The sequence below is a fragment of the Pieris brassicae genome, chromosome 1, assembly GCF_905147105.1.
Source record: "Pieris brassicae chromosome 1, ilPieBrab1.1, whole genome shotgun sequence".
Taxonomy (NCBI): Eukaryota; Metazoa; Arthropoda; class Insecta; order Lepidoptera; family Pieridae; genus Pieris; species Pieris brassicae.
The window spans coordinates 20,421,669-20,710,026 of NC_059665.1; the positions used below are offsets into that span (position 1 = coordinate 20,421,669).

The 288,358-nt window shown below is 33.4% G+C and overlaps 17 protein-coding genes, 1 long non-coding RNA gene and 2 other non-coding genes across 37 annotated transcripts; 9 read left to right on the forward strand and 11 right to left on the reverse strand.

The window, feature by feature from the left end:
* Positions 1-1,183: 1,183 nt before the first annotated feature.
* On the reverse strand, positions 1,184-8,119 carry LOC123715272. Of its 2 annotated transcripts, XR_006754413.1 has the most exons (6): positions 7,922-8,119; positions 7,372-7,549; positions 6,751-6,895; positions 5,856-5,967; positions 5,069-5,300; positions 1,184-1,265 (listed from the first exon to the last, which is right to left on the reverse strand). XR_006754413.1 is itself a non-coding variant. In XM_045670230.1 (5 exons), the coding sequence occupies exons 1-5, from the start codon at positions 8,028-8,030 to the stop codon at positions 5,122-5,124; spliced, it is 723 nt and encodes a 240-aa protein (XP_045526186.1). In that variant the 5' UTR covers positions 8,031-8,119; the 3' UTR covers positions 5,066-5,121. The 2 variants fall into 2 exon arrangements, 1 of the variants encoding a protein (XP_045526186.1); XM_045670230.1 differs by lacking the exon at positions 1,184-1,265 and having other exon boundaries at positions 5,066-5,300.
* A 233-nt stretch (positions 8,120-8,352) lies between these two features.
* On the reverse strand, positions 8,353-11,249 carry LOC123714749 (mitochondrial ribonuclease P catalytic subunit). 4 transcript variants are annotated; one of them, XM_045669242.1, is made up of 5 exons: positions 11,221-11,249; positions 9,978-10,749; positions 9,397-9,780; positions 8,710-8,899; positions 8,353-8,522 (listed from the first exon to the last, which is right to left on the reverse strand). In XM_045669242.1, the coding sequence occupies exons 2-5, from the start codon at positions 10,601-10,603 to the stop codon at positions 8,367-8,369; spliced, it is 1,356 nt and encodes a 451-aa protein (XP_045525198.1). In that variant the 5' UTR covers positions 10,604-10,749; positions 11,221-11,249; the 3' UTR covers positions 8,353-8,366. The 4 variants fall into 4 exon arrangements, with proteins under 4 accessions (XP_045525198.1, XP_045525209.1, XP_045525188.1 ...); XM_045669253.1 differs by lacking the exon at positions 11,221-11,249 and adding an exon at positions 11,146-11,164; XM_045669232.1 differs by lacking the exon at positions 11,221-11,249 and adding an exon at positions 10,943-11,134.
* Positions 11,250-11,348: 99 nt separating this feature from the next.
* Positions 11,349-12,674, forward strand: LOC123709769 (N-alpha-acetyltransferase 20). Its single transcript, XM_045661312.1, has 5 exons — positions 11,349-11,521; positions 11,593-11,708; positions 11,799-11,928; positions 12,229-12,365; positions 12,573-12,674. The coding sequence occupies exons 1-5, from the start codon at positions 11,469-11,471 to the stop codon at positions 12,656-12,658; spliced, it is 522 nt and encodes a 173-aa protein (XP_045517268.1). The 5' UTR covers positions 11,349-11,468; the 3' UTR covers positions 12,659-12,674.
* Positions 12,675-12,897: 223 nt separating this feature from the next.
* On the reverse strand, positions 12,898-15,511 carry LOC123713259 (protein crooked neck). Its single transcript, XM_045666851.1, has 5 exons — positions 15,334-15,511; positions 15,081-15,266; positions 14,901-15,016; positions 14,640-14,796; positions 12,898-14,549 (listed from the first exon to the last, which is right to left on the reverse strand). Exons 1-5 carry the CDS (start codon positions 15,370-15,372, stop codon positions 12,927-12,929), a joined length of 2,121 nt encoding a protein of 706 aa, XP_045522807.1. The 5' UTR covers positions 15,373-15,511; the 3' UTR covers positions 12,898-12,926.
* A 1,010-nt stretch (positions 15,512-16,521) lies between these two features.
* On the forward strand, positions 16,522-35,501 carry LOC123713338. Of its 5 annotated transcripts, none has more exons than XM_045666948.1 (14): positions 16,522-22,600; positions 22,822-23,293; positions 23,939-24,042; positions 24,329-24,430; positions 24,801-24,879; positions 25,059-25,209; positions 25,511-25,719; positions 26,046-26,275; positions 27,560-27,692; positions 27,887-28,052; positions 29,475-29,660; positions 30,371-30,575; positions 33,012-33,121; positions 33,863-35,501. In XM_045666948.1, exons 1-14 carry the CDS (start codon positions 16,908-16,910, stop codon positions 34,132-34,134), a joined length of 8,112 nt encoding a protein of 2,703 aa, XP_045522904.1. In that variant the 5' UTR covers positions 16,522-16,907; the 3' UTR covers positions 34,135-35,501. The 5 variants fall into 5 exon arrangements, with proteins under 5 accessions (XP_045522904.1, XP_045522911.1, XP_045522924.1 ...); XM_045666955.1 differs by lacking the exon at positions 33,012-33,121 and adding an exon at positions 31,472-31,534 and having other exon boundaries at positions 33,863-33,974; XM_045666968.1 differs by lacking the exon at positions 33,012-33,121 and adding an exon at positions 31,472-31,527 and having other exon boundaries at positions 33,863-33,919.
* A 45-nt stretch (positions 35,502-35,546) lies between these two features.
* LOC123712856 (diphthine--ammonia ligase) lies at positions 35,547-45,513 on the reverse strand. Of its 2 annotated transcripts, XM_045666185.1 has the most exons (15): positions 45,343-45,513; positions 45,145-45,261; positions 44,821-45,005; positions 44,538-44,611; positions 44,148-44,253; positions 43,899-44,068; positions 43,332-43,825; positions 42,437-42,621; positions 41,979-42,110; positions 41,621-41,782; positions 40,650-40,824; positions 39,698-39,799; positions 37,857-38,044; positions 35,862-36,021; positions 35,547-35,688 (listed from the first exon to the last, which is right to left on the reverse strand). In XM_045666185.1, the coding sequence occupies exons 2-14, from the start codon at positions 45,257-45,259 to the stop codon at positions 35,866-35,868; spliced, it is 2,244 nt and encodes a 747-aa protein (XP_045522141.1). In that variant the 5' UTR covers positions 45,260-45,261; positions 45,343-45,513; the 3' UTR covers positions 35,547-35,688; positions 35,862-35,865. The 2 variants fall into 2 exon arrangements, with proteins under 2 accessions (XP_045522141.1, XP_045522150.1); XM_045666194.1 differs by lacking the exons at positions 44,821-45,005; positions 45,145-45,261; positions 45,343-45,513 and having other exon boundaries at positions 44,540-44,611.
* Positions 45,514-46,339: 826 nt separating this feature from the next.
* Positions 46,340-55,635, forward strand: LOC123713963 (REST corepressor 1-like). 2 transcript variants are annotated; one of them, XM_045667886.1, is made up of 12 exons: positions 46,340-46,617; positions 46,869-47,006; positions 47,282-47,496; positions 47,791-47,979; positions 48,225-48,308; positions 49,064-49,173; positions 49,766-49,997; positions 50,465-50,618; positions 51,741-51,893; positions 52,774-52,868; positions 53,157-53,250; positions 54,064-55,635. In XM_045667886.1, the coding sequence occupies exons 1-11, from the start codon at positions 46,512-46,514 to the stop codon at positions 53,247-53,249; spliced, it is 1,569 nt and encodes a 522-aa protein (XP_045523842.1). In that variant the 5' UTR covers positions 46,340-46,511; the 3' UTR covers position 53,250; positions 54,064-55,635. The 2 variants fall into 2 exon arrangements, with proteins under 2 accessions (XP_045523842.1, XP_045523845.1); XM_045667889.1 differs by lacking the exon at positions 48,225-48,308 and having other exon boundaries at positions 46,854-47,006.
* A 3,094-nt stretch (positions 55,636-58,729) lies between these two features.
* On the forward strand, positions 58,730-77,657 carry LOC123709372 (cilia- and flagella-associated protein 61-like). Of its 3 annotated transcripts, XM_045660655.1 has the most exons (30): positions 58,730-58,911; positions 59,117-59,251; positions 59,390-59,550; positions 59,850-59,994; positions 60,365-60,500; positions 60,728-60,882; positions 61,545-61,620; positions 61,866-62,074; positions 62,372-62,454; positions 62,984-63,095; positions 63,337-63,448; positions 63,656-63,732; positions 63,817-63,993; positions 64,649-64,727; positions 65,490-65,615; positions 65,969-66,081; positions 66,538-66,669; positions 67,140-67,334; positions 68,699-68,833; positions 69,289-69,449; positions 69,964-70,148; positions 71,267-71,462; positions 71,685-71,854; positions 73,185-73,291; positions 74,029-74,091; positions 74,957-75,092; positions 75,271-75,444; positions 76,360-76,473; positions 76,836-76,931; positions 77,479-77,657. In XM_045660655.1, exons 1-30 carry the CDS (start codon positions 58,766-58,768, stop codon positions 77,632-77,634), a joined length of 4,062 nt encoding a protein of 1,353 aa, XP_045516611.1. In that variant the 5' UTR covers positions 58,730-58,765; the 3' UTR covers positions 77,635-77,657. The 3 variants fall into 3 exon arrangements, with proteins under 3 accessions (XP_045516611.1, XP_045516622.1, XP_045516631.1); XM_045660666.1 differs by lacking the exons at positions 76,836-76,931; positions 77,479-77,657 and adding an exon at positions 76,688-76,723; XM_045660675.1 differs by lacking the exons at positions 74,957-75,092; positions 76,360-76,473; positions 76,836-76,931; positions 77,479-77,657 and having other exon boundaries at positions 75,271-75,406.
* On the reverse strand, positions 72,062-72,134 carry Trnar-acg. The gene has a single exon. It is a non-coding gene; the product is annotated as a tRNA-Arg (tRNA).
* A 1,560-nt stretch (positions 77,658-79,217) lies between the features above and the next one.
* On the reverse strand, positions 79,218-102,386 carry LOC123712898 (homeobox protein unc-42-like). Its single transcript, XM_045666262.1, has 6 exons — positions 101,885-102,386; positions 88,932-89,098; positions 88,574-88,681; positions 85,106-85,273; positions 82,220-82,361; positions 79,218-79,386 (listed from the first exon to the last, which is right to left on the reverse strand). The coding sequence occupies exons 1-6, from the start codon at positions 102,384-102,386 to the stop codon at positions 79,277-79,279; spliced, it is 1,197 nt and encodes a 398-aa protein (XP_045522218.1). The 3' UTR covers positions 79,218-79,276.
* Trnar-acg lies at positions 100,712-100,784 on the reverse strand. The gene has a single exon. It is a non-coding gene; the product is annotated as a tRNA-Arg (tRNA).
* A 10,068-nt stretch (positions 102,387-112,454) lies between the features above and the next one.
* On the forward strand, positions 112,455-119,950 carry LOC123710380 (multiple coagulation factor deficiency protein 2 homolog). Its single transcript, XM_045662232.1, has 6 exons — positions 112,455-112,560; positions 115,106-115,259; positions 115,696-115,831; positions 117,706-117,790; positions 118,335-118,473; positions 119,745-119,950. The coding sequence occupies exons 1-5, from the start codon at positions 112,548-112,550 to the stop codon at positions 118,466-118,468; spliced, it is 522 nt and encodes a 173-aa protein (XP_045518188.1). The 5' UTR covers positions 112,455-112,547; the 3' UTR covers positions 118,469-118,473; positions 119,745-119,950.
* LOC123706711 lies at positions 119,766-124,107 on the reverse strand. The gene is made up of 4 exons (XM_045656078.1): positions 123,811-124,107; positions 123,317-123,437; positions 121,724-121,904; positions 119,766-119,871 (listed from the first exon to the last, which is right to left on the reverse strand). Exons 1-4 carry the CDS (start codon positions 124,105-124,107, stop codon positions 119,766-119,768), a joined length of 705 nt encoding a protein of 234 aa, XP_045512034.1.
* A 9,734-nt stretch (positions 124,108-133,841) lies between these two features.
* LOC123711668 lies at positions 133,842-135,873 on the forward strand. Its single transcript, XM_045664353.1, has one exon. It carries the CDS (start codon positions 133,992-133,994, stop codon positions 135,756-135,758), a length of 1,767 nt encoding a protein of 588 aa, XP_045520309.1. The 5' UTR covers positions 133,842-133,991; the 3' UTR covers positions 135,759-135,873.
* On the reverse strand, positions 135,873-149,946 carry LOC123711677. 3 transcript variants are annotated; one of them, XM_045664385.1, is made up of 6 exons: positions 149,770-149,946; positions 142,158-142,296; positions 140,490-140,576; positions 139,405-139,638; positions 137,361-137,490; positions 135,873-136,925 (listed from the first exon to the last, which is right to left on the reverse strand). In XM_045664385.1, exons 3-6 carry the CDS (start codon positions 140,556-140,558, stop codon positions 136,819-136,821), a joined length of 540 nt encoding a protein of 179 aa, XP_045520341.1. In that variant the 5' UTR covers positions 140,559-140,576; positions 142,158-142,296; positions 149,770-149,946; the 3' UTR covers positions 135,873-136,818. The 3 variants fall into 3 exon arrangements, with proteins under 3 accessions (XP_045520341.1, XP_045520323.1, XP_045520332.1); XM_045664367.1 differs by lacking the exon at positions 142,158-142,296; XM_045664376.1 differs by lacking the exons at positions 142,158-142,296; positions 149,770-149,946 and adding an exon at positions 140,997-141,071.
* Positions 149,947-158,561: 8,615 nt separating this feature from the next.
* LOC123711617 (transmembrane protein 151B-like) lies at positions 158,562-199,387 on the forward strand. The gene is made up of 8 exons (XM_045664244.1): positions 158,562-158,628; positions 183,132-183,280; positions 184,263-184,466; positions 192,026-192,110; positions 195,403-195,568; positions 197,276-197,399; positions 197,798-197,918; positions 198,340-199,387. The coding sequence occupies exons 1-8, from the start codon at positions 158,581-158,583 to the stop codon at positions 199,216-199,218; spliced, it is 1,776 nt and encodes a 591-aa protein (XP_045520200.1). The 5' UTR covers positions 158,562-158,580; the 3' UTR covers positions 199,219-199,387.
* Positions 171,624-175,342, reverse strand: LOC123711623. Of its 3 annotated transcripts, none has more exons than XR_006753992.1 (3): positions 175,290-175,342; positions 175,062-175,215; positions 171,624-171,755 (listed from the first exon to the last, which is right to left on the reverse strand). It is a non-coding gene; the product is annotated as an uncharacterized LOC123711623 (long non-coding RNA). The 3 variants fall into 3 exon arrangements; XR_006753991.1 differs by having other exon boundaries at positions 171,624-171,994; XR_006753994.1 differs by lacking the exon at positions 171,624-171,755 and adding an exon at positions 173,491-173,791.
* A 36,991-nt stretch (positions 199,388-236,378) lies between the features above and the next one.
* Positions 236,379-240,396, forward strand: LOC123713616 (upstream stimulatory factor 2). Of its 2 annotated transcripts, XM_045667372.1 has the most exons (7): positions 236,379-236,490; positions 236,663-236,706; positions 236,853-236,948; positions 237,064-237,144; positions 237,491-237,609; positions 238,275-238,459; positions 238,624-240,396. In XM_045667372.1, the coding sequence occupies exons 1-7, from the start codon at positions 236,438-236,440 to the stop codon at positions 238,784-238,786; spliced, it is 741 nt and encodes a 246-aa protein (XP_045523328.1). In that variant the 5' UTR covers positions 236,379-236,437; the 3' UTR covers positions 238,787-240,396. The 2 variants fall into 2 exon arrangements, with proteins under 2 accessions (XP_045523328.1, XP_045523336.1); XM_045667380.1 differs by lacking the exon at positions 236,663-236,706 and having other exon boundaries at positions 236,380-236,490.
* A 6,966-nt stretch (positions 240,397-247,362) lies between these two features.
* LOC123714503 (zinc finger protein 37-like) lies at positions 247,363-254,472 on the reverse strand. The gene is made up of 10 exons (XM_045668776.1): positions 254,066-254,472; positions 253,731-253,924; positions 253,414-253,475; positions 252,994-253,174; positions 251,004-251,254; positions 250,027-250,757; positions 248,778-248,897; positions 248,453-248,598; positions 247,775-247,869; positions 247,363-247,537 (listed from the first exon to the last, which is right to left on the reverse strand). Exons 1-10 carry the CDS (start codon positions 254,171-254,173, stop codon positions 247,395-247,397), a joined length of 2,031 nt encoding a protein of 676 aa, XP_045524732.1. The 5' UTR covers positions 254,174-254,472; the 3' UTR covers positions 247,363-247,394.
* Positions 254,473-254,700: 228 nt separating this feature from the next.
* Positions 254,701-256,753, forward strand: LOC123715083 (protein FAM177A1-like). The gene is made up of 2 exons (XM_045669905.1): positions 254,701-255,050; positions 255,555-256,753. Exons 1-2 carry the CDS (start codon positions 254,886-254,888, stop codon positions 255,822-255,824), a joined length of 435 nt encoding a protein of 144 aa, XP_045525861.1. The 5' UTR covers positions 254,701-254,885; the 3' UTR covers positions 255,825-256,753.
* Positions 256,754-288,358: the final 31,605 nt, after the last annotated feature.

Sequence of the window (288,358 nt, forward strand, 5' to 3'; positions counted from 1 at the left end):
CTTAGTGTCTGCCTTGTGTTTAAAGCACTTATCAGCAAGAATTTAAGGTTTAGTTTAAATAGTAGACGGAAAAACGTTTCATGTTCTAATTTCCCTTAGATAATAAGTCATTACTATTAAGTCACTACCGCTCTGACTTATCTAACCTAGTGCAATCTTGATATACATTTTGTTCGCTTTGCGTCGAACACTTTTACTCTCGATTGCTAACTGTCGAGCACGTGAGTTTATTTCTAGATGTTGTAACGAACTTTCAATTTAGATGATTGCAATAAGAATTATATATAAGTTAATAATTGCTTAATTATTTTAGTATTCTATTTATTGATTTACACTCCACTTGTTTGTATAGGCTTTATCTATCGTTAAGTTATTCTAGGCATTCCGCGCTAACTGCTAGAAGCGCAAAAATAATAAACAAGAGGTAAACGTAATAATGTTACAAATAAAATATAACGTTTTGTAAGCTAGAAAATATCATCGTTTTGTCAGTATTTTTCGTCGGTAATCGAACTTTCTAGGAATCCAACTTAAACTCATTAACAAAAACTTAACAGTCACAAATTGAGACATTCAGGCAGTACTCTCAGTCCATATGTTGTACTGTTCATGATTTATTTATGTAAATTATCTTCTCATTATAAATCATTTACGTATAAAGTTCTAATGTCGTTGATATACATTTCAGCGTAAATGAAGTGAAAAATAAAAATTAGATTGAGCACTTTATTCGAATAAAGGTTGAGAAAAATAGGGGTGGATTAGGGGCCAAGCCAAGGGTACTTCGTTATCGGAGCTCGGCGTTTACCAGTAAGGTCCAACGTAGCCAGGGGTGATCAGGCGTCCGCCAATAGCATCGTTGATAACGGTAGGACCGGCAACTAAAGTCTAGATAACAGTTGACTGATTACAAATCTATATACCTATATAAAATTATGATTAAAAGTATTTTTCCATTCTTACGATTAAAAATAATAATTCATTGATGGATTCTGGTGCATTCAAATATGTATAATATAAACTAAACAACTTATGTTCCTATTCAAACCCATAACTAAACAATAAACAGGTTGGAAAGTACGAAAAATCACTTTAAATAAGTAGTTTAAATTTTCAGATTTTTGGCCTTCAATGTTAAATGTTATGTTCTTCTAAATAACCTGTATATATATTGTTATATTTACCCTAGGTACAGTGTTAAAGCCGGGCCAGATGAACTGAGGAGCAGCTGTGGCAAGAGCCAGGCAGCACAGAGCGAAGATAACCTGTAAAATTAAACGGATAAAGATACATTTGATTAAATAAAAAGTGTAATTAAAAGTATCCAAGTATCATTTTGATGTTTACAGACAAGATATGTATCCTGCCCTCAAACTAATTATTACATATAGAAAAATTTACTTGAATTATTTATAAGAGACGACTAATGTGGTCATGAAAAAGAATTTCCAAAATATGATTTTCAATGAAAACATTTTTGAAAAAGATTAATTAAACACAGCAAAATATAACGGACAAAATCGATTAGAACTGAATAAATTAATACAATTAAAAACTTGTCCATATTATATACCTGTAAATGGATGTGGTCAAGTTAAAATAAAATAAATAATGCATAGCAACTGGTTAACAGATAATTGTATCATTCATACAATGTAACTAGGTGTTGCTTTAGAAATAATATTTCTTAATTCATTAACAGCCAATAATATTTTATAATGTAAAAAAAACAAACAATGCGTCGCAACTCTTATAATATTGAAAAATTAAAGGCATTGCATTGGCATTATAATATGAAAACATAATTGTTTTTTAATCAATAACAAGTTACATCAATAAATATTAAATGATTGAATTTACCAGTAATACTGAATTTAAAATCAATTTTAAGTGAAATTGCTTTACTCTTAAAAATATACGTACGAGGAATTTCATCATTTTGCTGGTTAGGGTTTCTCACTAGAACTGCTTGTATGCCTTCTGAGTGCAAACTATACTAATCTTAGAAGACAGACGCATTATATACCGCCCTAGAAGGTCATCTAGATCCCTAGCACCTCCTAGGCCTTATCTGAATGTCTAATAACTTGTCTTTGAAAAAACAGATTACATATATGGTATAATATTTATTACATCATAAAACAGCTGTGAAACGTATATGTAGTCTAATTATTAACGACATAAATAAATGTCATATTTTTATTCACTCTGGTAAATCGTATGAATTACACATTTTTTGAAAATATTCCTGCTATATCGTGACGTGATACACGCATTTGGCCGACGCCAAAATTAAGTAGAAATACATCCCGTTGAAAACAAGGGCGACTTCAAAAGGTGTATCCTGTTCCTGTCCCGTTTTTTTATTGTGAAAGAGACTCTAATCTCAATGGTATGTGGAACTAACTCAATTCCAGGCAGGTTGGTTCGTACTACGCACCACCACGCATTGCCTCCTCGAATAAAGATAGGTATGGTATCTTGGGCGGTAACTCGGCCTTTGATAAATTGCCGTTTTAATATATTTTAAAATCTCATCTAAGCTAATAATATCTGTATAATATACAAAATATAAATAATATACAAAATATAACTATGTAATTATTTTTATTCTTCAAAAAGTACTACATAGGAACTATGTTTCTATAATCCGTTTGACAGTCGAGACGCCCGAAAAATTTGTTTTCGAGCTATTTTTATAGAACGGGCAGGAGGCTCGCCTGATGTTTAGTGATATCGCCGCCCATGGACACTCTTTATGCCAGAGGGCTCACTAGTGCATTGCCGGCCTTTTAATAATTGGTACGCTATTTTCTTGAAGGACCCTACATCGCAGTGGTTCGGAAATACTTCGGTGGGCAGCTGGTTTCGCAGAGGTGGTGCACGGCAATAACTACCTTAAAAAACCTGATGTGGAACGACGGACGTCGAGGTGATATGGGTGGAATTTCGTATTCTGCCTTGACGTCCGATGATGAAACTCAGCTGCATCCATCCAAACAAATCCTCTGAACACTCTCCACGTTAAATGCGGTGGAAGATGCAGAGTGACCCCACATCTCTACGCAACGCCTAAGGATCAAACCACTCGGAGAGAGATAGGGCGTCAACGATTTGAACCGCTCTTCGTTGAATACGGTCCAGTGGAAAGGCCAGAGGGGAGCAGTACTCCATGTGGGGCCGAATTGCGCTTTATACAGGTGCAAGCGGTGCCCCGGAGTGAAGTACCGTCTTGCCTTGCTGAGCACACCAAGCTTTTTGGAGCCTAATTTTGACTTTCCCTCCAAATGACCGCGAAACTGATCGACCGTCGTTCGATATGTCAACGCCAAGTATTCCGATACTGGATGTGGCTTTAAGAAGAGTGTCTTAGAAAAGAGGTGTAAATTCAATCGGTGTTTTTCGTCAAGCTCATCGCATAAACGTGCCATTCTCATAAACATGCAATCATATTTTTTCCTAAATTATTATGGTATATTAATTGTAGAAGAAAATCGTTTGCTAATTATTTAATTAATACAAATGCTTTAAATTGATAATTACATCCTAACAAACAGTCACTGTTTACAGTATATTTTATTCTTTATTATATGGTATGTATAAAATAGTTGGACTTAAGTATCAATGCAGTATAACCCTCTGCGTGAATGATAATGACAAATTAATTTGTAGAAGATTAATAAAAAAAAATGTTATGGATTTTGTTATTAGAAAATATTAATATAAAGTGTAAGAAATTATTGTGTTGCAATTAAAGCATATTCGAGAGACGAGGACAAAGTTATGTATATTATTATTAATAAATGCAAAGTAAAAGCCGCTAATTAAACCAACGTTTGCATTGACATTATCTTTGTTTACTGTGTGATATTGAATTTTTATTTATAACTAGGGCTGTCACATATATTCAATTTTATGTAAAAATAAAATAATCCACTTATTAAAATACAAGATATTATTTTTTCATTTTCTCTGTGCAGTTTCCCTCCGATTTGCGAAACCATAATTATTCCGGGTTAGTCCGCACAGTGATTACTAATTACATGCGTTACAACAATATAAAACAAATGTTTAATATCAAAAAGTTATTTATAGTTAATTTTTTTTTAAATCTGTAATCTTTACTTGTTTTCTCAATAATCGTACTCCTGATGCTGCAATCTTGGGATCGCGCGGTACGAACACATTATTGAAGACGGGTCGCAATTGATATAAGAAATTACAGAGCACCGGCGGTTAGAAATTCTATATTACATTGATATGAATAAATAATAAAATATAGAATAACGCGTATAACTACAGCCCTAATTAATCCATTTAAACTGGATCGAAATGTTCGTTCCTCAATACTAATCAACATAGCTGTCCTGTCATTGCTGACGGTACTATACATAATTCTTATAGTCTATTTCCTTATTTTAATTGTCTCGAGTTCGATCTCGCGTTTAACTCCTTCATATGATAAATTCTTCAAATATGGAGAAATTCTTATGAGTGTAATAATATTAATTAAAATATAACATACAAAATACATAACGATATGATTAATGAATGATACCCTAGCTGAAATATCATAAACTAGCAATTAGTTAATGTAAAAACTTGACTACAAAACCAACACAGGGCTGGTGCTTCAAACATTAGACTTATACGAGATAAGTCAAATAAGATGGCGAGTTACTTTGAATAAATTTCTAACCGCCGCCCTGTCCATGTCCTGTAACGTCTCAGGGTTGCTTTTCTTTACCTAAGTAAAATTGGTCCGTAAATATCTAATGGTAGCTGATTTCACAAAAGATGGTTCACAGCAGAAACTGCCCCAAAAAGCGCTGCAATGTTCAACGCGAGCCGAGCTTATTTATTAATTCGGTTTATCAGTCTATATATAAATCCATCTAAAATTTGTCATTTTTAAGCTTGTGTTCGTTGTGGTTGTGCCACCCAGTTCTTTTATATATTTTTCGTAAAGTTCTTACTCTTTTTAGGGGTATGAGACAGACCCTTTTTGGTTGCACTAATTCTAGTTAATAAGAAATAAATATTGGAATTAAAACAGTTTTTCAAGTACCTGATAAATATTGATTTTATGGATATAGTGAAAGATGTCATGGTTCATATGCTTTAACAGATGAGAGGTTTTTCCGTGTCCAGGCGCATATGCTCGTCAATACTGGACTCTTTGGGCTCGATGGCATCAGCTCGGTACACGGCATTTTCAATCCATACAGCTATGCGATCTGATATAGCTACCATAAAACGGGCGAGACGACCAGGGTCCGTGCGAGCTGGCTTCGGTTCACCTGCGTGAATTATACCGATATTTATCTTATTAATTATTATTATATATAATAGTAAATAAATGCATAGTAAAGAATAACATTTGTCTTGCATTTCATACTTCATGTCATGCCAACACAACAATATGCTTAGGTTTATATACTAAACACACTCATTAAAATTTTAAGAGGTTTTATGAATGAGCATCGTCTAGATTTTAATATCTATCGGGGCCATGTTACCCTAGTAACCGGGCCCACGACGTAAGGGTTATGCATGCCCATACGTGATAAAACCAGCATGGAAGACCCAAAAATCACCAACTTATCACTTTGCTTTGTGGACACAAAACAAAGATCGCTCTCCTCTTTATACAGAAATCTATATTGCTTTTCTTTTTGACTGCTATTTCTATTTGTATTATTATTTCATTTGTGTGCACAGACTATAAGGACGGCTTATTTTAGTATTTGTCTATTCGTGTTAATTTTGTGGTCCAAATAAAACCATCATTTTCTAGGCATGGTCATCAAATGACACCGCTCCATATTCATTCTTAAAAAAACATATATAATAACCTAAAATTTCAGCCACACGTTCCAATACAACATCAGCAATGCTTCTCAGCCTGTTTGACACCAATATTTCCTTCTGCCCCTTCGCAATATAATCGCATAGACGGTAGGCCACCTGATTTACATAAGAATGTATATGTAAGCAAATAATGTTATGTATGCAGAATAAATAAATGACCAGTTATGATTGTGCTATAATTTTCATATCTCTAAGGTCTACTACACTTGTAAATAATTGCTATTATTTCATAAGACTGTATCAATTAGTTAGAACAAAGCAAATTTATACTTTATGTATTTAATAATTACCTAAAAACTGACAGTTTAAATCCTTATTTTTGTCTGATCACGTGAATTATTCTTCCAAACCAATGCTAAAAAGACGATCTTAGGAAAAGATTACGTTACATTAATACATTCTGTATTGTAAGTGAAATACCCAAGAAAATTAATAAAAAAAAAACATTTTTTGTTTGTACTTTGTTATTCGGACCAATTGCGCCATCTTTTGATGTCAATTGTCAAACATGGCATAGTACATTTTTTTTCAACACGCTTGGGTGTAATTATAGAATCAACATCACAGGAAGCATAACATTTATTTACAATTATCTTGAACGGAAATAATTTAAAAATTGTGCAGAATTTTCTTGAGTTAACCACTACACCTTACTTCCATAAGTTTATATCACCCAATTTCGGCTTGATATTAACTAATGGAACACCTGTAGGTATATACTTTTGGTTAATTTGTTTTCGAATCCCGTTTCGAGTTCCGTAGAGATGAGGGCATAATCGAAAATGAAACTATATTTTTTCAAAGACCTTCTTCCCGAGTAGATCGGTAAAGGCGAGTCTATAATTAAATAGTAAAAGTAATATTTAATTAGCAGCAAACCTGTGCACTGAAATTAATAAGCCACTTCTGTCGTTGTCTTAATTCACGTACTTTATCAGCTTGATCCTTTCGACTCACCATACCACCAGGACCCGACCAGTGTTTAGACGAGCCACTTATTGCTTGGAAATATTGCTCAGTTTGTCTAATTAAAACAAATGGGTAATCATTGTGAACAAATTTTCTATCGAATAAAACGATATTTTGAATGAAATTTAAATAAAAACCTACCATTGCAAAATACCCATTAAACAGATACTAAGATCAACAACATATATATATTATAATTATATAACAATAACAAAGGTGAATATTACCGGGACAGGATCAATTTTTAATTCTAAGCATAGTTGCTTTTTTTAGGTCAATTTAATATTGCATTGAAACAAAATAAAATGAAGTCACTTTCTTTTACTTTTTGGATATGAAATCATTTAACGCATATTTCCTAGGTATCTAAACTAAGCAGACTATAACTAATTGGATTCGCAACTGTCGCTGGACCAAAACAAATTCGATATTTGCAATAAACCGCAAATTCAGCATTTTTTATTTTAAACGTTTTACGCGGAACTATATAGTAGTTACTCTACACCTAATGAATAACCCAGTTTCCCTTACTCTGGACTAAGGAAGTAATCTTCTTCCAAAGCACTTTTGATCTTGTTCCTCCTTTCAGGTGGAAGAACATCACACTTTTCATCCCACAAGCAACGTAAACGCCTGGCGGTTGGACGGGCTAACATTTCTACACGCTCCATTAAACGACGATTCCGTGGATTTTTTTTGACTTCATCGCCTAATTACGATGCGAAAAATTTGATTTATAATAATTAAATGTAATACAACTAGACACATCAAAACAAGTTTAACTGGCAAATTCATAATCATTGTATAATTTATAGCCGCGTAAAGGCAATATTAAAACTTGTTACTTGCCAGATATATGCTTTTATGATTACCATTTTAACACACAAAAGGAGGACCCGATATAACTCATAGGATTGTTATTTGATGACTTCAAAATGACTGCAGTTCTCCGACATCCATTCAGATAAAAGAAAATTGTTAAAAGTAATCAGTCGACGCCGATATCGATACGCCAGCACGTTGTAAGGAAGGCGACACAACGTTAGAATTATTAGTTCATATTATTTACAAAACAACTTACCTGATTCAACATTTTTCATTATTTTGACATTTTGATCGGAAGACCCCGATAAATCAGATTTAGAGGCATTTTTGGATCCTGAATCAAGAGATTTTCTGCCTTTCGGCATATTGATAAAAATAGGGGCCAATTAAAAAATAACCTAACTTACACTATTAATTTCTATAGATATACCGAAGCCATTTTAAATATGAATTTGACAGGAATGTGACAATTAAAAAAAAAAATAGTTAAAATAGGTCTTATATTTAGCGTTAGAGGCTTTCTTTTTAAAGGTTTTTCACTTACATTAATCGTGAATAATGAAATATCAAATTAATCATATTTCTCTGATATTTAAGTTGATTGAAGTTTGTTGTATAATTCGTAAAATTGCTTGCAAAATATTTTTAAATTACCACGACAAAACCGCAGCATAAAAACACCATATATACATTCAACATCTTTATTTTTTAACAGAATTTGGTTTCATACACAACCACGTCGAGCAGTCAGGGACTCCATCATTAACTTTTCCTTCGGTTGAGGCGTATTCAGCATCGTATGGGATGTGCCAAATGTCAGAGTTCTTTTGGGCACACGGTGTGAACAGTAATGGGGACTGAAATTATATCCTCCATTAATTAACCAGTAACGAAGTATTAAACTAGGGCACACTATACTCTATACAGCGGTGAACGAGACTCCTTACCTATTTTCTTGTGTTATAGTTTCGTTATATGGAAAAATAGGAAAAGTAACCAAAATCGAGTAATTTACAGTATACGTAAATTGCCGGTAAGATTTACCTGAATAAACGGGCCTCGCTTGTTGCCAAAGACCTTCCACTGATGTTCCCATTGCCACCGTTGGAAGATCATTCTAAGATCATCTTGTTTCAATACAAAACGGTGTCCTCGTAGCAAATCACGAGATACAATATCCGTATGAGTTCCGCTCATTATCGCTGCGGTTATGAAATATGGATCGTCTTGTGATCTAAAATATGAATAATTTAAGTCATTAACAATCAAGCATTAATACAATAATATCATTTATTTTTAATAATAATAAGTAACAATCACTTATGTAAACTGGTCAGCAGTTGTGAACCAGAAATTGTCTTGTGTATTCATAACAAGACTACACGACGACAACGTAAAATATTGGCTGCAGTTAACATGCCTAACAAAGTCGAATGTATATATACAAAAGTGAACACCAAAAGTATAAAATGTCAATAAAATTTAAAAGGTTCAAAGAAATGCGCCAAAATAATTTGATGGACATACCAATAGTCATTGGAAAACATTGGATAGTTATCTATCTAATATATATATATATATAATAATATCTAATATCTAATGCATTAGTTACTTAGTACTTAATTAAATTTCACTATTAATATTTCTCAAGACCACCTGATATTCTCTTAATGCTTATGACAGTACAGGTAATCACTTATTTTTCTCAATAACTTAAATATGAATACTTACAAATCATCCGTGAAAAAAGTTAAGCATCTTTTCATGAGATATTCCAACCCCCCTCTATTCCACTTCATCATGTGTTTCCTACCCAACAGTAAAATTTTCATATTTTCATTAGAAAAATGATTTACTACATACTTTAAAACTTGCAGACGATCCTTAATATTTTGGTTTGCTATATAGCATATATTTAAAGCATCTATAACAATGTCATATGGTGCTGTTTGGTTTAAAAAGTTTTGAAACCGTTCTAGTTCTTGAGGTGAGGATTTTAAAAATAAATCAGAGCCTACTATAAGTTTTTCCCTTACATTGTTTTGTAGTAATGTAAACTCATCTGGTGTTAATTTCATACATTCCAGTCTTTCACGACATGTAGTACATTCACCACTGCAATAGAATATTAATGATATTAGAAATGTATGTAATTTATGTTTGTCTGTCTACATTTAGATTTTAACTATACTGCATTTTATTGATGCTAAATAAAGTAATACTATATTTACAATTTGATGCACCTGTACTAACGTACAGGTGTTAATACAGTTTATGAAATTTTAATATGATTTGGACAAATATAAACTTACTTTTTTCTTAATATTGTAGTATACTTAGCATCCCACTTCAATTCTGAATAAGCATCTTTTATTTTATCAGCTGTATACTTGGTGATTGGAATACCACTGTGTTTAATATGTGCACAAATTTCATCCAAATATTTTACAATAGTTTTTGTATCTTTATATTTCCTAAAAATATATTTAATCCATTCCTCATAAGGATAATCTTGAAGGGGACGTCTATCAATGACACTCATATTAATTATTTTAAGAGCTTCAATTTTTTTATTTATTTTGAACAGTGTACCAATTAATGTGCTGTATGCAGAATGGGTGGGTTTACCACTTTCTTTTATATCACCTAAAACTCTCAGACATTTCTTCCACTCACATATAGAACATAATGCATGTAATAAGTTCTCTGCAGTAGAAGAATCTAGTATTCTATATTTATCATATAATCGTTTATATGAATCTAATATAAATCCTGTTTCTTTATTAGAAAGACTGTTTTCTTTAGCATAGTTATGGTACAGTATCAGAAGGCCATTTGTGGCACCTAAAGATAGTTCAGTATTATTTGCTTTTAAATAGTCTGCAAATTTGAAGGCAGCATCAAATTTACTACTCCTAACCATTACCTTCAACATCATGGCATCTATATTTTTTCCATTGTAATTTCCACGCTTTTTAAGAAGGTTTTCTTTAATAATAGTCCAATCTTTTTCACCATTATTCAAAACAGATCTTAGGTATTCAATTTGTTCTGTGGAATTCAGTCGTACAAATGCAGCATAATCTGCCAATGATAAATAATGTGTAAATATAATGTAAATTAATGGTATTAATTAGGCTCTGGAGGTATAAACGATTTTACGTAACACACTAAGTAAGATCAGGTCTAGATAATGCAAAATTTTAATCCTTTGCGCCCTGAAGTATATTTTTGACTTGAGTAGCATTTTATATAAATTGTTAAAAAGTTAACTTACGTCTTAGACCCATATAATGTCTATTAAAAATCATATTCAAAAATTAGTTTAGCATCAATTTCCAATTTATACGAAAAGTCGTAGTTGTTTATAAATTGAGTATAACCTAAAAGATTACCAGCAAAACATTTAAAATTGAGGAATGGTACTTAATTAAGTATTTTCGAACAAAATGTTTAGTGCTTATTAATCATAATATTTACAATTAATTGTTATATATTATTTTAATTTACAATTAATACTATCTATGAGTTTCGAATTTGAAATATGTTGCAGACCTCACAGATTCAAACTTTACCACCTTTTCGATTTGACCACAGATTATGATGTTGAGACGCGGTCTTACTTCTTACGTTAAACTTGAACAGTCAGATGACTTAAGGCCATCACAGATTACATACTCATGTATTAGTATACTTCACAAATGCTGAATGCTCATCTTCATCCTACAAGTACATACTATTTAGTGTTTTTTTTACATAGTTTTACACTCTTTTTTAGTTCATATTATTATTAATAACTTACCATGACTACTATCAGACCGTTTACTTGCGAAGATATGCTTAAATTTAATAACGTGTAAGTTTCACTATTTGTTAGAATTTATCCTTTACAGCCATGCTTGATATTATTATTAAAATAAATTTCAGTAACTTAGACCCGCTGACTGAAACTTATGGCTTGTCCTTTTACACTCAGTATTTGGCTCATTGGCCTGAATTTTTTCAAGTAGCAGAGTCGCCCAGTGGAGAGATAATGGGATACAGTAAGACATGGATTTTATATTTATATAAAGTTTTTCTACTATAAAAATACGTATTATGTTTCGTTAATGCTAATTGAATTTTAATTCCAGTAATGGGAAAAGCTGAAGGGCTTGGTGATAATTGGCATGGTCATGTAACCGCATTAACTGTAAGCCCTGATTATAGAAGATTAGGTATTGCAGCTACATTAATGAACATTCTCGAAGATGTTTCAGAAAAGTGAGTTTTGAAATATTATGTATTATCCCAGAAATATATTTATTCATATACCTACATTCAAACTATATGATAGAAGTTGAATATCATAGACTATTTTCTTTTTTTCATTTAAAAAAAATTTTGTAGGATTCTTAATGAATTTAACAGTAGCAGTTTGGTGACAAAAAGCTATTCAAATCATTGTGGAATCATAACATCATGATGGGGCAGGTGTACTTAGTAAATACACTGTAAATATGATGAACTCGTAAAATGTATTTTATTATAATGTACAGTTTCTAAAGAATTTGTTATTTTCAGAAAAAAAGCATACTTTGTGGATCTGTTTGTCAGAGTTAGTAACAAAGTAGCTATAAATATGTATAAAAATTTGGGGTATATTGTGTATCGAACAGTGTTAGAATACTATTCTGGTGACCCTGACGAAGATGCCTATGGTAATCATTAATACATTATTAGTTATTGCATTGTAAACAATTAATTTCAGGCTATAAAGCTAATCTCACTATGTTGCACTTGCTCAGCACAGGGCCAATTCACTGCATAACTAAAAGGATAATGACTAATTTACCTTTAATTAATTCTCAGTCATGTTTTTATGAAAAAGTAAACTAGTTAAGCATACTAATGTCATATTATTACAGATATGAGGAAAGCATGTTCTAGAGATGTGCATAAAAAGTCAGTTATACCTTTATCACATCCTGTCAGACCAGAAGAAGTGGATTAAACTAAATTTGGGACTACTTTTGTGTTTCCTTACAAAATACAATTACTTTATTATTATTATATAAGGAATGAAATGGAATTACTAATACAATAAAATATGTAACATTATTTACCTAACAAGATATCTATTGATAACAAAAAAAATACTTTTTTGCAAATGTTCAGATTCTTATTAAATTTTGTTTATGAATGAAATGAAAGTATACATGTTAATAGTTGACCAGTAATTAAACACAAGCATAAACTAAAATTATAATTAACTTGAATTCTTATTCAGAAACATCATTATTCTTGGAGCTGTCATCTTTAGATGTTTGCGGATCACACTCTTCAGTTGAACTATGAGAATCTTCATCTAGATTTGTTTCTGTATTAATAGGTTCTGTGATTTCTTGTTGTTTACGCCACATTTTAGCAGCAGCAAGCAATTTGAGATTAGGTCTAACCATCTCATCCTCTGGGAAAATATAATCAAACACTTCCTCCCACCCCTCTTCAACACCACTTTCACTAACAATTTTTTGCCTCTTCTTAACCCTTCTAGGCATTTTCGCCATAACTTTTTCAAGTTTAACATCATCGCCAATTTCTATTTCAAAGTCTTTCCAAGCTTCTAATAAGAGTACTCTCGCTTCTTTTTCGCCTGCACTCCTTAGACTATCATTGGCGCGTTCATAAACACGTCTCGCTAATTCTACATTTATGTTGTCAGGATTTTCAGCATGAAGTTCAAATTTTGCATAGGATAACCAAACCTTGACATGTACCGTTCTTTCTAAAAGTCTTTCATAAAGTTGTCTAGCCCTCTCTGTTTCACCTTGAGATACTTCAAAGTCTATGTAACTTTTCCATAATAATTCAGGCATATCTAGTCGCGGTTGACCAACAGCTATTTCATAAATAGCTCTTGCTCTGTCACTATCACCCAATAATGTTTCAAGTTCTGCAAACTTAATCCAAGTTATGCAATTTTCAGGTCCATACTCTAAAAACTTTTGGTAGAGAATTCTACATCTGTCAAATTCCCTAAGCTGGATCTCTAAATCAATGTAACCTCTGTAGAGTTTGTCTCTAGGACATATACCTAATGCCATGCCCAAAGCTTTTCTTGCTTGTTTTAAATCCTTGCATCTGACTTCCAATTGTGCATACATAAGCCAAATTTTTGAGAATGTAAATATTTTATGGGGAATTAATTCAAGACAAGTTTTATACACTTGCCTTGCTCTGTCAACATCTTCAGCTTCTAACTCTTCATATAAGGCATAATTAATCCATAAGTAAATATAGCGCCTCCAAAATTGTTTGTCTTTAGTTGGTGGTACATTTGCAATAGCTCGTTCATATGTATCTCTAATGACATCTACGTTACCCTCATTTTCTACAAGTCTAATATAATCAAACCATGCATCATAATTAGTGGGATTCTCAATGACTTCTTGTTCATACATATATTTTCTTTTATTAACTATAACATCTTCAATTCCAGATCTGTCACCATATTTCTTTTCATGTATAGTATAAGCTTTATACAGTTCTTTATTTCTATCTTTAGGAATGTGGTCCAAAGCATATTTGTATATAACTCTAGCTCTGTCATGTTCTTTTTGATTCTCTTCAAACTTTGCAAATGCAATAAACAACCTTTCATCTAACTCTTCATCTCCAAAAAATTCTACAGCTCTTTCAAAGACTTTTCTGGCACTATTAATAAAACCATGATTTTCTTCAAATCTTGCATACTTAATCCAATTCTTAACATCTGGGTGAACCATAACAAATCTTTCATAGATTTGTCTAGCTCTATCTAGTTCTTTGTACCTTAATTCAAAATTTATGTAAGTTTGCCAAGCTTGTTCATCTGGTTGCCATTCAATCCATCGTTCAAAAACCTGAAAAAGTAAATCATTGATGTTAAAAAATATTTATATCACAAAAATGGTCAAAGTAAGTATTAACATTGGAAATGCTAAAATACTTACTTGTCTTGCACCAGCTACATTTTCAAGCATTTCTTCCATGTATGTGTACTTATACCAAAACTGTGACACTCTTGGTAGAATTGTCACTGCTCTATCCCATAAATTCCTGGCATGATTTACTTGCCGATTACGCATCTCCATTTCAGCATATTTCAACCTTAAAATTAATGTTAATCTTTCATTTTAAGCAGCTCCTGTTTTCAACAGTTTCAAGAAAACATTAAAGGAAAATCAAAGCTAACTTATTATGACATTTCTTACCACAAGGTAACATTTCTATGGTCCACATCCAAAGCTCTTTCATAAATTGACCGGGCTCTCTGAACTTGTTTCTGTGATTCTTCCCATTGTGCATATTTCAACCAATTGCCTATAACCTGTAAAATTAAAGTGATAAAGCACGGAAACCGTAACAAATAATATTCAAGTTAGATTTCTTACCAATCTGTTTTTTCTTATGTTATCTTCGAAAGCTTTTCGCTTTCGATGTTGATAGTCGCGAAGCTCTTCTGGATCCGATATTTTTTGTTTTGGTGGTGGTGGTAATATCTCTAAATCTCTTTCTTTAGCCTCACGTAGTAATTGCTCAGCAGTGATTTGAATTTCTGCTGGTGCTTTGTTTTTAACCTATAAAAAGGAACACTGTAAGAATGCACTGTGCAAAAAAATATGAACTAGTATTTGCAGAACCTACCTTTGCCACTTTAGGCATTTTTGCAGGCTTTCCTTCCATTTTCAAATAAAAAGTAAGACAAATATAGTTCGGTAGATGTTTACAAAATATTTATTATTATGGTTCAGAACAAAAATCAACAAAATTAACGATACAGTTAACGCTTTTATCCTCCAACCTAAGCTAAAAAAGCTACACTTCAACTGTGGTTATTGAAACGTCAATAGTCAATACTACAGATTAAGTCAGGCAAGGGGTAGAGCGGCAATCAACAACCATAACTACACTCTACATATCGCCCCAGTACAAATAAGAACTAAAGCATAGGAACCGTGTAAAAACAAAAGTGAGCAACTATTTGGCTCTAAATATTACATAACTAATTTGTTTAGGTGAATAAGTCATCTAATTTATACTCAAACTATTTGCTTAGTTGTCGTAAACTGATTTATCAAATTCGGATGCTTTGAACCTTTTAAATACCATCAATTCAAGTGTCAGTTACAACGTTATTCGGTAACAATATAATATTACACATTACAATGACAAAATCTTATTCACAAAACTTTGTTATTTTTTGAAAAAATATATGTATTTAATCTCTTGTATTTGGATAGTGAAAATCTTATACAGATCGAATAAAAAAATTACGGGGCAATAATTTACATTTTTTGTAACATATCATATTTAATGATTGAAATCAGTTTTGGTCAAATAATTGCTATATATATAAATATATATAGCATCAATAAAATAAAGTTTTTAGAGGCTTTGGTAAAAATAAAAAATAAAAAATAAAAAATAAGATACTTTTAAAAGAATAACAAGTATATATTCAGTTTACTTTAGTAAAGTAATACAAAATAAATTATTCGTAAAAAAAATAGAAATTACCATTCGATAATTTGTTTTCCTTGTTAAAAAGTCGTTAACTGACAATTTTAACCCGCACCAAAACAACTGTCCTAGGTAAATTTAGATACGATATATATAGTTGTATCTCCTTCTTATGCATTACAGTGTTGTTCGAAAATAAAGGATCAACACATACCTTCGATTGCGATTTTAGACTATTTTCTATAATTGAGTTCTTACACTAAGTCTTATAATTGCTTCTCTTTCTGTCTTATGCAGGTTTCTAATATTGTATATAATACTCTTGCTAGAGCTCAAATTTTATGTAATCTATGGGCATCCATCATGCAGTTTACCAACACGAGTCACGACAATGGCCGAATTGTCCGAATAAGATATTTTTTATTGGCTCATAGCTCAAACCTGCCATGTCTTTGGTTTTAAAAATGGCGTATACAAGCTTTTTGTTTGCCGGTTTACACTGTTGAATGAATAGTTTTCAAGATTCTGTGCGTGCTCGAACGACACTTTAACATCGTAATATGAAAAAACAGTACATGTGTAGATACAATATTCTGCACCATGGATTCGTGGACATATTTTCGTAGCGTTATGGTGAATTAGAATGGTGCCTGTGGTTTGTCAAGCTCTCACGTCGTCAGGTTACCCGTATGTAACGTAAATATCATTCTACGGGAGTTTAATATTTCGAATATGTTAGCATCGACAAATACTAGATAATGGAGAGTTCTGAAGACGATGCGGGCACCGCAACAATCGCTTCCCGCCGCGAATCGGCGCGGGAAAAGGATCTCGGACGCCTCGAAGACGTCGATGCAACTAGTAGTATTCAACAAGATACATCTGAACTCAGAACATCGTGTCAAACCCCCGCTATGTCTGAGGATAATTTCGATGGGGACAGCGTTCCTTCGCCATCGACACACGATGTCAACACTAGCACTGAGGCGATATTGGATATGATAGATGAGATCGTTGATGGGCCTGGTGCTCCGAAACGCTTACCTTTATTATTAGATACGGATGCTGAGTGTTCTACCACCAGTTGTGAACAACAGAATCAGCAAGCTTTGGAATCCGCCTCTCCTGAATTAGGTTTTAGCACCAGTTCTATTAGAAGAAATCATAATTCAGACGTTGAAAATGTAGAAAGTGATACAAAGTGTACATCAAAAACGCAAAATGAAGACATTTCCATGCAATCTAATGCCTGTGATAGTGTTAAAAATTCCCACACTGACGATGTAAACATTAACATTAAACATCATAATCCAGAGATCAGTGCAAATTCTAAACATGAGTTAAGTGATAATTCTGAGAGTTTTGCCAGTGATAAATCTTGTTTTAGTGAAGTTTCTGAAACTGATGCAAGAGTAAAATCAAATACTGAATCCGTAGCCTGTGTGTCAACAGAGGTTGGTCATAGTTCATGTACAGAGACGGTAACCGTGTGTACCACTGCTACTGTAACGTCTGTTGCCCCTTTATGTAGTCAAAATATTAGAAGCTCAAATATTAGGAGTATAGAAAGAAATATTGAGTCCCCTAAAAACATAGAGAATCATGTTAACATTTCAGAACTTCAACCGGAGTCTATTACACAAGCTTCAACTAATGTTGAAAGTAGTAATGGTGAACTTGTAGAAAGTGCAAGACACTGTTTACAAAAGGAAGTTGAAAGAACAGAAATTCTGCCTAATTCATGTAGTATATCTGGTGATGATAGACAAAGCTCTCAAATTGAAAGTGAAGGTAATTTAAAGTGTATAAACACAGTTACAAGCCCAAATATAGTATTGGAAGCAAGTATTTGTGAATTAAGTGATAAGGTAGAGAGTTCATCTAATCTTGAAATATTAAGTACTGATCATTCATTGACTGTCCCATTATCACAATCTGTGGATTGTGGAACAAATGATAATCCAATAAAACATGATATTGAAAGAAGTAGTTTAACTGTTAAAAATGCTCCAGTGCTGGAACAAAGTAAAAGATCAGAAACAGAGTCCGCCTCTGCTTCAAATCTAGCTTCTAAAACATCATGTGACAACAATTCTAATAAAGAGTGTGTGCCTGGATCAGGTACTAGAAATACTCAAGTTATAGATAATTTAAAAACCTCACTGAATATTGAAAATATTTCAAAGAATACTTCAAACTCAGAAGGTTATACAAATACTATGGATCCTACAATATCAAAAGCTGGTATCTCACTTGAAAATGTGGAAGATACTATAAAAACTGTAGTAAGCAGTATCCAGCAAGCCACCAGCTCAAAAAGCTTGTCTAGCGCCTTGCCAAGTATTCCCTCAAGCAGTACTAAGACTGAAGGAAGCATGTCAATGGACACAATGGATGATAGACTCAAGTGTGTAACAAGTGAAAAAAGGGACAAAGTTGTTGTTGAAAGTGCCGAGTCCACATCTAGTGACTGTAGTGCAAGTGAAGTGAAATCTTATAGTGCAGAATCAATAACAAGAATCCCATTAAGAAGAAGGTTAGTGCGACCTGCTCTTACACGGCCCGACTCAACGGTGTCCTCCACTGTTGATTCAAGTGTTACTCCTCATACATCTGAACATTCAAGTGAGTGTATTAAGGATGTATCTAGTTCTTCAGATGCTGTAACTACTGTACAGGATAGTGATAATACAGAAGAAATTAGAAGTGTCAGTGAAGTAAGTATTTGCAAAGCAGAAACTTCTACAAGTCCCCAAAAGAAAATTAGACTTATTAGAAGGAAGAATGATCCACAGTTAAATAGTACCCCACTTGAGAGTTCAATGAGAGAAAGAGAAGAATGTGAATCCACATCATCATGCGAAGAGAAATTAGCTGTAACAAGTGAACAAGTACCTTCTGTAAGTGTTTCATCACACATGAAAGAGAATTTAGACTATAAATCTTCTCCAGATATCATTGATAATAGTCATATAGAGAATTCTAATGATAATCCAACCCCTTCGAGTTCTTTAAAGAACCCTGAAGTAAGTAGAGATCCAGATAATAATGAACATGAAAGAGTACCTCCTTTAAAACTACATATACCCAATGAAAATAAATTGATGGAGAATTTGCAATCTCATGAACACTCCAAAGGTGAAAGATCTAGTTATAATATTGAGCAAAAAGAAGAAAGACTTGATGAATCAGAAAGAACTGTACCCAAGTTAACAATCAAAGTTAATAATACTCCATGTGACAAACCAGATTTAAAATCTCCAATACCTAAACTGACCATAAAGCCTCTCAAAGTACCCATTTCAGAAGAAAGTGAAAGAAAATCTGAGGAAAAAGTATTTAAAGCTAATATTACAAAATTAAATATAAAACCCATACTTAAGCCACCTGAAAAAATAAATGAAATTCATAGAAAATCTAGTAGTAGTGAAATATCAGAGTCTGAATACTCAGAAAATGATGACAGTACTAGCACGTCAGACCCACCATCAGCCTCTGAACAAGGGCCATTAGATGTTGTTCCAAAAGTCACTATAAAATTAGGTAAGCCAGGTACCGATTCTGAAGGTAAATTTTACACAGAGTCTAACATTCCAAAACTAACTATAAAAGGTATTCAAAATAGTAATGAAGAAGGTAGAGAATCACCATCAAAATTAAAACTTGTTGTTTGTCAATCTGAAGAAAAACAGATGGAAAAAGTACCAAAATTCACAATTAAATCAGTAAATATATCTGAAAGTCAACCCTTAAGTCCAAAATTAACAATTAAACCATTAAAACCACCTGATGGTCTAAATAGAGATACTACATCCGAAGATAATCCTCCTATCCCCAAACTTATTATTTCAACTGATTCATCTAATTCTGATCAGAGAGATCAAAGCCATGTGCATAAAGTCACTATAAAACCTGTTACTAAGCCTGATCCTGAAGCTTTTAGCAAAACACCAAAAAAAGCAATACTGGAAAATTTTGATAACATACCTGTAATAACAAAATTAAATATTAAACCTGTTATAAAGCCAGATAATAATTTAGAAGTATGTAATAACATAGACGAAAAAGTTCCTATAGTCTCAAAAATAAATATTAAACCTATAATAAAACCAATTGAGGTTGATTTTTCTAAAGAAGATAATATTCCTAAAATAACTAAATTAAACATTAAACCTATTAAAAGTCCTGATGGCAACTCATCTAAAGACACTGATTGTCAAGAAGTTACCGTAGAGGAGACTAAACCTATAATTACAAAGTTAAATATCAAACCAATATTAAAACCCGAAGATGACATTTCTAAGGAATCTGAGAATCATTCATCTGAAAACTCTAGTGATGACAATAATGATAATATTCCTATTGTTACAAAAATTAATATTAAACCCATATGTAGACCAAGTGAATTAGAAGAAACCGAACTATGTAACGCATCAAAAGATGAAAATATCCCAATTGTTCCCAAACTGATTATTAAAGCTCTAGTGAAGCCGGATCAGCCAGGACCTCAATCACCAAAAAAAGAGCGTACTAGTAGTCCAGATTTGCGAAACCAGAATATTCCAGTCGTTACTAAATTGAATATAAAACCTATAGTAAAACCAGATGAAAACCAACTGAAGCTTGAAGATTGTGAAGATGTTAAAAACCCTCCCCTGTTGATGAAAATCAATCGAAAAACTAGGTCGGATTCTGGGAGTGATACACAGTACCATATTGATAAAGGTATGGATCAGTATAATAATATTCATCATAATATACCAATTATATCTAAAATAAATGTTAAACCTAATTTTATAGAGACAAAATCTGTTGGTAAATCATATGAATCTCTAGAGCAAAGTAACTATGCTCAAAATGAAAACCAGCATGATAAGCAAGACTTGGTATTAATAAGCACTCTAGGTCAAGTAAAACCTGCTCCTGTTAGACAAGCAAACCAGCAAGATTTGAAATTAAATCATAAAGGTGACATAGAAAATAATTTTGAAGAAACTGCAAAAAGAGTACCATCAACACTTCTAACTAAGGAACTAAGTGAAGGTAGCATGGATAGTAAAGGTTTCTCAGATAAAAATGATGTTATATTTAATTATCAAATTAGTAACATTCAAAAACCTGTGCAAAAAGAAGAAGAAAAACAATTGAGTCAAAGGCAAAAAACGCAACCTAGCAACACAAACTGTACCCTCCTTAAGAAATTGTTAGAAAATCGCAAATATGACAATAGTAGCTTGAATAGTGACAGTAGCCCTAATACATCAAACTCTATATTGCCTATTCAAACAGGGCATGCCCCATCCAACGACTGTACCAAACATGAAATTATTGATTTATGCAATACAAATGATGATAAAAGAGAGTCTTCACCTGCTCAATTAAAGATCCGATCAATGCAAGATTTGTGTAATGAAGTAAGTGAAAGTGTTACAAAACCTTTAGAAATTAGTATATCTGATAAAATAAACCAATGCTCTGACCAAGATTCACCGAGAATAATATTAAAGATTAATAAGACTGATCACGGTGCTTCTGCTAAAATTATTACTGATGAAATTATTAATAAAAACGAAACTAAAGGTGTTAGTACAACTGAGACTATGATGATGAACAGAAGAAGACCTATTTTACTTGGTAGAAAAAAACAAGAATCAGAATCTGCTAACGTCGCTGAAGGCAAAAAATTGAGAAGCTCTAGAATTGTACAGAGTCCAGAAAAGTCTCCCTTTCCTAAAAAGAACACTGGAAAAAGACCTTCAAACTTGGATTCTTCGACTGGTCCACCATCACCTAAAGAAGCTGAACTTTCAGTTCTTGATTCAAAAAGACTGAAATTAGGACAACTTTTGTCCAGTAAAACATTGACAATCACTCCTGTCGTAGTATCTAAAACAGGTCCGATTACTCCAACAGATTCGTTAGAAATTAGACAAGCGAAAATAAATCATTCCTTATTAAATAACGAAAATTGTTCTAAAAATGGTAGTTCAAAATTACACAATATTCTATCAAACCTACAAGCAAAACAACAGGTTAAAGTCATGCCGTTAAATGATGTTCATTCGGAAAGAAAGCACAGTGAGAGTCCTGAATTCAAATCGAGTGGGACTTCTCTAGATAGTAACCCTAATATTCGGGTGGAAAGTGAACCTGTGAATCAGAACTGTGATGAGATCAGAGACACTTTATTTCAAGAAAGCGCTGAATTGCGAGATTATAACATAACACCTGATCCATTATCTCAGGATCCACTTGAAGTCGGTACTTTGAAAGGCTCTCCAGAGATTACTGCTGAGGATGCTCAAAAGATCCCATCAATCGTAGAAATGACACCTCAACCTAAGAAACGTGGCCGTCCAAGAAAATTGCCTGTCTCAGAAGGAGCGAAACCTTTAGTTCTACCAACGCCAGCACTCGAGGAGAGGCCCCAGCGATCATTACGCCTATCAAGGTACTTAATGGTTTATAACATTATTACCCTCTTATTCGTAAATATAACTACAGGCCTTAAATAACTGCTTTGGTTCTTATCACTGTCGTGTTATTCGGGCTTCTATTGATTTTAAATATGATATGATATTCTTAAACTTTATCAAGTAACAGTTTCCAACCAAGATTTTATGCATTCTAACTAACATTAACACACCTAATAATGAGAAACTGTGATTTCAGAGATCGACCAGTGCTCATCGTGAAACCGAGAGGCAGAGGCCGCGGGCGGGGTCGTCGGATGGATCCCGAGCAGACACCGTCGCAAGAAGTTGGTGCAGTGGATGCCGCTAATAAATTCTTTGATGAAAAAACAGAGGAGATCGATCCGACCAGTTCTCGGATAAAGCTCCCACGGATGACGGAAGCGTTGGACAAAATGCCTTCCACGTGTGCCACCCCGCTGACGAGCAGACGAAGAACTTCATCGTCGTCCACGAGCGATATGCCCTTCTACAACACGGACACTCCAGAGTTCAAGATGGTGGACACGTCTCTGCTGCGGATGGAGGATCCCTTCGCGAAGTCCCCGGAGATGTTGGGACGAGGAGGACGCGGCGGGCGTGGCAGCCGAGGGCGGGGAAGGGCCTCTCCTAGGACTCCCCGGGGTAGGGGCAGGGGCCGGGGAGGCGGAAGAGGCGCCATGTATATGAAGGTATGGATATTTATAAACTATCAGGTTTTCTCTTATACATAATTTAAAATTCTTAAAACCACAGTATAATGAATATAATATACTACCGGCATCGCGTTTTCTATCAAGGTATCTGTAAATTATAAATAACATAAAATGTATGAAAATAAATTGCTATTATAAAGATAATTAGCACATGGCTTCAAATTAACGTTTATACGCTAGGGTTGGTATAGTTATCTATATCAACGCTAATATATAATATAAAAGCATTCTTCCTTGTAAAAAAAATATTTCGGTTAGGCGCTGAAGTCTGTGATGGACGCCCAATCGCTATTACGATCCTGACTTCAATATTTTAGAACCCAAGCTCAACTAATCGAAAATGCATGCATTCGCTATAGAAAGTTACCGAGTGATCTACGCTGATCACAATCATATTATTTAATTTATACTTTAATAATTTAAAGATTCCCAATCCCATTTATCTGAACATCGTAATTAGTTTATAACTTACTATAATATTTTATCTATTTAACGAATACCCTTAAACATATGCTTCCTGTAAGAAAATCTTTTAAACTATCATATGACTTCGCATATATTCTGTATTTTTTACAACAACAGCAAGGAATATAATTTGGTGTATTTTATTATATTTTTAAGGAAACTATGGGTATATATGGACGAGTCTGTGGTCCGGCTACAACCACTGTGCAACTCTTTGAGGAGGAAACTTGCATGATGGATGACAATGCCACCCCTGCTAAGTGAGTAAATATAAAATAATGATTATGAATAGTTTAGCTAAGATTGAACGGATTTTAATCGCTTTAATCTTAAATATTTGTATGAAAAAAAAACCCCTCAGTTACACGCAATATTAAGCTTTCATAAAATTAACTTTCAGTCTTGGTACTGTGTCTCTTTTCACCAAAGCTAAACAACAGTTCGATAGTCACAGATACCAACACCAGCACTCGAGAAGAGGCCCCATTTCGATAGATAGATGTTGTTGTTAAAGTTGCATTTAAATTTAATATCTTTTCGTTTCAGGCCCTCACATTTACTCGACGAAGACTCTCAGAGCTCAGTGAAGAGCTCAACAAACGAAAGCAGCAAAGCAAAGAAGTCCAAGTTTGCTGATCTTTTTGACAGGTATGTATTTTTGAGTCTTGTATCGTGATGTATGTAGTGTAGACCATATTTGAGTATTCGTGAATAAATTGTTGAGGAGTAATGCTTTTAGCAACAATGACTAAAATTTAATAGTAACGATCGATTTTCGTAAGAGCTTAAAGCTTAGATTATTATTTTTATTAGATATTATTAAGAAAAACACTTTGCGTGGTCACGGTGACCTCGCACGCTGAAAATCACGCAATCATTAATAATAATACATAGCTTCAATCCGTTCAAAAAGTGTTTTTCTTAATGTGTAAAAGCTATGTTAACAAAAGACAATACTATTAGATATTATTATTAGATTTTTCTAAATTATTTAAATAATGTATGATTTTCTTTTCAGCAATAAAGTTTGGTCGGCGTCAGATGTCAAAGAGTACACCTGGCCGCCACCTGAAAACAGAGATGCGTCAGAGCACCAGGTAAGCTTCGATTTTTTTTAGTAATATTAATGTAATATGATTTGAATAAAAATTTGATTCTATAATAGTTTACTTTTTCTGTTTGGTAGCTTAAAGAACTGTTTTCATATTGACAATTTTTGACAAACATATATTTAGATTCAAACAGCTTGTTGTAATATAATATTAAATGTTTACAGGTAATGATGATTCAAGAGCAAGTAGCCATGTTCCTTGGAGTGAAGAGTTTCAAGCGACGTTATCCGGAGTTGAAACGACGCGCCATTTCCGCTGCAGAAAGGGATTATGTGCTCAGCAAAGGGATTGTTACTGAGGCCCTCTGCGACTTAGGTAAGTCAGGTCACCCTCTCATGGGCCGTGCCTTCTAAAAAAATGTTGTCTTGCCGGTAATCGAAGTCCTAGACCTACATAGTCCCTGAGGAATAAGTTCAAAACTTTTGAGACGCTCCTGCTATTTAATCTAAGTAACATTATATAATATATGATATGTGTCTTTTTCGTTTCGTTTAATGAAGGAAACACTGTTGTTTATAAATAATTGATATATACAGGAACATTCTTGAATCATATTGCTTAAAATCATTTCATATTAGAATATAATTATATATAAATAATAATAAATTTCCTTTAGGAATAACGGCGGTAGATGCAAGCGAAGTGCTCGACATAATGCTGTCGGACTACCCTCACAAATACGAAGAATACAGATCATATCAGCGAGAGAAGCAGCTGTCCGATCCTACTCCGGAGCCAGTGGCCAAAGAATCTAGAGAGATCAGGATGGACAGGGCCAGTGATAAACCGGAACCACCAAAAGTCGACCCGGAGAAAACTAGACTGGTATGTGAAACAATAAGTATTTAAAAATTTTATTTGCTGATAATAATTCTATAATTTATGCAATAAGTCAGATAAGTTCTTGTGATGCAAATCTCATTAAAATAAGTCCAATGTATTCGTATTGTTATATATAAGAGTATTTTTTTTTATAAAAGTTCAGCTATAGGGATTTAAAAATAAGATACTGTACTGTGATACTGGCTGAATGCTCGACGCATATGACACGCTAAAATCACCAATTAAATTAATTCACCAATAAAACAATTATTATATTCAACAATAATATTAACATTATTCTATTAAATACTAAAATTAATGTTTTATAGATTATGGCCGCAGCCGCTATCGCATCAGCGAGTGAATGGAACAGTCGTATGAACGCGTTGAGGCGACCGGCCTGCGTGGACCTTCAGAGTCTCACCATACAACGGCGAAGGGCACCAACGCCCTCCAATCCCCAAATAAGGGTTACGCCGCCTCATGGTTTTTACCCCCACGCGTTGTTGCCCGGACAGTATCAACATACCTACAGGGCCTATACGTCGGAGCAACTGCGGTAAGACTTTTTTTATTATACGAGTTAATATCTTAACTAGTAAAAATATTTTCTTTAATATAATATTATTTTGTGCATGTGTGGATGCACACATTGATAGCCGTGTTACAGATGTCGTTAAGTGCAGATTACTACAAAAATAGAGATAAAAAATCAATGTCTCTTCCTTTTTAGGTTAGGCCTCTGTATATGTTTCATGATTGTCAATCGAATATATAAGTAGATGAGGCCTTCTGTGCCTGACAAGCGCCTTCGACTTTTTGGATCTAAGGCAAGCCGGTTTCCTCACGATGTTTTCCTTCACCGTTCGAGCGAATGTTATATGCGCACATAGAGAGTACATTGGTGCACAGCCCGGGATCGAACCTATGAGAGTGGCACGTTGGATCCACTAGGCCAAAACTGTTGCAAAAGACATTTTTTTTACTCAATAGGGCAATGATATTTAGAAAGAAAACTTGGACAGTCAAGTTGAAAATTATATGTGAGAGAGATTGACTTGAAATTATTTTAGTTTTTTTTTTTAATTTTCTATTCACTAAGACATCAATTTAGCCTTAACTACGGCAATAAGTAGTTTAAATTTGACCCAATTTACTAATAAATGTTTCGCATATGGACGTGTCCAATAAAACTACTGACCGTCAAGGGGAAGACACACTGTTCATAAGCTCTGAACACTTACCACTGTTTAACAGTAACATGCACTAACACTTATTCAAAGGTTTTTTTACTTTTGTTTATTTTCACAAGGGATTCACAAACATATTGTCAAGAAGTTGAAAAGCCTTGACATTTATCTCTAAAACAAAAATAATAGGGGGATGTCTTTAGCAGTAGTTCGGAAAAGTTTTAACTAAAGCATACATGTCTCTTTTCATCACAACGAAAACACATTTTGATAGAGAGAGACGTACGAGTGTACTTTAGTTAAAAGAGTGTAATTAGGTCGTCTTTAATGTCGCTCTTATAACACAGTAGAACCCTATCAGTTGAGGAGCAATGAGTTTCAGAAGAATATATTATATACGTGAATGGTATTTGACCATTATTTTAATGGCTACTCACTAAGATAATTATTTTTAATGTAAATACTCATAAATATCATATGACATGTATATAAATGTAAACAAAAATAGGTTTTAGTCATATGGTCTTTTTTTTTAAATTTGAAGATTATAAATTTCGCCATACATAAAAAGGCTGACCCTCGTAATGGTTTACTGATGTTTTAATGATTATCAGGAATAATATTTAACATATATGGTTACGATCGGTTTCCAGCTATTTCCCGCTGAACACAGTGGTGGCGGCCGCTCCCGCGCCTCCTTCACCCCAGGTGTCCAGCTCTGAGTCGGAGCCGGACTGGTCCCATGCCTCTTCTTCCGACAGCGAAGACACGCATAGGATGCATAAGGTACGTATGATAAAACTGAAGCTATATCATGTTAAATATAGCTTTGTATTTTTTATTGTTTAGATAACATTCAAATCAGTATATAATTATGTTTGCTTGTATATAAAAGCCATTTTTCTAACACACATTGAGAGTAGAACATGTTTTTAATCAAGTAAATATACTTGTAATAATCATAAAATATATAATTACAGCGTAAAAAACTAACAAAGGTGAAGCGCAGCAGCGAAACAGAAGTGAATCCTCCCCGAGTGGAGGAACCGGAAGTGGACACATGTCGCACGTGCAAGCTGCGACTGGAAGCCAATAGGAAGACCACACATGAGCGTTTCCTTGTATGCGCCACTTGCAATGCTAAACGTGAGTTTAGGTTCATTATTACATACATTTTTTTAAGTTTTTATTACTGTATACACCAAATTGCTACTCTAGTAGTATTGTCTTTTGTTCAAATAGCTTTTACACATTAAGAAAAACACTTTTTGGTCTGAGTCTCTGGTTTTTGTATCTGTTTCGTGATCATTTCTTAAAGGCCCACCTCGGGAACCTTTTGTGACACACGCCTTCGACTCTTTGTGTCTAGGGCATGCCGGTTTTTGCACGATATTTTCCTACACCGCACATAGATAGTCCATTTCACAGCAGGTAATCGAGCGTACGACCCCAGAGATGCATTCGCGTTAAAACAAACTAGCCCTACACTGCTACTGTATATTTATGTATATTAGCTTCTTTATAATAATAATCTTTATTAGAACCAATCAGTTTTACATCGAACCCAAGCTCCATCCATATTGAGTACTGCTTATAAATAATACATAAAGTAGTAGGCGTACAAAAAACATACAGGTTCACTTATTAGTAACCTAATTTGTTAAGAGACATTTAAAAAAGAACTAGGAATGTACAAAATTTACTTTAAATGAAACGAGTTATTATTCGTGTCTATTTTATTGGAATTTTCTAACATTGAAAGAAAATAATTTTTTAAACCGAGTTACAGCTATTTTTATTATTATAAACTTATAATTAGTATTGTCTTTTGTTAACATAGTTTTTACACATTGAGAAAACACTTTTTAACGGATTGAAGCTATGTATTATTATTATAAACTTATAATTATTTACACAAAAAAAATTGTGTGTGTGTGGTCGCGGTCACTATTGTAACATTTGTCTGATACTGGACCGTGTCACGTGGTAATAAAAACACTTTTTAACGGATTGAAGCTATGTATTATTATTATAAACTTATAATTATTTACACAAAAAAATTGTGTGTGTGTGGTCGCGGTCACTATTCTAACATTTGTCTGATACTGGACCGTGTCACGTGGTAATAAAAACACTTTTTAACGGATTGAAGCTATGTATTATTATTATAAACTTATAATTATTTACACAAAAAAAATTGTGTGTGTGTGGTCGCGGTCACTATTGTAACATTTGTCTGATACTGGACCGTGTCACGTGGTAATAAAAACACTTTTTAACGGATTGAAGCTATGTATTATTATTATAAACTTATAATTATTTACACAAAAAAATTGTGTGTGTGTGGTCGCGGTCACTATTCTAACATTTGTCTGATACTGGACCGTGTCACGTGGTAATAAAAACACTTTTTAACGGATTGAAGCTATGTATTATTATTATAAACTTATAATTATTTACACAAAAAAATTGTGTGTGTGTGGTCACGGTCACTATTCTAACATTTGTCTGATACTGGACCGTGTCACGTGATAATAAATAAAAAACAAAAGCAAACAATATCTCCAGTACACCCGGGCTGCGTGGACCTCCCCCCGGACACGATCCGCAAATGCCGCGAGTACGCGTGGCAGTGCGCCGAGTGCAAGACATGCTGCTCGTGCTCCAGACCCGCAGACGCCAAGATGATGTTCTGCGACCTCTGCGACAGAGGGCACCACCTCTACTGCTTGGGACTGCAGCGGGTGCCTGATGGTAAGGAACATTGGTTTTTTGTTCATCTCTTAGACTCTCGAAATCTAAAGATATTAAACTGATTTTAAAAATGATTTTGTCTATATAAAGCTCTAAGTGTCGTAAATCAAATAATCTATATTTCAATAAAATTAAAGATTGCTGTTAGAAATATGTTTTTGGTTTTGATTTGTAATTTATTGTTTGCGTTAACATAGCTTTCCTAAAGTATTACGTAATCACTATAATTTATAAGTCTTTAATTTTCTTTTGTTTTACACATATTACCCACACATTGTCTATGCTTGAACACGAAATGCATTTTCGAGGATTCCTACAAAAAATTAAGACGTTTATATACTATTATTTTTGAGAGCTTTGCTTGCTTTTGCTGACAAGAGAAGGGGGGGGGGGGTGATATATTGCAGTAAATCTGCTTACATTATACTTGAACGGCCCCTTATACTCAAGTGAAGTGGATATGTAGAAAATTTACTAAGTAAAATGCGCTTAGATTTTAGATTATATGCATAATTATTCTTGTATAACCCGCAAGTCTTATATTTCGACCATGTCTTTTAATACTGAAGATATTATAAGACGGATCTATTTATAACATTCCTATTTGACTTAGTTAAAAAATATAGTTATTTTATATGAAACAAATACTATTTAAACTATATTATTTCTACTTTTCATACATACCTATTTATTTATATCATGATTTGTAGGTCGATGGCACTGCGCAGAATGCGCAATTTGTAAATCCTGCGGCGGGCGTTCTCCCAGCGGGCCTTCGGCGCCAGGGTCAGACCCCGCCTCCGGGCCCCAGGGCTCATTGACAGAGCCGGGAGGGCCCCACTGGCACCACCAGACACGGCGGGGCCCTGGTGGACATAAGGTCTACTCGCATTCGCTCTGCACTCCCTGTGCCAGGTCAGTATCTCCATGATTCACTTAATTAATCTGTGGATATTGTTTCGTAAAACAAAACAGTTAAAACGGGATCCTAATACGTTGGTTTAAATTAATAAGGTTAGGAGAATTTCTACGTTTAGCTTTAGAATTTAAAGATTTTAATTCCTGATAGTTATTCTATTTGACGTGATAAATTCTGCGGTTAACTTAAAGAGGATTTTTTACTTATACATGGATTGAGAAATATGTTTCATTGTATTTACATAACAAAAATAATTTCAAATAAAGTTTTGAATACAGATTTTTAGGAAAGGATTTTTTTAGTTTTTTTCTTGTAATGTGAAAGCGATTTTATATTTTAAAATATATTTGTAGAATAATACGTTTAACGATTTCAATTATTAAAAAAAAATTACAAAAAAAAAACAATTATTACAACATATGCTAATTTTGTTGCATTATTCAAATTTTAATAATATTTATATTAGAAGTTAATTTATTTTATATTTACGGAATTTAACCTTAATTGAGTTTTAAAAATTTAAATATTTACAAAATCAAGGAAAAAGATTTTATCATGTAGTTTACCTTATTCCTTAGTAAATCCTTGTATAGATATCTAAATGAAAGTCAACTTTTACCGGATTAAAATACGTTTATTTGTGTATTAAACTGTCCCAAAGCAGCATTGAGTCCAAACAATTGTAAGACGATAAATAAACGCAATTTATTCCGGTATCCGATTATTCTCGCGAAATTAATTATATCTTTGACCACTTGAAATGAGCACAATTCTAAAAGACCTATACGACTTTAACAAAAATTTTACATATTTAATAAAAATTTCATAGAATTTCGCTGAATTTAAGTTTTAAATGGCGTATATTAAATGATTATTTAAAATTGTTTTCAAGTAAAACCAAGAGGGGAAAAGCCAACCCATAGTGTTACCGAAGTTACGAGGAACGATGTAAAAAGTATATAATTTTGTTTAAATCGAAATGATTTATGTGTTAACTGGTCTGGTAGTCATTGTGTCATCTCATTGTTTGGTGTCGACTAACACGAGGGCCTAGTGTGAGTTGACGTTTCACGTTTGTTAATAACTTATGTTAATAGGGTCAAAACAAATAGACAAAACTATTTTCATACAAACGCGATACTTTTGTTTAGTCTCCAATAACTGTAAAGTATCCGATTTCACGTATACGCACAGATAAGCATAATTACTAATATACTTAAAATTGAAAAAATATTCAATTTAATCAGTAGTAGTGTATAAAAACAACGGCTTTGCTATGGAACGACAAAAATTGTACAAACAAGACATGAAATCGGATATATTGGCTGGCTCATTACTCGTCGACTCGCACTAGATATATTTTTTCACTTTCGACATTCGCTTTACTTTCGTAGCATTGACCCCGCATTTTCGGAAACGTTTGAGCACAGTCCTACGCCGTTCTGATTCTACTAAATAATGCCTTTACCACCGTCTATATTTTTCTCTAACGAAAGGTTATAAAAATTATTTGCAACAAAATACATATTTGACATGTTCGAGTAGTATCTGCACTTGATACCTTTCGTTAAAGATAAATCAGTTATTTGTTTTTAGTAGTAATTATTTGGTAGAATAAGACTTGACCATAAGTTTGCATGTTACTCATCTGGAATTTGTCTCATATTTTCGTTATTGATTTATTCGATAAGACTTGGCTGGCTATTTGAGTAATTAACTGTGATACAATTTAGAATCTTTAACAGCCTTAAACTTATGCGGTACTGGTTCATTGAAGATTCTTTGAAGAAATTATAAACGAAAGTTTTATTTATTATAATTAGTTTTTTTTATGTAATGGAAATAATTATTATACATATGTTTAGATATCACAATGTCGATTAGACAAATTCGGGTATAAGTTAAATATTTACTCTTTTCTAGTTTTTTTTTTTACATTTATTACTTATCCTTAGGGAAAACTCAAAATTTTAGGTTTCGTACATCAATTGGCCCCGATTCGACAACTAGGATCATCTTCAGTGTTCACTAACACGGGCGTTCATCATATCCATAATGCTAACTAACATCACTTTGTTACTTTCCTATCCACTCCTGATTAATTAAGTTATCTTTTTATTTCCCATATAAACTGCACCATGCAACCGGAGTGACCGCATAATTTAAAAAAAACATATTCCTTTCTTATCTATATTTATTTTAAAGGTGTTTCTGGTTTCTGAATTTTATTTGCAAAAATTTGAGATGGTTTTACCTAGCACCTCTAACTTCAATTCATAAGCACGACATTCTTCGCTATCACCTAACGCTTCGTCAAATTACAACAAACGAAGGAAAGTAACAAAGTGTGTGCGCGCGTATACTAATGGCGTGTTTTTGTTCCGGTGTTGCGTGCGTGTGGTCCGTATTGTGCGTGCACGTATACGTTATAGAGCGTACCGCATTGGGCGCTACTGCCCGCTCTGTGAGCGCTCCTTCATCGGGCCCAAGGGGACCATGCAGCTCGTCATTTGTAAGCTCTGCGATAGGCAACTGCATCAAGGTACGACACCGAAACTAGACCGCATACGCTTTATACCACCTCACCTCGCTGTAACCATTGCTTGAACGACAAAGGCTCGTCCAAACTGAGAGTTTGATTTCGATAGCTCTCACTTTTGATGGCGATTTCCCTAACTTGTGCTCGATCTGGTGACTGTTTGTCCAGTACCCCCCTTAATACTAACGGTTGTCGCACGTTACATGAATAATAATCCCAATAAAGAGACTGAATGCAATCAAGATGCCTGAAACTAACAAAAGAACGACGGATTCAATTTATATTTTAAAAAAAAATTGTATTCGTCCGTTTGATGCCTTGTGCATGTGCAAGTTGATACGAGCTTGTTAACCAATATTCGCTTTTTATGTATCGCTCTCATAATTTCCATTAACATTTCACTCGAGCGTAAAAGAGCATTGAAAGAATTGTGAAAATCCTGATAAATAGGAGCTTCAACGTTAATGTTAGTTGTGTTTAGACAAGTGTCAGTTAAAGCATGATTACTATAAAAGTCTGCCTCGTGCATAGGCGAAGCTAAAAACTGAAAGCGATTTAATCAAATAGATAGCGGTTTGTGTGTGTTTTGCGTGTGTTTATTGGCAGTGTATTCGTTCACTTTACCTTGCAGATATCAGGCTTTATGACGGTAAGACCGAATTAATTATAAATGAAAATATCTGCAAGGTACCCGTGAATATTGCACTGCCATAGCTAGATATAAATGTTGTGCGTTGGTCGTAGATTGCGTTAAGCAAACGGTGTCGAGCCTAAACGTGTTGGACTACACGTGCGGCGATTGTCGTCGCGGTGGAATCACTTCACGCGCCGCCGCCGTGCGCCTCGCGCCGCGCACCATCGCCACTCTCTTCATGGCCAAGCGCCGCTTCAACAAGTACGCCCATCGGCAGTACATGGAGAAGTGCAAAGGCCAGAGCAAGGACGCCTGCCCCGACAGGAACGAGGACGACTCCGACAACGATTTAGGCGATACCCTCCCCGACGACGGCGACTGAACGGACGCTAAGTGACTTCAGTGCGCCGGTGTATAGACAGTGTATTATAGTGACGTAGTATCTTATTCGCTTCGGTAATACGGTTGTAAGTTGCATAAATCTGATTATACTTTTATTAATAGCGCCGTAGGGCGAGTAATCGTAACGTTAGCGGTAGTGAAAGGTCACTAACATATATGTACAGTAATTTAATACTAACTTCACTATGGGTAGCTGGGCAATCATACTATTTTTAATATTAATAGTTTTCTAATGTTCGCTGCAAGTGTATCTCTTAGCGGATGAGATTGTGTGCCGTTATTTTGTTATGAACCGAATAAGTGTAACCTTTCCGCGAACGCGTCTGTAAAAATCTGCCTTTACGCATTTGTTGTCGAATCGAAATACAAAATGGTGGACGAGACAGTGCGCAGTGAGTATTTTTTCAACGTTTCTTTTCATCATTAAGGTATTTATTTTAGTTATACATTGTGGATACATCTGTATACAATCATTTAGCCGAGAAAATAATTATAAGTTGGCCGCTATTATTAGTTACTGTGATTTACGGAATTTATTATTTTTTAATTGATTTTGAAATTGATCCCACTCATTACTCAGTTAAGTTTTATAAAAGAACAGAACGCTGTTATGAAAGTATATAGACTTTAACGTAGTTTCTTTGTTTAGATTAATAGGGGTGAGTAATTATAGTTTTTTCGTACAGTGTCGATTTTTATTTTAAGCTTAGCGTATCGTTCCAATGTAAAGCACTCTCAGAGACAAATATTAGCATAAGATAAAGTGCTGACGGTCGAAATATATTATTTGTTAGATTTTGTGTTTGTTTAGTACGAACACGGTGAATTTCGAGATCTGTTTAACTTTTTGGTTTAGTGAGCACTTTGTCTCGCTTACAAGTACAAAACATAGGCTTACTTTCCGAGCCCTGTATCAGACACATCAGATTTTATTTATCGCGTTCAGGGCGCGGCTTCAACGCACTGATCGAAATATACGTAAGGTCATTCTCCTGTACTTATGTCCCTTAGCTGTCGCTGAATCTGCTGCGTGAAATCCTCCCAATGTATTATACTTTGTATTAGATTCATAGATCAGATAACTAATACAGATAAGCGTAATTGTATAATGTTTAGTTATAGTTGCTTTCGTTATTAATCAATATTTTAGTATCAAAAATCAGAATCATGTAATTTTTATACGACATGAATCGTCCGGCGAATGCCGTTTGTATTTGCTTTGAACAGAATTAAGACTTACTTGTAAGAGAAATAATTAAAGTTTATGTCTACTTAATGCAAGTGTAAACGTTCTAGAAATCTCGCACTGTTCGGTCAATTTTGTAAAAAAATAAAGTAAATTTTAATTTGAAATTTGTTTTATTTGGGGCTCCTGGGCAATGAAACGAAATGTGCAATAAAAATAATTTATATATTTTGACTTAAATACAGTAAACTCGTTAGCATAATTAACAAAATTTTATAAACACTGAAAATATTCAGCAAATATATTAAAACGGCGATAAAGCATCTGCATTCAAATTCTCATTGTTCTCTGAAATCAAATGTAAGATAAATTCTTTAATAAACTGTCTTTTTTAATAAAATAAAATAATGTAACAAATTATACACAATGTCTACGATTTTATGTGTGAAGCATTAAAATGTATTTAGTACAAATTAGTTCATAAATCTAAATAAATAATTTATTGAAGTAAGTAAGTATACCGATTCACTCGTCAAAGCGTAGTCCGCTGATAGACAAAAAGGAGAAAGCGTTATGCAGTGCGAGTACGGGCACGCACGTGACCGCTACGCGCGCACCCATCGCTTTGCCCGCAGCGTACGTCGCCGAGACCATGACGCTTGGCGGCGGAGCGCTCCACACCTGATAATTATCATTTAAGAAAATGTCTTAGAAAAATACATTACCACAAATTTCATCAATTTTAAGCTTAATGCTCTCACAATAAGTGTCTTAAACCCAAACATCTACGACAAGTCAAAGCAATAGATGCAAGGTGAGGCCAAGAGCCATGTAACGTCACAGTTTTACAGTGCTTTGCATTGTATCGTCACTAGTTAAATGTAATTGGGCATTTATTTTTTAAACTTATTCTGTATTATATGCTATAATTAATATTTTTTGAATATAGGAGCTAGGGCTCATAGAAGCGTAAAAAAGAAACTATACATATGATTACAATATGACCCAGTGATCTTCCTATCACGTACATATATTTGTGCCAAAACTTAATAAAAAAAATTTAAAACACTAATTTACCTCATACTATGAAATAGCCATAGCCATTTCTGCAGGCATCTATAAATATATGACATCCAAGTGTAATTTTTTTATTTCTATAAAGATATCAAATATTTCCCAACTCGGAACAGTTTATTTGAAAATTCAATTGTCGTTTTAGTATTTTTATTTATGTTTAGAATCGTTTAAACTTTCCCTGAACATCCACAAAGATCAAGATCTTAGTTAAGACGAGTTTTAGCAAGAAAAACAAACAGCAATTAATTTATATATAATAATATTATAAAGAGGAAACTTGTGTTTTTGTATGTATATTTCTAATGTTTCCACACAAAAACTACTGGACCTATTTTAAAAATTCTTCCATCCTCATAATGCTGCACTAACTGACATGGGTACATAAATAGGGATCCATAAAAAATCGGTCATCTTGTGCGCTGTGGAAACTATTGATGATAGAACAAAAGAATGATATATGTTTAAACAGTATTATAGAACGTATCAATATCTATAAAAAGAATGTTTTAACAATGGGCAATTGCATGTTGGCATAGCCCGACTCGGAACTGCAAAACATGAAATTATTTTGCTGCCAGAAAACAAAACAACGACAAATGTTGTATACAGAGAAGTTCTACAAATAAATCTCTTCGCTAATATTATAGAAGAAATTTTGTATTTTTGACTGATTAAAAATATTATTTCATTACCTACATGAAATCAAAAATATTTTAATACCTGTAAAGTATTTTTAAATTTACTAATGTCGGACATTCTACGTAAATGATGTTACGAATTTAAAAATGTATTAGATATATATTCGTTGTAAAGTAAAATCTGTATATTGATTAAATTATGAATGTAAGTGTATCAATTCTCGGAAAGGATGTAAAAAAAATCGAAAAAAAAAAACAGAAACAGACTTTCCACTACCAGAAACCGCGGGGCCATTGCTAGAATATATATATGTCGCAGATTCAACGCGATTAATAATTGCAAAATTGGTGTTACTACCGTCGTCCGACATTATAACACAGTCAGTGCGCACGTCCTGCGCAGGCGACGTTCGAAACTCAAGTGACTAAAGAATTCACTTACTGCCACGAAACAGTCGCGCCACTGACATTTGGTAGATTACACAGACTAGGCATTGTCAATTGTCAACGTTGACAGTCCACCTTACCATACCACACCGCATTCTACGACTAACTTCAGTGGCGGGAATTTTAAAATATTTAATTATTTATTATTATTTATATTAAATATTTATTATTTATACGACCGCTCTCAAAGTACACAATTTACCCCAAGGTTGGAAAATTGACCTGCCATTGCAACATTTTCTATTAAAATAACAACTTCAATAGTGTCCCTACATAAAGAAGAAAATGTTAATTGTAAGCTACGAGAAATTTATTTCACATAACTTGAAAAGAATAATGAAACGAAAGAAATACCTGATAAAATATCCTGACACTAAGCGCTGGGTCTGATTCCCTCTGTTGACACTCATTGAGCAGCTTCTTAAGCGCGTACTCGAGTACGGCTTCAAGATCCTCTCTGGACATGGATGCTGCCAGTTCGCGATGAGAACGACACGTCGCTTCATCCGGGAACCACAGTTGACAGGTAGAGGGTGATGAACCTACAAAAATATCAATTATGACTTATATGATGTAGGTTTAATATTGGACATGTTAGTGCGTCAAGTATTTTTATACAACGTAATAAACGCCATTTTGTGACGCCATAGTTAAATAATTTTTTTTTTAATTTCAAACTCAGTTTTAACTGTGACATAAAATGTGACATTAGACAAAAAACTGCCTTTGATGTTGATATTTTTTTATGGGAGAGAAGATATGATATGGATAAATGGGCAGGCTTACTGCCACTCGTGGAAACTGTAGTATTGCGGCTACAGTCTACGCATTATGAACTGAGGCTGCATGCAGGTCATAAATCATATTTATCTGTCTATCTCGCTCACACCTACAGGTCTTACGGAGAGGTGTAGTGATGTGCGTACGAATTGTAGAGGTGAATATCGATAACGGGATAGGTACGATCGATATCCTATTTATATATGTTAAGTATTCATAGGAATAATTTTTCGCTATCCGAAAATAAAAGTTTTTAGTAAATAAAAATGTTAGACAGATTCAAGGGGGCATTAAAAATGCATGTCAAAGCGAATGTAGTGTACTAAAATTGGGACGTGTATCTTGCTCGTATATACATAATATTAAGTTTCTCGTGTAAATAAAATATACTTTTGTAATGAGACATAAAGTTCTTTAAACATTTTGTTAATCATCGATAAACTGTATAGATCGTAATGTGGCAAGAACATTAAATAAATCCGAAAACCATATCACCATACATTTCAGTGTTCTCGTCAGCGTCCTTAGAGTTAACAGCTTTGAACATAAATTATATTCTAAACAAGGTTAGAAAATAAATACTCAATTGTACGTATTAGTGTAAGCAATATTATGAGTGTCATAAGAAAAAATCGTATATTTATAGAAAACAACTCGTAACGACCAATCAAGAGTCAAAGTGCTAATGAATGTCACGATGACGCAAAGACCATGCGTGCGCAGGTAGTTAAGTATCGATAACGGTTGCATTGCGTGCACATTCCTAGTGTCAGTGACTTTTATTGCCCCACGACTCAGTTTAAAGTGCTTCGACTGTAGTATGTTTGTAAGTGCGTTGCCGACCATTCAGGTAGTGGTCCGATAATTAAATATTAAAAACATTACATTTTAATCCTATATTCTTTGCCTATCCCCAACATGACCGTTCCGCTTTTATTTCCTCGCTTTTGTCCATTAAAATTCATTTTCATTGATTGATTCACATGATATTGCGTTATAAGTGTTATAACACATTAATCCCCTATACAACGCGGTATTTCCCCTCTACAACGCGAAGATATCTCAAGTTATATTTCTGTAGTGTAAAACTTATAATGATTTGTCAAGTCCATAATTAGTTTTACGTACCTTTACACCTGATTCAAGGTTATAGTGGGATTTACTGTACTAACCACCAGCCCACTAAAGTATTTCCGAACCAATACCTTCAAGAAAAGAGCGTACCAATTCGTAAAAGGCCGGTTACGCACTTCTGGCGTTGTTAGTCCATGGGCAACGGCATAACTTAACATCAGATGAGCCCGTTTGCCTTCTATTTGATTTAAAAACAAAGCGTTTCCATTTAAATTAAAATTCCTGGCTACTAAAGATATTTTATATACTACATTAAATTATGTTTTTAGTATATAACTTACCTGTTGCGACATAACAGACGATAGCTGCGACTGTATTTTCGTAGTTCCAACGACGAGTTATCGCAACCTTGTATTCACCCACATTACAACCGGTTTCCTCATCTAAAAACAAAAAAGGACATAATTTTGTTATTTTTATGATTCACATTATAACAAAATATTTTCTATGATCTGTCCATACGTTTGCAAATAATACACAATGCTTTTGTTATAAAACAAATGTCGCAATCATGCTTGTTTCACAACAGTTTATACTATTTTCGTTTATTACATTTACATACGGGTACCGTCATACTATACGTCATACAAATTCAAATATAACTTTAAAAAGATTCACTATTTCGTGTATTATAGAATATTATTAGATTTAATGTCTATGTATAAGAGGCAGGACACGGTAACAACGTAGCCTTGTCCACGTCCCGCGACGCGATCAGGCAGTTCTTTAGAGTATGGAGCCGTCATCGACAACGTAGGCGTCACAATGGTGGCAGGTTGGTGCCTCCTCAAGCTCTACCGCGTGTAAATAAATATCTGCTGAATCAGACGTGTCTGGACATTATATGTATGTACGAGTCGGTAGCTAAGGCGTCCCCACCACCTCATAATAAATAGCAAATCATAAATCGCAGACATAAACCATATTCTTCATATATATCATCAAATGTAAAATCTAAATGTTCCTTTATATAAACCAGTATTGGCATGTAAAGGTATGCCCGCCCAAAACATAAGCGTTATAGTGTATTATATAAATACGTTAAAGATATCGAGGGAATTTAAAAAAAACAAATGGAACATGTGAAATTACATTCAAATAGCGCGAATGTTTGTTAGAAAAGTAAACTAGAGATTTGCCTGAAAAGAGAACGTGGTTTAAAGGATCTAAGAGGAAAAATGGAGGTAACTCCACACCGAGTAGCATTATTAACGTACATCCAAGGCAACTTACAATCGAATCTGTTATTATCGGTATGCGCCCACGCATGCCACTCTAGCATGGCGTTGCGCGGTAGAGCCCCCACCACGGCGCACTGAACCATGGCCCCGGCCGTTCTCCGCTCCAACTGCCTTCGGGCTTCGCGGGCTCCGCCTCTACCTCCGCCAGACACCACGTAGCACACGCTCTGGGTTTATAAAAGTGAGATAAACACAGCTTAGGAATGACTAGAGTAGCACAGTTTTTTTTTAATATTCCTCAACACTGAAATGTTCCATAATGTTATTTTAGATAACAAACAGTTATCTACCTATATACATTTTAAATTATATATCAATTGGATTTATTAAGCCTCTATTCCAGAGCAGTATTGGCCTACTGGTTCAAGCGTGCGACCTACATCCCTGCTGTCGTGCGTTCGAATCACGGCTGTGCGTGCACAAATGATCACAACAACAACAATCTTGAGGAAACCGGCATGACTGAAACTCTAGAATTTATGCCATGTATCAGACAGAAGGCTGACATCAATCTGTGGCCAAAACCCTTGTAGGATAAGGATGGTAGTTGCATTGGGTTTTATTAATGAATTCAATGCTATTTACAAAATAACTTTTACACAATAAGATACTGTAAAAATGCCAATTGTTTTTACTGATACCTTTTATGCAACTTCACTTAACCCTGGGGGTACGCGTACCACTACTTGGGAAATACAAATGAATAATGAATATAATTATTTAATATATATATATAATAAGGGTTTAAGGGAGCGTTCAAGTATTACGTAACGCATTTTGGGGGGGGGGTGTCCTTTTATGAAACGTTACGATGCGGGGTGGGGATCGGGGATAAATAATAACGTAATAAACTATCCAAATAATTATCCTAAACATATACAGTATAAAGTATAACTTGCATAAATACCCCTAATCAATTATTTTTAAAAGAATTACGTAACATTGGATTTTATTTATATGTACCTGTACGACACTTCGTATATGCGCCCTAGGATGTGCTGCTCTGATGACCCGCGTGAGATGTCTCAAGGCTAGCGAACACTGCACACGCGCACTGCCCTCCACTAGTCGCATTGTGCCAGGAACTAGCGCTATTTGCCCACAAGTGCCTACTACCTCACCTATCTACATAAGGATAACAAAAACCTTTACTGGATAAACCTTTTATTAGAATCCATCTTGCTGTGAATACCTCTTTTAATAATTTTGTACAATTACGAAAAATATTATTAAAACTAAATTATAATTATCAATAAATAAATTTATTATTCCAATTTTCCTTGTATATTTTATTTTCTACCATCAATAAATAACACATTACCTTAACAGCTTGACTATAAGGTCCAATATTGGCGGGTGCCCAATGAGAAATGCCTTGAACATGCATAGTTACTCTCTCCTTTGAATTGTTACTGTCACCTTCCATACTACTCGGCAAACATTTGTGTGCGACCTAAAATATATATTGCAAATACTTTATACTACAGAATTATAATCCATAGCTCGATCAAATGATTCATGTCCTGTTACTTCAGTGAAAATATTTTATATAATATAATTCTGATATTATAATCAGTAAACAGATACAGTCTACCTCAGAGATGGGTAAATTTACTTTTAATATATAATAACTTTAATGAAAACTTTGCATCATGATTTTACAATATATTGGCTAATTCCCCAAAAAGCATAGAATTAAAATTATTCTTATTTCATTGAAAGCAATTAATTAGTGGGAGAAAACACATAAAGGCACATCAAATAATAATGGATTCTTACAGCATCAATAATGAGTCCGATTTCATTTGGTAAAGGGCACTGTACACAGACTCGTGTAGGTGGGTTTGCAAAGCTGAAAGCCTTAACATAGACAGCATTGAGGTCTGCATATTGCCCCATATCACGCATGTAGATGTTCACTGAACATACATCTTCCAGTTGTAACTCTTTGGACTGCAGCAAATCTGAAATAGCGACAATAGTTATCTGTGTGTTATCTCTCATCCATTTAATTTGGTTTAAATTAGGGTATAGGTAATAATAATAAACTTTAAGCTCAAGTTTAAAAAAAACAGTACACTCAGTAAAATTTATAAATAGTACATTCCAAAACAAACTTCCCAGATCACTGAACATAAATCAGTTACTCTATAATTTTATTATTTATACCATAATGTATATGTTGTGGCCCAAGTAAGCAAATTATTATTTCAAAAACGGATAAAAGATAAAAGTGAAGAATTGAATCATCAATTATTTTAATTGATTTTTGGCAATTCTTAATTTATATAGAATAAAGAATATGATAACATTCATGTATATTGTCATCATGAAATAACCTAGCATTTTTAATATTATATTGACTGTTTTGGTTTCTCATATATATAAAACAAATGAAACAATTTAATGCCTACTACGGAAGTCTGCTAACCAATCAGTACAAAATCTGTGCTACCAACATGTGTCAGCTAATCAAATATATGCCAGCACCAGTAACATTTAATAATGTAACTATTAAAACTGGCTGAAGCTAAATGTTTCCACTTTATGAAAGCCAACCATTAAAAGAAATGATCAATTCTACTAAGATACAACACATACAATGCAAAAAATATGAAATCATTGCAAACTGGCAAATAAAAAAAAGATAAAGCTCATGAACAAGTTTACCTACTAATTAATTTATTTATAGCATCTTCTGTCGCCTTTGCTGTGTCTGAAGCTTCTCCAACAATTCCCCCAATGTAAAACCATCCTTGTCCATTACCATAGATAGAACTATGATCAATTATTGGAAACCTATCATTTTCATTATGCCCTTCATCATAATAATAGCCATCCTCAGTTACATCTTCATTTGAATTGTCTACATCATCTGCTCTAATATTGACATTGCCTTCATAGCTTATTAGTGGATGCAACTCTTTCTGCTTCTTTTCTTCTTCAATTTTTAACTTTTCAATTGATTCTAACTCTGATTCTTCTATATCACTAATATCACTAAATACAGAATCACTCAAATCCTTAAAGTCAAAGGCATTTTTAACAGCAGGAGGTAGTATGATCTCACCATTGAAGTCAGCTTTTGGTTCAACATGCAGTTTTAAATTTAAATAGCCAACTGAAGCTACCGAGTCTTCTGAATGAATTATTAATTTTTTTTCATCTCTGTAAGTACACAAACATTTTTATACAATATAAACCATATCATAATAACAGGACAGTTGGGATTACTACTTACATTACCAATTGCTTTTTAAACAAAGGACAGTCCAATGTGAATGTTTCATACTCCCCACCCTCGCCGCAAACATTAAGCCCATACTTTTCTTGCATGACTAGAAGATGTGGTTGAATTTCTTTAAGTGTCATACCTAAATGAACTCTAGGATCTAAGCCAAGAGCTGCAACCTGAAATTAGAATATAAGTTGATTTGTAAGGTATTTGTAAAGCTTAAATTTTCTGAAGTATAATTTATGCAAAAATTACCTTAATAATGATAGCCTCAACACCACTAGATATCATCTCTTGCAAAAGTTCTTTTTGATTCCTTCTCCACAAGTAAGCAAGAGATACTAAACCAAGTCTTTGACATCTAAAAGTTTAAAAAAGTATTTTTCATATTTTTTTATCATTAAGGATGTTTAAAACATAGGAAAAACATTGTAATTATGTTTATTTTCCATGTATATTATTATAATTGGCTAAATGATAACAGAATAACAAAGCAGGTATGTTACAGATACCACATAATTTAAAATATGTATTTTTTTAAATATTAAATAGGGGGACAAACATGCAGGAAATTCTGATGCAAATCCTATCAAAATTATCTACAATAATTAAATCAGAGCTTTTAATGAACTTTATTCTACTCACACATTTTCAACCCTGACTCTTTGGTAATCAGAAAGTATAGCTCCACACGAGACAGCCTCCACATCCAAATCATTCTAAAAATACAACATTCTAAATATTTTACTTTGCTGGGAGAAAGGTTAGAAATAAGTAAACAACTTTATATAAATTACTATTATTATGTTCAATATTGTGATGAAGGAAATTATCATAAGTATATATCTGAATACTGTAATAACCTATTTACTATTACTTTTTGCTAAAAGAGCTTTTATAAACTACTATTACATTAAGCACCATTTACCTTTATCCTCAGTAGCAGTCTATAAAGATCTTCAACTTCATCATTTACAGTGGGCTTATAATTCCTGCCTTGGTCAACAGCAACACCAGAAATTGCTTCTCTATAAAGTGGCAGGCCCATTGCTTCGGCATAGAATTCAATGCCTTGGTGGCCCACAGTCTGGTACATGTAACTATCCAATTCATCTTAAATAGCATAAATAAACGTTAATGTGATTTATGTTATAATAATAAGTTCAGCTGATTTTATCTGTTAAATGTAATGTTTACATTATATGGAAGTATATATAGCATTATACTGAAGTAAAAAGATGACAGTAATAACCTTTGAGGACAGGTTGGAGGTTGGCCAGCGCGACGATAGAGTGGCCGGCACCAACGCATTGCATCATGTTATAGCAGCTGTCCTTGCCACCGCTGATTAAAGCCACCGTACGCATTTCTATGACTTAATTATTCTTAATAACAAAAATCAACACTAGTTATATAACATTATTGCTATTTTGTGCAAAACAATACAAACTGGCAATGCGGTTGTTTTCACGACAGCACCATTATTTCTTATTATAGTAATCAAAAAGTTTTCCTTTAATAACGATTTGGCTTTAAATACATGTATGTCAACGTTAAGTAAAATTTTCTTAGCATTTTCAAATTTTTATTTAATGAAAATAAATTCTTTGAATATTTTATTCACACGTTATTTTAGCAATGACAGAAATGTCAAAACTCGTATATATCACTAATCGTGTTATTGACGTATTACATTTTATATGAGGATTTTAGATAATTACAGATGCCTTTAGAACTCAATAATTAATTGATTGCTGTTTATTGGGTGATAGTTGATACAAGTTGATGTTTCATGTATACACTCATTCTGATTCCTTAACCTTTTTCTTAAGTGATGACGTATGGCTCTAATAACTCAGATAAATACCACTTATACAAATTAAAATCACCAAGAAGCGTCTTAGAATATTATAAGCTGCTATTGTGGTATTTAAAAATAGGGAAAAGTAATTTTTGTTTCGTCGTTTTCTATTCAGCATAACTCGGTCAGATACGCCATCTTGTAGAAAAAAACTAAAACTTTAAGTTGATAATTTTAATTTATTAATTATTATAAAATTGGAAAATTCATTGCTGCATTAATACTATATTTTGAATTAAATTTCATATAACATTTCTTAAAAAATATTTTGAATACAACGAAGTTAATTTGTTATGATACTAAGGGTACATTAAGTTAAGAGACTATGTATTGGAAATTTTATAACCGTCTGTATTTATAATGTTGCCGTTATAAAATTAATATTATTAATTGTTTCTTGGTAAATGGTACTTATATAGAAATAAATTATATTTCAGTAGTTTATTTTTATTATTTTACACTTAAAAAAAATTATAGATGGAATATAAATTAACATGAGAATTTCCTCAAAAGTGAATGCGCAATCTACAGACGCTGTTAAACGACCCATTACAGCCTCAAGCTGGTTTGTCAAAGTATTGATGCGGTGGTTTGAATCACGTTTGAATTGTAGAATTGAAGTGCGGAGCTTTTTTATTCTTAATTATTGGCCTTGTTTTATTTAAATTGATTGACGAGGGGAACGTTTGTTTATGTGTATAATTAATTTCTTAGTGAAGTGTAGAAGTGTGTGATAATAAGTATTGTACGTGACAATCATGGTGTTAGCTGAAAGAAGTAACGATGTTCGTAATGGGAAGCGTTCCAGAGGACCAAGCCCTAATGGGCATGGGAGCCCAGATTCAAGCTCAGAAGATGAAAATGGTAGGATATTTTTGGTATATACTCATAAAATAATGTAATTTTTATTACACTTATTTTCTTTGATGCATGACAAAAAGGGCGTAAGACGATGTACGTACTAACTTAAAATTGCAATCACCATTATCTAATAAATCGCTATATTACACCGATTTTACCCCCATGCTTTATTTTTATGCTTTCATCATTCATCATGCTGCGCTTCATCCCATCAAAACATCCTATACAAAACCAAGCAGTAGTGCCATTTGCAGCGGAGAAAATCAGAGTAGGCCGTGACTTCCAAGCTGTCTGCCCTGAGTTGGAGCCAGTTGAGCAAAGGAAACCAGACCAAATATCAGACCGGGCATTGCTTGTTTGGTCTCCAACAGCTGACATATCTGATGCTAAGTGTAAGTTACTCCAAGCAACGGACTTAAGTAAACAAAAAACTGTTAAAGTACAAATTTTATTTATATATAATTTTAAAATTACAATATTTTGTAGTAATCTTAACATAAATATGGAATAGATATTACATTAAAAGGCTAAATGGATATATTATGCAACATTATTGATTAGATATTTTATCAAAATAATAAACACATAGTCTTTAGACTAATGTTAATTAACTGAAACAATACATTTATAATTTGCCTTGACCTTTAATACCTCTACAATTTTTTAGTGGATGAGTATATAACAACAGCAAAGGAAAAATATGGATATAATGGTGAACAGGCCTTGGGTATGCTATTTTGGCATAAGCATGATCTCAGCAGGGCATCTCTGGACTTGGCTAACTTTACACCTTTTCCTGATGAATGGACTGTTGAAGATAAGGTGCTGTTTGAGCAAGCATTCCAGTTTCATGGAAAGAGTTTTCATCGGATACGGCAGATGGTATGTATAATGAAATGTTAGCTACCTTTAGAATTTTTTTAAGAGTATTACAATATTGTTTAAAATATTTTAACTGAATGTGAATATGCAATACAGTTAGGTTTGCATTTATATAACATTGACCGTAACAGTTAGACTCTCTACAATCCCTTGCTCTACAATTTTTATACATTGTGTTCTGTGTAGTTATATCCTAATTGTAATGTAATATCTTATATAATAAAATCTAATATTAATAATTATACCTACAGAGGCACCATTTTTATACACAAACTAAATAATTATATCTCTTAGCTGCCAGATAAGTCAATAGCATCACTGGTGAAATATTATTACTCATGGAAGAAGACGCGCGCTAGAACTTCATTAATGGATGTGGTTAGTGATGGCCGTAATGCTACAGCTTCTAGTACAGCTAAGAAGGATTCTCCAGCTGCCTCTGAACCAGGTGGTTCAGACAAGGATTCAGACAACGATGAAAAGGTATGTCTGCCATGCTTGCTTCCCCATTTTGTGTATCCATTTTTTGAAATGTGACCTGTGTATCTGGATTGTCCAATATTATTCCACTTTTATTAACTGAATAAAAATGCAGAGTAGTTTGGTTATAGTAGAATACAATGACATATGCTCATTAAAAATTGCTATCATTAACTGAACTCTGCCTAAATGACTTGTATTATACAATATTTCAAATGTTGATGGATACAATTTATTGGTAACAACAGAAGTGGACTTACCATCGTGGTATTGTCCGTGGAAGCAAGCCATCTACGGCCGGAGGGCCCTCACTTCGCGCCGGCCAAGCCGAGGTGGGCCCCTAAGTTCAATTGGATGTTTGTCTAATCACACTATATCTATTTATTGGTGTGTTATTTGATGTTTCCATGTTCAAATCCCCAATCCTTAATTGCAAGTAATTTTATTTCACGCAGTCCCATTTTTTCAGTTCATATGAGCCATTTTCTTGCACATTTGTGTATAAGATATTTGAACAAATTTATCACTAGTCAAACAAAGCACTGGTGTTAGGTATCAGGAAATGTACTAAGAAAAAGTAATGAACTTATTTTCAAGAAAAAACATTCTCCCATTTTTGTTTTCCTGATTTGCGGTATGACATGACGCTGCTCGGCTTAGAGTTTATAAAGCCATTTTTTATGGAAATCTACACCTGAATCCACATATGAAGAACATATCTAGAATTTCTTTCATTTTGTTCAAATACCTAAATTTATGTAAATATAACTTATTTATGTTGCTTAATTTTGCTTCATTAAGTTTCACTGCTCTGCATTTTTATCTACAAACTGTCTGTCATCCTTACCTTGATACATGTTTAACAAATCATTAAGATATGGGTTATCGTAATTCACGCGAAAGTGCTACATACTGTTGCATGTAACGTCCAGACGTCACACCTATCCATTATTTCCTATCACATCCCGCATGCTTCCTTTAACAGCCCCTTGGATTCTAAATGTGTGCAGAATATGTCATTCTAATGGGTTTTTAAATGAAGTATGTGAGGTCATAGTTGAGGTAGTAAAGTGTTATTGGGGTTTAGGGCGACGGCGGTGAGGCAGGCAAATGGTGCACAGTGTGCGGGATACTATGCACCCAGACAACGCAACACAACTCCCAGAAACTTTGCCAGGCATGCCTCGTGCACGCCAGGTCGGTAATAATTTTAAAAACAAGTTTTGCTCATATTTCGCCTCGCACCGGTATTTATAATTAGGACAAATTAATTAATTCACGTATCTCGATTATTGAAAAATTTGTAACCTTCAGTGTAATTGCGTTTTATCGAGGCGTTATGAGTTCCAATAACGTAAGGATTGCATGTCCCCTTGACTCCTCTTCACGTAGTCGTGCAATTGAAATTCCAACATAGCAAGGAACTTTGAAAAACTCGCTAAAAAACTTTTTCCTTTTAATTTTATGATTTGCTCGCGTCTTCATTGCATGTAGTTTAGGTTATAGACAGGTCAGTAATGGGGTTAAAAAGTATACTATGTTTTAAATTGTTTGTGTAATAAGCATTTATAGCAATTATACAGCTTTGGTTAAAACATCAACTTTGACATTTATATAACTCGTAGGTACCACGTAATTAGGTACAATAATAGGATATGTCAATGTTCAATTGCTTAATATTTCAAAGTTATTTAGCTTAGGAGTATTAGTAGTTTGGTAGTCGTGGTCTATGTTGGATCCCGTGAAGAGGAGACAGTAGACAGTTGTTTGAACGCTGATGATGTAACAGACGCACGGGCAGTATGCGACCGCTGTGTGGGCCGAGCGGGCGACGCGGGCCTGGCTTTAAACAGGTGCGGTACAAGCATCGCTTGCCTCGTGGTATTTACATCAACCACGATGATCTGGTTGCCATGGCGACCGGCCCTCAGCCCGGGGACGCCGCCCAACCGGGGCTCGTAAACCAGGGCGAGGCCATGCTCAAAGCGATGGATAGAGAAATAATATCCTTCAAACGACAAGTAAGACGCGATAGTTTTCATACGCTAACGCTCCATCTGTAAGGTGGCGGTTTGCCCGTGTTAAATGCGCGGGTTGATCACATGGATATTTTATCCTAATAGTAAATACAATGGTTGTATATGAGTTTTTAATTGTTAAAAAATCGTTTTTTTATGAACAAATTGTTCATGTTACGGAGACGTCGGCTTCCGAGAGAAAAGCTTTAAGGCTACATCGTCTTTAAGAAAATATCTCGTTATACCGTCCGCCGTTGAAATTTTCACAAGACTTCGTACCCAATCCATAAACAATACATAACGAAATCGGTCTTTTTCGTTCTCGTTCGGCGAACCGCCACCTTAAACCATAGGTTTCGACATTCTGCACACATTATAACCAGCTTTGCTATCCCAACGTTCTTTGGATAATCCAGATATGCACAAATGCTTTTTTTCCTTTTTTATGATGTTGTTATTTTGTATTTTAGGTACAGCAAAATAAACAACAGTTAAGCGCGATAAAACGTAAAGTTGGCGATTTGGGAGTGGAGGAGTACAGGCCAGGTGAACCTCCCGCTAAGATTAACTCACGCTGGACCAATGAGGAGTTGCTAATGGCTGTAACAGCTGTGCGGAAATATGGTATGCTCACTTATTTAATATTTTTTCCTCTATTTGAACAAGAATGTATATGATTTTATGTATATATAAAAGTAGTGTATAACTGTGTCATTAATATAAAAAAAAAATGCCGCTATATATATGTTAAATGGTTTCTATTTGTATTGGATAAATATTACATTTCTTTCGATAATATTCGCAATAAAATATGTATTATCAGTGATATAAAATAAAAGTTAAAAAATCTAAGCAATTTTTCCATATTATTACAGCTACACATCACTCATTATAAAAGTATACTGTATGTACATTCTAACCTGGAGTAAAATTTTATTTTGCACCAAATTTGACATTAAAGATTGAGTCGTGGCGTGGGAGTGCTTGACTCACTCCGCTATGTAATATGTAATACGCCAATTTCAGTATTTTGAGTTTTCGTACCGCGTTTAAAGTTTACTAACTATCTACGAATTTGACCGATTTGGAATGTGTACTTTATTGTAACGTACAATAGATAATTTTGCTTTCTATCAGCATCTAATAAAAATCCAACGAAAATGTATATATTTTTATTCCTTGCATTATTAATTACAATGGCAATGTTTTAATGTGTATCTTAAAGATATTATATTAATAGTATAGGTAACAAAAGCTATCATATCAGTACTTCCTGAGTTTGTGTCATTTATTTAGGCCTAGAAATGTATTTTCTAGATACTAGTATACATAGTTTTATTAAGACATTTCAATAAATTATTAAGTTAGCCTGCATGATTTCAAATTATTCACCTTATAATGGTTAATTTTTATTTACTGGCAATACTAATATCCGTGACTTACCGGCCAAGAAAATTTGGCACTATCGCTGCTGACTTAACTGTCAATGTTATGGAGTTGTTGTTCGGTAATTCTGAGGTCGTTCATTCGACGCTCCTGCGCGGAAGTTAAAAATACCTTGAAAAAAAAAAACCCAATATTGTTTATACCCAAAAGCGTTTGTCACTGAAGCATCATCACCATACTTGCCTGTTAAGAAAAATAAATGATCATGAAATAGAAAGAGAAATCTGAACTAAAACATTGCAGCGCCACTGGTATTTTATTTGAATTATTATTATAATTTTAATGTTGAAATATTAACAGGTAAAGACTTCCAAGCCATTGCTGAAACGCTAGGAACAAAAACAGAGGCCCATGTGCGCACATTCTTCGTTTCATATAGACGTCGTTACAATCTGGATGCTGTACTGCGGGAACACGAAGCTGACCGCGGAAATGCTAATCATATACAGCCAGGTGAGTAATTTTCTTTTCTTTACAGAAGATAGTGCAACATGTATTTGTTGAAATTAAAAAAAAATCTATATATATATAAAATTCTCGTATCACAATGTTCGTTCCCATACTACTCCGAAACGGCTCGACCAATGCTTATGAATTTTTTTATGCATATTCAGTAGGTCTGAGAATCGGCTATCGGATATAGATAATATTTCGAACCCCTAAGTGATAAGGGGTGTCAACCCCAAACAATTTTTTTATTTATTTTTTAGACAATTTTTTTATGTTTTTTTTTATGATACAGGAAACAAAAATGCATACAACCCTTAGTTGTCACCCCTCTACGATCAACCCCTATTTTTATTGAACTAAAAAATGTTTTCTGGAAATAATATACCTGGCAAAACGACGTTTGCCGGGTCAGCTAGTACTATATATGAAACTTTGTTAATTGTTGGGTCACTTTAAAATGAGTAATCGTATCTTGAGACACGAATTGGAATATGGTCCACTTGGTTGTGACTGTGATGTCTAAATTTAGGACTTTAAAAATTATTATTCTTTCCTATTGCATCGTAATTCATGAATCCGTGAGATTAGCTGTTTAGTTTTAGTATTATTTGGTAGTTATTATATAAAAAATTGTATTATTTTAGATTAAGGTTGGTTATTCTATAACTTTTTTATAAGATTTGGTACTTCTTGCGCTTTACCCATCATTTTTTTTTTGTTTTTTCCCTTACCAGGTTTGCCTGGAAAAGATCGCTTGTTAGCGATAAGTCCGCCCGTTGCATCCCTTATGGTTTTTAGTGTAAATAAAAATAATAATAATAACAGTTCTAAAATTGAATTATTCAGTTGATAGGTTTTTGATAAAAATCGCTATCAATTCTAGGTACAACAAGCACAGAGGCAGCTGAGAATAATGACGATAGCAACGCTAACGGTAGCAGCAGTTCGCCCAAGAGCACTGCTAGCAAAGATGAAAAAGTAAGTATTAAACATTTAAAAAGACACTATTGTTTGTGGGGTACAAAATTAACTTTAAAATTAACAAGAACTATTACTTGATAGAAAAAATAATACGTGAGATATGGCTGTAAGATTCCTGGCAACAAATTATAATATGCTGGTTTTAATCTAATATGATAATAAATGGATTTACCGATAAATCTAAAGAGAAAGTTTGCGACTAGAACAAAAAAAACTCGAACATTACGAGCTGTCAACACCAAACCGGTGCGAAGGAAGGACTTAATTAAATGATATTTTTTCCAGACGGAAGTGGACAGCGAGGGTGTCTCCATCGGCGCATCCGCAGAGCAGGGCGGAGCGCCCACCACGCCCCCCAAACAGAAAACTGCCAAGTGATGTGAGTGGTATATTGTTTTTGACTCCAATTTTAATGAAGCTTTGAATATGAAGTACGCGTAATCCAAATTCATCAAAAATCTATTTTTTAAGCCAAGCAACTATAACTATACTCAGATTTTTAATAACGTAGAATTCTGACAGCTGTCATTTTTTCACATGTCAGAGATTGCAAACCTTTTTGGCACATTTTTCAATTATAATACAAGTGAACTTCTTAGTCTATGCATACATTTTATTTTCTATGAATGTATTAAGTGCGGTCCTCCACGTTAAAGGTGGGTTTACGGCCAGTGATAGTTACGTCCTTTTTCATCAGAAACAGTAAATAACGCACAAGTAAAGATAATATTTTATTGGAATTAATAGGCAGTGATGCCAGCAAATAATAAAATAAAGTAAGTAAACTTAATTCGATATATTGTTCGTGATATTGAAATATTTGTTATTTTTGTATTAGGTCACTTGAGTAAGTAAATATATTCGTTATTGTGGGTAAACATAAAAAAATACGTAGCATTTTTATTCTATTGCCAAAAATTTGGTCAAATTTGTCCTCTTTTCAGTGGAGAACTTTTTTACTAGCAACATTTATGAAATGTCAGAATTCTACGGAATGATAAATCAGAGTATAATTGTAATTTTGTTTCCTGTCTTCATGCAGGAGTGTATTTTTGTATTATTGCAACTTAAATATAGTCCTATGTGGATATTAAACATGATTTTCCATAAATTTATGTATAGGTTTCCAATTGTTTTTTTATATGGGAAACAAAGTTAATTTCTAGTATTATAGCAAAACTTTCTCTTTTAGGAGCTGAATTAATCAAGAGTGGTGAACCGCACTACAGTAAATTTATCACAATCGCAAATTATTAAATCTATTATTAATTTCATCTCATATCTCGAAATATTTTAAGCAAATAACCTTAGTTTAAATTAGTTGTAATATATTAAAACCGTATTCCAAAATGTGATTAGTGCAACATTCAATCCATTTTGTCTATGAACTTTGACATTGACAGTTATGTCTTGAGATATTGAAGTGTCTGTGGACAGTAATCAAAGTAATGGATTATTTAAAATGTAATTATATTCTAAATAAGGAAACATTATTTTATGGAGGTCAAGATTATTTGAATTTAATTATATATTGAGTGTTGTTTTTACGGAAATATTGAGGCTTCGTATATTATAAGATCCCATACGAAATTGTCCTAGAACATTGAAATTTTTCCAATTGGATTGATATGTATAAACATTCTAACAAACGACTTTCCCTTTCGTCTTTTTCTATCGATTTAATTGATTTAGAACCACGCCCCGTTCAAATTTGTTATTGGCAAAATGTACCCACACATTTTGCCACAGCTATTGTATTGGAAAAAACAATCCAACGGAACAAAATTGTGTATTTTATAGAATAATGTTAAAATTTACATGATTTAGTTTTGATCGGTATATCGTTCTAAATATCACATTTGGATAGAAATTACCGTAACATAATAAAATATTCTATACAAATTAATTAGCTACGTTTATAATATTTGGTTTGATACGTGAGCTGTTAGTGCATAGCAGGAATAACGAATAACGACGAACCAATCTTGATCATTTTAAACTGAAAAGAGTTTTATATTCAATAGGAATAATTGACTCTTTCGTGTCTGTTCTTAAATTATTGTAGACTGGTTTATTGAGGTTCCATACGGAAAAATTTCAAACTGTTTAACATTACGTCACGGTATACGGTATAGAAATATGTAAATAATAAAATTAATAAATTACTTTTAAGTATAACTTGATTATATCCATTTAATTACGGGCCGATTTTACATGGGTTAAATTGACTGTAAAAATATTGTTTTATTTTGGTTGGCCAAAGCATTTTTAAATATCACTTATTGAAATAAAACAAGTTTACTTAGATATTACAATTATTAAAATTATATATTTGACTAGCGAATACATTTTTTTTTTCAATTGTAATCAATAAGCTGGTTTTAATTCGATAGTGTTTAGTAATTTTGTTACAATAACATATTGTAAATATAACTTGCCATAATGTTTTTATAAATAATTAGATTTTAGTTAATACGAGAAAAAATATTTTTTGTTTACTATGGTAACATTTGTATCAATATTTAAATTCAGTAAAATAGTGTATAACTTCGAATTAAGGTGCATTTTATAATATTCAGTCTTTGTAGAAAGCTTGAGTCCAATAATTTGGCCTAGTATAAGTATGCCGACGCGGTAAGAACCATTGTGGCTACCAACCATAGCAATGAAGGCTTTTGTTGTTGTGTCCACACGTAAAGCTACAGAAATGGAAAAAGGATTTTTCATTATAGAACCAAAAACATATATATATATATATATATATATATATATACACATATGCATGGAATGTTGTCCATGAAAGTGAAACGTAACGAATCATGTTGCATGTCTTACTTAGGGAGCGTTCAAGTATTACGTAACGAACTTTGGGGGGGGGGGGGTTGGGTCCTTGTAAAACGTTACGATGCGGGCCGGGGATGGAATTACGCTTTATTGTTAATATTATTTTCGACTCTCCAGTACTTTAAACCACATAATGGTAAGTTTTAAGTATAAAGATTCTGGGGGGTGGTCACGAAACGTTTTACCAGTTTTACCGTTTCATTAGGGGGGGGGGGGGATAATACTTGAACGCTCCCTTATACGTGATACCGCAATGGTCTTATACCGTATATTTTATAAGTAAGCTTTATTACTAATTAAAATGGTAATGGCCTACTTATGCTAGAACAATCAAAAGTCGATTTAAAAGCTACTTAAAAATGTAAATACTACATTTTTAACTTGCTGTTAAATGGCATGTACGTGTATATGGTAAAATAGCAATAACGCTACCGCCCGTTCTACTATAGTACAATATTGTCAAGTTTCAGTTATAATGACATTGTAATAAAACATTTATGTAGTTTGACATTCACAATGAGATTAAATTTGTCACATATTTTTAATAGGACATATTTTTCAAATGGCGAATTCTGATGTATTAATGTTCTAAGTTTTGTTTGAAGATATCTAACAGTTAATAGGGGTAAAGTCAAATCAAGTGAACACTGTATTAATAAGTGTAAGTGTTTTGTTATACATTAAATGAAAGATTCCTTTTTAATATATCTCTCGCAGGAAAGTAGTTAAATCGGAGAGTTAATTGAATCTCTAGACAGTTAATTAAAAATCGTTATTCAATCAAGTCGCTAAAGTTCCGTCAGATAAGTGAGTGAAGAAAACGTTTAACGAGTTTCCTAAACCTTTTACAATAAAACCTAACCTAACCATTTCCAATAAAGCAAAACACGGAATTTCCAAGCTCTCAGTTCTTCACGATCACACTGAAATAACAAATGAAATAATCATGGCGGAGTCTTGTTTTACATTGTTAATCAACACGCTGGCTTTGGGTCAGACATATAGTTAAACGTTTTCGGCGCTGCTTTATTTAAATCAAAATGCTAGCGACTTGATTGAATATCGACATTTAATTAACTGTCGAGAGATTCAATTCAACTCTCTGATTTAACTACTTTCCTGAAATGTTTCGTCAAGATTTTATGTCTGAAAGACCTAGTGTCTTACTCGTAACTCTATTGTATGAATAAATTGTTGATATTTGATAATCAGGCATTAGACATTGGTTATCTGAGTTTGTCTTTAATATATAATAACTAGTACTCGCTAACTCGTGTGCATTAATTATATAAGATAAGCAATGTAACCCTTAAATTGTAAATATTTTAAAAGTAGTCTTACATATTATATACTAACTTATGTTTAAAAGTTCCATAGATTAGTTTCCTATACAATCCCACAGATAACAGAGCGTTCGTATAGCGTTTACAAAAAGTTTGTCTAAGATAAAACTAAGTATGTCCAATGCTTCTAGGGTAAGTATTCAAATGGTTTTATCAGTACTCGTATAATGAAATAAATAATTACACTAATGTAGGGAAATAGATTACTACGTACGATATTTTTTTACACGTAAAAGACATCTCACTATAGAGGATTTAGAATCGTGTTAAATATTTAAGAATTACGCTTAGGAGTAAAATTATTTGATAGATTTTACGAGAACATTCACAGAGCCGAAGATGTGTTACCGAATGCTTTGTATATACATTTAGATTAATTGAAATGAAATTAAAGTGCCACAAAATTCAGATTCTGCGCATCTTCTTAATACGGTCATTGTGACTGAAAGGATTTCGTCTGTTTTGTTTTTAGGTTATGATTTAGTCTAAATATTATAATAGTTCAAAATTCTACAGGTCTTTCGTATGGTAAGCAAACGCTGATTGGTCGATCTTGTTCAAAAGGTAAATTGTGTAAACAAGATTTAATCATGAATCTTAACAGTGGGCAAATTTGTTGTGTAGACTTAAATTAAAATGATTGAAATACTCTATGATGTGAAATGTATGATAGCCTTTTATGAAGCAAGTTATCAAATAAGAATCATTTCAAAAAAATATTACTTTTATATGCCAAAAGATTTATTTGAATTTTGTGTATGCAATAAATTAAAAATGATATAAATAAGGCGATCACCCAATCAGCTCTCGTGAAGCGTGTCGCAAATTTTATTACGGTTATGTCCGCCTACCGCTAAATTAGCAATAGATAGCGTACCCAACTTTATATCCAATTATTTTAAGTTTAATCAAATATTCAAACTATTTTGTTTAATGTGGGTCATAGGTTTACTTTATTTGTAAATATTTCCAATTTTTTACCTTTTCCTAGTTAATTCGACTTTCATTTAGCGTTCGCCCATAGAGATCCACTATGAAGTCATTTATTTTTAAGGATTAGTTCAAAATTTAAATTATTTTATTTAGACGATAGCAATCGATTAGTTGTCATTTGCTTTTTACTAATTTCATGTATCTAAATTCAGCAAGTATGAATTTCAGGATAAATAAACTATTCGATAATTATTTGTGTTTATTTCGTAATAAGACCTATCTTATGTAATCTTAGACATTCACTTTATAATCTTTGAAACCATGGGACATGTATAATGGGGGACAAAATTATGGAGAATTTCGTTGTTTGTCAACTAGTTCACGGTCACGCGAAACCTCGTGGATGGGCCACGTAGGAAATATTCATACTGTAATGGTTTAGTAATATAATTATGTGCATAAATATGTGCGTTATTAGATATTTGAAGTGAAAGTGACGAGAAATTGTTCTAATACAATATATGACATAAGGACCAGACAGTGTCTATGAAAACACTGACTTTCCACAGATTGTCTATAGTGGAATATTTTATATTCGAATATGGTGTTTAATAGTAATGTAGAGGGGATGAAACGAATTCCAACATTTTCAAAATTTTCTCACAGATTATCTACTTGTTTCTATTTATTAGAAGAATAACATTGTCAAAAAGTATGTTCCTGTCAGAATAACAAGATTCTTCTACAAATTGGATAGGGTCAAATATTAAGGAAATGGTATCTCGAATATTTCGGGCATTGCCTTTAGGAAGTGTGCGTTTAGCAGGACCTGATGATGTTCCTGCTATTATGACTTTGGTCAATGAGTCGATGTCTTTGAATTTTCGTATAACTGGTCCTGCGGATTTAAAATATCTACTGTAAGTATATATACTAGACAAAATTTAGTTTGATTACATGAAGTAAAGAGAAGCTTTAATAACTGGTATCATATTTCATAATAAAGTAGGTAATTTTATCGGCACATGACAATGGCATAATTGTCTTGATAATTGTTTGAAGTGCCGTAACTTAATAGAAAATAAAAGCAGACGTTATTATTCCGTATATATTTAATTATTTCAGGAAAAATTGTGTTTTAACTATATGCCAGTTAGATATAAACGGGACAATAGTAGGTGCACTAGCCCTAAAGGATCACCCTCTTGTGCCTGCTGTCAATCCTGCCGCGTGGGAAGATTTTGTATGGAGTAAATATAAGTATGATATTTGTATCTAAAGATAACTTTCACGCAAGTTTGAAATCTTTAGAAAGCTAAATCCTTAATAAAGACGCTAAAATGTATTTTTAACTACACTTATTTGTTTCTTTATACGGGTTTTCATAACGTATTTCAGGTATGTAGAACTTAATTCACGGAATACAATATTCCTACACCTGCTGTGTTGGAATCCAATTTATGCGCGAGAACTTGTCGATAATTTGCTAAACTCTGTATTTATGCATGACCCTTACCTACAGTACATTGCCATGATGAGAACCATTATTGAACATCCACGTAAGTCTTCTATTTCAATAGATTAGAAATGCATGCGGTCTAGGTTTTTTTGGCGTCCTTTTTCTAAATGTGTGAGTATTTTGATGTTATTTATTATTAACCAACATTCAGTTGATTGTATAACTTCCATACTTACGTTACATAATATTTTTGACGCTTGCAGCCAATATTAATTGCAACAATACATAAAAGTAAAATACGTGTAAAAATCAGCGTATGAAAAGACAATCATCGTTATTGTTCTCTAAATCTCTATAAACATAGATGTAATTTGAAAAAATGTTAAAAATACATTTCAGTGTTAGTACCAGGACAGTCGCGTTCTGAGGCGTCATTCCGACGGGTTCAAGCGTTGGAACGAGGTGTTCCTGGAGACCAGCTCCCGACGCTGTTAGTTGCTGAGAGGGGGGACGTCAGTCCTAGACTTAAGATTCGACGAGCAGTGTTAGTATTTTTTAATTTGAAGGCTTAAAATTAGCACCCTTAAATAATTTTTTTTAAATTTAGTTAAAATGCAATAAACACTAGTTTAAATATCAATATTTAAACTAGTGTTGTCACTAGCGACACCTGTCAAATATTATGGTTGGGCAATCTTTGTTGCTTGTAGAAAGCATCTTAAGTAAGAGAGAAATTTTTAATCTATGGAAGCGCCCGCCTCACATCATGTCAACAATATAATTTTTTGTGAAGTTTATATTTCGAATTTTACTTTACGAGAATAAATAGATTACTATAATTTAGACTCTTAAATTACAATTATTTATCTAGTTAAAGACGGTATACTTTCTATTTGCGGAATTGGATATTTCAGTGAAGCGGATAATGATGATATAGTACCTATCATAGAACAACATTCCATTCGTCTTCGTCAGATGTACGGAGACTTTTACGTAAGCGAGCTTATATCGAGACACCCAGAATCAGAAAGGGCCTTGCTTGTTTGTGAGGTAAATAGAGTAGTCTTATATTTTGAACCACTTATTAATAAAATCTTGATCGTGATATAAAATATAACAAATAATAATAATACGATAGAAAATATTTAAATATAATAAGTTATGTTTAATTATTACATAAACTAAATCAATCTAATTATAACGTTTAGTACTTTAGTTCAAATACAAATAGGATTGACACATTTCTTGAATGAACAAGTTAGTGTCTTATTTTATAGCATAAAGAAGTAGCGGTTGGTGTTATGTGTCTCAACACAGAAATAAATTTTGAGGAGCTGGAAGAGAGTTTTGATCTATCACCATTCGCTGGTCTGCGGCGTTTAGAACACATTATTAAGCCTAGTGATAAAGCCGAAGAGGGATCAACTGTCAGGTCTGTCAAAATTACGCTTTTGACATACGGAAGTCATAGTTGGATAAGTCTTGACTCAGAATGAGATGTGGGGTCACTCTGCATCTTTTACCGCATTTACCTTGGAGAGTGTTTAGAAGAGATGTTTGGATTAATACCTGCAGCTGAGTTTCATCATCGAACGTCGAGGCAGAATACGAAATTCCACCCGTGTCACCTCGATGTTCGCTGTTCCACGATTGAGCGTTTTTCAAGGCAATTTTTGCCGCACACCACCGCTATGTGCAACTAGGTGCCCGCTGAAGTATTTCCAAACCACTGCGACTTAGGGTCCTTCAAGAAAAGAGCGTACCAATTCTTAAAATGCCGGCAGCGTACTCGCGAGCCCTTCGGCAAGAAGATGTGTCCATGGGCGACAGTATTACTTAATATCAGGTGAGCCCCCTGACCGTTTGCCCATTGTTCTATAAAAAAAAGTATGTTGGTAGTTGTTATTGTAGTAATGATAAGTGGATGTAGTCCAACATTGTATTCCGTTTTATTCATAATCCGAGAATAGTTTTATTGTGTACTCAGTATCTATATACTACTAATAAGTTACGACAATTATTCTTTAAATGCATTACTTTTTTTACACTAGTTAAATGCAACTTTTCAAATTAGTATAAGATTACATATTACAGCCTCTTAGAATCAAAAGATGATCTCAAAAAGGAATCGTCGTTTACAAGCGCGATGGCTAGAGAAACTAAATCCAGGGTATGTTACAACTATACGTATAGGTACTTTTGATACATATTACGCTTAATATTTACTAATATTATAAAACACTGAAAAAAATATTTTAATAGCTCACTTTAATCTAATAAAGGATTATGGAACATAAGTGATCCACTAAAAACTTATTCATTATTTATAAATAGATTTGGGTATAGTTCAAATTAACTTTGTATACTTAATCTTGTGGTTGGAAGTTTTTTAATTATATTGCTTTTCATACAAAGGTGACTTGGGTGTATGGCGATGACGAATTCTCAAAGTTTAAAGAACAAGAAGTTAGGGCACCACGCCCATCACAACCCGGTGTGTTTAGCCAACTCGACATATTGAATTTCTTTCTCGAAGAGCCAGAGGAGATGGAATATGATATCGTCAATATAGACCCAGAGTTAATGAAAGTACCTAAGTACTTCTATGAGAAATTTGGTGAAAGGTAGATATGTTTGGTATGCATTGACCAGGGTTTAATCGACTTTATGGATTTAAGTAGTATTATCATGGCTCGTGCCATGACCTGGCAGCGGTGGTATGACAAAAATATTTGGAGGAGAGATTCAAAGGCTTCTTAACACTACATTTTTTTGTACTGCGATATGAGGGATCCCTTTTACATTTAAAATTGAAACTCATTCTTCTTTTTCTCTGACTCTTGAAGAGGCAGTTGTGATGCGCTTTACGCCGTGAAACTCATACTCGTACAAAAGCACTATTGTATTAATTATTTTCTCAGCCAAGATGAAAAATCAAAAGTTCGTCGCAGAGAATCCTTCTATGACAATAAATATCTTGATAAGGACGTTGGGAAAAGGACATGTAAGTGTATATACTTATTTGTAAGTACCTAGACTTACAGCTACATATTATAAAAAGTAAAAAACTTGGACGATATACAAAGCCAAAACAGCTTACATTGATAAACAAAATATACGAAACAGAAAACATTCTGTAGATAAAACCGAAACTAAACATTGCACAAACTACAACTTAATATTTTAAATAAAAAAGAAAATGTTACTATTGCTAAATAAAGTCTTTGGTAAGGTGGAATATGTCAACTGTAATGTGTGTTTTAGTTAACTAAAACCCGATACATTGGCGAATTACGCAAATAATTCATGTTTGTATGAGGCACGAGCAAATATTGTAAATATCTTGTCGCATATTCAATCTAAAAAACTTAACTTCATTAAACATAATCACTAATTTCTACAATTGAGACGTATTAATGATTTGGAAGTCTCAGTGCCTATTAGGTTTTCTTGTTAATGATATTATCGAGTCTATGATATTTTTTCTTTTTGGTCTTAGCATCCATTAGCTTATAAAATTATTAATCTTACAGCCGAGTTCCCTATGATATCACCAGCAAAGCCTCCAGAGCCAACACGCTTCGTAGGGCCACCTAATGCCTTTTTATTGGAGTTGTTTGCTATGCGCCAGGATTATGATGAACGGTAAAATTGTTACCAAACCCAAAGTTAAAGTGTTTTCTAGTATAGTCGGAGAAATAATAGCTTAGATTATATATCCAAAACACATGATAATATTTGTAATAAAATACTGTCAAATACATTTTCTAGGTTTTGGATCTATATCCAATCCATCCGGACGTAATAATAATAATAATGTAATATTAATTTAAGGGATTTATTTCTCACCGGCTTTTGAAAATCCTCTTAAAATCATTTATTTCAGATATGGTTTTGATATGTTAGAAGTGGCGTTTGAGCTATTTCCAGATAGAGATTATTGCATCGTCTGTTTGCCGACTAACCATACATGCTTCCCGCTTCTGGAACATTTTACTGTGAGTTTCTTGTTTTACTTATAATGTTGTGTCCCATCTGTTGTAAGAGAAACAAAATGTTGTCTACCCTCAATTTTCATTACCCAACTACCTTAGCTACTACTAGCTGAGTTTGCAGTGGAATTACTCATAATATTCAATAAATTTACACGGTAAAAAAAAATATTTTTTTATAACTTGCGAAACACAGAACGGATTTTTTTACAGCTAGTAACACCGTTCAATTATCGGATGAGGTTTATCAATGAGACACTGTACGTGGTTCACATAAATTCTGTTAGAGGGTAAGTCTGCTTTTATTTTCAATGAAATTGTTACGTATTACTGAGAAGGTCCACCGTAAAAAAAACAATATTTTTCATTTCTAGGGATGTGAGGGTACGTCCAGCAGAACTATACGATGCTATTAGTATGAAAGACATTCTGGAAAATTCGCCAAGAAAGAAGGAAATTTTGGATTTGTTTCACGATAGCTTTGATATTCCCTCGTTGTCATCTTTTTCTCTTCTCAGTCAGAATCAACCGATTGGCTTGGTCATACTGGGGTAAGAAATAACTTGAACTGATTACATTGCCAAATATATTTACCGTTTAATTTTGGTTTGAAACTGATCGTCGCTGGGTCAAGGTGTATGATTAATAGAGCTTAGTGTAAAGAAGTCTAAGCGCTGATTGAGGGTTTTCTTTCATAAGTAATTTAAAGTATTCTTTGTAAGTCTTCGATACACAATACTTTCTTCACTCTATGTGTTCCTCGGTGATCGGTAGGATAATAAGAATCCGATTAAAATTAGCGACTCACATCACTCTTGAGTGCTGTCAATGGCGATACAACCTTTTTGGTCTGGTCTTCAGATTTCTTTATCAGTTCCGAGATCATTTTTAATAGACGAGTAGGTAATGAACCTTCTGTGCCTGACACACAATAGGCATACCTGTTTCCTCACGATATTTATGCCTACATAGTCAGAAAGCCCATTCGTGGCCAGCCCAGGGATAAGAATCGCACGCTGAAGCCTAGGCCTTCATTGCTCGTTGAGATTGCACACTGTCACAATATGATACAGAAAGTTTTGTTTCAAGTATTATTTTTCGGGACTTCGCGCTAAAATTCGCCATTGATAGTTCATCGCTTTCTCTTCTCTTCAGACAACTTTTTATACACGAAAATATGTTAAACTGCATCCAATTTTGTTTTAGACCTCTAGAAGATACAACAATAATAAGAGCACAATATAATTTGGACCCTGAACCTTTTAAGTATGGTACTGATGCTGCGGTATGTAATTATTACAGATTTCATTTTAAACAAAACTTTCCGTTTGTCAAACGGGAATAATGCTTAACGCTAAAGATTCTACGAGTGTGCTGAAATGTGAGGCACAGCGTTGCACAGTGCACAGCGTACGGCACTAATGTCTGTTTTGGTCGCTTCGCTCACGCGAAGAGTAAAAAATATTTGCGCAAAGTACAAGCAGTGGACTCGTGTCGACGCGCACATACTCGTTCCTTTCGGATTTTTTTCTTGATTAGCAATCGAACACATTTAATTGTGCGCGCACTATGCCAAGTAATTTTTTGATGATCACAAATACATTGCAAAGCACAACGTTTTCCTGCCCGTCCATATTAGCAACTGTCGGCAGAAAATCTTTTCACTGAACAAGTGTGCAACAGTGTACATGCACAAAAGTTACACACAGCATTTCCAGTTGAGACTGCAGCCAAACGCGATACGCGCTTAGTACGTGTTCTGCTATTGATTTGTACAAAATGTTTGCAAACAAATGTGCTGCACGCTATTTTGGTGGATTCGTACCTTTAGTCTCAATTATGAATTATTATTGTATGGCGCAATGCACTTACAGGAGGTCTATTACGAAAAAGTACTATACAAAGTTCGTCTTTCTTTTGTTTCGGTCCGGCCGTAACGTCGGCCTTCGATTTTCGTAATAGACCTTCAGGATGTGGAAATACTTATAGTCTATGAGTATATTTTACATGAATAAAATCTACCAGGAGTAGAATTGTAAATTTTTAGGTTTTGGCGGGTATAATGACTCCAATAATGGAGCCACACGGCCGATGGTATTTACGTGACTTAATCAGATATACAAAATATACGACTCTGTTTTACGCTTGTCGTCTTTTTGCTAGAGGAGAAGCGGTTAGTAAATTTATATGTAGCCTTTTGTTCATATTAGTATTGACTTATACGCCTCTCAACCGTTAGGACGAATCACAGCTATAAATCGGTATATATATCACAAAGATACATCAATGTAAGGCCTAGACCTAGAGGTTGTAGCGCCACTCTTTTTATTTTGGTTCATATATGAAACATTCGTTTTAGTTAGTCAGACATAGCTGATAAGAAAACATTTTTAAATAAAGAAGACTGCGATAATTTTCATTTAGCTGTACTGTAATATTATCTGTGCAAATGTCACTGTCAAAGATTACTTTATGTAAAATGTACAATTTAATTTATCATTAATAATTTTTTTTTATTAAATTCAGAGTCCTAACAGACATTTAATGTCTCTATCGAGTCATATGAAACCAATATTACCTCGGCAATTCTTCCCCAATATTAGAGGAAATAAAGATCTTGAAGTGATCTTTAAACCCATGTAAGATTTTAGTGTTTTATATATGGTTCAAATAGAAAGGTTTTTGCGTATATTACATTCATACGTTTTAGTAGGTAATTTCTGTCATACTTGAAATACCGTCTTAAGTCAAACTCAGAACTTCCGGTCCTATGAGCCATGTAACTCTTAACCAGAGAGACGACACGATGATTGATATCAGAATGAATGATGATTAATTATGGGATGTACCAGAATAGAAAATCTACTTCATAGATTCCACCAGAAGCTTCAAAGAAATCTACGTTTTCTAGAATAGATTTAAATTGTTTTATTACGCGTAAACGCGTCATTAAAAGAGCACAATAACACTGATTAATATTTATTAATAACAATAATGTATTAATATTGTATTAATCGGATGTAATATTATTGAGTTTATAAGCTTATAATTATTTTTGGGCATATGTGGTCAACTATGTAGTTCTTCGATTTCAGGGCCACACCATTTGCCTTGTGGACATTAGAACGCCCGCTGACAAGTATGCCCAAAGTGTACGTTAACAATAGTATAGTGGTTGTGGGCGCCAGTCGTACGGGATTGTCATTTATCGAAGCTCTGGTTATGGGGTAAGTCATAATCGATGAAGTTGTAAGACGTTGACGAAGGTGCTATGCTAGACCGTCTTTAGAACGTCAAACTAAATCTACTCGTCAAACGGTTTTTTCTTTATGAAGTTTGACAGCTGTCAAGACGAGATTGTAATTTGAGATACGAATTAGAATAAACATAAGAAAAGGTTGTAAAGACGCTTGCAAGCATGTGTTGCACATGGCCATGGGCAGCGTTAAGATCTTAACTCTTGAGTGATCCTGCTCGTTTGCCTTTTGACAAAAAAAAACACAGATCTTGTATGAATGAGTGTTAAAGCGCCGAAGAACCGACCAAAACCTCTATCTACTCAAATATAAAAAGTGCAAAAAAGTTTTTCAGTGACATTCCTCAGTTTAATTATTTGCCTCATATTATTATTTTTCTCTTTTTCCCCTCTTTGTCTTAAATGTTATACAGCAATAATGATTAAATTGTTTTATTTCAGTACCAGTGCCCAGTACCTAACATTCACCAACATAACCCTGGTCTCCGAGCATGGTCTGCCAACAGTACCAGACTGTCTGAAAGCAGCCGAAATATGCGTACCGCGTGACGGTAGATACACAGACAGATATATAAAAAGCATGCCTTTTTACTATTATGTTGATGTTCTATCCGGACTTATGGTTAAAATTGACAGGTGAGATTAACGTAACATTGTTACGACAACTAGGCAAAACAAGTTAAGGCGTGTTTTTCCAATTTAAAAGGCCGGCAACGCACTCGCGAGCCCTCTGGCATGGAGAGTGTCCATGGGCGGCGGAAGCACTTACATCAGGTGAGCCTCCTGCCCCTCTTCTTTTACTTAGGTAACACTGAAAATGTTTAGAAAATGAGAAACGGCTTAATGTAGAAAGTTGCCAATACTTTTATTGTTCTTCGAAGTAATCTCTGTTCTTCTCTACACATCGTCGCATTCGATGGATCCACTGAGAAAAGCAGTGGGCCTATGCTTCCTTAGGGGTCTCTTCTAAGGTATTTTCGTACGCTTTCATCACATCTTTAGGGCTCGTAAAGCGAATACCTCGAAATTTATCTTTAGTTCTTGGGTATAAATGAAAGTCACAGAGCGCCTGGTCACGACTGTATAGCGGATGACTCATTATCTCGACACCTGCCATAGTTTCACCAGTCCATGCGAAGGTGTTTCTGGTCGTCGGTAAAGTATGGGGAATCCATCTGGTATAAAGCTTCCTGACGCTTAAATGTTTGTGTAATATTTTTTGAACTTGACTCTACCAAGGCCTAGGCTTGCCCGTATCTGCTGATAGGTCTCTTTCTTATCTTCCTCTATCATGCGACGCACAGCACTGATGTGATCTTCAGTAGTCGCTGTATACTTCCCTCACGCGTATCATTATTGAGATTGCTACGTTCACGATTTTAAACTCTTTAAACCAATTACAAATAGTGGCACGAGATGGGGCTTTATTAAGAAATGCTAATCGCAGCCTATTATAGCTTTGTTGTTGAGTAAGCCCACAACGAAAGTCATAATAAATCATTCCCGAAAATTTTGACGCGTTAGATTCATTTTCACGTGTAACAAGAGTTTTAGATTTGCCGCCAATTCACAAAAACAAATGACAAATGTTTGCAATATACTACATTAGGTAACCAAAGATTTCTAAAATTTAAATAAAAAAAAAGTTTTAATTAGAAATGTGTCTAACTGGCCCGTTCTAAACATTTTCAATGTTACCCACGTATATTATGAATAATACAGTTTTTTCTGTTTTTATTCAACGGTTATTCTATAAACCTGTGAGACCATACATATTAAACCAAAGTCTTATGCCTTTTCATCGATACGGTTTTATTTGTATAGTGTATCTACATCTATCTATCTCTGTTTAGTTCCGCTTGGAAAGCAATCCGGGGGGCGAGATTGCTTTCCAAGCAAGTTTTCCATATAAAAATCTATCTATATCATTCTATTATTCCATTTTAAAAATTGTTACAAGGAAAAACAAAACAAAATCTCACTCATATTAACTTTGGCAGGAAAAAGAAGTGCATTCATTTGAAGGACGGTGGTATGAAGTTCTATGATGAGCTGGTGCTGGTTTGCGGGCAGCAGTTCCAGCATCCTGATTACTTGAAGGAGTCTTCAGACAAAGACACAGCCAAAGAAACTGGGTAAAATGGTCTTGTACATAAACGAATTATGGGCCTCGATTAGCTCAAGAAAAGAGCGTACCAACTTTCAAAAGACCGGCAACGCACTTGCGAGCCCTCTGGCATTGTGTCCATAGGCGGTATCACTTAACATCAGATGAGCCTCTTGTCCGCTGTTATATTTAATAAAAAGGGCTAAATATTATTTGTTTTGAGTAGTTGCAAAGTGTGATAAGGACAAAACATTACTCTTATAACGTAGTAAACCTAGAAAACACTTTTTTGCCGGTTTGTTCAATTTATATATTATAATAATACATAGCTTCAATTCGGTAAAAAGTGTTTTCTTTAAATGTGTAAAATTTATGTTAATAAAAGACAATACTATCAAAATGGTTTCGACCAATTACATCCAACGAAAAGTTGTGTCTATATATTGTACGCTAATGAACTAAAGTAAAAAAATCTTCATTAAGGCCAGTGAAGTTCTGCGATCGTCTTCTAATGGATGACGTGAAATACCAACCTGACAGGGTTCCACCACCACCAGAATTGCCAGAAAATGTGATGCTTATCAATTCCCTGGACCAAGCGAATTGCTGCCTTAAAAAACTGTTGAAACTTATAAAGGAAACTAGTTAGTTAATTATTTTTGTTTAATTATGAAAAAGAAAAAATCGTTACCATTCTTTTCTCATAATATTATGATATTCGATTGACATTTTAGTATAATTTACCTTAAACTAAAAATAATTCAATAATTTTCTATTCCTTATTCATAAAAGTACTGAAAAAACCCACATTATTTAATCAATATATCAGTGGCACTACGTTTTTAGGTGTGGGCCTCAGATTTTTTCATCTTTCATGATCATTAGTTAATAATAGGCAAATAGGTGAAGATTCCTGTGCATGCCACATGCCGTCGACTTTAGTTCTAAGGCAAGCCGGTTTCCCCACGATGTTTATAGACAGTAAGTCCATTGGTCCACAGCCGAGAATCATACCTACGGCAACCAGCTCTATTTGTATGGGGAACGTATTTTTTTCTATTTATTAAACGCACTTAATTTAAAATCTGTATTAGTTATGATCTGGCTGTGACGTACGAAATTCGCTTTTTACATAAGTAAATAATCATTATGTTTTAGAACATCAAGATAATGGTTTGAGCGAAGATAACAAAATTATCGTATACGGAGACTGCGTAGAATCATATACATGTATCGCGGCATTGTTAGAATTGGGTATAAGTGCTAAAACAATTGCATTTGTGGAGCCATTTCCTCCTGATGACAGTAGGAAACTGAGGGTTAATTGTTTTAATAATGAAACGGTATGTTTTGTTATAAAGAATACATAGTTCATAGACTATAATTTCATTTACAAGACCCCTGTGTTGTTAAGTTGATTAAATTGTTTTTATTAGTATTTTGTGACAAGCTGTTGACTTCTTTCATATATTTACTATAAAGAAAGGATATATACCTTAGATTAGCTGTACTATATACGTAAAGAAATAATTATATTTATTAGATTAGATTCTTTAGATCATTAATTATCTATTATGTCTTAAGTGATGTTTCATATAATTTGTTTTGTTAGTCTGTGGAAAAGACGAGTTTTGCCCTGTCATTTAATTTTATTTAAAGAACGTTTTTCGATTATAAAAGAAAGAGGTTGTTGTTTCTTAAAATACATATTATAGCAACATATTTGAGTTTCATTCATTATAAAACAACATATATAGCTCCAATGACGCTTACCCGCGATCTATATTGAGTTTCAGATTAACGGTATACTGGTTTATGTGGACTGTCTTCGTAGGTTACATTTATTATAAGAACTAATAACATCCCTATCTCAAAATCCTATGTTAGTAAGTATTCGTTGAAAAGGCAAAACAGGATTATTTCTACAATAACTATACGATAGTTCGATCCACAACTGAGAGTTTTTATGGCAGTTTTTGCCGCGCAAGACCATTATGTGCAACCAGCGGCCCACTGAAGTATTTCCGAACTAATTCGACTTAGGGTCCTTCTAAAAAAGAGTGTGCCCTCTGGCATTGAGAGTGTCAATGGGCGGCTGTATCACTTCACCTTAGATGAGCTTCCTGCCCTTTTGCCCTGATCTATAAACGCGTCTTTCTAGTAAGGAAATTATCACATAAATATTTGCTTTGTAAGAGATACTTATTTATTTATTTATTACCACTTCGTGGCATTACTATACTGGCACTACCTGAAAGGAGGGCAACTGGCGGCCTTATCGCTTTCGAGCGATCTCTTCCAGGCAACCACTGTGAGATTTTTTTTTATTAAATAAGATAAGGTAGGCAAGAAGTGCAAAGCGAGACATTTTTACCGTTGCTGAAATAAACTAGAAACGCGGAGTTGTCTTTAACAATATAGGAAAATACACCGAGTTTTCCATCGGCCTTTATCATTTAAGATCGATGGTCGAGTACAATTATCTTTGAAAAAGTTGAACATCCAAGTGTATAGAAAAACTTATTTGTATGGATGGATGCAAAAAGGAGAAAGGGTGGAAACAATACGACTTATATCACCTCTAACGGCATTACATGTACCTTGCTTTGCCTTGTTTTATTATGGGATTAAAGCTATTGATGTTTATGCGTTTAAAGGTATTTAAATCTTGTATTATTTGTTTCGTAATTCATAAAAAGTCAATTACTTTGGCACTATTTTAAATAATGTTTTGTGGCTTTCCGTCAAATTGTACATACTCTATGGTTGTATGAGATAACACATCTAAAGTAAGATTCGTATTCTGTTAATACCTGTGGTAAGGTTTTTGCCGATGAAAGCTACTATATATATACTCTATGGGACATTTTTATTGACAGCAATAAATGAATGCGGGCTAGTATACGATGGAGGTTTAGTAGTAGGACCCAATTTCGATACAAATGATCCTCACGTGTTTGCTGCTGGACCTTGTGTGCGGTATTCAAGGAAACTGTACGCAAACAACAGACTGCATAAATATTATACTTCAGAAGATGTCGGAGAAGCAGTATGTATTTTAATAATTTAATCTATTTAATTGATTATGCGTTTTTAGTATAAACTATTTTTTGCACACAGACTATTCATTATTTATATTAGATTTAAAACTTAACTTTTAAAATATGTTGTGGTGAGTTCGATATATCTCATATTTAAAAACAAAATAAAATAATATATGTTCAAATATATGGTAGAATTTGTAAAAAAAATTGCTCGACCCTGCCAGGATTCGAACCTGGAATCTTCTGATCCGTAGTCAGACGCGTTATCCGTTGCGCCACAGGGCCTATATTGAAAAGTTTTAATTATACCATCCAATTATATGGTAGCTTTTCTGTTAAAATCTAGTTCCAGTTTTCGTATCCTACACGTTAAAACTTACATCTGCTACAATTCCTGCGGATATATAAACTAAATAGTATCTTGATTATCGCATTATTTGTATAAATTAATTATAACCCGGTGTTTGTGATTTTTAATTGTTTGAAGAATGATCCTCATTACAAAAAAATGTATTTTTTAACTTGAGAAACTTAATATGTATACGAACGAGAAACACGTTGCCGTCAGCCATCCTAATTTTAAGCTACTAGACTCATTCTGATATGTAAACGCGCTAATCTTACAAATACATATTAAGAATTACTTTTTTCCCTCTTTTGGAAAGTCTTTTGTTGGTAGGTGTATAATTAATATCACATTTGTTTTGAATAAAAAAATTCCCATTCTTGCACAAATCTTTAATATTTTTTTAAAGTATATAGATCGACCGATTTTATCGGCTAATACCGATAAAATCGCTCGTTGCGACGAATTAATGTTTTAATGTTTATTTTAATTTATTATGTAAATCAAGTGGATGTAGTATGAAAATCGATAAATTTTGTGTAAAAAAAAAAATTACGCACGAAGTTTTCTAAAGATCTAAAGATTGTTATTAATTGTATGGTCCTGTTAACGCATGCACGTTTAAATACAACTATAACTACATTTGTAAGTACTTTATATGCTTCCTATAGTTGTGAGGTATTGTGTTGAAATATGCCTTTCAATCTAAAAAAACTAAAAATAATTAATCTCTTGATATTTTTCATGGTATTGTAAAAAAAACTCAATGTACGACATAAGGGTGCGACTTATCTCTTAAGGATTTACTTAAGAATGGAAATAGATGGCATTGCGAGAAATAGTTTTTTCAAAATTTATAGAGTGGGTACTTTTGCAGAAGGCCTGTAATGATTTTGATGGCGGATTTCGGGGCATGTCGTCATATTGATTCTAGCCGCAGATTGTAGATGCCGCTACATAGAGGTGGATTATAGTTTTTTTTATTATAGATGGCTCGTTTATTTCTCCGCAAACTGGACCCATTCATGACAGGTGTTCACGAAGTGGAGTCCCCCACCTCTGAAACTGTGTCGCGCTTTAGCTCCAATCTTCTGCCGTAAGTCTTGCTTTTTTATTTTTCCTTTGTCTTTAAAATATATTTAATTAATGCGTGAGGTTGGAGATTTGGCTGATCTTTCTGTTAAGAATGGTCGAATTTTCTCTAGATTTGAAACTCAAATCTCACCTCCCCAATGACGTATAGCCTGAAGATATATATATTAAGAATTACTTAATTAAGTTAGAAATACATATTAACTTCACAATCAAGCCAGCCTTCTAGTACTGCATTTAATTACACAAATATTACGCATCCTCCATTGGCCGCATCTTACTTTGCATAATTTGGGAATTCGGATTACGGCCAAATATTTTGTCTAGTTCTGTATAAAAAAAGCATATATTCGCCATACGGAAAATTGGTTCTGGTTAATGTTAGTTTTACTTCGTAAAAATAATTATACGTATAGTATACGTAAACGCGACGTGTGTAAAGCGTTGTTCCTTTATAAAACTCCAATGGCTTTCATATTCTTTTAGGTTTCTGTATCTATTACGATCACGATCAGCCTCCTGTGTCTGACATATGCCCTCGACTTCTTGGGTCTAACGCTTGGCGGTTCCCTCGCGAGATTTCTTTTAAAATATATCAATTATATATTCGACTTTGAAATTAGTTAAAATATTTAGATATGAATAATTATTAGGTCTTAGAATTTTTTTTAAGAGTTCTTAGAAATAACCTAGATCTAATTAAATGTATTAATATAATTCGTTAATAGTATTGTTTTTCAGGTGTAAAGACTCTCACGCTAGTGTCGCAAGTGCTTTACGACTTTCAATGAGTGCTATCAGAGGGTATGTGTAAAGAAAATTATCTAGAGAATCTAATTTCAAGTCTAAATTAATTTAATTTTTAAAGGAGAAAATTTTTAAATTGAATAAGACGGCGTTGACGGTACCTCTTTTTATAAAATGCAACCAGTGGTCTACTTGTCTTATACGATCAAAAACTCAAAGCAATTATTAAATGAACTACTGAATTACATAATGTTAAGTTTATTTAAAATAATATTAGAAGCTGATCACGTTTAGTTACTACTTGGTATATTATATTGTGTAATTTTATGTCTGTTATTTTTAATTATCTACAAATGTATTCAAGTGCTACAGAGCGAAACCGTAAGAAGCAAAATTTTTGGAACACGTAGAATATAGCTTACTTGTTAGTTAGTATTGATGCAACATAGATGGCGCTATTAGCAATATGATGTAATTTTAAGTAAAAACGAAACTTCACTATTCAGATAGTTTTTTTTTTATTGAGGTGAAACTTCTTTATCGACGTTGGAAAAAAAATTCCGTTACATTTTTCGGTTGCGCGCCATCTTTTTGTTGCCCACGGTTGATTCGAAGCCATTAATAACAAAAATATATATTAACAATAACAATGATAGTAATAATTCTATTACAATTAATGAAATTCTGTAATAATCTTAGTAGTAATAAGGTAAAATGAAATAATTGTATTCATGTCTAAGGTAATACAAGCCTTTTGTCAAACTTTGACTTGATTTAACCAATGTCTGTAAAGTTGCATATATTAGATCATTTTTCGAAAAATAAGGTCATAAAGAAGTTTCACTTCTTACGTGTGTACACAAGTACTCACACACGTTTTTTTTATTTACGTTAATTTAATATTGTTACAATTTTGTGTTAGTCGTTGGCAGCCCGTACCTAAATTCGATTCCCCGCTAACACAAACAGCTACTCTACCCGGACCGTTGTATTACCTAATACTAAGAAAACCCGGCCCTGAAGTGCCTATGGCTGTGCAGATAACATTACCTCATCAAGTAAATAGCTTAATTTTTCGAACCATTTTGTGGCTTAATATTGTATATATAAAGTACTTAAACGTCAATTACTTTTGTCTGGTTTACTTATTTTATTTCAAAATGAAACATGTCTATTACATATGAATTACAAAATTCTAGTGAACGTTTACGAATAAAAATATAAGAATATTTACAGGGTCACACATTGATAACGGATAAAAATGAGAATTATTTTCGCCTTCAAATAAACGCATTGCATACAATTGAATCGATCACCTGTTTATCAAAGAAACGATTTGCTTCAGAAAACTTTATTATGTTATATGGAAGACATGAGTCGTATTTCAACAATTTGCTCGCTAGATTCGAGGTTTGTTTTTTTTTTAAATAAATAACTTTTCGTTTTGTCCTAATTTTATTACTAAGAGGAAATTTGTATGTTTGTTATGAATAATTTATACATTACAGAATCGAATTCAATTATTTTTTCAATAAATATTATTATTTTTATATGGCAGTCTGTAAAAGGGTAGGACTCTCACCTGATGTTATATGATACCGCCCATGGGCACTCATTGCCAAACTGCTCGCAGGTCCGGCATCTGTGTAACCTCTATTGTATACTGTACATGTAATTTGGTTTATGGATAGTGTTATCTATTTATATTTAAATGAAAACACAAATTTCTGTCTGGAACAGACTGCTTAGTAGCGATAATATGTATAATGAATACTATACCAACTGAAGATCTTGAGAAATAGATTACATATATACTTACATAATATTGTAAAATATATGTCTAAATGTGTGAAGTCGGAAAATTCCATTAATAAATAATCATATTCATCAATTTAAAAAGAGATATAACGACTCTATAGTTATAGTATGATACATTCGTTTAGGATATAATTATGCCCTGATGTTACGAGGGTTATTAGTTGCTATTAATTGAACACATGACATTATTATTACCTGTAATTGGTGGAAAAATATATTTAATTCCGCTAGGTACGTTATTAGGTACAATCATTTAGGTCGCCTTCGTGGTCTACTAATGAAAATTGACGAAATGGCATTATATTGTTTATTAATGATAGCAGATTAGGAAAATAATACAACAAAAAACATCTTCGTTAAATGAAGGAAGTGCTTTCGTTTATTATTTTAAACAATTAATATTTTTCTATATAACAAGTAACTCTTTGGTTCACCTCTGTTAGACTTGTTTGGCTACTATTTAAGTTATTTTAAGGCCGGTTTTTTATCAAACAATCATTTATTTAGTTGAACCTGATTGAAGACTTCTACGACTTCTTTACGAAGCCGTGGATGTCGGCTTTGTATCAAGAATCATTCCAAGGTCTGATGATGGATATCGAAGACCATGGAATCAGAACGGTAAGACGTTGTGACAACGTAAAAAGAGAGGCGATTTGAAACCAAATTTAGACTACGTTAGAACGTAGTGGCTAGAGCCATTGAGATTCCAAACGAAAAACATTTTTGTTATATTATGTATTTGTGTTACGCAATTTATGTTTCAAACCACTATCAACAGTAATGGACGATTTATTTATTTAAATTCCTTGATTTTTGTATGCCATTGTTTCAGTAATTATTATTTTACGTCTTACGTTCTTAAAATCTATCTATCGACAAGTAGTCCTTGATACTTTAAAGTCGTAAACATTTAAATTGAATTAGTGATACTGAGTGTCGATAGCCAAAGAGGTTTTTTTTTAAAAGGAACACATTATCAGGTACACGATGTGCTGAAGACGAAATATAACGAGTATCTTGAAGCCAACATTGACTTGTCAATGTGTACTGCTTCTTGCACTGGGGGTATGCTAAAGGTAAAATATATGTTGTACATATTGTCTGGTATAAATAAAAATAAAAAATAAACAGATACTTTGTCAATTTGAGGTAATAAAACAGTAACAAATAATAAACTGTACGATGTACTACGAGAATAATCATTCTAGACCTATATAAGTTATTAACTACCTACGTTATAATATCATTCATTTCTTAGTTAAACGTGAAATATAGTCCATATGAAGAATGCATATTAGTAAGTTACGAGTTTGAATAAAGCAGCATTTCCTTTAACATTGATTTTGTTCTAATACTAATGGTAATTAAAGCTTTCAGTTGGCGCTTGGTAGATAGTACCAGTGACATCAGAGCTGGTGAATTCCTTGTTCAATAAGTATACAGCAACGTAATGCTACTAGCATTCATAGGGATCAAACTGTTTAAATTTATTTTCGTTTCAAAGCAGTTTAGCAAAGAGAAATAGAGAGCTCTTTCGTTTGTTACTTTAATTGTCTTTGGTGATTGAATGATGGGATTTATCGAATTATCAGTTGAATATTATTTAGTAAAATCATTCCCTAGGAGTGCGGTCAGAACGCTTGGTTACGTCACGAGGCCGACGTGTTCTGGCGATCGATAGACGGCGAACACATTGTCGGCTCGCATCTCGCGGCATATTTGCGACGGCACAGTGTCACAAACCCACAATACGCGATGCCCAAAGCTGAATTTATTTGAATATAATAAATGTTTAAATTGTGTATCCTATGTTTTATTTGCGCATTTTGTATAGTTATGCTTTAATTGTATTAAATCAGCGGCGATTTGATACGAAATTAAGGCTACGTTCTCGCCATTGCGATTCCAAACGGAAAACATTTTTGTTATTATATTATGTAGTTGTGTTGTTACGCATTTTATGTTTCCAAACCACTATCAACAGTAATGGACAACTTATCATCTTAACATCCTTTGAAGATGATCTTCATTACTATTACTTTTTTGATATATATATATATATTGATTACCGAGGTTTTTGAAGTCTTTATACAATTACTAAGGTAAATATACAAATGAAAAAACCAACACGTTTTAGACAATTTATTTAATTACACATGTTATTATAACCCGCTTACAATAATATTTACAGATTTACCCAAATAATAACAAAATATTTAAAATAACTAATGAGATCTTAATACACGCAAGGAATGATGACTAGCATTTAAACAGTTGCTCATTTTTAAGAAAACCATTGTTTTGAGCGAAATTGAGACTATTAAAAAAGATTTCAATAAAATTTTCGACAAATTTAACGCCTAGGGGGTTCAGTGTTAAATTTTGTACGTTGTAGTTTGAGCATAATATGAGATTCGGACAAATGCAAACTTACATTTAACTACAATATAACTTCCTAGAGAGGAGCTGTACATTAATACTACTTAGAATACAATGAGTATCGAAGATCTTAAAATTCTATAATTTACTTATGCTAATTTGGCTCTTGTGCTGTACATTTAGGAGTTATTTTTCTCTAAAGAAAATTTTAAATGTAAGATTTGAACCAACAAATACTTATTATAAAGTTTTACATTTAGGTTTGAGATATCTTCATATGATTTACCCATATAAAACAATCTAAGTAATTTTTCCACAGGCAAAACCTCTAACAAAACATTTATACTGGAAATTATTTTTAAATATCAGACTAAACATGAATATTTTGCGTTTTGATTGAAACGATCAATAAATATAATTCCTTAATTTATTTACATTACTGAATCGCATTTTATCGGTAAAATTATTCGTTGATGTTTTAGATTCGATTGAGTATCATAAATATGCGAATTTATTACGAAGTTTTATTTCGAAATTGGACTATTCATAAAGAAAACGTTTAGTTTAAATCTATGAGGTTTAAACTAGAAATGATTTTGTCTATACTAGTTGTAAAGATTTAAAAAATAGCGACTAGAATGAAGCCGCAATTATGACAGCGTCGTATAAAAACGGATTCATCTATTTTAAGGTTCTAACTTGCATTTTGCAACATAATAAGCTATCTTTCAAAGATTAAAAAAAAATTAAACCTGATAATACTGAACGAGTAAATTTTTATATGTTCGTTTCATTTAAAAAATTACTCGTTTTATATATATATATATATATATAATACGATTTTATCTCGAAGCAAATCACCAAATTACTTTACCTAAAAATACACTAGACAGAGCTTATTAGAATTAAAAAAAATCTATTTGAGAATGAACGTTAGTTGTAGGCCCTCTACGACAAGTATAGACAAGGAATTGACTGAAAAATTCAGTTATGGCGCGTAATCGTGCGCCGGCGCCGAGTAATCAGCGCCGTGGAGCAGCGATTAGGTCTGGTACTGGAGCATCGGCGCTGCGGCCAGGTTTGCATGGTGCCCTGTGTTCATACGTAATGCTGATAGTGACTTGTTGTACCATTCGTCCTCCGCGGTCATACCTGGAAAACACATATAAACTGTAGCTATGGAAATAGGATATTAATTACCAAAATATTAATTGCCTTTAGCAATCCTGCAATCCTTTTACCATTGCAAAAGACATCGAACATATTTAATTTTCTAAAGGCACATCGTATTGATTTCTGAACGATGATACCTTGACGTAGTCCTTATTTGAATCTTAATACGACATGTAAGGATTGTCAGACTCACGATTTGAGTACAGCCAATAGAAAAACTTGTAAATAGTAATTAAGTACCTTACGACACCAACTTTGAGGAGGTTGATGCCAAATTATTGATTTATTGAATGAGGTGAGCTAAGGAAATCAAAATAGACACAGACACAAAATATTCCCTGGAATGTTAGTTCACTGTTACTTTTTTCTATGGTTTAAACGTGTTAGTGGAACGAGCTCAATGGAAGTGAAATAGCATTTGGAATAGATTTTTTTAAATCCCGTTAATATATTTTTCTTTATAAGGCTTTTATAAGTAACAGTTTATAAATAAAACAAAATGTATAAGTATGGTACTAACAATGCATTGTGCGCAGAATAGGTAGGATTTTATTAAATCATTGCGATTTTAGAATTAAATCTCGGGACTTGTCACAACGAATTAACTATTATGTTTATTGTAAATTGAATACATTCCTTAAAATTCAATATATTTTAAAAGCACTTCAAGGACATCGTTACTTGATGAAAATCGTCTCGGGCGGTAGGTATAACGAGATGCTCTTAGGTGGGGAGCGAATAGTAACCCTCGCGTTTTCTCAAGATGCAATCTCGCCGTAGGAAATAAGATATTTGCGAAGACGCCGCGAGGACGCCCGCCAAAGTAAATGTAGTGGAAATTTTCTTATTAGAATATCTACGGTACGATGCCTCGCTTCTATTAGGGGTTTTTTCTACGCAGGAATTTTCCACGACGTCACACGCTTTGGCGCGCTTTAAGATAACGTTTTGATCTGGAGTTCGCCTTAAGCCATTTTTATGTACTTGATTGCATATATTAACAATATATCTTTATTAATAAAAGCAATATAGTTTTTGGGATATTTTGAAATGGGAAACAGAACAAACATTGTATAAAATTATTTATCAATCCAGTGATGTATTCGTATCATAAAAACAGTTTCTATTATAATTTATTATATATGGCAGTTTCATATTTTACTATGCCGTAAATATTAATCATATAAGCAAAGATAGGGACATCTTGACTTGAGGGTACAAATTTATAATCTCCGGCCGCAAACTCAGGGATTATTAAATTAGTGAAACGTTGCTCCTCCGTCTTTACGTCATTTTACTTCTACATAATATATCGTACAACATCCCAATATAATTTACGGGGCAGCTCTGGTAATATTTTACATAACCTCGTGTGTTAACACACACAGGAACATAGTACTAAAAAGCGATCACTTAGAAGAAAAGAAAAGTGGTTAAAGAAACTTGCAATCTAATGCCAAGTTCCGAGAAATGTCATGTCACAGGAAGCCGTATTAAAGCTGCAATTTCTTAATGGAGAATTTTTTTATATCTAAAATAGACGTGACCTCAAGAAATCGCTTAAATAGGATATTAGATGATGCAATATTATGAATAACGTGACATTGAGAGTAATTATTATAAAACATGGCTTTAAGAAGCGAGTATGTAAAAAATGTATAAACAAATACAATTATATATTGATTATTAGTCGTCAGTCTGTAAATATTTATGTAATTTCAGAATGATAATTAACACGTTAAAAACTTGACGTTTGTTTACAAGGATGGTAACGCAATGGGGACTGGTGCGACGCCATCTTGCCTAGAGAAGCGTTTTGGCGGGTTTTATAAATTTTAAAGCCAATCCTTGATAGAATTAGAAATATTGATTTGTATACGTACCAAAATCACTAATAAATTGAAATGGTTTTTAAAATCTTGTCGACAAGATCTTTATCCTCCTATTTCTATCATTTACCGGCATATTTAATTATTAATGAAACATTGACATTAAAACTAAAATATAGTGATTTGATAATACAATTTGTTACTTAACACATCGTCAGTTCTCTAAAAGCTCATGAGATTTCTTTAAATTGTATTTTGACAGGGTGAAATTAAAACCTTGACAACAAGAGACAAAAACTCAATAAAAGTTTCGCGATCATCTGGCTAAAGTTAGACAACAAAGAGCAAGTTTCCTCATTATTATAAAAGATATTTGTATAAAAACGCGGCTTGATCCACCGCTCCACAACTTTATAATTGGCTTGACGTAGATAATGTAAAGTTGATGGAAGCTACCGCGTCTTGTTTTACACTTCAAACTAAAATACAAGTTTCTGTAGAACGAGTAATTTCATACAGCTCTATCTACTTACTTGCTGGTAATTTAATTGGGACGTGCTTAGGGCATTTGTTATAGTTTTCGCCTTCAAAATTCGTAGAAATTTATATTTTAGTAATTGTAAAACTTCTGTTTATAATAAGAAATTAATTGTTTGCTTAAATGATAGAATATTATGTAAAAATGCAGGCATAATAATGTATAAATACTCATTCTTTATACACAACGACGGAAGAAACTTGGAAAACATGTCATGACAACAGTGGACATTAACATTACAAATACAAAGAGTACAAAGCCTAATTATGACAGATAGGTTCATAAACTGTAAGTAGGTTGTCAAAGGTTCACACAAGTTGAAAATCATTGTGTAAGAGGGATGTAACAATCATAAATAGTTTTTTTGATAATTGAAGAAATATAGGCAACATTTTGTATGTTCATTTCATTCATTTATCTTATATAGATATTTAAAAATTCTTACCCATAGTATCTTGTCGCATGCCAACCGCACTCATATTCGCACTGTGACCCATTGAGAAACCTTGAGGCATGGGGTATGATCCTCCACCCATCTGAGATAAAGAGAAGATGTCCTTCTGCAACTCTTCATAACTTCCATGATGCTGTCAACAATACAGAGTATTATAATATTTGAATGAGAACATTTTAAAGATACATATAATATAATGCGAAGAGGCGATGAGAATTTGGAGAAACTTATCGTGGTTGGTAACAGAGAAGGCAAAAGATCATGTGGCCGTTCACCAACCAGATAGACAGATCAAGTGAAAGACTCATTATACTCAAAACTGTACACAAGAGTGTGTGTGTAAGAGAGGCGCTGGTCAGAAACCGATAGTCCGCTCCGATACGATAAGTATAGGAAATATTTTGTTTCAATTAATTGTTAAATTAATAACTTATACACTCGTATGTTCTCAATTTCAGTTTAATTTAAATAGAGTCGACATTACACTAATTACAAATTTAAAACCGACTGAAACACCGAAAACGCGTATTAACGAAGTTTGGTCAACTTAATAGTTTTTCACACGTTTGCTTTATTTGGTAATTATCGGCCGGATATCCGTTAGTTAAATTATCACTTTCGATAATTAATGTTAAAAGTAAACTCATCTTAATAGTTGCTTTTAAACGATAAGTGTTCGATATTAAGTATTGTGTACGATGACATTATTGTATGTATAATATAGTAAACCTACATATAGATTCAAAGTAGATACTAACGGGTCTCTCAGTCTGCACTGATTCCATATGGTTCTGTCGAAATTTGAAATTCGTCTTCCTGGTCCAATAAAAGGAGTCAACACAACGGCATAATATTATAGAAATGAGCTCCTATCTTTTCAACTCATTCTCTCACTCAACGCAGTCTGGTAACAGATTTTCTCTTTATTTTAAGTGATGATTTGATGACTATTATTATATTGAGTAAATGGCAAATTCATTTTTTTTATCAGGGCCTTAGATTTCTCTGTTTCATTTCTCAATCGAATAGGCTTGTAGGTGATCAGCCTCCTGACACACGCCGTCGACTTTTTGGGTCTACGACAAGCCGGTTTCCTCACGATATTTTCCTTTACGAGCGAATGTTAAATGCGCGCATAGAAAGATAGTCCATTGGTGCACAGCCGAGGATAGAACCTTTGACCTCAGCGATGAGAGTCGCAGACTGGAGCCACTAGACCAACATAGAATGAACTTCTTTTCTCATTGCAAAATAAAATATGATTAAGGACGTTCAACAAAAATCGGTTCCTCGAATTCTTACACCTGAAAATCTTGAAATGATCTAAGGGCGGACATTTGCGCTTATGTACACAGAATTCATGAAACAATTTTATTTTAGAGTAAATATAGCCTATGTTCGAGGACCACAAAAATAGGATTACATCAAGTTCATGTCACTTTGTTTAACATTACTACTCGACCTCCGACCGATGGAGGCACTCCCCAAATTCTTCCATTTGTCTCACATCCTCGCCACCATTTACCAATCCTTCCTCGCTATCCCTTGTTTTTCCTTCGTGGTTTCTGGTGGGCGACCTCTCTTTTTGTTCCCACTGGGTCATTCCAAGTAACCTTTTCTCCATCTGACATCACAAACGCGGCAATGTGATCCCATTTCCATAATACGCACGTGTTTTTTTATGTAATAGCAGGCAAACGGGCAAGAGGCTCACCCGATGTTAAGCGATTCCGCCGCCCATGGACACTCACATTGCCAGAAGGCGTTGCCGGCCTTTCAAGAATTGGTACGCTCTTTTCTTGAAGGACCCAAGTCGAATTGGTTCGGAAATACTTCAGTGGGCAGCTGGTTTCACATAGTGGTGGTGCGCGGCAAAAACTGCCTTAGCAAAAGCTCAGTTGAAAACGTGTATAATACATATATGCATTAATATATTGTGTTTTTTTATAAATAAATAAAATATTCTGATTTGGAATTGTTACTACTACGTACGTTAACTACAGGATATATTGAACAAACAAACAAGTTGATTTAAAGATAAATACGAAATGAATGTCATTGTCAGTTCGTGCTATTTGCATTATTTTCGGCGGTCGGTGGCCGATGCGCAATCTCATTAACGCGTAATCAGGGGTTCGATTAGCAACGCATTGTAATGAATTTCAGATCCGTTATGACATTTTAACTCTCAAAATGCCTATGAAATATTCAAGGGAATTTTAGTTTTTAAAGAACTTTACGGCGGCGCGTCCTACACTGTGTGTTGCAGTGTTTTTGCAAAACTTAAACGTAATACATGCGATTTTGTAATATTTTTAATGATGAACTCAACGATACATTAACAAGTATTGTTTTAATTGTTAGGAATTGCATTGAACACTTGATTTTTCACTTGCCTAGAATCACATTGAAAACATTGAATACAGTACAAACAAATTTGTGACGGGTAAACTATATGTGATAGTTGCGTGATTGATCTTCATAATTTGTACGTGGAAAGATTTTAAAGCGTATGTTTAATGATGAGAGAGATTTTTTTTGCGATGTGAACCGTGTTCGAAGAAGCAGGACAGGCTGTTTTAGTGATATTCCTCTGCTTCGAATGTTATGAAATAGTAAGCGCACTTTTGTCTTTGCGCATACACTTATGTAGTACAATATCTCGCTTGTAACATTATAGGTTATTGTTATTCCGTTAGCAAATAGTGAAGAACATTTTTATTAACAACCAATGTTAAACTATTTGATTTGTTTGACCTTTTAGTTAACAATTTAAAAGTAGTTTTTATTCATATATTCATATTGTTTGTATACGGATGTCTTCCTATATACAATGTGTCATTTATATATATGTATTAAATGGAAATTACACCTTACCTGTGGATACCTATTGATAGTATTTGGGTGCGGGTAGGGCTGGTAACCTCGGTATCCCTGGATGTTTCTCATCATACCATTGCAGCCTGGAAGCACCGCTGGAGCTAACGCTTTCTGCAACTGCTTCTCTTGTTTACGGTATTTTGCTCGGCGATTTTGAAACCAGACCTGTATGAAAAGATTTAATTAATTTGTTAAATTGTCACTAAAGGTTAACGAGCATAAGAAACCAAGTAATTCAGTTGGGTTAAATGTCCGGTTTTTTAGTTACTATGTTTTCTGTAAAATATTTCCATAGATCATTACAGTATTGATTAACAAGATTATAAGCCTTAGTAAGGGTAAATGTCTATAATTTTTTATTATTTAAAAATGAATTAGAATTAAATTTTGAAAATGAAACATTTTGATATAATGTATATGTATTTTTGATATAATGTGGATGCAAGGGGCAAAGACTTTATATGTCTAACATTGACTTTATGTATAAAGTATTTTGATATTAAATAATATAGCTATTTAGTATTTTTATTATCCTATGTATTTGTTTCTTTTATATATAAAACAGGTTCAGGTTCAGGAACAGGTTCTATAGAGCAGGAGGAAAACGGGCAGGAGGCTCACCTAATGTTAAGTCATACCGCCGGTCACAGACACTCTCTATGCCAGAGGGATCGCAAGTGTGTTGCCGGACTTTTAAGAATTAGGTACGCTGTTTTCTAAAAGGACCCTAAATGGCAGTGGTTCGGTTATACTTCAGAGGGCTGGTTTCACATAGAGGTGGTGCGCGGCAATAACTGCCTTAAAAAAACGCTAAGTTGTGGAAACACGGACGTCTAGGTGATACGGGTGGAATTTCGTATTCTGCCTCGACGTCCGATGATGAAACTCAGCTGCAGAAAACGAACGTATTCATAGTCGTTCTCGTTTTTCAGTAAGTACAATTTTATTCTCTTAAATTATGTGAACTAGTAAAAGAAAATAAATAAATCACAAGCCTACCAGGGAGTACTATTAGTAGTCTGTAATTTGAAGTTAGCGGATTGTTACTCGGGTGGTGAATTTTTTTTTACCATACCTTGTCGATTAGATTTAAAATCTATATAGAATGTAGATTATCGAATGTGCCATCAAAATACACAAAGCTTTAATCTGTTGTCGCGGGGAACGAGGCGTGCGTCGTTTGATATGGTGATTACAGCTGATTAGAGGGAGGGAGGAACGCCCTCCCAACTCCAAGCACACCCATATGCACTAACAGTCAACTATATGCTCTAAAACAGTATACAAAGAGGCGAAAATGCCAAGCTTATGTAAAAATAGGGTGAAGAAACATAAATGGGATATTAGTTTTTCGCAAAGCAATCCGACATCCGTCCCTGCCCGCGCGCGTTGTGATGAAAAACGAGGCAATTTCCCGCTTAAAGTATGTACAGTTTACTGCGATACCTACGCTAAAATGGCGTAATATATAATATAATCATTCTGTTTTTATATTAAAAAGATACATCTCTATAATCATAATAAATCATTTTTATATTTTCTCATTTAAATCGGAATATATATCTTCTTATTAACCTTATAATTAAAAATTAATGAAAGGAAAATTAAAATAAATTTAAAAACTTTGGTCCCTATGGCACCATGTGTACCTTCAACGCTGGCAGCATTTCTATTCGTTGAGCGAGGAAAGCACCAGCTCTGGGGACACCAGTACTACCTACGTTTCGTATTTAAGTCGCCAACTTAAATAATTTTAATTTGTTAATACTGTTTATTTGATTTTCCTATTTATCACATTTTTCGGCTGCCGTGAATTAAAAGAACTCGTAGTTATATATTTATCCTTTGGAAGTCAAATATAAACCATTTATCTTTCTAATCCTGTGTCTATTTTAAATCTTTGTCTATTATTATATTATATATATTAAACCTAGAACAATACACTCTTTATTTAAGTGCCATATACATTGTAAAACAGAACAATATAGAAAGAATATTAACAAAACACTAAGAATAATCAAGATCGTATTAAAATATCCTATCCTTAATAAAAACAAGAAAGTCAGTTTCACTTAGCTACAGTTTAAACGTCGATGAAATCTAATTTAGTGAAGATCTGAAACCTTCGAGCAAAAAAGCACATTTGCGGAGTGCCGTGTTGTCTGAAGAAAACGGTCGTCTTTACGCTGAAAAAGCAGAGAACAAAACATTTTCTTATTTCCAATTGTAGAATTCATTTGAGGGCAGAGACAATGTCGAGAGGCGCGCGGGGAGGATCAGCTAACTTCGTTACGGATCCATTTGATGGGATTGCAATGCCTCAGGGGCCTCCCTTCCCGTGCCACCCTCGCCCGCCCGCCGGCGTTGTATTTTTATATCGAAATTTCCTCTAGAAGGAGGGTCGTCGTCTTTAACGTTTACATTCTTATGTAGCGAAACGTTAATAGGGTATACATGTGTGCGTATTTCACAAGCTTTTAACGGTGAAATGTGAAAGAATTCCTTTTAATGATATTTACGCAGGCTCTTTAGTCTTTGCCAACACTTGTACGTAAATTTCCTTCGAAGACATATTTTGAAAGTGCCCTTAAGTTTTATATTTCCATAGCGAACATGTAAATAGTTATATCTTTTTAGAAAAACTAACGTCTCACAATTTCACTTGGAAGGTGAGTTTTGTATTCTGCGAATGTGAACTGGCAAATTAAGGTCGTTACTTCAAGAGAATGTTAAAAGTCGTGTTCTGAATAAAATATATATGCGACGAATTAGGTGCTCTTGGGACAAATCAATAGTGTCCCGAGGGATTGAGCAATTTTAAAACTGAGATAAGGATCGTAAGCATTTCGTATTCATACGGCCATGGAGGACAGATGGCACTTTAATTTGATCCAGCTCCGTCCTACGCAACAAATTATATTACCGGAATATTCGCGCATCATTGATATTTTCGACTTCACGTAAGAACAAGGCCGCTTGTTTGTCGGTTATTACGTTCCCTTCCTTTTACCAATTTCATTCAATCGGTGGAAATACAATTAGTTATATCGCTTCGTTCACTATGGATGTGAAATTGAGCATTATGTATGTTAGTAATAAGCCAAGGCGTCTAGCGTAAAATTTTGTATGCTATTTTAACCACATCTATAATTATAAATTATTTTACAGTCGTTATTTGATTTAAATAAAAAATGTAGACAAGCGTACAGACTAAAGTGCTACGTAGTATAAGCGCTACGCAGTACCAATACTGCTACGCCATCGCGTAACGCTTCCGTTGAATGAATAATAAATTCAGTTCTAATAAGATATAATTACGTTTTTTGTTTGCAATTTATTGTACAAAAGTATGAATAGAACTGTCTAGTCATGGCTATTAAGCAAAGGATATTGATTTGTATTTTATACATACTTATACACACATACAACACATACTCTTTGCCATGTTATTTAGTTGGAACTAACCTGTATCCTCGCTTCGTTAAGCTTTGTCGTTCTCGCTAACTCCTCTCTGCAGTAAATATCGGGATAGTGTGACTTCGCAAATGCTGCTTCTAATTCTGCTAATTGTTCCTGTGGAAATAAATAAATATATGTAACTTTGATACACATTATAGATAATAAAACTACATACTTTTTTTGCTAGATTTTGTCATTAGTAGGCAATTTGTTCCGAAATACAAATACTTGGTTCTATTTGAATAAATAATGTATTAATTAACTTCAAATACAGTTCATTAAATAATAAAAAAATAAAGTTGTTTTATAAAAAAACATTTTCTTATACTTTCCTTCCTTTTATATACTAGAATAAAAAAAATACCTGTGTAAAAGTAGTCCTATGTCTTCGCCTTGCAGGTGTAGGACATGAGGCAGTTGTTGGAGTATGTCCCGCATGTTGAGGTCCCAGCGAAGGTGATAAGGCTGAGCTCCCAGAGCCAGTTCCATTCCCACCAGGCTCCGGCTTTAGTTTCTTGAATGCACCTTCCGCTGGATAAAAAGAGATTTTTGTTACTTTACTGGAAGTTAATAAAATTCTCTAAAATTGGCTGAAGTTAAGAAGTCAGGCCATAGGAAAAGAACGACCTTTATTGAATACCACTAAGGTAGCTAAACTTTTAGATACATTTTGTAGGTATTGAGTGGGTGTGTGATTTAAATTGAAGTCATTGTATATATATATTTGTTAAATAATAGATTGAAAAATACAATTGCCGAAAAAAAACATTCTTAATAAAAGTGTGAAAACAATCATACATTTTCATTTGCAGTTGGGGGCGTCCAATTCTTTTTCTTTTTTTTATAATACAAGAGATAAAAGAACGAACTCTCCTCTCTCCAAGAAACGTAAGTCGAATTGGTTCGAAAATACTTCAGTGGGCAGCTGGTTCCACATAGCGGTGGTGCGCGGCAAAAACTGCCCTAAAAACGCTAGTTGGAGAACGACGAACGTCCAGGACTTTCATATTCTACCTCGACGTGCGATACTGAAACTCAGCTGCAGGTGTTTAATGCAAACAACTCTTCTTAACACTCTCTGTTTAATTTTTTCGTTAACATTAACATTTTAATTATTTCGAACAGATAAAAACCAGTATACGTACTATGGTTAGTGTCTTAGTTAGTTAGTGTCTGTTCTGTTGCTTATCAAGCGACGCCTCTCAATTTTTAATGATATAACCCAATTCACTTTAAAATAAACCGTTACTAAATACGGTGACACTAACCGTAAAATAACGTAACATCAAGAAGCGTTTCTTATTTGCATAGTGGGTCGGATCGATCCTTACCGTAGGTCAAGTTCGCCGTAATTGTAATTATGTTCGTGTAACACTGTTACATTTAGTGATTCATCCGGTTTCAATGAACTTTGTTTTGTATGTCGAAAAATTTACGCTAAAATATAGTCTGTGTATGAAGTGTACAAATTAAGTTACATCAACACTGTAATTATTTGTCTGCATTTGCACATTCGTACTACGACGTTATAGTTGTATTGAGACAAACCGCAAGAAAACATTTACGTATATGTAAATATTATTCTAAGATTATTCGCGGTGAATACTTGCAACCTGGATAACTTCTATTTTTTGTCATTAAATTTATTACATGTATTTAATAATGTATAAAGTATTAATATTTAGAAAACCAGCACTTAGGATGCCACTAAAAGGCTGGTACTGTACTTGGACTTCAGGTTTACAAATGTTGTTTAGTTTGTAGTAACATTATGTACGTATTGTATTCACTCGATCTATTGTCTATGTCTATACCGATCATGTAAAAATAAAACATAAAATATGAAATTTTAAGAATTGAGTTTAAACAAATATTCGGTAACCTCTTTTGAATGAATAAAATATTAATTAACTTCAAATACCGTTCAATAATTAATAAAATATAAAGTTGTTTTATAGAAACCTTTACTTATACTTCACATAACCTTAGTGATTCAATTGAATCTAGAAATAAAAAAATACCTGTGTAAAAGTATTCCTATGTCCTATGTTCTTCTTACAAACCTTTTAAAATGTTTATATTTTTCGAATTGTACATCCTCGCAGTGTCATTAAAATACGCATTTAGTCTACCAATAACTATGCATACATCTGTTTATTGTTTAACATTATACACAATGAATATTCGTGTATAATTAAAAATATTATCATTACGAGTTCCAAAAAAGCTGAAATTGACGTAATCAGTTTACCTGGTTTCTGTGAGCAGGTTTAAGAGGGGGCATTTTAAAAGCATCGTTGGAGGTCGGTTTGGCAAGTATTCATGCATTCCCTTTGACGAGGCACCAGCTACTTATTAATTAACATGGAGCTAAGTGTTTGCGTCCGCGGTAAACGGAGCTTTTTACCGTTTAAAAGCAGTTTTTTTTTCGAAGCTTTGATGGCAATCGGTTTTTCAGCTGACATTTTTTTATTCAATTAACGTGTTGTGCTGTCGCTGTGGAAATTAATGGACATTTTATTCAGAGGCTTCAAGGTATAAATACCTTTTAATATACGATATTTCACGTAGCATTTTTTCATAGGGTAGGCTAACTAAAAGTAGGCTTACTTGTATATGAACCCATACATTAAAGTTCTTCTAGCAAATGACATTTCTATTTCCGCTATCCTATCTACAACAGGTGTAAGCAGTGGTAGCTGAATACTGCTGGCACGATGCTTTCAACATTCTTTAACTATGATTCTATATGGTCTTTGTATATTTATACATAGTAGAGTAACTCTTTACAAAACACTTGTCCGTAGTATTTTAAAATATGTTACTGTAATCTTGTCACCACATTTCAAAATACACAAAAAACAATTGAAACGGTTTGAAAACGTTTCCTTAGGGCTTTGCAGCAGTCTACACTTGCGTGGCGTACGAGTATTGCAAACGTACGAGGCTCGTTTGGACTATTTCAAGTAAGATAATCTGAAACTCTACGACGTCACTTCATTGACCTAGTTTGTTTATAATACTTAACTTTAATACTCATACTAAGCTAAATTTGCCTTTCTTTGTAATCTTAGAATTACTAGAACTAAAAGTTTTCTATACGTAACTACGGCTCTCTTATCTGCTACTTTTAATGGTCCAGTAAATAGGCTAATCTCGCTCTTAAAACTTAATTACTAACATTGATGAAAATATTGATATATTTGACAATAATTTACCGTAACATTGTTTATGCTGTCAATGAGGTTTAAGTTTCTATTTAGTTTTAGTTGTTATTTATATATTTTTTGTGAATAAATATAAAATAGTTTTTAATAGCAGCAAGAGGCACCGCTTAATAACTCGCCTTTACATTAGTTATTTCATTGATCTATATAAGTCGTCATGACAGGTATTACCATCGTCCTATTTATAAATGAAGAACAAATAGTTATGTTACTATTTTAAGCAAATCTCAAATTACATCACCCACAATGAGAGCGTCATAATAGAGTGACTCGCAAGTCAACGCACAATATTTTATAGGGACATTTGTTCGGGGTGTAACAAAGATTCAATGTAACATGTCATTAGGGGGTCGTAATCCCCTAATTATGACGATTGACATAAAAGCGCCATCTGTGGCGGCGGAGAGGTGTCGGGTGACTGCACAAAGTGTAAAAAAATGTCTAAGCAGATTGGGAAATGTGTTTTAGGTATTTTTGTAGCTTTTTCGTAGGTTTGTTTAAGTGTAATTATTTCACCATATAAATTCAGTAGTAATTTAAATTTGCTAAGCACATATTTGTGCTGTAATTCACGGTACGTACCGAGTTTTTAATTATATCATATGGATAATAAAAATAAATATTTTCTACTAAGACTTATTACTTTACCTGTTACTGTTTTATGTATAATACTTGGTATCCAATTAACCATCTTTTATAAAAAATATAATAATAATAAATTGTTTAAGTAATATCATAATATTAGGAACTTATTTGTAGCTGTGTGTAATAGTTGCAAAAGAGTGTAATAATAATACACTCTTTTGCAACCTGTAATAATAACTATATTCAACTAAAGAAGATGTCAATGCATGTGTAAGACAAAGTAGTACTTATAAGAAGTTGTGTTATTCTATGAACAAGATACTGTAGATTGTAAACTTGTTTAAAATGTTTGAGAGCAAAAAAGGGTAGCAATAAGTTTTTCTGTTGCAGACTACCGTATTTTAAGAGACAAGCATCGGGCATTAAGTTTTATTCGAGTTTCAAGTTGATCACTTAATAATTAGACAACTATGTACGAAGATGAGATTGACAATTAAAAGGCAATAAGCCACCATGAATTATTAAGTAAATTTCAACACGTATACCAGATGAAAGCAATGAAACATTAGCCTTATTAAAGATTATTAGAATCAAAGTGGTTATCGAGACAGTTTTAAATTAAAAACATAATTTTACATTTGAAGGAACTTAGAAATTGAAGTGATTTAAAAAATCACTAGTAAAATGCGATTAACGCAACGAGTGGCTCTTGTAAATCGCAATTTATAATCTGGAAATCTATTACGTATTTGGCACCCCGGGGCTTCGTTTCGACGGGGTGCTTCGCCCTCAAGCGGTGTCCATATGTTAACATGCCACTAATAGTTTTATAATCGAGGAGCATTCCGCAATCCCCTTGTCTTTGATTATTGTTGTGTTAAATTACTGACAAACCACTTTATTTATTGCTTAGGTAAATTAATTACACATATCTAAAGCTCAAATACCTATTTTGTATCGTTCCATCACAGTAAAAACACTATTTGACAAAACGAGACGGAAACATGGTGAATTTTTAAAATTTTTAAAAATTAATAGTATTATTAACACCCCTGCCATAGTATCCAGAGACATTTTCTATCTTTCAAATTTTTACTAAAAAGATACAATATCTTAATTACAATGAAGTAGTTCCCGTATAGTGTGTTACGCGTCTAGCGAGATACGCCCCGCCCCGGCTACATCGGTAATATTTTATTGTTTACAATATTCATGGGCGCAATTCCTCGCTCAGACCCGCTCTTTTCTTGTTTGCCGCCTTTATATATTTAATAATTTTTTCACAGAACCATTCCAATACACTATGGTGAATTACACTGTTTTGCTACGGGGATTTATTGTATACATATTATAAATTATTAAAATAAATACAATTTACGATTATTAGTATGTGTTAGATGCGTATTTTGTATCGCACATATATGGTACCACTACATGCTAAAGCGTGTAAGCAGTTTAATAATTTTAAAATCTATAAATAATATTATGTAAAATGAAAAAGAACAAAAACGTGTTGTACTGCTATATGCTTACTGTTTCATTATTAATTTATTTTTTTGTCTGCCTATCATAACTTTAAAGCTAACCTACTAATATAATAATTAGCTCAATGTTGTAACTAACACAATAATAACCAAACGGAAGTGTCTTGAACACAAGTTGACTGGAATAAATAATTATGAATATAATAAATATTTATTACAGATTATAATAATATTATAATCTGTAATAAAATAACTGTAGGCTTAAGTGTCACTGTGATCTTGAAATTATAAATCAGTAAACATATATTATAACTGTGAAGTACCTACTTAAAACAATATTTATACTGAGTAATTTGTCACAACGATGTTCGCATTTTTTCATGTTCTCAGAAGTATTTTGTATATGCTATTGATTGTTTTCTATAAAAAATGATTAGACAAATAATTGTAATTAACTAAATAGATCTTGAATTTGATGGGGATAAAAACATTACCTAATAGCTAAAACAGTAATTTATTGAATTTATTGTAATTTTAGCTTTTTATGGTAGAAAATGCATAATAAATCACGTGGTGTATCTAAATATAAAAATAAATATAAACGATCTAATTCTGTATTTACGAGTACAAAAATATTTATTTTAATTTTGTTATTTCACGGTTTCAAAATACTTATATTTAACGAAAAAATCTAAGTTATATTTTACGATACAGAATATATAGAATTAACATTTTTTAACCCGTTGGCTATTTGTTGCATTTCGAGTGGCAGCTGATCCGAAAGTAACAATGGGTTCAATGGCTTGTCGCTTGAGGGCGCGTGCGCAGGATTACTCTATTATATCGAGTGCCTACTATATTATAAGTTATTTATGCATTTATGTCACTTTGTGATTTTAAATTTAGTTCGTATGTGTCAAAGTCTAGAACCAGAACAACGAGCAATGTAGTTAAACTATAGACTTTAAAAAAATGCGACAATGGAGCAGAAACATTGATTTATTTTTATGGACGAATGTTAGGTTATTCATGATTTGTTACAGAAAGAGTAAGTGACGGCCAAATAGCTTACGTATCTAAGTTTCTTTAATAGAAGATTTTTTTTGGACCGATTTGATCATCATTCATTGTACCTAATGGATTTACAATTATATTTGATTTTTTTTTGTGTTTAAGACGTGCGAACGTGTGTTAGGTCCGCTAGTTTAATTAAATTATTTAAGATGACATAACTTATAAGATGAACGAATTAAACCAAATATGGTATTTTGCGAATGTTTTTTGTTGTATGAAAAAATATTAAATTAAAGTTTTATGTTAGCGCATTTGTCGATAAAAAAATTAAGTGCGCTCTTGCATTTCGAAATTCTTTTTTATTTTCTTTAATTTACCTGAAAGAGATCGTTTAGTATAGACCGCCTGTTGTAACATGTTTTTTAATAGTTATTTAAGGTTTAGTGCACAAAATTTAAATAAATTTTTATTTATAATAAAATAACGGTAATTAATCAAAGGTTTTTGCGGCGGAAGTACTTAATATCAAATTAAGCATGCTTGTATTAACAAATCCTACTATTACAAGGGATGTTTTTGTCAACTGGCAGCCACGCGCCATGAATTAACAGACAATAAATCGATACATGCCTGTCAAACATTGTCAAATGGTGCCACATTGCTCATTTTGACAAATAAGGCAACCACCTTGTGGTGTGGTCAAATGTGTTAGACTCATCTGCTTTTTAAAATTATATTTCAATTGGTTTATAAATATTGTTAAATACTAATATTAATTTTGTTTTACAAAATATTAATTGAGTTTCTGGAATATTCGTCTAAAACAATTTTCGGTAGTAAATGTCAACTTTATTTTGAGTTATTTATGTTATACTTTGTTATTTTAAAATTTATTTGGAAAATCAACTTGTCCGTACAATGCGTTAAAACTTGAGAACAAGGAGAAAAGGCATTTATTATATTATTATACTAAATAAAACCAACTAAATAATGAAATACTGATGTCAGTCAGTCCATATGGAATCCTTTTCATGGAGAAATATCTTAAACCAATAACGCGATATTTTTTTTTATTACAGTAAAAACTATTTAACTGGGCTAGTAGATACTTGAGAAACGTGCTTTTCATATATTGAAGTATGTCTATTACTTGGAATTTCAAAGCGACTGCCATTTTAAACTGCCGTTTTAGGAGACTGGACTTAACTTACAAATGACAAATAACGTGATTACAGCAGAAATATCGGTGTATCGTCGAACCACCAAATTATTTTGTTGCTAAAATGTCCATAAAGTAGAGTTTTTTACTTGACGTTATTAGAATATTTTTCTAACCAGTAAGTACCTCTTTACCGTATCTACCCACGAGACAGTACTAACAAATGCAATTTGATTTATATTTTACCGACATGAATATCTTCCAAATTTATCGCAGTGAAATTAGTGATTTCTGAGCTACTACGAATATAACTAGATACTAGACTAGAAAGATATGTATAAGTTTCATTATAATACACTATTAAACCGATAACAACTTGTGTAATGAAATTCGGGTAACTACCTAGACGTTATTTCCGAGGAATGTAATTAATGTAACATATTGTAAATCTATTATTTAATTACTATTTAATGTGATCACAGTGTCTCAGATAGCCATGCAGTTTAGACATCAATCTAGTGTTAAATAGTAATAAAATGAATCGGTGTCAGCGAACATGAAAGCATATTTAAATGGATTATGTACTTATTTAACTTTGAGTGAGTAATTTTCTTTTGTTTGTTGCGACTATCTGTTTTTAATGAATAGTATAAACCTGGTGGAAGCTCTTAGAGAAGGCCTATGTCCAAGGACAAGCTGGTAAACAGAAAGTAACAGGCTTGCCGATTACTATTAGTGTTTATACTACATTTTTCTGTACTAAGATTATTATTATTTATCTAACCTAATCTACCTAGTAGAAACACCACAAAAAGTACGTGAATGAATTCTAGTTACAGCATGTACCTAATGAATTTTTTAAATTGAACTCACATTAACTCATAAAGTATTACATTATTAAACTCTGAACAAATATAAAGATAAAACTATTTCAATCGCAATTTTTACAGGAGCCTTTTTTTAAGTACAAAATACATTAATTATTTGATAATGTTATATTATTATATGTTTGATATTACATAATGGTTGCTTTCAAATTTTTTCAACGTCATTTTGCTGGACTATAATCTAATCTTGATACAAAGATCTTTGTAGTAATACATGTTTTTATTAATTTGATACAAAATGTATGTACGAAGAAGATTTTTAATATTTAATTCATTGTTTCAGCTGCATTGTACACTTATTGCAATGCTGGACTATTAGATATACTCTTAAGAGGTAATATGACTCCTCAACAAATATTTAACGTGAACAACAATCCAAGTCGAAATCCTTACGCTCAAACTACTCAAAATCTTGCTGCAACTAGAGATAAATACAACGCAATGAATAAAAATTGGGGAACGCCGCCTGCGTTTCACACGGACAATACAAAACACACTAATAGCTTAATGAACGTTAATGACTCTGGAAATAGCGACAGCTCTGATGATGACAACCGAATACCACGCAAAATCATTAACATTAACAAATCACCAGCAAACATTGCTCAAAACACAAATGGACAAAGTGTTGCCAATCAGGTATCGGGATTACCGTTTATTAATGACAATTCTGGTCTTAATCATCCATTGGTAAATCAGTTCCCCGGAAATAACGCTGTGTTAAACCCTAGAATTAATAATAATGGAAATGGTCAAAATATACATAAAATTATACAAGATATAAACAAAATTAATAACATTATGGGTCAAATAAAGCAAGAGAACGCCAAAAATCATGGGAATATTGATACAAATATAAAAACAAATAATGGAAACCATGAATTTGGTAACCCTTCCATGGGACATTTTACCTATCCAATGGTTCATGTAAATAATGGACTTCACGGAGTTTATACAAATTTACATAATGATAATGTATACCCTAATACAAGTAACATACTTAGTAATGTACAACCTCCAAGAAACCCAGAAACAAATTTAAATACGGCCGTAACCAATGCACATATTGTAACACCACCGCCTGGTATTTTGATGACAAATTTGCCGAAGGAAAATGTAAATAATAAAAAGCCTTCGCTGGGTATATCTAATGTAAGTAAATTCGGGGACCAATATGTACTTAAGCCAATTACAAAAAGGAAATTCTTTTCTCAAGTAAGACCTGTTGTTCCTGATTATAAAATTCCTCAAAATAAGGAAACTTTATACTATATAGACTAATTAATAACAGATTTATTTGTCAATTAACGTTTAGAACATTTATTTTAATAAAACCTTCTTGCGCCATAATTTTTATTTAATTATAATTAAAGTAATATTAAATTTGTATTTGAATGATTTGACTCCTAAAAAAATGTAGTTTAGCAGAACAATAAAATGAATCCTTCGGTTCATTTGATTCCAACCGAATGAAAAATAAACTCATTTACAGGAAGGGTACCACCATGCAAACCATCATCAAGCTTTCACTTAGCCAATGAGTTATATCTCTAAGTCTCACTCTTATAGATATGCCGTGTACTGTAACTTAATTAGTTTATTAAGTTAATGAATAAAAATCATTAGCCCTACGCAGATAAACTATTTGTTTTCAAATTCAAAAGTTTACCTGTTTCAGTGGGTTAGGATATACATGGGTCATGTGAAGTCATGTGTATATTACCTACGTATAGCCAAATAATTATTCAACACAGCGCCGGCATGCCGCTTGAAAATTCAGGCTTCGCAGCCGGGGGCGGTCGTTAGCGACATTTCGTATTCATGACGTCAGCCTAGGGCCGATTGTTTGCAATATTACTCTAATTGGAATTGTAATACGTACATATTCGGATAGATACGTGCCCGATATCATTAGTGGCTAGTATTAATATTGGAAATGTACCTAAATACAGTTACAAATATTGACTTGTTGACATCAAGAAAAACACTTTTTGAACGGATTAAAGCTATGTATTATTTTTAAAACTTATAGTTATTTACATAATTCTAAATTTTAAATTTTTTCCGACGTTTCGCGTACTTTTCAGTGTGCGTGGTCACGTAAGACCTGTTACGTACCGTACATAGCTTTAATCCGTTCAAAACGTGTTTTTGTTGACATCAATGCCAAGAAATTGTTATATAAATATTTATTAAAACTAAATATATTGTTAATGTTTTATTGCAAGTTGTTTATTATATTTTAACGAGGGTGATTACTGACAGCTAAAATCATTAAAATCGGTTACAATTTTGGTTACTATTTTGCTAGAAATTATTCAATGTGAAAACCATACAAATTTAGGATTCTTTTCTCTTATAGCAGCGTCTGTAATTGTTACTTTAACATTTGCTCTAAATATGGTAACAAAATAATGCGTCCGTACTTAACTAGATAACTGTTTATTTTAATACTAAAGAATTCTGCAAGTTCACATAACTAAACTGAAATATGTAGTAGAATTTATATTACCACTAATAATGTTTTGTACATTACGAAAAGTAAAAATTGTTTTTCATAGTTTAATAATTTTAAGTTTATAATTCGAAATTTATACAGTTATCGATATAAAAATGAGTATTAACAGAACTCAAGAGAACGAGCAGACAATATTGTGTATAGTAATTAAAAACATGATTTGATAAAGACAATTGTGAGCACCCAATAGACACTGTGCCTACTCCAATCGGACTAAGTGAGTTTATTAAACATATTATTTTTTTCAAGTAAAGTAAATAATTATTATGAAATGTTTTTATACGAAGAAAAAAGAATTAATCAAGAAACATGAATTTTGTCATTCTGTAAACTACTCGCTAGAAACTGGAACTTACATAAATAAAGCACCTAATTATCGATGATAACCTTGAAAAAGAATGTTAAAGAATATTTAACCTATACAGTATTAATGTAGTTAAAATTAAATTATCGAATTTAAGGGAGCTCAATATACCATACCGTAAAAGGAATACCAAGAGCGGACAATAGTATATATAATAGTAACATAACTATACTAAATCAATGTCAGTGTCAATGTTAACAAAATAAAATTATTGATCCTTTAATCAAGGATTAATAATAAACGGCCGAAGATACTTTCAAAACAATGAGAAACGCAGGAAAAGAAATATTTAAATCTTACTTAATATCAAATCCACCGTCACGGTCATAATATCAATCCAATTTTATATGTTCTGCTACGAGAATATTTGCCGACAACAAAGTAATAAATGATTTCGCGCTTTATAGATTGCGTATTACTATTTTGACAGTTGACTTGAATTCTTGCCATAGATAAATAATTAACCACCGGCAATATTATACAAATTTGCAAACGTAATAAAACTTGTATTTTTTTAGTAAAAGACTCATTAAATTGTCCACGTAGGTCATATTAAAATACTTTTCTTTATATGATAGACTATGGTGAATATACTGGTGTGACTATGGTGAGGCAGAAGGCTGATCACCTACTTGCCTATTCAATTTACAAATGACCATGAAACCAATACAAAAATCAGAGGCCCAGACCTAAAAAGGTTAGCCATTGTTTTTTTTATGTTGAATATATACAGTATATAATAACTTTAAGCTGCTTCTGCTGTTATAAGCTGTAAAACTATATAAAACGAAATATTTAGATCAGATTCTTTATAAAAACATTTAAAAAATCATTAATATTTTGATTTTAAAACCCTATATTGTCGATTTCAGCAAATAAAAATATTGTTTAATAAAATCAATGTCTCGACCCTGCCAGGATTCGAACCTGGAATCTTCTGATCCGTAGTCAGACGCGTTATCCGTTGCGCCACAGGGCCCACAATTGAGTTTTCAAAACAGGTGAATGTACAAATTCAGGATTTTAAATTACATTATTCTACATTGACTTCAGTCATCAGTAATATCTTATCAATCAACTCGTGATTTCAGCCAATTTTTCTCAGTTCTGGCATTGATATAGCTTTTTTTATTTATTATTTATCATTTATACATATCATCTTACTTTTAAAAAATACTAAAGGGTATATCGTAATTTTTCTGTACATTAATATATATCTTAAAATGGTTTTACTTTTAATGCTATGATGTAGATTGTTTAATATCTTTTAAAAATCTATTATGGGTGAAATTAGCAAATGACAGAAGTTTCATGTACACCATTTAACATTTGAAATATACAAAAAGTGAATTTTTAAAACTGTACTAATTCAAATATACACTCGTCTTGGCGTCAAAGTAAAATGACATAAAAAAAAACATATAATTAAGATAATCATACTACATTTTAGGGTAGTTATAACAGCTGATCTTATCAGACATAACCTGCGTATGCGCATGCCTGATGGTTTTTTTCTAGGTAAAGGGGTAGTAATGCTAATGTATTACTCGATATACTACTTTGTAAATATTTTTTAGTGGTATTAATAATAATAATTTATTTAAACCTGTATATAAAATATAAATAATATAATAATAATTATTATGTAGACAATCATAAGTCCAAATGGTTATTTTCCTAAATATTATATTAGTAGGCTAGATTAGAGTATATTCAAATCATAAAATTAAGTAACGGATAGCCTAGTTTTGATTTATTATAAGATTGGCTTAATAAATGTATGTTGTCTTTGTGTTATTATATATTATGTAATTGTAGTACAAGGCTTAGGTCAATAAAATATGGCATATGCCATACTGTCATCTTAAAAGAAGATATAGTATATCTACGCAGGTTTTATATTATTTTACCTTAAAACCAATCAAAGTAAGATACTATTCGGGATTATTGATTGATAATTTATTCTCTCTATTGATAATATTTACAGGAATCCGGTAACAGAGGTAACGAGAAGTTGTTAGTATAGATATAGTATCGCCTAGGATGAATTTAGGTTTTGTAGGTCTAAGAACTAAGTACCTGTATGGTCCTGTAGGGAACGACTGATTGTTGGCGCTGGGGGCGTAGCAGCATGCTCCCCACCATACAGCCCACCAAATTCTTCTGCTGATGAACTGGAGGCATTACTGCACTTTCTCCCCTTATCAGGTGTATATTTACTTTCTGCACCCGTAAGGAACTTAGCATCGTGCTGATGCTCGTCCAACAACCCCGGGACACCCAGAAGCCCCCCAACCAAGTTGGGTCTGAGCTCCTCCATGATTTTAGCCCCTTGTCCCGCGCCACCGCCACTGCTAAAGTTCAGCTGGCGGCTGAAGAAGGCCGGGAAGATGTTGAATTGCTGGGGATCGGGCAGCGAGGCTAGTGGCGGCGCGGGCGGCTCACCGGCCCCCGCGCACGCCCCGCTCTTAAACTCCACCGTGCTGCCGGCTTTGCTAAAGTTGCAGCGCGGCTCCGCGCCTCTAACCTCGTGCTCGCCGTCGCCGTCGGCTCGGCCCCGACGCTCACTGACTAACCACATTATAGTGACGTGGAGCACGGATACGCCGCCCCGCGCACTAATTGTCCGCGACTGCGCGAGAGGAGGTCACGTAACCGCCCTCGAGAGAACACCACGCTCCCGCATCAGTGATCGATGTGGAATCTTTGTAGGGAAGCTGCGTCCCACTCGCCCGCGAAGCTCGGCTATAGGGTGGGAATAGGAGCGGCGGTAGGCGGGGCTACACCCCTGTCTCGTCCCTCATTGGTGGGATCTGACACGTTGGGGTGCGTCTCACCGCTTCGGGCAACAAGCGCTCCTCTTTGTTTTATTGTCCCCATGGCTTCTCGCCGTTCTTGCGTTTAAAGTTTATGCATTGTACCGTGTTTTGTTCTACAAAACACAAAAGCACGTATGAACTTCTTGAGGTAAATCTGCTGAAATGAAAATGTGACGTATCATAAATATTAAAGTGGTTCATTAATGTTGGTTTTAGAAGTAAATCTTATCTTATCTTCTATCGCTAGAGTGTATTGCAAATGGCATATAAAATGAGCGATTAATAAAATATTCCAAGCGTAACTCTTATTTGATATTTTAAATATAATCATTTAGAATCTCTCTCCAGTAACCGAAAATGATTATTAATTGATACCTATATGCGGCATATATCTATATATAATTAATATCTTTGTTATTAATTTCTTTGTCAGGTACATATAAGTTTAATTCCATACAAAGCTCGGATGCTACCTATACAATATCGATTTTAACTCGAGAGGTGACGTTAGATTCGTTTCGATTTTGTTAGGGGTGTCTGTTTTATTTTGCTAACAATACCAAGTGTTTACGACACAATTGCAACGGTTCTAGCTAATCATTTAGTTATGGACAATATCTTGACAAGTGGTAAAAAATGTGTGGGTCTATGATTCTAAATTCAAATTTTCGAACGTTTCTTTTTTCTTGTATTGAAAATCCACTTTATTAGGTTTCGCTCTGACAAATATCAGGGTTTATTTTTACTAGTCTAACCTTAATTTTAAATTATACGTCTTACCATAGACACAAAACTTCAACGGCGTGTGTCAGGCACAGGAGGCTCATCACCTAATTGCGTATTAGATTGACAAATTATCATGAAACAGATATAGAAATCTGAGGCCCAGACAAAAGGCTAAAAGGTTGTAGCGCCATTGATTTTTTTTACATAAACAAATAAGAGCAGTGTTGGTCTAGTGGTTCAGTGTGCGACTCTCATCCCTGAGGTCGTAGGTTCAATACCCGGCTGTGCACCAATAGCCTTTCTTTCTATGTTCGTATTTAATGCGCTCGAACGGTGAAGGAAAACATCGTGAGGAAACTGGCTCGCACAGAAAGGTGATCACTTAATTGTCTATTAGATAGACAAATTTTCATGAAACACATAGAGAAATTTGACCTTAAAAAAGGTTGTAGCGCCACTGATTTATATTATATTAACAAATTATACCTCTTATATTTAAACTTAATAACCAACAACAAATCCTTTTTCATAACAATTTGATATTCATAATAATATTATGAATTATATTATCATCTGTATAAAAAAAAATTGGTAAACCACAATTAAATGTTCAAATGAAGGGTACATTACATTGTAAGATCAAAGATATACTTTTCATTGAGCAAGTGAATTATATTATCAAACCCTTTGTAAACTTTATGAATAAATTAGACATATCGAGTTTCGGACACAAATGTTTCGAACTTTGAATATTTTTGTATTATTCTTATTGATAGTATGACAGTAAAGTCTGCATTAGTTTTACGCATTAGAGTTTTAAAGCAATGCTTTTATTTAAAATATTATAAGCAAATAAATAAGGATCGATGTTTACAAGTGTTCATTGAGGTCGTCACTGCTTTGGTTATGCGTTCGATATATTTGCAAATAAAGTTATGCAATAAAGAAGTACTTATGTCAAAAATCACAAAATACTGTTGATTAATAGAACGATTTGTTTAGCAGCAATTTATGGTTTGTATTTACTGTAGAATAATATAAAAGAGGTTACGTACGGTTTTGTGATAAAAATAGTTATTAACTTGTTTGAAAAAGGCACCTAACATAAATAATAATAAAGTGACAGTGAACATTTTAAACCTTGGCCTATACATACATCTGATACTTTGGCCACCGCGTTTCTTTGAGTTCAAGTTCTGGGACAAGCCGGTTTCGTTACGATAATTTTCGAGAAAGTTCTAATTGCTCATAGAAAATTCCATTGGGGCATTGCCGATATTCAAACATACGAACTCGGAGTTTTACATTAAATGGTCGGTCCATTAGTGTAAACAGCTCATGAATTCTATTAAACAGACCAAAGAGACTTCGTACTACAGCAATGAACTCAAATTTCTGAAGGCATCTATAAATATATGATAACCAAGTGACAATTTTTTATTTCTAAATATACAAAAGACATCAAATATTCCCCAGTTCGGGACAGTTTTTATTAAACAATTCAACTGTCGATTGCAGTATTTTTCTTTAACTTATTATGTATGTTTCCTATGATTAAACCATCTCTGAATATTCGCAAATATTTAATGACCATAATAAGCCAATCGGTCCAGCCATTCTCAAGTTTTATCCAGACAAAAAAAAAATCGATGGCGCTACAACCTTTTTAGGTCTGGGCCTCAGATTTCTTTATCTGTTTCATGATCGTTTGTGAATTGAATAGGCAAGTAGGTGATCAGCCTTCTGTGCCTGACACACACCGTCGACTTTTTGGGTCTTCGGGTTCCTCCACCGTTCGAGCTAATGTTAAAGTTAAATGCGCACATAGAAAGAAAATCCATTGGTGCACAGCCGGGGATCGAACCTACGACCTCAGGAATGAGAGTCACACGCTGGAGCCACTAGGCCAACACTGCTCAACTTTATCTAGACTAACAAACAGAAATTCATTAATATAAACAGATTATCAGTTTATATTCCGATGCGTTATCTAAATGTTCCATTACGTTCTTAATAACAACTTTAAATATCCATCGACAAGGATTCGAACCTGCATATACTGTCTACTATCTAGGTAAGGGGCCTTCAAAAGGTAACCTACAAATTTTCATTTCTTTTCAATTTATCAAAGGTGTATTTAATAAAAATATAAACTTCACGGCTGATCTTTGTTATGCCACAAATAGTTAAATAAATTGTTATGATATAAAAGTTCAGCAAACATTTTATATCGATCAAGTATATGGAATATACATAGTACTCATTGTGGCTGTGTTTCTGAAAAATATGCCCAGAAACTGTAGAAGAAGTATACATCTACAGTCTCTGTTTAGGTCATGAAATGGTTATGACTGCATTATTTCGTTTTCACTTTCAGACCTAAGCACTATTTTTACTACAATGATTTTTTAATTAACATATAGTTATAATGAATTTTTGATTCTTTTAAACAATCTTCTAAATCCAACTTTATTCTAATATAACATGTGGACAACAACACAATTCCTTCCCTTAGGTATCCATTTATCTCGAGAAATATTTACAACTACGTACGTACTAGTTTTACGTTATAAATAAAGTGTAATACACTCAACCAGTCCTCATTAGACCTCTTCATTGAATACATAGATTGGTGAAAAATCAACAATTTGCAACATTTGTTTGGACATGTGCGCGCTCCGCCCATGCCCGCCCATACTTCACAAGCGTAATAAGCGCTCACAGTAAATTATACGTCTTTCATCTGTTATTGGGGACACGCGGCGAATGTTTCTCGATTTAACATTGACGGGTGAAAATCGCTATGATTAGAATAAATAATATGATGGACTGAAATGCCATTCGTAGAAAGAAAATATTAGTACATAAACATCATGCATTTTATTATGTTTATTTTTTCCAAATTTTATTTCTACTTATGAACTAAAACAGAACATATATTCATCTCTCAATCGTCGCAAACATGTCACAAATATTGCAAAATTACGGAACCGATTACGTGGCGTAATCAGAATAATAAGTGGAATTGGTGACGTTAGCTCCACTCAGACAGCAGGGCCCCGGGTCCTAAAACACTACTCAGGCACATACAGTCTAATGCTGGAAACAGGTCCAAAGTGCAAAATAGATTTCGGATTGCTCCCTCCGTAAGAACTGAATTTACGTGACAATTTTAGAAATTAAATTGATTAATTAATCATTTATTTGAGATTTGATATCTAAATTGTAGTGTATCTTGCGTGAAATATGTTTAAAACTATTGAAAATACTGTTTGTTTTACAGTCCTATCTTTAACCAGCAACGTATATACGTATATATACTTACATATGCAATATTTAATTCTATTATACAATCGTGTCGAGTCTAGCCTCAAAGATGGGCAACGACGTCTATTACACATTACACACTCTACGATTATGACACACACCTCTACATTTTTTGTTTATTATCACACTCGTGATAAAATAAATTAATATTGTGATATGTTTGAGTCTTCAAATTACGCCCAAAGAAACAAGTCGAAGTCATAGAGAAGGCAGCCGCTGAACGTCGTGGTTTCCTGTGGCCGGCCGCTTCCGGTGACGTGTCTCGTTCCAAGTTCGAACGTTACAGAACTTTAGCTAGGAGTAGGGTTGAAAAATATTATATATTAATTTTATAGTCGAAACTTTGTGCTGGCAGGACAAACTATAAATCATTGCATCGATCGCCAACATTCAAACCACCTTGCTGTTTAGCCCAATAATTCAGTCCTATTCTAGGCTAGTACTGGTATTTGATCCAGGTTCGATTTTTGATAAAACACATTTTAAAGCTCAGGCGATACTCGATATATCGTTGCCCATTGCCAGCATTCTACTTAAAGCCTAAAGTTGTATTTCAAAATATAAATCACATACCATATAGATTAAATTTCATCGTTTCGTTGATGAGAATTTTGTATGATTACATTTAACTTTTCCGTTGAAGGGTGCTTGGAACTAGAGCGTAATTGGCCGAGATGAGGTTTAATAAGTTTTTAATAGCTACAGGCTTTCCGTTACCCTCCACCCCGAGACCGCTCCTTTGAAATATCCTTTCATTATTGTTATTATATGCTGGAGGTAGGTTACATTCACATTTTATTAGCTTTGATTACTATCAAACTACATAGACATATTAAAAACAATATTGCCTTCATTTTTAGTCGAATTTTAAACACATTCCTCCACAGATTAGATTATATTTTTACAATGACAAAAAACTATCGAGTCTGTGGAAAATAACTTATAATTAGACAAAAATACACAATTTCGATTAGTTATGTCCTTACATGATTGATGTTTTTAAATAGATCAGTATATCAGTACCAACACTCATAACATTGAGAACAAGAGAAAAAACTTAGTTATGAATGCTAAAACTGAATGTACTTATAATAATTGTCCGATAATGCAATTTTCCCTTTGCTTAGAACAAACAATTTTTTTACGATTTTTAGTGTTGAGGTCAAACATTGTTCAAAGAGACAAAAATAAAAAAAACGTAAATATCTGTCCGAAACCTGATAAAGTGCGAAAGAGACAAAACACACCTTTTACAGCTCTTAAAAGCATACCCTTTTTGGTGCTTTCAAACGTTTGAGAGGTAATTTTATAATTCTTCCCTTTCCAGCCATTTTCAGCTATCAAATATTTACATGACATTTCTGATTTCCTAAACAGGTTAATTGATGGAGGCAATTAATAATTTGCATGGGTATAACGAAATGTTCTTAAATGCTCGATGTTAAATGGGGGAATTTCCAATAGAAACAACTCTATTGTTGAATTTACATTACAATTTACATGTAACTATTACGCTAATTGTGGTTTTGTTTTGTTAAAAAATGTGGGCGCGTCTTTTTTGAGCGTTGACACGGGCGCTGAATAGATTGTCAATTGTTTGCAAAAATATTTTGACAGACAAATTCGTAGTTGTCCCGCTGTCAAAATTGCCGCCTAATTATGTGCGAGCTCTATTCCCCGCCCTATATAATTCGAAATTCAAACGTTTAACTTCTTTATCACGGACACGTGTCGCATGGCAAAGAAAAAAATAGTTTAGTGTCGAAAAGTTTTACACTTTTGATGAAAGCGAAGCGCGGTTATCGAGTTTATTGTGTATGATGGATAGTATTTTTTTCTACAATAAAGCTTCTAAGAAACTCGGTATGGCAGGATATAAATACTCTTCATATCTCTTATATAAACGTTTTGTAATTAATAATTAATAATGTTTGTAAACGAACATTAACCTAAATGGGAATTTTAAGAAATAATTAGGACGCACTACGCACACATGTGTATGTAGTATGTAGTGAACACAATGTATTTGACACACAATTATCTAATATATATTTAGAAATTAAAATACGGAATTCTTTCGTCCTTGACTTTCCGTTTTGTTTGTTAGCTTTTTCGTGTTTTATAATTTTGCACTTTCACAAATAAAACAGGTAGGCAGCAAACTTTACGGCAGACGTCAAACGAATGCGCGGTCTTAAAAGCTTACCAATTAGGGGGCTAAAAGCAACATCGGGTTGGCAGAGCGGTTTCCTTAGCTCATCAATTTTGTAAGGAACACTCTCAACGCTTGGAAACTTTCATACGAGTACTGAAATCATGGGCGTTTGATACAAGGCTGAATTAATGTTTAATGTCATTTTTATTTCACTATGTAAATTCATTTTACTTGTTACTTCAGCCATCTAAGTTATCCTAAAAGGATTATCTTGTTAACGTAACCTTCTCCATATCGTGAAGACTATTCCACTTATTAACATTATCTAGATATGAGAAATGTGTGGACCCATATCTCAAAAAGTACTATGGTAGTATACTTGGCTTGTTCTTAGTAAGAATATATTTTAATTTCAAATTCATCTCAGTATTAAATTAAATTTATTAAACATTATTTCATTTGACTCAAAAAAAAACCAGTACATTTTGTACTTACATTCTAAAGGTTGTAAACATACAATAGGCAACGAAACGTTGAGATACAATATTCATTTTAGTTAACCTTAAACATGATACTTCTAGTTTAAACTAGACCTGGCCTGTATCTTAAACGCTAGTTCATTCCAGTGTCAATAGGAAATTGGTTAAGTTGTTTGTTATTAGACGTTTATTAATTTTATTGTTTATTAAACTAAATGAGGGTAGAATCTATTTAAATTGTTGCAATGTTGTGGTATGACTTTAAGTTTCTAAGGTAATAATGTCGTTATATTAGTAATTCAAAAGCAATGATATCAGAAACTGGCATACTGTTTTAATTATCGATAATATAGGTGAACCTGAAGATAGAAACTAACATTTAATACATGTTTATTCAAAACAAACTGTTTATAATAAGCACTGTAAGGTGCTATTAAGTTGTAAAACAAAAACGGAATAGAACTGAGTGCCACAAGTAAACCTTAAAAACTTTCCGACATGAAAGTTTAAAAGTGATCCGATCCGCCCGCCCCCAGCGCGGTTGCCTAGCAACGCCGCCCAACCACCCTCAGCCGCAAATCTCGGATTAGACTGCTTATACGTTTATATGTACGTGTTTTTTTGGTATTTAGCTTTTAATATTGCACTTATAGAATAGCTTACACGTTTTAAGTTTGGTTCAAATGTTTAATTAATGTCCACAATAGTTAACAAAAACATTTTTTATGTTAAATTATAATATTCAAATAATAAATTGGAATAACAACCTTCAATTGTATAACCAACCAAGCCTTGGTATTTTACATATTTTTGACATTCTTTCTCAGAAAGGCATTTAAAGTATCTCTAACTATATGAATTAAACGGAGACAAATAATAAATTTGGTACACGTATAGTATAAACAGAAACACTAGGATAATTCTTCGTTCTGCAACATGAACCTAGCGTTTAAAATTCCGTGCTGAATTATAAGATTCTATTTAAGTACGCAGAAATGTACTTTGGGGTAATTTTGTTTATAATTACAATACTTTACAAGCCATTATTTTTATGTCAGGATTACCGCAGCGGAGGTAAAAATAATAATAATTTGTTTATTTCTCCTATATAACATTTGCGACAAACAATAAAATTATAGTTAAGAAAGTATTGGGAGACTAGTTTCCAAACTAGGTAAGAACCTGTGATATGGACAACCAGGCTACCATTCCACGGCAAAGTCATACTCAAACAGTGGTAACAAAAAGTACATAAATATTTGGGTAGGCAAGCCAATAAAAATAAAATAATAGAAATAAAGTTGCATGGGTGTGTGTGTGTGTTTGTGTGTTAGAGAGGGTGTGTTCGTGTGTGTGTGAGATTGAGTGTCGGGAGAGTGTATGTGCGCATGTATCAGGCACACGTCTGAGAACATGATATGTGAAAATCATTTTAATACATCTAGAATATTTTCAGTTTGGGCATAGTTCATATATATATATATATAGGAAGAAACCCTTTGTCTATTGGTTCTATAACTTATTGGGTATATAAAGTACTGAAGTTACTTTTGTGTGCAAGGTCTTATCGTTAAGTACTTTTGGGATAAATTATTTATTTCATTTATGTTTAAGATTATTAAAAAAAAATACCGGATAGCCGTGTCATTATTATAATTGTTAATTTTTTTATTATAAAATTAAAACACAAAGTTAACAAATTGATTTAACCCTGTTAGTAGTCCAAAAATCGGGACAGGTACTTAAACAGACGAGCATAGTTTTTCATTTGATCTCATTCTAATCCTTATTAGAAATCTATAATTAATATTAAAGTTACTTATATTAAATATAGTTACCTAAACTACTGTCACTAAGCTTGACAACTTTAACAGTTTCAAACAGGACTTTAATTCCTGGAAATGTACGTCATGTAAGACAAAAGGAAGGTTCTGAGTGAAATCAATTAGCATGCAAATGTAAGAAAACGACCATTAGGGATGGTTTTGTTCCCCCCGTATTGATCATGTGTACCCACACGCTTACATGCTGCCATCTCTTTTTAACTGATATAAACATAAACAATTTATTACTGAAGCATCTGAAGCGTGAAAAACGCCACACGATTTTGAGACTTATCCCTTTAATCAAGGAAACCATTTTTCTATAAAAATTTTATTGCTTTAAGTCCTTATTTGTTGTGAAAGTTTCGTTGTTATGGCAGTAATTCAGTACTTATCTTAAACGGAATAAAGATCTATTTCAGCGCGGGTTGAGAGTTAATAGGAGATTTATTAAGATTTCAATTGTTTTTTTTTTATATATGTTTGCGTTTAAAATAAATTATGCAATGATTTATACTCGGAATAGTAGAATATATTATACCGATTGATATTTATTAGTCGGGATTATATATACTTGGTTATATTTAATACATAAGTCCACTATTTTAGATCAAAGTGCTCAATAGACTACTCATACATTTTAGTTTTTTCAGAAGGCCCATTTTTGTCTATAACAGAGAAATGGGTTAGTAAACTGCAAGACTACTACAATGTAATGCTACAAGTATATATTAGACTAGAAAACTTTTACAAAAAAAAAACCCGTAACGCTAACATAATATTTAATTGACTTTTAAATACATATATCCTAACATAGGATTTTCTTTAAAAATCAAGTAAAATCATCAATCAATCGAGTAAAATTATAAAAAATATGTATGGTTATTTTTAAGCCATTCGGTCCATCGCTATGTTTTAATAGTTATAATCGACTCAAATATTAAAAAAAATCGAGCATATTTGCATATCCTGCCTACATTGTAAACCTATAGTTAAAACAGATATAACGCTTTTATTGTTTAGTAGTTTGTGAGTTTCTTTTGTTTTTCTACACTAATCTAAAAAAATACAACAGTTTTTATGATTCACATATGAGCCCCACCGGCAACGATAGCCAAGTGTATCCTGAAAATTTCATCTTACTTACGCCATCTAGTAACATTGCCTGGAAACATTCTCGCGCATACTTTAGCGCATAATTTTGAGAGCTAGAAGACATGCGTAGAGCGACTCATGTATTGACCATTCAGGCTTCGACCTTAACTCCATATTCTAAGATTCATTTTCGCCTGTTCATTTTAGAGTTGCGCAGTCGAGCTACTATAATTGTAACAAAAATATGGCTGGACGCGTGTGTCGATAAATATAAAAAACAATGTGAAAAACGTTGAAAATCCGAGTTATTTTACTAAAATGTGGTTGGAGGGTAAGTTATCTATATTTTATTTACATTTTTCGTTTGACTGTGATAGATAAACCTTAGAATAACGTTAAAATAACTTGAGTTGCTCAAAGTTTTTATTTCGTAACTCAATGGTTACATCAAACGGCAAAACATCCATATCCATTTGCTGCGATATAAATTATTTCTTTTTGTTTATGGTCTAATTGCCTCCTTAAAACAAATAAATCTAACCAATTTACATCTCTCCTCCTACACACTAAAACACTACAAGTGTAAAAGCGTAAAACAATATTTTCTTTGGAGGTTAGTAAATATTACTTATTTATGATCCACGGGTTTTTGTGTTAATGCGGCTTTAATCACTTTATAACAAATGTAACCAAAGATAAGATACAAAGGAGTGCATGTCCTGTATTCGTATTTATTGTAATCGCATAGGATTAGGGCTGGTGAGGCGATAATATAGTGGGCAGCCCTGGGGATACACACGCTCACTGCGGTTGAAAAACTTTTGGTTGTTATAAATGGATATATTTTTCAAATAATATTATATAACTTACACTGATGTAGTACGTTTTCGAAGGAATTGCAATTTGATGTAAATAAAGCATAATTGAAGTACGCATTTATAATAAAATTATTAGTAATTACTAGATTTTACAAATAGGTCTTGTTTTCAACGTAATTTTATGTTCAATAGAAAAGGACCTAAACCTACATAAAGCCAAGTCATGAATTATTTAATTTCGTACAAAATCAGTTACTATAATTAATATAGCGTTGCGTAGGGATGTGGGCTTCCGCATCTTCTACCGCATTTATCATGGAGTGATCAGAGGAGTTTTTCGGTTTACCTGCAGCTGAGTTTCATCATCGCACATCGAGGTAGAATACGAAGTTCCACCCGTATCACCTCAACGTTCGTCAATTTATTCCGTTATTTTGGAGTTGTTTATCACCCAATTTTCTGGTAGTAATTTTTGAAGTTTGCTATTTTACAGCGCCGTAAGCCCAGACCACTTCTGACGGACACCCCGACATACGGACTCTGCACTTGTCACCGAGCGTATAATTTGTCCTCCATTATGTGAACTATAAAGTAGGGTCCGATTAAGGCTCGTCTTTCCTTACGAACAAATGTGCAGTTTGATTGAGGGGGCCGAATATACATTATTCATACGATGTATTGAAAGTGCATGGTAATAGATTTTTTTCGAAAGGGTGTGATGATTAACACCTGTTTTGTTTTGTGATTTGACATTTCGAATGTTTATTTTCATGTTTAATGTTATTCTGATCTAATGTGCTATGATATATCTACCCACTAACTAATTATATGTCATATAAATCATTGTATGATAAAGTTTATTAAATTTTTTAAGTCCCCATTTATTCATTTATCTTTTAATGGACTAACGAGAACGGCTTGTCAATGAGTGTAATATGGTAAAAAATTACTGAAAAAATTCAACTATTGGTTCGTTTATAGGTTGGTTAGCTGCCTACCTCCAACTAGTACCAGTCAATACCATAGCGTTCACTCTATACGTATATTAACCACAAAAAGACACTTTTCTAGATTTAAAATTTTCTTATTTAAAAAGACTTTTAATTACAATAATAGCGCAGTAGTTGTGAAATGAGGTGTGAATATTGGTTCCCCGCGGGGTCCATGTCCCGCTGACGACCCCTAGGGCGTGGGCGCAGCTGCCCCTCAATGGCCAAATTAACAGGTACTGTCACTTTTGAAAGTGGAAATAGGCTTGTAAAATAAAACCAAGTAAGGCAAAGCTCAATTTAATCTTCACCGTATAATGTTTAAGAACTGTTATATTACTGATATTTACAAATCCTTTACACATAGACAACGCAATATTTAATTATGACCTCGTTGAAATCTTACAACTTTTATTACCTACTTCCACAAAATTTTAAAACTATTAAGAGAAGAAATATAAAATTAATTACGACACAAACCTCCAATCTTATCACGACTTTGCTAATTTTTGTTCGCATTATATGTATAAATTACGATTTGGTATTACGTAGACTAACTATTATATCAATTTTTTAGAATAATCATAATATAGATTTAATTATCTATAATTTAGCTTAATTAGAATATAAACATAGCATTTGCCTACGCACTAATCCCAAACACGTCTATTACAATATATAAAAACCATATTAATAATAATACTTAAGCGTCATTTATTTCATGACACATTCATCCTTGTGTATAAGTATACACGCACTTAAAATTTTATATAGAATTTATTGCAAATAAATAATATTTTTTTTCCCAAGTCCCTCTAGTATACGCCTCCTCCATTTTTTGTTTGTATTGTTTGTACAAACTGAAAACGCATATTCGTCGCGTTAAAAAGTTCGTATCAAGATTATCAAATACTGGCACTGATAGGGTTTCTACATGCAAGACCTGTGTATTTATGCTTTCCACTGAGGGAAATATAGAAGGATGTTTATTTGTCATTTATCACAATGTTTTTAGTTGTTATTTATCTTAATGTATCCGCTTGTAAATAAAAAGTTCTCTATTCCACAGCGGTAGCACTTCTAATGCTGAGCAGTATGTCAGCCAGCATGCGTCGTGGTCCTCATCACCCCCACGGACAGGGTATACCGCTGACACACAGCCACTATAGCCCGAGAGGAACAGAGAAGCTCACTCAAGAATCTCAATTATTGCATGATACGAAGTAAGTTGTTGTTTAGTGAGTATTGTGATAAGTGTGCATATAATTTTGTTTATAGAAGCCTTTTCTAATTTCTATCATAATATGTCATGTAATTGGACGCAAACAAGCTATATTTAAAAAAAAAAACTATAATATATAAAGCTAGCAGACACGCATGACGAGGTATTGTAACTATATTATACACTATTTCTAGGAACTCGCAGTGCCCGCTGAAGTATTTAGGAACCAATTTTACTTAGGGTCCTTCAAGAAAAGAGCGTATCAATTCTTAAAAGGCCGGCAACTCACTTTTTTTGCTCCATAAAAAACATCTACATTTCACTAACGCGCTTCAAATATATGTAAAACGATGGTGGTGTTTACCATTTTGGTGGCGACAACTCGAAGTAAACAGATTATTAAAAAGTATTCTAATTGAGGTGTAAAATATTTACAGGCACATAGAAGAGGATATAAAAGTCTTGACACCTGAATTGTTGGCCAATATGACCCCTGAGGAATTGGAGTTCCATTATTTCTCCGCTCATGACTTTGACAGGAACTCCATGTTAGACGGCCTAGAGATGTTAAAGGTGAAATTTATATATTAGGTCCTTACATATGAAATTGGCGTTTTGTTGTACTGGCCACTTTGACCTCAAATACCTCCTCTTTGGTTAGGAATTTCAAATTCAAATTTGTACAGTTATTTACTCATGTATTTGTGCTTCGATGATCGTCATTCATTTGTTTTTTTCTCAATTTACAAACAATTTACAATTTACACTCATTTTACAAAATGGATAACTTAAAGTATCGCATTATTTACGAGTACGAGTTCCGCCGTGGCACTAGTGCTGCGGAAACGACTCGAAGGGTGAATGATGTGTATGGCGGTCATGTTGCAAAAGAAAACAAAGTTCGTTTTTGGTTCCAACGTTTTCGTTCTGGAAATTTCGACCTACAGAACAAGCCCCATGGACGGCCTGAGACCCAAGTTGATAATGAAGTAATGAAAGCTATTGTAGAAGCGGATCCATCGCAAACCACGTCCGAGTTAGCTGCAGGCTGCGGTGTTAGTGATAAAACTGTTTTAATTCACTTAAAGCAAATTGGGAAGATTAAAAAGCTTGAAAGGTGGGTACCTCACGAATTGACTGAAGCAAACGCGCGTCGACTGCTGCGTTACATTACTGAACCGGCACAATTATGAAGGTATTTTAAACCGAATCATTACCTGTGATGAAAAATGGATTCTTTACGATAATCGGAAGCGCTCAGCGCAATGGTTGGATCCTGGCCAGCCAGCCCAATCCTGCCCCAAGCGAAAATTAACCCCAAAAAGTTACTTGTAAGCGTTTGGTGGACTAGTGCCGGTATTGTTCATTGCAGTTTTCTCAAATCTGGCCAGACTATTACGGCTGATGTCTATTGTCAGCAATTGCAAACCATGATGGAAAAGCTAGCGGCTAAACAACCTAGGCTGGTCAATCGCTCCACGCCACTGCTACTTCACGACAACGCTAGACCACACACTGCACAACAGACGGCTACCAAATTAGAAGAGCTTCAATTGGAATGTCTAAGACATCCTCCGTACTCCCCGGACCTTGCTCCAACAGATTACCATTTTTTTCGAAATTTGGACAACTTCTTGCAAGGGAAAAATTTTACTCTGATGGGGCGGTCCGAATCGCCTTCACAAATTTTATTGATTCCCGCCCGACTGGTTTTTTTTAGTAAAGGGATCAATGAACTACCTTTGAGATGGCAAAAGTGCATAGAAAACAATGGTTCATACTTTGATTAATTAAATATATTATATTTTAAAATATTCGACATTTTGTTCCTCCCATACAAAACGCCAATTTTACCTAACATTTGTTTAATATTGATTGTCGTTTTATTGTTCCTAAGTACTTACACTTGTATAATTTGATAATTAATAACTTTAGTAAAGTATTAGACAACTTCTTTTTATAATTGTACGATGGCAAAGGAAATTAAATAATGTTTATATTCTGTTTTTTTTACTGTTTAATTACTATATACGTTTACACACAAATCGTCCAAGACTTCTTTACTTACACTGATAATTTTTACTATGATTATAAGTATTTTCTACTTTTATTACTATCACATTCTTTTTTTTTTGCGCAAACTATCTGTTGTGCTCTGTGAAAGCACAAATGACCAGCGCTGTGGAATACGCCTACTCCACAGCATAATGCTGAACCAGGTCCAGTTACACCCACAACACACACACAAAATGTACCTTATTCATTTGTTTTTCTTTCCATAATTTTTGTGTTTTATTATTTGCTTATTATTATTACTATTTTCTTTGCTTCTGTGTGTTTCGTAATAAATGTTATGTCTATGTTTTCTGTTTCCGATATAACTGGTTTTCAATGTCAACGTTCATTTTATCTTATTATCGAAGGTAATTTAATGATGTTATTTCTAGGCTGTATATCATACAATGGACCATGAGCACTCTGAAGCGGAAACTCCAATAGAGCCTGAAGCAAACCATATTGATGATTACATTGGTAATAAAATAATAATTTAATAAACTTTCTAGAAGGAAAACAAGCGACACATCTAGTACCCCTTAGACATTTCCCCGAGTTTCAGTGCGATGTCGGCCTTTTATTATGACGCTAGGAGGCGTCCTTTGTTGTTTATTTTAATAGTGCCTAAATCCTTCTTCAGTCGCACTCTTAATTTCTAAGTTTCTCGCTATTGTCTTCGGCAAGACTATATCCTTATTCATACATATTATAAGGACCTCTGGCCGTGTCATGACGGCCATGTTTATAAACTCAAAGACTACAGAGCGGGTCAAATTCAGGCGATGCTGAGGTATGAGACTGGTTTGATAATTTTGTTTTCATATAATGACATGTAACACTTCTACTAAAGACGCACATCGTTTCTCGGCATACATTACAACTGCTATTCTTGATATTAAACTAAGCTACTCAATTGTTTCTATACATAACAATAGTAGCTACAAGCGACCAGCACAAAGACAGCTATATGCAGAACAGATGTATAAATCTATATATTGTCCAATTATTCATATTCCTGCAGCCTTAGTGGATAAAACATTGGAGACAGATGACACAGACGGAGACGGCTACGTTTCCTACGCGGAGTACCGCGCGGCGAGACTGAATAATCCTTCAGAGAGGACGCCTAGAGTTGTAGCTGCTGGCTCCATATAGCACAGGTGATCAACACGAGTTGACTTGAAATAAAGAATATCTTTATTACACATAATAAAAAAATGTTGTGCTAATATGTAGAAATTTGCCACTAGGGTTCCTTGGGTTGTGGGCAGTTGGTCTCTTCCATTTGACATAGTTATCATTTAGGTAGGTACTTGGCACAATAAATTACTTAACACTTACTGTAATTTAATAATTGTTGTGCAATTTTATCTGCTGTTTGAGCATACCACAGGTTTAGAATATGTTGCTTATGATTGTTAGTGAATATATAATGTTTTGAATCGAAAATGGTTAAAGAAAGACAAAGAGAAAAAACGTTGGGTGAAGTAAGTATATATGTCGCAGTGAAGTAGTTAAATCAGAGAGTTGAATTGAATCTCTAGACAGTTAATTAAATGTCGATATTCAATCAAGTCGCTAGCATTTTGATTTAAATAAAGCAGCGCCGAAAACGTTTAACTATCTGTCTGACCCAAAGCCAGCGTGTTGATTAACAATGTAAAACAAGACTCCGCCATGATTATTTCATGTTATTGTTATTTCGCTGTGATCGTGAAGAATTGAGAGCTTGGAAATTCCGTGTTTTGCTTTATTGTAAATGGTTAGGTTAGCTTAGGTTGGGCTTGTTGTCAAGGAACTCGTTAAACGTTTCGTTCACTCATTTGTCTGACGGAACTTTAGCGACTTGATTGAATATCGATTTTTAATTAACTGTCTAGAGATTCAATTAACTCACTGATTTAACTACTTACCGCGACGTATATATCTAGGTTTGCATTGTGTATGATGTGGTGTTTGTTTCCAAAATAGTCGGGGCAATATAGTTGTCTAACGTACATTTTCAATGTTGGGTAACTTGAAGTTGGGTAAAGGTTTCGTATAACGGTATAAGATATCTGAAGAAGTAAAAGACCGTGACTCATGCAGTAGATAAGCAGTAGGGCTACTTAACTGATCTACTGAGCTTGTTAGTAATACAGAAGTTTCCTTGGTTTTACTCATCCATACAATATTATCACACTAATTTTTTGTATACAAATGTTGTGATGAAAAAAATTTTTTTTATTTGTTTGCGAAATTCATCATAATGATTTTAGGCTTCGAGAATTATTATATAGCTAAAAAGAAAATGAGCAGTTGCTGAAATTAGATGGAAATAATAATTATTTTAAAGTATTTAATTAGTACTAAACTTCGTAACAATAAGTTTTAAATAGAACGCGTCTAATTAAAATGGAGTAAAATTAATTTTCATATAATTCGTATTCAGGGCCGTGATCCTAGTGAGGACCTAAGTACACTGGTATCTGTCACAGGAAACTCCTTGTTGGCCTAAAGCGGCTGCCTGCTGAATACCTCTGGAGACGTCTTCGTATGGTTCCAAATCAATATTGTTCCTGAAAACATTTATTCGTGTTATTTTGTGAAGTATTGTGCGTTGATTATTTATATTAAATGACAATAAACTTTTACTCTCTGAAATCGTGAAGTTATTTTTACCATACTATATCATCATATTTTTACATATATTGCTACAATAACATACATTTTTACACATATAATCAGAACGATGAAGCCCGTGAAACTCGCCAATAAAGTTATTTCAACCACTATAGATGTGTAGACGTTCTCGACAGCCACTGGGTCGTTTGAATCTACCAGTCATTGGAGACTTCTTAAGTTCCTCCCTTTAGGTCGGAGAAAAAGGACCTCACCTAAGAAGGAAGGAATACTTCCTCCAAAGTTCCGAGTTAGTATAAAATTTTACATGTACGTAAGTAAGGCTGCATAGACAACGTTTATAATTACAAGTTGTTCGCGATTAACACTTATAAGGCCATAATCCTGATCTCATAAACTACAGCAGTTTACTTAAATAAAGGACGGAATATATAATTATGTGACGAATAAGCACTACATCCTCAGATCTGTTATTTTTGGGTTGTCTGGAAGAATGCATTTAGCAGTAATACCGCCAATTTGTACATCCTATCTTCATTTATTTTGTTGAGTTGTGTTATTGTTATTCTCTTAAAGCTAGTATTGATTATAGTGAACCAATAATTAATTAATAAACGCCTTGCATGAACATAAAATCATCTCTAGATGGAACTAGGTTGATTTTGAAATAGTTTTCAAATTTCATAGACTAAATTGAAAGGACGTATTTAAAAAATGCAAATGACTATACCGCACCGATTATTTGCGCTGTCTTGACTTAAAATTCTACCCCGATCTCGGAAAAGCTATTGAAAGTTACACCTAGCTAGGTGCTGTGGCATGGGACAGAGTCACGCGCGACTTCTTTGATAAAAATAGAGATTCTTTGATAAAAGTATACCTATTGATCGTAGTGCGATCAACTCAAAACTAATATTATTAATCGGGAATCTGTGGAATCTTTATTTTGGCAGTATTTTATATCCGCGTACAACTTGCTTCAGCACCAAGTGTCGTAATTTGACTTGGACAAGCGTTGCAGATGTATTTTTATAAACGCTCTGCTTCTATTTAGTTAAAAATAAATGATTCAAAATGTGAATCATTTTATTTCGAGAGTGAGAATGTCATGAGTTTACTTTTTAAATATGTCGCAGCCAACTAGCTTAATTGGTCGTTCAATTAACAGCCTAGCCGTTAAACTAGCGGCCTGAATGATGACAGCCATTTGATAAAACAGCTTGGCAAATGACTTGGATCGACGTTTAATTACTTGCCTAGGCTGTTTAAATTTAGTTCCAATTTCTGCCACTCTCAAACTAGAAACGAAACTCTTCTAACTGTCAATGGCGTCGGCAAACCACAACTTTGATGGTGTTTTTCCAATGTTTCACGAAAAACAAAAAGTACAATTGAAGAGTGTAGTGACTAAAATAATGTGAATTTGACTTTTGCAATTTGATTTTTAAAGAAACATTTTTTTATGTCAAATGTTTCAGCTTTATTTCTGCCACATGTTCACTCTATCGTATGAATGGCCTAAGCATTAGCCAACCAGTTTAGTTACAAACGCTACGGCTGAACATCTTTCAGGCCGTTAGTTAACGGCGCTGTTTAGTTAAAAGGCTAGGCTGGTAATTGAACGGCTAATTAAGCTAGTTGGCTGCGACATATATATAAAGACGGTTAGCTAAAAAGGTCGAAAATATTGTACCCGTAACATACGACCCTACATATATTTTAAAGTCAAGTTGTTAATATACGAAGTCACTTTAAAAATAACGTATCTTATAACTAAAAATTTCTCACCCTTGTATGAGTTTAGTCCCCTGCAACAAAAGTTCCGCTCCTGACGCATAGATGGCAGCTTGTTTCGGCCTTTGGCAAGATAGACGGTATAAACAGCCGTAGTCTTGTGACTGTTGTCCAACAAGGTAACTTAGGTACAGTAGTATTTCGTCTTCTGTGATGTAGGATGCGTTTTTACTATCTGCAAGTGTTATTTATTGTTTTATGTACAAGTCATTCAATAACTATACAATATTTATCTTTATCCAATCTACATCAAAATGAGAGCGGATCAAAAGTAAAATATCATTAATAAATGTCCCTGTCTTATTGTCGGTTGGTCATATATCCAGGTCACGGTTAGGTCATAGGTAAGGTCGTTTTGAATACAGTTAATAAAATGGCGTTACATTCAATTTGTGAAATATAAACGAAATTGTAAAATAATATTTATAACAGGACATTATTGTCGAAATTATTGTTTGAGTAATGATGTCCATAAATTCGACCCAATTAATAATAATGGACACCGCAGCGCATAAGCCTTTTCACCTTTAAAGCAAAAAACCAAAAGCCATAATAACATTATCATGAAGCAGAAGATAATCCTCCAGCAATGGGATTATTCCAGAGTGGACATGAAGGACGCATTTTGTATGGGATTAACTTAAAAGGCTTGGTCAGTTTTGGCACGTGGTCAAGCTTTAAATTTTTTTAGAGAATTTTGAACCTAATTTGAATGGAAGTAAAGCTATAATTGTCTGAAAGTAAACGCAGATGTGCGTATAAGCTTCCGGCTTATTGTATGATGAATCTAGGTGGTCATGGTAGTTTACCGGTGTCGGAACTCGGAAGTAGGAAGGGTTATGTAATTAATGACAATATGACATAATATATAGCATATCTAATATTTATCCATATATATAATTTAAAAAGTTGTGGCTCGTTTTTAAACTACGATTTAGCGTTTATTTATAATTAAAGTAATTACTTTTTATCGTTCTCCCCTCTTAATAAATAAATAACATTGTCTTTTGTTAAAATAGCTTTTACACATTAAGAAAAACACTTTTTCTACGGATTAAAGCTATGTATTATTATTAAAAAGTTATAATTATTTACATAATTCTAAATTTTAAAGTCACCGTGACCACGCACGCTGAAAAACACGCGATACGTCGGAAAAAAATTAAAATTTAGAATTATGTAAATAATTTTTTTTTTAATAATAGCTTTAATCCGTTCAAAAAGTGTTTTTCTTAAATAAATAACATTTCTGGTATATATTTGTATATCGTAATATAAATAAACTAGCTTTTAAAAAATCAAATTTGTGCAAGAATCGCGATTTAACGAATTAATAAAGAAATCTATGACAGCAATCAATAATTACTCAAACCATCATATTATAGACATCGTGAACTATGAACTAACCATGGTTTATATTGCCTTACAATTGTGATTAAGCAAACATATTGTTGTGTCGCGTTTGCCGTCCAAATAAAAACAATTATTTTTGTGCCGGGAATTGGATCTGTAGTAAGTAAGTTCCATGCTATGTCGAACTAAGCCACGAACCTTGAAGTATATAGGTGATACAAACAATTTCAATACCTTCAAAACTTCTTGCATAGTGGTGACCCTTCCAAGCGCCGGCTCCAAAGAAGCCCGCAGCAAGTACTAAGGCTTTTAGCACAATCAGAATGACCAGGTTGGTGAGGTTCAAACTAAGTACCTTTTGAAAAATAAGAATATTTTATATTAAAATCTTTGTATGATTAACTATTTTCATATGAATTAACGCGACTTAAACCATATTTGATATAAACTTGTATAACTTGTAAGTAGATAAGCAAAGCAAAAATACGCTTGGAATCCCGTGACACTGCTATAGGCTGTTTCGGTCTGTCCGTAATCTGAACCTAAACAATTGTTACGCCGGTAATCCACCACAGAATTATGCCATGTGCTCCACATAGTTACTTTTGTTAAACCGATATTCTAAGTCGTTATCAGAGCTTTTGTCTACATGACTAATCAAGTTGACTCATGCAAGCGTGCAATTTTTATAGTGCGATACGAACCTGCGTAATGCAGTCAAAACCAACCTGACTGGTGCCCGTTGATCGAGCTATGAAATCCTTTGCCAGGCTAGAAACGACCTGCCCCCCAGCGCCACTTAAGAAACTTCCCGCAGAATTCAAAAACGACGCTCGATATGTTTCATTAAAGTCGTTGTCAAATCTATCAATTGTTTCACTTTTGAACCGCGCTGGGCTCTCCTTCGGTAGGAGAGCGTCGTAATGCTTCGGGAACATCTTCTTCGCGTACTGCGGGGAGGAGTAGGCACCTGAGTGTTCCGCGAGGGTAAAGTAGGGTAGTAAGATTAAGATGAGCACGACCATGTTGGAAGAGGGTTGGTTAGCAACTGGTATGCGACGATTCGGGTGCGTGAGCTATTTTATCTCTTCGAGTCGTCTTTTGTTTTTTGCACGCACGATGACATCCACTAATGGATGTATTGTTGCTTTGTGGAAGATACATCGCAAATATTTTACCTGTTTATTTGCTTACAATCGTTTTGCTTTAGTTTTAAATTATAGAATTTAAGGTAGTTTTCGGTCCTCTTGTGTTCAAAGTTGCTTTAGTGGTTTATTATAATGATTTTTTCGTAATAGCTGTTGGTTGGGTTCAGGCTGAAAGCCTGGAACACAGTCCGTTTCACAAGGCACTTTCTTTTGCGAATTAGAGAATTGAGGAATCGACTCCCGATGGGGTTCTTTCCTGAGAGATACGACCTTCAACTATTCAAAGTTAGTGTATTTCCCCCCCCTTAAAAGGCCGGCAACGCACCTTATAAAATTGAGTATCCTTGGGCTGCGATGACTGGCGTAGGCGCGCTTGCACTTTGGAAATTGCTTGCAGTTTTATTCCTTTAGATGTGTAATTTTTCATAGGCCACATGAATCACACAAGTAGTTTATTTTATGCTATTTCATATCCATACTAGTAACGTGGTTGCACCTAATTGATCTTGAGCGTATATAAACTTCTTAATTGTATACAATATATAACTAAGAAAATATTAATCCCAAAAACATCTAATTAAGTATAACGATAATTAGGAGAAAGATCTAAAAGTACGAAACATATTGCCTAAGTACTTTGTCATGGTATATTTACGTGTTCCGTAATAGTTATGACGCACAGTGTTATAGTATGTTCTGTTATGTAAGTTAGCCCAAAAAATATTCAGGCCGGAACCGATGTGTGAGAATTTTTTAAGTCGGTCACATCATGTGGACTTTATTTAGTAAAATACAATAATAAAATGGTGTATATTGTTTTTAATTGCAATTTTAAATACACATTAGTTTATACCTAGTAATTAAATAAAAGAGAATACCAGAACATAATAAACATATATAATATCCCTAAAAATGGCCAAGGATGTGTGTGTCCAGCCATTTTGGAGCCACCAGATCGCCAGAGACGATGGCAAGCGGTCGGATGAGAAAACGTTGATCCCTTGGCAGATGCAAAGCAGGCGGAAAATAATAAACGGCTCAAATATTCAAGTCTTTCCTCCAACTTTGATTTTGTTCCCTTTGGAGAAGAGACTCTTGGGCCGTGGGTTTCAAGTGCACAAGCGCTAATTAATAATTTAAGTTGGCGCCTCGGATATAGTACATTTGACCCCAGAGCTGGTGCTTCTGTATAATATAATATAACGAATAAGTATCACAATACAGCGAGAAAATGCTGCCAGCGTTAACGCCACAGGGAGCAAACTTTTAAAATTTGTTTCAATTTTCTTTTTATTATTTTTATTACTACTATGTACTTTAAGATAATTGTAAATACTGTATATTTGATTGTTATGTTTAGTTGTATTAAAACAATAAACGATTTCCCTTACAATGTGTAACGATTACGGTGATGTGAATATACGCATATGCGTACTATACGTTTGCAATCCAAACAACTAGCATGGTGAAAATGTTGATAAAAAATATACCATACTTATTGTAAAGTCGAGGATGGTCAGAAAATATTTTGAAAGTAGATAAGTATGTATAAACTTTATGTTTATTTTAGTAACATAAATTAGGGCAATAATAATAAGTAAGTAATAATAAATACGTATTATGTATATGTTATAAATAAACACCGTACAAACAAACATGGATAACAAATAAAATCATAATTATGATAATAATCCATAATAATTATGACTTTTCTTTATGTGCACTCACACTCGCTGTACGGCGAAGGTCTTAGAGCCTCCGCAAACATCAAACTTTTTGTCGGCCGAAAGAGGCGCGCACATAGGTCCACCTAAACTATCTTGTTGGTTATGAGTGGACAAAGAATCGGACTACTGCTCCAAAAATATTTTTGGTTTTTGAAGATTGAAGATTGCATTAGATCCAAGAAGTTGACGGCGTGTGTCAGGAACTTAAGACTCATCCTAGTTGCTATAATAAAATCTTGTACTATAATCAATTTTTATATTATACACATACATATGAGACTATTATAGCATTCTTTTTATACGGAAAGCAATTTACATTGAACCATGAAAAGAAAATTCTCGATTGTTGAAAGTGAAATTGCAATACAATGGCGAATTATAGAGAGTTCCTTCCTCATGTCTTGACAATTTACTGCTTACTATTGGCCGGCCTGTCGTTATTAGAGGAATAGGGAATTACTCAGAACACTATGGTCTAAGTATAGCTAGTTTTTATGAAGAAATAAAAATAATTTACTGGTAAACATAGTACAATTTTAAGTAAAACGTGAACCATCGACCCTGCGTTATCCGGTTAGCTTAAATTGCTGTCTTTGGCAACACTGATTTTCGGTGATTGGTTATTGGAGAGACAGAGCCAAGTATATAAAATACATTTAAACGTCACTAGTAAAAATAATAAGAAATGCTACAGACACCAATCTAATAAATGATAATAACAGCAAAGAAATCTGATTTAAATCCATTACGGAGGTAATTTATGACTTGATGACGCTAATTTGTAAATAAATAGATAATAGATTTATTTCGTCCATGTGTCCTTACTTCTAATATATATAAAATTAATATTCAAATACCACACAATAATTTACAATCTCAAATCTACATATATATGTTCAAAAAGAAAAAAAATAGTATTCATTTATGATAAAGAACAATTAGACGAAAATTTAGTTTTTGACAATGACGAGAATAAGCGCCATCTCTATGCAAGAGTAAAAATTTGATGCACGAATTCTTGTGTATAACAGCGCTATCTAGCGGTAAATATAAGAAGTGCTTGGTGAAAAAAATTTACATGTTTTAAAACGCGTGACAGGAATAAGTTCTTGGCAACTTTTATTTATTCCTACAGATGTCATACTAATAAATTTTGTATTGCTGTTCTTTTAAATTATTGGTGTTTTCAGTCCTATTTAGTATATTTATTAGGACGAATCCTTCTTCTTCTTAATCGACACTGTTCGAGTTATTCACCAGTTTCACTTCGAATATACACAAATTTAAGTTAGTATAAATATAGCTACAGGTATATTAAGTTTTTAGTCCAAAGTTACATGGTCTGTCAGTCAGTTGGTCACGGCGGTTGCGTCACACCAGTAAGCTTCGAAAGCGTAATTGGCGCCAATGTTATGAGATCTTGAAGCACTTTCCACGATCTGCTTAAATGCTTAGATGAACTTAGAGTATAGACAGCTATAGAGCGGCTTTATCTGTTAATACATACAATTTTATAAAATTAATTAAATTATGATTTTATAATAAATATAAATCGATCGTTTTATTAAAAATAATCTTTGAACTATTTATTTTTTATTTATATATAATTATTACATCGAATCGTAATAATAGTGATCATTATATTGAGTTTTTAATCAACCTAGTGAGCTTTAGAACTCCGTCAATTTACAGTATATTTTTATTTTTTATTGGTATATTAAGGAAAATTAAAAGAAGAGAGATGGCAACATAAAATTTTGTTTCAATGCATGTCAATTAAGGTATATTTTTGACTGTATATGTCATTTTCATTTTCTCAACATAATATTTCCAGTAAATACTTGATAATAATAATATATTTATTTAATAAGAGCGTACAAATTCTTAAAAGGCCGGCAACGCACTCGCGAGCCCTCTGGCATTGAGAGTGTCCATGGGCGGCGGTATCACTTAACATCAGGTGAGCCTCCTGCCCGTTTGCCCACTATTTTATATAAAAAAAAAAATTTACGTCGTTGCTATCTTTGGTCCGAAAATTGCTTCTATACAAACATATTATATACATACACTACTCATAGACAATATTAACAATAAACTACAGCCTTTTTGAACAACGGATCTTAGCTTTAAATATAATTATTATGTTTTCCATTTACAATGTTTTATACTTCAATTATTTGAAAGCCAAAAAACTATTTATTTTTAAATAATTGATTTTGTTTCATTAAATAAAAATGAATCGACTCCATGGATTGGGTCGTGACGGTCAAGGCCCGGTTTCACTTTGTAATAACAAAAAGATTTTCACCGTTCGCTCTCACGGCAGACGCGGTGAACTCGGGAGAAATGTTTATTATGTAATAAAACATAAATATAACTACATAATACACTGCAAAAAAGTATTGTATACTATGGCTATTAAGACGTAAAATTCGATGATACTGACTTAAATTCCTAGGCTAACAAAGTTTTTCGTTACTAATTGAAACAGCTTTGAAAATTTGAAATACATAATAAGAGATAATTGCATTCTTCATATATATCTGGGCCTGCTATAAGTTCATGTAAATGCATTTCTTTTTAGTGAAGTAGTATAATTTTATTCCGTCTACACATTTATTAAAGCATAAGCAAAAAAAATATATTCTAAATGGCCACCTCTTTAGCTTTTATGCAGGCCTTTAACCTGTTTGGCAACGAATCTATGGATTTATGCACTGATCCCAGGGAAATTTCACCACTGCTCGCTCCAAAGATTTTTTTAAGAGCCTCAATGTGTCGCTTCCTCTAAAACTGACCATAATTTGAAGTCTTAAGGGCTGAGGTCTGGGCTAGATGGGCACCAGTTGTCAGATCTTATAAAGTCCGGAATGATAGTTTCAAGCCACGCTTGGATACCAGGTGCAGAATCCTGCTGGAAAGTCCTCCGTACATTTTTTTAAAGTGTATTGCTGAGAGGTTTCACATCATCCAAGACTGTATCTTGATACACTTTTGCTGAAGTTTTCACTCCTTTTTCACAAAAATGTGCGCCACGAAACCATCACTAACGTAGGATGATGACCAAGACTACATTTCCGACCACTTAAGCGGCTTCTTTAGAAGTGTTGTTGTATCTGTTGATAGTACGATATACGAACATACGGCTGATACCAAGCTTTAGAAATTGTCTGAAAATAATCGCCTTGCTCAAAGTGGAGTACTTTGGCGATCACTGCAATCCTAATTTATTTAACATCACATTCCATATTGTAATTTGATAATGAACATGAAAAAATATGTGAAATGGCGCCAAATTGAAGGAAGTTTTTAATAATAAGACAGTAAAAACCATTTAGGACGAAATAATTTAGAACAACATACCGGTTATATTGACCAAAATCAAAGCGCGCGTGTAAAATTATTAGGTACCTACTTAATAAAAACGTCATCGGCTGTTACGACTATCGGTTTTTACGACCAAATATCAGTGTGTCCCTTCGATATCGTAATAACAGATTTTGACTGTCATGTGTTCCAAATTCAAAATAAATAATAAAAAGTTAAAAAAAGAAAAAAAATTTTATGTAACAGTATATATGGCCAAACTAGTTGTATAATAAGTAAAATAATGTTTTGTTATATAAGTTAATTACACGTAATATTCAATATCTACGTATTTGTTGGTACTTATTTGAATTAGATTGGGTTAGATTTTAATTCTATATATGTACATCCTATAACCGGCAATATTATAATATTAGCCTTGCATTGCAACATAACCGTGGCTAAATAAATGAAGGAAGATAAAATTACTTTCATTACTGATTGCTCGATACAAAAACAAACAGTAGCTATGCAACTTTTAAAATGTGTGATCATTTTTCCTTATAGTTAGGTAGAAAGCTCTCTGAGTCGATTTTTGGGTATAGATTAATAATGGGTGTGTGTAACCTTACTGTGTAACTTACAATAGCTTCTGTGATACCAAATATGATGTTTTTGTATGCATGATCGATGTTCTCTCAATACCAATCGACGAACAGAACCTCGGAACAGTCAGGTCACTCCGTGAAGCCTCCGAAGAGACTCTGGAAGGAGCAATCCTGGCTATATTAGCCAGGGCTTTATGCATAATGGACCAATGAGCGTCTAATTGTGGAAATTAAGTCCGAAATACATACAAACATACCCCTGCAATCTAGGTAGGTACTAAAACTCATTATATATCAGCGGTTTGTGGTACGAAAATTTACGTACATTTTTGCCAGACGTTGATATCAGATGACATGTCTATAATAGATTTCTAAAATAACAAATTTTACTTTAATCTAATTTGCGCCACAATATCAAGTGAAACCTGGTGGAAATTGTCATCGAATCAAAAGCGAGAAAGCATAAAAGAGGCTGTCAGGTGTTAAGCGGAAGATACATTAATGAAAGTACCGCTGTGACTGCGTTTAATATTTTAAATGTTTTAGATATAATAATAAGGTGTAGACATATACTAGTAAAACATATGTATTAAATTTATGTTATATTTAACAATACTTTTGTGTGATTCCTAGGTCATCGTTAAATATATATTTTTTGTTTTACTATTTATTTAGCACAACAGAGCAGACACAAGAGCAGTGTTGGCCTAGTGTCTTCAGCGTGCGACTCTCATACCCGAGGTTGTAGGTTCGATCCCCGGCTGTGCACCAATGGATTTTCTTTCCATGTGCGCATTTAACATTAGCTCAAACGGTGAAGGATTATGTGAGGAAACCGGCTTGCCTTAGACCCAAAAAAGTCGACGGCGTGCGTCAGACACAGATAGCTGATCACCTACTTGCCTATTCCATTAACAAATGATCATGAAACAGATACAGAAATATGAGGCCCAGAACTAAAAACGTTGTAGCGCCATTGATGTTTTTTCTTTATTTACCACTCGCGTACAACAATAGAAAATAAGGGGAAATAATTAAATGTTAATTGCTATGTAATGAATGACTGCAATGTAACTCGAAGACAAAATCGAAGACAGTGCCTACGTCTGGATATACTCTCGGGGCGTAACTTAATCGATTTAGGAAATCGCCACGCTTATAGAACTAAACAAGTCTGAGTGAGCAAAGGGTACAGCCTTGGCTCGTACAATTTTAGTTATAGATTTGCACTTATTTGCTTACTATAAAAACTATATAATATAAAGTGTGTTTGATTTTACCTTTTTTTATTTCTTTGTTTCAGCCTGTTGTTGTTCAGTACGGCCGGTTCCCCTCATCCAACGCCTTCCCTCAACCCTCACAAGTTCATGTCTCCAACTAGTGCGTGGCCGCCCAACATACTTTACATTCTATATATCAATATACCATAAAATCTACTTAACAGAGAAGAGAGCGAGTACTGACTACTGTATGTTAAATACTTTTGACATACTTAGCGATGCTGATTGATCAACTCTGATGAATCAACGTTAGAAGTACAATCAATTAAAATAATATTCTGCAGTACAAATTCGTTTGGTTGTCACAATTTCACAAATATCTATGGTTATGACGTTTTGCGTGCGTTTAGCAAGGATGGTCACGAAATGAGCCATTTATTGTTCCGTTGACCAAATCGAAAGTCATTATGTGTATGTGTATGTATATTTTTAATTTGAAGTTTTAATTTCTGTATATGTATTTTTACCGCAATTTAAAATATAATGTCGAATCCACACACCAATCTTATGGATTGACAATAATTCGTTTTTATTTTACAGCCCAATAAAATCAACTGCCCAATTCACCAGTCTAGTATAAATCTCTGGCCCCATAGACAAAGGTAGAGACTGTCGGTGACGGAAGCAAGGAGGATCGCTTTTAAAAGTACTCCATGTTACTTTCATATAATCTACGGTTAAATTAGAAACTCTTCGCCAAAGTAGAACTAAATTGTGATAAAGTGTTCATATTACCTACATTTAATATTAACCGTAACTAAAAATGTAATAAACGAAGCCTAGATTGTTCTTTAAATCTAGGCAAGATCCGTATATATGTGAAAGTAACGTTAGAGTGAGGTTTTACTTCAAAGTTTTATTGTAAACGATTATTCCAGGGGTGAAAATATAAATAGACGCGTTCGTTTTGGGAGTATTCTTTTGTTCGTAAGGAGTTTCTTTTTATTGTAAAGATTATAATTAGTGATATCCCCTATTGGGAGACCAGCACTTTAGTATTGTATTTTGTTTATGTCTTTTATTTCTATTCTATATTCATAGACGAGTGAGGGCCCGTCCGTTGTCTCGCTCTCGCTACGCTCTTGATGCAGTGAGTGACACATTCACAGTCTTACCTCAGATTTCTATTAAGTGTTAGTAGTAAGTACAATATTATATATACGTGTGTATTAAAAGTTATTCGTTCATAAAATATATTAAAGAATACAATATATTATATTCTTTACAATATATAATGTTTTGAATTTTAGCGAATTAACTATTTAATTGTTTCGTTAGTAGTTAATGTAATAATAATAAATTTATGAGGAATTAATGAATATATTTAAAAAAAATTACGTTCAATCAACAGAGAAGAGTTAACCTAGTGGTTACCTAGCCGTTAATTTGCAGCCATTGTAATGACAAAACATAACGGGTAGATAGGTTTTCTACGATTAACGAGCACAATTAACGCTCAATAACGAATAAGCTGTGATATTGTGCACATTAAATCTATTACACCCAAAAATCGAATCACTCGATCTCAATCGAAAGCCGTGAAATTGTAAGATTTTAAAATTGACATATTATTCTTAATAGTAGTCAGGAAGAAGGTTCTTATCTAGTTCGTAAGTAAAAAATAACACATTACAAAGTGAGGTTTTTATTGTATTATGCATTATAAAACAAATTTAAATAGATTACCTACTCTGTTGTGAAAGAGAAAGTACTAAAATGAAATGCTATTGTTTCGTTACGTAAGAAAGCGTAAGAAGGCAAATTGTACCTTTCGAATTTAAAACAGTGATATTTATGTAAACTTATATATATTATTACATAACAAATTGCTCTAAAGAATACAAATAAATATAATTTTGGTAATATGTTTATGTGAAAGCCCATTAATAAATATTTACTTAACCATAAACATGACTAACGATTTCTTCCAGGCATCCCTAGTATGGAAAACTGAAGCTACCTAAAAAAACAAAAAAAAAAAACTCAGCTGAAGGTACAGTACAAGAAACGCATAAATAATTAACAGGAAAACATAAAGTAACACGAACACTAGAAATATTCTAACTAAAACAAACAAACTAAATTCTAAAATTGTGACTTATGTTTTAATATCGCCTGTAGGTACCTATGTGATTCAATATTTCAATAATACGACGTTGCCGTACTTGATTGTTTCAAATGAATAGCGCCGAAAATAGTTTTATTTTGTATAGATAAAAATGAAATGGTTCATCCATTATAAAATATTCAGTTCCCAACACTTCATCTATTTTATAACAGTGTTTTCAATCAGTAAAATGGTAACATTTTACACACATATTGTCGTTCGATTTAAATTCAAGTTAAGCTGAAAGGCCTTTTATATTAAAACTTAATAGAAATCTGTGTTTCGTGCTCAGTTCACAGGCAAAATATTTTTTATATTATTGTCGTGAGATAAATGGTAAAAGTGCGCAATTAGAGCGAAATTGATCATAGCGATACAAGATCTTATGGAGATTTTTCTTTGGTATTTGATATATTTTTCGCATGGTATCTTCTATGTTTTAACTACCCATACATATATTAGAAAAATATAGTTAATTATTTCAAATAATAAATGTTATATACATTAATAAACATCATTACTACCAATTCTCAGTTGTTGATTAAAGATATGTTCAATGTTCCAAATATTATTATTACAATAATGAGTATTATTTAGTTGTCAAAAAATATTCTTTTGCCCTTTTGAATGGGGAGAAATCAGTTCGTTGAAGAAAAGAATTTTCACCGAGGTCACGGCATTAAGCTACGATGGCGAATTAAGATAAACCGACAAATGACAGTCGCATGTAATTATGTCGCTCGTTAGTCGTGACCAACTTGAAATTGCCATTGCATTAGAGAGCAGGGAGCTATGGTGCATCTACTATCAAAACTATATCAGAACGTTCAGCTCGCCGCCGGCGCTCAGTCTACGCGCGCCTTACCTGCGCGCTTACACGCGAACGAAAGTGAAAACGACTATAATGATAGCAATACTCGCGGCTTGCTTGTTCTATGTAGCGCTTGCTATTCCAAACGATCAAATTGAAAAGTATGAAAATAAAGTGAAATCTTACCAATTGGATGTTCCTGGGAGGAACCCTATTACGATAATTGAAACTGGAGGAGGGGACGATTTGCCGGGAAAATGGGATCTAATGTCAAAAAGTGATGATGATCTAGTTATTAAAAATTTAATGACACATGTCGTACATGATGTAGACGGAAATCGACCTCGGTGTTATGGACCTTCTTGCCAAGAGGGGTTCGTAGAGGATGAAGGTCCACAGGAGTTTGAGGAGAAGTTAAAAGAGTTTGGTGATTTTTCCAACGAACGCCTCCAGGCAATAGCCGCTTTGGCGGCTAAGCTAAAAAAACAGAAAAACAAAGCTGATAGATTCTCAACTACAAATGGCGAAGAAGCAGAGAGTGATAATAATGGACAGGTATTTACTTCCTGGAATAGGTTGAAAGTGAAACAACATAAACATCCATACGACGACAAAGATGGATGGGTGACGTTAGAGCCCATAGCATGGTCTTCAAGTAAAATTTCTAAATGGAAACCCAACGTCAAAAAACAGAAACCAACTTATTGGAATGATGATGAAGATACGAAATATTCGTCTGACGATAATTATTCAAGTTACCAGGATCCAGAGAGTGACAGCAGTAAATATACCTATAATTTTTCTCAGAAGAAACCAACTTTGAATCGCCCTGGGTTTATAAATAATAAATTACACATACCAACCGAATATGATATGGAGGTACCATCTAAGCCTACATGGAACAAGAAAAGGCCGACAATACAGCACTCTATGGATAGCCCTCAAATGACAATGCTCAATTTACAATCATCATGGTCTCCTGACGATAGTAGACATCCTAACAAACCTAATTGCGATAAAGACATTCATCAAAACGAAGATAACTCTTACTATGGATCATCAGATTCAGTAATAACCGATTATCGGCCATCTAATTTCCCTTATAATTACGAAGCTCTTCACCAATCTTCTATGCAAAGACGTCCAATGCGTCGCCCTACTCAAGTGATATATGCAGATGCTGAGCCAGATGAAGAACGACTTTCAAGACCCCCATATGGCGATGGACAATGGGTCCTCTTATCTACTACTAAGGGATATAAAAACAAGAAACGTCACCGAGCTCTTGATTTATCCGAAGAGAACATGGTACCAACAATAACATCTCACCAATCTATCGCCTTGACTGTTTTGCCATCTGATGACGCTCACACAAATATGACAACTTCACACGGTGGCCTCCTAGAGGTGGAGAAGAGTTTTCAAACAGTAGAAGAATCTAAGCGTGATATGGATAAGAAGTATGATTTACAGACGGAAGTATCAGATGAGAGACCTGTTAAAAAGAAGATATTAAAAAAGAAAGTTCTGGCAACAAGCTCCCCAGATAGTTCGACAGTTCTAGCAGCGGTAGGTGCTGGTATGCTCCCAGCAACAATGGCTATGGTTGTCCCAATGATGTTAGGAAAGAAACGACGAAGAAGGGCCATTTATGGCCCCCAATTATACCAACTACAACCAAATGAGTAGAATTTATAAGTTCCAAAAATGCGTGACTGTGATTGTAAAACTGTGTGTATGTTCACAATTATTTATTATGTAGTTAAGTACTTATATTTAAGGCAAATAAAACGAATATTATGAAAGTTAATTAACATTTTTTATTAAATAATATAACAAACTGCATAATTTACATGTAATGAATGTTACTTTCTAGTTAATTGTAATAACAACGACACAATAATGTTTTCACTGTAATTATACAGAAGTGTTTCTTAGAATGCAATACACATCATTGTAAATTTAGTTATGCTTACATAACCGTTAGGGAGTTTATACGTTTATGTTACGTATTAATGAAGAATTTTCTTATAGAAGCAAAAATTGCAAAAAATTTCAAAAATAAATTGAAATATATAAAATTGTGTAAGTTTTATGTAGTATATTTTTATAATCAGTTAATCATTCTTTTCCTTGGGAAAGTACGAAATAATACGATAAATTTTTCAACACCTTAGCTACGTAATCTTGTCATTAAAATTTGCATTTGCGCTTATAGGAGGAATAAATAAGAAAAAGGAGATTCAACATTTACTTTTTGAAAGTATGTCATTATTAAAATTGCTTAGGAGATTAAATCCTTAAATACATGCTGGTCCAACGACGGACGACCAACTAAAGCCTTTTCCATTTCATTACTAATCATCAAGCATGGGTTTAGACTTTGTCGTTAATTTTCTTGTTTTGTTTCGTTCATCATCTTCATATGTCAGGTACATCAATTCCCCCACAAAAAATGATTATCTCCCTACCAGGATAAATGGGCTTGCGCTGGCTGAGGATCTTAACGCGTCACCAAGACTTCCCACAGATCAAGATCAGATCAGTGAAAGCTAATGGATAAAACGTATACTAGAAGAGGATCAATCGGAAGATCTTTCTCTAACACTAGTTTAAGAGATTCAAGGTTTTCGTCTTTATATTTATTGCAATACTCAATGTACATATAAATGTAGTAGATTAAAATGTTTTCGAAATAATGTTTTATTTGTCGAGATATTTTTGGGATTCTGGTTGGATTTAATCTTTTTCATGTATTATATTTGTATATCGCTTCTCCAGGACGAGTGTAGATATTTCCGGTTCTAATTGCTTCCATCAGATACTTGACGCTGAATAGACAAATAATCAGGAGCACTGAAATAAACAAGGCATTATTATTGATTAACATTACTTTTAACTCATTGTATACACCATGTAGCTATAGACGGTAGTCCCCTTTTATATTATGTACATCCGGACCTACCGGGGGGGTTATAATGGATTCATGACGTAACCCTGAGGTCCCGGATTTAATTTCCAACGAATAAAGGTTTCAAGATTTGATGACAGCGCCTACAGGACGTGAAAATAACGATAATATAGTTTCACTAATAAGTTTCCTTAAAAGGGTTTTCGATTTTCTGGTAATATTCAAGGAATTGCTGACAACAAGTAGCACAGGACTGGAATATGAATTCAAGTCCTCAGATTTGGTCGCACACTTAATAAATAGGGTAACATTTCAAAATCGTGCAGTCTATTGCATCGTAGATCGAGAGAATAAGGTGATTACTGATAAAATATACAAACCATCAGAAACGAATATAAGTCCTAGCTGTATCCAACCCGCGGTAATGGCTTCCCAAACTATTAATCCAATTGTGAAAAATATGTGGAAGAAACTGTAGATGAAGAAAGTTGTTATACTGCACTCGTTTACCTGAAACATTGAAGTGACGAAATTAAATAATAAAATTACAAGGACCGTTTAAAATTGTTTACTGTGCAACCTAAAATAATTAGAAGGGAATCCAGTCTAGGATCTCTTGATATAAATGCTGCTGGACAATGGGAAATTTACACCAAAAAACATATAGTTTTAACTAAAATATTTTTCATGATTGCAGTTCAAACAGCAGTGTTAGTCTTGCTGATTAAGCTTGCATTTTCTTTACAAGTGCGCAAATAGCTTTATTGTGAAGGCAAACATAGTGAACACCGGAATTTCTCAAAACCCAAAATCTCAGACGGAGACGGTCACACCTATTTGTCATTACAAGAATTATCGAAGTAACGAAAGAAAGGATGTAGCTCCACTACATTATTATTATTATCTTTATAAAATAATAAAAAAGATATCCGAAGATCAGATATATGTCGCTATTCAAGCCGATTTATATACACACGCATATACACAACTATCCGCATTCTCTCCGTATATTTTATGGTTTAGTCTGTAAACTTTTAACTGGCGTTTCGATTCAAATATAATATTAGCTATTATGTAAGGTTTATCTTAATAAATAATTATTATGCTCAAAAATATTTATTGTTGTCTCTGGGTTGACTTTTCGACCTGGATTCCGGGTTTCATTTTCATAAAGACGAATTAATACAATGTATTCATAGTATATTCATGTCTCTACAATATAATAGGTATTAGAGTTATTCCCATAAAAAATACAGAAATTATTTACAATCTACAGAGGACGAGGTACCCTCAGGTCGTTCAACCTATGCAGTAATGATCAACCTATTGGTTATTTGTAACTTGACAAATAAAAAACAGCGCCATATTACGGACTATTATTGGATCTAATTTCTTCAAATGTCAATAGTCTTTTATTTTTAAGGAAGTTTATTTCACAATACTTTAAATCCAAACGCCACGCCCTTGCACATAAAACGTTATTCCTACTTTTTTGTATTTAAATAATGTTACACTAGCCAATTTGAATGTGTATGACTTAGCGTTGCTATGGTTAATTGAGCGCCTCGAGAGTAGGTTTTTTATTTATTTGGTCAGGCTTTCGAGCTTGTATCTCCAGAAACTTATTCTTCCTGTACGTTAAACAGTTTGAATGACATGTTTTTGAATGACAATATATATATATAAATTCATGCAATAACCACCTTACTTGTTGACAACTTGGATATGGGAATATAAAATGAGAGACAAAACCACGTTGCGTTTCAATTGGTTGTGATTAGTCAATATCATCTCTAGTCTAATCACAGACATGCTACGTCTTTCCTTTTAACCAATCACAGTCAAACGAAGCGCACTATCGTCATTTCCCCGAAACATTTGAAAAATCACGTGGCCTATCATTAATTTAAATAAAACTGAAAATAATTGATACATTGAGGTATACCCTTTGATATCAAATGAATTATATTTATTTTAACATATTATATACATCAGGATGCATGCACATCGATATTACAACACAATAGTTTACATGAAATAATGGGTTGACCAGCCCTGATTGATAATGTGTAGGTTTGAAACACCTTGTAGTCAGACGTCAGCAAAAACCACTATGCGATAATAATTACAGTATTCGGTTTTGTAAAAGATGAAAGCCCAGATAACATTAAATTTGTTGTAATTTATCTTTAACATTATTTATTTATTAAATAATAGTTACAGGAAAAATACAATCCAGTTTTTTAAATATTCACGCATTATAGCAATTATTGAAATCGATCTTCAAATGTTTTAATGTTTATTCAACACGTATATCTGGATTTTTTTAATAATTATTTTATAAAATTTTTTGCTGCTGCGAATAAGTTGATAAATTGTAAACTAAGGTGATTGTAATTATTAGTATATAGTATTCCATATTACCTTGTACGCTCCAACAGTAAATATGAGACCGAACATAAATAATAAAAGTCCAATTATGATATATGTTAAGTAATATATCATTATGACAATAGTGACTAGGTCCTTTTTGTCTTCGCCAAATATACTTTCGAGTTTTTCGAAATTGTTGAATTTGTCTTCGTGAGTATCATCTTTGGAAATAATGTTTAACGCAAGGAGGTATAAATGGAAGGCTGCTACCGCTAAACTTATAATCTGAAAGACAAAATATTGTTATTTAAAAGTTGATACTTAGCGCTAAACACACACACACCACAGTTCCACAGTCCGTTTCACAAGGCACTTTCTTTTGCGAACTAGCAAAATGTGGAATCGACTCCCGGTGGGATCTTCTCTGAGAGATACGACCTTCAACTATTCAAAGTTAGTCTGTATTTCACACATAAAGGCCGGCAACGCACCCCACTAAAAATGGGTGTCCATGGGCTGCGATTACTGTCCTTTATGGGTGTCCCGTAGGTGTACAAAAAAATGATTTCGATGCTCCCTAAAATGTCTAATTTTAAAATGTTCGTTTATTGTCATTAATAGCATGTCAATCACATGTGAAAACAATATTATAAAAGTATGGTAGATAAACTAAAACATTCCCCATTATTAGAACCACTGGTGTATTTCACGTATTGTAACAGGTTCGTGGCAGGTTCTGTTTGTGCGGCCGTAATCGGTACTAATTTCTGATTAGTTATCCCGGCTACGTGTGGGGAAGAAGTTCTTGGGTTGAGTGTGTTTGGCATTTTGTCTTTGATATGTTGACAATACACAAACTTAGGACTTAGATGAGACAATGTACTCTCAGATACGTCAAAAATTTTACGTCAAATTAATATTTGGTATACGAAAGTCATAGTATCCGTCGGGTTTAAACTATACATAAATAGTGATATATAATAATAAACCTACTTCATAGGTAAGTCATTTAATACCCGGCTTAACAATATTTAAAGTCAATGTTGGATGATATTCCAATTAATGCCTAAAATGAAGCGCCTGCAAATAAAATTATAGCAATTGTTACCACGCAGTTTTATTGAAAATATACTTACAACAACAATATAACCAAATACGATATTTCCAAGCCGCAGGGGAAAACAAAATAGGAATTTTCTCGTCATTATCACTTCTGAATATTTCTGAAAATAGGAGATAAGGTGAATAAGTACATTAATATTAATTTAACGTATTTATAATGGACATTGATTAATCATGGTTTGTTTTGGCCGCGCTGGGCTTGAGATATTTCAGTTCATATTTTGAAACAGGTAACTAAAATGCAAACTCTAAGTGGCATCTGATCTGAACATTAGAATTGCCGCCTCAACTGCTTATCCTATCAAACTAGGAAAGTGGCTGATTGAACATCCAACAAATTTACACTTCGAGGCTCAATTTCTAACGATACCCGCTATGACAATACACTAGTCGTAAAACAACAATTCTTAAAACGATCTTTCGACTAATTAGAGAAATATTTTACTATGTTGTCCCATTTGGGAATGCCAACATATACAAGCCATACATTCAGTGTTTTTGTACTTATTAAAAAAACTTACATGTCATGTTTAATTACGTCACTTAATATCGATCGATTAATAAAAACATGAACACGAGTGCTTTGACCGGTAGCCACATACTTTGTGCTATTTTTGGCTAATTGGTGTATCTATAAAAGTTGTAAAATTATCGTCAATTAACACGACACGATGTCGTAATGAAGTCTAGAAAAGCATTCACCATTATTTATTTTCTGTGGTCACAATATTTTCTTACCAAAAAAGCAAGTAAGTAGTTTTTGCCTTCTAAATGTTTGTGATCCTGGTTACACACAATGGCGTGAATAGCACAGTTATGAAGACGATTTTTCATAATACCCTTACGAAATAAGGATAACTTACACATTTCCCATTCCCTCATACACCTCAAATAAGTAAGTTATCTTCGCTAGTATATAATGTTTATAATTTTAAAAAAATTATCCCTTTATATAAATAAATACATAGACAAAAACATCAACATTTTTTATAATTGTAAATATATATTTATTTGTTTGACAGAACACGGTCTAACGATTAACCAGACAATAATAATTTGTCTATAGTTTAGTCTAGACAATGCAACATTGTGTTTGGCGACACCATTTATTAATATCATGAAATCATATTGGCTTTAGGGCATATGTTATAGATATAACGGAATAAATATTTCTATAATAGAGGACAAATTAAACTTAATAAAATAATGAATAGATGATGTCTTATAAATTGCTAAATTTATTGTATAATGTGTTTTTTTTTATTTAAAGGAAATTCTGTGGTTGTAGCGTGAAAGTGAAATAAAAGACTTTCTAATATAATTTAAAATTTCAGTGAGCCTTCGAAGCGTAAAAAAAGGATTGTTATAATGCATGTTAATTTATTTAAGAAATATTTGAAATTTCAGTATCATTGATCAATATAATTATTTTTCATAATGCTTCGAAGGGAATCGAATCAGAGCGATTTGATGGCGTGAGGTAAGTGTTCATTGCCGTTAGTCACGCAAGCACTGCGAACAATGGCTAAAGTTTTCCTATAATAAGCAGTGTGAGTGTTATTCTTGTATATATTAAATTAGATACGTATGTAAAGTATATCCTTTTCAAATTTGCTTGACTTGTTGTTGGTCTATACGCCGTGTGTACGTGAATAAAAAATACATTATTTTTATTTACTTACGTAAATCGTATCGTACGTATTAAATAAAGTGCAACAGGGCGAAAACGTGGGGTCACAGTGTGATGGTTGAAAGGATCTCTACGGTTCAGTGGATCACAGAGACAGGGAAAGGTAGAGGTAGGCAGCAGGTCACGGACGTCTGTAAAAAAGGCCTTATATGCTGAAAGGACCTTTGTACTGGCAATCAATGTTTTGTTGTCTAAAAAAAACACCAGAAGGCAAAGTGTCTTTTGAAAAAACAACATTTTCAACAATCGGAATTACAAGAAAATATCGCTTTTAAACCATGACCGCCCATTGCACTCTGCCTTTAGATTAAGTATTGTTTATTGTTTTATTTTGTTCAATGTGCATATAAATATCTTTTATTATGCAACTGTTCATATAGATGATTCGCCAAAGCATAACTTAAAACACATTAACATAAATGAAGTTGTTTCGTTTGTAACAATATCAACAATGCTGTCGATATTGTTATTGCTCACCGGTCGACTTTAGACATGTCGAGGAACATTTGGAGATAATTTAAAACAAAACACGAAATGACGCATTTAGTTTGATTGGTCATAGGAGATGGATTAGGTCTGTTATTGGAATAGAGTTTTGACGTTGTACGATAGGATACCTATATAGTAAGCCTAAATGACGACACAAGTTAGGCGTATCATACATGAGGGATTCATAAACTGCTTGTCTCTAAGCAGCGTCCTTTCACGGCAGTTTTCGATACAATGCAACATAATGCTAGAACAACCGGCCACCTCCTATTGGTGACATCCAAGGTACCTCTTTCAAAATGAAATGTAAAAGGCATATTTTATGTTTATGTTTAACTAGTTGAGTATTCTGTTTGTACATATTTTTTATTTTAATTGTTACCATTTTGTTCATTCCAAAATAGTATTGGTGCATTGAAAATCACTGGTTCTAGAGACAGGAACATAAAGCTAATTCAAATAAACGTTTTCCGCTGTCTTAAATTAATTTTAGAAATAAAAGATTTACGTAATTAAAGCAACAAACATACATAAAAAATACCAAACCCATCATCCTTCCAGCAAAAATGGGCCCAGTTGCTGTGACCATTATACGTTTTTTTATACACCTTAAATTGTGAATTACTAGGAGACAATAAAATGAACGGATGTTAGATATTAGAGAATGATCCTGAACGGAGTTATTTGTCAAAAGAATTTTATATTCTAGTATTACTTAGCTTAGTGAAGAGTCTTGAATAAATCTTTTGAGTACTTCGAGAGTTTGTGATAAGAATTGTAGATACGTTTCGCGAATGTTTGGAACAATGTCGGAATTTGTTTCGACAAAGAGGAAAATGTTTTGAACTCTGGAAGTGAACTTAAAAGGGATTATGAAATTAATGTTATTTCACAGGATGATAAAAGATTTTGAAAGTATTTGACGCGGGAAAATAAAATATCACAAAAAACTATATAAATTACTACCGTGGTTAGACAGATTATACAAGTAAATTTACATTAAAACCAAAATTTATTTGCGAGAATTCAAGCCCAGTACTAGATTATTTATAAAAAATATAATAAACAAATCATTGACATTCTGTTCGAGTATTTAAATAGAAATAATATCGTTCGATTGACTTTAGTTATGATGGGGTCAAAGGCCTTAAGAGCATCTCAAGCGCATCGAAGCGTAATACCCTAAGAGCTGCTTTCTTTTTAGTCTTATTTTACAATTTTCAATAAAAATACTTTAGAAATGAAAAGTATATCTGCAACTGTTGTTTAGAGGACCAGCGTTTTGATAATGTATAATTATTTATAGTATGTATTTCGTTATAGTTGAAAATATAGAGAATTTTGCAAACTACATATTCAACATTCGACATTTGTTTATATATATCAGAGCAATGGTGTTGGTATCAGCTGCCATTGTCATTATAATTGAATATCATCAAAGTTTATTAGATTTGTCAATATAACTGTATATGATATAAATTATTATTATATTTAGTCGTATTAATCTCTATAGTGAGCTAAATCGCATTAAAAAAAGTTTAGTATTGTTTCTGTTTTTTCTGTGACACGTTATCCAATATCAAACAGTCCAGCTCTTTGTCTATTTTATTCTGGTGTATCGCGGTTATTGAATGCTCTGAGGTGTGTAAAGCTTTTACTATATTCAATCTAAAACTATTTGTTATTTCTATCAAACTATACACTTGCTATGTACAAAATTGGACCAATATCAAAATTTTGTACTAGAATGTGGTGATGACATATATTTACATATTTATAAAGTAAAAAAGTATCATTTTATTGTTTAATGGTTAGAAAGATCGCTTTATTTACACCGAATACACCTGATAGATAGTAATTTTTGTCTAGCCCGTTTTTAGTTCAGTGGCAGTTGTCGAAGGGATGTTCATACGAAACACTTTGTTTGAAGCTTTTAACGGACTTTAATCGTGTACTCGGACTCAGTGGCGTAACAATAGGGTGGCAGGGCTGGCAAAATGCTCACGGGCCGACTCAAGAGGGCCCAAGGGAGATTGCCCAAGAGGCCGCGCGCTCAATTTCTTTTTATTTCATTGTAAATGTATGCCGGCTTCGTCACGTATCCTTCACCGAAAAGCTAGCGAAATGATGAATGCATTGAGATATTATGTTCTATGGATGAATGCAATATGCATTGGGCTAGCGTTAATCGTAATCAAAATACGTTTTGGGGACTACAAACCATTCCCTCTCGCCTAAGAGGAGTTATTATTTTGGCATTAGTGGGACATACATATACAACATGTAATTGAGTACGCTGAAAATCTCGACGTTTATTAAAATTAAACTGAGTACAACGTGACGATTTTTACTGATAGGTCCCCATCAAAAGAAATTGCCACGGGCCCCAGATGGTATAGTTACGCCACTGTCTGGACTTATAAAAAATATTACTAATTTATAGGTTCTTAAAACGAAATTAGCTATAAAGTATAAAAGCGATGTCGACCTATTGTCCATTATCGAAAACGAGAATGTTATGTTATAATTTATAAGTGTATTTATAAACGAAATGGCTCAATTATTACTAGCAAAACCGACGTACAATTTATTAAAATTAAATTAAAAATTACTTTATTTGACTCAAAAAACATTACATTTTGAACTTACATTCTAAAGGTTGTAAACATACAATAGGCAACGAAACGTTGAGATACAATTTTCATTATTATTAAAATTTAATTCAATGTCAATTGTGAGATTATTGTTTTTTGATTTGCGTTCCTGTCAAATGTTTGCTATCGTGGCATTTTTGAATTTCCCTCATTATGGAGACTCGTTTCGATATAAGAAACATACTATGATATTTACGGTGTTCGATTCAGAATTCTTGAGGTTATATCTTCGATTCCCGGCACGAATGGACTTTCTGTCTATCTGCGCATTCATTACTACGTATGGTGAAGAAAAACATCGTGAGGAAACCGGGATTTCTTAGATCCAAAAATTCGTATGATCATTAATTTATTTACAGCCCATAAAACTAAAATAATATACAATTAAGTTATTTACAAAATTTACAGTATACCTCCTGCTTTCTTTAATCTTTTCCAAGTATACTTTTAGATATACTGTTTATTAACTCCCATACATATAGGTCGCTCTCCGGTGAAGAGACGAGAAATCCATTAAACAGCGATAGACCAGGGAAAGGGAGCTTGTTGACGTTGGACAGTGCGAGCCGAACGCACAGCATCATGAAAGGCCTCAAAGGTTGTAGCGATACTGTTTTTAAACAGCATATAAATATGTTAGAGCAGGGTTGGTTGGTTCAGCGTGCGACTCTCATCCCTGGGGTTGTAGGTTCGGTCCTCGGCATTGCACCAATGGATTTTCTTTCTATGTGCGCATTTAACATTAGCTCGAACGGTGAAGGAAAACATCGTGAGGAAAAGGGTATACATTAGACCCAAAAAGTCGACGGCGTGCGTCAGGCACAGAAGGCTGATCACCTACTTGCCTATTCGATTAATAAATGATCATGAAACAAATACAGAATTCTGAGGCCCAGACCTAAAAAGGTTGTAGCGCCACTGATGTTTTTATATAAATATGTTACCAATGCTGTTAATTAAAATCACAATTAGGGTATACAGCAGGTATATATGAGTCACATTGTTAAATGTAATGCTATCAATAATTTGCACCTGGGCACAGCAGATGTGTATTGCAAGTGTACGTTTATTATTCTCCGGTTCACCTGCGTGTAGTTGAAGACCAGATGTTGCCATACTAAGCCTCAAACCTTAGCCGCTGAAGTGAGAAAGAGTTTCAGCAAAAGTATGAGAGTCTTGGGTCTTGTTATATTGCTTCCATCTCATTGACAATTCTTAGTTTAAGGTATAAAACCGTTGTTTTTCTCTGTTCGTTCGTTTTTTGTATTAATTGTATTTTTGGAGTTTACTCCTTAAGAAACGATTTGAGTTATAAGGCCCGGTACGGAAATTTTATGAGGAGTAAAATCAAGTGTAACACGAAAAGTTGAGGCGTTACGTAGAAAGAGACAAACATATATATATCTGTAGGATTGAACGTGTACAAGAATGATTCCATCTCATTCTCTCTCTAAAATTGGATTTGTATAAATTGAACACAATTATTATTGTTATTATTATTATTTATATTGTTTTGTAACATACTTTATGTAATACGCTTTATTGAAGTAATATAAATAATCCGAATAATTACAGATATATGTTTGTTTCTCTTATCATTTTAGCAGATGCGTTCATTTACCCTTTTTAAACTCTTCAATTTATAAGGAATTTAATTTTTTTTCTGTGTTGGTTAAACGCCTTAGTGGTATTTTCTGTACTGTACTGGTATATTAAGCATTAATAAATAAAATAATTTAAAAATTTGCATTTATCATTCACGATTGAGGCTCACCCGAGCCACTGGGACAACACTGGCCTATGTAAACATGCGTAGGTTACCTAAGCCGAACTTTAATACGAACTGTTTGTTTTTGACATGCTTTTACAGCTAAGTCGGCTTTGAATCTTAGCCTAAGACCACACATTCAAATTCTTTTCCCCTTATAAAGCCGTGATGGCGCGATATATATGACTGTTAAATAACTTGTGCGATAACTTCATGGTTTGCTTAAATTCGTACCCTGTTACCGTAAAGACGTATGCGATAAGGCCAACATAAGCACAAATTTAATATTGACAAGGTTTATAATAATTTACCAAAAACATTCAAAGATCGTCTAGAGTTTTCAAAATTGACGCAATATACGACTATTGGAAAATAATATTGTTCTATCAATTATTATATTTAATATTAATTTGATAATGTATTAACATACTTTAATAATGTGATTGAAGTGATATTATAATATAAGAATTGACTTTGATATGATTGATAATGTATCTGCTAAATTTGCACGCCATTATGTATTACAGAAAATGCGAAGTTTAGTTTGTACAAAGATTGTAAATTATTATTATTAAACATTGTTTTTTTTTTATAAAACCTACTTTTTATGGACTTTATCTTCTCTCTTGTATAATAATTGTCTTTCTACATGGCATACTAACGTACTAACTACGTAATGTATACTATAACATACAAGGTTAAGTACACGACTGTTTAAAAAATACTAGCAATTTTTGTTAGGCGGGAAAAAAACCGGATTAGGTATAACAATGCTTTCTTTAGAATTGATTGAGCTAACTACCGAATATATCCGGATAAGTACTGTTTTATCTCTTTATATCTCGAAGAATTCGAAAGAGAGGTGCCTGAACTCCGAGGTTGGTTTTTGCGGACGGAATTGGGAAAATTCTGCTGATTTTAAACCTTGGGAAAGGACGACTGTGTTAACACAAGTTAAAGAAACGACAGAGTACTTTAAAATTTCAGCGTACCACTGTCATCACTGAGTCATAGGTTCGATCCTCGGCTCGCCCCACTCGCTCGTACGGTGAAGGAAAACATCATGAGGAAACCGGCGTGTTAAGCCCCTCAGACTCGACGGCGTCACGCACAGGTTCACCTATTTGCCTCTTTGAATAATCATGTATCAGTAAAGCTTTGTGAGGTTATGAAGTTTTAGAGCGCTATTTTGTTTAATAATAACGTAGGACTCTATGTAAAGGATTTTTTCAAATGTAGCTTATGTCTTTTCTCTTTATATAAATATATGTGTAGAAAAGTCAAAAATGCACGCTATTACACACTATTGCGATAATTCAGAGATGTTTTCTTGAATTTCCATAAAATATATTTCATTCTTTTATTTTCTTCAATAATAATAAGTACATAATACAAAATATCTGAAACAAGTATCGTATACCTACTTTCATATCTAATTAAATTCGTGTTTGTTGAGAACCTCGAATCCTTAATTAGAAACTTGATACTGACTCAATCATTTTACGGCCAAGACAGGTATGTTTTTGCCATTTGTACCAGGCATTTACAGCTATCAAGTTTTCTCGACTTGTCAATATTTATTGTGAAGTACCGTTATGAAACTAACTTTCTTCAAGGATTCCTATTCTGTCTTGCCAAGCCAAGAATATCGGAGAAACTTGTAAAATATTATAAATTTGTTTAACCAATTTTATTTAACATACAAAGTCATATGAACTTGCCATAAATGAAAAAAGAAGCGGATGTAGAAATGGGTTAGCTTCTATGGGATGTTGTTACTGAACAATACAGTTGAATACATTAGAATAAACACAATTATAACCACTATTTTTGCATTAAGATAAATAATAATATTGAGCTTCGCATATACCTTATATTACACCCAAGGTCCAGTACATTAAGACCATTCAAAAGGTAACTCCTTAAAACACGCTACTTATGATATCATGGCAATGTCACCCTGTAATAAGGTGACATCAGTATGTATGGACATATTATGTACTTAATTTTTTTTCGTTAAATTTTATTAAAGATGTATGTGGGCATATATTTTTAAGCTTATTAGTAACTTAGCTTAACACAAAAGATTTTTCCATTACTCGCAAATTTACAAGCTGTGTTATGGGTTAATTTATCACCATATAAAATAACACGACTAAGTGGATATAAAAATATGCTGTAATCAAACATTACAGTACCTGTAAACCGTTACACCGGTGATAGATAAGACATTTAACTACCCATTGTTGATAAGAGATCTTTTTCCTTGTAAAACTATAAGTCTTACATAGTAAACAAAATTCTTTACTATATAATATGGTTTTTTACATGTGTCTTTACTAAGACATCATGGAACATTAAGATCTAGCCTAACTGAAGACTAATACGTAATTTAAGTCTAACCTAATGTGCTAAAAAGGATTGTTAACATAAGGAAGTGTCCAATAACACTACAGTCTCTATTAGCACTCTACTATGTTCTTGTGTTCTAATTGCAATAAAACAATATCATATATTTAATTTCAAATAGGAAATAACCCGACAAACTTGTTTGTGGTACTAATTAAAAACTGTAAACAAGACCAAAAATTTAATCAACATATTTGAATTATTCGTATTCGTTGATATAAAATGCAACACATAATATTTAAATCCGCATCAACACTGACCTTTACCAAGAAAAAATAACTTACATGATACAATTCCCTGGCTAAACTTCATTATATTGAAATATCACAATACTTCGAACATCACAATCTTCACGCAAAGTATTTAATCAATTGGAATTCACTTTGATAATTCGAATTTTAAAATTTAACTTGCGCGTGCACACGTTCGTCGTGAGTCTCGTTCGAGGATCAACGAAGGCAGGTTACGTCACAAGGCCGCTACAACCTACACTTTGATCGGAATTAATTCTTGTACAAGGTCAGATACGGGCGTCGACTTATAGAAAAGTTGAAATAAATAGTGTTCTCGTGAGAATTTTTAAACATTGGTTCATTCTTATATAGGATATAAGGTTTCAAAACCATTGTCCCATTATGAAATATTATATAAACATATCATGAGCTGATTATTGTTTGTTTTAAATTAAAGAAAAACGTTATTTTGTGTGTGTATTTTTATTACGTATATTGTAAGTATAATCATTAACTTTTGAAGAGCTAATGCGTTTATAAGAGACGGTTAAATGCAATATCAATAACCCTGCAGTATGTTAATATATATAGGTGTTATATCAGTTGTTTTTACTGGTAAGGTATAATTTCTGTAATTGAAGGTTAGGTTAGGTTAGGTTAGGTTAGGTTAGGTTAGGTTAGGTTAGGTTAGGTTAGGTTAGGTTAGGTTAGGTTACAGTGGTTGATAGATAGTCATAAGTGTTTAAACTTAGGTTTATTACCATTGTATCTATGTGGACTCAGTTTCCGCACTTAGACTCTCAATAGGACCTTTGTGCATAGTTTATTACCATTTGTACTTATTATTATTATTACTATGTCGATTAAGAACTGAATTAATTATGTTATATATTATTTATCTCGACATTTACATTACAGGAAATTAAGAAATAAAACCTCAGCCGCTAATAAAGGCACTTAAATAATTGAATTCTTTGAGATTAAATAAAATTTCCATTATTACGCTTGATGATACGCCATAAACCAACGCTACGAGCCCTTTGACTACCAGTATGTAATTTCAACTAGTCATTTGAATTAATATTGCTTGTCTGGCATTCTGTTGATATATTTACAGTCGGGTTCATTTTTAACCTTATCTTTTTTATTTCATTTTCATATTACATAGCTATGTAACTTATAAACTGGTGTGTGAATTAATGGTGGTCTGTATTATTTGTTTATTTATTTATTCACACTTTTTATATATTTATAAAGAAAAAAACAAATAACATAATACTAAAAAAATATAAGGGACGCAATGGGCGGCCTTATCACTAACAAGCGATCTCTTCCTGACAACCCTAGTAAGGTACAAAACTAAAAAAAGTAATATGCTGGGTGCAAGCAGTGCAAAACCAAATCTTATAAAAAATATAGAACCTTAATCTAATGTTCTGCAAAAAAATATTAATGAATCAAACAAAAATCTAGAAAACTAACCTCACTGATTCACGAATAGCTATGCAATACAAATGGCGGAAATACAAGAATTACTAAAGTCACGATTGATTAGGATAGAACATGGTTTAGAAATATTCATGCAGAAGAGTTTTAAAAGATGTTTCGTAGCCGGAAAGCCTATCGGAGATCCTAAATGAATTGCCTATAATAATAATCTATAGTTAAACACGTATAAAATTAACTAATAGAAAATGCGTCAATTTTCTACGTTAGCATTTCTATTAGTTAATTTTATACGTGTTTATACCTTCTCCTCCGATCGCTTACTCACTGCTGAGCGTCGTGATGATGTGGCAGACAACACCGCTGCTTCCATGTCTGACGATCTCTTGGTAGGTGACTGGCGTCAGAGACTTTAGGCTCTTAGGATTTTGTTTGCGAACTAGGGAACTTTAGAGGTCATCACTAAGAGATAAAACCTCCAACTGTTTAAAAAAAAGCATACTCCTCCCTCAAAGGTCGACAACGCACACACTAAAATGGATGACCACGTGATGACCGCCCTTTCATTCCCCCAGGCTTGTTTACCCTATTATCGCTTAAAAAAGGAAAGGTATATTTGGTATTTTGTATATAGGACAGGGGTATATTTGGATAGTTTTCTCTGCAATCTATCTGTCTATCTATCTCCTGATTAATTTTCCTTTGCGACAGTAGTGGGCGTTATATTTTGTACGAAAAGTTCCGAGCTCGTTCTAGTTAGTTAGTTCTTATCAGTTTCCTCCTATATAAAATATAGTGAGGTTAGGTAGATTATTTATTGCTTCGATCGGGTGGTCTGACTTCGATATATTTCGCTTCAAATAGTAAAATACTACTGAAGAGAATAGTATCTTAAGACCAGTTTTAAATGCAGTGTAAACTCCATGTAACGTCGTTCGAAGGTCGAAGAACCCAAAGCGTCCAAATCTTTTGGCTTTGATTGGTTTAGCTTGTCTTCCATAAAATGATACACTCTATATAGCATTACACCCACTCTCACTAATGACTACAAGTGAGTAATAAAGTACTTTTTAAGTTGTTAAAATTAGTAAAAACTGTGCAGCTGTTTGCGTTGTTTTGTCGCTTTATTATCCTAGCCCGCAATAAACTCGACTGTCGGCATCATACGAACTTTCTAAGAAATTCGTTCTTTTGTTTACGAATTGGGATTGCTTGCACGTGCAAACTGTTGTTGGCCATGTCTAATAAGTAGGAGTCATGGATTATCTTTACGTTTTTCTTCTCTCCATTTAATCACAACTCTCTACAACTGTGTCGTTATATAGAGTTAACACTGTGGCTTAAATACGAATAGTGAATATTTAAAACTAAGCAAAGATTATGTTTTTTGCTCGGTAGTACTGATAAAGTATATTAGCGGTCGTAAAATAAGCCTGAATTCGTTAAACTATCATTTGTCACGTTTCTTTAATTCCAAACTGAAAAGGACAAAACATTTAATTGCCATTTAAGGCTTATGTATTTAAATACAGCAACTCATTAAACGTTCAACATTGTTAGAAGGATTGCGAGGTTGTTCATACATCTTAATGAATGAGAGGATTCTCCGAAGCACACAATGGGAGATCTCAACGTTAAATACACTTACCATGGTAACCAAGCATTGTTCTATGGAAATTAATACTTTCCATAATACGCTTTCTTGTTATCACATTCAAGCCGACTTTAAAGGTATTTCAAGGCTATTTTTATCAAAATAGATACTTGTTATATGTACTAAAAAACTGTTTTTTCTATATAAACTATCTAAAGTGCCGTTAAAAGGGTTATATTGTACTTATGTTATTGTCATTGTGTACTTTATACCTAAGAAGGAAATTAGTAGTAACCTACCAGTAATACGAGTTACAAATATTTCGATGATTTTTTTTCTATATAATAACTAATATTGTTGCTCGGAATACTAACTAATTGTAATTTTAATTGGGGTTTCCTCGTGATCATTTATTAGAAATTATATTAAAAAATATAGGTATCAATGGCACGAAAAAATTGTTTTCCAGTCATGTATTATTATTCCTTATTTCAAAATTAAAAGGCGACCTTATCCCTCCCCGACAACAAACGTATTAAGTCCATAACCCGGTAGTCATTCACACCAAAAACAACACAGCTAAGGAGACAATAGACCAGCTCTGTTAAGAATCAGCTGAGTGGGACACTCTTGTGGGCTCGCGTGAACAACTTCCTATTTACACTTCTTCAAAAATGCAAACTTCTCTATATAATCTGATGACAGTGAATGTGTAAGTTTACCTTTTCTTAGTAGAGTAACTGCCGAGGTCTTTTGTCTTGGATCGAGGTTATATAATTAACATTAATAAAGTTATATATATATATGTTAATAATTAGAAGCACAAACCATATTTACCGTCGCATATTAAAAGCCAAAATGAGTCCTTCAGATTTCACCACACCCATAAATATAACATTCTCGTTTCCGATAATGTCCAATACGTCGACTAGACTTTATAGGTAATAGAAGTGTCACTTAGATTTAAGAACCATAGATAAAGAAGAAACAAGAAGAGATTATAATATATATATATATATATATATATTATAAGTGAAGTTAGTTTTTTGTTCATCCAGCGTCGCAACCTAATTTAATGTTAGATATAAGCTCATGTTTTAAACGATTAAAGCCAGTTGTCACCAAGCTTCAAACAAAGAGTTACATTTACATACATTTGAACATCCCCCAACAATCGCCACCGAAATGAAATAACTATCGTATAATGTAAAAACTAATAAGTATTAAAAATACAAAAGGTCTAATTAAACTAGTCTAAATATTGTCAGTATTTACTTGTAAGCTTAATTACACCACTTTGGATTGTAAATAGTATACACAGGTACAAATAAATAGATCATAGTCCTGTCGTGTACATAGTTTTGGATATTGCAATTAAATGATATTTTATAGAGAAATAGTACGGGGAATCTTGAAGCATTTTCCATTTCCTGAGATATTAATCAAATGTAGGTATTGAACTCGATTAGTTTTGCAGTCTTCATGAGATTGCTTCAATGAATTAACTACAGTAAGTTAATCTGGCGTTATCATTATATAGTTTTCTAAGATTTTGACTGTATTAAGTCCCAGGATCCTTTATGCACTATGCTCATTTCTGCGTTTTTCGTTCAGGTCAGTAGCGTTCTGTTTGCGTCGTCTAATTATAATATACAAAACAAGAATTATGCCCTAAATAATAATTGTGTATTTCTAGCATTTGAACGCAGGCTTAAATTACACACACAACTATTTCTTATTATTAGTATTACTAATGAATTACTTAGAGATACGTAAAATTTGTATATATTATGTACGTCACATTACGAATACTTGGTAATATATTGCCCCTTAAATATAAGAACTAATGTCAGTTTTAAAACAATATTTGCTCATAAAAAGTTGCAGTTAAAATAAATTCTGATATAAACAGTTACAGAAGTAAAAGCAAGATGAAACTCTTCTCTTTTATTTTCCAATTTAAGTTATAATTAGGCTTATTTAAGTTTAAGTTCAATACTAATATCATTTACTTTACTAAAAGTCCACCTAGTAGTCAGTAGTGTAATTAATAAACTATCTTCAAAACTAATTTCATGTAATAATGTATTACAATGACTAAAATATTATTACAATCGTTGATTTTAACATTAAAATATAACTAAATAAATATAGTACATAGTAAGAATATATGTTTGTCCACAAATAACGAGGAACTATGAAGCTGGAGCTGAAGAACTTGATCTGTGATTAAAACACCCCTAAGAGTCAATTAATATGTTTGTTTTTAGTACATTTCGTATACTTTTTATGACTGCGAACCACTGAAATATGTTTTCACCTAGAATACATTTACGAGTGTTTCTACGTGGCCGATTTCATTTTCCAATCAGTTAACTCCGAATCTTTCTCGTTTCACACCAATAACCCATTTCAATCGTATTACCTTAAATCCTCAATATTTTATTAGGCTGGTGCGGAAATCGAAATATTCTATAGTATCTATAAAATATTTTTTTAAGCTAAAGATTTTTATAAGTTTTTTGAAGTTATGCTTATTTTGGCGCGTTAGGGAAAAATGATGAGAGTAAATTTTTACCCGGACACCGTCACAAAAACCCGACACCTACACACCGTTCCAAGAAACCGATACCCTGAAGATGACATAGTCAACATTTTTTTTATTATTATGTAGAAATATTTTTTTTTGTGATATTTAAATAAACTTTATTTTTTCTATTGTTAGTGTAGTTTTTCTACAAACGTAGAATAAGGTGAAAGACTTTAAAAATACTATAAAACTTTTAAAAACCATTATAAGGAATTAACATGTTCGTGCATAAGTACCACATGTTTTCTTTTTCTATGGCGCCTCAAGTACTGATTTTTATTAAAACAATAACTTTTTTACTAATTTGAGATTCTTTAGCAGCTCGTTCTCGTAGCTTCTCGTTATACGTTAAATTATATATCATAAGCTCTATAGTTTGAACACCAAGAAATTTAAAGCCGGAATTTTCGAAGTTTCACTAAATAGAAGGCTGATAAAGGATGAAAACTATAATAGTAACACGACTGATATTGAAAAATATGCGTGGAATGAATTTGTTAGTAGTGAACAAAATTGTCTGGGAAATAAAAATGAAAGATATGCGGAGCATAATGAACTGATGTCGTTACGCTTCCATTATCTTGATCGTAATATGAACATTAAGATACCACCTATTCGACCCTGAAAATCTTGGTGATTTGAATGAAAAACAAGGGGATACCATCAAACCATTCGATATATGGAGGCACGTTACCAAGTTCACTGGAATTCTCTTATAATGGTGGACTATTGTTGGAGCATTAAGAATAGCCCTCGTCAACGGAGTCGGGCATGAAGATCTTATAAACGATATTTCTTTAATTTAAAAAAAATCAATGGCGCTACAACCTTTTTAGGTTTCGGTTTCTGTTTCATTAACATTTGTTAATCTAATAGGCACGTAGATGATCAGATTCTTTATCTGACGCACGCCGTCGACTTTTTGGGTCTAATGCAAGCCGGTTTCCTCACGATGTTTTCCTTCATCGTTCGAGCGAATTTTAATTAGTAGTGGTTGTTAATCTAATGGTTTTTGTAAAAAGAATTCTAAGAGAATTCTAGAAGTTTATTCTTAAATAGCGATTTTAATTATGCCGTAGAAACAAGTTGATACAATTCTAACTTCAGATCTGAAAACAGACCCACGAGAAACTTATAATTTTTCATACAACAAAAATGCTGTTGATGATTATCTATATTTCACATTCACTTCTGTTTATTTCTTGAATTTTATAAATAACTAATGGTGGACTTCTATATATGCGATTAAATTTTTCATGAACCAAGAAACGTGAGGTATAAATTATTTTTGTTTTTAGAAATAATTCGAAAAACTAATTTAAAAAAGCAATTATGTAGGATGTATTTTTAAAACATCTTTCCTCGTGAAATTCCAGCCACTGCGCATTAACTTTCAATGTTGTAACTTTATACAAATTACGCGAAGTAAGAAAATACTGCATAGCGTAACAATTTACCCCTGACCTTGTATATTTTGGCAAAGGTGCCAACTCGATGGTTGATGCTGACTCATTCCTTTTGATATACTTGAATAAATTGTGACGTAATAAGGATAAGTTTTAAATAGAATAAAACGCACAAGTACATAAGATTTGTTCGATTAGTAGCTGTTGAAATAGTACTCAAAATAATTTGTATAGTTGAAGAAACACAAAAGAATCTATCTTTTTAAATAACGTATTAAGTTAATCTTTATATTAATAAAATGTATTTAACTACAAAAACCGTATACAAACGCTAAACAACCTAGCGGGGTAACGTTTGTTACGAAATATTACAAGTTACCTTATTACTATTTTTATATCCAAGGTGGAAATATATTACCCTCAAAAGTAGTATGGGTACACTGACTGGGGAAACCCCTAAAACCACCTCGGTTAGTTCTTACAAGGCCTCGTTAGTGGCTCCGCGGACGCTCTAGATTTGTACTGGTGAATTACAAGGCATCTTATTAATATATAATATTTCCATGGATATTGATTTGTTTTATAGTAAGGTTGCTTCTATATACATATAATATATATTTTTAACGAGACGTGAAAGAAATACCGTATATTATTGAGACGCCGATAAGACGCGGCAACTAGGCGCCAACGTCAGCTCATATTACTGTATTCGGAGTACAATATGTCCTTGGTATTTATTATCTATTTAGACCCTTGATAACTGAAAAATATTATGTAGTATTTGAATTAGTTTTAATAACAAGTCTGTTATATTGAACATCTAAGGCTGGTGCTCACCCCGGTGATCAGTCTTGTAACAACCAATGTTTTCGTTGGATAATTGGATTTTGAGTATTACCTAATGTACCATTAACTCTTAAGGCAAAATATGCATGCAAATGTGCCATCCGTAAATAAAAATACACCAAGAATCGTTCCCAGGACGGCGTTCGGGAATAACCAGTCAGAACACGCACTGTTGAGATGGCATTCAATATGGAAGCGCTAGTCACATGAAACTACTTGTGTGTACGGTTTAACACACCTTTGATCTATAGCTATTTTCCCGTTCATGTGATAGGTCAAGGCTCATTGGAAAATTCCAGCCTTGACATACCTTGTGTGGAAAACAAGCGATTTGGACCTATGTCGTTTCAAACGTATATTGTACTATAAACCTTTGATGGAGTTAAACTCGGTTTAGTATTTAGTAGTATTATATAAGAAAGAAATAACATTAATATTATTATTAACTTATAAATAAAATATTTCTATTGAAGTATAATATTTCTACATACAACATTGTAGATCTTCATTACAATCAGAATAAAGCAAACAATAATTTATCATTATAATATAATATAAAAAAAAATATATATACTAACTCGTCGATAAATATAAATATTGTCGTTATTTTATACATTTTTTTACAAACTATGTATGAAAGGGGCTGCTCTAATGTCTTTTGGTTTATCTACGCTCACTGCGTCTACTACAACACGTCGTAACTTCGTAGAGCTTTCGTATCCATGGTTACGAGACGCCACCGCAGCTTTCGCCTTTCACCCGCCCTCCCCAGTTCGCAACTACACTTCGTCCTGTGCAGATGCTTCTCTAGTTTAAATTTAATCGATGTTTTAATCGCTATTCGTCAACTTAAAAGTTTCGAAGTGTATGTTACAGTAATGTTTTGCGATAGCTAAAAGTACTTTGGATGCAGTTAATGTGTTTATGTGTGTGTGAGTCATGAAGGGTGCGTTTTTGGGAGCCAAAAGTACAAGGGGAACATGACTACACAGGAAGCTGCCGTGTTCACTGACAACGATGAGGATTTGGTAAGAACTTTTTGTTGGTTACGTAAGTAGCGGAATGGAATTGGGACCGGTCCAACTTTTTCGGTTACATAAATTCCATCTGCAGTCGTTTTGAGGTTGATTTAAGTGGTTTTAATAAATGCCAATTATCTACCAACTATTCTATATCAAAAATCTTCAATGGAGTTTTGGTGAATTGTAAAATTTGCTTATCGAATTCTTAGAAAGTATTAAATTCTCTGAATACTTCAATTTTGTTTGCTCGTTTTTATTTAATTTTAGTTATAGTTGCATGTTATTTCGAGTTTTTTTTTGTTTATTAATTATGCACTTCTTGTACTTTTTCCCTCTGTAGGTGTTTCTTTTTTTATCCTCCCATATTAGGGTTGCCTGGAAGAAATCACTTGTTAGCGATAAGGCCGCCTGTTGCCTAATAACTTATGTAACCATTCGATATATGGAGGCACGTTACCAAGTTAACTGGAATTCTCTTATAATGGTGGACTATTGTTGGAGCATTAAGAATAGCCCTCGACAACGGAGTCGGGCATGAAGATCTTATAAACAACATTTTTTTGGAAGTTGCCTGGAATAAATCACTTGTTAGCGATAAGGCCGCCTGTTGCCTAATAACTTATGTAACCTACTTACATTTTGTATTATATATATATATATATATATATATAAAATTATGTAATTTATGGTAACAAAGTATAAATAAATAAATATATTTTAATTATAATTCATTTATAAAAATCAAATTTTAATCACTTTTGTTCTCTACTGTTCGTACAAAAAGGTGGTTTACAAATATACCTTAAATTCAAACCGCAATACTTCGTGATACCCTAAACAAATAAAACATTAAATTTCTATATCAGTTATATAATTTAATAATGGCAATGTATGTCGTCTCATACTTTAGCTTTTAACCCTTCGTTGAAACGCATACATACATAGGCACAGTTGTTGAATTTAATAAGTAGCATAATTTAGAAAGAGCCGTACTTATTCTTCAAAGACTGGCAACGCACTTGCGAGCCATGGTGATTGTACATGGGCATTTATCACTTAACACCAGAGCCTCCTGCTCGTCAGCCTCCTATTACATAAAAAAAATATATCAAGCGAGCTTCTAGCTTTTATCAACATGAACAAACTATTATTATTTTTTACTTAGAAACTCGTTTTTGCATTGGAAAAGCGATTACCTATGTATAATGTATAAACGTATATAGATTGTTCTATTATAAAATATATTGGTGTCACGTGATATATTTGCAGGGAAAGTGTCAACAGACCCTCTGTTTGAATAGTGGGCACAATAAAATGTCTCCATTGTCTTTTGAGGCTGAATTCGGAGTAGTTTCGTCTTTATTACCATGATTTGTAGCTTTCGATATTAGATTTTCCAATAAAGTATTAAGATCGTTTGGTCGGGCACAGTTGATGTTGAGTACCATTTTACGGTTTAAGGGGTGCTTGGGCAGTGTTCAAATTAAACTAATATTTTTTTTTAAGTTCTTATATATCTTGAAAACAATGAACCTTCTAACAAATAAATAAAACACTCAAATATTTAGTTAGTTTTCATTGAATCTCTCATTATTCGAATAAAAAAGACGATGGTTCAAGCTATAGAGACGCTGCAACACATATTATATAAACTTAGTCTGAATTATAATCATAATAAAAGGACAAATACGCTTCTACGAGAAAACAAGACACGAGAGAATAGTTATTATGAAAATTACAGTGTCTGCTTACGAATTCAGCCCGCTACGAAGCTACAAACCTTAATGTCTGCTACGCTACGAAGAGCTACGTAAACTCGAGGAATAGCCAGATTTTTCTCATATTTTACCAAATGTATGATGTCTGAGGAATGTTTGTGTGTCAAAGAGGATCCATTGCTCCTAAAAGCGTAACAAAAGCGTAAGCGTTTGAAGTGAGAGCTGTCTACTCTCGTGCCTAATTTCATTAATTAACAAAATAATACGCAAGATATACATCAGGTTATACTAGACAAATTATAAAATCGCCGAAAATGTAGAGTTAGAGTTTCATTCACAGCAAATAAAAATCTTTTATTCTTTAAAAAAATATTATTCAAATTAAAAATATTGAAATTCATTGTATCATGTGTATAAACTGTACTAAAACTTAAAAGATTTTCGTACAACCGTGTTTGTTACTTTATTATCATATCATTTTGTTTCATTTCATATGTCAAGTGAAGCGTGGCGTAATGGTTGCATTTCCTTACCATTTCCATTTCCTTGTACACGAAAGCTTGAAGATCAAATAAGTGGCCTTGTTAGGGAATTGTTAAATTTAGATCTTTCTTTCTTAATTTTTTTTTAAACGCAAAAAACAAAATATTTTAATGTTACGTTACAACAGGTAAACGGGCAGGAATCTAGGCTTTTATTTATGTATCTATTTCGTGGTATTATTTATTGTAGAGGGACACAACGAATACAGGATATATCAAAATAAATAAAGGTTATAATTAGAGAAGTAACCTTTAATAGCTTCACAGATAAGAACAAAATATTACTTAATGAGAGTAGAAGTAACACGTGTAAGTATAGACAACGAGTTTTAAATGGCGCTTGAAAGTTGGCGTTACGAAAATAAATATATATTTCTTTAATAGGCGATCAGCATGAGCCTGAGGCTCATCGGTTTCCTTACGATGTTTTTTTTCATCGTACGAGCTACTGTTCATTTCAGACCTAGAAACAAACGTCCAGTTGTACACGAATTCAAGAAAAAAAATGAAAATATTTCTCTAGTTATTAATTTCTGTTAAAATGTAATTAAGAATTTTACTTTTAGTTTAGTTTGTGAAAAATTTGAGTATCATGTACAAAAGTGTAAATATACTTGTTCATGATTTATAAAGCGATATGATATATCAAAAATACTGTTCCTTAAAAATTCATAATATACAAAATGTAAATGAATTTTTTCACGAGAATAAAATCACAGGAGCGATAAATATTTTATTTCAACATGACCGAAATTGAAAAAGGAACGTTACGGTTTAACGTACAATCGTTTTAAATGTACAGTATGTATTTTAAAAGGATTTCATATACAGAATGTATTTTAAAGGGATTTCATAAATATACAGGGCATTGCACATAACTATTATTATAATAGCCTTTAATTCAGATGCTTTTAAACACGTTTCTATTACGATCTTCTTTTAGGTATCTGCGTGCCTTATTTGGCCTCCTTCAAATCCCGCAATTCCTCTGCACGTACCACCTACTGTTTTATATTTTGGTCTATTCACCTTCTAAGTTATTTTCCTCTTTTCGTGTACTGTACTATCGGTACCAGTTTAGTAATTTCTTGCTCAACTTTTCTGTACTTCTGTACTTTTGAACGTCACAATTTAACGGAACTTTTCATAGGCAATAAAGCAAAGCTTTTATAACTATAATTTTATGCGTAGATCGAGCGGTATTGGCCTAGTAATACCTAATAGAAAAAACATACAATCTCGAAATCAGTTACAGAATTCTGAGGCTCACATCTAAAAGGTTGTAAACTTGAAAGATTTTGGTCTTCTGAATCGAACACTAAGACCATCTGTTCTTTAAAAAAAATGTTTTAAACATACACCATGTACCACGAAATAATTGTAATCTAGTTACCAAGTGAAGCTTATATATGTTTATTGATATGTCAAGAAGTTTCACGAAACCTAAATTGCACAATTCATCTTTTAGTAAACTTTGAAGAGCTATATAATTTAACGTTAGATCGGTGTTATTCTAGCACCTGGGCACGCCACTCTTATTAATACAGTATGTTAAATTCTATATATTTTCGGTACAATAAATATTCGACATCAAAAGCACCTTGTATAAAAAGGAAATTAATCAAGTTTGACAAAGAGAATAACACTGTTCAAATCAATATACTTAAGTTTATAAATGGGAATGATTTAAAAAGATGGACACTTGAATCAACAAAATGGTCTCGCCCTACTGGAAAGGGATGTATTAAGATGAAATAACTTACTTAATTTGTTCGAACTATACACAGAAGTGCAGTGTTGGCGTAGTGTCTTCAGCGTAAGGGCCTCATAGCCTAGCGGTCTTTGGTAGGGTTGTACGGTACCGGGTGCGAGTGCTTAAACCGTACATGGAGGGCACGGTCGAATTTCTATAGTATGCAGTGGGCATCGAACTATAGAAAGGAGACTGTGTAGGTTTAGAATGTAGCAATACGTTCTAGGCCGAGGATGGAAATTACAAGTGGTCAGTAATTCAATAGAATGCCTGGCGAACCCCGAGGGCCCATCTTAAGGGCGTGTGAAGGGTTGAGGTGTTTTTAGTGGGTCGGGTCTCGCTACCCCTCTGAATAGCAGAGGGATTTGAGTGTAGACCCAGCCCCACAGTCCCCGCGTCAAGCTCGATATCCTTGGCGCGGGCCTGCGCAAGCGCATTTTCACCTCATACATAAAAAAAGTGTCTTCAGCGTGCGACTCTCATCCATCGACTCTGAGGTCGTAGGTCGTAGGTCGAGGTTTGATCCCCGGCTGTGCACCAAAAGATTTGCGCATTTAACATGAAGAACTGTGAAGAAAAACATTTTGAGAAAACCGGCTTGATTTAGACCCAAAGAATCGTCGGCGTGCATCAGGCACAGAAGGCTAATCACCTACTTGCCAATTGAAATGATCATAAAACAGATACAGATATCTGAGGCCTAGACCTAAAAAGTTTGTGGCGCCATCGATTTATTTATTGATTTTACTAACTAACCAATTGTATGGATTAATTATTAAAGCTTTAATAATAATAATGGTAAAACATTTTCTTGATGGTCTCAAGCAGGGCGCTTACTATATACTGGCAGTATGTCGTGTAGGTTTAAAAATAAAATGAATTTATTGTTTAAATAAATGAATAAAAATAAATTATATAAGTGTCGCACCCCAAAAAACATTTGGACCACAAGTTAATCTATTAAATGAATGTATTTATTCTGTCATTTTCTACATTCCCATTCATACAGCGTTGGATGTTCGCACCTACATGTAAATAAAAAAAGAATCTTTGCTGCCACAAGCGAACAAAAGCCTCCCCTTATGCATCACCCTGGGGCATAGGGGCGTACAATGAGGAAAATTACATTTCTGCTTTTGAGATATTTTTCGTTGAGATGTTTTCCTAAAGACGTTGAATTGATAAGTTTTGGAAAAAAGCGAATTTTGTTCGACGAATAAGTTTCAGAAATCAAATGTTGTAAAAAATCGTATATGTAAGAATTGTTTCGTGACCAATTTGAATAAAATAACATTGAACTTACATTATATTTATTCATAATTCCTAATTGCATGCGATTTAATATTTTTCCTTGAGAAAGTTTTTTCCTTCGTTCGTCTCAAAATATTAGGTTCTTACATATGAAATTGGCGTATTTCGTACTGGCCACTTTAATCACGATGTTCTCCTCTTTGGTAAGTAATTCCAAATTCAAATTTGTACAGCTATTTACTCATGTATTTGTGCTTCGATGACCGTCATTCATTTGTTTTTTTCTGTTTGCGTCACTCATTTTACAAAATGGAAAACTTAAAGTATCGCATTATTTACGAGTACGAGTTCCGCCGTGGCACTAGTGCTGCGGAAACGACTCGAAGGGTGAATGATGTGTATGGCGGTCATGTTGCAAAAGAAAACACAGTTCGTTTTTGGTTCCAACGTTTTCGTTCTGGAAATTTCGACCTGCAGAACATGCCCCGTGGACGGCCTGAGACCCAAGTTGATAATGAAGTATTGAAGGCTATTGTGCAAGCGGATCCATCGCAAACCACGTCCGAGTTAGCTGCAGGCTGCGGTGTTAGTGATAAAACTGTTTTAATTCATTTGAAGCAAATTGGGAAGATTAAAAAGCTTGAAAGGCCTCACGAAGCCTCACGAATTGACTGAAGCAAAACGGCAAACGCGCGTCGACTGCTGCGTTACATTACTGAACCGGCAAAATAATGAAGGTATTTTAAACCGAATCATTACCTGTGATGAAAAATGGATTCTTCACGATAATCGGAAGCGCTCAGCGCAATGGTTGGATCCTGGCCAGCCAGCCAAATCCTGCCCCAAGCGAAAATTAACCCCAAAAAGACACTTGTAAGCGTTTGGTGGACTAGTGCCGGTATTGTTCATTGCAGTTTTCTCAAATTTGGCCAGACTATTACGGCTGATATCTATTGTCAGCAATTGCAAACCATGATAGAAAAGCTAGCGGCTAAACAACCTAGGCTGGTCAATCGCTCCACGCCACTGCTACTTCACGACAACGCTAGACCACACACTGCACAACAGACGGCTACCAAATTAGAAGAGCTTCAATTAGAATGTCTAAGACATCCTCCGTACTCCCCGGACCTTGCTCCAACAGATTACCATTTTTTTCGAAATTTGGACAACTTCTTGCAAGGAAAAAATTTAACTCTGATTCCCGTCCGACTGGTTTTTTAGTAAAGGGATCAATGAACTACCTATGAGATGGCAAAAGTGTATAGAGAACAATGCTTCATACTTTGATTAATTAAATATATTATATTTAGTAAAATTCCTCCACAAAACGCCAATTTCATATGTAAGGACCTAATATATAGGTCAATTGTCTCCAGACGGAAAGTTCTCTTATTCTTGATAGCTCAGTAGCGATTAAATATATTAACTAAAAAAAGACTGTCGTTGTATAAGTTAATATTATTTAAATAATACTTACAATACGTCCTAATACGTCAATACGATTTAGGGGTTGAAGGAAAGATTGTACTGATTCTTAAAAGGTACTCTCCTTCTAACTATCTCCATTAACATCAGACGAGCATCCTACCCATTTGCCCCATGTTATACAAAAATGCTTCTTCACGACTAACAGCATTAATTACACCATAAACTAAAACTACAAAAGTGTTAATTAAATTCCTAAAGCCTTATCTTTCAACTCCTTTATGAATTTAAAAGCTACAAACTAAATCATAATTTTAAAATAGAAAATCTTATAAGTTTAATTGCATAATAATAAAAAAATTAAAAATGTACTTCACTTAAGTCCCTTTGTGAAATTCATCTCTTTGTATTAAGGCGTTTTCTTTGTTCGCCTTAATACTGGATTCAATGCAAACAACTGATGTAATGAGTGTTAATTTCTTTGTTATGAACGATACAAATCTAGGATTAAGCAATAGCATTTGATAATAAGATTTTATGATATTAAAAACTTTATTGAGTCACGGGATTACATACAAAGGTTCTTAATCTAATCATGCCCATTAGTAGGAAAACAACAACGTAAGTAGGGAATTTCATGGAGTGTTTTGTAGAATCGCAATATACAACGATTGCTCGTATGTAACTTTATAATAAACGATATAATAAAAGATAACTTTTTTACTCTATTTCCGCTTTGATGTTACAAATTAATTCAAGCAGCGATAAATAAACAAAACATAATACGTTGTACGTATTATCCATGATCTCGACAGTCAAGTACTTGTAATAAATTTGCACCAAAATGCACTTTTGGGTGCATAGCAAAGGCGGCTTAACACATTCTACCTCTAAATTTATATGTACCTATGTGAATTAGAAGTCGAAGTTAAAACCATTAATTAAAAATTAACCAACCAAAAGAAGAACTGGCAATAAACTCTCCGCCACTCTTTTTAATCGCCAAGTTTTTTGTTTTACACAATGTTCGTAAGGATCTGCAACCATTACACCATGTTCCACATGATTTCTTTAGTATTTAATAGTTACAGTTCACACATTCTCGTGGGAACAACACGCAAATGCATAGTCGAAATAATTACTAACATCACCGCATACACGAATTTAAGTGCGACTAGTCACCACAGGAACACCCGTTCACGAGTATGACGCATGGCCAGCCATCGGCCTCCTTGGATCCTTTCGACTCAACTGTTGTTAACTAATCACTTCATGTTATGTTAACATTGTAAATGTTGGAGCAATGACGTCACTGACAGCTGTCATTGTTATTAAATTGAACAGGTCTCATAAACTAACAACGTCATAGTCAGTTCAAACCGGTAATACTAGTGCTTTATTTGATTTTTCAATATTTCTAGATCCATAAATTAACGACTATTCAATGGTTGTGTACACAGTGTCACAGTAATAGTGATAATAATGTCATAACGAAAATGGCAGCTGAAAGTGACGCCATGGCTCTGACAAATACATAGTTATATAACATAATTAAAACAAAGAAAAAATTCTAATTCTAGCAATCATATTCAAGCATACAGTTGCATTTCATAAATCCGAAGAGTCCTCATTCCATTTGTGAAGCTTATTTAAATGTAAAACAGTATAACTTTATACAAATGACGCCCCCTAGCGGCCGTCCACAACTTGCAACGAGTTAACGTATTTCCCTAACGTACAGTCAAGTTGTAACGGAACTTTGCAATTAACTTACTCGGCTCCAGTTTGAGAGCTTATAAGCGAATATATAGAAGTGTGATCCTTGAAGTAATTATAAATTTAAATAATTTCTAGGAGTAAATTTATACTAAAAACAGAAATTGAATGTTCTGCCTGCGCATTTAATCATTTCTCTGTCCAAGGGAAGTAGTAATATCCCACTGGTTGAGTCCCACAACAAAGGAATCCACTGCGCTGGCCATGAGAGCTAATTCATACAAAATGTTTAGTTAAAGTGCCAAGGAACTTCAAAGGTTTTACCAAATTATCTAAGACAAATTTGTATTAATGTGAATGCAGAATATGGAAACAAAATCAAATTGTACCGATTATGATTGTACTTACACCACATTGGTGCAAATGAAGCATTATTTAATATTTATTTTAAACTTAAGACAATAGAAAAACAATATTAAATTGACTTTTTACAAAATAAACATAAAAAGTATTCGAAGTTTTAAATGTAGGAAAGCTCAGTATTCATAAATAAACGTCTTAAATTAATTAAAATACTTATTAATATAAAAAACTTAGATTACTTTAGATAATTAAAAATAAAATATACATGTTTTAAATGGATAATACTTTAAATTAAAATGTTTTAACTACTTAATTTATGTTCTAGAAATAAATATTCGCGTAGGTACGCATTTGCTTATCTTGTTTTGACTGACTGGACATACGTCACCTGTCATTTACAGAGGCAAACAAAGCCGATTAATCGATGTATGCACAAAGCAGCGTATAATCGATAGTTTAGGTAAATTTTGAGTGTTTGCATGTATTTGATATGAAGCATGACGTTAAAGTATAGAACAGGCGATATCACTGAACATACTGAGTTTGTTTCAGTCTCACTCACTTAGCCCTCCGCTCTATTCGTAAGAGGCTGCTAATATAACCGCAAAATAAAAAGTTATAATACGATGCACATTGCATAGGCAGAATGTGCCTGTGCCATGAAAAAATAATGCCTTCACTAATTAAATTGCTACCTTGAAGCGAACGCATTAAATTAAATGCGAATTTAGTTACAATGCACACATACAACGTCGTAGTAAAAGTCTTTTTTAATATTGTAATTCTTACCTATTGAACATTGCTACGAGATTTTTTTGCGATAACAAGTACAAGTAACAAGTAAGAGCAGTGTTGGCTTAGTGGCTTCAGCTGCGACTCTCATCCCTGAGGTCGTAGGTTCGACCCCCGGTTGTGCACCAATTAATTTTCTTTCTATGTGCGCATTGAACATTAGCTCGAACGGTGAAGGAAAACATCGTGAAGAAACCGGTTTGCCTTAGACCCTAAAAGTCGACGGCGTGCCTCTGGCACAAGAGGCTGATCATCTACTTGCCTATTCGATTATGATTATGAAACAGGACAGAAATGTGAGGCCCAGACCTAAAAAGGTTGTAGTGCCATTGATTTGTATTTTTATTTGTTAACAAGTATAAAAAATATGCCCGATATACAATGTTAAGATATTACAATAAATAAAGTTACCTCATGCAAACAGGGACACTGTTTTTAGGGTTGTCAAAGTTTGATTTATAATAGTTATTTTGTATAGCAAGAAATAAAAGCTGAAATTTTAAAATTATAGTGTATCGGATATTTTTGTTCAATTTAATTGTATGAAGTTTTGTATCTATTAAAGTCATTGTAATATTGTTCCGACTTGAAATATTAATTCAGCCTATTTACTCGAGAGATATAATAGTGCTTAAATGATTTATTTATATACAACAAACGGACAAAACGGACAAAGGGCTCGCAAGCTCGTTCTCGCTTACCCAATTTTCTTAAATGACCCTAATACAAGTAAGGATTAGATTCTTGGTCGAGGCTTATCACGAACTAAGACATATATCAAAATCAATTACGCTTTTATACACTGGACTACACTTAGCATTCAAGTCAAAGTCAAAATCGTTTATTCATGGGGATAACACAATGTACACTTATGAACGTAAAAAAATAAATACATAATAAATGCTTCTAATTTTACATTTTTTTTAAAACTTTGAATTTCTATTTTGAATATAAGAAAGTCACCCTCTATTCTATAGGAACCGATAGAGGGGGAAAACCACTTTCTCCCACTTTCCCATTTAGGGCTACAATACAAAAGGTTTGAGACCTTATGATCTCCAGTCGAACATAGTCAGGCCATGAATATATCAATTAACCAAAAAATACTAAGGTAATTGTGTCAAGGAAAAAGTTAAAATATTGTTGTCAGCCCTATAAGAAGGAAAGAGTCCCTAAAACAAACAGAGTTTGTTGTTTATTCATTTGGTATCGATCCGAGTCTACCCTCAGAATGTCGCTATTTAGTTTTCGGATTACTTTTTGCACGTACGTTCGCTTTGTAAGGTCTCAATTATTTCTCTTGGAAGACACAACATAAAATGTTTTTCGATTTCGAGAATGGATTGGCACAATATAATATAATTTTCTCATATAACATTAATTATATACCTAAACATTTTATAAAATTTTTGTAATACAAATAATTTAAGATTAGTTAAAAAATAATTGAATTTTTACATTAATATTATTAGACCAATGGTTTTACAAATGTCTGTTTTACTAATTTATAAACGATACATACAAATCAAATCAAAATATCATTAGTAGGTAACTTATGAATGTTAGAAAAAAGGTATGTTTCTAAATTTACATATACTGCCCCTTATATGAAGGTCGTAGATACGAGAAGAACTGGGAAAAAACTCTCCGTTACACGTATGAATGACCAAGTTTTTTACAAAACAATGGTAAAAAACATCAACGGTTAATAAAAAATAAATAAAAAAGCATTTTTATTTCTTACAAAAGAACAACCTTATTTTAATACTATTTATTACATAATAAATAAATATATTAAGAACATAAATTTACACAAAAACACTAATTTTCGGTTTATTAACAATTAACATCGACGGTTGTTAACAGTTAAGTAATGTAATGAAATGAAAAGCAAGAGGAAAGGCTTTTGTTATATATTTAACAAATTAAACGGACTAGTGAGTTGAGCCTTTTCTCATCCTTTGTGTCGAGATCACGGGGCCTTCAAAATTAAACCTTTCATATATTTATTTATTTATAAGTTCTAAAACAACCTATTAGCATCAAATTATAGAGGAAAATATGACATCACAAATTTTACACACATATACGTACACATCAATTATATTAGAACATAAGCAAGCAAGCCGAAACATTATAGAAGCAACCACAAAATATAAAGCAAAAAAATAATAAGAAGGAATAAAGAGGCAATGAAGTATTTATACTATATCGTTTTATCGTTGGTGTAATATTACGACACAAAGCTTTTACAAGGTTCTACCGTTCAAGCAATATTCTATGCTTGAAAAAGTAACCTACAATTTTATTACATTTATATAAAGCAAATTATTGCTTGCACTGGTTAATTTGTTAGATAGATTGATAGACCAATCTCCAATGATTCAATATCGAGCAATGATTAGGTATTTATTTAGGTATTATTTTTGTTGTAAATACATGGGATGTTTTATATGATTGCTCGATATGAAGCTCGAAAGCGGCATCAGGATTGGAAGCTTTTGAAGCTACTTTATAAGCTTCTATACACAAATAGAGACACTTATACCCGAAGTATTCAAATAAATAGTTCATCTATCGACGAATAGAGTCTTCCTTATGCGGAGAATTGATGTAATGAAGTGTATAAATTCTAAAGACAGAATGTAATAAAGCATTTCATATAACTAAATAGTTTCGTAAAACTTGTCAATGGCAGCCCGGTTGGGCTTTCAAAGCTATTTATACATGTCCCAAAACTTACACGAATATATGGAGCTAACAAGGTATCCCTTTTAACTGACGCTTGAGTGGTTTCGCTTTGTAGGAAAAAAATTATAATTAACAAATTTCATTAAATTTAGAATTTATTTTCTGGTCTTATCTAGGATAGAATTTAATTAAATTATGTTTTTTGGTTTGTGTTTGGTGTATTTCACAGAATGTTATACACGTGCCGTATCCGCTAAGGAAATTGATATTTAAAATACTGTGATGTTTCATGTTTGATTGATTGCCTTAAATAACGTAATCAAGTTAGATTCGTTGAAGAAGGTTTATTAAAAGGTCACGCATTTATTCCGGTTTTTCTTACTCGCGTAGAAGAAGAAAAAACAATATTAAAGAAGATAAATTGAAGTTCACATATTTAACCATATTACGGAATGTCAAGTAGTTTCTTTTAATAGTTCGTGTACATACTACACTAGATAACATTCTTTATTTTTAGTTCAGATCTTGGTATGTACTTTTCCTCCTATTAGTGGTTGAATTATTTAAAAACAAACTAAAGAAAAAGATTATTTAGCTGATTGCAAAATAATATAATAATTTGTGTATGATACTACGTACTTCCAAGTACGTGTAAAATTATATTTATCCTCAAAATAATCGGCAGCTATAAGTCAAGTTGATTTATTTATTCACAAAAATACATACACACATCCTTACAGTGCTAAACTAAACTGAAGTCTGAAATTTATAATACAATATTTAAATTAAATACATACACTCTGCGAACATATAAAAATGTCAATAGTCTCGGAGACAGCATTCAGTAAGCGCAACGTATTTGATAACGGGATGTTTTGCCTGTAACATGAAAAAAAAAGACAGAAGTTCTAGCCCTTGGTATCGCAAATAACCATGGCTCTCGCCGTCGCATATTTCTCCTAGGTACCGAAACCGAGTTCTTTAAAAACACTTGGGTTTCTCACTACCAAGACTTTAAGTTGATAGTTGATAAGTCCTGTTTTGTTTCTAATGTATTGTACCCAACCATCCCTAAGGCAGATAATGTTGAGTATATCAAGGGATACATACCATACATTCTGTAACATAGAAAACGACTAAACTTATTCTGTACGCGCTTCAACATAAGACAGTAGGTATTCAGTTTCATGCGGAGCCGAAACAGACGTGTTACACTCTAACGTAACATACATGTACATTGATGCGGTTGATTTAGCTCCAGTATAATCCAGCTAGGAACCAATACCAGTTTCATATGTAGATTGAAAAAAAAAAATATATTTCTAAATTAGCATTTCAAATAAATTCTAACGGGTTTATGTAGTTAATATTTAGTATAATTAAGTAAATTACAAGTAATAATCGCTCCGAAATGATTTCTGAAATTTCCATTTTATTAGTAAAGTCAATGTCCGAGGATTGTACCAAATAAATAAATTAGTATAAGCGAGTAACCTCCGCTCTCGGGATATTGAAGGCGACAAATAATTCTGAATAATATTTTCTTTAGGGCCTGTGGTTCAGAAATACATTTAATTTTGTAAGCTGGATTATTTAGTTCTCAATTTTACAATGTGAACCAAAATATATTTTGACAATTTTTTTTATAAGTAAAGAGGTATGAACGAAAGTGAGTTTAAGGAATTCATTTACACTTCGTTACATTTATAGCATAAATAACATAATTCATACAAATTATGAGGGATGCAACCGGCGGCCTTATTGCTACCAAGCGATCTTTTTCAGGCAAACATAGTAAGGAAAAAAACTGAGGAAAAATAAAACTAAATTTACTGAACTATTCATGGACACACCAATTGTTTTGTCGAATAACAAAACAATACAATAAAATATTAAAGCTATATTAGTATGTGGAAACAAATTTAATTCTTGCAATAATGTCTACAACAAAGCTCTTACATGTATTACAGTCAAAATGTTTATAAAGTTTAGTATCGATCCTGTGATAAATCGCATTTTGGTATGCAACTTTTGTCAAACTAATAAATAATTATAAATTAGTTTAGAGTGCCTAAAACTTTTCCCTTGTTAGGTTTCATATTGTTTCGAACTACGCTTTATATACTTGTGAAATTCATCACAAATTCAAAACTCATACAAAGTTTAGGAGATAATATGACTATTAATCCCGAGTCTGCCGTGGTGTGTACAATTCTGCAGCTGAAGAGAAAACATCTTTATCCGCCACGCATTGTTGACCGCAAATGACCTCTTGAGGTGAAGCCGTCTACGTAGAAACATCTAAGTACACCCATTAAAACACTCGCAAAACTTGTGAATTACTTGCTGTTTTAGGAGAGTAAAATGCTGGCTAAGAAGCTAGTAAATATTTACAAATTACGATGATAATTTTGCTTTTGTGCTCGTGTATACACACCACAACAATTATCAATTTTTTTTTAACTGTACATAAAATAATAAATTCAAATAGTGTTTATTGGTGTGTTTCGCTTGTCTCTACTTATTTTACCAATAAGTCCATTCTCAACCAACTAAAGATCACCACAAGACTATCAACTTTAATTTACAAACGAGTGCTTAGCTACTTTGGCCATATTGTCAGGAGAGACTCGAACAGTCTCGACAAGCCGGTGGTAGTAGAAATGAGCGATGGCAGGAGATGTTGGGGTCAAACGTACCCGTTGGTCTGACCAAATTAAGACAATTATGGATCTCAATTTCCCCAATGCTCTGGGATAAGCTGAGGCTGGAGCAGTGTGGAGGCAGCAAGTGGACGTATCAGTTAGGGCTTTTCATGACAGGAACGACCTTCAGTAATGAAGACTACGAAGAAAAATACTTACATTACAGGTAGTAGTATTATTTATTAGCTGAAGAGTTTGATTGCTTTTGTTCTGGAAAATTGAAATTGTTAGAGTGTTGTATAAGTGTTGATAAAGGCGATATATTAGTGCAGTTCCGTTCAAAATTAGCTGACAAAAGAGGTTATCATTTACATACATTAACATGATAAAATTAATGTCGTTTTAATTACTATTCATGCTTGATATTCAATTGATTGCCTTACTTTATGTCGGTCTTATTAAACGAAAAAAATTAGATATATTACCACGTTTGTAAATATCAACAACACAACAGTTTTGCATGATAAAAGCAAACGTCAAGCTATAAGGCCACCGTGCGAAATACGTTAGAACCGTCTAGGGATTTGAGGTTGCTGAAATTCTACCATTTTTTGTTTATAAAACACTATCTTTATTCGATAGCTATCATTTTAATACGTAATATAAAGAATATAAATGTATTTAATAAATAAAATGACATGTAGCAAATGAGAATACTGCGCATAGCTGTCCAACCGGTTCCCTTTCTGCAGACTTTTTCTATGAAAGTAATAAGCAATTGCTTGTATGCTGTATAAAACATCGTAAAGAAATGAAGGAACACTTTTTATTACTACAACATCAATGAAATGTATGTTTTCTACATACATTTTTCAATGATTGTTAGGTCACTAAGGAGATTCCACTGGCAGATTTTTTGCCGTTCATAAATAATCCATATATTTAAAATAATTTATATAGAACCTTAATAAATTATATCACTAAACCTTTCTCAGATATCAAACCTATTGATATTGAACAAAAATTAATTCGATAGTTTTCGACTGTGACATACATATGCTGAGGTATATTAGGGTTGCTTTAGCCTGTCCCATAGTGAACGATCTTTTGATTGCTTAGTGAGATACCCTGTTATGTGAAGGCTCTTAACCTCACTTCCACCTGATAAAGGCTGTCAGCATAAAAGATTTATACAGTGTATAAAATAAGGTAAATTACTGTATGTATACAGTTTGAAATTTTTAAATGTACATGTCTAATTATCCTTTGGTTATAAACGTTAGTTTGTAAAGGGGCTGTTTTTCAAAACTGTATCATGGGAATTTTTTGTGTTTTTAAGCAGATAATATGAAAATGTTTATTGCAAGTATTTGTTTTTCATTTATAACACTAACATACTAACATTCAATTGAGTCTATTGCGGTAAAAGTTTATTTAAACGGTTGCATATATATTTATAATGTTACCTGCCTTCAATTAGAAAAAAAAAAACGTTTTTTTGATTAAAGCACATACATTTATATATAAAACAAATACATACCCAATCACTTTAATCAAAAATGTGTTCAACTGAGCTTTAAGTTGCTGTCACAAACAACATTGATTTCCAGTGGACCGTAATAATGTTCAGTGTTTAAAAACTTAACATAAAATTGTGATCAGCATTTCAGTTCGGACATTGTGTTAAACGTAATCTGTAAAAAAAGTAAGTGATGTAATTTTACAGGACCAGACTTGTACTGTAATAAACTAATAATAACAATATTACTTATTTGTATTAAATGTATTACTGCTGAATAGTAGGAACTAGGATTAATTAGTGTATCATTTGACACCGCGACCATCTAGATTGGTTCAGGGAAACGGCTCTAAAGCTACAAACGAATTTTAAAGTTTGCGATTATGTTGGTTGGTTTCGGCTCGTATTTAAACAGCTAAAACAAACCAGTGTAATCAAATATTGGAAACTTAATCAAAACGTCTCGAATGGGACAAACTTTAACAATCAACTACGCTAAGCCGACTTTCTATAACTAACGTCACGCTCGCTTTATTTACACGAGCTAGTTCAGATTCATAGGTACGTTATAATCACACACACGAGCAGCTTAGACATGTTATATTCTTGCAAATTTAAAATAGTGGCTTCCTTTGGCTGTAGTTCGATGATAAAGCTTTCTGAAGCCACTATTGCCAGGCATGAGGCTGCCAGTTAAAGAAAAATCATTTCAAGTAAAGACTATTCTCAATCATTGCAGACCTCGTTTACTATAAAGAGTGCCAGTTTATTACCAGTTTTTGTCGACCATTCTACGCCTTAATCTGGAAGGAAATGTTATTTTCTGAATTTGATTTATCGACGTTCACATATGTACATTATGTCACTTAAATGAATAAATGATATTTTTATTTAGTATTTATTAAAAATAGCGTGAACAAACAGTAACTAGTTGTAATAATATTTCATTTGTAAATTTATCCGCTCATTAGTTTTATTCTACGCTAATTGTGGTTTGACAAGTGTGGATCATATTAGTCAGTGTTTCGAACTAAGATTGTGTCACTTATGAAAAGTTTAGTATACACGCTTTTCACGGTCTCCCTGTCTCACTCTAGCAAGGTATCATTCGATGTAAAAGCTTTGTGATTGATGGTGTTTACAAATAATACAAAAATGGTTGTAATTTATCATGAAAGCTGCGGAAATTCTTCAACTTGCAATTCACTACTCAAGTTTTAGGGACTTCCATCAAACTTTCTTGGATAAGTTCAATTAAGCTTATTTTATCTTGATTCCAAGTACTTTCGGACTAGCTTCGTCTTTGATTGAGGATTTTTCTGCGCCGGATTCTGTAACACTGCTATGGTTACTCAAACAAACCACAGCCGTTTTTTAAAGTCACATAATGATTTAATTATATTATTCTTTAAAATAAATTAATTAAAAAATCATCTATTAACAATATTTTTATCAATATGTTACACTGTTTAACTAATTGTACATTTTATTTCGTAACCTACAGTTTTTTAGATAATTATAATCTAATATTAGCCATTTTAGCTTATTTTCACGGTTAATTAGCGGTAAAAAAAGTTTATTCCATATCCATAAAATCTAAATAAAATTACATTTTACTCATTTGTCCCTTACTGTCAAGTAGTGTTTACATGATGAAAAGATTCAAACGAATACGGTTCGGTACGGTACGGTAACTTTTAAATACAAATATAATTTTCACTTAATATTAACCTCTCACGGTTTTAATGCTATGAAATGCTTGTTACTAATAATAATGTATATGAGAGTGCCTGCGTCTGGTTATACTCTCGGGGTGTAACTCCGATGATTTATAAAACTCAGAACCTGGCGCGCTTTGTAAAATTAAGAAAATATGTACAAGAGTTCAGCTACAACGATCTAATCAGACTGTTTAGGAAGAAAAGGCATTGCAAATATTCTTCATATTCTGATTATATACTTCAAATTTCGAATTTGTGCAGTCTATGGCCATGATTTCAAGGACTACAGAGTATTCGGGATAAAGAGAGTGAACACAGGCTAATAATTCACATTGAGGTTCGAAGTATCATCAATTGACTCGTATACAAATCCAATTAATGGTCTATGTATGCATACCGATTGCATATCTTAATAATTGAATTCGTAATTCATGTAAGAATATATATCTAGGCTAATGTTATAGAACTAAAATTTGTGAAATATAAAGAGTTACTACTTTATACGAGATTACAGCTTAAACATTTAGTAATCATATTAAAATCATATAAATTAATCATATTATAATTATAAGATCAGTATATCCGGGGAGTGTTCTCACTTAACCCATTCTTAGAAAAAACACTTTGAACGGTTTTTTTAGGAAAATATTAATTTTTGAAATCCAATCTCTAGACTTTTTGATAGTTGAAATTGTATAGAAAAAAAACTGTAAACATATAATATTATAGTTAAAGCTATTTTACGATTAATTCCATATTTTTCTCTGCGACACTCGGACTAGAGTACAATATAAATTGGTCATTATACAGGTACAGATCGTCATGACGGTTGACTGTTTTTGCAGTAGCGAAATTTAATATTAATAAGTATAATGTTTAATCGAATTCAAAAACAAATAATGCTTTTATATCATATGAATATTGGTTACCAGCGCCCTGTGATGTTAAATCCGCGTTAAACTGAAACACCCTCCAACACTCACCCATCTTGGATATTTGGCGCGCGTGATACATAGACAACAACGTTATACAATCTTGTATCAAAGACGGAGAGGCCATTCTCAAGCCCAGAATAGTAGTTTCTTAGATTACCGCATTCAATCAAACTTAGCTTTTGTTGTTAATAGGGATTAGTGTGAAAAATAGTTAACGTATGCTTTCATCGCGGTAGAATCCATTTGTTACATTTATATAAAGGTAAGCTGTCTCGTAAATCAAATCTTTAATAACATTGTTAGGATTCTGCTATCTCCATTGTTGTATTGAAGAAAGAAATTCGTATTTATTAAAACCTGAGATATCTGGTTGAGATATCAAAGGCAAAACAAAGGTGAAACCACTCTAGTTATTTGCGGCTCAGCAAAGATTTGCACAAATCAATGTCATAAAAAGCTGTTCATTTTCAAATGCTACGATATTTATATTTTCGTTAACGTAATATATTTTTATTCCAATGAATTTTTTTGTTGTATGCTATGAATTAGTGGTTGCCTGGAAGAGGACGCTCGAAAGCGAGAAGGCCGCCAGTTGCCCTCCTTTTGATTTAATTATGTTCAATTTTGTTTTATATTTTAATGTAACGAAATATGTTAGTAAATAAATAATTAAATAATTATTAATCTGCAGAGAAATGTTGGCCAAGTGGTTTCAGCCTCATTTCAGACTCATCAATAAGGTAGTAGGTTCGAATCCGGTCTGGGAACCCATCGACTTTCTATGTATGAACGGTACTAACACTCTTTCAATCGTAGGAGGAAATATCGTGAGGAAATCGGAATGAAAGAAAACAGAAAACAATACTAGGTGAATATAAGAAGAAATAATTGATCGCGAAGCACATAAAGAGTTCTGTGGCCGAGACCTAAAAGATTGTAGTGCCACACTTTTTTTTTAATAATTTATTAACTTTTGGAAGCTAATTTTATGGTTTTGTGTATTTGTACGGCGTGACTGTGGAACGAATATTAATTAATAATATTGTTGTTTATGTATTCGTTTGTGTGTTAGATTTTTGAAACACGTCTAGACCTGGAGCACCGCTTAAATGAATCTTTGGTCCAGTTACCAGGTTAGACTGCATATTATTCGGTGTTAGATTTGATTTCTGGGTATAAGCCAGTGCGATTCTAATAACAACTTTAATTGGGCCTTTGGGTAGGAAATTGATGTTCGGACATCTACCTGGTGTGCGTGTATAGCTGTCTAAATACCATCCGTATCACCTGGACGTCCGTCGTTCCACAACTGAGCGTTTCTTAAAGCATTTTTTGCGCGCACTACCACTATGTGGAACCGGCTGCCCATTGAATTATTTCCGAACCAATTCGACTCACGATCCCAAGAAAAGAGCTTCCATTTCTTAAAAGGCCGGCAACGCACATGCGAGCATCCTGGCAATGTGATTGTCCATGGGCGTCATCATTTAACATCAGGTGAGCCTCCTGCCAGTTTGCCTCCTGTTACATAAAAAAAAAGTCTGACCGACATTACCATGAACGCCATGGTAAATGCTCCTATGTCCCAAATCGGTGAACTTTATATTACTAATATAAATTAACGCCATTCCAAACTACCTGTCTTAATAGACAGGTCAATAATGAGCAGATAAACAGACAAAGAAATGTCTACGTTTGTTTTAGGTCTCTATCGTAACTTCATACAATTCATTTTCCAATAATTCAATAGATTTATCATTTCAAGTGAAATATGATTGTAAATATCAAATGCTTACCATGCTATGAAACGTCTCAGGGCAGCTTATTAAACTCGTGGTTTAAAATCGAAACTTTAACTCTGAAAATACTTACAAAGTTGTCTAATTATGCTAAGTGCTTGTATAAGTCGAAAATTTTGTGACAGGAATTAGGGGCGCAGTGTATAGATTATTATCTTAATAACGAAGCTTAATGTAATTAACAATCAAGATTTCATTAGGGTTCAAATCCCATTAATGTATTGTATCAAATTATTACTTGTATTAAATTTACGAGGTGATACAGTTGTTCTTTTTAGGCATTTTCTAAATCAATGCAAGGTGAGTAGTTTTCTGTGCTTCACACACGCCGTTTGTGGGCAAGACTTGCCGGTTTTCTCACAATATTTCCTTCGTCGAATGAGCGAGTGTTAATACCGTTCATAGATAGAAAGTCGTTTGGTTCCCAGCCGGGATCGTCGTGTCGACTATTTGGGTCTACGGCAAACTAGTTTCCATACGATGTTTTCCTTCACTGTTCGAGCGATAAATGCGCACATAAAAAGTCCATTGATGCTTGTCACTTGAAAGGTCAATTTGCTTGTATGATTAAGGAAAATATAGTAAGTAGAACTCAAAATGTAAGTGTGTATACAGGAGGCTGGAAGAGTCGATAAGAATGTTAATAAAATCCACGACTAATGCAAATACTACTTTCCCACTAATTTGGTACATTTCAATTTCTAATTATAAAGTTAAAAACCTATTTAATTGATACAATAAATTTATGTTTATTTTATTAAGAATTTTATATTAATGAAATCGAGGCAACGCTGTGGTCATTAGACTTAACTAATGACATTAGTTAAGTCATGACATTTATCTCTTACATTTGGAAGAGATTGTTTATTTAAGCTGTCAAAACTGTCACACGTTAAAAGCCCGAACTATTCATAACTCAAGCCGATTATCAATTACCGAAAGATTTAAATGTACATATCAAAGGCTTATTTTCAGAACAATGCTCATTAATACTTCATGTTTGCGTATTTTCAACCTAATTATTATTAGTACAATGCATGTACAAATTTACTATGGTCATTACAGTAATGATCAGGAGTGCTTTGAGTAAAAATAAATTTATAGAAATTTACAAGCACTATTTGGATAGGAATATTGATAGAAACATTATAGTTATGATTTAGTTTCTTTATATACAAGGGCTACGATATAAATATTTGGTCGGTTAAGTTTATATTAGTCGTAATATAGTACAATATGTTAGATTGTAATCGTTCTCACATTGGCAGCATTATTTATCCTAATTTGCCTTATTGCAGCGGCCTTGCGGTTTTTAACATTCTTTAACTTTTTCAATCTGTTTTCTATAAATACAGCATCAATATCAACTCAATCGTGAAGCGCAAAGACTCACTATCATATTGACAAGTAAGTATAAGATACTCGTAAAATATTTAAATTGCTATTACGTAAATAACAGTATTGCTATATACTCGAATATCTGCTGTTTTAAAGTCCTCTTAATATTTTAAAGTGGAAATTCAAGCGAAACGAAACTAATTAATGGGTCCGGAATGTGCTTGGCTGTAGATTGTAGGCTGTGATTATTCAGGCGACTTTTCGTTACTTTCGTTCATTAAATGCCATATTTTGTAAAATTTCACTATAGAAATATCGTTAGCTCCCAAAACATTAATTTATATATTAGCCATTATTACATTTTAATGAAAAAAAATGTTATCTTCGTGAAATTAGAATAAATAATGACATATTACCTGGAGGTAATGACTTATTCATTGTGTCATTTATTTATACTTTAAATTAGGTTCTGTGGGATAGAATTAAAGTAAATTTTAAATTTATCTCTGTATTCTGTTTTAATTGAAAGCCGTGTAAAGCATATTATTAGTAGTTTTTGACTCGCACTACCACTACGTGGCACCAATTCCCCATCAATGTATTTCCGAATCAATTAGAGTTAGGGTCATTCAAGAAAAGAGCGTACCAATTCTTAAAAGGCTGTAATTGCACTTGCGAACCCTCTGGCAATGTAAGTATCTATGGGCACTATGCGCACACAGTATCTATGAGCTTTCTGCCCGTTTTTATATGTTATATACAAGTCATGCCAAACTATCGTACAATATCTTGACTTTGCCATTTATAGAGACCATATAGAAATATGATATCGTAAAAACATGCACGTCAAAAGCTAATTAGGATGTAATTACTAAAGCAATTCGTCTGTATAATGTATGGATATAGCCAACACGCTAACATTACACGCAATTTCAGTCTTGCTCTAATGTTTACACCGCTTTTGTACCGAAAATAATAGCTTTTCATCATATATTCTTCTAATAGCTTATTAAGTCATCGATATTGATATTATGTTTAAAATAGAAGAAAATAATACACTAAATTCTACTGCGTGTGGTGTAAATACTAAAGAGTTTCGAGAGAATTGGTAATCTGTGGTGGTATTATGTGTAATCATATGACACTTGTCTACGATTGTATACCCATAAACACATCTTAATAATATATGAACCACAACCAACTTATAAATAAGTTGACTGTCACCTCCATCTATATGTATACTTTGTTAATAATAACAGACTAAACAAATGTGTTACTTGGAAAATTAAGACAATTTATTGCCCGCATTATTATATATCTTCGTCAAATAGATATGTAAAATGTATCATAATTGTTATCTAACAACATAGTTAACACAGATTAAATTCAGAGTTATACATCCCAGTGACCATAAATTCCATAGTCTGTGGTTACCACAAAATGTAATATACTAGAATACAAGTCAACAGAATATCTATAGATCTAAATACACATAGCAAGATTATATCAGAAGGCGCTCTGTTACACCAGCTTACATATATGTTATACAAACAATATTACACATATGTTTATTATATAATACGACTGTTAAAATGTAGCCAGGCATTGTACTCAAAATATTGACCGTAAAGGGCCGGGAAATAGCACTAAGAAATAAATTCAATTTGTTACAATTGGATTTTTTCGGATGTGTCAACATGTTCAGTGGATTGGATAAATAAGTTTGGGTCTATGCTTATTTAATACTTATAAGGTTCATGACTTAAACAAATTTATCCATCATGAAATTCATTGCGTATCATGTTTGTGTTGGGAATATTTTTGTAATTTGTTGGAATAATGGGATGGACCTTTCTAATGAAAATGTAATTGAATCTGGCGTGGGTATTGTTTTTTAACAAAAATACCGAAAGGGTATCGGTTCGAAGCTCGCTCTGTGGGGAATTATTGAAATTGATTTTGGCATAAAGGATTTCCTGCTAAAGGGATAAATTTTGGAAAATCTTATAAGAAATTTGGTTTTTAATATCGTGTACAATATTTTTAGATGAAAAAGTATCCGATATTCTTTAAAGTCATTTACTTATCAGCCAGGTTTTTGGAACTAAATTACACAATGTAATTACGTTATATAAAGAAATTGTACCCATATCAAATGCTTGAGGTTAGTACTAGACGGAATTTGATACTCAGAATACATGATGACAGGTGGAAAGGTAACGTCAGCACCTTGCAATATAATTGAAAAACTATCTTTAAGGTCAAATTATATAATATTAAAATTTGCTAATTTTTCAGCGGCCTCGCCAACAGAGTCTCGGGGGCGTTCTTCGCCGTGAAGGCAATTGGAAGTGCTTCCTCCTGACTCTCATGATCGCTGGGTGCCTTGGTTCCGTCGTGTGGTGCAACACTGCTGAAATAGACAGACAACTTATTGATCTTACAAAGTAAGTAAATAATAAAATTTGTTGTAAATTAAGCCTAATCAATCTAAATTCTTTACCATGCCAGTGCCAGTATCACCTCGTAATATTTTGACTAATGAAATTTCAATAGATATAAGCGTCGATACAGTCAAAAACTCAATTTTAATGTTACTAAGTAACAAATATTTAAAATCAGCTATGTAAGAAATAATTATATATAGTTAAGGCTGGTGCTCGTAGCCAGTATTTTTCAAAATAAAAAAGTAAAAACAATTCAAAATTCATATAAAACTTTAAGCTGACACATGCAACACTTTTATCAAACACGTGCGATCGATTGATGTTTTTTGTTTTTAGTGAAATATTTGTATTGTCAAAGCGCCGTAATGGGGATAAAACATTCTTGCATCTATTTTATTAATAGTTTTTACATTTTTGTGTGTGTGTGCATAACATTTTTGCGAGCATTATATCAAATGTCTACACAGAAAAAAACATAAAGAGGCGTAAATCGAACACGTCAAATACATATATATGTAACATGCTATATTAACACTAAAAATACTGTTCTTTTACTATAAAACTCATAACGTAACCTATTAATCGTAATCCCACGAATGAGATTTTAATAAGCGCACAAACAATTGTTCGACATAATTAAAAATATTGGTCTTAATTATCGTTATAAACTATAAGCCCATTTGAAATAAGGTTTCTCTGAAACAGTACTTAATTAATATACAAGTATATTTTAAGTTTAAACTTATATAGGTAGTGTCTAAAACTAAGTCCAAAAACAAATGGAGATATTTTAATTACATTTAAAGATGAAAGTCTGGCGTCTTTCGTTTGATTGTGAACTCTCTATAAAAAGAAAAGTTTCTTTTTTAACCAATCACAATGAAACTGTTATCGTTTGTGTAAAAAGGCAACCATGTCATACAAACAACTTGGAATCTTGGTATGCATATTGAAATTTTTAGAATTCCTAATTTCTCCCCAGGTACCCAATAAAACAGACGATACGGGAATCACCATGCGATGTAGGCTACGCGTACATACCTATCGCTTTCGTTCTACTTCTATACCTGGTCTATTTAGTAGAGTGCTACCATAGTACAGCTAGAATACAACTGGCCAGGCGTGTGGATGTTGGTGCTGTGTCAACCAGAGTAGACGCAATGAGGACTGCGTCACCTCGTGTTTGGTAAGTGATGCATTAAAAACTAGATTTTGTTGTTCAATTCCAACAAATATAGTCTGTGACTCGAACTATGGATAAAATCCTATCATTAGTAATAATCCGGCGTTGGTATAACGATACCCTTAATATTATATTAATTTTGGAAGTGAATTATAATATATTATAATAATTTTGGAAGTGAATTATAATATATTATAATAATTTTAGGTACAAAAATCCAATGGCTAAAATCCATGCCCAAAAGAAGACTTTTTGTATAATAATTTCATTTTAATAGTTTATCTATAGTATTTTTTAGACATATACTATTGTAAAAACATACTATGTTTAGAACATGAAATCTATATTCATGTTACAGACCTTGGTTGATTTTCATAATGAGAGCAGAAGTGAGTAAATGGGATGCATCTAATTAATTTTAATCACGCAAGTTTTAACTCGTAATCTTGAATGGTGAAAGCGAATGAAAATCCGTTTTTTATTATTAATAATAGTGCTTTATAAAGCGCTGAGTAACTTTACTGTCGCGTATAGTTTTTGTAATATTTGAAGGTTCAAAATATGTATTTAATTTAATATTAAATAACTACTTCCGGTTTTTATTTCGACCTTCGAAACTGTCTACCTCGTTTTCTTCTCTTATATCTTGGGTACCAATATAGGATCTTTTTGTTCCACTTTTCTATACCTCTTATTATATAACCATTAGCCCATTTCCATTTCAATCTTCGTATTCTAGTTGTGACATCTTCAGTTTTTGTGTGGTTTCTTATGATTTTATTATTGATTCTAACGGACATAATGTTATTTAAAACCGTAACTGGGAAAATGGACAAGGAAAGCTCAGAACAGAACAGAGTGATAAGAAATGGAGGAGACCTTTGCTAAAGTTGAGCAAACAGATGGGTTGTCGGTGTCACCAACTTACTAGAGACACTCTCTTATATTATTATTATTACTATTTTAAATAACTATTTCAGGTTTTTCAAGGTTTCAAAAGATTCAGGTTAGCAATAACAAATGATACAGTGTGTCAAAAAAAAGTTATGAAACTAACAAATTTAATTTAATTTAAAATATAACCTTACTGGACGTTTTTTAGATTATACTAGTTGACCAAATGTCGTTTTGCCATGTATATTATTTCCAGGAAACATTTTTTTACTTCAATAAAAATAACCTATCTACCATAATAATAAATAGGGGTTAATCGTAGAGGGGTGACACTTCAGGTTTGTATGTATTTTTGAATGCTGTATCATAAAGAAATAAAATAATTGTCAGCAAAATAAAAAAATATATATTTGGGGTGGGGTATAATATGGTGGTTTGAAAGATAGATAGAAGCCGATACTCAGACTACTAAGACTTGTCAGATTCTCAGACACGAAACTTTTAGACATATATAGAGATATAGATAGTTCGTATTAATGATATAGGTATAAAAAATATATTCCTACATATAATTATTAATTAAGTTAACCATTATAACGTAGCTATGTTTAAAGGTCGTATGTCGTATTGGAAATTTATTTTACAAAAAAGTTATCTTATTATTTATTAGTTTTAAATGTATTAGGTTACATCCGAGGCATTCGCTTTCAGGGCTTTCTATTAGGTCACGTAGTTGTTGGCTATCAATCTTAGGTTACGACCCCATTTAGATGGTTTATTTAGCTACAGATCTGCATTATCTTCTGCATATATAGTTCGTTTGCAAGTGTGTGTATGTGTTCAAATATCGAATTAATTACTTAAATAATAGAAATGTATAAACTATTCTGTGATTTTCTAATGCTCGAGATTATTATCTATATCATACGAAACGTATTTAAGTATTTTTTTCTTTTATAAAGGCGGTCTGTTGTAAGTTAACTAAATTCTTATACGTATTTATCGAAAGGTCTTTGTGAGGCAAGCTTATTGTATAAACTTGCTACGGGAATGTATTAGTCGTAGCGTATTGGCTTCAGGGTCTGACTCTCATCACTGAGGTCGTAGGAAGCTCATTCTTATTATTGTCCTTACTGCTAGTAGTACAAAGGCCCAACTCCGCTGTCCGTCTACTAACATTGCAACTTGTGATGCGATTTTAATAAATATATAGAATGATTAAAGACTTTAAATGTATTTCTTCTCGTCCCTTCTACATCTTACGTTTTCCTGTCCTGAAAACTTTCACGCAATAACTAGTGAATAAAATACTAAACTCGTATCAAATTACATAAAAGCGATAACAAAATATTAATTACGCAAATGTTAATTATTAATTAGTACCGTAACCTCGCTCCTACAACAACACACCTTAGTTTTTTATGCTTTCTGAGTCAGGTTAACTTTTTTAGGTTGTTCATGGTTGTAGCGCCACTGGTATAACAGCTACGCTATTAGGCTTAGCTTATGGGGTGCTCATCATTACACTGTTGGGTTTGAACATAAATTCAAGTTATTCTAATAAAACTAGGAAGTTTACGTTACGTTACTCTGGGATGAAATCGATTTGTTCGATTTCGCTCCATAGTAATTTTTATTGGTAGTTTCAGGTAAACACTTATTCGTTAAATTGTATACGTTGGTAGAGAATTACTTAATAATAATTTGTAAAGCATTTAAATTAAATAGAAGTATTCAATGAACAATTTAAGTGAATATTTGACCCTTGAGGTTGAACTACGGTCTTGTTATAAACTTTGGCTCCATTCCAACGCATACTTCAACTGTTTTATGACTGTTTTCTCTTTATACTTTGTGTTTTTTCTTAAGACTTTTGAAAGAAAACAAGGTGACTGTAACACGTTGACATAATGGGATATAGTTTTACCCACCCATACCTAGTTTTTTTTTGACATATCATTTGGTTTATCAATTTCGTTTTCTTACAGCTGACAATAAATTATAGACAACCAAAAATAATATATACTTAAGATGGAAGACATAATATATACAATAAAGTTTCAAACATTAACATTTTTTAATTTGTTTTTTCTAACAAAAACTTCATAGATAGCATAAAGCAACAGTTATTTATTACTAGAAATAATTTACTTCTATTAAAGGAAATACTAGCATGATGCCTGTTAACATTAAGTGAAGCTGTGTTACAAAAGGAAAAATATACGAAAGGGAAAAATCTATAAAAATAATTAAACTCAATATTATTATTAGAAATCTTATTCGGCTGTGTTGTATGATGGTGTAAATTTACTCAGTCAAGAGCACTCAGCGCCTTAATGAAGTTATGCATTTCAAAATTAAACATACTATATTAAACGGTAAACTTCCACATATATAATATCATACTGTAATACGATAATGTAATATCATTTAAGACATAGAAGCGGTAGATTTTTACACTTACGCAAACACATTAACAGAACAATCTTAAGAATACAGATAAAAAACGTAGAAATTGAAATATTTTTAAATTATGTGTATGTAATCGGAAAGATTCTGATAAAATATGTGGTAAGAATTAGACTTTACAAGTATTTCCAATTAGCTAAATTAATTTTTGACAACTGACAATTGATGATCCGCTAATATTCTATAGTTTGAGTATTGCCATAGATTATACCTTTTGAAAAGTAACTCTATAAATTTATCGCAAATATGTTTTTAACGGATCGACTGATTGTTGGATAAAGCTAATCTTGTATTTGTATGGTGTTTTTTTGTAACCACATCTCCATTTTACCGTAATTACTTCAGAATCTCAAGGACCCCTCTAACCTTGAGCTGACCTTCGACTCCCTTTGTCGGCTGTACAGTAATAAATATTTAAATTAACATAAACCCAATGTTTACATTATACAAAATTGGATTCATAATTTGTCGCTTAACCCTTATTAAAAAAACCTAATTAGAGAACTCTGAGTTTCCTAAGCAATTTATTTCATTTGTTTCTTTCACTGTAAATACATACATAGAAAAGAAAATTTTCAGTTAAAACATATCACACACTTCTATCGGAAATGACGGATAGGTAAAAATCATGTTTATTTGTCAAATTTAGGCTTTGTAAGAGGATGGTGGAATAAGAATTGATAAGCTATAAATTTCTTATAAAAAATGTTTACATGAAGTCGATTTATAGTCCGACGAAGCACTAAGTACGACTCCCGTATGTAAAAATGTATTGCATTTGGCATACAGAAGTCATACTTAGCGCCAAGTGTTGTGTTTGAATAGTCGTAGTCTGTAAATATATGTATACATATATGAGTGTAGCATTTGGCCATCATATAAAGAAGATAAAAAAGAATCTTTAAAATAAAGTGAAATTCGTTGGCGGTTCAGATATATGTTAAATGAAACACTTTGTTTGAAAGAACTAACTTGGCTTATCTAAGCGATCATAAATCTAAGTGATACTTCAATACAAGTGTAGTTGACCTTTTTGACAATTTATGAGTGTGGAAAAAACGAAAGAGCTTCAAGTGTGTGATTGTTTTCATTTTGTTTACGCTTCAAATTATTAACTAAAATATATGTATGTAACTTAAAGAATGTTATGTTTTATTACTATAGTTAAAAACTTGATATATTAACATTGCTAGCATTGTCTGAAAAACAACGTAATTCGTGCATAAATTTCAACGACCATGCCAACGGCAAACCCTACTGTTCGTAAACAGTACACAAAGCTTATATTTGTGAGCGATTTGTTAGAACAATGCCCAAAAATTTGCCAAATTGTAAGGTATTCTTACAATAACGTACTCTGGAATATTTGCAACTACCATTTTTAGTTTACTGCTAAGTTGTATGCTGCACCAATGCAAAAAGTACCATTTATATACACAAAGAACGAGTAGAATATTTTTTATTTGCTTGCAACATTTATGTAGCAATTACATATATTAATAATATATGGAATTTATAGTTTGAAGTTGACTGTTGACGTCGTATGGACCCAAGCACATAATAGGATTTATTTCAGCTTTGAAGTGCGAGTATACAGCCATGAAATACAAACAAAAACTAACACATTCTAAAATCACCTGTCTAAGTATAAAAAAATATGGTTTTAAAGATGGTATGGATTTTAATTGCCTTACAGCATTTTAAGAAATGAAATACTCAATATGATTTAAGTATCGTAAACTGTATCGTGGATAAAATATCTTGCGCGAGAATAAACGAATCAACACTTTTCGTATTGGTAAATTTAGTTATTGTGAGCGGAAACGATTATACATATATGTATTTAGTGTAGCCACATAAAACGTAGCGGATTCAGCATTCCAGTCACATAGCAAAAGAACATCTCATGTATTCAAATATATGTAAAATACCTTATCAAATATAGGTAAATGTTTACAGTATTAAATATATATTATTTATAAACCGAGACCATGTTCATACGCCATGTATTCACTCAACACAAGCATGTCCCAGTGTGAACTGTGTAATGCAAAAAAGAAATTTAAATAGTACTTTTTATATGATCTAAACTGTGTACGGCACACAGTTTAGATATTTTTTCTACCACTGTAACAAGTTTCAAATGCTGCATTTGTTTCTAGTAGGACCTTTTGATATGAACAAATGTTTGCTTATGTACTTCACAATATTACTTAAAAAGTAAAAATCTGTAAATCTTATTTATTTAGAAAAACCTTACAGGTTACATAACTACACCTCACCTCACCTTCATTTAGGATCTCCGTCATTAAGCTGTGGAATTGGCTGCCCGAATCCATACGATTGGCTATCTCTCTATCATCTTTTAAAACTCTTCTGTATAAACACTTCTTAACCTGATCAATAGTAGATAATAGATAATTAAAGTTCTATATTTTTTGTATAACATTTGGTTCTGCACTTCTTGCACTCATCATTTTTCTCATTTTAGTTTTTCTCTTACTAGGGTTGCCTGGAAGTAATCGCTTATTAGCGATAAAGCATCGTTGCATGCCTTGTATTTTTTATGTATTGTGCTATTTGTCTTTCTTTTATTTTTATTGCAACGAAGTGTGAATAAATAATTTAAAATAAATAAATTACTACAATACAAAATAATTAAAAAAAAAGAGAAATGCGGGTAGGGTGTATCTGAAGCCTGTGTGTTAAAATCCGCTTGATTTTGTGACATTAAATGTCTGTTATTGAAAACTCTGTCTTTTTTAAACAAAAGAGTTGCAATTTAATATGTGTCAATTTAATAGTGTCGATTCGATCGATATAGTTATGTGCCATGCCTGTAGACAATACTAATTGTACCCGGTAGAGTGCTGTGAATTTCTGTTCATAATAAGAAAAACGTTGTTTAACTTATCCAATTAAATAGTGAGTCAAAAATCTGAAAGTCAGTTTCATTAGCATCGTTCAAGTGCCCTAGACACGGAAAAGGTTGAGCTAATTTTACGGTTCACCGGCGTCCGACGGAACTTGCGGACTAAGGGAAAAACATTCATTGTTCCGTCTTATGATAAAAATTCGTTGGGAAATTATTTTAAATTTCACTTTTAAATAAGGAATATGACCGCACCGCTTTTGTGATGGGTTGTATACCGTATGGTTTGACTTCTTAGTCAAACCATACACGACAGGATCCGTTGTTTCGTTACTTACGTTAATTGAGAAAGAAAAAAGATGGTGGGCTGATAATATGACAGAAATAGCAGGAAAGGACGGGACTATAGCAAAGATGTATCCACCTGGAACGGGTTGGTGGAGGCCTTCACCTTTCTACTAACATTTAGGTATAAGTATATAATACAGTTAAGGGAAGTTAAGGATATGGAAATACGAGTGTACAAATTTGTAATTTATATTGTTATGACCTTGGCCGTAAATCGCCGTAAATCTTCAATTGTTTATTATAAATTATTCAACGAAGAATGTATGTGTACTAAAAATATACAAATTACGCAGAGAAAGACTAATAAAGACACAAAACACTGTCACTAATTTTAATTTTACACTCTCACAACTAGATCACTTGTTAAAATATTCGCGCTTTGAAGTCTTTGCTGTTTTTCTCAAAAATGAATTTAATTGGTCGAGTTTTGGCCCGCGTATATTAGGAATAATGATGAGCATCATTCGAGAACTTTCTGGGGAGGAGTGGTAGTGAGTAGATGGTATTTTATCCTTATCAAAGAAATCTAGACGTTTATATCTTTCGCACATCGCTTCATCCATGTCGTACGGCAATCTAGAATGTTCAGTCTGGCTTCGAGACGCTACCGATCTTCCCTCTCTTTCGCGTATAATTCCGTCCTTGTCTCATCCAACTTCACTCTAGAATATCCCTTTATCAAGGGGCATAATGAGTCCAAAAACGCCTAAAACGGTTTCCTGTAAACCGTACCATGCTCTGAAACACTTTGAAAAAATCAGGAGTCTCAGTTCCGGAGAACACGAGGGCAACGATGTATATTCAAATTTTCTGTTGTGTAACTGTGTTAAAACGGTCGTAAATCACATTTGTAAAGTGACTTTGACTTGTAGAAAAATCGAGTAATATTCCGTTTTTTAAATGCATCTTCCTCTGTTTAAATTTGTAAGCTTTATTAATTATTTTACTATTACTATTTTGTATTAATGATTTTTTTTAGGTGGAAGGCTATTTGCTACCACTACGTGAGAAGAAAGCGGCAAGTTACAAGGTATAGGAATGGGGACGCCTATACAACTACACAGGTAAGAATTTAACAAAATTATATATTTTGTATGCATACATTTATGCACTAATCTGGATATAAAACTGATGCGTCCACCATAAGAAATAGCTAAGAATATTTTACTAGAAATCCCGGTGAAATTCGTATCACTTACACATATTTGTGTAAGCAGCTAGGAGTTTTTATTGTTATTCAACTGGCGTTTTTGGTTGATGTTTTTCAAGTGGGAACAACACGCAATATTAGCTATGTTTCCTTCCATTTAAACCTTTCCTGAATTTCCACAAATATTTCAAGATTATAATTATCAAATTAGTCCAGTCATTCTCGAGTTTCAGCAAGACAAATGAACAGCAATTCATTTGTATATATAAAGATCTTATAGGATATATAACTATGAGAATTTAAATACAAAATATGTTAACGATAAAAACCTTTAACACAACTTAATCGCCTAGACGCCCATAACAATACAACATAAATTAAACAAAATTTTAATAATTTCCAATGATAAAATCGATTAATATATTATGTAAGTGAACTATTCACACTTTAAAAACACAATACATGAAGCGTATAGTAAATAGTTGTCATACATGTAGATTTGGCACACCCCCTTGATAAAATTCTACACGAGCAACCCTAACGTGAAATTTCCATGCAAAATATCGACAATGCCTTCCTCTGTGGCACAAAGTGATAACGTGACACGTTCGATATTTTTATAGAAAAGGAATTTAGAGAGAATATGGGTTAAACCAAAGTATACACAGAGAATTTTTATATAGATTATTACTTCGTATGGCATAAAAATTATAAGATATGTTGCTGATGTAAATGTAGAGATGAATGCGTAATTTAACAATAATTTTGATAAAACCCTTATTGTCGCCTATGTTGAATTACGCGCCAAACGTTAATTTAAACTCATTTTACTCACCGTAGAATAACAATTTAGTTAATGTCAATAGTTGCGACGTCCTATATGTATTCTATATTTGAATATTTAAAAGTTTTACGCTTCTAGGCAACCATTTACATAGAATCCAGATATTTTTCGATACGCTTAATACAAGCACATGGAAAACCCTTTCCCATGAATATTCACGGCCGTTGACCGTTAGCCATATATTAAATTTATACATGTGATATTTTATTAAGCGGTAGAGTATAAGTCACCTGAACCATGCTTCATGCATATTAATACGAACAGTTTCAGTCGATATATGCGTGTAGGTAAGGTACAGTCAGCAAGAAAATGTAAAATATTTTTTTTATAAATAGTGAGCAGTCCTAGTGCCTTCAGCGTGCGACTCCCATACCTGAGGTCGTTGTTTCGATCCCCGGCTGTACACCAATGGACTTTCTGTCTATGTGTGCATTTAATATTCGCTCAAACGGTCAAGGAAAACATCATGAAGAAACGGAAAAGGAGGAAAAAGACAACGCCCTGTGTCAGGCACAGGGTTGTTGATCACCTACTCGCCTATTAGATTAACCAATGATCATGAAACAGATATAGAAATCAGAGTCGCAGATCTAAAAAGCTTGAAGTGCCACTGATTTTTTAAATTTACTTATGTCTAACTATTATACAGATGACATTTAAGGAACAGTATACAATTCAAATACAAAATAACTATTTTAGAAATATGTTTCGAAAAAAACACCTGGCCGTTAAGTGGCCGCTTCTATAGGGCCAAGATTGATTGATTCCAAATAAATAAACACATTAAAATTATAGCTATAATATAATAAATTTGGATTTGGAACTTTTCAGCTGACTGTACATTTGAACCATGGGTGCATGGTAATGTCTATCTTGATCATAAATTTCAGGATCCTTAATAGCGTTTGTTATAAAATACAAAGAAAGCATAAGAGCCTCCTTAGTGGCTTATAGTGGTAGACGCACCGAGGCCACAGACTGTAGATTAGATTCCCGGAAAAGCAATAATTTCGGGTTCGAAGCACAAAGTCAAAGTCAAAAATAATTTATTCATATAGGAAACACAATGTACACTTATGAACGTCAAAAAAAAAACATTAAATACCTCTAATTTTACAACTACAGCCAGTTCTCGCGTAGAACGGAAGAGAAGGACATAAGAAGGACTTTTATTTTTTACAACATTTGTAAGGCAGCTCCTTACAAATGTTGTGAAGAACAAAAACTTGGCATTTAAATCATGTTTCACATGACATCTTAAGTAAATACTAATAATAAAATGAATAAAAAACAAAGATTTGTCCTCTATCAGTAGGAGGCATGGAAAAACATCACCGCATACACGAATTCAACTATGATCAGTCACCACACATACACCACAAGTACTGGCCATATTTTTGAAGTGAAACTTCTTTATCGGCGTTGGAAAAAAAATTAACGTCACATTTTTACGTTACATCTTTTTGTGTATTACACAACGTTTGTAACGAGTCGATTGATCACAGTTGCCTTAAAACAATGAATGAAAAGTATGTACTATGCATGTGGGATTAAAACACATGTATAACTGTTTATATTAAATATTTACGTAATAATAAAAATGACGTAAACACACAACAAAAAATAGAAAGCCGTTCTTAAAACGTACGAAAATTACTGCAGTGTTTAAAAAAGTCAAGTTAAAATGTAATTTCAGCGTGGGTAGGCATTTTGTTACGTCTGTGGTGCGTCTATTGTTTTTATGAACGAACAATTTTCGCTACATTTCAATTTTAAGCGCATTTCGTGAAACATTTTGAAATGACACGTAACTGCGATGCTAATGATTTATGGTTGCTACGTGAAAAAAAAACGTTTGTTACTATTGCTGCAGAATCTTTCCATAGATTATAGAATTTCTACGTCTACCACAGCGTAAACAAATCACTAGATGTTCTGTGCCCAATTTTGTTTACATTACTTTATCTTTTAAACTTTATCCTTCTTATTTTTTCTCGTTGATTGATTGAATTGATTTCAGTTATTATGTAAGAAATAAAGGATCCGCAATTTCATTTTATACTTATTAATATTTTATATTTATAACGATTTATCTGTTTATAATAAGAATTAGTGACACTTCAATATGACACGGCAAAAAGCTAATTAAAGCTGGGCAACATTTCTGTACATATTAAAACCTGCATAATATAAGCGTCGGAGAAGTTTGGTTGGTCTTCTTCTGGAGCCTCATAGCTATGTATGGCTTTATTTTTGTCATAACTAAATGATAAGGCAACAAAATTTTTAGAAATAATAACCTGCGTTATGACCGTATAAATCTTCTTTCTTTGAATTGTGAAATAGATCTCAATTTCTATAGGTATATTACGAACGAGTGAACACGCACAGTGCTAGTACATCATTCGCACATGCTTGTTGTGGACAACGGGACGCATCGCGAAACTTGGTTTTGGACACGAAGACCCCTATCACCAAAGTGAGGTTTAGCAAAGGATTCGCTTTTGCAAACATTGAAGCAGCTAGTGGTATGTATAGAAAATATAATACATAAAAATTATGTCCTCGACTAGGGTGGCTAATCCTACTTAGATTGGTCATGTACGCAGGACATATTATAGTACACATGAGTGCAATGTAGCAACACAGTTGCGCGCCTTCTGGCAGTCTATGGGTGGCATTACTTAACATAAACTTCATCTGTGTCTATAAAATAATAGTGCACTATGTATTTCATAATGTTCATACTAGGATGAAAGTGCAACAAGGCAGGTCTGATATTTTGTCCAAATTTTCTAAAATACCGATATTTCATGATTTCAAGGGCATTTAATGCCTTAGAAATCCTTCAAAAACCACTAAAATGTTAATAATATTGCTTCTTTGACTGTAAATGTATATATAATTTAATAGGACAATATAATAAGTATTCGTTATTTACTTATACGTAAATATCTTTTGATTTTTAACATAAGTCCGCCAGCAAATTAATGAATTATTTAATTACCACCGGTCATACAAAAAATTAAGTTCACGTGGTAATAATAAATTCTTCGAGTTTTTGGTATCATATGTGTAAAATGTTCATATTCAGATTTCAGATTTAGCATTAAGAACTATTGAACAATGATATTTCGAAACATTGAAATTATTCGGGTGTATGACAATTTTTATTGAACACGAAAGCTGGCTAGAGCAATAAAACTGGGATTTTCATTTCACTTTTGTTGCCAATAAAAGCTTTATCGAAATGTAACTATATTAATAAAAACATATGTTTGTTCACGACGTGTTCCATTCATATGCTTATAATCAATTCAAACCCTAATTTATCCCTAATAGAACTTCAACAAAAAATTGCATTCAAACGCTATCATTAGATATATTTGTGTGCAATATTCAAACTCAAAAACTGACCTTTTTATCCAAGGTGTTAATGCACAGATACTTTCGCATCCCCCGTGCCCGAAGATGACTGAAAAATGTACATCCTCCATAAATATTTAAAATGCTATACAAGGTCTTTTAATTTTACATATAATAATTAAGGGGCTCAATAAAGACCGAATAACGCCACAATTAATTTGCATGTTAGAGAAAAATTTATCGTACCCAAGGACGTTACAATTTGCATATATAATTAGATTTTAGATCCAATAGAGAACTAGATTGAATTAAGTTTAATGCGGCAGACGGAGCCTGCAAACTAAGTTACGAGAAACGTTTGCAAAATATAACGTGGATTGATAAGGAAATCGTGCATTGGTATTTACGCTGTACGGGAAACATTTTTGAACCGGAGGAAAATTTCAATTCATTATACTAACTTACTCAGGGAATACGCATTAAATCACGAACACAATTAACAGTTATTATTTATGAAAAAAAAAAACATTAGAAAAAATATCAGTTTCACAATAAGTACTTTTTTTATATTTTATAATAAACAAATCATTACTGTTGTGAACAAATATTTTACTAAATTTATTTAAAAATGCTACAACAACCTTTATTTTGATAAATGAAACCACTTCCCCTACATTTTATACTTTGAAATACAAGCAATTAACTGGGCAAATTTGTAAAAACATCGTTTTGAAAATTTATCTGTTGCCAACGATCGTTCCGCTAGCTCCTGCGGGAACGGTATTCCATTTATACGAGCTGAACGATACAACAAAGAAGTTTTAAATTAATTTTCCTTGAAAGCTCATCTTGAGTAACAATTTTTCCAGAATTCGAAGATCAAAGGTCAAGATTCTTCGCGGAACATGAAAGGTTTGATGATTTTATGGAAATGCGTGAGGGTTTAGATTTAATTGGAGTCAATTCGTTCAAGGAGTATATGGTAGCTTATAGGTGAGTATTCATTTAGTCTTAAATATCTATTCCAGTAGGGGCACGCCTGTTTTAAGGATAATCTTTCTTTTAACAGAGATCGCCTATTGTGCCTCCAAATTCATAGTGCTCCTTTGTTTTCCTTATCAACTTAGCACTCCCAGGTTTAAGGAGTTGAACAAACTAAGTGTCCAATTGATCTCAAGAGAGAGTTTATGAAAACTGTAATGTTTGCATTGGTAAAAATGATTCATTATTGTACATTACTCGTGTGTTAATGCAATAGCACATTACAACCAGCTAAAAAGCTCTTAGGTGATGTTTTAAACAAATTTTCTATTAACAACGGAGACCTAGTACTCCGTTGTACTATTATTTGCAGTTAACTAGAATTCTCTATATACGTTGTATTGTTACAGGGATACCGATCGATGTCCGTGGTATTCCTCCCAACTACTATTCTGGAGCTTGTCTTGTCTTCTCCTATCCTGGCCCCTTAGGATCGTGATAGAATGTAACACGGCGTATGTGCATTATACGGTAAAATAATTAACATGTATTATTGTTAGATAGAACTTCAAAATACAATAAATATAACTTAAAAATATGTTTTAACACATGTGAAAGTTAAATTAAAAGATATCGTCATATTTTAGTCGATATCAATTTCGGGGCAATAAATAAGATAAAACAACTTTCTCTGCAGCTGTGTAAATACTTTTGACATTTAACACCTTTTGTCTTCAGACACCGTGACCACGCACGCTGAAAAGCACGCGAAACGTCGGTAAAAAATTTAAAATTAAGAATTATGTAAATAATTATAAGTTTTAATAATAATACATAGCTTTAATCCGTTCAAAAAGTGTTTTTCTTAAAAGATATTCTTAGAATTGTTTATTCTCCACTACAATATGTCAAGTAGAAAAATAATTTTGTAAACCATATTTCATTTTTATAGATAACGAAGATATTCGGCACAAATTACGAGCTGGACCCGAGTAGACAACTAGACTTAGACACGCATCTCTCAGACACTATGCCCCCAGTGCCAGCAACTAATTACGCTTGGGCTCTTGCAGACGAGCAGAGCGCAATTCTTTGTTCGGTCCCAAGACCACCAAGAACCCTTCCCCTTTCCCACGCCTCGACTGTTGATAGCCTAGAACTCTTCGCAGCAATCCGAGGTAATTGTGCTATTGTTCCATCTTACTCAGAAGCCATGCGTATAGATGCAGCCTTACGAGAGGAACCTGCTGATAACGCTTCGAACCCTGGAGTTCTTATAGACATAGAATCTGGGAGACCGAGACCAGCTATCAAAGCTGCATCCTTCGATGAACCTCCTCGACGGCCCAAAGCAACTATAACTGGTACGCACTCTAGCCACAATATTGCTGATATTAATCAAGCCAAGCAGCTGAATCGAAGGTCGTGGGCGGGAGTAATTACTTCGGCTAGGAGTGCAAGACAGATCATAGACGATTTAGCTAGTAACGTCAATTATGAGCAAATACCAGAAACAGCACCTAGACAAAGGGAAAACGCTGTCTATTACTCCAGGGAGCTGTCCCCTATTTCGTCTAGAGATCCCTTTGGTGGTCGAGAACAAACTACTCCTACGGATGAACCTCCGTCATATGAAGAAGCATTAAAACTGCCAGCCCTGCGTAAGTTAACCAGATCTATAACCGGAACTGACTTAGCTGGCCCCAGAAGAGCATTCTTGAGGGACGTTCTTTCGAATAGACGGTCATGTCTGGAAGGTGTAGGAGTCCTAGCGGGAGCCAAAGTAGTTAGGTTACCGTGTAGCGAATCCGGTGAGGAAACTCATCTATAAAAGCGAATTTATAGCTTCTGATGCTATACAAAGTAAAACAAATTATTATGAGGAGCTTACATTAGCAGTGGAATTGAGGATACATAAAATTATTGTTACTTTTCTGCCATTAGAAGTAACGTTGATGTATAAATGTAAATATATTTTAGCTTAACGCTTGTAATAATTGTTTTCGATGTAAGATTGACTAAAAACATGCCTTTGGATTTTTTGAAAGTGCGTCAATTATTTGAGACACCATTTTACCATTCTCCCTTTTGGAGTTATGATTTTCCAATTTAGGTACCATAAAAAAATAATCAAAGTTAAGTAATCATTACAAAGCTTATTCATTATTGTAAATATAGGGCAGTGCCTTTTATATGTAAGGTTAATTAAAACATACACTTAAAATAATTCAGTCGTACAGTACAGTACTTTATTCCGTATTATTTACAAGAACTCAAAAACGAACAGCTTTATAATAAAAGCCAACGTTAACGTAAAAGATCAACGTATATATTTAATATTTATTCTTATCTAATGCTTTTCTTTAACGGCCAACGTAATCCAGCTTAACGACCTTACATTTATGGCAATGAAAATGTTAAAATGCCTTTTGTGTATTAAGAATATTTAGATTAAGATAATAATTATTTTAATGTTGTCATAAAAACGCATCCACACAATATAAGGTACAGGCCATAAGCCTGAGGCATATACTTGAAGCATGCAAACAGCTATGCTCAGGGCTCAATATAAAAACGCAAGACAAGTATTTAATATTAAATAATAGAGAGAAGAGAAAATCTGCCCCGCCTACAATTCGTCACGGCATAAGTGTACAGTGATGTCAACTATGAGCACGTCCACACACTCTGGGACATTAGTAAGGAAACATTAGCATGCGATATATGTATGTACCAGTGATGCTAACTCCTACAGACAGTTCTCGCAAGGATCAACTTCAAATAACCTTATAGTTTTTGTTGTACGCGATTTAAAAGATATTTTCAAATATATATAATATATAAGTACTATAACATAAAATTTAGATCTTGGAGTATTATAACTTTTAAAGATTGAAGTTATAGCCACTCTTTGAGTTTATATTTGTTTTAGTTTAGGTTAGGGTCTAGGTTTAATATAAATTGTATAGAAACGTTGGCATCACTGTTCTGTATTCATTTTGCATATACTTGTAACAAGACTTTTCCCGCTTGATTCGTCGACTCTCTAGCCAAGAACGAGCCATTCTAAAGTTTAGCAGTATGTAACGTATAACTAGTCTTACTATTTTAAAATAACTTAATATGTTAGCGCCCAAAAGTGATACTAATTATAAGTGAATGTGGAATGGAACCAATTAATATAAAAAAATGCTTATAAGTAGACTTAATCGATGTCAAAAGGGTTTTAAAAATACATCTTACTACATACTATTCGCTTATAAATGGATAGATCTTAATCAAATCCTAAATTAATTCTTACAAGTTAACAGTGTAGAAAAAATGGTAATACCATTCTTACGACAGTTGTTATTTCAAAAAGATATGTTTTACATGGAGCTGCGCGACTCAGTTCCTAATAAAACAAATCGGCAAAATTTGAAATCCCTCCAATACGTATATTCATAGCATAGACTAAATATTTAGACGTGTACATTCTGAAATAGCTATATTATAAAGTGCCAATATACGAGTAAAAGACAGTGATTCTTACATTTAGTGTATTTAGTTTTAGTTTATTTCTTTGTTTATCGCTTTAATGGTTACGAATTCGATTCTCAAAGGGGTAATTATTCCGGCATAGTAAACCTACCAAACAAAATTGATCAGCATCACGAAGTAATAATGTTTACCCCATGCCCAAGGGATTTTAAGAGTCTCTAATATCTGAAACAAATAAATAACGATTAATCTCATATTATTTTTTGCGTTCATTTTTTAATAATTTTAAACTTTTTCAGAACAGAAAATTCAGGTAAAATTTCTTATAGATAGATGATAGGTAGATTCAACGTTAAACATAGTGTATATATCTGATGTAATTCATATTAGAATTGTCGGCGTCAAAATGATTTTAGCGCGTTAAAACGTATGTTTTAATCTTTTTTTTTATGTAATAGCAGGCAAACGGGCAATAGGCCCACCTGATGTGAAGCGATACCGCTGCCCATGGACACTCACATTGCCAGAAGGCTCGCAAGTGCGTTGCCGGCCTTTCCATATATTTTGTGAGAAATAGTTGAATAACGGATCGTTTTACAGAACTTATGGCTAGGTGGACACTTAGGGATCACCCTATGAGTAGTATATGACAAAATTCATTGCTTACGTTCATATTGGTAATTAAAGACGTCGAATTAGGCTTGCCAAGCGATGGAAATCGGCGACTAAGATGCGAATCTGGCGCCAAAAACGCATAATCACAATAAAAATGCAATTAATGTTATTTAAAACTTTACACAGTTCAACTGTACTAATATTATTTACGAGTATTAATTATTTAAATGCCTATACATATATTATAACACATTTTTTTATTTGAATAAGTTTTGCATCAAAAATTATTACATTTATAATCTTTACACATAACATACCATAACCTATAGAGGTTATGGTATTGTTATAGAAGCATAGCAAAACAAAAGTCAGACTGAGCGAAGAACTACATTTTATAAACTTGGCTTGGCTGAAATTCGGTTTAGCATTGACTACGACCAACTTATAACAACTCTGTTACCCTATAGAATTATTGACCGCACGACGAAAAGCTTCAAAATACTTTAAGTCTCGCGCCTCGGCATTTTCAATTGTTTTAGGTGTTATCACACCTTTTGACATTGCGATTCATTCAGCGCGATACTACGACAGCTTTTCACCTTAAGCTCTGTGCCGACCGCCTATTCTAACATCGTCATTTGTGTGAAATCTCCAAGGAATTTGGGCCTGAGAAATAACACAGCTCGCTATGATATTATTTGTTAGACTAAGACTGTATATTTTTAATTATACATGTCTTAACGCCTCCTAGTATAGTTATTAGGATTACTTACCTACTTAATATAAATTACATGTAAACGCTTTTTAAATTCACATTATATAATTTTGTATAGAGGCTATGATATTTTCGAATATAAGTAACGCAAGAGAAATGAAATGTTAATTATTTTCAATAAAGTATGTTATGAAAATATATTCTGTTTTCCTTATAAACACTTAAATGTATATTGTGGGAAGAAACTTTTGTGAACGCATTTCGAAAGGATGCTTGTAAAATTAAAATTGTCTCTTATATCGAATTCCTTTTGAATTAAGACGTCGAGAAATACGAAATTCCATCCCTATCAACTCGATGTCCGTTGCTCCAAAACTAAGCGTTTTTTGGTACTTTTTCCCGCCCAGCATCACAATGTGGAACCAGCTACCAATTCAATCTAAGGCGAAAAAACCCGTAATTTTTTTAAAAGGCTGGACGGCGTTACTTAACATCACTTGAGCCTCCAGCCCTATTCTATAAAAATATCTAAACTAATAGACCTAAATCCCTGAGGTCATAGGTTCGATCCCCGGCTGTACACCAATGGAATTTCTTTCTATGTATGTGCGCATTTAACATTAGATCATCGTGAGGAAACCGGCTTGCTTTAAACCCAAAAAGTCGACCGCGGCACAGAAGGCTGCTCACCTACTTACCTATTAGATTAACAAATGATCATGAAACAGATACAGAAATCTGATGCCAAGACCTAAAAAGGTTTTAAAATCATTGATTTTTTTTAATAGACTATTGGTTTTGCTTGGCGCAATTCCGTAGCAACGGTGTAAATTCCTATCCTCCTAATTGACTTGAATTAATAGTAGATATATAGGTAGTATTATAAATTAAAATCCAATTGAATTCATTAAATATGTGGTAAAAACCGACGCCATTATTAAAACTTCCCGAGTCCTATTGTTTGCCGACGATGTTAAGGTTTTAGGGTAATTAACACAAACAGTGTTGTTCTATTGTGTATGTTGTTCTAGTCATGTATTGTTGCATACACATTGGACTGCGTTTTTATTTGTTTTTTTTTATTATTTACACTTCGTTGCATACATCGCTTTCAAGTGATCTATTTTAGGCAACCACTGTGAAAATAAAAAAAATAATTAAATAAGCTGAGCGCAAGAAGTGCTAAACAACATAAGACATCTTTATTTAGACAAAACTTAATGAAAAAAGCAAAAAAAGGTCTGTATACTGTGATTAAAAAACTTAGTTACAGAAAATAATGTATAGCAAGAAGTTTTATGATATTTGTATAAAAATTCTTAATTGAATCATATTTTATAATACTTTTTGTTAGTATTTACCTTATACCTGAGGTCGTTGGTCCCGTCTTCGGCAACAATGGACTTTCAGTCTATGCATTCATCTTAAGGTAAATAAAAACATAGAAAAAGAATGAATGAAGAAAAATGACGACGATTTAATCAAAATTGATTAAATAAACGTATACAATCTGAAGCATTTTCTCACGCGTACATAGTGGCGAGCATCGCGCACTATATTACCATTTTTATAACCAGTTTATAACTCAAAAACAATAAAGCCTCACGAAACAAGGTTGTTTTTTCACACAAAGTTATGATACTTTGAATTTATGTTTGTCATAAAAAATAAAAAGCATTTTATGATACTTTTAGATGATTTTCGAGCTCTTTATGACGTGATAAAAGAATTTTCATGAAACATCTAAACGATTTAAACTGGAATTTATGAATGCTATTTCTATATAAACACTTAGTCAGTACAAGTATTTGTAATTATAGTATGAGAATTAAGGATTCTACGTTTTCACGTCATTTCGGTACATTGTGGATAATATTTGTAAAATCAGTGGCGCTACAACTTTTTCGGTCTGGACCTCAGATTTCTGAATCTGTTTCATGATCATCTGACAAACTAATAGGCAAGGTGATGAGCATCTGTTCTAAATAATTTGAAGAGTCATTACAAAAGATTGTTTACATTATTCATTCAGTTGGATATTATTTGCACAATAAATACTGTAAAGTGCAACAAAAAGAATTCAGTTTGATGGATGGGCCACGACTGACTTGCAAAAAAATGCAAATTTACAAAGGTTTCATATAAGTGAGAAAACAAATATACACAAAAAGTTTCATCGTAACAATTTAAGCCGTTTCGTAGGCGATTTTCTACGTCCACTGTGAGACGAGAGTGACCTAGTCCACCCGTAAGTTCTGTTAGAAATGAAAATGTTTTTTTTTTAAATTATTTAATGTAATATTTCATACATATTTATTTATATTTTGCCGAGACTTTGATAAATATAGTCTCGGCAAAAAATAAATAAATAATCAGTTCGAAATGGCCACCTTTGGCTTTCCAATTTGTTGTTGTTCCAAGACTGATTTTGAAGACTGTTTTCAAGGGAAAGTTCGCCACTGTTTGCTTTAAAGTTGTTTTAAGTGACTCAACGTCACCGTGTCGTTTAGAGGAGGCCGTGTCCTCTAAAACTGACCACAATTTGAAGCATAAAGCCTAGAGGTCTGGGCTTGATAAGGGCCAGCCTTCAGCTCTTATAAAGTCCGGAACGTTCTTTTAAGCGAGGCTTAGGTAGTTTGTGCCTTGCAACCAGGAGCAGAACCTTGCTGTACCACTGTATATTTTTAGATCTGTGGGCGTACACTTTATCATTTTACTTATTGTAGTGTTCTTAAATCGTGAAAATTTTCTGTGCGTCCTACGTATCGCGACAGACGGCGTTTTGATTGATCCACTCTCTTTAAGTGTAAAGATTGAATTAGGGCATGTTCTGTACATCGACGAAAAGCACCGAGCTTCAGATCTTGTGCCATAATATGCGACAGAGTCAGCGAGAATCTTCAGTTCTGGTCTACTTGGATTTTTTGGTTTCGACGAATTCTGGCTTTAATAGCATTAACATCTTTGTAGTTCTAGTAGCACGCGGCCGCCCCGTTCTTTTCTGGTCTGCGCCGGACGAAGTGTTGTTGTATATTTTGATAGTACCATATACGACCATACGGCTGATACCAAGCTTTTGAAGTGTCTGGAATATGACCTTCGGCTCCATACCCACTTTGTGCAAAGCGGTCACTGCAATCCTAGTACTGCAAAGTCAAAGTCAAAATAACTTAGTAGGCAATAACTTAATAGGCAAACAAGTACACTTATGAACGTTTTACTAAATTGTTGTATTAGTACAACAGCAATGGAGCAAAATCGAAAGACGTTTTTAAAATAATATACGTATTCCAAATTCAAAATAATTAAAATCTTGAAAAATAAGTTTTTATGTAATAGTATTTATGGCCAGACTAGTTAGTTAGTTCTTTGGTGTAAGTATTCTGTGTCTTTTTCGTAACATATAACTATTATACAGCTATAAGTTATATAGAATGCAAGCGTCCTTTTGAAAATGGGTGATCAGGCTTTAAACCAGATATAAAAGTTCACAGTAATTTTGACGTCACGACTTAGTATTTGAACCGCCTGTATGAAGTCACGAAACTCTTAAAGATGCATCACATTTTTGTTTAGCTTTATTTAACATTCCGTCAATTATTATTTTTTTTTAAGTTAATATACGTAACGGATAGGAAAAAAATCTTTTTACACTCAGCGGGAGCCTACTCACCTTAGAGCTGAGAATCATACGCGGCTACCATTACTGCAACTGGAATACTGAGGCCGGTAAGAATAACTAAAACTACATAAGAGTAAAATATGATGTTAAAGCGCTTCGATACTGCAGTTATTTTATGGAATTGCGAACTTTCAGTACTTAGTTAAATCATATAACAAAAACAATTATCTGGGAAAGTAGTTTGTAAAAGTTTATAATCGATAAAGCCGCAGAGGCCGGGACCGAAACTGTTTATTTATCACGTTTGATGTCCCGTTAACATAGAGAAATGGGTCTATTTACTTTTCGGAATAAACTTTATCAAATTTGATTGAGAATTACGAGCATCTTTGGCCTGAAGATATAATGTTTTTTAGGCCAAAACGGCAGTTCATCGCTCTTAAGACTGGCTATTTACTCGGCATATATATTAGTTGACAAGCGTCAGAAGAAAATAGAAAGCGGCTGGAATCATTAAATATTACAAAAACTTACTTTCTCACGCTATATACCAAGTTAGAGATCGTCAGAGATACAGCTGTCAAAAAACTATTTTTTTAGTATTTTTGTGCAGTGAAATAATTTTAAATTCTGTGAAAATAAATACATAGTAATAATACCATCAGACAATAAACACATTTCAAAGAACTTAAGCGTTAACTCTGAGATTTAAATGGATATTTAGCTCGAAATATTCAGAAACATTTAGAAAATACCGACTGAATCCCTTATCTAGCTCTTTTACTCAAAGAAGAAGAGAAACAGTATATCTATGACACTATCAATGGTCTTCATAACCTGATATAATAAACCAATACACAGTTTATTATATCTAATTCGTAAAGTTAGCCGAACTACGTAAATATCGATCACTGTTGAGTAACGTAATTACAGGATACACGAATTCAATTACGTGACTAAAATCTTAAGACTCCAAAATGTGTATTAGCTATATTTCTCCGTAAATTATTAAATTAAAATAAAATTATTAAGACTAAGATAAATTTCACAACGCACAGAACTACGATGTACATATATATATCTTGAATTGTTATTTCGATGATGTAGCATTTTAATAGAAATTCATATTGGAATTTGTTTAGTTTTTTTAAAAACACCTAAATAGAAAGCTTCTATAATGTAAGTATATTTATATCACACGAAGGTTAATAAAAGTCGAGAATAAAAAATTCCTGCTTTTTCATATAAACGAATAATAATCAAGTATTTTTTGCTATTAAAGAAACTGCACCATAAGATATGCCAAATCAACATTCGATAAAAGGCTGGTCATCATGTGGATCGAGCTACGCACGTCGCCAATTATGTCTTTGTACGGTCCCTGAGTCAACTGGATGCTTAATAGTAGAGGATATTATTTCACACAATATACAATATGTTGACCACTCACGTATAAATAAAATAAAATATACAAATATTATTTTCTATGAATGTTAATTTAAATAACATATATGTATGATATTGGGTCTAGAATATTCCTTCATCAAAGGGGTATAACTTGGCCTGTAAACGTATGAAAACGGGTCTCCTGAAAACTGCACCACTTGACTACCCATGTCCTGAAAATGTTTCAGCTTCCTGAAAAGTAGGGTAACATTATACAAATCACAATTTTCTAATATGTGATTGACCCTCTCCTGAAAAGGTCATAAGTCATATTTCCGCCTGCTCAAAAGTTCTCTAGGTTGTGGAAAAATCTAGAAACATTTCAGTCGACCCGTCTTCGTAACAATATTATCTACGTCTACTAAGTAAGACAACTAAGTTTCTCCGCCAATCCGTTAATATGAGGACACCACTGAAGTTTTGAATCCATGGTGATTCCAATAAATACAGTTGTACTACATACAGACAGAGGTTATATTTAATTATTAAAGCTGGTAACAAAGGTTGTATGGATATGTTCAGATGTTAGATGAAACATTTTGTTTGAAGCTGGGTTAAACAATTAAAGGTCTTTAATTCTTTAAAACATGAACTTATAACCAAGATAACATTAGGCGTAGTGGGGTTGCTACGATGGACTAACAAAAAACTAACTTAAAGTATTGAATAGTTCGTAAATCTAAGTGACTCTTATGTTATCGGAAACAATGTTATTATTATTATGATATTACAATTTTGAGTGTGGAAAAAACTAAAGGGCTTATTTTGGCTTCAAATGTGCATATATATACTCTTGTAATAAATAAAATTGATATAGTTGATATAACCTTAGCCATTAATTAAGATTAATTTATAACAGACATAATCATGTTTGAGTTAACCACAAACGACTTGTGTGGTTTCCGATATATTGCATCATAGGTAACCCTTGTTGCAATATATCGGAAATAATAATAATTAATCGGTCGGTTATAATAATTAATTAAATATTTATTTAACAAGTAGAATTTTTATTTTATTACAAACTATTACAATTTTTTTTTTGTAGATTAAGAAAATTGTAAAAATTGTTTAATTGTATTATATATCTAATAATCTAAAAAGTGTGTGAGTGTCTCTGTGGCTGTGTATTTCCTCGCTGTATTGCGATACTTATTCGGCTGTGCACTTGAACCCCACGGGAACTTAGGCTCATTGTATTTCTTTACACAGTTTAAGTGATAGTTAATAAAAGTGTTTGTTTTAACGCTCGAGACGAGATTGTTACTTAATATACGAATTATAATATGGACTTAAAGTTTAAAAATAAAAAAGGCAGGACTGACAGGTTTACATGCTCATCCGAGACATAGGGGTTCAAACACTGCAGGGTTTGATAAAAGGGCCTGGGACTAGTGCTAGACAGGCTACTTCTAATTAATTTGTTTTAAAATAATTGTTTTATGATTTGCTTTAAAAGAGTATCGAGAGTTTTTTACATCTTCTGTCTTCTTTGCCGATGAGTAGAAATCCTATTTAAATTCAATGACGTGGAATAAGTGATAGCTGTATCTTATGTTCCATAATAAACATTTTTTTTACCAACTTAAAACTTTTCCAGCTGCCATTGAACGTAATCCTTTTAAGACCAATTCACGTCAGTGTTTATACTATCAAACTCTTTGTACAACGTTATAATAATCGCCACAATTCAACAATGGAACATGGAAGTATGTGTACAGAATAACATTGATAATATATTAATTGACAAAGGAGGTGTGGCTGATCACTTTGATCAATCATCTAAGCACCAGTGGGCTGCGTAGACATGAGTTATTTCGATATCGTATTTACAGGAACAAATAATTTAACATTTAAAATATACAATGAGTTTGTTTGAAACTTAATTTAAGATCTTTTTTTCACGTTTAATCATAATATATATACATATTTATACGCACATAGACAGAGTCCATTGGTACACATTATATACATTTATTTCTCATAATAATTGCATACATAATTCACTTACTGAGAACAATATGTAAAACTAAGATTAATAATTAGAGCGCACAGATGATAAAACACGTGGGTAGACATGATAAACTCGATCAGATGACTAAGCAAAACATAGAACATATCATTAAGTCAACACTGCTCAGCTATACTTAGTGATATTGATCAATTTCATTTCAAGATTCCGAAAAATATTGAAAAAGACTTTTAAATTTAAAACCGACCACGCTGATTACGTCTATATGCCTCAATTAATTACATAATATTTTGACACTATATATATATGTAAATTTATAACTCAAATAAACGTATTTATTTTTTGGATCAAGTATAGCGGTCTAGATTCATAGTAGGTCTTGTTTCGAGATATTAATCATTTGTTATTTGGTTGAATTTCTAGAGCATAGCCTTGATCTGTTTCCAGCGTCTAGGATAGCGTGATCTAAGGCCTTCGTTGGAAAGCTTTTAGAAAGAAAAACAAGACTCGAACTGAAACTGCATGGCAAGCAATGTAGCTGTGTAATCTTTGGTCACTATTTTTGTTTTTAATATATTTACATCAAGTTATTATCCGCTATGTGTAAGGGCCTTTGCAAGGAGTACTTTCAGGCGCCAATGTTAAACCATTTAATTGCTTTTGATGTTTCTGAACCTCAGGTTAATTTACATCGTTTAAATAGTTTAAGTTATTTTATATATTAAATTGTTTAATTTTTACTACATACATCATATTGAAATGGTCATTCAGACCGCATCCAAACTGTGCTACAACTGCCTGGGCCCCAGATAGTTTCGTGACTTTTCTACTAGGTCTAACGCGCCATCAACTCTTTGGGTATGAGGCTTTCCTCGGGATGTTTTCCTCCCCCATATCTTCAAGACAATGATAATTATGTACACGTCAATGCCCACATAGATAGAAAGCCATTGGCCGGGATGCACTCTGATATCACTAGGCCAATACTGCTCAGCTATACTTAGGTATAATCACATTAGATTTCAAGATTCCGAAAAATATTGAAAAAGACTTCTAAATTTAAAAACAACTTCGCTGATTATGTCTTAATGTATGCCTCAATTAATAAAATAATATTTTGTTACATTTTTATTTGCATACTGGGCGTAAGAATTAAATACATATTTATAGTATCTTTACGAATATGGAGGTAGGGGGAAGGTGGCAATCTGCCTATTTGTGAATAGCCCTATTAATTTGTCCTTGTACAGAAGACATCAAGAGAAAAGTGAGTCAGCGGATAGGCGGCGCCTTGGAGTCGGCGACGCTATGTCTGGAATCTGAGTACATATCTGCGATTAATATCTCAAAACGGAGTTTTGTTATTTTCTAACCTTTGAATCTGAATACCGATTACAATTTTTTTTACCAAGCTCCACAGAGTATTATAAAAAGTAAAAAAAAAGAAAAATGTTTTCGTAGTATTAAGTAATAATGTTCATAAGAACGGAGTATTTGTGGATGCCTTTGACCGTGATCTCATCTAACTAGATGAATTAAACATGACCTCAGCAGACAGGCCTTATGGAAATTTTAACAACCTTCGAACTTTGGTGATTACGCCAAACTTTGTATTACCCGAATTGAATTTATTTAAAGGAGCATTTATTAAGTTTTCACATCATTTATTCCGTTAACTCAGAATACAGATTTGTGAAATCTACATAAATAAAAATGAAAACCAAAATATGGCGTAAAATTTAATAAGTTTAAGAGTAATGATTTTTTTGGATTTATTCCGCGAAATCTGAGGATCGTTTTATGGAGAGAGACGTTGGAAAAATATAAACATAAAAAATTGTTTTATTTAGTACTTAGGTTTTTTCTGGAAAAGAGTTCCATATGTTTGTTTGTACATAACTACTAAAAGGAAAGCTTAACAAGATTGCGGTATCGAGTTAAAAAGATATGTTTTAACTTAAATATTAAAACTTAATAAACACAATTTGGGTGAAAGAGACGAAATACTACATTGAATAAAAGAGTGCAATAAGCCTGATTTCGCTTTTATAAATATAATTAGATTCATCTTTGTTTGAAAATATTAATATATTATAATGTATTTATTACCTTTAAGTAAAAAAACATATGATTTATATTCTCTTTTGTAATCTTTTATAATATTTTTTTTAAATAAGAACGTGACTGTATAATACATAAACATTTATTTTAGACTAAATAATCCATTCACTTATGAACCGAGATAGTATAATTATTGTTCCTATATAGTGCGGTCTTTTGAGATTAATTGAGGCTTTAAAAAAATATAAATATTACCTTTTCGAGAAAAATCCAAAAAACCTCAAATGTTGATATTTGACCCCCATTAACTTTTGAAGCACAAATAGGATCGATGGGGATATTTAAACCTTTATTTGTAATGCTAAAACCCGGTACTCCACCAAAATTTGACTCTCCGGGAATTTTTGTTTAATTAAATTGACCGGAATAATATCGCTCTATCGCGAGTGAAAATCGCATTTCTTTGGCTTTTAAATTTAATTTAAGCTCACGTGAGGTATGCCTCTTGCTTTGTATGCAAAGGCGATGTTGATTTTTGGTACATGTATTCTGAAATATCCTCGAAGTATATAATGTTCGTATTTTCTTAAACATATACAATGTGAGTATCAAGCAGATATATATGACATATTAAGATACGTGGTTTAAGCTGCCTTGTCCTTGTGCTACGGCCTCAAAAATGTAGATTTTGTGGTGCGATGGACCACACGATAGTTAGATTTGTTAACGATAACGATTATCTAAGCTGTGCCACACTAGTTTATGGTATTTCTACGAGGCCATAGAGACAAAAAAGTTCTATATTTTAAAAGTTATGGGGCCCAAAAGGCCGCCATATAAACACTTTTACTAAATTTAAGTTTCGTGCTGCGGGAATAGTAAGTATAATGTCTTCTTTGATTTTTTTTGTATAGGCTAGTAAATGACTTGACTTTATCCAGTACCAACGACTGTATTTCTGAAAATTAAACCCAGGACAGAAAGAAAGTTTTTTAATACTTCAAAGATTTTCCTTACATAGTGTTAAAACAAAACTAATTTATACTCTAGACGAACTAATTAAAGCTCAAGTTAATTATGCGTCAAACCAATTTGAATGTTGTCTATTAAGGCAATGACTATTACGCTGACCACGACCTCGCATCGACTAATAGCCAATTTCATCAACAAGAGTCAAAACCACGTTATTAAAAACAGTTTTTATTATCGTGTCTGTCATTTGTCAAATTTCACCTATTTTTCTTTTATATTTTGCTTAATATGTACTTTTACGCCGGTGAAATTTAGTAGAAGCGTTTCATGTCTTTCTTCTTGTTGTCAAGGGTGACAGCCAGTGTGGTGTCACTTCCAGGGTGATCAGCGGTGCCCATCCACCCTTGGACTAAGTAGATATAATCGTTATTCTGGATTACAGTTACTTACTTGTCAAGATTATTATAAAAATATTGAGGATTTAAAATTCAAGTTTAAAATAACGGTTGCTCTGTTAGCGACTAGTTTGTGATAATAACACTAAACTTTCGTATGAAAATCTTGCACCGTTCGTGGGCGTGGGCACTAAAGTACTCTCAACAAAAGATACACTTTCTACACAGACTAGTTACATAATTTTTTTTTCAAAGAAAACCTATATAATCTAAGGCTGTACTGATGCTGTTAGCATCTTTTGTCTTTGCAATCTCGAGCTTCTTACGTCCAATTTCAATCAGTCTAGGAAACCAACAAAAAATATCTATGAATACCGGAATATTTCTGATAATTTTTTCACATCGCATCGCTCAGAATAAAAGATTGCTTAACGCGATCAAGTTTATTGAATCCTGGTGAATTTTAATATAATTTAAATGCTAGACTTCCTAAGAGAGAACTCCAAAAAAATTCGGTAGCGAAAATAAATGCGAGATGCTGTATAATATAATAGTGAAAATTAGGTATTAAGTATAAATGTAGGTATTTTTTGACATATAATCTTACAAGAGAAAAACGTAGCTACTCAAAAGACCGACAACGCACTCGCCAGCCTTCTGACATTCTCAAGTGTAACACATAAGACCAGACTCCTGATCAAAAAAAGGAGATTGTCTGTGATCTGTAACTGTGAATATAATGAAGGACTGAGTTCAAAACGAAATAAAACATGTCATAATTGAAACTTATCAGTTAGAAAATTAAAAAGTTATTTTTTTTATTTGTTTGCACAATTTTCGTTAGTTCTTGTAATGTCGCTTCACGCCAGTTGACTTTTTCTAATTTAAAATACAAAATTCTTAATCCGTAATTGTGTATTCTAAAATATTTGACATCGTTATTATTATAGACAATTTATTATAGCACCAATTTCATTGTTCAATAGCTGTATTCAATAGAATACTTTGCCGACTAAGAGACGTCTGTGAAGGACGCCACGGCGCCACTATGTCTGAACTTGAATACTTCATTCAGGGACAAAAGAAATCGCTATTTTATTCTTAAATGTTTAAATCGTTATTATTGTTGAATCACCACGGAATAGCTAAAGCTTTTTCAACGTAAATAGCATTATATATGACAAAACTTTTTTCATGGATATACAGTAAAAATATAGTTATTGGTCTGCGATTATTACCGATAATCTAAAAAGAGAAAGGTAAATTAAAACAACATCAATTTATAAACAAAATATGATTATAATAAAGTAAAACGGTGTAATTAAAAAGTTTATAAAGTATTACATATTCCATGAGAATTGTGTAACGAAATGAAAGTTACATTATTTGTATTTTTTACGTGCTCTAAATGGAAGATACATTTTAAAATGTATTTGGTTTTGTGCAAGAATAAGATAAGAGTTAAAACCTTAGCCACTGAGAATATAGAAAAGAATAGAAAATATAACGATAATATTCTTTATATTATCTTAACGATAATCATATCATGGCATTAAGGTATGTATGTATGTATGTATGTGTGGACTCTGTTTCCGCACTTAGACGCTCAATAGGTCCATTGTGCGTAAATTCCTGGCTAACTAAGCCAGCCTAACTCCTTCCAGAAGCACAGAAGACTCCTGGGCACCTCGCAGGCTTCACGGAGCGACCTCACTGTTCCGAGGATTTCTACACGTTGCTTAGTCACAGCCTCGCATTCCAGGACTACGTGGGTGACTGATTCCTCTGCGCTGAAACAGCTTCTGCACAGGGGGCTGTCTGTCGCGCCTAGGACATAAAGATGTTTATTAAGGAGACAATGGCCCGTAATTGTCCCTATCATTGTTTTCATATTTATTCTATTCAAGTTTAGAAGTTGTTTGGTAAGCTGTCGGTTGACTGCTGGCAGAGCCATTTTGGACTGTCTGCAGCCCGCACCTTGTGACCAACGTTGATGTTGGAGCTCTGTGGATCTCTGGCATACCCAGGCTCGCACCTGCGAGAAGGATAAGGGAAGGAGCGGATACGGACCTGCAGGCCTCATCTCCGAACCTCTTCTCGCAAGCTCATCGGCAGCATCGTTGCCAAGTGATCCACTATGTCCCCTGATCCACTGCAGGGTAACTCTGTTTGTCAGGGTTATTGCCTCCAGTGCATCGTGACACTCCAGTATCAGTCTACTGTTGGTCTTTTTGCTTACCAACGCCATCAGCACAGACGCACTGTCGGATACGAACTTAATACAAAAGTTATTAATTCCTAACCGCTGCACGGCTCTGGCTGCTTCAGTTATAGCGACACATTCGCACTGAAAGATCGAGCTGTATGTGCCCAAGGGCAGGTGTATGTTGATGATGGCATTAAGGTAATACAAATGTTGAATAATACCAGAAAATGTAAAAATACAACAGACGCAAAGCTCATTGGCCACAATAATATAAATAAAGTAATAAAATAAGAAATCATTTTATACACCTCAAGGCAACAACAAAACATATTATATTATTTAAGTCATCACTATCTTCAAGATTCGTGATTAAATAAATTAACTATTGAGGGCTGGCCATGCGTCATACTCATGAACGGGTACTACTTGAATTGGTGTATGCGGGGATGTTAGTTATATTTCGACTATGTATTTGCACCTATATCACCATGCCTACTACTGATAGAGGACCAACTCTGTTTTCTTTTTTTTTATTAATTACTTAAAGATGTCATGTGGAAAGTGGTGTAACGGTTGCAGCCTTACAAACATTTTGTCAAACAAAAAACTTGGCGTTTAAAAAGAGTGGCGGAGGAGTTTATTGCCAGTTCTTCTGCTCCGTTCCTATGCCCTTGTTTTGAGAACTGGTTGTAAATTTAAAATTAGATGCATTAAATATGTATTTTTTATTAACGTTCATAAGTGTACATTGTGTTACCTAAATGAATAAATGATTTTGAATTTGAATTTTGACTTGTTTGCAGGGTCAACGTTCAGAGAAAGGATAAGTAATGACATTCTAATATAAATATTTAATTTTGAAATTGAAATATCTCGCATTAAACGTATAAACCAGTGGCGCTCCTTTTAACCTTTAACCTTTAACCTTTTAAGGTCTGCACCTCAGACTTCTGTATTGGTCATAGTCATTCTTTTTTCTAATTAGTAAATATGTTAAGTTGGTAATGCGCCTTCTGCGCCTGACGGCACGCTTTCATTAAAAGTACAAGCGAGTGTTAAATGCGCATATAACAGATGTTTGTGCAGAACACGGCAACTCAGTTTTTCTGTTTGCGTTTTGGCTAAACTTATATTCTAAACAGATAACAGGATAAGAACACAAGGAAGAAGTGGTTATTTGATACCTTCTTCGTTCATTGCATCTTTGAAGCTTGTTACACGATCTCAGCTGTGAAACGCACTCGTACGTCCATGCGAAAATGTATACCATGTTTTGTTCACTATGCATACGGTGACTAATTAACGGGGAAGAAAAACACCAACAAAGTATTGGTACTAAAGTCTCCGACCCCTTTCACCTAGATAGAGTTCGTCAGATATGAAAGCAGCGGTGTTGTAATTTGCTACATCGGGGTCGGGAAAGTCACGACGCTTAGAAGTGAGCAAGCCATCGGAAGATTTGCTTTACGCTGAATATTATTAAATAACTCGATATGCGATTTTGGTTTGATAAGTCAGTGACTTTTTGAATAACAAATAATATTTTCGTCAAATAATACGTATTTTTCGACAATATTTAGTCCAACGTTGTTCGAATTTTAGTCCTTTCAAATAATAGGATATCTCGACGTCCTCAAGGATTATAGTTGACAGTGTTGCTTCTCAAGTTTCTGCCCGGGTAAGTAGAAAAGTTACTGACTTTTCAGACGGTCCTCGTAAGAACCGATTACAAACTACATCGGGAATTTTAGAATTTCAAATATAACTTGCTATGCTAGAGACTAAAATTGCCCAAAATTTGTATTCTGTTTTAGCTGTTTAGCATGTTATTAATCACTGTCATGTAACAATAGGTTTCATTTCAGTGGTTTATTTACTGACGTTATCAAAGCTCTGAGTGATTAATTAATTTTGTTGCCTTTTTACTTATGTACCTTACTCAGCCATCGTGTCTGGCTCTTGTTGTAATGTGTCAGAGGACATTTAGAATTGTTTAGATTTATTTAGTCACGGAGGATTCTAGGATAAAAACATAATACAATATTATATTTTATTTAAATATTATAACAGTAAAGCTCAGGAATAAGAGGTTTACAAGAAGACTAGTTAGGTTGGTGCATCACCTAAAAGGTTTCAAATCACTTTTCTGTACAAAACACATCCAGGACAAAAGATTATTTTGCTATCTGTATAAAATATCCAATTACATATAATTATTATATATGACTATAATTTTTTTAACCAGTATTTATAAATTTAATTATCTAGGTATTCCCAATTCGAAATGCAAATAAATTTTATACAAAAGCCGTGTTAAATTAATTTAAAATTCAGTCTTTTGTTTTAGATAGATTTTAGCTTTTATGATATTGTGGCAGTTTTTGGTGGTTGTTTTTGCAAAAATATAAAACATTAACGACGTATAACCTAACCTAACACGGTCCATTATTGGTTCAATGGTTTTTAAAATCTACAAATTTTGAGTTGAAGAACGAGCGTCGTATTCAACCGGTAACTATTACCGACAACAACGAATTGAAGGCGATAGTGGAAGCGAAACCAACTCAAGCTACGACTGAGCTTGCTGCGGGCAAGGCCTAAGTTAGAGTTAGAGTAGCATAACATAAGATTGAAGCATTTGCATTGGCAAAAAAAGATTACTCATAGGAAGATAATGTTGACTGTCTGGTGGACCAGTGCCGAAATTGTACATCGCAGCTTCTTTCTGGCACAAGAGTGACGGCAAATGTCATGCCAAACAATGATGGAGAAGGTCGCAATTCAACATCTACTTTTCTGACTGTTAAGTCAATTGCTTTTCCCCATGGCTTCTCCACGACAACGCGCGAGCTCACACTTCACGACACACTATCACAAAGCTACAAGAATTAGAGCTGGTTCTCCGATACGCACCGTAGTCACAGGACCAACAGATTTCTTAAGAGGCTTTTGAAGAAAGAAGAAACGCTTTCGCTGTCTTCATTGCCTACCTTCTGACAGACTTCTACAGTAAAGGAGTAACAAACTGCCATCAAAATGGCAACATTAAATAAATAAGTTGTGCCAGTACTTTGATTAGCTGATTATAAAAACACTTTTTTTATATTTTAAGTGTCCTTTGCACAGCGAAATATAGTCAAATTAAATCTTCTTTATTCACTTAGTGCCGCTGCAACTCCGTTAAAAACCTCTGATTGCTAAAACTATTATTTTTTTAATGTAAGCAAGGATGGAGCAAGGAAATGTCGCACCATCGCACCATTTCACCATATTTTGGAAATAAGATATTCGGCTCAGACCTTCCGACAACGCATCAGAAAGTGCTAATTGCACAGAAAATATAATTCAGAATCACACGTTAACCTGACTTGCTCCTTAAAAATAAAATATTACACAATATCAGAATAATAATTTATATACAACCCATGTCTTACGAAAATTATTGCGTGTATTTCCCGAACATTGAAATATATTTCGGCGGGAAATAAATCTAAGACAAGCGTTTGATTAATGGTGGAAATTCTATGCTTGACCCCGTTGCGTAAAAAGTTTTTACGCGATTTTTAATTCGTCATGACAGTTACAAATTGTATGTAGCAAACACTTTATATATATAAAATTCTCGAGTTTGCAAACAATCTCCTCCGAAACGGCTTGGCTGATTTTTTATAAGAGCGGAGATCTGAACGTAGCATATAATATCCCTAAGTAACAAGGGTAATCCATACCTATTTATTTTGACAAAATGTTTTATTTTTATGATTTGGTATTAAACATCATCAATTCTAGTACTGAATATTTATAAAGAAAAAATATAAAGAAAGTCTTCTTTTCCATCCATTACTGGAGGTTAACCGTCAGTCTTTTGAAGCGTATCCTGTGCCAGATGCAACAACTCTTCCGTAGTCGCAAACCCGTCCATTCTCTAATGTTGTGAAGATTTCCTACCAACATGCCATTTCGCGGGTCTGCTAATATATATTCCCTATTTCCTTTGGTCACGGCATCACGCATGAACGGCTGGACTGATTTTGCTAATTCTTTTTTGTTGTGTTTGTTATTGTCATGAGAAAGTTCTTACGAAAGAAAAAAATAAGAAAATTGCAGGGAAAATTAGAAAATTTAAGGATACTTTTGTTACGATGGCAAAATTATTACAGTTTCATATATTCGCGCCAAAAAAACAAAGAAAGAATGTTGTTTATCATAAAGCATTAGAATGATAAACACTTTGTTTCTGAAATATTATTTAGTTATTAATTATTGTACCAATTCGACATTAATATTTACTATTGTTACGAGCTAGGGGATCGGATAGAAAATGCCGTAGAGTTATTCAAGGGTTTATTTCTTGATAAATCAATGAAGAATTTATGGGCACAAATTAATTGCAGAGATTTACTAATTGCACGCAAAAACACAGTCAGTAATTACTTCACTTATGCACACTTCACACAGTACTTTATCACTTATATTTACTTTATTCGCACTTTATCGCTTCGGTGTTTCGCTCTTGTTATCGCATTCAAAACTAAAGGCTAGTCGCGTTTCGGCTCGCTTATATATCCCTGGGAATAATTCTAAACAATATTCGAGAACTTTCTAGGCGGCCTTGCTACTGAGTAGCGATTGCACAATTCTAGAACGTTCTGTTATACGACGTCCCGGATTTAGAGTTTTAAAAAAAAGGATTATCTTTACACATAGGATTTATTTAGAAATATAGATTTAGAAAGACAACTGCTCGGTTTGAATCGTAAAGTGGGACTAACTTTAGCTGAAAGATAATGCTCATGGCAGTTGAATAGGAGAATGCCAGCTTGCTAAAATAGAAGTTGACATAGGGTGGTCTCTAAGGTTTTAAATATATAACAACCCCCTCGTTATGAGGAAACTTACGGTTTATTTGTAAGTTTCCTTAATATTTAACAAACTCGCAAGCGGGCTACTGAAGGATTACTCTGGTTTTCCAGATTATTATCCTGCTCAACCGGGATATTATTGGAAACGTGGAGTTTTCTCGAACATTTGCCTTTCTTATAAAAATATACAAAAACAAAACTAAAAACTAGGATTACAGAGAAAATACTTAAAATAGGAAAGCTAACATGACTATTAAAATTATTAGGATTTTTGATCTCATTTAGATCCTTCATTGACATGTCTGAAATAGCTTTAATTGATTTTAAATTATCAAGGTTAATAATCTTGATTTTTGGAATAGAAAAGTTATTACTTAATTTGTTTACACTTTTACAACAATCATCGTCAATAATATCAAAATTCGAGGATACAGCGGGGACATATGTTTTAGGATACACTTTAGTCACCAACTTAAGGTTTTTATGAAAACCTACACAATCTATTGGTAAATTTAGTACACCTGTACCGGATATAACTAACTCAGATACATTTTGATTACATTCAATAGACAATTTAGTGGACTTTGATTGTACAAATATCCATTTGTTATTATTTAGCTTATGCCAAATATCTAAATCACCAAACATGACTTTAACAGGACAATTTTCTGGAAGGGTAGTTAAGGCTTTAGTAATTATTTCGATTTCACATGAAGGGTTATTAAGTACTGCGTAGACATCGGTTATTTCACAAAGGTAAGTATAGATAAGTATGCTTTTACAATCATTTAAATCTTTGAGATAGATATAAGATAGTTTATCTGTGCTTAAGGCTAAAAATTGTTCCGAAGGGAGGATCATAGCAAAAGAATTTAAATTACCCTCCGTATGTGGAATAGGCAATGGCACAGTTTTATAGATATTAAAATGTTCTAAGGTTACAAGTGGAATCTTTACAATAAACATTAATTTTTTGTTAAAATAGTAACAAGTTAAATCGGCTATATTAATTAGAATATGAATATTGCTTATTTCTATGTTTACAGGAAAGTCTTTATACTTAGGGAGTAACTTAAAATTATTTACAATATCATTGTACATTTGGTTTGGGGTTAGAACTGAAGGATGCAAGGTGTTACTTTTAATGAGTAAAATGGAATTAAGTAAGTCTTCCACCTTAAATGATAAAGTCAGTAAATTTGATTGCAAAATATTTAAAATGTTATAGAAATTATTCCTAAAATTAACCTCATTAAAAGCATTTGTTATATTGGATACCGTAGACGCTAATTCTTTGACGACACCATTTAATTTTGCTTGATTAAGGTTCATTTCATGTAAGGATTGATTTATATTGGTAATGGCAGATTGGGAAGCAATTACGGTTTTCTTCAATGTTCCTGAAATCTTTTTATCATTTTCATAAAGGGTTTTAATAGCGTCTTCATAGGTCTTCGCATCATCTTCGGTCAAGGTACCGAATATGTGTTTAAATACAGTGCCCATTCCGGAAAACCATGCGGATCTTTTCGAAACGTAATTATCGGATACTAGATGTGAAACGGCATTAAAGTCACGTTGGAGATCTTTAAGGATTGCTTCTAAAGGTTGCAATAAGTTATGACATTGCGAAACACCAATTAATTCGCTTCTCTGACAATAAGACTGAACGTTATTGAACACTTTATTTATGTCCATTATATGATTTTTTATGGGAATGATCTCTACGGGAATTACAATATGAAATTGGTCGTTTATTATCTTTAGTGTGCCAACAGGGTCGAAGAAGATCCCAGGACCTTTCACTATATTTTTGACATACTGATTTTCAGTTTCAGCTAGGGTGACATTGCAGAGAATTGCGATGACCCTGGAAAATATGTGAGCGTGTTATAATACTATAGAAAGGATTAAAATAATGTTACTTATAAAAAGTAAAATACAACAATAAAATTTTATAAAAACTTATCTTATAAAACTGGCATTTTAAATACCTATACAAAGTATATGTATATAATAAAAATAAAAACATTTATAAAATGAAATTTAAATTAGATCTCGTGAGCTGGTTTTACTTCATCAAAATGATGTTTAACATGACGTCGATTTATTAAAAGGTGTAAAGTATTATTATCGTAGACTTTAACGATTTTATAGGGACCTTTCCAAATTGGCGAAAGGGCCTTGCGCAGTCTGACGTGATTTTTTAAATAAACATAGTCACCTACTTTATACTGTATAGACCGCGTGTGTTTATCATAGTAGGTTTTTGATCTTTCTTTGGAAGTTTTGATATTTTCCAAAGCCTTTTCTCGAGAAATTTTTAATCGGTGATGGAGCATTTTAATATACTCTGGATATGTAACGTCAGGGCGTGATTCAAATATTGAGTCAGGGATATATGGCTTGTGGCCGAAAACAAGTTCGTATGGAGTGAATTTAGTCGTTGTGTGGACACTACTATTATAGGTTAACATGGCGGTATATACGAACTTATGCCAGTTTGTCTGATTTTCATTTACGTAAGATTTTAAATATTCCTTTAAAGTTGAATGGCTTCTTTCTAAAGCGCCTTGCGTTTGAGGGTGGTAAGGTGATGACCAAATTTGTTTAATCTTTAAAAATTCGCATGTGCGTTTAAATAATTCGGCAGTGAAATTAGTTCCTTGGTCTGTTAATATGGTTTTAGGGATACCAAATAGGGAAATAAAGTGAACTAAACCTTCGCAGGTTTCTTCTGCTGTAGCGTTTGATATTGGGTATGAAATGGAAAACTTGGTTAAATCATCCTGAAGAGTAAGTATGAATTTAAGTTTTTGAAATCCAGCTTCAGGCAAAGGGCCAACTATGTCGAGACTAATTCTTTCAAATGGGCGTGTAGCGGTAGTCGTGATTTGCATGGGTGATTGGTTGATCTTCCTCAGTGCTTTGTTTGATTGACATAATTTACAGTTTTGTATATAATTTTCTATATCTGTACGCATATTCTTCCAGTAATATCGTTCTTTGATTCTATTATACATCCTATTTGAGCCCAGATGTCCTGCAATCGGGATATCATGGTTTTCTTTAAGGATTTTAGTGATCTCGGAAGGAACAGGATATAGGATGGTATTATGGTGTATATTTACTGTTATGTTAGTATTATTAAATAAGTACATAAGCATGCCATATATTTTAACAAAGGAATGTTGTTCGAAGAGACTTTTAAAGTCAGATATGGCTATTTCTCCAATGTTCGCGGAAAGCAAGATATCGTCTCGGGCTGTTTTGAGAGTTTTGAATATATCTGGATATGTACAGTCGTCGAAATAGTAGACTTTGGTAAATAAAAGATAGTATATCTTGTTTTTATTTTCGATTTTTTGAAACGAATGTAGTTCTCTTTCTGAATTTAGGATATTGGCAGAGTCGGGTAGTGTGGACAGAATGTCTTGGAGATATGGATTTGATTCATCGAAGTCGATTGATACTGGGATTAAGATGGCTTTAGAATTACTCTTAAGGAGACTTTCATTGTGTTCCTTTATATGAGTATTGAAGTTTTCATTTTTGTTTGAGAAAGTTTTCAGGAAGTCGTTGTAGGCAGTGTTAGAATTTGAAATGCCTTGAAGAGGTGAAAAGCGTGAAGGGTTTTGTGAAGGTGAGTTGGTCTCATTCTCAGGGCTAGTAGTAGGAATCAACATTTCATCGTTTTCTAAAAGATCGATATTGGGTAGGCTGTCACTATCAGCATTGGATGTCGAAGGGAGTTGGATACCTAGATCATCTATTGTAAGAGGACTAAAGGGAAGTGGATCATTATCACTTGAAGACGGTATTACTCGTTGAGAATCAGTCTGATCTTTGATAATTGGATTGACGGGAAATCGAGACAGAGCGTCGGCGTTACTATTGATTTTTCCCTTCTTATATTCAATGTTGTAGTCGAACTCTTCGAGTTTTAAACGCCACCTTACAAGCTTGGATCCAGGATCCTTACAATTAAATAACCATTTGAGTGGTTTATGGTCTGTGAAAATTGTAAATTTGTTACCATACAGGTATGGTCTAAAGGTTTTAGTTCCCCATATGATAGCCAAGCATTCCTTTTCGGTAACACTGTAGTTACTTTCGGCTTTAGATAGTGTTCTAGACGCAAAAGCGATGGGGCGGTCTTTTCCTATAGGCCCTTGTGACAAGATAGCGGAGATTGCATAGTTAGATGTGTCGCATGTGAGATTGAATGGTTGGTTAAAATCAGGGTAAGCAAGTATAGGTGCGGAGATCAAGCTATTTTTAAGAGTTTCAAAGGCTAACTGTTGTTCATGTTGCCACATGAACGGAACATCCTTCTTTAAGAGGTTTGTAAGGGGTTTAGCAATTTTAGACAGGTTAGGTATAAAACGACGATAGTAGGACACTAACCCCATGAAGGATTTAATGTCTTTAGGACATTTGGGTTGGGGAAAATCTTGAACTGCTCTGGTTTTTTCGGGATTCGGCTTGACACCTTCGTCAGTTATTATGTGACCGAGATAAGAAACTTCTTTGCGCAGAAATTCGCATTTATCTGGCTGAAGTTTGAGATTAAACTGTCGGAGTCTGTCAAAGACATTTGAGAGGTTTTTCATATGTTTTTGGAGATCAAATGAGTAGATTACGATATCATCTAAATAGACAAAGCATTGCAGCCCTTGCAGGCCTGATAGAGCGGAATTCATCAACCTCTGAAACGTGGAAGGGGCATTTCTGAGCCCAAACGGCATCCGCGCAAATTCGAAGTGTCCTTGTGGGATGGAAAAAGCAGTTTTGGGAGCGTCAGCTTCAGACATTTTAATTTGATGAAAGCCGGAAGCTAAGTCGAGTGTACTAAAATATTTACATTTACCCAATTGGTCTAAAATTTCTGAAATATAAGGAATAGGGTAAGAATCTCCAATAGTGATATCATTTAATCGGCGATAGTCGATAACAATGCGCCATTTACGCTGACCAGAAGCATCGAGCTTTTTTGGAACTATCCAGATCGGAGATGACCATGGAGAAGTTGACGGTTTGATAATTCCTTCATTAAGCATTTTATTAATCTGATTGTTTACCTCTTGTTTATGCACTTCAGGAAATCGATATGATTTTGTATTAATGGGTACAGAGGAAGAAGTTGGTATCTGGTGCTCGAGAGCATTAGTACAAGTCAGAGAATCTTCAGGGAGGTGGAATATATCCGAAAATTCAGCGCAAAGATTAAATAATGATTCTCTTTCTTCATTATTAAGGAGTGACTCTTAAAAGGTCTAAGACCTGCTCAGTTCTGTTAACGGCATTGTTGGGGATTGTATGAGATATATTGAATATTTGGTGATTTTCTTTATTTTCCAAGGGCGTAAGTTTTAATTTTAAGTTTGAGTTTAACGTAATTGGAGATTCAGAGATATTTACAACAGAAATGTTTATTCTAGAATTAGGTTTCACCTTGACAATGCAGTTAGCAATTAGAATTGAGTCGACGGGATTTTGATCTACCATCAAGCCTTCACCTATTTCTGGATTAAGTACCGAGCATTCTATGATGGTTTCAGTTCGGGGAGCAATAGTATATATTGGTTCATTAAATTTTAAAACAAGTTCAACTTGACTAATCGTAAGCGATTCATTCTTAAAATCAATGTTTGAGTAGTTGTCTGATAGGAAATCATTTCCAATTATACCATCGTAAGGAAAATTTATGTTATCAATAATGTGGAATCGATACTTCAGAGAGTTGAATTCGATAGGTATACGTCCAAATGACCTCATTGGTTTATCTGCAGTTCCAATTCCTGAAAATGTTATAGTGTGTTCGTCTATTTCAGGCATGTTTTGAATAGATGATTTCTTTATAAGGCTAATAGATGCACCACTATCAACAAGGAGCTTAAGTAGTTTGGTAGATACAGAGGTTTGAACTTCCACAAAGGGTAAGTATTTTTCGGATGGATTTGAAGTAACGTTATGTATTTTGTTATATATATTGTTTTTTATCTCAGGCGTGGTGTTTGGGGTATCGACCATGGATCTTGTAAGAGGAGATATGGCAGGCATATATTTTAGAGTGCCAGATACTATAGATGCATATGTCCTTTGTTGGGAATTTATTGCACCATTGTTAGAATTAGGGTTATGTGGTACAGAGGATTTTGAAATTGATTTATTAACGTTGCTACCACTATGAGTTTGACTACCCTGCTGTGTGACCTTGGATTTAGAAATAGGAGCATGGTCTTCGTTTTGGGGCTGGTTACCCTGCTGTGTGACCTTGGATTTAGAAATGAGAATATGGTCTTCGTTTTGGGGCTGGTTACCCTGCTGTGTGACCTTGGATTTAGAAATGAGAATATGGTCTTCGTTTTGGGGCTGGTTACCCTGCTGTGTGACCTTGGATTTAGAAATATTAATATGGTCTTTATTTTGGGGCTGGTTACCCTGTTGTGTGACCTTGGAATTGTAATAGGATATAGAATTTGCGGTGTCATTTGGATATAGCAATAGAGGACGTTGAAATTTCGGACTCGGGAGACACCGTCGGGAGTCCTTTATTCGTTTAAAGGATTATCTGTCTCATCGACTCCATAATCTTCATAAGAAGCTATTGCATGAATCGGTTGGTTCCGATTTTGAAAGGAAGTAGTAGGGTTTGTGCGGTTGTAGCTTGAATTTTGATTGTTTCCAAATTTCCTATTATTGTATTCTCGTTTGCGACAACCTTCAATAGTATGACCTGGAGCTTTGCAATATCGGCACACTATAGGATTAGAGGGCCTAAACGCGGCAGATGTTGTATTATTATTAGTGCCATATTGTAAAGCTGATCTATTTGGTGGATATGATGAGTGAGATGGGCGAAATCGCGCCTGATTCTGAGTATTTGGAGTTTGGGCGTAATTAGTGTTTCGTCGTGTCAAAGCATTGATAATCTTTTCTTCCGAAGTAGCGAAATTAATGGCGTCGTTCAAAGATTCAGGGTCGCGGCATCGAACTACAGTAGACAATCTTGGATTTAGGCCGACTACAAACGTGTGTAACGCTAAGTCTTTCATAGCTGCGACGCGGCCTGCCAGTTCGTCCTTTTTCTTAGTAGGGATAGTTATATTAATTTCGGATAATAATTTTGATAAGCAAGACTCTATTCGTAATGCAAACTGGTTGACCGTTTCGTTGCCTAATTGACGACATTCTTGTAAATCAGAAAGCAGCGCAGCATAGTGCTTTTTATCACCAAATTGAGATTTTAAGAACTCTTCAAGCTGGTGCCAATTCTCAAATTCTTTTACACAACAAGCCGTTTCTGCGCGTCCTTCTAATTGACTTACAATATATTTTAGTAAAATGTCCTGTTGGTTTTGAGTAGCAAGTTCTACCGCATTTCTACAATTATTTAAAAATGCACTTAATTTTTCGCGGTTACCATCGAATTTATTTATGAATTTAATTAGTATATTTAAATCAACGTCTGTGGCTGACCTATTCTTAGACTCGCGTACAATAACATCTTCCTTAGGCATTGTCACGTAGGATATGGCTTAGACAAAACAATACTGATAACGACGCGACGACGGCTAGCGTTACTGAGAACTGATTAGGCGATGCACTGATTTCTTATTGGTATTGTAACCAATTATGAGATTGTAATTTTATAAAACAACCTTTCTATTTTTAGCACTTTAAACTTCACTAATTGTTTTCACACAACACACTGAAATACGAATATATAGGATTTTTGAAGACTTACAGGGATGCTGCAGTTTTACTGATGAACATCTTTGATGTATAGGGCGGAGACGGAGGCGGATGTTTCTTTGCAAAACAATTTCAGAATTCACAGCGAATAGGAAAATCTAGTTATTCACAGAAATATTCACTTTTGTAATCACTCGTTAGTCGCGACTGCCAAACTGAGGCGTACCGAGGATTTTTAAAAATCCCTTGAGCTGCCACCAATGTTATACGACGTCCCGGATTTAGAGTTTTAAAAAAAAGGATTATCTTTACACATAGGATTTATTTAGAAATATAGATTTAGAAAGACAACTGCTCGGTTTGAATCGTAAAGTGGGACTAACTTTAGCTGAAAGATAATGCTCATGGCAGTTGAATAGGAGAATGCCAGCTTGCTAAAATAGAAGTTGACATAGGGTGGTCTCTAAGGTTTTAAATATATAACAGTTCGCACTCTTTGTCTCTTTCGCACGTTGCTCCGTCCTTGTCGTACGGCGTTCTAGAGTGCTCGTCTAGTTTCGAGAAAGTTCTGATCTTCTCTCTCTCTCTCTCGTATCATTTCGTCCTTGTCTCACACCTAGAAAGTTCGGTCTAGAATATTCCATCATCAAAGGGGTATAACTAGGCCTGAAAACGCCTGAAAACGGGTCTCCTGAAAACTGCACCACTCGACTACACATGTTCTGAAACCGACTGAAAAAAGGTTTCAGCTTCCTGAAAACTAGGGTAACATTATGAAAATTACAATTTTCTAATATGTGATTGACCCTCTCCTGAAACGGTCAGAAATCATATTACAGCTTGCTGAAAAGTTCTCTAACTAGTGGAAAAATCTAGAAACATGGCAGTCGAACCGTCTTCGTAACACTATTAACACAGGACATCTGCCGGGTACGCTAGTATTAAAATAAAACTGATATTGTATCGTAATATTCGAAACTTCAAATGTCAAACCGATAATGACAAATAAATAGAATATCGAAGATTAAATCATTATAGCGTTATTGCTCATAGAATGTTATAATGGCTATTTACTATATAGGTCGATGATTAATTCCATTCAAATTAGTAAAAACTCCAAGAAAAAACTAATTTAATAAAGTTCCAAATTAAATAATAGTAGAGTCTTTCCTCCAACTTTGATTTTGTTCCCTTTGGAGTAAAGACTCGTGAGCCGTGTTCAAGTGCACAGGTACTAATTTAAGATTTAAGTTAGCGCCTATAGATAGTACCGGTGACTAACTAGCAGGTGCTTTCCTCGCTCAACGCATAAGTTTCCCAATACAGCGACTTAAGGTCAGTGTTGCCAGTGTTAAAAGTACTGCCACAGTGACTTAAACGTTTTACATTTGTTTTAATTTTCCATTTATTAATATTTAATAATTATTATTATTATATTAGTTGGTGTGGTTAATAATATTGTAAATGCTTGTATGTTGGAAATAATGACTAATATTTAATAAAGAGTTGAACTATCTAATGAAAGTGAATAAATTCAATGTGAATTTAAGTAAATTCTCTCGCGTAAGTCACATCTGCAATTTCACGTCTCTCACAGAGTTGAATGACAAAGAGGAATAATAAAATGTTAATTGAACATGGGGACCGTATTTTAAATCGTGCCAAGTTAAAACTCATATGGATTAAGCATCGGCTTCAAACAGATATACGTAGTCTGTTTTTTACACCTTAATATTGATAACAGAGTTCTGTTTGTTGTATATTTTTTTAGTATGCAAGTGGGCTTCTACGAATCATGTTTTTTTCCTTCACCCTATATACAGTATTTATAGAAGTACTCAATAGAAATGATGGTGAATAATTATTGAGAGTTCAAAAATATATTTTATGTGTGAATGCGCTTTATTTTTATTTACTTTGAATACTCAAATTTTAGCACTGTGCAATTAGAATACGTTCCTTTACTGAATGAGGAGTTTAAGAAACAGAAAAGTGAATTTCAGCTTCACTTGCAGTTTTAATATGTATTAAATAATTTAAGTAATCTCTTTGAGAGATAATAAATGCGTAAAGCAAATCGCTTTGAGCTATATCAACTTATAAATTGCGCTAACTTTGAATAGCCATGGATATTGTTTGCTTGTAATAGAGTTATACGTTCTGTTTTGTTTGGGTTAAAGTTTAGATTAGCTTTTCTTGTTTATAGGTAAATAGGTAGAGAAATACGGAACCTAATGATGTCAAAGTGGGATTCCAAAAACATTTTTTTTGATAATATTGTCAAGTTCGCTTCATGGCAATTTTGACAACACTCATGATTTACATGAGTGTTGCCATACATAAGAAACTTATACTATTCTAACGATTTCTCCTCCATTGGTTTGATGGCTTTCATTTAGTTCTCAACGTAAACGTTAATAATTTTTTACGAATAATGATCAAGTATGCGGCGTTAACTACATAACTACAAATATTTAAAAAACTTTATGTATTGTGAAATAAATATTTGGATAAATTCATATTAATAATCATAATAGTATCTGTGGGTTACAACGAACTCATAGACCGCAAAGAATTTACGATTATCTGATAAAGTTGTTACGTGGAAAGGGAAACACTCCGGCAATGCTCTAGTGCCAAAGCCTCATGGTGCCTGATGGTTACGTTAGGAGGCGACATCGACCGCGCCGCGTCAATACTATTCGTACCCTTATCGAAAGCTCGCATCTCGAAAAGGTCACAAATTACACAATGTATGGAAATAATGAATGAACTGCATAGAGGAACATACGTTTTTAATTGTCCGATGAGTAAACTATTTCATGTTAGTTCATATACTGTAAGAAATAGTTAAGCCTTTCTTAATTTTTGAACCTATAACTGTTTAATGTTGTGTTGTTTTTTCTTAGTAAGTGTTGTATTGTCTGTGATGTAAATGTCAATTGCCGCATTAAATAGTATTTTTTTTTAAATAAATAACAAAAAACGTTCGTTAATGGATGTTACATAGGCACATGTAAGAACGAATAATTGGTCACATACAGTGCATACATACACATGTGTAATCAGTAAAACCTACGCAAACGGGACATTCTCAAAAATTGGACTTGCATACATTAGTGGTCTGTGTACGTCCTTTGTGTTTCAATTATTATTCGAAGTGGAAGTAATGTGACAATTTACATAATCACTTCTTCGCGAACAACGCTAATTGAGGGAAATGGGCGCAAACAAAACAGTTTATCTTCAGTATAATAAGCTCCTTTTATCTTGGAAACATTCATCTTAATATTTTTACCGTGAAAAGGTTTAATAAACCAAGGTTCGGGAAACAATAAAACATATTCCAAGTGAAAGCCCTTGAAGAATGGCTTATATTAATGAGTTCTACATTCTGATTATTAATTATCGCTAATTTCTAACAAAATAACTTCTATAAGGCGACTCCAATGCGCAAATATATACATTTATATCACAAACAAAACAACACAATTAAACAGTAATATAATAAAATATTTACAAAATTGCCACAGTATGTAAAGCAAACAGTTTGTCAGTTCACTCAACGGACAATTAAAAACGTCTGTTAATCTATGGAGTCCATACATTATTTTCATACTTTGTGAATTTGCAGCTATTAAGATGGTTTTCCTTTGAATGGGTCTCCTTTGTTAACGCATATGGCTTTGTGGAGGAAGAAAGCTGTTCTTCATCCAACCTGAAAAGAGGAGCTGCGACCAGTCCGTCCCTTGACGGTCTAGCCCGAAGCCCCCTGTGGAAATCGGGAAGTTGCATGATATCCTCAGCGGTCTGAGTAATTTTGCTAGCGTGATTCAAGTATGACGTCGTGATTATGCTGGCGAAGATTGTAGGTGTCACTCAATCGAAATATGACACGAGCACTGGTACACACGATGGCGGGCAGAGAAATACAATAATTAAAACTATCGTGCTGACAGTTATACTATTTTATACCTCGAAGGAGTCAATGTAATAAGGATCACGTGACAAAACTTCTGGAGGAAGGATGGAGGAACAGCTCCAACCTTAAGAGAGGATCCTCCCCCCAGGGTTAAGTTTCTATTAGAGGATTTCAGATCCATATCACTACAAACTGAAAGTTTATGTTTTGATATTGATGTGACTAATCAAAGCTTTATTCAAAAATACTTATATCAAAATTTGAAATCTGTCTTGTGACCAGGCAAGTTATAACCGAGAAGCTGCTAGAAATTTTGGGACTTGCGGGAATCTTCTCAGAACTTTGAAAGAAAACAATTTTTTAACCGGATTAAAGTTATTTGTATTATTATAAACTTATTTTTTTTTTACATAATTTTAAATTTAAAAAAATCTGACGTTTCGCGTGCTTTACAGCGTGCGTGGTCACGCAATAATACTATGTTAACGAAAGACAATTCTCGGAACTTGTTAGGCATTAAAATTTAACACTGTTTTGGGCTGGCTCAGGCCAATCAGCTATTTGGCTATGTCTCTTGGGTTGAATGCTTTGGCCCCGAGAGCTCATCTTAAGTGCATGTGGAGGGCTGAGATGTCTTTAGTGGGTAGGGTCTTGCTACCAAGAGGAGTTCTTCAGAGGATTAGCAGAGGGTTTTTGAGGGTAGACCCAACCCCACAGATTCCGCGTCAAGCTCGTTCAAAAAATTGCAAGAAAAGCTATTCGGCTGTAACAAAATAAAATAGTCTTAAAAATATCTGCCGCATTAGACTTTACAGAGCTTTTTTATGTTTGAAACTGAAAATTATATTGTATCGGGTGCCCTATTAAATATGTGGGTTAGTCTAATGACTTTCTGATGGACGAAATAGCTTTTACGACCACTGAAATGATTGGCGCCGCCTATTGTCAACTTAATTAAATTCTTGTTTGTGAGGAAACTGACCCGAAGTTTAACAATTACCTCATTAAGTTGGAACACGTTTCTAGTTTTAATATTACAGCGCTTGCTTGAATTGGAGGAAAATTAAAATTATTTTCTGTACTTTTTCTACAAGGGTAGCTTTTATGGTTATGATAATTAAATAAATGAATAATCCTGTTATTATTTTGTATTTAGTTTAGTAATTCTCTGGACATTAACGAAGATTATAGTTACCATAAGACGTAAGCCTAAAGCTTCTTTTTAATATGTAGTGGAGGTACCAGCTACAGTTCTCCCGCATAGGCCTAGCCTAGGGCTAGCCTAGGCCTGAGGCTTGAAGGCACTCTCCTTAAAGCCTCAGCTAACATCGGAATATTGGGCGTTGACATATCGAATAACGTCCAGTTTCGCGGTCATTTGGAAGGGAAGCCTAAATTAGCCTCCAAAAAGCTTGGTGTGCTCAGCAAGGCGAGACGGTACTTCACTCCGGGCCACCCCTTGCAACTCTATAAAGCGCAAATTCGGCCCCACATGGAATACTGTTCTCACCTCTGGGCGGGAGCTCCCCAGTATCAGCTCCTTCCACTTGACCGTATTCAACGAAGAGCGGTTCGAATCGTCGACGACCAATCACTTTCCGTGCGGCTTGATCCCTTGGCGTTGCGTAGAGATGTTGGGTCTCTCTGCATCTTCTACCGCATTTACCATGGGGAGTGTTCAGAAGAGTTGTTCGGTCTAATACCCGCAGCTGAGTTTCATTATCGGACGTCAAGGCAAAATTCAAAATACCATCCGTATCACCTCGACGTCCGTCGTTCCACAACTGAGCGTTTTCTAAGGCAGTTTTTGACGCGCACCACCACTATGTGGAACCAGCTGCCCACTAAAGTATTTCCGAACCAATTCGACTTAGGGTCCTTCAAGAAAAGAGCGTACCAATTCTTGAAAGGCCGGCAACGCACTTGCGAGCCTTCTGGCAATGTGAGTGTCCATGGGCGGCGGTATCGCTTCACATCAGGTGAGCCTCCTGCCCGTTTGCCTGCTATTTCATAAAAAAAGGGCTGTATCTATAAAGTATAGAGGACGGCACTACGGCTGCCCTCGGCTAGCCCATGAGGCAGTCTAGGGTCAATGTAGTAATTATTTCAAAAATATGTTAAATTAATCATTTGGTCTATCGGGAAGGGGGTTTGGTAGATTCGCGACTATGCGAAACTATAGCGTCTACTGTTTTACTATGGTGTGGCAGCCAATTAAGGCAAGTCAAAGGTTGGCTTACTCCTCGTCGGAAGTCACTCCAGCCAAGGCAAGGCGGAGGTGAAGAAAGTTTCCGCCTGGGCCTTGCGGGTCGCTACAACCCAACACCCTGCCTTGCGGGCTTTCATTATTATTATTATTAAACTCCTAGTTTCGTTTCCGAAATAATTGTGTCATATGTACGACAAAGAGCGGAACGTTATTTCATAATCAGTAGTAAACTAGCTACAGTAAATACAGTTTTGACTGAAATATTAAGATTATATGTAATTAATTAATTATTTTCGTGATTTTATTCTAAGTACAGTGACAGCTAGCTTTTTGTAAAAGCTGTTTATCATAACAAAAAAAAATTAATAACAAATCTATTGTCATAACAAGTAGTTTAAACGATAAATCGCTTTTGATTCCTTCAATGGCTTATTCTTCAAGATGACAATGTTATATCTAGTTTCATCCTATAATGTGAAAAGATTCTTGTATTTTACTAACTATAGTATAAACACCTTTAGTGCAACAAGGCATAACTCTCAAGTTATTTATTATTCCACTTAATTTTTTAAATTATAATACAGTACACCTAAATTAATAATGCGTATACGACCCAGCGACCGCCGCCGACCACCCGAATTGTTTTCGATTATGTATATGTTGTAGCGAACTATCTTAACCAGCCGTTCAATTAACAACCTAGCCTTTTAACTAAACGGCGCCGCTTAACTAACGGCCTGAATGATATACAGCCGTAGCGTTTGTTACAATATATATTAAACTGGCTGTCTAATGCTTGGGCCATTCGCACGATAGAGTCATTATTTGACAGAAATAAAAAATATGAAACATATGACATAAAATATATTTTTTGTTAAATAAATTGCTTAAGTCAAATTTACATTATTATTGTCACTACACTCTTCCATTGTACTTGTTGGTCATGAAACTTTGGAAAACACCATCAAAATTATGGTTTGACTACGCCATATTGACAGTTTGAAGAGTTTCGTTTCGAGTTTCAGAGTGGAATAAAATTTAAATTAACAGTCAACAGGCTAGGCAAGTAATGAAACGTCAGGCCGCTAGTTAAACGGTGCCGTTTAGTAAAACGGCTAGGCCGTTAATTGACCGGCTGATTTAGCTAGTTAGCTGCGACATATACATGATATTGACTGCTATTTATTTCGATCATGCTACAAAATGTAAGTGCATTGCTTAGGGCTCTCACGATTAAATCATTCTGGTGTGTTCGGGAATACGACCACTGCGCATTATTAATTAGGGAGTACTCTGTAGTGCTTTACTTTATTTTAGACAAACGATAATAAAACTTACTTACGAACATATAACACGTGGGAAGTGTATTTATGAAGTTCAATATATATTTTTTTGAAGAAACTGTTTTAACAAGAAATAAGCCTGAGAGAATTCAGCAAGTTATTTTGTATTCAGGGTTTCGGCTACCCTAAGGGCACTGTAAGGGTATGAAAAGGATCTGCGGTCACGCTAACTTTCTGAAATAATATAATAACAGACTTCCTTAAAAAAAGTAAGACATCATTTTGGAACCAATTGTTTATAATTATTAATTAGCAGTATGCATAGTGACAGAGTAGCACTTATTTAAATTAATTTGTACAAGACAAAAAACCCATAGTATCAAGACGAGTCACGGTTTACTATACGTAATATCCCCGAAGACACAACATCCATTCATCCATCACATCGGATATCTATTTTATTTATTACTGACATAGAACTTATACAAATTGTTATTTTTAATACTGGTTAGTAATTTTTTTAAAAATTTAATCGAACATTCATAATTTCAAAAACCCTGACGTAACAAACCTGTAGACACGTAAACAAACGTCAGGCTTTGTACATGTTAATTATTATTTTTAAATTAAACGTATTCAAAAATATTATATTTCTATTTAAAATCATATCCGAAGAAATTGAACTACAAGACAGGTATTAGGTATAGCGAAGACATAATTATTGTTTACAAGCATGCTATATTATCATCGATTCGACTTATTTGTGACCATTTTTTGTCATGTGACGTATCGTTAAATAAATATTTTTCATTATAGATGGCTTGTTAAATACAACTATTTTACTCTATATCGCTTGAAAGCAATGTTTTATACGAATTACTGTATAATTACATTTTACATTAACATACTGTCAATAAGCCGATAAAAAATTAATAACGTCGTTAATTTTATTGTAGAAGCTCTGAATAAGTGTAAAGCGGTTGTGGAAAGAAGCACAGATAAAACGAGATTAGCACCTACAGTTTGTCAATTTCCATCATGTGGCATTAAGTGCATGTCTCTGACCTGTATAATCTTAGGTGCATTATATACTTTAAGCAGATCAATTATTCACTTAACAAAACGTAAACGTTATTCGTAAAATACTGTTATTTTAAATACACGAAATGCTGCACCATTAAAAAGCGCTGTAAAACTTTTTGTACAAATATTTGACGCAAAATTCTGTACCGCTTTGCACTAGCTGTGTGATTAATACACACAGCTTGTAATACTTTAAAATAAATTTATGTCCGACGTATTTCATTCTATAAGTTTAAGCGCAGAAATTTCTTAAAAAAATATATTTAACGCTATCTAGTAGTCTTGTTGAAAATTTGTAAGCCTCGTTTTACAGAGCCATCTGGTTACCAAGAGAACAATTGAATATAGTTCACTATGGTAATATGGCAAAAAGTTATTATAACCTGTGGTTCAAATTATGCCGATACGAACTATTGATTATCTGTCTAAAATTGTCTTTGGTTTCATCACATGACCCTTTATTTTGTTCCCGTGATCAAATTGAGGAAATTCAAAAATAATAAAGCGCAATGGCTAAAATTGAAAAAGTTGAAATAGAGTTACATGAAGATTCAATTGACAGGTATTAAAATTCACTTAACAAGAATATATTGGGACCAAATATAATCTAATTACATAACTGTAAGCGTGTGAAGGTCAACTTTTTAATCATTGTGATTTGGCAGCGTTAGCCTGAATTGTATTCAACACTTTAATATAATTGTTGCAATTAAACAGTAAATAATTCATTTCAGTGATGATAGAGAATTTTTGGATTTAGTAGAAGAACCTGCATATGGTGAGTTAAGTAAATTGGATAAACATGTGTATTTGTTTACAAATACATGCTTTGCCAGGACAATTTAATTATCTTAGTATAGAATCAAGTGATTACTGATTTTTATTGAATTATCGCATAACAATGTAAATTGAATTATATTCCAGGAAGTGTAACCGGCGAAAGACCACAATTAGTAACTCACACGTATTTAGAAGGTAATGAAGACGAGGACAGTTCATCTTATAACTTTAGAGATTTATGTAAGTGATTTTTGTCTATTTGTATTATCTCATTAGTAAACTTAACAAAATAAAGGATAACTTTACTATTTAAAGTAAAAAACATTGTTGCCCTAATAAGTTTATTTTATTTTAGCTGGTTCTGTGGCTTACAAGATAGTGCAAATGGATGAAGAAGAGCCAACAAACAATATGACTTCAGAATCACCAACTCATCGTGAGTATAGTAATAATATTTTTATATTCTAGTGCCAGTGGTATATCATCAGAATAAACTCATTCTAGTTAACGTTAAATTGATATAATTATGAAAATTTCATGTTTTTTTATATTACTTGACTTATGTCATAATCATTTAAATGTTTTTGAATAAAATTGAAGATAAGATTTAATCAGCTATTTACTTTACATACTTTTCCATAAAACAAATAAAGATAGTATTGTCTTTTGTTAACATAGCTTTTATACATTGAAAGAAAATACTTTTTTACCAGATTGAAACTATGTATTATTAATAATAAAGATACAGTATAAGCATTTCATGAAATATTAAACCATTTCAGTTATTCCAAGTGGAGAATTTTATATCATAAATAACCCAGTAGAGGTTTTTAGCTCAGATTCTCAAAAGAAACCAATCAAACGACAACCATTGCAAGCTAAAGCTGCTACTGCTAAGAAGGTAATTAATTATTTTAAAAGTATGTTTGCAAATAAAGTTTTCTAGAGCATAGTAATTTAACAGCAAAATGATTGCTAAATAAAAATTGTTATGGCTTACTAGTTAAATCTGAGGTTGCAGATTCTGTCTAAATTATTAGACCAATGTAATAATAATGCCTTTTATTCATATTGACTAAGCTACACACATAAACATAGTTCATTATATTAAACTAGGTATTAGAAGGTTGAATTATTCTAACATTTGGATCTTGCTTGATTTCTGCAGATCTGTTTGCTAGTCAGCAATGGCCTCCTTCAACCTTTTTCATTAATGTCTATCTTGGGCAACTCTGTTCCTCATCACTCCACACACTTGTCAACAAATTTAATTTGTTAAATTTGTTTAAAAGTTTTAGCTTTATACTTAACTCAAAGTTAAAGTTTATACTTAACTCAAAATTTTAAAAATTGCACATAATTGACCCATTTTAACTCTATAAACTCATCTGTCACTTAATCACAGCATAAACATAATTTGACAAAAAGAAGTGAACCAGTACTTTGGTGAAGAATGTAAATAGACTGATTTAGTTTTTATGAATGGGAAAAATGTTTTACCAGTTAGTAACCATTGTCCATGAGCAAGAATTATTTTGACATCTCACACATAAGCAATGATTTCAGCGTGATGATAAAAGAAGAGCTACCCACAATGAAGTTGAAAGGCGGAGAAGGGACAAAATTAACAGCTGGATTACAAAGATAGCAGACATGATACCTAACTGTGGCCAAGCAGACACTGCCAGTAAAGGAGGAATACTCGCAAAAGCATGTGACCACATTGCTGATCTCACTATGAAGACTAAGAAGTAAGTTGATATAAATAGTGTGGTGACTTTTGGGTAACTTACTAAAATGATTTATGCTCAAGTAAATTATCCCTAAGCCATAAAATATCTTCTTTACTTTTTGTTCAGAAATGAGAACAAAACATGTTTATGGTATACAAACTTGATTGAACTATCTCTTTCAGATTAGAACAAGTTGAAAAAGAGAATGCCAAGCTAGTACTAGAAGTGTTAAGGCTTAACAAAGAGCTGTCAGAATTACGAAAAGAGAACTCTTCAATGCGTATACAGTTGGCTGACAACTGTATAGTAGCAAATTTACAACGGGCCAAAGGACAAAAGTCCTAGTGTATATGATGATAGTGACTTTGTGGATTGTGAAGTGTTATGTTTACAATTGAAGTGGTTTTGGTTGATTTCATCCTAAGGCCCAAGAGTGTGTTGTGACAATTTGGTAGATAATGAATAATAATACAAATAGTAGATTAAATGAAATAAGGTAAAGTTAATAAACATTTAAGTCTACATGACACACTACCTTTTAAGGTCTACTTTAACTTAAACTAAATCAGTTTTCACTATTTTACCGAATGTGTCTTGTCAAATCATGTTTAGGTTGTTAGGAAAAGAGACAGAAACGGTGAAAAACTGATTTAGTTTAGATTAAAAATATTTTTTTTATATTTTCTTTTCTTTTCTTTACAACAAAGTTTTTATATTACAAATCAGTTCTGGTTGTGAGTTTTACTACAACTGATTGTAATATGGTAATCCTAGACTAATACATCATTTGAGCATCTCAGAACTGTTTCATTTTTTTTATGGTGGGCTTTAGGATAGATATCTGTAGCAATTAAAAAAATATTTCCTAATGTTATTTCTTTTGTTTAGTCTAATAGTGTGAGGAGCTGGGTTTATGCGCTCCATGCTAACACTTCAAACAAATTTTACTATATTTATATGATGTTGCTTTATAAGTTACCATCATTATAATTCTTTTAAATTAATTTAAGAAAGTTTTTAATTTAAACTGCATGCAAATTTATTTTACTTTATTTATAACATTTATATCTCAAAAGTTTGATGATTGAGATGTAATTGTCAACTTTAAAAGAAATTAAATAATTGGTTCGATTAGGAGATTCAAAGCAAAGTTTTATGAACTACAGGGCACCTAAATAATGGCAGCCGTAATGGGCTAACTTTGGCTGGCATTGGCAAAAAATCTTTGACCAATCTCTATAACTTATGTAGTACAAATGCTTTTAACGAATATTTTAAAATAATAGTTATAAAGTTACTCATGAAAGGACACTTTATTACTTTATGTAATTTAAATTATAGAGATTGGACATGATAACAAAGCCATTCTGTTCAATTTGAACATTATTTATAAGATTAATTAGATTGTAGTATTTTTTTTACACCAGAGTAAGTTTAGGTTTTTGTAAAATCATGTTGTCTTTTTTATTGAAATTCTAAATTTTTATGAATGTGTTTTGGATTGGTGAAATTGTGAAAATAGTGTAACAAAATGTCAGGCGGTGTTGCTAGTTAACAATTAAAGCTGTTTCGGTATGAAAGTTATATAATTCCACTAAGGTTCGCGGAGCTTCATAGGTTTTATTACTAGTTTTAATTTAAAATTATTTTTTTATGAATAGCTTCAATCATATTTGATAAACCAAATAACAATTGAAAGCTACCAGATAAAACTTTAAGTTTAACCCCAACATTGTGGCTCTAAATGGTGATCTTTATCATAAAAGTATTATTTCTCAATCAATTTGATTATGAATTTGCAGCGCCGTTGTTATATAGAAGTGCCTATGTGTATGAGACCATTGTTATTTTTGTATATAATTGTTCCATATCACTACAATCTAATGGCACTGATGAGATAATTATTAGTGCTCTTAGGTATAAGCGTTCATGAATAAATTATATGACGTTGTAGATGTTATTGTTTTATTTGCTATCCTTTTTTGAAATTTCAGAGCCAAACCAAACATCATTTTTAAGGTTGTGGCGAGTACATACTTCACCGTGTCAACCTCTTAGGTAAGGTAGGGTGGACTCAATTTCTGCACTTAGACGCGTAGTCGGTCCGTTGTGCGTTCAGCCCTGGCTAATTTAGCCAGCCTAACTCCTTCCAGAAGCACAGAAGTCTCCCGGGCACTTCACAGGCTTCGCGGAGCGACCTCACTGTTCCGAGGATTTTTGTACGTTGATTAGCCACAGCCTCGCATTCCAGGACTACGTGGGTGACTGATTCCTCTGCGCTGAAACAACCTCTGCACAAGGGGCTGTCTGTCGCGCCTAGGACGAAAAGATGTTTGTTAAGGAGACAATGGCCCGTGATTGTCCCTATGATTGTTTTGAGATTGGTTCTGTTCAGGTTTAGAAGTCGCTTAGTAAGTTGCGGGTTCACAGCCGGCAGAGCCATTTTGGACTGTTTGCAATCTACACTTCGCGACCATCGTTGATTCTGGAGTACAGTGGATCTCTAGCGAATCCAGGTTCGTACTAGCGAGAAGGGCAAGGGGAAGAGCGGATGCGGGCCAGCAGGCATCATACCAGAGCCTCTTCTCGCAAGCTCGTCGGCTGCATCGTTGCCGAGAGAGCTACTGTGTCCCTTTATCCACTGTAAGGTAACTCTATTTGTTAGAGCTATTGCCTCCAGTGCTTCGTGACATTTCAGTATTAATTTACTGTTTGTGTTTTCGTTACCGAGCGCCATCAGCACGGATGCACTGTCGGATATGAGCTTAATGCAAAAGTCATTAACTCCCATCCGCTGTACGGCTCTGGCTGCTTCAGTTAGAGCGACACATTCAAATTGGAAAATTGTGCTTTGTGTGCCCAGAGGTAGGTGTATGTTGATGTTGAGATCAAAGGAGAAAATACCAGCGCCTGAGCCACACCCTGTTTTTGAACCATCAGTGTATATACGTAGCTCATTCAGGGGCGACTGATCCTGCTCCTCTTCTCTCAGTTGTATAAGATATTTCTTGTTGAATATTAGTTGGTTAGTGATTCTGTCACATGGCGCAGCTATAAGAGGTTGGTACTCTATTGCCCTGTTGAGAATCACTGTGTGTGAACTGTAGTGGTTTTTTCCCCATAGATCCATTACCATAATGGTCTGCCTCCTGCTGTATGTGTAGGTCCAGAGGTAAGATTTGCAGGGCTATCTCCGTTGCTGCGGTCGGAGTTGTTCTCATACAACCGCTAGCAGCGGACAAGGCAAGCCTTTGGAAGCGTCCCAGTTTCGTGATCGCCGTTTGAAGTTCAGATCTTGGCCACCAAACCAGGGCTCCATAGGCCAGCATTGGCCTGATTATGGCAGTGTATAGCCATAATGTTATTTTAGGCGATAAGCCCCATTTCACTCCTAGCATCTTTTTGCATTGATAGAAGGCGATCGTTGCTTTGTTTAGTTTGTTCTAGGTGTTTGTTCATGAGCAGTTTACTGTCCAGAATCACACCTAAGTACTTTATTTCATTTTTGAGTTTGAGTTCAGTGTTGAAGAGTTTTGGAAGCCTGTGTGGTCCCAGAACAGGGGGTTGACAGATAGCTCGTGCTTGTTACACCATCTCTCAATTACTTTGAAAGCCCTTCCCATGAGATCGCATAGGGTACTTTCAAAGCTCCCCGATATTAAGATAGCTATGTCGTCCGCATATCCCACTGTGTAGAGGTTGCCAGCGTTGAGTTCTGTGATGAGCTCGTTAACTACGACGTTCCATAGTAGCAGCGATAGGACACCCTCTGCTGACAATGCCCCGTGTTGTGGAATTAACAGTGAACTGTATAGCTCGTTGTTTATCCACCCTATCAGGGTTGATGATACTCCACATGTAACGAGTGCTCTGGTTATGCTCGTGAAGTTTGTTTTGTCAAAAGCGCCTTCGATGTTAATAAATGCACCAAGGGTTGACTGTTTTAACTTCAGGGAGTCGCCAATGCGAGACACAACGTTGTGGAGTGATGAATCCGTTGATTTGCCTGGGCTGTAGGCATGTTGATTTGGGTGCAGGAATTTGGATAGCGATACCTGGCTACGTATTTCCAGATCACCTAGCCTCTCCATTGTTTTTAACAGGAAAGATGTGAGGCTTATGGGTCTGAAGGATTTCGCCTGGGTATAGTCCTCTCTGCCTGGTTTTGGGATGAATATTATTTTCACTTCCCTCCATTTCAAAGGTATGTAGCGGTGGGCTATACATGCTCGGAAGATTGAGACATTTTAGTAGGCCTGGGAAGATGGCATCCAGGTCAGCCGCTTTGAATGGTAGGAAGGAGTTGATTGCCCATGTTACTTTTTCATTTGTGATTATTTTGTGAGCTACATTCCAGTCTGAGTCGGTGGTGGCTCTTTCTGAATAGGGTTGCCATGCCTGGTCGTTTGCAATTATGCAGCCTGGAAAGTGTGTTTCCATCAGTAGTTCACATGTTTCTGCATCGGTTTTTGTAAATGATTTAGCAGGTTATTTACATGTTTGTCTATGTCTTGTACATCAATGGTGGTTGGTATTGTTAGTTTGCTTACCTCTGAGCCGATTATACTGTAAAATTTTACTGAGTCAGTTCTCCGAGGTATGCGTCGTGGTTGTGGTTTAGGTAGCTCCCCTTTGATTGCAAAGCGGATCCACCTGTTATCTGAGCATGATAGCTCTCTGGAGACATGCCAGTCCTGTATGTGATCTGACAGACCAGTGGTCACCATTATTAGATCGATTATGGTTTGCGAGCGTGCGTTGATAAAGGTTGGTTCAGAGCCGCTGTTTGCTAAGATAAGATTATTGCTAAGAATGAAGTTAAGCATATTCTCACCTCGAGCGTTGGTATTTGCATTACCCCATAGCGTGTGGTGCGCGTTGGAGTCTGCTGCGATTATAAGTGTAGGTGATTAGTACGTGTCGTAATGAAACAGTGATGTGTCCTGACAAGGACAGTTGTAAACATTATCGTCATGAAACAATAATTTGTTCTGAAAAGAACAGTTAATTGGCGTTATCGTTAGACCACGATATCGGACTGTTCTGAGAAGAACACGTTCGTACCCTTCGACGGTTGCGCGCAGAAAAGGACAACTTTTTGCCGCGCCTCGATTTTATCGTCTACGCACCCTTCGCATTTTGGTACCACATGTTACCACTAGTGGCCAGTGTAGGATAACTTTTGTATATAAATCTACAGTTTTTAAAAATTAAACACATTCCACATTCCATCTTCACCTCTTCTCAACGAATTATTAGGAAGTTTTATTTTAACCAAATAAGGACCAATCAACCTAAACCAATCCCGAGAGCACCATCAAAATGATGTGGCTCGAGCATCTGCCGCCACACATTCGTTCCGTGCTAGCCGTCAGCGAAGCGTTTAAAATCAAAACGACGCTTGACGACCTGACCTTGCTCGCGGACAAAATGATGGAAGTCCACACGCCGTCGCAACACATCGCTGCCGTCGCAACACATCGCTGCCGTCGCAACGCCTTTCACACCTGTAGCATCGCCACCACCTCCAGAACAACCAACCATCGACACCCTCATCGGTGAAATAAGAAGGTTGTCTTTGGAAGTTGCCGAGCTACGAGCACAACCTCGCGACAACTACCGCAACAGTCGTTCTCGCCACCATTCACATTCACAATCACGCTCGCGGAGCACATCAACAAATCGAAACGAAAACCAACCTAAATAAGCTCCAGTTTCTCCCTCTCACAGTAGTCAGCCAGAAGGCCGAGTTCTGGAGTGGGCACGTCCTTGTCACCCGGTAAGTAGGCGGACTCCAGGACGATGTCTGGATGTGCGTCCCTAGGTAACCTAATGGTTGTAAGGTCCCTTGAACACAGTTCGTTAATTAGGTATGCTGGTACATGTTTAGGTATGATAATGCAGGTTCTTGGGTTACTTACGGAGGTATCCAGCAAAAGTTTACCACCGGTGCTACCCAGGCCGCATATCTTGCCATTCCTGATCCACGGCTCCTGGATCGCGGCAATGGTCTTCGGGTTGTTCTCCAGCAGTCTGCAAAGCCGACGCTGTTTGGCTGTGCTGGAGGTTAGTCTGGATAAGGTCAGTCCGGTTACGGGGAGGAGCGCAAACAGCTGTCGCTGAATTCACTCCCCCCTGTCTCCTGAAAGAACTCGTCATCCGAGGTTAGTTCCACCGGTGAGGGTGGTTGTTGAACTGTCTCCATGGGGACGTTTGCCTCGGCGACCGCGGCTACCTCCGTCATTGACGAGGGCGGCTTTGGCCCCGAGGATCCCGTCCCCGATGTACTGGCAGTGGTTACTGTGGCGGCAGCTACCTCTGAGGGTTCATCCTTTTCCAGAATTCGGATATAGATGTTCCCCATCAGATAGTAGTAGTAGTAAATGCGGCGTTCGTGTGCTTTGATCTTTGAGATCTCATACTCCGGAACACGAAGGAACAGAGATACGCCTGTCGGGTCCTGTGTCCTACGTTCGTGAGTCAGGGTCCAAGATCTGATGTTTAGGTGGCGGTTTTGCCTGGTGTACAGTTTCCGTGCTACCAGTGAACTCTGGAACATGCAGTAAGCACGGCACCTTCTTCGGAATGTCTGACTGAGGCCGTACCACCAGTTTGGTGTCCGGTATCGGATTGTTGATGACATCGCATGCTCCGGTAAGCCATCCCAGTGTGTAGGTATCCTCGCACCAAGTTTTGAGGACACCATCTGAGAAGTGGGCTCTACCCCGGAATCTGATGTCCTTGGGTTTAGTTGCTAGGGTAGCTTCAAGATCCGCCATGAGCTCATCTTGGATTTTACCCTCGATTTGTAGGCGGATATTATCTGCCTGTTCTTGTGTCATGTCTATAAAGGGCTCAGTCATCACGGCAACACAAAGCTCGTTGGCTTTGTAGGATGCTGCTGCTTCCGCGTAACTGGCCGAGGTCCCTGACTCCAGCTGGAGTTTGTTGCACTACTCCACTCAACCTCCAGGACTCCTTCATCCCCCCGTAAGGGTCCCCGCGCACGGCACAAACACGCGGGAGGTCATTTACTGTCCACCGTCTTTTTATTTTGGATGATGAACTCGCAAGGACATGACCTCTACATCCCTGCAATAGTTCGCTTGGTGGTTTTAGTTACGTCTAATACATAGGGTACATTAGACCAAAAACAGGGTTGGCAACCTCGGGAAGGTTAGTCCACCAAACTTGCCTTGGGGATCACAGCGACCTGCGCTACCCCCAAGACCACGCCTCCCTACCCATCAGAAGGATGTGGTAGGGTGGCTTTGCACCTATGCTACCATGCTAATGCAAGCATGTCGTGCTGGGAACCGTAGAAGCATAGATCCAAACCCAACCTCTTTTAATACTCTAGTAAGAATAATATTTTGAGGGCTAGGCTTTTTATATAGATTTAGTATTGAAACATCAATATTATATTCACTGTCCCCGTGTATTAAATAATAACTAATCCGACTTAATACGTAAAATGTTGCTTTGGTATAACTTTTTGGCGCTTTTAGTTTAATAATCAATGTCAAAATTTCAACGACAATAGAGTTTATTTCACTGATAATTTATAAGGTATTTAAAGTTAGGCGTTAGGTTATAAGAAGCTGGCTAAAGTGATGTCTGAATAATATCGAGTTCCACTCTTCTACCAAAACGTAACTAAGGGGGTTTTTGAGTAATTATTTAGGTTCACCCCACTAATTTCATATATTAAAATTAGTAACAAAATTGTCGATACCATCTCGATAGTTGTAAATGTTCCAGTTCGAATTTCGAATTCACGAACTATAAAATCAGCTTCCCTAGCACTCTTTCCTGATAGGCCTGCAACGCATCTATGAACGCTGTGAAAGTCACATATGGGCCGACCAGCTTCTTTAGTATACTAATATGTGGTGAAAGGCATGATGTAATGGTTGCAGATACTTTTAAACATTTTGTAAAAGTAAAATTCTTGGCGATTTAAAGTAATGGAGATTTCATTCATTCATTTCCAGTTCTTCTCATCCGTTCTACGCTATAAATTTGACTAAAAAAGTAATATTATTTACAATAAGTTTGTCTACTAACTTACATAACTACATTAGAATACCTTACACGAATAAATGGTATTTTGATTATAAGCACCATACAGTAATTGGGAGACTAGACAAATAGGGGTTTAACTCAATCGATACGAATTCACTATACGACCATTATCTTTACCATTACCATCATCCTGTCACGATGTTTGTCCGCGATGGACTCCTAAACTACTTAACCGATTTTAAATTAAATTGGCACACCGTGTGCAGTCTGGTCCAACTTAAGAGATAGGATAGCTTAGATCTTTAATTATAGTCGCAATTTTATTTTATTGCAAATTATTTGTCTATAATTAATTGACAGTCACAATTATCTGTTAACTCCAAAAGATTCTAACAGATGTCGACACTTTTCGCCTGGATTGAGTAAGTAATCAATAGATGATGACACTGTTATGGTAAACCGACAAACGTGTCATATAAGCTACAATTCAATATCATGATTACCACGTGTTATTGAGGCTAAAGTATAAATTAAATTTATTTTGTAGTAAACGAAATACCGTGAAATTCAATTATTTCTACTTTTTTTAATTTTCGGTGCTAGCATAGCCAACCACGTGTCAAATTCCAATTATAGTGACGATAATACAGTGAAATTATTCTATCGTGTCACGGTATTAAGGCTAACTAAAACCACATTGAGGAGAATCCAAGTTCGTGGGGGCAACTAGTAAATATTTAAATCTTTATAAGCTTTGTATGATAATTTGAATAACAACTTTGAGTGAAACGATTATAGTATTTATTTCTACTAATAGACAAAAAGCCGTACATATAAAAATTCGTACATATATTATATATAACGACGACGAAAGAATATTGCAAAATAAAACACGGTTTAGTAATTTCTTTTTAATTCCATTGATACATCAGGGTAAATCTTGTATACCATTAGGAAAAGCGAGTTTTTCTTGTAGAATAAGACAGTCCTTGGAACGAGATTTATGAGTCATCAAATTGTGTTTTGTCGTAAAAGTTTTATCACAGATATCGCATTTAAAAGGCCTCTCCCCTAAAAATAAATAATTTGTTTCTTATGTTATATATAATCTTTTTTAATGAACATAAATTTATTCCTATACATGTTGTTTCTGGATCCCTTTCATAACAAAGATAATGCTTTTTCATTATTATAACTATAATGATTGTTAAATAATTTTAATTGTATACTTTTAATATGAGCTGTAAAAAAATGCCGATTTGGACAGATAACACTCGGCTAAATAATGAACCCTTTAAAAAGACTTACCCGTGTGCCTTCTGATGTGGACATTGAGAATATCTCGTCTTTTAAATGATTTGCTACAGAATGTACAAGTCATGGGACGTTCACCTGTGTGAGTTCTGTGGAAAAATATATATGTCAAAAATAATTTAAATTTAAGTTATTACAACTACGTGTCACATGTAATCGTTATGTCGCATTTGTATGTCCGAAGCTGTTGAACGAAAAGTATTGGACCAATTTCAAAAATTATTTAATTAATCCCCGGGTATTATAAGCTATAATTTTTTCTAACAGCCCCGGGGCTTGTGGCTAAATAACTTTCTAACAGGCGAAACCCACTAGCGCTAAACGATTTTTTTGAAAACGGTCACGTGACAAAGCCTGAGCTAATGTCATTCCCATACTGTCACTCTGTCGTAGATATTCCAATGTATTACTAAAATTGATGATTAGTTGTCATTATCAGTAGCGCCGAACGTTGGTACCACAGATAAATATCGAAGTTGGAATCGCATTTGACTTAGTTATATAGTACCGGCGAAGGCACTTTAAAAAAAACATTTTTTTTTGTTAAAGTTAGAAAAAAAAAAACAATAACTCAAATCACAAAAATGGCAACTCAGTTTTAAGTTGCTACACAAACAAAAATCCATAAACCCACGTTTTATACATTTTTTTTCAAAATCTCAGAAAATTTACCTCATATGTAATGTCAAATCAGTCCTCCTGTAAAAGCCGGCATCGCATTCTACGCAATTATACGCGTAGTCCTTTAAATGTCTTCGCATATGAACGTGATAGTTCGACGATGTGTATGCCCTACCGCATATACCACACATTATTTTCTACAAAAAAAAAAATAATAAGTATCGCAATATTGCGATGAAATGCACGGGTTAAAAGTACACAGGAACCAAATTTTTTACATTTGTTTTGATTTTCTTTTTAATTAAAATAATATTTTATTCCTTAAGTACCGTCATTCAGGAATTTTGTCGTTATAACGAGTGACGTTAAGGCATACCTTCTGTTTAGTGACTGGTTTTACATCTGACACTCCTTTGTGAACATTTTCATGCGTTATCAATCGCCGTTTAGTACTGAATGTGAAACTGCATTTATTACACGAATATGACACTTTGTTCTGAAACAATTCCAATTACTTGAAATATTAATTCTTTAAGGGTCGGCAACGCAGTTGCAGACCAGACGAGGCGGTATCACTTAATAACAGATGAACATCAGGTGTTACATTTAAAAAAAAATCATCGTCGTATAACTATTGCTTATATTGACAATTTTCATAGGTTAGGGAGCGTTCAAATATTACATCTCTCAATTTTTGGAGATTCTTGCCCCCCCCCCCCCCCATGAACGCACCGTAACTTTTCTGTATCCAATAGTAAAACGTTTCGTGACCACGCCCAGTGTCTTTATACCTAAAACTTACCATTATGTGGTGTAAAGTACTGGAAAGTCGAAAATAATATTATCAGTAACGCGTAATTCAATTCCCGCCCTGCATCGTAACGTTTTACAAGAGGACCCCCCCCCCCCAAATTAGTATCATTACGTATTACTTGAACATTACCCTTAATAGTAAAATGAACAAAAAATTCCGAAATGTTTTGAGTACTGCCAAAAAGCCAACTACATAGAGCAAGAAGTCTTAACAAAAGTCAAGATAAAATTTGAGAGTAGTAATTTAAATACAGGCTGAGATTCAGAAACGTTATTGTAAGACGGTTGAAGCCAAGCTTATACTATAGTATTCAGAAACATTGTTCTACTGTTTTTAGTATGATTACAGAGAAGACCAGGCGATAAAATAAAAAAAGAAGAAAACGTTTTAGTAATCTGTGAGCCACATAAAATTACAATAATGTGTTTATTGAAAAAAAACTGCAAGATAAAGACAAAATTAATTAATTTAAAGTGCAAAAACTTAATTGTAAATATAAATTTATTTAGCATCGTTAAGACAGAAGATTGGCTCAAACCATAGATTGTCATTGACTTTGGTTTTTTTGGGAGTTCGTACTAAGTCTCGTATCTGAATCTCTATATTGTTTTTGGACATTTATGTTTTTATTAATCCGACATTACACTTGAATATTAGAAATATACAAAGAAATTTAATCAGTTATTCATGTTAAAAATGGCCTCAGTATATAGTACCTAGCTGTCATTCTCAAATATTTTTTACTTATACTGAAATAAATGAAACTTCATATTGAACCTGGAATGAAATGTGCAATTATTAAAATACATACCACGTGTGTATCAATGTGTTTCAAAAATCTAGATAGACTTTGCCTAGTCTCAAGTCCACAATACGCACAAATACGTTTCACTTGACTCCTTATACATGGATTAATTTTCATTTTATGTTTCTTTGTAAAGTGAATTTTGAGAAATCTCAATTTATCAAACTTCTTATCACATATTTTACACAACAGTTCTTTTAAACAGCACTCATCTTCATTCGGAGATCGACTATCTTGTTCATTATTACTATCATTTATTTTAACTGGATTTAATTGATTGAGCTGTTTATCATTTTTATCGATTATTTTATCATTATTTTCCATTTTACGTTTTATTTTTATGCGTATTCTATTGTCACTTTCTTCAATAATAACATGCTTTCCATTTTGTTTCATATCAGTTATTGATGTTTCTATAGATTTAGTTTCATTTGTTTCCTCAAACCAATCTTGATTTTCATTAACATTTCCTTCAGTTGTTAAGTTTGTATCTAATTCATAATTTTCTTTATATTCTTTTAAACTAGTATCTATTACACCATTTTCTTTCACTGTATCATATACTTTGTCTTCAAAGTTGTTTAAATTTAAGAATTCGTCCAATACATCAATTGTACCTTGAACTTCTTTGTATTGTTCAATATTTTGACCGGATTTCTTAATATCATCATCAAGTTTATCTCCAAATAATATGTTATTTATTGTAGGTGTCGATGGCGCCCAGGCGTTTGAGACGACTGTAATTATACAAATAACATCAGCTATTAATATTGTTTGTTTAAAACAAAGTTCGTGGGATTATATCACAATATAATATAACTATTTATTGATCAAAATATCTACAAAAGACACAAGTCCTATACCATCACAGATTTTTGTATAAAAATAACAGCTTTTAGACAGTGTATAACAAAGTGTGTATTGTTATACACATTTAAGCTAATTTTACAATCCTTTCAGTAATATTTAAAATTGTTACTAACTTGGAGGTGTTGCAAGTAAATCTTCTAATGCAATCCGATCAGTGCTCTCGTCTAACAAAGCTTTATCCAAATTCTTATCAATAACACATCTTGCTGTATCACTTCTATGTATTTCTAATTTTTTTTCTTGATTATTTTCATTATAGACTTTTTGATTTTCAGATAATTTCATTTTAAAATTTTCATGATTAAATTCTGGTAATGTATAACAATGATCATTTGCAATGGAATGTGTGGAAAATGGGCTCAAACTGAAAGTATGATTATTTCGTAAGATAAAACATATCTATATGTTCATATATAATGTAGTATTTCAAGTTTCAACCCATGACCTGATTGTTAAAAATGGCTTAAAATCGAATAATATAATTTATATTGCAGTGCAGATAGAGCAGTGTTGGCCTAGAGGCTTCAGCGTGCGACTCTCATCCCTGAGGTCGTAGGTTCGACTCCCAGCTTGTGGTCCCGCAATGGACTTGTGCGCATTTAATATTCGCTCGAACGGTGAAGGAAAAAATCGTGCGCAAAACGGCTTGCTTTAGACCCAAAAAATCGAAAGAGTGCGACAGGCACAGAAGGCCGATCACCTACTTGCCTAAAGATTAACAAATTCTCATGAAACAGATACAGAAATCTGAGCCCCAGACCTAAAAGGGTTGTAACGCCATGTGATTTAATTTTATTCTTTTATAATTTATATAAAATAATTTATTTACATTTCTGGAATTATTATTACTTTTCTTAAAAGTAAATATATAATGCCATCAAAAACATAACTTGTAAAAAAAAACAAGTTTCGCAACGCAGTTCTTTTACCTTAAATAGTTGTGAGATAGCCCCTATGTAAGGGAAAGTCTTTTAAGTTATTTCATAATTAGCCAACCTAACCACATCTCATAGTGACCATATCAATATTACAAATCTTTTATGTTTTAAATAAATACATTGATTTGTACGGCACTCACCACTCTAAATTAATAAAATATTTAACCCATACTGAATGATACGATTTGTGTATATGTCGCACCCAACTAGCTTAATTAGCCGTTCAATTAACAGCCTAGCCGTTTAACTAGCGGCCTGAAAGATGGTCAGCCAGTTGATCAAACAATCAGGCAAATGACTTGGATCGATGACGTATCATTACTTGCCTAGCCTGTTGACTGTTAATTTAAATTTTATTCCACTTTCTGCCACTCTCAAACTCGAAACGAAATAATTCTAACTGTCAATATAGCGTCGGCAAACCACAACTTTGATGATGTTTTGCAATGTTTCATGAAAAACAACAAGTACGATGAAAGAGTGTAGGGATTATAATAATGTGAATTTTACTTAAGCTATTTTATATTAAAATAAATATTTTGAATGAAATATAATAGTTTTAGTATAAATAAAACATTTATATATATATATATATATATATATATATATATATATAATAATAATAAAATATATTTTTTATTTATACCAAATAATGACTGTATCGTACGAATGGCCTAAGCATTAGCCAGCCCGTTTATTAAATGTTGTAACAAACACTATTACAAACAATTGAACGGCCGATTAAGAATGGCTGCGAAACATATATCGACACCTAACATTCCATTATTATATCACACAAAGATATACTGATTAATTTACTGCATAAATAACTTTGTAATCATATAAAAATATACGGGATAAAAAATTATTTATGTAGTAGGTCCAACTAAGTTGACATAAATCTTAGTATGTCATTAAAACTGTTTTCATAGGCATAAACACACTTGGTCCGTGTTAAGCATTGTGGATAAATTTAGAAACCTGATTTTATAACTGCAGTGACCAAGTAGGGATTGTATAAACGAGGTATATTTTAAATTTTATTAAGAATTAGAACTAGTCGAACCTAATTAGAACTAATTAGAACCTACTACACCTCTTCATTATTTCATTTTTGTTCTTAAAGGCTCTTAAGTCACGCACATAAGGTTGAAAATCCTCTTACCCAAAGTCAAATCTAAAATCAGATACCACAGAAGCTTCATCTTGAAGCCAATGGGAGTCAATGGAAGCATCAGATATATCGGCTTCCTCTTGAATTACTTCATTAATGATACGAGCCTCATTGTCCGGAATATCGTGAGTTACATCAGTTAGGAAGTTACGCATACTTGTTGTAGTTGAAACTGAAAAAATAGTAAAGTGAATGAAGAACAATCTGTTCAGTATACTGTAATTAATTGTTATTTGTCATTGACAATATACAATATTTGGTTTAGGTAACTGAATATTTTAAGCTCTATAATAATGGTATTATACCACCAAAATGTCAAAGTCATCGAAAATCATATAAATGATCAAACATAACATAAATATTTTATACCTAATTAATAAATTATCAATGATTATTCGTACTTCTACTTACCGTTATCAACATCTTTATTTTTATTATGAGTTGGTGTATTATCCTGCAAGTTTAGTGGTAACCTGAAGTTTTCATTCCATTATAGTTGTGTAGTGGACATCAAAATATAAAAGAAAAATGGAAATTTTCATAATAAGAAACCATCAAAATATGCATTAAGATTGTACAAAATAACATTTGTATAAAAAAGTAAAGTAAATTTATATTAATATTAACATAACCTAATGACTAATTTAATAATACAAAAGCATATAAAGATGTTTTTTACTGTATATGCGCTGTATATTCCAAACTTATGACTAATGCAGCTTCTTTACCTTAATTTAATGGAATCATCATGTCCTTTAATGAATGTGTCAAAGTCAATATTATCTTCTAATTCCTTAGCTTGCATATAAGATTTAAATATACGGTCAGATGACCGACATGATTTTTTAAATTTACAAGCTACTTTCATGTTTGAATTACATTCTTTACACAATTGAAATATTAACAGATCATCACGTTTAACCTGTAACACATACGGATTATTATAATAAATGAAAACATTGGTCCTATAAGAATTATCAGAATAATAATGTCTTTTTGTTGGTATCTTCTAAGTCTAGCTAACATGTGTTTAGACTAGAAGTAGTTGTTAAATATGTATTACCTGAATTCCTGTAGAGTATACAAAGCGACGTCGATTTTTCTCCGAATATTTAAATAATTCTGAATCATCGTTATATTCTAATAAACAACTCCTGCATCTACCTTCCATTTTTGATTATTACAGTACATGTACGTGCTTGATTGTTTGGTGATGTTTAAGTTATGGTTTTCTAAGTTTCTAATTACATTCTTTAATTCAAAGGAATAATGCGCTCTAAATTCCACAACTTATTTATTAAAGTTATAATGTACTTGAAATTCCAGAGTTTAATTAATAATTATATAATTTCACTAAACTCTTTACTTTTAAACACTAAATATGTCGTAAACTGTACTTTCAAAGTTTTAAATTATTGTATTATTTATTTACATTGTTACTTCAAAAAATCTTAAATATTGACTATATTCACTAATTTTTTTTTTAATAATTTTATGGCCTGGTAACGAGACCTTTAAGCCAAAAATATTCACTAATGTATATTGTAACGGTATATAGAAATTAGAATATAGGTAAACAATAATTTTATATTATTAAACAGACTACAGAGATTTTTTAGCCTTTGAAAAAGGTCTTAGTGTTACCACATTTTATTTTTTAAAACATACACTACTATCAACAGTCAATTGTTAGCTGTCATGTTAAATAGAAAAGGAGAATATTATTGAATGTTCGTAGTTCGTACTTCGTACGCATTGTGTTTTGGAAATAAAGCAAACTATACTGTAAAACAAATTTTGCACATTAAAGCTAGTAAAAATTTTAACACGTCATTGTTGCACCAGTGTCCGCGTCCACCACCTTCCCAACATCTTCAAATACAATGAATATGCCTAACGCAGATGTAAACCGGGACCAAGTAGATGTGGTGATAATAAACAAACAAGTGAGAGTTATTCACTGCTGTGATGGTGTTGAAGAGGAAATCGAAGAGACAATGTTAGATGAAATTAATATGTCTCCAAATGATGTGGAAAATATTGAGCCTGTAAGTTTAAATTTAACTTGTGTGTTACAGAAGTTTGGTCTCAAATTGTATTTCATTCTTATTGTGTAGAATAGGATGTTAAATATATGTCTCTTTTCTTATCAAATAAATGCTTGTTACGAAATATGTTGTAACGAATGATGGTATGAAGTATTTCAGTATTTTTCTATACTGGTAAACATTTTTATGAACCATATTATAGAGCAACTTATAAATCTGTTATAATAGGACATAAATCTTTAAACGTTACAATTGTTTATGCCCACTAAAAATGGACTCTTTTGTAGACAAAAGTCTAAAATTAAAATATTTCTGAAATTATACACAGTACAGTACTGGATTTTTTTTCCATACAGTATTACATACAGTACATATTAAGTTGAAGTAGTCTAAATTGTTGAAATTAAAAATGTGTGAATTGTTTATATTTTAATAAATTCTACTAGTATTTCAGTAAAAGAAATATTTTCAGATGCAATATTTATTATTATTATATATTTTCAGCAAACACTCTCTTGGGGTCCTTGGATCTCCTACTACACATGGAAATCTGGTACCAAATTATTAAAAGTAGTTGACTATGCTGGAGAAACATTAGCAGATTTCTTTGGTATCACAACTCCAAAGTATCAAATTGAGATTAATGAATATGAGCGCATTCAAGAGGAAAATAAAAGATTAGAAGAAGAGTCTGCTGGTTGGGTCCCAAGAAATATTGGTGGTGATATACCACTGGTTTTGAATGAACCTGTAAGGGATAAACATACAGTCTGAATTAAAAATAATCTAATCTTATACTTGGCTTATGAAACATAGTCTCATAAACATACTTCGAAGATTAGCAAATAAAAAACTATATATTTATATATAAGAGCTTTAAATGGGTTGTCAAGTATAACTTTATAGCCAGTGTTAACTTTGTGGTGAAGTGTATAATTCCCCAAAGTGATGTATTCTAGGTGAGACATTACATTCTTCTATGTTCACAATAAAAGTTTGTACTGTTAAAGGAAGATGTCTTAAGAAAAATGGCATGTCTTAGACACATTATCAACCTTGTGTGATATAATGTCTTTAAAGTTATGAATAAAAAAATTATTGAAACAGATGCAAAACTGTAGTTGCCTTGGGCTACTGGCTCACATAATTTCCATACAAAAGTGTAGTTTGGTTGTTCAAGTGAATAAAATTAAATGTAAATAAAAAAATTTAAGGCAATAAATTATTTTACTAACTTTGATAAATATAAATTTTATATATTGTATTGATTTATTGTGGGATATTTTTAAACAGTGATTATTTTATAATTGTTATAAGTGCTCATGCAACAAAAATAATGTTTCTCAAGCAGTGCTGATGTCCAAAGAATGTACACTGATTGTATATGCTTATAATGAAAGACTAAAATTTGGGTATTTATCATTAAATAGTAACTTAGAGTCGAGTTGAGTTGCGAGTATAATATTGATTATTGATTCCTACATTAAAATTATAAAATATTCATGAATACTATTAAATGACATATTATGGTATTATGTAGTTGACTGGTTTTATTAAGTTGAAAGCTGTATATATTAGTGAAACTGAAAACTGCTATTAAAAGCATATAATTTGAATCTGCCTGTTAGGTTCGTATATTATTTGTGTTTAAATTAGATCTCTGTTAATATTATTTAAATAATAATAAATTTTTATTCAATACTGCTGATAGTTTTTTTTCCATTTATTAGTAGTACTCATTGTAGACTGTAGTACTGTGGCAAAAACTCAGAAGTTTCCTTGGCACCTTGAAGGCTTCATGGAGTGCCCTCACTGCTCCCAGGATTTTTGTTCGTTGGGAAGCGACACATTCCAGGACTATATATGAAAATGATTGCTCTGTGCTGAAATAGCCTCTGCACAAAAAACTGCCTGTCGCACCAAGGACAAAAAGATGTTTATCATTATTTTGAGATTAATTCAGTTGAGATTTAGATGTTGCTTTGTCACTAGCAGGTTTAACGCTGGCAGTGCCATTTTGGGATTTTCTGCAGTCAGCATCTTATGATAAACAGTGATTTTGGACATCTGTGGATCTGTCGAATCCAGGTTCCCAAGTAGGGCAAGGGGCACGAATTTAATACTGAACTTATTAATTCCTATGGGTTAGAGCATTCACATTCACATTGAAAAATCGAACTGTGTGTGCCTAAAGGTAAATGTATGTTGATGTTGAGATCAAGAGGGATATACCTGCGCCGGAGCCATACCCTGTTTTTGAATCATAAGTAATCAGTGTATATACGTAGCTAATTCAAGGTCGATTGATCATGTTCCTCTTCCCTCGTGATCGATCATATTTCCTGTTGAAAATGTGTTGATTAGCGAAACTATTAACCTATACGGCGCGGCTATGAGCGGTTGATCGCTAAGTTTAAAATAGCTGTGTTTGTATTGTAATGTTTTTTCCCCGTAGATCTAGGTGCATAAGTCTGATAGTGGCACCGGCAGCTACTGCCGTCTCCCGCTGTATGTAGGCTTTCAATTATTAACGAAAAGAGCTTTTATTCAGTAAATGTTCCTTGTTAGGTCCTTTATTAAGTTAATATACATCATAATCAATATTTTGATGTATCTGAGACTCATGACGGTACGTAGCGCTGCATTGTCGGCAGTTGGATAGATACTCTGAAATCAAAACGTTTTTGTGTTTATTAATTTTGAAAAGGAAATGATTTTTTTTTTATTGAGGTAGTAAAACATTTTAACCCCCTATCAAAAATCTAAATAGTTGGTTACGTTTCCTATTGTTATTATAATAATTGATTTAAGCGCCATCTATACTAGGTAGAGTGAGACTGTAAAAATAACCTTCACATTAATTGAGACCTACATGTGTGTTATAACAAGTAAAATATATTGGCGTAAAAAATAATGTTAAGTTTAGAGCCATCTATAATAACTATGTTACGTTTCAGAACCTGCCAAGTTCCGACGGTTAGGTATTAGTTTTTTTTAAGATAACCTAGATGGCGTTTATGTACAAAGACAGGAGACTTGTATTATAGTATAATATTTGTGTTCTTTGAGACAGTTGACTAGAGATTATTGTATTTTAAGAAAGTAGTATTTCTTCGTTTTGCATCGCTCATCAATGAAAAATATTAGTTGTTTTAGGGCTAACTATCTTTAGTTACTGCGTTTTAGATTTTGTTTGGTCGTCCATATTTCGTAAAAAATCTTAAATTAGTTGTAAATTAAGGGAACTGCCATCAGGTGACTAGTAGACAAACTAAAGTTTATGGCTGTACTTATGCTTTATATAAAAGTTTTACAAATAAAACTACAGATGGCTCTTCTATCGCGCCTTCACTACTCAAGATTTTTGTCAATTCTAAGCTTAAACGTATTACATTTAAATTTTACAGATATTATTTGTCACTACTGTTTTAGTTTTAGTAACTTTAAAACATTTTGATTTGTTTGTTTAAAGATGAACATTTCATTACTTACATTATTTTTTAAATAGTTTTTTCAATTTTGTTGTAATGTATATATATACAATAACCGAAATCATACTGATCCGAAACTATATTAATATTAAAAAAAATCATTCATTAAAATATTAAATTTAGTTTAATTTTTACTTGTGTATCATCATACACAAAAAACATTCTTATTGTCAATCCAACAAAGTGCCTTTTCCTTATTGTAAATGAGAGTAATAAATTATACGTTCGCCCAAACACAAAAAATCGTAACTACTCGAAACATATACAATTTATGTTACACTCTATTGCCTTGTAATAAAGTTTAAAATGGCATACACTTACCTCATATATTATTGTTTGTCGGTGTTTAGCATGTGATATGTCGAAATGTAAACGGTTCGAGCTGTGTCCGCAGATCAATATGCGTGTTGCGCGAGGGTGTTTAGAGTCGTGCGATTGGCTAGCGTGTGTGGGGCGGAGCTCGTATGTGAGGCGCGGTCTTTGCCGAATTTTGGCGCGAAATCGCGCGTTCCATTTTCAAATCAAAGCTTAGGTTAATCATTATGGCCGCGGTATTGATTAATGCCCAGTCACTAATATTGTACGATAGAGTAATACAAATATAGATATTGGATTATTTTATGTTATTTGTATGAATGAATAGATTTCGATCAAAATTTAGTTTTATTTCGGTTGTTCTGGCTAGATTTTTTTTATTAATGACTCATAATCTAGATAAATCACCTAGGTATTTGTTTTCTTCTTTTGCAATTATAACAAATTCAAGAACAATAATAGTTTCTATCTTAAATAGGTGTGTGTATTATAGTTTGTGGAAATCCTATTGGACTGCTCTGCTCTTTTCTTATAACCTATAAAAAAAACTAATCTCGAAATTCTATAATATGTACCACAAATTACTATTTTAATTATATAGTGAAAACAATAGATTTATGGGTGAAACTCTTCTAAATCTCTTCTAGCTAGCTAGTCCGTCTAGGTACCTACTTACTTCCCAGCGTTGACACTTGATTTTGACAGTTCCTAAAATTCTATAAGGCGGTCAAACTCAAAATTTCACAAGTCATTTATAGGTAGATACTTATAAAAGTCATAAAAAAATAACTCCATATGACATTTACTGACAATTATCAACGTCGTAGAATGGACTAGAGTCCGTCAACTCTCTGCCAAAATTGTCAGTTGTTAATTATTTTATTTTTCAAGAAAGGGCGGGGCTAAAATAATTATGTACAACTGGCTTAGAATAAGAAATTACAGCAAAAAACGAAACATTTGGACACTACCGAAAGGACGCTTGGTGAAATGACAGTGCGCACATACATTATAATACTTTATTTACATTACAAGATTTTTGTTACCTGATGTTAAGTGATACCGCCGCCATTGACACTCACATTGCCAGAAGGCTCTCAAGTGCGTTGCCGGCCTTTCAAGAAGTGGTACGCTCTTTTCTTGAAGGACCCTAAGTCGAATTGGTTCGGAAATACTTCAGTGGGCAGCTGGTTCCACATAGTGGTGGTGCGTGGCAAAAACTGCCTTAGAAAACGCTCAGTTGTGGAACGACGGACGTCGAGGTGATACGGATGGTATTTCGTATTTTGCCTTGACGTCCGATAATGAAACTCAGCTGCAGGTATTAGACAATATATACTTACAGTTTATAGACTATCTAAGTATATCAGAAACCAGTTAAAAATAAAATAATAAATTAAATAAAAATGTGTTGTGAAATATGTCAAACTTCATACAGAAAACAGAGCTCTTGAAACTTGAAGATTCAAGATTGACGTTTTACAAAACGGGCCCAAATGTAAATGGTTCCTACTGCTAAAAGTTTCTTCTAGACGTCTTTATTAGTAGGTACCTAATATATGGAAGTATAAAATTGTATTTTTGTGAAGTCTTAGTCAACATCTAGATATCTAAATATACAAAAAACGATATAATTCAAGGCGGCCGCCACAGAATAAAAAATTCTACGAGTATAATTCACTAATTAATATTTTTACTAATACAATCTCTTTCATTATACAATTCATACCATAACTTATCATAACATTTGTACTAATACAATCTCTTTCATTAGGTATACAATTCATACATTTCCTTTCGGTTGTACCCTCTAGCCTCCTGGACAATTGGCTGACGACGCCCTTAGTACTTACTACTGGCGTTAAGGTAAGATTTATGCTACAACTAAGAATAGCCCCAATCAGAATCTAAGCGATAAATCAAATTAATTTTTATTTATAACTCACCCACCATAATTATTAACTAATTCAATAATTCGTTAACAGCGCAGGTCATTCCGGACAATGTATTTACAAAACATTGTTGTAACCGGTGTTGCCAGTGTAAAATTTCCCCTTTTGAAAAATTCGCAAGTAAACTAGAATTTCTGGTTTGGATACCATTGTCCAATAACTCGTTGCAAATAAATGTTTGCAATTTAAATTCATAATCAGAACGCGTGCCAAATTTTAGATGGGCGTAACGCTATATTTGTAGTATTTTTGTATGTTTTAACATTTAAATAATTATTATATGATATTTTGAATATTTTAAAAATATTTTTTTTAATTAGCTATCTTCAGTAGATATTTCAATTCTAAATACCAGCATCGTACCTATTTGCGTAGCTCCTGGCAATGTAAGTGTCCATGGGCGGCGATATCGCTTAACATCAAATGGGCATTAATAAAAATAAAAAATATTTCAAAGTTGTATAAAAGAGTTTATTCTTTAAAAAAAACAACTGGGCCTAAGAATTGTATAAATACTATTAGTAAATCGTTTATTTGAAAATACAGTGGGACATTCAGATGGATTAAGTATAAAAGAAAAATCAGCACACGGAAATGTCATACTTAATAAGTTATACAATTTATAATTGTTATGAAAATGTATGGTCTACATACGCTTCCACGCTTATTTGCTAATATTATCGTTTAACCAAAACTTATTTAATGAACATAAACGCCAATTTATTGCATTAGTAACTCGACGTTTCATGACTGTTTACTGACCACCATTGCCTTTCCTCGAAGATTAGGGTGTTTTTAAGTTTTATTATTCGAAAGAAAACTTGCGTTTCTTGAAAAACGTTGTTTATTTACTCCAAAATAACAACTTTATATATCCTATATAACATCATTGCTAAAATCATCTATGCGGGTCCATTTTTAGACATAAGCCGCCATATTCTTCTAACATGCTCATTTCTTTTCACACTTGACAGCCTACGCATGTACTTAGCAGAAAAAGAGTTGGATATTAAAAGTATATATTTGTTTGATTAAATATTCAAAAACGGTTATATGCATTTTTCGTTTAGTAAATTATTAACACAGACTACGTACCACAATGATAAATTATGCTAATATCAATAATATTGATATTAGCATAATTTATTATCTATATTCTATGCTCGATTCAAAAATCGAACGCAATATTCAAATTCGCAAACCGATCGCGTCCCTATGGCAGATGTTCTATTTTCAACTTTGCAATGTTGTTTATTAAAAAAAATCTTTTGTGGCTATTTAAAAAGTAAAACTTTCACAATGCACCATGCAAATTAGATGCAAATCAAAGGGCAATAAGTGTACGCAAATCTAACCGTTGTGTCCAAGACATAGTTGTTACATTCGTATAAAGAAAGTTCTAATGCAAATATTTTTGTTATTGAGATGTTATGGGATATAAAACTCTTTATAGTAATTATAGAGGTGATTTTTGCTTGGTGTACGAAAAATTTGCATAAACGCACACCTTTCGTTGATCCGTTTGAGTGACAGCGTTTTTTGAATGAAATTTAAATCTGCATGTAGGTACTTCCGTTATGTATATCATTGTTATTATTCTATTATTAGTCTGTACATAAACCAGAAAATATTTTTGCCCACAATTTGAATGATTTCAATTGAGTTGCATATATCTACTAATATTCGACACTTACAATATATATTTTTTTCAAGGCTATAGTGAATATATAGTTTTAAAACGTTTAAGTGAACACAATAACTTTTTTAAGGTTTCCACAGAATATTCACGATTCAAACTTATATTATTATTGCGTACTTGTGTATGCAAATTTACCCCATGATAAATATCCTAATGGGGGAGCATTTCCGGTGATAGATTTTGTTTTATTAATAATTGTTGTTATAGGGTAAGACTCAAAGTAAATATTGAATTGAAATTATGTATGAACTGACTACGTTTGTTTATAAGAAAATACACTATCAATGTCTAGTATATAGATAGTAATATAATTTATATACTATATGTGTTTAAAGTTCCGTAATAATCTTGTATTGGTCATAGTTATTGTCATAATTTATTTGTCTTTACTGGTAACGTAGATCTATTAGATTGTATTTCTGACCCAATTCGAACTAGTATCAAGAAAAGTGCGTAATTCCAATTCTTAAAAAGCCGACAACGCACTCGCGAGCATGGCATTGAGAGTGTCCATGTGTCACTTAACATCAGCTGAGCGTTTGTCCCCTGTTCTATAAAAAAAACTAATCATTTAACACGTTTATTCCATTTATGTTTTGTATTTCTTAACATTAACTCTGTATGTAGTTAAAATTATTTTAAACAAATTATAAATGTTAACTCAATTACAGTAATGAACCCTGTAACTTGTATTGTATAATTCTTAACCGACTCACCGACTTATATAACCTATATTGGACGTCAAACATTTGTTTAATTAAAATCATCACTTGCTATACATATAATTTATAACCATTAAAATTGTTTTGTAACACTTTAAATCGCTTTTGTCCACGTATCTAACGTATATAATTACTTAAAGGTGTCATTTGGAACATGGTGTGATGGTTGCAACTCCTTACAAACATTTTGTAAAACAAAAAACTTGGTGATTATATGAGTGGCGGAGAGTTTATTGCCAGTTCTCCTCGTCCATTCTACGCCCTTGATTTGAGAGCTGGCAGTAAATTTAAAATTAGAAGCATTCAATATGTTTTTCCTTATTGACATTCATAAGTGTATATTGTGTTACCTTGATGAATAAATCGTTTTGAATCTATATTTGTATTTGAATCAAATAGCTACTTCTTCATTGCTTTATTCTTCTGTATAATTATTGTTTAACTTATAAGCTCATCCAAAACACATACGCCACTTATAATCAAAACTAAAGTACTGACTTTTAAAGAGCGAGATAGCGTATTCATTGCATAGGCTATCTCGTTCTTACAACTTGATTACTAACATTAATTAAATTATTGATATATTTTACAACAATCTTCAAAGTTATGATGTTAATTTTTTATTATTATTTTATTTTGTGGTTGATTAATAACTTTTTACATTTGCTAGCTTGTTTATGGTATTGTATAATTGATGTGTATCTGTGAAAAACTTGTTATGTCATATTTCCTTGTATAATTTTATGCGTACACATTGTTTTAGAACGTATAAAGAACATACATCATATTACAAAACTAATACTGTATGTATATGCAATACGGAACTTTTTGGAGCATAGTATATAGAACCGGTTTAAAAATTCGCAAACCAGTTCCCAGCCCTAAAACGCACTTAAGTTCTAATACGAGTACAATAGAGATGGGCAGTGGCCAGTACAATAGTGTACGAACCGATTAATTCGCTACACAATGACCGGGGGCTTGGGGTCCGAAGGTCATATTTAGGTAGATGGGTCAAGGGTCAGTGAGTTGGTAAATAGCCTGCCTATTCCGGGGGAGTGACCGCGGTAGTGAAGTTTTGTAACATTACAGCTGTGACGGCTCGAAATTTATGTTCTGTGGAACGTTGTTTATGGTGTTCGACGGTTGACGGGTTTTGCATATCTGTGCAATTGTTTATAACGTAACTTTAATTAAATTAGTGCCCGAAATACCTGCTTAAAAGGCTTTTTACCAGGACATGATATAGCACTGTCTTTTGTAAATGATATAGCACTGTTTGTTGTCTTTTGTGTCTGAAAATAGCTTTTACACATTTGCAAAGACCCGTCATCTTTTAGTCGATATCAACTTCGGGGCAATAAATACAGATAAAACAACTTTCTCTGCAGCTGTGATACTTTTGACATTTAACACCCTTCGTCTGAAGTCACCGTGACCACGCACGCTGAAAAGAACGCGAAACGTAGGAAAAAATTTAAAATTTAGAATTATGTAAATAATTATAAGTTTTTAATAATAATACATAGCTTCAATCCGTTCAAAAAGTGCTTTTCTTAAGGACATGATATATTTAAAAATAGCTTGGTTTATATCATAGATAATTTATTTTTGTGAGTAAGCACGGAATTTTTTTTTTACTTTGATAATTCCCTTCTGCAGGTGCGTTAGGAGTATTGGGCTTTAGAGGCGCTTCTTAAGCCTGAGGTGGTGCTTTCTAATTCAGTTTTTTCTTATTTCGTCGTACGTATTTTTTATATGTTCAGAAACGAGACTTATGGCTCCAGTAGGTCAAAGATCACAGATCATTAGATGATCACTGATCATCAATGACAAAACAAAATCGAAGAACATATAATGTTTAAAGCCAAGACACGTATTGGGGAACGCATATTATACAGTAGGCAATTAAATCATTTAAATTAAAAAAAAAATGTGTTACTAAGACCATATTTAGTTAAAAAAAGCTTGATAGCTAAACGATTCAAAACACGATATCAAAACTTAATACAAGTCAATGGCCCAATAGTACCGAGGACTATAATGTCATTGAAAGATAGTATCTATGGAACCATAGAATAGTGTGACGTGTGAAGTGTGAAATTATTGATATTATCTGTGACTATTCTCTATGACAATGGCGTTTTGTCCTCAAAATCTACTACTGACTGCCATATTTAAATTGAGATTTTTTATGTATTATAAATTGTTAAAATGATTATCATCGAGTTGATATTAACTATGAAATTAAGATGTTAGTGGTTCAAGTAAATCACAAATACTATTGTAACGTAATTTACAATTTATCCTACGAACTTAATGTATGATTTTAATAGAATAAGACATGTAACAATGCTCTTAATGAGCAGCAGGATAGCCCCTATTTGATGTCGTTAATTTATCTAAGAATCGCTCCACCGTATGCGACAATATACTCACAAATATGCATAATTCGTCAATATTTCGGGTTTTATCTAACTATGACACTAATTATGATAATGTTAAAATTTTCCACCTCACCAAAGAGGATGTGTGGAATGAACTTTGAATTTATTTAGCTGTAACCATTACGTTTTTTCTTTGAAATAATTAGTTTTAACTGTCGTGTGCATTATGTTAAATTTCAGTTTTTTTTTTCTTTTTGTATATTAATTTACTTATGTTTTCTGCTTCATATATATTGTTTATCAATGTAATATGTTTCGGCTTTAAATATTGTCTATGTATTTAATTTTATAAAATGTCTGTTAGCTGTAAGATTACTAATAAATAAATAATAGTTTAGTCTATCAAATCGTTACCGTAATTTAAAGATGTAGAAAAACGAACAGCTTAACCCTTCAAACCAATTTCATATGCAGCCCCGGTGTCTCATTTCAATATCGTAATAAAAAAGATTGAATTTACCCACGGGTCTTTCGGGTCACGTTTTTTTAGGGTTAATTTGCAACAAGGTGCATCACACATCAATGATTCAAATGAGGATAGAAAAAAAATTGGGGTCGATTTTTTTCACAACAAAAGATGTTTGACACTGATGTGTTGGGAATAACGAATCGTATGGGTGCTGGTCATATGTGAAGTCATCTTTTATTGCATTGTCTGTTTTGTATTCCTCTGGTGAAAGTTCAAAGAGATGTCGATTAAAAAAATACGTTCGAAACGGTAACAATGCTTTCTTGTTGATTTTCTCACCCTCGTTTTAATATAATAATACATTTGCAGAGAAAGTGGTACATTATGATTGATTGATATGAAAAATCGCATAAAAATAGGCATGCAAATGTCAAATTAATTATCATGATGACATAATAAGAGCAGTTAAGTTACTATCTTATTAAAGTAATAATTATTTGCCGATTCATTAAATGCCGATTTTGCGATACAATACCGATATTCTATAACATTGATATATGAAATAAAAAAAAATATTTTGCCTTAATACTAGTGAACCCGTCTCCAGACTTCCTGTTCAGTCATTAAAATTAAAGTTAACATTATTCTTATTTTTTATTACGTAGTACATTTCGACTTCCTAAACGGCAAAAGCTCCCTTTCTACTTGTCGAATGGGAGCTACCGATAACAAATATACACTCCCACGTAACGAACTAATTCTTAAAAGACCAGCCTTCTTGCCTTCTGGCATTATGAATGTCCATGGCCGGCGGTATTACTTACCTTAATATGAGACTTCTGCCTCTTTGTTCTTTAATCTATAAATAACCCACTGTAACAAAGAAATTTTAACGAAAGAATCATTTTAATTCCATTTATTTTACAAAGACTCTCAAGACACTGGCCATCTCGTTTAGATAGGTATGTTCCCTAACATCCTCTTTCGTAACTAAAAGGTTGTAACACATAGACGTTATATAAACAGATAGCGTATCAGCGAGCGGGCAATTTCAACGCTCTGTCCTGTACAGGATTTCCCTACGACGTGTGCCTTCAAACAGGAAAACGTCACCCCCGCCCACGCTCCGCTTAGCTGACGAGCGTGTGGTAGAAGATAGAAGTGATATATCGTTAATTTCCATTTAAAATCATCAAATTGGTTATAGCTAGTAAATTATTTAGAAAAAGTAATTCCGCGAGACTACAGCAAGTTTGCTTGTAAGCGTATATAGAAATGGTTTTTATGATTTTCCGTAATTACGTACTTAGTATAAATCTGACAATCAACACATGCGGTAGCAGTGATAGCGCGTGTTATGCAACCAACACGTGTAGTCGTAAATTTGATTTTTAGTCTATGATTTTTTTAAAGAACACGAGCCAATCAACTAACCTGATGTTAAGTACCGTCCAAGGATACTAAATGTCAGAGGGCTCGCTGTCGGTCTTCTAAGAACTGGATCGCTCTTTTCTAGAAGGACCCTAAGTCGAATTAGTTCGGAAATACTTCAATGGACAGCTGGTTTCACATAGTAGAGGCACTGCCTTAAGAAACGCTTAGTTGTGGAACGACGGACGTCGATGTGATACAGATAATACTACTAATAGATTTATACGCGCAATAACTTGCCGAGGGTTTTAGAACATAGCGACGAGGAATAAAGAGTATCGCTACTGGATTAGACCTTACGTCTTTTTTGTGTAAGCAACGTGTGTTAGGGCAGGCTTAAACTTCGCTGACCTGAATTACACTGGAAATACTCTGCATTATTACATTAATTGTCTTTATAATTAAACGCTAGCGACTGTACCCTAGACCGTAAGCCGTAACCCGCTGCCTCCCTGCTTAGACCAAACAGGGTGATCTATGTACCGTCATGATATATAGTGCCCCTTAAACTTAAACGGATTACCTTTGATATATTACGCGAACGCAATCCAATCTTCGATACACGATCGCTGATTGCTTTTTGTTGCTCTAATCACTTTGTTATGGCGAAGTCATATTGCGTATATGAAGTATATATCGTGATTTATACGATGATATATGATATATACGGTGTTCTTATGAATTTATAATCAATATAGTACAATATTCGAGAATGTTTGGTCTCATTTTGCATAGTAACAATATAGAGATGCAAAATATGTACAGTCAAAACCGTTTACGAAGATATTGTTTAGAACAACATACCGGTTAGATTGACCAATATCAAAGGTCCCGGCTGAATTCTATGTATTAGGTACTTAATAACAACGTCATCGGCTGTTACGGCTATCGGTTTTCACGAATATGAGATGTCGTTCTAACAGATTTTGACTGTATACATATCAGTAGCGCTGCAACGTTTTTAGGTCTGTGCCTTCGATTTCTATTTTCATGGTCATTTGTCAATGTAGGTGATTGTGCCTGACAATGGCTGATGACTTTCTACCGCAAGTCGGCTTCGTATCGATGTTTTCATTCACCGTCCAAGCGAATGTTAAATGCGCATATGGAATGAATGTGCACAGCCGGGAAGCGAACCTAAGACCTCAGGGACGAGAGTCGCATGCGCTAATAGGCTAACTGCTCCATGAAAAATATGTAACTTTTAATATATGTGGTTCTTTTTAATCCTTTATATATAAAATAATTTGTAAGTTATTGAATATTTATTAAGGTTGATTGTGAGTTCAATTTTCGAACTGACAATTTCAAATATCGAATGTGTAATCTACTGTACATCGGACTTAATTTATGCGATACACGTAAGTTATGTATGCAATATACAAGCTCATATACATCCCGGTCATGACAAAGAGCGGTAGAGGACAGGCGCAGGCAGCAGTTGTAGTGCACTTCATTTCGAATGCCTGTCCACGCGCTCCCCTAGACCTGTATTGAGTGAGGATTGCGAAGGAAACTATACGGCATCTTTTCTGACAACTTGCCTTCAATACACCCTATGCCAAGTTTTGTTTGAAATAAATATAAAGACAAAATATAACTATATTTATTTCAAAGCTATTCTGTTGTTATCGTACGAGTAAGATTTTTTTTTGGATTGAGGACACGATCTGAGGGTATAGAAACTGACGCTTAGTATATTGTTTAACTGGTATCAATTTGTCTGTATCATACTGTGCTGGTAGAGAGGTTCTTATTAGGGTAAGATGACAAAAATTAAATTAACTGATCGTCTTTTGTTTTAGGTACTTTGCACTAGCACTTGAAACTTCTATACAGTTAAAACCGTTTACGACGGCATCGTATGGAACAACATACCGGTTGACCAAAATCAAAGGCCCTGGCTGAATTCTATTGTATTAGGTACTTAATAACAATGTTATCGGCTGCACGACCAAATATGAGTAGTTTCTTCGATGTCGTCAAACAGATTTTGACTATATAAACAAAATAATTTATTACATCCACTCCCAACCAACTAAAGATCACCAGACAGAGTGTTTTGCTACTTTGGTCATATTGCCATGAGAAAACCGAATGGTCTCGAGAAACTGGTAATGGTAGGAAGTTATGTTGGCAGGGGAAGTTGGGGTCGATCGCCTACCCATCCCTAATGCACTGAGACGAGCTGAGAATAGATTGGTGTAGAGGCAGCAAGTCGACGTATCGGTTTGGCTTTTCAAGCCAGATACGACCTTCGGTAATGAAGAAGAATAAGATAGTCATAAAAAAATATTAAAATTTTATTTACTAAAATAAATAATATAATAAATTACAGTTTATTTCTCTCAATGATTATTTGATAGACGTGCAGAAATGTGTCAGTCATATAGTAAGGATATTTTATGTTTAATAATGAAAAAACAATTCACTATTCCTTCATAGCACATCCATAGAAAACGTTTCCTAATCATGGCGCGCCCCTTGGCGCTGATGAAAGGACGTGTGATGCGTTCCCTTCTATTGTGGCTCCACCTGCCTTGTTACTGAAACCTTTCTGATCATTGTTTGTACCACAGTAATAGCAATCTCACAGATTATACGCGAGGTGCTAAAAGTATTGTGGACTTTTTGCTAAAGTACCTGTCACACGGAAAAATGATTGACTTTGGTGAGGAAGTTTTGAAGTTGAACTGACAGTTCTGTTGTTCTGACAGCGCGGGAGAGTGCGAGTCGAGTGTGACAAGAAAAATTGTCGAGGTTCCTATCTAATTAAAATTATAGTAGGTACGTTAGATATAGTATTATTAGAGTAGGTATAAGAGAAAGAAATCTCAATGTAAGGTCTTCAACTTTTAGATATATTTGACGAATATTTTATCGTAATGAGTTGGTTAATCTTAAATCAGCTGTTATATTAAGTTCATACAATTCAAACATATTTTTCGCGCTATATTCACTGCAGGGTAGTACCCAAAATACTGGAGGAAAGTAAAAGTAAACTTTTCAATACTATAATGGTCATATGATAGTTTGTTATGGAAGAGCTGGGAACCCTGACACAAGTATTGTTTTACTTAAAAGAGTTCCCAAGTCTTACTCATTATAATGAATTGTAGTCAAATACAGCTACAATGTTCCTTTATTATTTTACTGTTTAAATAACAATTAAATACGATTCGAACAAAATTACTTTAAATTGACAAATTAACCTTACCCAGTGATGCTGCCATGAAAACTCGCAAATGCATCCTTTTAGGAATTAGTACGCTCTTTTCTTAAAGGATTCCAAGTCGGTTTGGAAATGACATAGCCGGTACTGGTTCCACATGGTGGTGGTGTGTGGTAAAAAATCCCTTAAGATACGCCCAGTTGTACAACGAGGTCGAGTTGTTACGGGAAAATAACTTTTCATTAGGTACTAACATTAGTTTATAGTTACAAACAAGAATGGATCTTTGAAATCTAGATTTATATGATAAAAAGCTAACCTAAGTAGATCGAATAATATTAGAATTCGCATGTTGAGTCTTATTATACACAAAATCAAATCCAACACAATTCGCGTACTAAAGTCTGTCTGTAGAATTTCACGTCATTGTTGAAGGCACACGTAAGGGACAATATTAAAATACTTCTCCGAATGGTAACTCCCGGTATCTCATAATGAAAATACCCTTTACGGAGGACGCTTTGACTATGTCGGCTTAAATGGTATCTATTAAATATAAGCCTCCCCATTGCCCCGTGTTCTATAAAAAATGTCCTTAATAAGTTTTTTTTTTATAATTTTCCCAATATCCCCGACTCTTGTGGTGTGGGACTATAATTATTTGGACAAATAATGTATAAATAATCAAATATATAAAATTCACGTGTCACGCTGTTTGTAATTAAACCCCTCCGAAATGGCTATCGGATAGGTCTGTGACTCGGACAACATCATTCATTCCCATAAATGTTAAGGGTGGTAAAAAAAAAATTTTTTTTACAAAATTTTAGTTTTTATTTCATTATGATACAACATACAGCATTTCACAACTCTACGATTAATTACTATATTTTATTTGTTAATTCAAAAATGACTTGAGCTCTGAGGTTTATATAGAGGAAATACGCAGAAAAACCAAAAAGGTTTTTATTCTGGAAACCGAACCGTCTCTGGGGTAGAATAGCAAATGGTTCTATATGGGTATGAACTAAAAAGGTAGGTTAAGAACAATCACATTAAGGGGAAACGAAGTTCGCGGGGGCTGCTAGTATATATATATATATATAAATTAAGAAATTTTCTGATAAATACATTACTATTCCTATATTCATTCACACTCTTGTTGCAGTGACAGACGGATTTCACTATATTACTGCAGAAGTCTTCCATTGGCGATCTGAAGCTTCTTAATATTTCGGATAAAGTTGTTACGTTTATCTAGATTTGTCAAGACCTGAAGGTTCCAAAATACGTCCTGTATTCTGTTCTGTAATTGATAAAATTGGGCCTGTGTTATGTAGAATTAATTGAGGTTATTTAATTACAGAATCTTGTAATCATATACATCAATGCTTAATGAACCCCATTAATCTATTATGGTAGTAATTATGATTAATAATGGGCCAAGGAGAGCTTTATATATGATTTGGAGCCTCAATTATGTATCGGATATATATATAAATATTGTTACGTTTAATTTAAATAAGGTTTAGGCTAGTTTCATTAACACGGTACCTGACAAAGTTTTCACTTACTCTTTAATGCATATAGTACCTATATTTAAGAATATGCAAATACTAAGTAAATAAAGCGTAGAAAATAACTAAAAAAACGAATCTAAAAAAAACGTAATGCACAAATTTCTCGTAATAATATTTCACAACCCCATTACAACTAAAGTTAGTACTTGAATTCTAGTTTAAAGAACAGTCGTAAACAAAACCTAAAGTTATTTACATTCAGGTGAAACAGACAATTCGTGGTCCGTTGCCATGGTAACGGCAAGATGGCCGACGCCTGTGGTTCCCAAGTTCGCATCTAGTTCCAAATTGTTTGGCGAGTGTTTTGGAGCTATGTATGTAGGAGTGTGCATAATTATATTATGTATGTACGGCTCCACTAATTACGGGTAGGGATTGCAACGGAATGAATATTAATTTTAAATATGATGTTTGAATTTATATACGCTTAGAGTAAAACGCAACAATGACAAATGTTCCGCTACAGAGGATTTATGTTCTAGAATTGAATTCGCTTTACTGTTTGTGTCATCAAATCAAAGAGTATTACCGGAAACATGACGCCACAGCTCTTCATCAACCGCTGCGTTTTTTAAATTGAGCTATTCTCGTGTGAGAGAATCTCGAAATATCTATGTGAGTTATTTAATGAGTTGCCAATTGATCGGGATTATAAAATAGCGTAAGTGAAAGTGGATGGGCCATACGCTCCAGAGAGATCCAAGTCGCATTTGATTTGTTTTCTTTCCTTATTTAAAACGTTAAATTTGTTTGCGTACCCATATACGTATCTACTTTTTGTTACCATATGACTTTGCTGTGAATGGAAGCCAATCCATATCACACGGTTCTGACGTAGTTTGGATACCAGTCTCCCAATACCTTCTTGACTGTAATCCTATTGCTTGTTGCAAATATACATATGGAAGAAAATATTATTATTATTTTCAAGCTCTAAGCTGAAATTTTCAAGAACAGAGGCACCATGGCTCCAAAACTAACCTGCAACTGAAGTTAAAAAGCTCTCCAAAACAAGGCTTTAAGTTTCCTACGCTGCAAAAAACCTCTGCTATTATACATTATTTTTATTATATTCAATAGAACTATGTCGTGTGAACTAATAGAACCATATTTTATGGTCGTAAAAATTAGTCATAGTATTTATTTTACATCTACGAAGTCTGAGGATCTTCAGGAGGCTGTACATTATGTAATAACATCAAAAACTATTATTTCAATTACAATTTCATTGACCTGTTTACTCTTGTAACAGCTTAGAGACAGCAGACAAACCTTTTCGATTATTTTGTTTTTTTTTTATTATTAAATGAAACTCAGTTTATTTTCTATCCATACCGCTGAAGGATTACTTGAGGAGGATTTAATAAGAGCTGCTTAGATAAGTGGCGGCTTCGGGACGCGGGAGGCGAATTACTAGAGAGATTACATTTGACCCTTATATGTCCTCATGCCTAATAAATTATGTATAATAATCCTTAATTAGGTAAATGTTAATTTGTTAAAATATAACACTACGATGAAACAATAATTTATTATTTTTATTTATTGATAGATGCCAACGCGCGGCACACTGATTAATTAGTAAAAGAACCACAACATACAATTTGTAATGTGACAAGCACTTATAGTCTTATGTCATACACGAAGGGATAGTATAAACAAAACAATTAAAGTTACAAAACTACACAGAGTATTGTCTTTTGTTAATATAGCTTCTACACATTAAGAAAAACACTATTTGTACGGATTAAAGCTATGTATTATTATTAAAACTTATAATTATTTACATAATTCTAAATTTTAAATTTTTTTACTGACGTTTCGCGTGCTTTTCAGCGTGCGTGGTCACGGTGACTGAAGACGAAAGGTGTTAAATTTCAAAAGTATCACAGCTGCAGAGAAAGTTGTTTTATCTGTATTTATTGCCCCGAAGAAATGGATTTCAAAGCGTGAGAGGATGAACTATGGATATCCAGAACTAGCATGTTCATCAGAATGCTCAAGATATCAGTGAGTTTTGGCCAAAACGCGTTCTTCGGAATGATGGAATGCCCGAGGCATTCATGACCTGTATTTTTATTTGAAAAGTGGCTGGTTATTTAACTGACAGTCTCGTTTGTTAAATGATATATTCGGTAGTGGGTTAATTAATTTTAAAGAAATCGCTCAGTTAAGCAAATTACTAGTTAAATCTATTTTATTATTTGTAACATTTATGTACAGTTGTCATGTACTTAGAATACTTGAAACATAGTAAACTGTAGATAATGTATGATGCGGTGAAATCATAAATAATGAAAGAGAAAAGCTGTGTAACGATAAAAGTCAAAACGTTTGGACCGATTTCAAGAATGCTGCATTACCCCTGAGTATTACACTGAATTTTCTTCAAAAAAAAGTTTTTCAAATATCCAACCGTAGGCCGTCAGTTACTATTATATTTTGTTATAATTATTGCAATATACCTACAGTGGCAGTCCTATATACACGATTAATTTATGATAATTATAATTAAAGTTATTTTGTGCCTTGTATTGTGTACCTGATGTTAAGTGATACCCATGGACACTCTCAATGCCAGAGGTCGCTATTGTTGCCGGGTTTAAGAGTTTGTACGCTCTTTTTTTGAAGGATATATCAATATTCGAAGGTTTATCTAAATGAATGCTGGGATAACACACCTTTTAGGTTATATTTTTACTACTTATTGCTTTTACTTGGTAAATTACCTTTGAGACGCACGCCGTACCTACCAAAATATCTTATTGCCATAGAAAATTCGTTTTTCATACGATATTATTGTAGGACTTCATATATACGTAAATGTCACATCGTCAAACAAACTTCGATCACCGGATAATCCGGATTGTAATATCCGGCTGCTTCTATATCATAAAACCTTCGTTTCGCTTCTTTGACTTTGCGTGTGTTATGAAATCAATTAAATTTTCAATTTAAAAGAAAGTAACATTAAAATATTGATTCACAATTTACGTATAAAATATTTTTTAAGCAATTGTGTGCAACATTGTATCATTTTAAGCTCTGGGCCTAAGATTTATTTATTTATTTACACTTCGTTACACTACAATATAAAAAAAATGAACATAATTAAATTAAAAGGAGGGCAACTGGCGGCCTTATCGCTTACGAGCGATCTCTTTCAGGCAACCACTGTGAGTAAAGAAAAAAAAAATATTAAATTACATAAGATAGGCAAGTAGTGCAAAAATACATAAATAAATAAATTTCTTGGGTGTAAGGCATGCCGGCTTCCTCACGACGTAAAGAAAAATTAAACTAAATTTCGACGAGCTTTCGTACGAACGAGTGGTAAATGCGCACATGGACAAAACGTCTACTGGTGCCAGGGTTCCAACTTATGACCTCGGGTATATTTTATTGAATTGCGTAAAGATTATTGACTAAAACTGTTTATGACTTACGACGTACGTAGTCGACATCAAACTGTCAATTAACAATTAACCTACTTGTTTTGTTTCATAATATCTTTCTTAAAAAAACAAAAGAGGTTAGTCAAATTTTAAAAATAACAAAATTTATTGTTACTCAAACATTTATCCAGCGAAAAAGGTGAAAAAGAGAGTAGAAGAAACAAAAACGTATGTAGTCAATTGCTTACGGTGTAGCCCGCCTACCCGCTACGAAATAATGTAATTTCTGCTAAGACAGATGGATGTAAGATAACTCGATACTAAAGTCTGGGTTCCCCTGTGTATAGAAACCTTCATTCTAAGGCAAGTACGTGATTCGCCATTCCTAAATACACCTACATCTTTCCTGATGGTTGATAATCAATTTGTTAATTAAATAAACAATATTGTCACCAAAAGATTTGATTAGAAATGCAACCAAGATTTTGGGATTGTATTTCCAAAAATTGATTTTTTTTACATTTATTCATTATTGGAATACTATATAAATCAAACATTATGTTATGTCATTATTGAACGTAAGTTAGTGAAATGAGTCGGAAAATATACTACTAAGTACGAGTAATTCGAGTGTTTTTATTCCCTGAACTCTGAGGAAAGTTTATGGAAAAATGGCACGGAAAAACCTAGATACCAGTTTTCTTTGTTTTTAATTGTCAACGCAACAGTTTTTAGTACATAATTTTTCAACAGGATACGGTTGTCACTTCAAGGCCGGGTTTTGTATATTAATACATTAATATTTATAGCAGAACGTTTACTTGATTAATAATAAATAACTAACGACAACAATGGCGCTACAACCCTTTTCCCCCTTTAACCCCAAGGTCTGGGCCTAGGATTTCTGAATCTGTTTCATGATCATTTTTTAATCGAATAGGCAAGTAGGTGATCAGCCTTCTGTGCCTAAGTCACGCCGTCGACTTTTTGTGTCTAAGGCAAGTCGGTTTCCTCACGATGTTTTCCTTCACCGTTCGAGCTAATGTTAAATGCGCACATAGAAAGAAAATCCATTGGTGCACAGCCTGGGATCGAACCTACGACCTCAGGGATGAAAGTCGCACACTGAAGCCACTAGGCCAACACTGCTCTCTTAATAATAAATAATCCATCATAAACAATTCAAATAAAGCGACGTCTAAAGTCACCATTAATTATTATTCAGCTCAACTACACGTAATGGAACTTACGAATCCCTTACACGTTTCGCAACACAATTACTCCTAAGCAGTACCCGCTCGCCGCAAAGGTTTGCCTAAACGCCGAATTTAGTCGACACACTCCCACCCCCCCGGGGTTCCCCCCCCCACGTTCACGTCTATCCATTTGCCAGCTAGTTCCGAGCTAAATTAATTTCAAAGCTCCTTACGTTACGTGCCTTGCGGCTTTAGGTTCCATGTGTGGGTGTATAGATAGAGGTTTCGGAAGGCTTAACTCACACATAGTATATGTTTATACGGACAACGCCTTGTTAAGGGTTGAATTAGACGGGATAAATTAGTCTGGGAGTAAATGAGCGTTCCACTTCTATTGGTTTTGGGCGTTGTTACGAAACATCTGCCTTCTGTTTTGGGTAGTTGGAAATTAAATTGCTCCAGGCTAAATTATTCTCCAACGTACACAATAGTAATATATCATATATTATCTCATATAGATTTTATTTAATCCCGATTATATATATTAAATATTAATAAAAATTTATATGCAAGAATATCGTACAAAAATGTTATGGTGGTACAATCTAAAGTTCTTATATTCCACACATAATGGTGTACAATTTTTTTCTTAAAAGCCAGAATAGAAGTTAAAATTACATTATGAGTCATATCATTACTGTATCTAGTTTTATATTATTTTATTACTACAACATCACAATAGTTTTTGTACACGTTTTCTTTATGATTGTGATTTCGCTTAAACACGTCTTTGATTATAAGTCGTACTAGCCAGTGTCTTCGCGGTGTTCACGTTAACTTTACGAGCAACTGTTAATTGCGCACATAGGAAAAATAATTGGACTTTGAAGCTCATCTGAGTTTATCGACTCTAGTTCATCTATATTTGTATATGACATTCGAATATTTACAAATATAGATAAACGGATAGATGGATTTAAATTTAGAATCAAGCTTAAACTATACGTAATATTTAAAAATAGAACACTTAAATAACTTTAAAAATGTTGGTACTTTTGGTGCGTCTGATGTTGGACAAACCTATAAAACTATTATTCGTTTCGCAATACCTTAAAACAAAAGGATTATTCTTTACACTTAACAAAAACTCATTGAATTTACATATCCGTCACTTCTGTCAGGTCTTTTATCCGAACAGTCACCGTCAAATAAACTAAGATTAATTTTCGCGTCAAACAATGAACAAGGGTTATATCAAAGGGTAATACAAGTTTCTCTAAAACTCTGCATGTGACTTTCCTTTGTTTTAGCGTTTGTGACTAAAACAATGCCGGACCGGATCGAATTTCGCAATCTTTTGTTTTTTAAACGTTCGAATCAACGGTGGTTTAATATTTTTGAATATGGAACAGATTATTATTATTTTAACACAGATAAAGGAAATCAAAATATTTTACAATCGTAAACTAATCATGCTTTTTCAAACTTCAACTTTTAAATATGGAACACTAATATTACTAGACCATAGATTGAAGGAAGTAAAAAATCGAATCTTTTAGAAAATAGACATTATTGTCACCTAAGTGTTGGGACATAAGGAACAGTATTTTTGCTGTTTTAGGTTAGGTTAGGTTTAGGTACAGAAGACTCTATAAACAGCTGTTAATTATAGACGAAAATGTTACCTGAGGTTACTTAATATCAAGACTTTACCTGACTTCGGCCTTTGCCCTTAAATTACTTTTACGACATAAAAAATCAACATAAACAATTTCTAATACAAGACATAAAAGCGACAAAAAGAAAACATAAGTACGATGTCAATTGCGGGGACTTTTTCTGTGCTTCAAAATGTCCGTCGGAGCGTGACGTCTCGTCAAATGTTAATCAGCGGCCCATTTATGCAGTATGCCTCAGAAATCAAAAGCTTATTGCTTATCAAACGAAATGTGTGCTTCAGAGTTCGCCTTTGCTTGGTTTTATGAGCTATAGCTACCCCAGTCCTATGGAGATAATAATAATTCGTTGGTATTAGCACTTGCTTGTCACCGTGACCACGCACTCTGTAAAGCACGCGAAACGTCGGAAAAATTTAAATTTAAAATTATGTAAATAATTATAAGTTTATAATAATACAAATAGCTTTAATCCATGTAAAAAAATGTTTTCTTTCAATGTTTAGCTTTAGCTATGCTAACCAAAGACAATACTTGCAATTGTTTTAAATGGAGTTAATAATAATATTCGGTGGTAGAAATACACTACAATTATTTATTATCACTTCGTTGTTAATTCATAAATACAGTACAACTAAAGTGTAATAAAAAGCCTTTCGAGCGATCTTTTCCTAAAATTAGATAAGCAAACAGCAAGAAGAGCAAAATTACATAAGACATATAGATATATGTTCTTTGACAAATCTCTATAACAGACTGTATGGCGTCTATCCTTACTATACTTTAATGTAACCAACATTATTTGGCTGAGGGATGGTGGGGTACAATAAATTGGAAACCAAACAGGACTTACAGTTGGCTTACTAAGTACTGAAAGTCTTAAGGGGTGAAGTGTGCAGCCCAAATGTTCTCCAAGAACTAGGTTTCTTAGTATCTATAGGATGTGTACAAGGGCAAGAAGCAGTCTGTTGCACAGATCCAGGAAGTTGCGACAACTGAATGCGGCCTCCGACACTATTGACATATTTATATGTTCGCAGAGTGAATTCACAGTAACGATATTATGTGTTTAATATCAAATATGAACTTTATGTTATTTAATGTTTCTCGACATTATCGTATTGGCATAGTCTGTAAGGATAATGTATGTATTTCTGTAATAAATAAACATAATGGAACAAAGAAAATCAATTAAAACATATGTAAACAGTGAAAGGGACAACAACAAAAAACAACACATGAAAAAGACTAAAAGCATACTTAGTACATTATATTAAAAAACTAAAGGGCTAAAAAGCCGGCAACGCACTAGCGAGCTTTCTGGCAGTGTGTGCCCATGTCATATCACTTCAGCCTATATCTAACAAAAACAAAATGTCTCTAACAATATTCTATAGTTTCAACGGCAAGGTTTTTATAGTGTAAAGGATATATAAGGTATAAGGTTGTATTAGTATTTAGTACATAAGCTTTGACAGCATTTATAATTAACTTTTTTTATTATTATGATAATTAATGTCAGATTTGCATGCCTAATTTTATATGGCTGATTGTGCGTTACTATCAACCTGAATGTACCATTTTGCGAATAAACGATTTATTTCGTCACTTATAAGAAAAGTTTATCCACACGTTAGTGGAAAATTGAGCACTCTATATAACCCCTCAGGAATCGAGAAAATTGACGTAGGCTCGTTGAAAATGTAATGGAAAGCTCATATTATAATTTACTGACATGTCTATGCTATCAAAAAAAACATACACGTAAAGAAAATCAATCGAAACGCAACAAAATAAAAGTTGAAAGGAGTTTTTCAAAGCGAACGTGACTCGAGTGAGATGTGACGCTCTAATATTCGGGGGAGGACGGGGCTGGTTGGGTGTTGTACTAGAATATTGTCTAGCGCGTACAGAAGTAAAAGTAGTAGAAGAATTACTTCTATTATTTATTATATCAACTCATTGTACTCTCATGTTGTCATAATATACGTGTTTAACGATTATGTTGGATATTTATAAGCTGCGTAATTTACAAGGAAATTATGGTTTAACGTGAAATTGTCAATAAGTAAACATGACAGACATCACAGATACAAGATGTAAAAAAAGTACATATAAGTTATTATTACTAGAAGTTACCTTAAATTATTTCACAGGTGAGATAAAATTTTGAGAAAATCTTCCCTGAAGACCTTAAGTACTATAGTTTTGAGGAAATTAGGGTTTAGTGCGAGACTATATACAGCTATACTTAAAGACCAGTAACCAGTCATACAATTTTCCGAGACACAAGACTTGGTTTAAAATAAGATGTGTCGAACGTAACCAGTAACAATAATAATATTTATTATTTATTATTGTGTTAGTTACAATAAAAAAAATCATTGGCGCTACAACCTTTTTTAGGTCTGGGCCTCAGATTTATGTATCTGTTTCATGATTATTTTTAAATTGAATAGGCAAGTAGGTGATTAGCCTTCTGTGCCTGACGCACGCCGTCGACTTTTTGGGTCTAAGGCAAGTCGGTTTCCTCACGATGTTTTCCTTCACCGTTCGAGCTAATGTTAAATGCGCACATAGAAAGAAAATCCATTGGTGTACAGCCGGGGCTCGAACCTACGACCTCAGGATGAACGCCGCACGATGAAGCCACTAGGCCAACACTGCTCACTGCTGTTAGTTTACAATATTAGATTAGCAGGTTAGCACATTAGGGTCCATGACCACACTTATGAAAAGCTGATTTGCCCCATATTCCCCTTAGAGCCGATAGTGCGGTGTTATCACTATGAGGCGCGGATGTTTCACACTTCATAACAAAGGGTGATTGCGACCGGTGAAAAAGAGTTCTTTCATTTGGTGTCTATGATATACGGACCAACATGTATACGTTGGCTAAGTTCGTAACAAAGTACTTCAAAACATTCTTTAGTCTGTGGATAAAGTGTTTTTGATAAAAATGTACGTGGAGTGTTAATTTTTAAATTATTATGACCAAATATAAGTTTATCTCAGTCAAGTTTACCAAAGTCATTTGATAACACGTCAGAAATTTGATATACCTTAAACTAACAAAAATATATCAACCAAATACAGATTTTCATTAAAATTTAATTTAAGAGACCTAATTTAGAGGCTTTGACGCGAAAGCCGTATGAGTGCTACACACACATATCTACGTGAACGTGTGTGCGTCACCCGGGCATCGGGCCTACACGACCCAGCGAAGGGACAAAGCAAAACGGGTTTGTCCCAAGGGAAATTCAATATTCGGGACTAAACCTTAACTCCCCTTAAGACACCCCGTCTGCCACCCCCGGAATGCTTATATGGCCACGACGTGTATCGATTTTCTTGCCAAATGGAAGATTGGTGTCGAAACGTTGGACCAATGAATGATGTATGGTGACTGAATATTTTACTACTTGCTTTATATCGGCAGTGTTTGACGCTTCGGATTGATGTATGTATACGTTTGAAAGCTTATGTATTATATAATAAACTATTGGTGTATATATGTTATTATAATTGTAATATATAGATATCTATCTAACGAATAACGCTTAATTGTAAATTACTTTTGTGAAGAATTACCTGTTTATAAAATTTTCTAAATGGTCGTTAGCCTTTAGTTGTTATCTTTAGCCAATCTCTTTCATTTCTGTGCCAAGTAGCCATGCGTTCCAGCGTATCCATTAGTACATTTGAAAAGTATTATTTGAGGTATGGGGCGGACATCTTTCTACATCTATTTGATTGATAAATTTTTAATTGAACTACGACATTTAAAATATATTTTAATTATTTGTAAATGTTTCTGTTATACGCCATGTGGTTCATGCAGGATCAAAGACGTATGATCTATGAGTTAGTGGCATACATTTTGTGTCAATTTGTTTTAATTTACGTTTTTCTATGCATTTAGCGCTGCGCCTTCGAAGTTCTCATGACATTTTCACACGTGTATATCCTTACTATAACTAACTCTGATGGTCCCATTTTAACATGTGTGATGTTGGAAGAAAACAAAACAAGCAATAAATATTCGTTAATTCTAAGTAAACCAAAAACGTTATCACACTGTGATTCAACTATAATTAATTAGAAATAATGATAATTAAGTATTTAAAATTGTTAGATTATAATTTATTCGAAAATAAGTTTTCAATATTACTTTTTGATTTAGATGTAGGTTTATAAACGAGCTTACACAGGCTTTCTTTGTAAATAATATATCTCTTAGGGGAGGCGGAATCAATATGTTTTCTTTTATTAATTTTCTTATTCGTATTCCTACAGCTACTTATTATACAATATCTAAACAATTACATTATACACAAAAACGGAAGACACATTAAAACATAAACTCAAAACATAGTTAACAATCATTACCTATTTATTCAAAATATATATGTATATAGTAAATTGTAAAATGCATTGATCGTTACAATATATGTTTAATATATACAAGAGAAGTAACAAAGCATTTTTATCTAATAAATAAGTAATTTTTTATATTATTTGTTGAATATTTTTAGTTACATTAAATTCTTCATTTAGCTGAATGTTACTCTGAATGTACTCTGAATGTTATAACATAAATTATATATAATACATGACTGAGTTACGTAATAAGTTCATATATAATGATGATAAAATCGTTTATTTAAACTTGGCTTAGTATATTAACTTGTGCATATAGAAAGGCTCACCTGATGTTAAGTGATACCGCCGCCTATAGACACTCACATTGCCAGGAGGATCGCAAGTGAGTTGCCGCCCTTTTAAGAAATGTTACGCTGTTTTCTTGAAGGGCCCTAAGTCGAATTTTAAATATTGCAACAATAGATACAATGTTTATAATCATTTATTTAATGATAATTTAAAAATAATAAAGAATTAACTAATTTTCTTAGGCGATGGTTGAGGGTATTCCATAAATTATAATTTGGGGGTACTAAACTCATAGAAACACTTTGACCTACAAAGTCGAAACAAGCCCGTTAACACGAAATCTTCACTACGTCGTAACATATCATAAAACGAACGTAAAAAGTACCGTAAAATAACGTTATAACCATGACATTACTAATATTTATTTTATCACAAACCCTTAAAAAGGCTTCATCACTTTAAACAATACAGTAAAATTCTGATCATAATATACGTAAATTGTTTTTAGAAGAAGTATTAGGTTTAAAAGCAAGTCTAGAGCAGTTTTGGCCTAGAGGTTGCCGCGTGTGACTCTCATCCCTGAAGTCGTAGGTTCGAACTCGGTTTTAAACATTCGCTCGAACGGTGAAGGAAAACATCGTGAGTAAACCGGTTTGCCTTAGACCCATTAAGTCGACAGCGTGAGTCAGGCACAGGAGGCTAATATTTGACAAATGATCATAAAACATATACAGAAATCTGAGGCCCAGACCTAAAAATGTTGTAGCGCCGCAGATTTATTTATTTATTAGGTCTACAAAGTATTAATGAGCTAATTTATTTCTTTGTATACAAATAATTATTTCATCAATAATTAAACATATATACATTAAATATGTATTATATAAACGTATCCTGTCGTCATATTACAATATCTACCTACTTGTTATTCAAATTCTAAAACGTTCCATTTTCAAATAGCTAACAATTTGCAATGTGTGTAACACACACGCGTAGGACATTAGTATTAGTAGGTTTCGGCCTTCCAAAGCCCCTTAGATCGTGGGGGCATGTTTGGGGTAAGATTGAGCGTGGGCGGGGGTGGTGTTCCAAGATGGCGTACTCACCGGCCATACGGGGAAAATGTTATATTGTATGTACTTTGGTCAGGCGGCCAGTATCGATTTTTCGTTATATCTATAGCGCTGGAGGGATTAAAAGTTTTGATACTTTATAAAATTTATGAGTGATGACTTTAATAATTATATTCTTCATAAAAAACCACACCTTTTTAAATCAATGTTAATTACGTTATTTTGTATGAAATAATTTAACTATTAAAGAATGATGTAATTAAATACAAATCTTAATTGTATTATAACATTCTCTTGTATTTCTGCGAAGCAATATTATTATTTCTGTCTGAATTTACAATCTTCTTATAATTTACGAAGAATTTACAATGTCTAACTGATAAAGATTTTCGGTATGTATTGAATAAATCTAGTCCGGCAAGGGTAGGTGCCATAAATTACTCTGTTTATCAGGGAGGGGTGTGGTTTTGCAGTTTATCGAGCCCTCACAGAGGGTGAATTGATACAGAGGGTCCTCTGGCCAGCCGTTGCTAGGTAACGGCTTACCGTGACATTTCGCCATGCTTAGGCAATAAAATGTTTCTCTATAGCACACTTTATATCGTTCTTAGAGATCAATGAAGAATACTTACTATGGGATAAGAGTACCACCAGTATTTCCAAAATCGATTTTACATATAAGAATTTTTAATATTATTTTACATTTCTATGTCCATTTTCATCCTGGCAAGTAATACAAAAAAAGTGAATACAATACAAAGATAAGAGAAAAATCATAGCGAATGTGAGAAAGGAGGTTTTATTTTGCTTTTGGCTTATATTTAATTTAAAAGAATAGTATTTTCAAATATGGAATACGATTGTAAAACGACTTAAGCTTTTCTTTCTGTAAAACTCAAGTGTTCGTCTTTAGTCTTTTGAGCTCATATAAAGTTTATCAATAATTAAATTTAAATTATCGTCGCTAAGAAATAAACCTCCACAAATTGGGGCTGTTCCATGTTCTTAAAGCAATAATACAAAATTATGTGTTTTCAAACATTTTTAACAAAACAAAAAATTGCATAAGTATTACAAATGCTAAATCAAACTCGTTGCAACTAACGGAAGAATCTTGATACTTGTCGCGTTTCTTTTAAAAGTTTGCGAAGTATCAAGTTGACTCGCTCCGAGTGTCGTTGCGTTATCCATACGCGGTCAAGCAGATTTTTCATAGACTCAAGAAGAATAAGACGCGTACAGTCTATACATTGTTTATCTAAGAAAAAGTATATACAAATCATTAGATTATGTTTATCGTTGATTAGTTGGAATTCATTTGTGATATTTCAAGGTATTCACGGGTTTCCCATACGTCTTTCCCATTTATTTTACGTCTATAATTTACAAGTGATTATGAAAAAAGTCACACGGATTTATATAGAGCTAACTTAGTAAAGGTAAATAATATTGAAAAGAACCTACGGCTTAGCTCAAACTCGAACAATGAAATAACTATCAACTCTGAAGCCATTTAGCCATTTAAACTTTGTAGACTTCATATGTAACACAAAGTTAAAATTAATCTCCTTTGAGTGTGTCCAATTCACACGTATAGGTCCGCCAGGTATCGGCCGTCTCAAGATATGACATTCCAAATTTAAATATCTAAAGCCCGCGAAAGATATTCGTTGCTCTATGGCAGTTGACAATGTAGGTGGAGGCGTGCGGTCTGTGTGGCGGGGGGAGGGAGTGACACAGGCTACCGGTCACCACCGCTCGTATTGATTTGTTGTATCGTTCGTCCTGCAATGACTGTCCCTCTCGCACAAATACTCCACCCGTATTCCTATCTCGCATGTGTTCTCACGTGAACACATACGTCCATATACGATATATACAATTTTGTATGTGTGCGTTCGGTCCGAATTATGTACGCATTTTCGTGATGGCTCATACAGACAGGTGTATGCCGCTTGACTTTTTGTTGCGAACTTTAAGTAATCCTTTGTTTTTTATTCTTTTCGCAAAGAACAATGGCATGTCGTAGTTATGAGTGCTTAAGTTTTTTTTACTCATTACAGCGACGTTTTATTAAATAGTGTTGGATTTTTTAAGTATTGTACATTTTTTGGATTCTTCAATAGCGTAGACTCGTTAAACAGATAACTCATACTGAACTTTAAACATCTTGAGCGCTGTCAAACTTCATTCTAAATATGTTTTGACAGCTCTCTAAGCTAGATATTTAAATTGTGTTCTAGAATACCAATAACAATATACTTTTGATTTGTATTGATTAAGGTTTTATAACGAACTAAAGACATTTTTTTTGTAATTGTAGACGATGTAGGACTTCATTTAATGCTTTTAAAACTTAGAATGAAAATAAAACTACTAGTATACAATAATTTCAAATAATACTAAAAATCTAATTTGATTTTTTTTTGTCTTTTAAGCTAAGCTGTTCATAAAAATAATAATATATACCTTCAAAATCCCCTAATGCAGTCCTCGTGTATAATTTTCCTTTTAGTAAAAGCCATCAAGAGAAATCAAAGGAGACGTGCCCTTCCGTGGAAAGAAAATGGAAAATTGTATGGTGAACGATGATCTGCGTTTCAGGGGTAATCCATCAAGGGTCGGGGATCGATACTCGGGGGAAAACTATGCTATTGGATGTTTGGCCGTTGGTAATGTAACTTTTATAAGTTTTTTTACAGGTAATGTTTTTAGGCTTGTCTATTGTATAAAATAGATGTATTGTCATAATTCAATGTCTATAGAAGGAAACTGTCAAATGGTTCCATGGCAAAATACATTCCTAATGCAATGTTTTTATAGTGTCTCATAATTATTAAAACATAGGCTAACATAAAATATATTTTTTTTCAATAAATATCCTTATTTATAAGGAAATAAAATATTTTTACCATAGATAAGAATTATAATTTTTGTCTATGTTTATAATACCATCTCCGTTTAAAACAATAATTGTTAAAGTAAATCTCTCTAAGAACTTGATCAAACGGTAAAGAAAGATAAATCGTCGTCTAAAACAGTCCGTCCGACTTTACATAAACCCTTATATAGAGAGGGCGCCTCCCCCGAGTGATTTAGACCCCGGACCCCCGGGTCTTATCGTTATGACCATGTGAGGGAAAGTTATGGGGACAAAGGGGGTAATGGCATCTTGAGGAGGTACGTTCGATGCTTTTAGTTTGGCAAAAAGGTTTTATATGTTACGGAATAGGTTATGACCGAATATGATGATTCTTTTTTTGAAATATAGAGGGAACATACTGGTTGTTTTAGAATTGCTATTGTTTTTTGCCTGGCTGGTTTGAAATAAAAAAAGTATGTTTTGTATTTAATAAGATAATAGTAGTTATTTTATATTACGTATTCAGTTTTCTTTTTTTACAACGTGGAGATGAGCAACGCTATAGAAGTAGGTATTATTATTTTACTAAATACTATAAAATATTGTCATTATATTTAAATAAAAGTACCTACTTACAGATGATTTTACATTTGAGATATTAATTCGTAAGAAATCACTGACTACAGTACATAATTCTAACATATTTTTAATAATAAGAATATCAGACATGTTCGTAATACCGTAGCAATAAAATTATATACGCCTACCAAATAAAACTACGCGTCCCCTCGGCGACATTGCATGCAAAATTTAATTTTAGAACCCGGTCTTCAATATAGGTAATATTAGAAATTTATGTTCCATGTTTGAATTTGAAATTCGAATGTCCCTTGCATCATAAATTCGTGCCCACTGTTTTGTTTTGCTCTCAGTTGAATTCAAAAAGGTTTTATACGTTATATAATCCATTGTTGGAAAAACATTACCTGTCTGTGGTATGCATGTACCTACTATTATTCCTTTATCTGTTAAAGTGTATTTTTAATTATTTTTGCTACGTTTTACTAACGTCCACCACAAAGAACGGCTTAGAGGCCATTGATACACAAATTCTATTATAAATTAGTCTTAAGTCCTGAGCATAAACATCGATTTAACTCAATTAGACGAAAAATGCCTCACAATTGTTAGTTGTGTAGATGGAGAAAACAAT

What these genes read in the sequence shown, in the direction of transcription:
- LOC123715272 (XM_045670230.1), bottom strand. Translation starts at nt 8,030, where the DNA reads ATGCCGAAAGGCAGAAAATCTCTTGATTCAGGATCCAAAAATGCCTCT. An exon ending in AATGAAAAATGTTGAATCAG is followed by an intron (nt 7,550 to 7,921) that starts GTAAGTTGTTTT and finishes CATCGTAATTAG; the next exon opens with GCGATGAAGTCAAAAAAAAT. An exon ending in GATTACTTCCTTAGTCCAGA is followed by an intron (nt 6,896 to 7,371) that starts GTAAGGGAAACT and finishes TGTTTTAATTAG; the next exon opens with ACAAACTGAGCAATATTTCC.
- LOC123714749 (XM_045669232.1), bottom strand. Translation starts at nt 10,976, where the DNA reads ATGATTTTTAATAGACATTATATGGGTCTAAGAC. An exon ending in ACATTATATGGGTCTAAGAC is followed by an intron (nt 10,750 to 10,942) that starts GTAAGTTAACTT and finishes TATCATTGGCAG; the next exon opens with ATTATGCTGCATTTGTACGA. An exon ending in ACTTTTTTCACGGATGATTT is followed by an intron (nt 8,900 to 9,396) that starts GTAAGTATTCAT and finishes TTCATATTTTAG; the next exon opens with ATCACAAGACGATCCATATT.
- LOC123709769 (XM_045661312.1), top strand. Translation starts at nt 11,469, where the DNA reads ATGACTACTATCAGACCGTTTACTTGCGAAGATATGCTTAAATTTAAT. An exon ending in TGGAGAGATAATGGGATACA is followed by an intron (nt 11,709 to 11,798) that starts GTAAGACATGGA and finishes TTTTAATTCCAG; the next exon opens with TAATGGGAAAAGCTGAAGGG. An exon ending in CCCTGACGAAGATGCCTATG is followed by an intron (nt 12,366 to 12,572) that starts GTAATCATTAAT and finishes ATATTATTACAG; the next exon opens with ATATGAGGAAAGCATGTTCT.
- LOC123713259 (XM_045666851.1), bottom strand. Translation starts at nt 15,372, where the DNA reads ATGGAAGGAAAGCCTGCAAAAATGCCTAAAGTGGCAAAG. An exon ending in AAATGCCTAAAGTGGCAAAG is followed by an intron (nt 15,267 to 15,333) that starts GTAGGTTCTGCA and finishes TCCTTTTTATAG; the next exon opens with GTTAAAAACAAAGCACCAGC. An exon ending in ATGTAGCTGGTGCAAGACAA is followed by an intron (nt 14,550 to 14,639) that starts GTAAGTATTTTA and finishes TTACTTTTTCAG; the next exon opens with GTTTTTGAACGATGGATTGA.
- LOC123713338 (XM_045666948.1), top strand. Translation starts at nt 16,908, where the DNA reads ATGGAGAGTTCTGAAGACGATGCGGGCACCGCAACAATCGCTTCCCGC. An exon ending in GAGGCGCCATGTATATGAAG is followed by an intron (nt 23,294 to 23,938) that starts GTATGGATATTT and finishes TATATTTTTAAG; the next exon opens with GAAACTATGGGTATATATGG. An exon ending in GACAATGCCACCCCTGCTAA is followed by an intron (nt 24,043 to 24,328) that starts GTGAGTAAATAT and finishes TTTTCGTTTCAG; the next exon opens with GCCCTCACATTTACTCGACG.
- LOC123712856 (XM_045666185.1), bottom strand. Translation starts at nt 45,259, where the DNA reads ATGCGTACGGTGGCTTTAATCAGCGGTGGCAAGGACAGCTGCTATAAC. An exon ending in AGAGTCAGGGTTGAAAATGT is followed by an intron (nt 44,254 to 44,537) that starts GTGAGTAGAATA and finishes TTAAACTTTTAG; the next exon opens with ATGTCAAAGACTTGGTTTAG. An exon ending in GTGTCAGGATATTTTATCAG is followed by an intron (nt 36,022 to 37,856) that starts GTATTTCTTTCG and finishes GATAATTATCAG; the next exon opens with GTGTGGAGCGCTCCGCCGCC.
- LOC123713963 (XM_045667886.1), top strand. Translation starts at nt 46,512, where the DNA reads ATGGTGTTAGCTGAAAGAAGTAACGATGTTCGTAATGGGAAGCGTTCC. An exon ending in ATTCAGACAACGATGAAAAG is followed by an intron (nt 47,980 to 48,224) that starts GTATGTCTGCCA and finishes TGGTAACAACAG; the next exon opens with AAGTGGACTTACCATCGTGG. An exon ending in TGCTAATCATATACAGCCAG is followed by an intron (nt 51,894 to 52,773) that starts GTGAGTAATTTT and finishes TATCAATTCTAG; the next exon opens with GTACAACAAGCACAGAGGCA.
- LOC123709372 (XM_045660655.1), top strand. Translation starts at nt 58,766, where the DNA reads ATGGTATCTCGAATATTTCGGGCATTGCCTTTAGGAAGTGTGCGTTTA. An exon ending in GGACGTTGGGAAAAGGACAT is followed by an intron (nt 62,455 to 62,983) that starts GTAAGTGTATAT and finishes TTAATCTTACAG; the next exon opens with CCGAGTTCCCTATGATATCA. An exon ending in ATCGAAGCTCTGGTTATGGG is followed by an intron (nt 66,670 to 67,139) that starts GTAAGTCATAAT and finishes GTTTTATTTCAG; the next exon opens with TACCAGTGCCCAGTACCTAA.
- LOC123712898 (XM_045666262.1), bottom strand. Translation starts at nt 102,386, where the DNA reads ATGTGGTTAGTCAGTGAGCGTCGGGGCCGAGCCGACGGCGACGGCGAG. An exon ending in CTATCAATAGGTATCCACAG is followed by an intron (nt 82,362 to 85,105) that starts GTAAGGTGTAAT and finishes TATTGTTGACAG; the next exon opens with CATCATGGAAGTTATGAAGA. An exon ending in CATGCGACAAGATACTATGG is followed by an intron (nt 79,387 to 82,219) that starts GTAAGAATTTTT and finishes TGTGTTTTCCAG; the next exon opens with GTATGACCGCGGAGGACGAA.
- LOC123710380 (XM_045662232.1), top strand. An exon ending in CAATTATTGCATGATACGAA is followed by an intron (nt 115,260 to 115,695) that starts GTAAGTTGTTGT and finishes AAATATTTACAG; the next exon opens with GCACATAGAAGAGGATATAA. An exon ending in CCATATTGATGATTACATTG is followed by an intron (nt 117,791 to 118,334) that starts GTAATAAAATAA and finishes ATATTCCTGCAG; the next exon opens with CCTTAGTGGATAAAACATTG.
- LOC123706711 (XM_045656078.1), bottom strand. Translation starts at nt 124,107, where the DNA reads ATGGTCGTGCTCATCTTAATCTTACTACCCTACTTTACCCTCGCGGAA. An exon ending in GATCAACGGGCACCAGTCAG is followed by an intron (nt 123,438 to 123,810) that starts GTTGGTTTTGAC and finishes ATTTTTCAAAAG; the next exon opens with GTACTTAGTTTGAACCTCAC. An exon ending in GGGACTAAACTCATACAAGG is followed by an intron (nt 119,872 to 121,723) that starts GTGAGAAATTTT and finishes AAATGTTTTCAG; the next exon opens with GAACAATATTGATTTGGAAC.
- LOC123711668 (XM_045664353.1), top strand. Translation starts at nt 133,992, where the DNA reads ATGTCGCTCGTTAGTCGTGACCAACTTGAAATTGCCATTGCATTAGAG.
- LOC123711677 (XM_045664367.1), bottom strand. Translation starts at nt 140,558, where the DNA reads ATGACGAGAAAATTCCTATTTTGTTTTCCCCTGCGGCTTGGAAATATC. An exon ending in TATTTGGTTATATTGTTGTT is followed by an intron (nt 139,639 to 140,489) that starts GTAAGTATATTT and finishes TTTGTCTTTCAG; the next exon opens with ATTATAAGTTTAGCGGTAGC. An exon ending in ACTTATATTCGTTTCTGATG is followed by an intron (nt 136,926 to 137,360) that starts GTTTGTATATTT and finishes TGTTTATTTCAG; the next exon opens with TGCTCCTGATTATTTGTCTA.
- LOC123711617 (XM_045664244.1), top strand. Translation starts at nt 158,581, where the DNA reads ATGACTACACAGGAAGCTGCCGTGTTCACTGACAACGATGAGGATTTG. An exon ending in CTGACAACGATGAGGATTTG is followed by an intron (nt 158,629 to 183,131) that starts GTAAGAACTTTT and finishes CTAATTTTTCAG; the next exon opens with CGGCCTCGCCAACAGAGTCT. An exon ending in CAACTTATTGATCTTACAAA is followed by an intron (nt 183,281 to 184,262) that starts GTAAGTAAATAA and finishes ATTTCTCCCCAG; the next exon opens with GTACCCAATAAAACAGACGA.
- LOC123713616 (XM_045667372.1), top strand. Translation starts at nt 236,438, where the DNA reads ATGGCTAAAATTGAAAAAGTTGAAATAGAGTTACATGAAGATTCAATT. An exon ending in TTCAGAATCACCAACTCATC is followed by an intron (nt 237,145 to 237,490) that starts GTGAGTATAGTA and finishes AAACCATTTCAG; the next exon opens with TTATTCCAAGTGGAGAATTT. An exon ending in CTCACTATGAAGACTAAGAA is followed by an intron (nt 238,460 to 238,623) that starts GTAAGTTGATAT and finishes TATCTCTTTCAG; the next exon opens with ATTAGAACAAGTTGAAAAAG.
- LOC123714503 (XM_045668776.1), bottom strand. Translation starts at nt 254,173, where the DNA reads ATGGAAGGTAGATGCAGGAGTTGTTTATTAGAATATAACGATGATTCA. An exon ending in TATACTCTACAGGAATTCAG is followed by an intron (nt 253,925 to 254,065) that starts GTAATACATATT and finishes TATGTGTTACAG; the next exon opens with GTTAAACGTGATGATCTGTT. An exon ending in CCACATCAGAAGGCACACGG is followed by an intron (nt 247,538 to 247,774) that starts GTAAGTCTTTTT and finishes ATTTATTTTTAG; the next exon opens with GGGAGAGGCCTTTTAAATGC.
- LOC123715083 (XM_045669905.1), top strand. Translation starts at nt 254,886, where the DNA reads ATGAATATGCCTAACGCAGATGTAAACCGGGACCAAGTAGATGTGGTG. An exon ending in ATGTGGAAAATATTGAGCCT is followed by an intron (nt 255,051 to 255,554) that starts GTAAGTTTAAAT and finishes ATATATTTTCAG; the next exon opens with CAAACACTCTCTTGGGGTCC.